The sequence below is a fragment of the Anoplopoma fimbria genome, chromosome 21 (genome assembly GCF_027596085.1).
Source record: "Anoplopoma fimbria isolate UVic2021 breed Golden Eagle Sablefish chromosome 21, Afim_UVic_2022, whole genome shotgun sequence".
Taxonomy (NCBI): Eukaryota; Metazoa; Chordata; class Actinopteri; order Perciformes; family Anoplopomatidae; genus Anoplopoma; species Anoplopoma fimbria.
In genome coordinates, this window is record NC_072469.1 from 4867146 (window position 1) to 5107123 (window position 239978).

Sequence of the window (239978 nt, forward strand, 5' to 3'; positions counted from 1 at the left end):
AGGAACCTGATGGAATCAAATCTCACTCTTATCAGGTGATTCAGTGGGCCGCCGTTCACCTGCAAAGTCCAGATTTCTTTGCACAAAACAAACTCAGCTTGTAATCTTTAAAACAATAAAGCAGTATTGCCAGTCCCCCAAAAAAATCAATAAAAACCAGGCTTAATCTGTGAGTTTAGCTGATCTAAAGCCAAAACTTGAGTCGAAGCTTGTGTCGAGAAGTTATTAGTGTATTTTTGGCGCTTCTGCTCAACAGCTGGGAGTTCAGCAGGCTGTGGTGGTTTGCTGTTTCACTCAGCGAGGGAGAGTTAAGCGATGTTACGGGAAATATTTATTAGATTGCAGAGACGGATGTTGAGGAAGAACCGCACCGCAGCGGCACTAGAAGCGAACAGAAGAGAATGTGCCATTAACCAACAACTTCCGATGCTGCGAACGGTCTGCTCCGACGCTAATCCATCTCAAACTCCTCATTAAGACACTTTCAAAACAAACATCAGTGGGCCCCGTGCTCCTCCTGCACTCCATCAACCGTCTGAAAAACTCCAGCACTGCGAGCTTTGCTTCTTTACCACATTCCCAACGAATTATGTCGTTCATCCTCTGCTAGTTCTGACATAATAAGAGGATTACACACACACACACACACACACACACACACACACACACACACACACACACACACACACACACACACACACACACACACACACACACACACACACACACACACACACACACACACACACACACACAGCTCTGTTGCCATTTTCTGATGATGGATTAATCCAAAAACATGCCACCGCTGCTATGCTGTTATGACACACATCATGCACTGGCTGGACTATGATGATGATGATGATGATGATGATGTAACTGTCGAAGCCCCCCCCCTCATATGAGGAAAAACGATGAGCTCCACAATGTGCCATTTGTCAGCGTTTTGGCATGCGGACCCACAAAAAAAGACCCAGTAAGATTAGCTCTGCAAGTATAAAACTCTCTTTGTGCCCTTTAAACAGTTGTCAGAGTGAGAAAGAACCGAACTCAGTCACCCTGAGCTCTGGCAGATGTGATGTGCTGCAACACTCAGCTCACACTTGCTCTGTTTTCTCGCCGAGTGCAGCAGACACACTTTGCAACTTCTCGCGGCACGTCACAAGTTTCTTTTTCCGAAAGTGAGGACACCTTTGAAGCGGAGCTGATGGGAGTTACAGTGGGCGAAGCGGTCTGATGGTCTTCGTGGATTGCTTTGCATGCATCCAGGTGACAGTTGTATGTACTGAATCCACATGCATGTTTTGCCACAACCAGTCAAGTTGTATAAAGCCTCTATTGTGTCAAAAATAGCTCCTCCAAGAGGAATCTGTCAAAAATGCAAACAATTTCAGGATTTGAATTCCACTTTGCCACACTGCAAAAGGTCACACACAGTCTACTTATAAGAATATGTGTTGCAGATACTGTGAATGCACCACAATAGTTTGGGAATCAAAATCCAGCATGCCAAACATGCACTTATAATAACAGAAACCAGACTGCACAGTGAGGAGTAACAGTCTGGGATCCAGACACGTCTCTATCCAAAGTCTCACCTCGCAGGACGGAGTCACGGCTGTGCGTTTACTCGCTTCGTTGTCCTGTGGTGAATCACTCCAACGTGCTGCCATCATTTCATTTCGAGCCGCAGAGGAGGAAGAAGTCCTTTAGAGACCACATCGAGGTGAGGAGGATGTAGCCCAAAAAAAAATAGAAAACCAAAAAGAAAAAGGGAAGAGGAAGAGGAAAAAAAAGATCCTAATCCACACCGTCCTTCTTCTTCATGTCCATCAGTGGCAGAAATCTAAAACACAGAGAAACACAAGTTAGTGGAAATGCAACTGAAGAGAAACATTGGCACACCGTGCAGGACACAGTGCCAAACACAACAGTTAGCTTTTTTCAAATTTGAACCCAGACTAATGAGTCTATTCATCAAAGTGTAGCTAAATACCAGCGACATGAAGTGAAAGAACCACAAGAATATAGCCTGAAATGCATTTTTCTTTCAAATACTACAGCCATTGAATGTCACATGATGGCTTCAAGTCCTTAAATTTATGATGAGCCTGGTCAACTAAGGACAGCATAACATCCTAACTCTCCTAACTCAATATTAAGAATGCTATGAAGATATTACAGCTCATATAAGTATATAAATGTCCCTATAAGACCTTAAATAGGGATATTACAGGATATTTAAAAAAAACACAGTACATTGAGATTAATATAGAGACAAAAGAGGAATATTATGGTGATTTTGCAGATTGTATTGCATGACTTTAGGGTTCATCTAGAATTGAATTAATGGTAAACATTCACAATCAATGGAGGATGCATTTGGCTTAAAGTGGGGGAATAGCAGGTGGATTGTGGAGCTTTTTTTTTTCTGCAAACCCTTGATTTAAAAAAATATATATATTATTAATATTATTTTTGCACACACAAAAAACGAGACGTGCATGTCAAATAACAGCAGAATTCATGGCTCTCTGTCGGGGGAGAGAAAGTGCACATTAAAAGGGATTGCGTGTGTAAAAAAAATTTTAAAAATTAATAAAAAGCACCACATCCAGACATCATTGCATTACACCTACCTGTTACAAATGCACAGAAACTACTCATGCATGTTTCCTGGATGAAGTATGGTCGATCGGTCCACAAAATGGGTTAAAAAAAAGGGCTGTCAGGAGCTCACAAAGCGGGATATTCAGCATGCACGGACCGTGGAGGCTCCTACCTGTTAGGGGGAAAACACTCTGCAAGAAAAGCACGGTGAACGCCCTGCACTGTGCACCTCCTCCCCGGGTGGATAACCCCCTGCTCTTCATTCATTCCTCATCATTTCCGAGCTTTCAATGCAATGCAAAAAACCATCCAAAGAGAAACAAAGTAGCATGTACTCCTGCGTGCTCCCCGGTTGGCGGCGCGACAATCTGCAACAAATAGGTTTGTTGCAGAGACTCTCCGACTCTGCTGAAGCCACGCCCCCATCCCCCTTAGGCCCGCCCTCCTGCAGGGGCGTCGCCCAATCGGATGGGCGGATCAAATTTGGAATTTTGAAGCGGGCCAATAGGAGGCGTTGTTACATAACAATTTCACTAGAGAGTAGAAGCTGGTGCCTTCTGGTCCAGTGGCTCATAGGAACTTTGTTTTTTGTGTTATTTTGACATTTACAGCAGTGGTGGAAAATAACTAGAGTACTTACATTTCTATTTAAGAGATGAGATGCTTGCATTTTGGAAATATTGTACATTTTACTCCATGAATCTCTATATTGCTCCAGTTGGACCAGCTGCAACATTAAAATGCTGCTTGCATATTTTTTTAGTTCAAATACTACAATATTTATGATGATCTAAACCTCTGAAATTGACTATTATGCGTTTTGAGTATTTTTCTTTCACCCCAAATTGAAAGTTTTGTATGTACTAGTAATATTTTGGTTTTTATTCCAATATAAGTTCATGTATTTATTTATCCTCTAAATATAGTACTTTTTTAGAATAGACTACATGTCTGCAGGAAAACTGCAGCAAACGTAGGAAAGGTTGGTGTAGTAATTCTATGGAAAGTAGCTGTGTACACTTTTGAGATAACTAATATTTTTACTATTCTATGTAATAAAATAACCCTCTTTAAGGGGCCATGCTGCAAATTAGTACTTCTGCTTTTAACACTTCTGTACTTTCACTTGAGTACAACTTTAAATATGTGACTTTTACTTTTGACTGACTATTTTTACATTTACTTTAAAATATGTGAATACTTCTTCTACCACTAGTACCACACTTTTCACCCTCACAATTTATCTAAATAATCAGCTATTCATGAGCTGATAAACACTTTACTCCCACACTATGTCACTCAGCCTTTCAGACCTTTAAAGTGAGCAAATGAAATCACAGGGACGTCATTGTGAGGGACGAGGAAAAGCCCCGAGGCCCGACACATATGCTGAACTCTCCAATTTCCTGACGTTCAACTGGTTAGACATATTTGCCTATCCATTATCAACTGTAACAGCAGTGTCCTTAACTTTATCATGGTGACATGTAGGGCATGGCGGCCACATGGGACTCCAGAGCATGAAAAAAAAAGGGCTGCACAGCTGATCTGGACAAAGACAAAGGCGGACAGTGTTCTGTTTGCAGGCTACTCCTGCTGCACAATAGAAGATAGGACAATAGGACTCCTTTGACCCACACTGTGGCGAGGTTTCCCTGGTTTCAGAGAGGAGCTATTGTCTAAAGAGCTGGTGCACTCTCATCCAGACAATAGAGAACTTAAACTGATGTAAGTGGGACCCTGCAGTATGTGATGTTAGACATGAGGTTCATATTCATTTAATGCAATTTCTTTATTAAACACATACCACATGATTAAAGCAGCAAGAAGATATTTCCCTATTTGACATAAAGCGTGATTGTGCACCAGAAAAAATACTTTCCCCAGCTAAGCAATCGCCAATATAACATATGGATGATGTTTTCCCACAAAAAACAACTCCCAATCTGAATCTTTCTGCATTACATGCGTGTATGGAAATTCACAAGCAAACTATAAAAATGTTTTACTGGTTAAACAGCTTATGAGCCAACAGTGATTGTTTTGTGTGGTACTTCCCCCCCCGAAAGAAAATCCTTGGCCCGCTTGAATTACAACACTCTCCTCTGTGCATAACACTGAGACACAGATGTAGTGTAGTGTTGTTTTTTATGAATGGCCAAGTGAGGGGATTCAGATCAATGAGTTGTAGCCATAATGACAGAATGCACGTCTCTATATTTTTATTAACGTTCGTTTTGTTCCCTTGTGTAATATACATACTGTCTTTCCGAAGCACGCCTGTAATTCTATTTCACTGCCTCTATCCAGATGTTTCTAATAATCATAATAAAGTTTTGTATTTACTGCTAATTCCTTTATACCAAATGTGTAATTGCAGAGCCGGAGCGACTGAAGCGTCCAGCAGAAGGGAGATTACGAGCTCTATCGTGGCGGCAAAATGTTTGGCTGGATTAGGACATCACATGAAGAGCACAAGTTCAAAGCCCAGTGGCGTTAGGATTAGGACAGGTAGAAAAGACTCTGCAGCAAAGCGCGCCAAGTGTGTGAAACAGGGTTTAAAAAACAACATATATTTAATCGTTAAAGGTTACTTTAAACTGTAGCTGAGTTGAGAGTTTAAGAGGATGAGGTTCCCTCCCCGCTTCAGGTTGTATAAGGGGATCTGGCAGTGAGTGCGATGACTGGATGAAACCCAGCAGCAGTCAATCTATCAAGCCCTCTAGCCAGCCAGTCCTTAATTGGAACACAATGAACACTGCAGAGGATGTTCTTTCTATTTGTGTACCGTGAATGCGTCAGTCAAACAGTATTTATTAAGTTCCAAACTGGGAATGCAATTGTTTAGCATCTGCTAGCTATAATCTGGTCATATTAATGCAGATTTTGATTGAGGGGCTGGTTCATTTACATCATGAATGCAGCAGAAGCGCAAATAACATTTGTAAATGATGGAGTTTTGACTTTTAAGAGGTCTGTTTGCTTGGGTCTGTCCATATCTGGCCAACCAGTACTTCTAAACTGTAGTACTCCAGGAAGCTACAATACCGGCCAAGAAACAGTCTGGCAGGATTTTGTTACTTTTGGACGGAGCCAGGCGAGCTATTTCCACTCTTTGTGTGAAGCTAAGCTAATCGGCCGCTGGATCCAGCATATTTACCTTATCAATCCTCTCATCTAACTTTAACTCTCAGCAAGAGAGTAAATATTATTGTAAATAGTTTTTCCCCAAGAAATGTCAAACTCTTACTTGAAAGCTGAAGCCAGAAGGCGGTTAGCTTAGCCTAGCATGAAGACTGGAAATAGGGGGAAATGTTAGCTGTTTCCCCCTGTTTCAAGTCTTTATGCTAAGCTAGACAGCTTCTTAGCTAACTCTTGGCAAGGAAATTGCGCCTCTAAAAAGGTCAAACTTTTTTGTTTAAATGCAAATAAACTAAATTCGGTTTGTGGAGTCTATCTGTTGTGCTGGCGATGTGAAATGAGACCCCTCAGCTCCGTCTCTAACCACAGGCTTCATATGTCAAACGCATGAATGTGTTGCCATTCAAATGTACAATTCCCGTTTTGTTCCTTTTGTGCGGAGCCCAGTTCACCTGTAGCCTACTTTCTGCGGCCGGTCCCCGTCCTCAGTTCCCCTGATGGAGCACTACAAAGCCTCAGCATGTGAAACCTGCCGGGCTTTTTGTCCCATCTCGCTTTCACCAAACCCTGCATCAAGGTGAAAGACAATGGCCTCTGGGTTCCCAGGGCCATGTGGGGGGGCATCAACGCTGGGATAAGTAAACCACTACCGCCAAGTGCTGATGTTTTATGATAAGGACACACAGGGATGCAGCCCGGCGGTACAAAGGATGTCTTTGTGGCCGATGCTGCACGGAGAGCAAGCAACCAAAAAAGCTGTGTATTTTGTTGAGTTTCTTCTGTCCTGCTTATCTCACTCCTCTACAACTTCAGGGGTCAAGGACAAGTAATAAAACCTTGACATGAATTTAGACTTCCTCCAAATGTATTAGCAAAGGTGTTGTTAACGGCTACGGTCGTGAAACCTGAGAGCATTTTGAAAGCACAACGTTGAATCGGAGTGCTCCGAAACCTCCCAGAACTCTCTTTTGTTTTATCCAAACAGCAACTCATTTATCAGGCCATTAACCTGGAGAGGCCCTGTAGCCGGAGCTGGACCATTACCTTTTGCCTATAAGTGTGTTTGAGGAAAACACATGGTTTGCATAATTTACAAAAAATACTGGAACAACCATAAGAATGTCAATATATTTTGTTAAACGTTTTTTTATTGAATTAGATTTTTTCAGACCACCAAAGTCTGCACATGGAGCAGGTCGTGGTCCTTGGCGTTAAGAGACTGATCAGATTGATGTTGTAACCCATCGTAACGACAAAACGTCAAATGACAAATCTTTACGCTGTTAGAATAATACCTCTATGTGTGTGTGTGTGTGTGTGTGCATGTGTTCCCGTTGCACAATGTGGCGGCTGTTTGGAGTTTCAGGTGATTAAGAACCAAGAGTGCGTAGCCACATGATAACACTCCCAGAGTGCACGCTGCGTGAGGTGAAGCGTGTTCTGGTCTGTTTGTCGACACGCACAATTGACTCTCTTAGTCGCCCCGACGATGGCAACACAACATATAAAATACCTATGTGTGTGTGTGTGTGTGTGTGTGTGTGTGTGTGTGTGTGTGTAGTTATAATGATATTTAGCCTGTACTGTGAGCAGTCTCCAGAGATCCAGAGCTCAGATTGGTTTTGCAGCACGAGTCTTAAGAAAACACAATAGTTTATGTGCAATTCGCTTAAATTGAGAGAATTTTTATTAAGAATTGTAATTAAGGAATGTTTTGATGAAAGAACTAATGATTTTTAAAATACATTTGGCATTCAAAAAGTTTTGTTTCCATTGTGTTTGTACTCACTGGAGCAGTAGCGACTTGCGGTGGGTGGGTCATTGTAATTAGAATAAATGAAATATACAATTTACCCAAAGATTTTGTTTTAATGGCTGACTGCTCGTTGAACGTCTGTGAGGTTGCATGTGAGTGTAGATCATAATCAACAGACATGTCAGTTTTGCCAGATTCTCATGTATTTGGTTATGATTTCCAGTAAACGCTGATTAAAGTTGGGAACAAACAGATACAGTGTGGTGAGGAGACGCTGTTCGGTCGGTCGCACTGCCGGCCTGCTGCGCCCACTGTGTGTTTTCCATGAGTCAGAGTGGGCATCATCCGGGCACAGGGATGCCAACGTCCATAAGCTCCCTCCATCTGTCACCAACAGTCCTCTCCTGGTGACCAACGTTTCTCTCTTTTATTCATCCATGTCTTTGTTCCCGCTTGCATCACTACAACATACAAAAAAAATGGAGGATGAGGCAACAATTACATCACATTTTTTTTTGTTTAATTAAATAAAACGTTTTTTCAAAAGTTATGATTGCCTGCTTTGAGAGGAAGGATGTCAAAGCACTTAAATTTACATAGTAACATAAATAAATAAAAATCTGAAACAATGGCATTTTTAAACAAAGTAGTTCCACAACTGGTTGTTACAGAAATAAAAAATGAGCCTTTACTTATTGCTGAAGAAAGTAGACAGTTTTGTGCAGCAGATGTGAAACTGTGCTTTACTTCTCAAACCTTGTACTTCATCTTCCCAGTCTTGCTGATGACACAGATATGCTGAAAGAGGAAGAGAAATCTGTAAGTGTTATTTCGAGATTATACTTTTTCAATCTTGTCCAAAACGTTACATCTGATGATAGCAATATATTGGTTTAAGATCACTCTGCCCTATGGGGAATTCCTGTGTGTTTTCAATATGCTATATACGGTACAAAAAGATGAAGTTACAATGATTTGAAAAGCAGGAAAGGTAATCAAAGATATGACACATTCATTAATCTAACTTTGGGCGTCCCAGGGGTTCAACTCATATTTCTTCTGTAGGATAAGGACAGATAAGAGGGGAAGCTTTAACTCTGCCTGATAATGAGAGCCTAACCTCCACATTCCACAGGTCACCCCCTCTTAAAGTTTCGTAATGAATACCAACCCCCTCAAAAATGCACAAGACAAACACACACACACACACACACACACACACACACACACACACACACACACACACACACACACACACACAATCGTACAGTACATACAGTGCATGCAGCACACACACACCAATGTGAATACACACACAGAAAGCAATGGGAGTCGGTGTTGGCTTAGTGTTTCACATGAGTCAGAGGTAAATTTGAGGCCACGTCTTTGCAGATATAAAAATGACAAAGTTCACATAAGTTTGCACTTACTAATTTCAGACCGAGAAATCTGGCATTAAATAAAGTGTCATGGGTGCAACAAAGAAAACAGGGGATAGGTTGCAGGCCTGACTCAAAGCTTGTGGAGGTGTGAGATGGGTTTAAGGCACCAGGGAAATGTTCAGAGGAAAAAAGACAGAGGCAGAAATGCCAAACATACTTTTCAGAGGAAAAAGGGAGGTTGATATCTTTGCAAAAAGTAAAAAAGTAAAGTGCTAGTGCTTAGCAGCTAATGTTCAGCATCTTAGTTTAGTGTGCTAGCATGCTAACATTTGCTAATCAGTGCTAATCACAAAGTACAGCTGAGGCTTGGGCAGTCACAAAATCAGATTTTTGCTACAAATTATGGAGGACAAAATAATTCACAATAACAATATAATCACTATGTCTGTAGAAAATTTGAAAAAAATCATTATCCTTTTGTTCAAATTAATTTGTAAAATGGTTAACATTGTTTTTCTGGTTGATTTATATTTGAGTAACAACAAAAGAATTGTGGTCAGAGTTTAGCGGTCATGGTCTGCATACTAACATGCTTTTTATTTCAGAATTGTCGGCATTTTTGTGTGTGCATTCAACGAGAAAAACTGTAATACAGCATTTTATTCAGGGAATGTCGTTATACTGCAAATATATAAATATTTCATCAATGGGCCATAGGCTTAATCACCGTTCTGTTACCTCCTTTGGCGATAGATAGTGACTTAGTAGACATTTATCTAAATGAAATCTTCTAGATTGACACTTTAACTTTATTTACTGTGCATTTTGTCTCTTTTTTGGCAAATTAATTTCCCTAAAAGTGTGATACTGTCAATACTGGTGACACTCTTAGCTGAGGCTGATGGGAATTTCATTGGTTTTGCAGGTATTTGGTCATAAACCAAAGGATCAAAGAAAGGATTTCAGCTGCTTTGCCTTCATGTAAAGTTTCCTCAGGCACGGAGGATACCTGTTGGGTGAGTTTAGGTTTCAGGTAGAATAGCGCATCTCTTTGATTTACTGTGTTTACCCCCTCCACTCCCTCGGTCTCTTTCATCTCTTTCTCTTAGCTCTTCAAAAGGTCATGTGCTGTGTGCGGCAGTTGACTTACATTCAGGTCGCGGAAGTATTCATTGTAGTCCAGGGCATAACCGACAACAAAGTGGTTAGGGATTTCAAATCCGATGTCTGCCAGAGCAAACAAAGACATGAACGTTAAAAAGTAGCATGATGAGCACAAATTATGACATTCATTTGAGGTAAAATGAGGTAAAAAAACATACATTTATGACCATAATGACATGCAGATTGATTTAGGGACATTGTGGTTATTTGCTACTAAATGTCCCTTAAATCAAAGTTTACCAGGACATTCCAGAAATTGGTATTTTCTCAATGGAGTTCAAAAGAGAGAGAGAGAATTTAACCCTGACATTTCTGCTCTGTTGGTTCTTGACCGTCCTCGACACCATGCACAAGACTACTGGATGGACATTATTGCTGCTTATATCCACATTGTCATTGTTTCAATAATGTCTCTCAGGATTTACAGATCAGAAATGATAATGAATGGTGTATGAATACATTTCAAAGAACAGCACCACAGTTAATCATAGATAAACAATGGAAAAACATGCATCTGATTCACTTCAGCGGACTGGCAGACATACCAGATGTAGGATAATGAAAGATTATTAAGCCCATACAAATGTAATAAAGAGAGAGGAATGGGTGACATTAAAACCAGGGCTACTTACAGTCTGTCAGATTTTCAGCCATGTTAGGGACCCTCTTCACCAACAGACTGAAACATAAAGAAATAAAGAGTTCATTTCCACAGTGCAAAAGTGCAGCACTACATAGCTAACCATGACAGTATTGTCTAGCTTTACTACTGATTTTAATTTGAAGAATGTCACCGTAAGAAATACCAAAGATAGAACTTACTCATGCTAACACTTAAAAAGCATTACACACACAGTAAAGGAGGAAAGACTTTCCACATGTGCCAGGAAAGATTTTTATCTGCACAAGGACACGAGATAGCGGCTGTGGACGAGTGATATCTTCTGTTCGTCACACGCTTGGCATTTCCCCTGGTGGGGAAAAACACAGATGACTGAAACACTGCCTCACCCTGCGACCTTGACCATCTTGGGTTCAAAGGTTTCCACATGCTTCAGAAGGGCCTTCATGGTCTTTCCTGTGTCAACTATGGCCTTAGGGAAGGGAAGAGCAAAGGGAAAGGGAGAGGATGAAAGGGGAGGGATGTGGGACATTTTGAGTGAAGCATGCTTTGAAAGAGGAGAAACATGTCAGATAAATATGCAGATCATAAGTTTAAAAACATTTTTTTTTTTACCTAGATTAACTATATTAACATAAACAAAGAGCTTGTGAGTGCATGCAGTCGATATTTCATATTTTGTATCAAGCACTTTTCCATGTGCGAAATTTTGGAATAGGAAAGTTATATGATTTCAAAATTCCTCCCCCGCTAAATCTTTTAGAAATGAAACATGAACTCAAAGAGAGAATAGTTTTTTTCTTCATGTGCTTTTGTGGACCAAAAAAAACCCAAAACACACTCACCTCAACAATGAGCACACTCTGGGTAACATGTAGAAATAAAGAAAAACATTAGTGAAAACAACACCTTTTGAATTTGAACACGAAGGAATAAAGGCTGGATTGTTTCTGTGAAATTTACATTTCTTACAGATGGTATCTATAGCAACAATGTTGGCAGCATCTTCAGCATCTTCACAAAAACCCAGAACAACTCATTCTCTCCTTTGCCAGTAATGAACATCTGTGTCTTTATTGAGCAAAAGTCACTTCTAAGTGTCCGGGTGTTGCACACTTTCCCTGCTGCTGGGTTTCAAGTGACTCCTTGTTCCCTTTGGCCGGGTGCATGGGGCTCTTTGTGAGACCAGCGGAGAGTATCTATGGTTTTGGGGAGAGTGATCTGAGAGAATGTAGGCGCCGGGCCAATGTTCTCTCCGTCTACACCTGAACACTGTTACACAACCAAATGTGTGAAAAAAAACAAGAACACTCAAACGTAACCTGTCTTTGCTGAATGACTGTAAACAGCCAAAACTGTGCATTGGCAGTTATTTGATTGTGTAAAGCATCGTTTTTGGGGGGATTTATAGTTCTCCTAGGATTGCTGGATCGTGGGTTTTATGGGATTCCTGTAGCTCAATCCTGACTCTGGCAAAAACTTTGAAAACCATTCACTGATATTAAAAGTAGGAACAGAACAAAATGATCTCGAGATGAAGATAAATAATAATTCTAAGATCACTCAGAACGTAAAACCGCCTGACATCAGTAGTATTTTTTCTCTCCTTTTGTGGTGACTTTCACTGGATACCTGGAGTTACATGACTTTACCAACTGAACTAACCATGATCTGAACATAAAACAACAGGCCTGGAGGCAAATTAGTGCAGTACTTGAAGTTATTTTCATTGATTTAAGCTGCTCTATTCACCATTAGGTAGCGTATGGTTCAAGGTTTCTGTTAAGCTAACGTAAGGACTCATTCGGGGTTTGTCTGGCAACAATATCTTTAAAAAGAATGCGTTACGCCTCAATTTTTCAACCTGCAACACATGCTTTGTCTGATCAGGGCCTAAGAGTCAATGCTAGTGCTTATGTTAATGTCATGCATGCTAACATGCTCAAAATGAGAATGCTAATATTGTTTAGCAGGTGTAATGCCAAATCCGCTGGAGGAAAAATCAGAGGATCATAAAAGTTGTTGCAATTCATCCAAAGAGGAACAAACGGTACCAAATTCATGTGACATTTTAACTCAAAACTAAAAATGTGAAGCTCATGGTGGCTACATGAAAAGTCAGGGGATCACCAAAATCATTGGGAATCATCCTCTGGGGAACATGAATGTCTGAACAAAATGATATGGCTGACAATTCAATAGTTTTTGAGATATTTCAGGGTCTAATAAACAGGTTAACTGACCTGCCAACAGACTGACATTGCTATCACGGCTAAAAATGGTTAATAATGAAATATGTACATTTCAGGGCAAATTGAAAAGTTGAAAATGATTTCATTTCTTTGTGAATATAAAAGGGTGCTATGAGTCTTAAGCAGCAATAAAGCTGTGCTACCTGTAAACATAACTACTCAGATTTCCATAATACCACTTTAGATTAAGATATCTGAGTGCTACGACTCCACTGTGAGTAACAAATGAATGAGACACATTCAACTCTGAAACCAGAGAGCATGCCACCTCCGTCTCCAACATAACATTTACTTTTGTCTACGCTGTCATTACGTTGCCATGATCACGGAGCAGATTAATAGGTTTGAAAAGGAGCTGTGTCATTAGTACCGCGCTCACAGTCTACCTGGAGCTGTGACTCAACATCGTTTCTCTGTAAGGCTTTGTGTTGAGTTTAGTTCCATCGAGGTGAAGGATTGTAACAGGAGTCCACTTTAATAACACAACAGACAAAGTGGAGTGATTCATGTTTTCCGTGCATGGCGGTGGTCAGTCTGTTTTTACTCCCATTGACCTTTTTATCCAAAGTGAAAATTAATCTTAACACATGCTGACATCTCAGTTAAGAGTTCAGACATCAGTCTTTTTAAAGCAAACGCTTGATGGCATATTTAAGCACCCATTCAGCTGTGTAAGCAAACTTTATGTCTTCAGCCTATCTCAGAGAATAGAGCAACGAGAAGGGATTATTCCTTCAGACTCCTCAGTCCTCCATGCTGGAACTCAACAGGGATGAAATGCAATAAATCTGCCTTGTGGGAACTTTTTGTTTTCCTGAAACGCCTGATTCATGGCCAGGCTGGTTGAGGGCAAACCACTTTAACAAAGTGACACTCATGAGGTGAACACATATAAAAGGACTGTTGTGAGGAGAAAGCTTCAAAAGTTAAAGTAAAGGGGATTGGTCTGGCCCAAGGGCATGTTTTGGGACAATAAAACATATTTGAAACGGTGTCACATATTAATCAAGAATGAAAAATGTGATTCTACCACCCAATAGTCTCTCAGTTCTCTTAATATAAATCAAAATGCTAAAAAAGAATTCTGCCCCATTGACGTATTTAAACACACCTTTCCACGCAGGAAAGACAGATCTCGGCTTCCTATGATGTGCAGCTCCTCTGTTGATTGGTCGTTCTGGGGAGGAGAAGACAAAAATGGAAAGGAGATTTGTATTAACGCGTAACTTAAAATAATGAATGCAGTTTTTATCCTCAGCAGTGTTAACATGAAAATCAAGAATTGTTCTTTTCAGCCACCATAACAGACAAAAAATGGTCTGTCAGACTGAGAGACATACTGTACGTTTTATCAATGACATGCAAGACAAATGCACAAAAGGATATTTATTGCACAAGGACAATGAGCGTAAAACATCATCCTTAACATAAACAAAGCCAGACTCTCTCTCTCTCTCTCTCTCTCTCTCTCTCTCTCTCTCTCTCTCTGTGTTCCTGTGGGAAGGTCGGAGAAGCTAAAGCTTTGAAGGACGACGGCTTTGATGTTAGATTTGGTCGGCTACAGATGCATCGCTTGGATAAGAGGAGCGGTGACATGGACAGAATCCCGGCCCCTGGAGGCGGGTCACATGACTCCATCATGAGCTGTGAGATTGAGTCACGGTGTCATCACTCAGAGGCTGACCACGAGCAGCGTAGTAAGAACGACTGCTGCTGTTGTTGACAACAAAATCCTGCTGCTGTTGTTGACAACAAAATCCTATTGTGATGCTTTAAGATTGTTTTTATGCATTTCTTTTACAGCCTCACTACTTTTCAGACATGTTTTAGAGATATTTTAATGTATTTATTACCAATTCCACATGTCATATTTAAGCTTATAGCCTCAAATGTTTTTTGATTAACAGTGTTTTTTTCTTTTTTCTTCTTCTATCTAAGTATGTGTTTGTATCTGTTGATCTGGGTGGCAAGCTGCTGAATACAACTGTCTTTAAAGGGATAAATAAAGTTGCATTGAAATGAATTCATTGTTACTTGCTGTCATGAAGCCCTGTCAACTCCCTGCACGCTGCAGGTATGTTTTGTGGTACTGGGTGGTAAAAAATCTTATATCTGTTGCCTTTAAAAAAAGCTTGTGACATTATAATGAATTCAGTGTGTTTTTAAAATGTCCAAGTAAGACAAAAAATGTCCTTTATAGCTACTTAAACCTCTGTGAAAGCCAATTCTTACAACAGAAATAGAGGATCCTCCCCTGTGCTCTGAAGGGAGAAAAGGAATGTGACCACATGCAGAGAAATGTAAATCACCTCATTTTGGATGTCATCAGTGCCAAAACACACCGAAGAATAATAAGTCATCATTGTAAACATTACTATATCATAACTCGCTTTATACATTCCAGGTGTTAGTCGGTGTCGTAAGCTGTTTCTCTTGGCAGAGGTAGCAGCACCAATTAGCAGACTGGTATGTTCGTGACACGAGCTCTGCAGTGGCTCAACAATCAATCGTCCTTGAGGTGTCCTGAATTAATGTTCTGTTTCCTCACTAAATATGAACAACAGTGACATCTGGTGGCTGAGCCCAAAGTCAGATGCAACACTCTGTTACATATGGGATGTTATAAAATGAAAAAAGTGTCATTGGTGGTGGGTGGATGTCGTAAGAAAGGACTAACTTTGATAAATCTGTCATCAATTTTATCTATAAAATGTGCAAAAAAGAAGTAAAATGCTCATCAGAAATTCCCAAAACACCAATTTTAAGTCCTCAAATTTCTGCTTTTGTTCATCCAACAGTCCAGAGCCAAATATGTTAAATTCCCCATGACTTAAAAAAACTTAAAAACTTAAAAAATAGAATAGGAAGAAATCCTCATACTTGACAAGCTGGCAACAATCAAAAAATAAGTTTGGCAATTTAAAAAATATATAAAAATTATAGATTTAGTCAATTAAGTATCTGTGGATTGAGTAACCAAATAATCGACTAATCATTTAAGCACTACGTCATTGTCACATAGGAATATAAACAGCTAAATTAAATGTTTTTTATGTAAGAATCAAAAGTAAATGAGGGTAGGAAAAATAAGGAGATATTTTGTGAGAAAGGTTCCTGGCTACATGAAATTAAAGGTCCTGACTAATGACACTAAAAATAAATGTTCATGTGATCAGCCACATTTCATGCAGGTCAGATATCTGATCTGCAACAACCTCCAGAAGATTTTTTTTTTTAATTCAAAGCCTGCTATAAAGTATGTAGTTATGTAGTTGTGTTTTAGTACCCGGTGCAGTTCACCTACTAGGTAGCTCTTCAGACGGATGAACTCCACCCGGGTCTCCAGGTACTTGTCAGAGTTGCGGCCGAGAACCTTGATGAACTCCACCAGGTCTACGCAGAACTTGTAGCCTCCCTTCAAGACGCACAGCACCACCATGCTGTCCCCGAAGTCATCCATGACGTAGTGGGCCAGACGCTCCACCCTGCAGGACAAAAAACACATTTAGACAAATGACCAGAAAATGATGTGTTAATGTGTTGTTTTCTTACCTGTTCATGATGACCCCATTTGGTATGTAAACACTGTCTATGTCTTCATGGTAGTGTTCAGGGTAGGTGAACAGGTCCAGACTGTATCCTGGCCAGTCGTCTTCTATCTGGGACAGAGAGCTGAGTGTTAGTACAGAGCTGTGTGTGTTCAAACTACTCAGTTGTGCAATTTAAGAGGAAACAGTCAAATTTGCAAAAGATCTGTTCAAGCTCCGGAAAGGCCGGTTGGATTTCCAAGGTTTAAGAGACATGTAACCGTGACTGTTACTGATATTTCCTTAAATAACGTATCTCAATTTTGTCGTAGGAAGTCATGTAGAGGCATTTTAAAACTTGAAAATCTTGAAAACTAAAAATCAAAGCAGCTTGGTATTAAGTTTAACTTTTTTTTTTTTTTAAGTAATTATAGCAAGGATGATATGACTATGGTGTCATTGATTTTGGAAGTAGCCACAGCAGCAGCAAATAAAACGTTTCTCTTCACAGAAGAATGCTACAAAATAGATTTGTTTGTCTTTAAATTGAAATAAAGATTGAATATAAAGTATGTGAGATATACACAGGGATTGTTGGCCTAAAGCATCTGTAACCTTCAGCTCAATCACTAAATTTGTATTACTACGATTACTGACTAAAGCCTCATTATACTCCTCTGGGTTTACAACAAACAAAAAGCTTGACGGTTCTTTAAAAGCTGCTTACTGTTGAATTAATCAAAATGACTTTAAGGAATTCCTTTGGGAGAATTACAAACACTTTATCTTTTTACAACAGCTCCTAATGGCTGAGAAAATAATTAGACACAAATAAACAATCATTTTCTGATGACACAAGAAATGTGATCAACATTTCTAACAATTCCACTGAATGATCTTTGTGTTGAACATACCACGACTCCTCTTTTCATCGCTGCGTTGAAAATTTAGGATAGGACACAAGTAACAGTGACCTACAAAGAAATAGATTAGAAAACAGATTATTGCACATACACTAGACCAAATAATGGAAAGCTTTACATCTTCACATGAAATGTTATAGTACAGGAGAAAAGTAGAACAAGAAAAAGAGAAATTAGGTTTCATCTAGGAGGTCTAAATCTTAATTTAAACCGTACATTCCTGCTGTGCCTGTGAACTACAGTTTCAACATTCCTATTCTATTCATATTTCCAATCATTACTCACAGTTTTGTTGCCTTCCTCTCAGCGACTATCCACAAAACAAAGAGGAAGAAAAAGAAAGAGAGTCAAAGGAGACGTCTGGACCGGCCACATGGTTCTGAGGATCACGCTTCAGTCATTTTGCGTAAAAGGACAGCGTTGTTTTAGTCGTGGAGAATTACAGGGATAATCAGATGCATGTGATTCTCTGCTGGCTCGTGGCCGCATAATGGGCCACTGGCAAGAGAATTAAAAAGAAATTGACAACCAATGTTTTGCTCATTTTCAGTGCAGTACATTTTATTCAGTCAGAATTAAATAGATTTTTTTGTTTGTATTTCTTATTTTCTTCTTCAAAGACTTCCATTGAGAAGGCAGGATAGTGAGAAAAAATGAAAGTAAGAGGTAAAGACACATTTGTTTTTGATTATCTGACGTTTAAAATGTATTATCTCTTGATGTGTTAAACTGTAGTTTTCCCTTTAAAATTACAAAGAGTACAATACTACAAAAACATATTTTGCCCTACTAGTGGTAGTCCTAAGAATGGCAAGAGCCCACTGGGAAATATCTCAACCACTGGCCAGAATGTTAAATTTGTTATGAACTTACATGGTTATTCAGAATGATTCATTAATTTGCGGTTAGCTGGGCTTTACAGTTTTATTTTGGCTTCATAGTTTATATGACAGAGAGAATATACAAATACAGATTTTTATTTTACTAAAGCTCATGTGACATTTGAAGTAGAGGTGGGCGTCTGAAGACACACAGCACAGCACATCTGATTAAATCCAGTATTTGATGTCTTAGTTGCTGGGTATGTAGATGGTCTTGAACCTCTCGAAGATTTTGATGTCGTTCTCCAGCTGCTTTATCGCCACTTCCAGTTGATCCCTGCGGGTCTTCTTGGAGATGTTGTCCGTGACGAATGAGAGGCCCTGGTACTCGTGGTGCAGCTTCTCCCAGGCCTTCTTCAGATCCTGCATGGTGAACCAACAGAGGGAAACCCATCACTAGCACAATATAATCAGTTTGGAAATGTTACTGTCAGGAAAAAAAAGTATTTTCCTAAAAACTACTACTCCTTCAGTTGAATGAATGAATGAATTTTATCAACAAGGCCCAACTGACCTGAACTAGAACATCCCCAGGACAATCAATCACAAATGTGCACTTTAAATAAAGACATTTTAATAACAGACATGTTTTAATGAACTCATATATTTCATATTCTATGTCTTTATACTACTGTACTGTGTTTATTATTATGCACCAACCGCCAAAACAGATTCCTTGTATGTACAGTATGTGCAATCATACTTGGCAATTAACTGTTTCTGATTTTGATTGTGATGTGTTCGAGTACCTTCAGGGCGGCTTGTTGCTCCTCGTCAGACAGGTGTTTCATGGCTCCCTTCGCCCTCTGTTCTTTCACATAGTTGTCATACTCCTCCTGAACTCGCCGCTCTACTTCGTTGCGTTGCTGCAGGTACTCAGGTACTTCTCCGTAATGCTGCGAATACGAACTGGAAACTTAGAATATGTAGTTGACCTAATGAAATATCAAATCAAGTCCCACAGATAGATGAAATAATCAAAAAAAGGGGGACTTTACTCTGGGTGTTTCTATGTGCTACTGACGTAAGCATGCAAGACGTCTTTCTCAAATAGTTCTCGTGTGTAGTGATGTGGAAAGGAAAACCTTCTTCTTGATGTATTTGGGGACAAGTCCTGAATTCTCAAGGAGCTGCTTGTGTCCCTTCCTGGTGTCCACACAGGTGGGCTGGGGCTTCATCGGCACGGCGGTCGCTGTCTTTATGAAGTCTCTCTTGGTGTGAATGCCCATGGGTGGAGTGTCCGTCATCGCAGGAACGGCTGGTTTCTTCACAGTGCAGGAGTGACGAACATCTTTCGAACACTGTGTCTCTGAAAGTACAGGTAAATAAGAGGTGAAGACTCAAAGACGTACTCACACATTGTTCAAATAGTCTTCAGGAGGACTCACTTTCGGGTAATTTGGGCTCTTTTGAATGCTTCTTGAGGAACTTCTCTGGGGATGGCACCTCTACTTTAGCTGGTCCCATCGTCCTCATCGCATCCTTGGTTGACTTTTCCTCCAGAACCACTGTCGGCCTATACTTGGACATATACCTTCAGATGGAGAAATCATTTTAGAATACAAATTAAAATGTATTTATCCAGTGTCACATCATAACAGAAGTTAAAAACACATTTAAATTCCTTTTATTGACTTATTCTACTTTATTAACATGCCATAAATGTATTATTATAGCTCTCTAGTCAGCCTATGATCTAACTAACTAACTAACAAGTTTCATCTTACCTGCTAGCTAGCTAACCTAGCTAGTTAATGCTAAGCTAATATGACCTAGCATAAGCTACCTTTGCTGTTTTTCAGTCTGGACCTCGTCCCTTGGGATGAGATTGTAGACGCTCTCACGTGGATACTCAACTTCAGACATTTTGATTTAAAAAAATAAATAAAAAAAATTAAAAAAAGACACTAAAATCAAGTTCACCTTAAAAAGCTAGCTAGCTAACTTTAACAAGCTAACATTAGCTAGAAGCTCTGTGACCGGTGGGCGTTTGTTTGACAACACTCGCCTAGCAACAGGGCTAGTTGCTAGGTAACGTGCGAGAGGAAATGTTGCATTCTGGGACCGTTGTAAAGCGGAACATTTAGAGGCGTCTGAGCTGTCCTTGTGTGAAGTTCACGGACTGTGTCTTGGTTAAGAGCCCCCCCAACTGTTTTGTAGCTCATAAATTAGATGTGCTAATCTTTATTTTGCTTTATTTTGCTATTTATTCTGTCTCTGTTTCCATGTCGTCGACTGTGGGAATGAGCATAACATTTCTATTCTCACACGTACTTTCAGATTTTTTTTCAAAGCATTTGAATGCAGCACAAAGGTCACTCACACAAGTAGATATTATTATTATTATGTTATTATTATTATTATTATTATTATGATTATCATTATTATTATTCATTGTTATTATGATTATTATTATTATTATTATTATTATTATTATCATTATTATTATTATTATTATCATTATTATTATTATTATCATTATTATTATTATTATCATTATTATTATCATTATTATTATTATTATTATTATTATTATTATTATTATTATTATTATTATTATTATTATTATTATTATTATTATTATTATTATTATCATTATTATTATTATTATTATCATTATTATTATTATTATCATTATTATTATTATTATTATTATTATTATTATTATTATTATATTCCTTTATTAATCCCAACTATATAGAAACAGATAATAAATAAAACATATTATACAATAAAGATAAAAAATAAATAAAAATAAAAATGTACAGTATATTATACGGCGGTTTTTGGAGTGTTTTTTTTTCTTTCACATTTTTAATCCCGTTGTGAAATTGCATATATAATAAAAAGTTTATAAATTTGAATAGTTTTTGCAACGAGAAAAATTGGTGCACCTTCGCTTTCTCATTGACCCTTCAGGAGTTTTGTCCCTCCTGGCTCACCGTAGATGTTTGTGTATACTGTGTGTGTGGGACAGCATGCTGCTTTTCGACATACTGAACCAACTAAACTACTAGTTATCGAGTTCAAACCACAGAAAGACACCATTACACGTGAGTGTCTTGCTCATTACACTATAACTTATTATAATTATTATTATTATAATAATAATTATTATTATTATTACTGTCCTGGCTGCAAAACACGTGCAAAGTTATTGCAGCCACTTGCACTACTGCTTTCAACCTGTGATGCTCGTTATGCATGTTTTTATTACTGTTATAATGTTTATTACTGTTATAATGTCATCTCTTTGCATTGTTTTCATTGTTATTTATTTTATTGTTCCTGTCTTTACCATGTAAAGAGCCTTTGAGTGCCTTTTTAGTACTTTTTTAAGCATGAATACAAATAAAATGTATTATTATTTATTATTACTTACATGCATACTATGCTTGCAGCACTGTTTTAAAATCACAAGTTTTTTTCTTAAGTGTAACTGCATTTTAAATGTCCCTTTTGTTCACAGGAGAAAAGGCTGTTGTCATTTGCTGTCCCCCTCAATGGGTTTCCTGAATGCCCTCAGAGCTGTCAGATGCCGCCTGAGTCCCTTTTCAACATCAAAATCATGGCTTTCTACCGAAGCCTCACTGCTGGGGGACAAGAACATCCTGCTCATGGGTGCTCCTGGATCAGGGAAGACCACAGTGGGGAGGATAGTGGCTCACAGACTGGGACTGCCCGTCATCGACGTCGATGACGACGTCTTGGAGACGGCATGGAAGATGCCCGTGGCCGCCAAGCTGGCTGCAGTGGGCGGAGAGCGTTTCCTGGAGGAAGAGGGCCAGGCTCTGTGTAGCTTCTCCGCCTCTGGGTGCGTCGTTTCCCTCACGGGCTCCAACCCCCTCCACGCCGCAGCCATGCAGCGCCTCAAAGAGTCCGGATTGGTCGTCTACATGGACGTGGACGCTGAAGACATCATGCAGAGGCTCGCCAGCATGAAGGTGAACAGGATCGTGGGCCAGGAGGCCGGGGCGTCCATAAGGGACATCCTGCGCTACAGGAAACAGTTCTACGAGAGATGGCTGGATGTGCGGGTGCTGTGCGGAGCAGGGGTCACGGCGGAGGAAGTGGCGGAGAAGGTGCTGAAGGCTGTCGAGAGATATCACAACCGCGCTGCGGAAACCTTTGTGTCAACCAGGAGTGACGGCGCGGCATCGTCCAATCAGAAGACACACTTCAGTGATGTGGTTATTGAGGGTCTGGCCACAGATGGAGGCCTCTATGTTCCCAGAAATGGCTTCCCAAGCATGGATGCTCGTGAATGGCTGAGACTGGCTGACATGTCATACCCAGAACGAGCATTAGTGATAATGGAGAAGTGCATCCACCCGTTGGACGTGTCTGCTTTGGACCTGAGATCAATGATATTCAAGGCGTACGGGTCCAACTTTTCCAGTGAGGCGGTGGCGCCGGTGAAACATCTGATCCACAATCAGTACGTCCAGGAGCTTTTTCACGGCCCCACCGCCTCCTTCAAAGACCTCGCCCTGCAGCTGATGCCCCAGCTCTTCGCCCACTGCCTCCCGCAGATGTGCAACTACCTCGTCCTGGTGGCCACATCTGGGGACACGGGAAGCGCGGTGCTCAGCGGCTTCGGCAGCCTGGGCGGCACCGACATGCACAGGACCGGGGTGCTGGTGTTCTTCCCAGAGGAAGGCGTGAGCGAGACCCAGAAGATCCAGATGACGAGCTACAGGGAGGGCAACGCCAGGGCCGTCAGCGTGATGTCAGACTTCGACTTCTGTCAGAGGAGCATAAAGAGGATGTTCGGAGAGTCGGGGCTGACGGGGCACCTCGCCGTGGAGTACGGCACGGTCCTCAGCACCGCCAACTCCATCAACTGGGCCCGGCTGCTGCCACAGGTGGGTGGAACGCTGAGGGGGGCTCCACAAAAAGGATAACTTTCTAGAAGAGAGCTTATTCACAGTAGAATGAATGTGCTTGGAAAGCTCAGGTGTCCTGGAAAACACATGGAAAGTGAGAGGAAAAGTAGTAATGTAGTAATGTACTGGACTCTCTTACAATTTGAATTTTTTGGGGGAAAAAAGTCATCATTCTCCTTTTATTTCCTCTGTTAATCAAGGATTCAAGGATCATTTATTGCCGTTATGCAACACAGGGACGCACAATGAAATTCTGTTGTTTTCTTGCCCCGGGCAAGTGGACAAGCATTATTGATGAGCCCTGCACTTTTCAATTTACAAAGATCTAGGTTACAACAAGAGAATTAACTAAAATGTCTGTTACAGCTCTCGTATGTTTACATCACGTCTAATGTTTCATAACTGCTTTTTTTTTTACTGTGGCAGTTAAAAAAATATGACCCACACAATTCCTCTAGTTGATCTCTTCTCATTTTTTTAGATTAAACACTTTTGCACAACTACGATCTAAAACTTTTCCTCCTCTTGCAGGTGGTGTATCATTCCTCAGCCTATCTGGATCTGTGCAGAGACGGTGTCATCACGTTCGGGGAGCCCATCGATGTTTGCATCCCCTCCGGTAACTTCGGCAACGCCATGTCAGCTGTGTACGCCAAGCAGATGGGCGTCCCCATAAGAAAGGTCATCTGCGCGTCCAACCACAACCGCATCATCACAGACTTCATCACCACGGGCGAGTACGACCTCCGGGGTCGACCTCTGATGACCTCCAGCTCCCCGGCTATAGACATCCTGAAATCCTCCAACCTGGAGAGGTTTATCCACCACGTCTCGGACGGAGACGGCCGCCTGGTCAACGAGCTGTTCACGAGCTTGGACAGGAAGCAGCACTTTCAGGTGGCCGAGCCTCTTCTCTCCAGGATGCAGCAGGAAGTTCTGGCTGGCTGGTGTTCTGAGGACGACTGCTTGGCCGCCATCCAGAGCGTCCACGCACAGACGGGCTACCTCATGGACACGCACACCGCCGTGGCCAAAGTGGTGGCCGACAGGCTGCAGGACGGCTCGTGTCCCGTGGTGCTCTGCTCCACCGCTCACTACGGGAAGTTCGCCCCCGCCGTGTTCAAAGCTTTGGGAATCCAAAATGTTCCGGAAGATCCCGTCGAGCAGCTGAAGCAGCTCGGATCGACCGCGTCCAGACCGGGAATACACAGAGGCGTGATGCAATGCCTGGAGGAGAGCGGCGGAAAGGGACACGGCGTTTGTCGGGCAGATTACGGCGTGTTGGTAGAAGAGGTGGAGAGCATGATACAGGACTCCTTCCTGAAAGTTATGTAGGATTATGTGCTATTTGCATCATTTATTCCTCATTCTTCCAATGAAAAAGCCATTTTTTTAAAGAAATAACAGAACAATTAATCTTAAAAAGGTACAAGATATAAAAAAAATGAAATAAAACAAGTTTTTAAGCAGGTTAGGTCATTGGATTTATTTTAAACACATCATTTAATTCTGCCTGCAGGATTAAGAAAATAAAACCCACCACACATTAATTCTTGTTGTACAATAATTTAAATTGAAAGCCTATTGATTATGCAACATTTCTTTACATCATTACCCAGAGCCCTGGCCCACTAGATGGGGATGTCTACCTCCTGCAGTAACAGTATATGTGTATTGCCGTTGGGGAGGGGGGGGGTTAATTAATTACTGGCCGAGTCAGAAGGTCAAATAAACTAGTAAACAATGATGTCAAATCAATATCTGCAGTCAGGGAGAAAATCTCCCCGGAGGAAATTGTATTCTTATGCAGTGTGCTGTGAACATACATATTTGCTGTGTGTTGATTGATGTTTAATGATTATATAACAAACGTTTTATTCCCCTCATCCCTCTTTCTCATTACTCAAACTTTCTCTCTGCTGGCGTGAGGACAGATGGAGGGCTGTGAGAGCTGCGTGGTGCCGATCTCACGGCGGCATTAAAACTCAGATAATGAACTGAGCTCCACAGTCCACACTAATTGCCAGGGGAAGCTCGAGCAGCTTGTACACTCGTCCAATCAGAGTCCACTGACTCATTAAATACCTGACTGAAGGTAGAAACGGTTATTATTTCATTAAAAAGAAAAACCTTTGAAACACGTCATTCCTTTTCTCTTTCACGAGCCTCTCAGCTGCTAACATTCAGGAACATGTATTCTTTAATAAGACAGTTTAAGAAGTTTCAGTTTGTTCCCTTGAGAATAAAACTATTTAAGGAGTAGCTGCACAATTTGGGAAATTATGCTTGAGAAAAGGAAGTGGCTCAGTTTTCAGTTTATGTTTTGTAGGGATTTTATCAACGAGATATATATATATACTTATATATATATATATATCTATATCTATATATACAGCGGGTAAAATAAGTTTTGAACAAGTCACCATTTTTCTCAGTAAATATATTTCTAAAGGTGCTATTGACATGACTACTTTTCCCCTGTGTCATTCCATTTTATTACACATAATTTAATTTCTGAACTTATTTGTTTGGTTTTCTTTGTATGTATGGATTACTTGGGTTCTTACCGACATCTGGTGAAAATTTCATGTCAATAGCACCTTTAGTAATATATTTACTGAGAAAAATGGTGACGTGTTCAATACTATATATATACCCGCTATATATATATATATATATATATATATATATGTTTATATTTACCTGAGAAACACCTGTATCTGAGGCAGAAGTAAGGAAATGACCTTTCTTAAAATGTTTAATTTTGTGTTAAATTATAGATTGTGTATTTTGACTGATTTATTAAAAAACGTCTAATTAAATTGATGTTAAGCTTTTCTTTACTTATAAACAATGTATCGTCATCCAACAGATTGTATGACATCCAAAAAGTTAATCCTAATTTTTTACAGCAAAAGTGAATTTCTGCTCATTAAAATGCTAAATTCATGCCTACAGTCCTTTCAAAATGAACTTCAGAGAAACAACGTCTCTCCATCCATAACAGGAGCGCCTGTAGACGACTCCGTCTCTTTTGCTATCGGTCCAGTCATCATTTAAATCCAGGTGCTGCCTCAGCAGCAGGCAGGATGATAAGTGTCATAGATCTCCAGGAGTGCTTATGACTGCAGATGTTAAAATAGATGGAATGTCCGGCCAGATTTGATGAAGCACTTTCCCAGCATGCCCTCTGATCTGGATCGCTGTCTCTCTGAGTCTCTGCCTGAGCTGAGAGGAATCGTGTTTGCTTCACTTCTTCACTTTATGTTTACCTGTAGAAGTAGTCGCGTGTTTGCTTTTATGGTTTTGTGGCAGAAAAGGAAAGGAGGCACCTCACATATAGAGACCCTACTACTCTCTTCCCATTGGCTGGCAGAGCTGGGGTCCTCAGACATAAGGTCATCTGTTGAAAACAAGTGTGAGGCATGTTATTTAAGATAGAGTTAAAAGAAAATGTAATTAGTGGATCATTTTAGGGTTTTCTATTCATGAAAAAAAAAATGACTCACTCTAATCTATTTTATTTGTTATGTCTTTTAATTATGTTTCTACTTGTATCTATTTTCTTGTTTTTTATTATTCCTTTATATAGCATTTTTATTTCCATGCTGACTATGTAGAGAATAATGATCAAATTGTGTAACGCTAATTTAAAGTTAATTCTGATTTGTCATTAAAATGTAAAGAATAAGATTGAATTGGAAAAAAAAAAACATATACGTAAAGAACACATGATGGACTATTCAAATCATATCATTATATTGGCACCACATGGTGGTCATAGCTGAACTACTGTCAACAGGAAATTACCGCAATTGGAGGAAGAAAACTTAACAATACTGTTAATTGCATATTAAGCCTGCACTCTACCCATAATGCTATGCAAATTATAGTAACTAACTATAAAGATTGTTTATGGTAGGTTTATTGGCCATTTTGTGCTATTTAACTGTAAAAAATTACAGCAACGGCTTACAGTGTATCTGAGCAGGGTTGTCTACAAATCTTTGGTTGTATAGTGTACATATATATATATATATATATACCATCTTCCATCACAAATCTTAGCAGCCCTCCCCCATTCCATCCATTTCCTCCCTTACTTTTATTTGTTGTTACATACAGAAAATTGATAACATTTCCAAAGAACGGAGACAACAAATTTTGCATTAACATCGAGAGAATACGAACACAACCAGAGTGTTAGTCTTTGCTTTGCTTCTTCATCTTGGACAATCAAATTATCAACAACGGGGAAAAAAACAGAAGCGTGTGAGAAAACGAGTGCATGTACAGCAACCCGTCGCTCTGTACATATATGTGGGCGGCTGTGGCGTAGTGGAGAGCAAGGTAGTTCTCCAATCAGAGGGTCGGTGGTTCGATACCCGGCTTCGGCAGTCGATGTGTCCTTGGGCAAGACACTTAACCCCAAGTTGCTCCCGAAGGCTTGCCTCGGTGTGGACTGGATGATGAATGTTAGTTAGAGTCTGATGGTGGCACCTTGCATGGTAGCCTGTCATCAGTGTGTGAATGGGTGAATGATATGTAATATACTACTGATTGTAAGTCGCTTTGGATAAAAGCGTCTGCTAAATGACTGTAATATAATATTTCAATTATTGTGGATTTTACTGTTTTTTTTTGCTTATTTATAATACTTTGGACATTTCATTTTATTTTTATCTTGTCTTTCTTCTACTATGTCTCTTGCGTGCACTTTAACCTATGCTGCTGTAATCCTGCAAATTTCCCCGCTGAGGGACTAATAAAGGATTATCTTATCTTATCTTAGCCTGTCAGTATTTGTGTGGAAGTGAGAGAGCAGCGTTCTCCGTGGTTTGAAGTGATCCATTGCTCCTGACAGACCTGAGCTCTGGTGGAAAACAGATAGAGAGACAGGAGGAGGAGGAGGAGGAGGAGAAAGGTGCTGAGGGACATCAAGATGAATTACAACTTCTTGTTTTGAACCAGTGCAATATTTTACAATCACCCCTCTGACTGTACTTAAGTATCCAATGCTTACTCCATGACGGATGGCTGTGTCTTTGCTATGCATGAATCTATTACACAGCTCACGCTCTCACGCTGGATTCTTCTCTCGTACCAGCTCTCTTCTCTTCTCTCTGCCTTCCCTCCCCTCTGTGTCTGCGGTTTGCTTCGCTGGGAGCATTGGCCTTATTAATCAAGCTGCTTGGCAGGTGAGTGTGAGGAATGGGTGGTAAGGAGTCTGATGGGGAGGGGAGTGTGCATGTGTGTGTGTGTGTGTGTGCATGTGTGTGAGTGTGAGAGTGGTGAAGGGAAAGAGAGAGCCAGCTGTTGCTCAGCACCTAGCGGCCCACGGCTGGGTGAGCAGGGATAATTGCAGGTACCAGCCTGTTTCCCGTCTCCTTAATGTGAACCTGTGGCATAATGGAAGCTGCTCTCTCACAGTGGAGGGGAATACAGAGGAGAGAGAGAGAGGAGGAAACGAACGCATCGGGGGGGTTTGGGATGAAGCGGGTTGATCCCTGACTCTTGAGTGTATTTCTTTTTGTCGCAATCCACAATGTGGTGGGCCTTTTGAGATTTTGATGAACAGTATTTCTATGAATGTGGTCTTTTCAGGGTTACACTGTAAAAAAGGAAAACATGAAATAGTTTAAAATAATTTCTGCCTACTTTCATTTATCTAAAGTGAACACAATGTCCAAGTGTAGGAACACCGACTTCACCAACTCATTTTCTCCTTGTCGTTGTGGTTGCAACAGGGTTTCCCTCAACCATATTAAGGGGTTTGCAGCACGTTTAATTCCTTCTCTTTGCACAAGCTGAAAGATGGGAATTCCTTTTTTGTGTAGTACCAACAATCAAATTAAGCAGGATCATTACAAATACAAAGATGCTAAAATAAAGAAAGAAACTGAAATAAAATAAACTCACACTTTTAAATCAAATACAACTACAACAGCAAAAGAAAAGGTGGGAACAGAGGATTATTATATTATTGTAAGAACTGGACCGAACCCCAAGATGGCGCATGTTTAGTCCAATGAGAATTGCTCGCCTGGCGCACACAGCAAAAAGGTTTTCTAGTTTCCGGGTTTACTTCCAGGATATGCGGACCATTGAATGTGCACAGTAGGGATTCTCATGCTGGAAGAAAAATGCCCAATTCAGTAAGCATCATGTATTTAATTAATCTGTCGAACACCACCAAACTGCCAAATATCCAGAAAAATACATAAGACGTGACTTAAGGGCCCTTAAAATGAAATAGCGGCTGGTCAGAACCCACAGGTGGTGAGAATGGGCAACCACACCTGTCATGTCTTAATAAAAACCTTCATGTCTTAATAAAAACTTTAAACTTCTTTAATTGCACAATAATCAGCATTGTGAGTGTTTGTTTCCAAATGTCCCTATTGAGAAAGTGAATTGAATCAAAGTGTCATTCAAAGACAGTCATTAGTGTTGGTTTCAGTGGAATTGTTCCGTCCCACGACGGTTTGAATAAATTCTATTTCAGAGGCTCTTCTCCCCTCCTGCCAAGAACAAAACCCACAGGGGGAACAGAGAATCTTTGTCCGTCTTGGCACCAAGAACCGTCACATTTATAAACGTTGGCATGAAGTGCTGGCACCAAACGTTGGTTCTGAAGTGGAGGTAAAACACTCGCCCACCACTGCAAAGACCTGAGATAAATTCTTGGCAGCAACTCATCCACCTATTGCCAATGTGCTTTTGTGAGCATTGAAGTGGGAAGCCAGTGAGGGATCATGTAATCTTATATAAAGTAATAATGTAAAAGGATTAAACATATACATCAATAAATATAACAGTGTAATGCTTAGCTAAAATTGATTTACTTGCATTTGCACTTAACGTGTTGTTTTCATTACAAAAATGAATAAACTAAATCATAAATATTGAATAGACCTTCACATATGGCGTAACATTTGTAGCTGACGGTATAAGATATTGCGACTTATCATTTGTTGAATTGCAGGATAAGGATGAGTATTAAGAGATACAGTGTTGCACCAGACATCGCGTTGTCATTAGATAAGGTGTTAGATTAGATAAGTCATTCCGAGAAAACTCCTTCGGACATTTTAATGATTTTTTTAGTTAACACTAACGCTCTGCATCGTCATATCCCTCAATCTACACTATGGTATGTTTGTGTACCATCAGCGCAACTACAAAAAAATGAACTCTGCTAAATAAAAACAACAACTTCTCTGTTAAAAAATGAAGCAAAGAACTGTTCTGCTGTCCCATTTTCTGTGTTAATTCCCTCCCAACATCTTCACAACCTGAACTCATTTTCCGTTGATTCTTGTAAATATGAACTTATGTAACATAAAGATACTTAAACATGGCTGACTGTGAACATCCTGCACATGGGGTTTGTGACCCTGTGGCCTTTCTTTATGAAACAACTGGAGGAGGCTTGTTCTTCTCCCAAATCAAGTCATCTGATGTCATCTAGCAACACAGAGGAAGCAGTGTGTGTGTTTGTGTTTGCCTTTTATCGCACAGAGAAGCGTTTCCTTCTGTCATCAGTGGTTTCTTTTCTGGGAGCGAGAGCCAAACAATCAGCTAACACATCTCAACACCGTGTTCACCCGAGGCTCCCCCTGCTGATTACCCGAGACATTGATTTGCACCCCGACGTACCTCTGTGAGGAAGAGGAGGAGAGAAAAGAGAGCTAATGAAGGTGTCAACGGGAGGCTTGCCACCAGAAGATGATTGTTATTGGATTGAATTTATTTGCATTTTGATGCAAATACACAGGGCAACAAAAGACCCGCTGGCTCCTATCTGGTGTTGACAGTCTCTGATAACAACGCAGACAAAAAAGCAGTGATTAGATTCAAAGTGAACAAAATAACTGAAGGGTCCTGAAACAGATTACATTTAACTGATGCCTCCGTCAGGGCCTCCTGGAGACCGTCTGCCAGGATTCTTCTGGAGAAGAGAATTCCATTTCTGGCTCTGAGAATGAGAAATCAACGACCTTGAGATGGATCTGTGCGAGATGAGATGTGAGCTTCGGTCTCGGAGGGCTCAGATTGACGGCTGACTGACAGGGGTTAACTGCCAGGGAAGGACGACAGGCTCGGAGGTGTGATACTGACCCTCTCAGACCCGGTGTTGAGGGCAGCATGTAGGCCGGATGTTCCTGGAGTCCCAAGATATTCCTGTGATTGATCGTCTGCTATGTTCCAGAGCCCTTATAGAGTGATGCATGGATGACATGTTTCAGTAGGACAACAGGAAGTAAGCCTGCACTCGACAAAAAGCCATTGGGATAATTCCATTTTGGGATTATTGCAGAAAATAATAATAATAATACATAAAAGGTACTCAAAAGCACTTTAGGTTTAGCTATTGGTGTAGCAACCACCTTATTTAAAACACATAAAAGCTTCAAAAGTCACAAGAGGGGCGTTTACTAACTTAGTTATTTAGTTACTAAACTATGGCATGCCCTTTTGTACTTGAATCGTAAAGTCATAAAATGTGACTTGTTTGATTGGGATTTTCTGTAAGTGACGTTTTTTCTGGGAACTCTTATCATTTCTCTGTTTGAATTGGGTGTGAAGGCATTTCTCTTTCCTCTTGTATCACTTTACGGCCCCGAAGGAGCATGAGATTACCAGTAACGCCAAATATTGGAGTAATTATCAAGCCTTTATTGGCAAAAGAGACTCACTCTGACCTTCAAAAGTAGGGTGTGTGAAGGCTTTAAAAGGATGTGATTCCTCCACATCTGAGCTACATTCTGAAGATGAGCTGCAGACGGACTGACTGTGTGGCTAAACCTCTATCGGGCCTTTTTGAAAGACTCGGATCACTTGTGGGCTCTTTCCCTTTTTATTTTCTGGTGATTCCTCTCATACTCTCTGCGGCCCTCGGCGGAGGCTTCACTTTCCTCAAAGACAGGGAGGACAATGACTTTGAGCGGCAGTTCACGCCCAGGAAAGGACCCTCGAAGGTCACGAGAGCTTTCATCAGGGAGAACTTCCCCTACAATGACTCCATGTTTTCAGAGAAGCGGCTGTACGACAAGGAGAACTTTGCCTCCATCATTGCTGTATCGACCGGCACCTCCAACATACTAACAAATCCGGCCTTTGAGGACATCGTCAGACTCAACAATAGGGTCCTTGACATCTCTGTGCACAATCGAAGCATTGGATTCAAAGACTTGTGTGCAAAATCCAGAGGAGAATGTGTCTCAAACATCCTCCTGGAAATGATCAGCTCCAATGAAACCGATCAAACCAGCATCGTCTTCCCAGTACAAACGCACGGATCCAGTTCAGTGTTCCTGGGCTCGGTGCTCGGTGGAGTTACCACAGATGCTAACGGCTCCGTCATAAGTGCTCAGGCTGTAAAACTCTTGTACTACTTAGATGACAAGGAAAACACAGTTGACGCCTCAAAGTTATGGCTGAGAGCGTTTAAAGTACTGTTATCAGAGGAGAAGGACAGAAAACATGTTGACGTACGTATCTCACTGCTGCTTTCCTCTCAAACTGTTGAATATTTAATACTGTACTATGTTTTAAATGTGTTATATAAGATCTAACAATGAGTATTTAATTAGCTCGGTCGAATGGTGTGCCAATAGAGCATGTTTAAGCTTTTCAGTGATAATGAGAACACTTGTATTTTTGATACGTATTTTGAAAATATCTGACTAAATCATTATAAGAAGTTTTTTTAAGAGCTTCTTTCTAGACAGGGACCTACGTGGAGGGATATCAGAATGGAAGAATATAATGTGTTTGCCTAAGTAGACCCCAATACAATTAGCAAAACCAAGTAACAAGTAAAACCTACAACCAAGACTGACTGACAAGTTAAAATCCTACTAACAAAGTTTGCATATATTTTTTTATGATTATTCCATATTAATTTCACATTCTTTATTCATCAACTGTCCCCATAAATGTTCTATATCTACCTACCTGATTGTCAAAATGCTGTTTTAAAGCCCTCTTCCACCACCATTAATATAATTATTGTGGATAAATGCAAAATTACATTTTATTTTATGTCCATTTAATGATATTTAGTCAAGAAATATAAGAATCAAACATAAAAAAAACTGCCAAGGGTAATCTGTAGAATGCACATTGGTTATCTTTACAGCCAAATACAATATATGTAGGTGTTTGAAAGTCATTATGGGAATTGTAGTGTGTCACTAACAGAAGTAAATGGAGCATTTTGAGGCTGGATTGCAACACATCGCTACAAAATAACTTTGAATACATTTAGCACCACAAAATTGACAAAATAAAAGTGGATTTTTATTTCATAGCTGTGATGTTAATCTGTTCATGTGCAATATAATGGGCATACAGATGTATTTTCTAAACACATACAGCCTATCTGCTCCAACTGTATCTTTAACTGTATCACTTCCTTTTCAGATAAAGTGTTTGGCAGTGTTGCAGTCACACACTCTGCTTTCTTTGTCCTGAAATCAACCTGCGCTGTGTAAACACTTATTCTAACTTCATGTTGGTGTATTTCTTCTGTACTCTAGGTGTCTTACTTTACCTCCAAATCCAAGCAGCAGGAGATTGACAGTCACACCACAGATGGCATCCCTTTATTCCTCATCACTTATGCCTGTGCTATCACCTTCTCAGTGATATCCTGCCTGAGGTAAGAAGTGATCAGCGACCGTCACACAGTGAGACATTTCCTGAATGGAAGCCAAGTCTGAGACGCAGAGAGATGTTGTTTATCAAAGTGACTGTTAAAGGGAAAACACATGCAGGTCACATGTCGAGATCAGAGTGTTTGTAATTTAAAGATGTGTCATTTTTACTTAAAATTCAGTTTAGATTTTAGTTGTTTTAAATGTGGATATAAAGTTTTTTGTCAGTTTAGTGTCTCTGAAGCGTAGTTTCGAGCAGTTATTTCATATGTCCGTAACAGCTAAATTGTGATCATTCAGGGAGAAACCTGATAATCTAATACAATCCGTTAAAAAACATACACAGGATCAAAACATTAGAGTTAAACAGTAACAGAACATGAAGCTTGACATATTCTAGGTAGTTTTACTACACTATCACTTGATTACAGGTCTTTCTATTACTTTCTTTGTTTAGTGTTTCCAAGAAGTTTATATTGCTTTGTTTTAAAGTGAGACTATATAACTTTTGAAAGAGGAAATTGCACATTAAAATGTTGAATTCATAAACAAACAGATCCAACCTTCCTCAATTCAACACACTCAGACGTTCTGCTGCTGTAGCTTTACTTGGTCTGATATGACCCGTAGCTTATAGAGATTCACTGCTTATCTGGCTCCTGTTAGCAAAACAAAGCAAACACTAGTGATCCAGTTTGTTGACTTTATCATCCCTCTCCACTTGTGCTACTGCAGGTTTGATCATTGACCACAGACCTGCGTTTGTCACTTGTGTTCACAGTTGCTGCTACTTAGCAAGCAAAAAGTTGCACAGTCATGCTTTAAAGAGCAACTTAGGGAGTTTGTGTTTACATTCAATGCTAATTGCCAGAGTGTATAGGGTGTATCCTTGAGGTCTAATAAATAAGTTGCATGTATTTCCTTCCTCATAGAATGTTTGCAAAGCAGTTTTTTCTATGAAAAGTTTGAGACCTGCATTGTTTACGTCCATGTTTGCTAGCTAGTCTTCTTCTTCCCTCCCCTTTGCTGCATTGTTACTAACCATAGATGAGTGGAATAGTGAGAAATCAGTGGCAGGACTGTGTATTGGGTGTAATGTGTGCATGTGAGCGTGCATGAGAACAAACATAACCAGGACCCACACATAAAACATTGCGTCATAGCGCTAAAAGTGGTCAGGAACGACATAAGGTCTTTTTAACTGTCTTTTTTGCTGACCTTCATGAGTTTCACTGCTCATCTTGCAGCAGCTAAATACAAGTGTACTACAGGGTGTGGCAGTACATGGTGACATCACTGTTGGGTGTGGTCAAAGGTCCAATTTATATAAACATTTCAACCAGATAGGGTAGTGTAACATAAGTAAGTCATGTAGCAAAGCCTTATTTTTTATTTTACTGTATAACATTTTCCACTAAATGTGCAGATATTTGTACTTGTTGCTAAAAACATGCATGTGTGATGCCTTTGTTGCACGTATCCAACAATCAGCAGGATTATTCTGAGGCTGCTCAGGTTGCGGTTGTCAAGATCAAGTGTGGAAAAAAGGATGATATTCTGAATTGTACACCATCAACACCCTATCTCTACCTCGTTGACAGATTTGACAATGTGAGGAACAAGGTGTGGGTGGCCGTCTTCGGAGTCCTCTCCACGGGCCTGGCTGTTCTCTCCTCTTTTGGCTTGCTGCTTTACATCGGAGTGCCATTTTCTATTACAGTCGCAAACTCTCCTTTCCTCATACTCGGTGAGAAAAAGCACCCTTGTCCCTTGTGTTTGTTACGGACTGTAGTTTTAAAGGTGTAGTTGTAAGTGTGCAAGAAACATACTGCATTTACATAAACGTGACAATGAAAAAGATTTCTCTGTGGTGTTTTGCGGGGCATTAAATTGAGCAGTATTTTAACCGCTTCATATAGTTTAAGGTAGATTAGACTATAGAAGTTCATCTTGTTTTATGGGCATTTTGATGTTTTACAGTAAAAATCGTGTAAAATGTTTAAAGTCTCACAAATGCAAAGTGCCAGTACCTCAAAAGTGTCATTAACTTATCATCTCTACTATATTTTTTTCTCCAGGAATCGGTCTGAACAACATGTTCGTAATGGTGTCCGACTGGCAGCACACCAATGTGAAGGACCCGGTGCCGAAGCGGTTGGCTCACACCTACAAAGACGCCGTCATGTCCGTCACCATCACCTTCCTGACCGACGTCTTCAAGTTCTCCATAGGCGTCATGTCCGACTTCCCGTCGGTGCAGTCGTTCTGCCTGTACGCCAGCGTCTCCATCGTATTCTGCTACGTCTACACCATCACCTTGTTTGGGGCCTTCCTGGCTCTGAATGGGAGGCGAGAAGCCAGCAACAGGCACTGGCTGACCTGCATGGAAATACCATCAGACCACAGCGATCGTGATTCTGTGATGTATAGCATCTGCTGTGTGGGAGGCGGCTATGATCAGAACACCGGAGCAGAGAAAAAACAACCGGCGAGCAATTTCTTTAAGGATTACTACGGCCCGTTTCTGATCAAACCCTGTGTCAAGGGTGTTGTAATCTTCATTTACGTGGTGTATTTAGCTGCGAGTATTTACGGATGCTTCCACGTTCAACAGGGGATTGAGCTCTATGATCTGGCAGCTGATAACTCGCATGTTACGAGATTCAATAGGAAGGATAGGCAGTATTTTTCTGATTACGGTCCATCTGTGATGGTTATCGTAAATGAGGAGTTCCCATATTGGGATAAAACCAAAAGGCAGCAACTTCTGGGATGTATAGAGGATTTTAAAAAGCTCCAGTTTGTAGACGAGGATGTCTCTACATCCTGGCTGGACTCTTATCTGTCATATGGACGAGAAGCACATTTAAACCTAGATGATAAAGACGTTTTTCTCAAAAATCTATTTCCCTTTTTTGATTTATTTCCTTTTTTCAAGCAAGATGTGAACCTCACTGGCGATTCCGTCCATGCATCCCGGTTCTTCATCCAAACCATCGAAATCGCCAATGCCAGCATGGAAATAAAGATGCTTTCAGGTCTAAAAACCACCACGGGACGATGCAGTGCAGCATCTTTATCGGTCTATAACCAGAAATTCATCTTCTACGACCAGTACGACGTGGTGGTCAGCAGCACGATCAAAAACGTGGTCGTGATCACAGCTGGGATGCTGGTCGTCTCCCTCCTTCTGATTCCAGACCCTCTCTGCGCGTTGTGTGTGACCTGTTCCATCGGCTCAGTGACTGTCGGGGTGACCGGTTTCATGGTGCTTTGGAACGTCAGCCTCGATTCCATTTCCATGATCGTTTTCACCGTCTGCATCGGCTTCACCGTGGATTTCTCGGCTCACATGTCCAACGCCTTCGTCTCCAGCAAGAAGACGAGTCCCAACGACAAGGCGGTGGACGCTCTCTCCAGTTTGGGCTACCCGATACTTCAAGGGGCCGTGTCCACCATTTTAGGGGTGTCAGTGTTGGCTACGTCTGAGTTCCACACATTCAGAACGTTTTTTAAGATCTTCTTTCTTGTCATGTTCATCGGGATGATTCATGGACTCATTTTCATTCCAGTGACTCTGACACAGTCTACATGCAGATCGAAAAAAGAGGAAAGTAAAGACAAGAGTTTGCAGAGCAGCAAACTATGAGCCCAGTTACAGTGTTGATCATATGCAGGCATATTAAGAAGGTGCATTGACTTGAAGATCCCACAATGCAATTCTCTGATGAAAGTCCTTCAGACCGAAAGGTAAAATAAAGTGTTATCTGCATAGATTTAAATTGGCGGATATCTACTCTACCAGATCCCACAATAAAAAAAAGTATTCCAAAACATTTCCTTTATCATCAACTAAATATAAATAATTTGTTAAAGCAAAATGTCCCCTTTTGATGTTCTTTAGAAAGAAAGTCTGGATTTATCTAAACCTATAAATGGCAAAGATCATCTCTTATTCAGAGAAGAATTTTGCCAAAAAGTGTAAGTCAAGGTACCATATTTTATATATAAGTTATTCATTTCGGTTTTTTTAATCTTAATAAGTGAGCTTAACAGATGGTGGTTTTCAGTGATTTTGTAGATCACTCAGTTCTTTTTGTATTCAATGCTATGTAATGTAATCATTGTTAACTGTAGATTAAGTTTCAATAATTACTTTACAATTTTATACATGACAATAAAGTATTCTGTTTCATACTGACCTGTTTTGTGTACTTTGTGTGCTGTTGCATAAAGGTTGACGATCAAAGTCAGCTGTTCAAATACAGTCACTCTTGCAATATATGAATACATGCATTGATTAAAATTCAATGCCTCTTATTAGGCGTGATAAATCAAAATGTATAATTAGCGAAGCACATTTATGTGCTGCTCAACTCTAAACTTGTCTCAAACAGGATATATCATAAAAAGGTTCCATTTTGTTTCTGACAACCTTAAGTGGCTTTTGAGCTTTTATGATTTTTGAAGCACAAATACAATCAGCAGAGGTAAACAGCTATTACACCACCATTGCATGATGACTTTTAGTCGTCTGATTGAGACACTTGTTAGCCACCGCCTTTTTAAAGACACTTAAAGGCTTTAAATTTCACAAGAGACGAATTTACTGACGTATTTCATATCATAGAACAAAACGTTATAACCTCAGAACCTTGTGTTAACCTCAGACCTTATTTCAAACATACATACCACCACCCCATCCTCCCCAATACTACAGCTCAGATCTTCCACAATAACAAACCTGTCAAGAAGAGCAGAAAAAAAGAATCAGATTTTACCATTAGGTAGACATACTTTTTAAATGTCACATTATTCAAAACCTGCACGTAATTAATTGGTGTTGATGACATATCATAAGTCTCCAACTGGCAGCACATTAGCATTAAGAACCCACTGCTCATGCAGATGGTTCACACCTCCAAAGGAGGTGCCATGTCCACCTTCGTCACTGTCATCATCACCATGACTGATGTTTTAGGATTTTTTTTGTTTTGCATTTCTTTAATAACCTTCTCTGCAGCATTTTATGAGCACCAAAAAGACATGAAATATTTCTGTTAGTTAAGGAAAGGATTGAGGATGATGTAAGAAGATTGGGAAGTTAAATGTCCAGTGTTTAGCATTTAAGGGATCTATTAGCAGAAATGGAATATAAAATGTACCTTTTAACCATTAACCGACAATAAAAAGTTTGACCGATTAATGCTTCAGTTTCCGCTCAATTCAACAAAGAAATATAGTAATATCAAAACATTTAAACAAAGAAAACAAAGGAAAACTCAGGCTTGTCGCTACAGGCTTGGCTATCGGTTAGAAAAAAAACAAACAAAGTAGCATCCCTAGAAATGTAATACTACTAACTATGTTTTCTTTAGTGTATAATCACCGAATTTTTCAGTCGATTGCAATCTGCCTGCCAAATCCCACACACTGGCCCTTTAACAGGGAAGTTGACACCTTTAATCCATGTTGCCATCTAATTAATGAGCCCAGATGTTAAAAGACTTCAATCCAACAGCTATGAATGTTATTATCTATTACTGCAAGGACTTGAAAAGCAGATTGATTAAATTGACATTTAAAACACTTTCCACAGCAGCCATTTTGATATACCGACCAAACAGCTGTGCAGGATCGAGCTTTTCCAATTATTTTCCGTACAGTGGTGCATCGATGGCAGCTGCTGGATTTCCACGCCGTTTGGATGCAGATAGATACCAAGAATTCAAGACAGGACAAGCAAGCGGCCTCTTGGATTCAGCTGTATGTCGGTTGGTCGTGAAATCCAGGACGTCTTCAGGTTCCAACTCCCAGCATCCCCGGTGGCGCCACGAGGTCGACTCTCAGCTCCGTCACCCTCCGTCACGCCTGTCTTCTTCACCCTCCTTCCAGGACGAGATGCCTCTGGCCCACACAGCGTGACGTGACATGCCCCTACACCCAGGAGAGAAAGAGAGGGAGGGGGAGACAGAGAGAGCAACTTGGAGCTTGAACTTATAAGAAAAAGAGACGAGGTAGTGAAATACATCAGACCTCCCCTTTTTGTTGTAGTGCTCATGGCTAACACGTGAAGGAGCAACCGCTTGCATCAGCTATAAATGAGTTTATCGATTAGAAACATGACTAGGTTGAAGGGAAAGCATGACTGAAATCCCACAAATAGACACTTTTTGATTTATGTCCTTTATACGAGGACATAAGGGACCTACTCTTAGGTAAAATAACCTCCATTTATGTTCATTTCTTTGGGCTGGATGACTATGAAAACCTTTAGGAAGGAAGGGAAACCTTTTTTTTTTATTTGCTCCATGTTCATGAGTATAGGATGAGGTTGAGGTCAAGGCTCTGTGAAGTCCAGTCAAGTTCTTCAACACCAAACTGGGGAAGCCGTGTTTGTTCTTTATAAGTCGGCACATGCGTCTTTGCTAAAACCTCACTATTTAAAACACGTCCACCACTACCGACTCGTGCTTTGCATGTGCGATACAAGTCTGTGCAAGTCAGAAGTGTTTTAAATGGTAAGATTCAGGCAAAAATGCATGTGTTGTGGAAGAATTGAGCATACGACTGAATAAACAAGACTTGTGCTTCAGGGTTACGTTAGAGACGGATGTGTAAACGGATGTTTTGATATTGTTTTGCCGTTATTTAACCTGGCCTTCATCTTAGTAAATTATATACAAATGGTCATTTTGAGGATGAAGAATACCTAAAAACTTATATTCTCTGTTAGCTGCTTTCCCTCCTACAAGAGCTCCCACTTTTCTGCCAATGTAAGAACAGTTCTGGTAATTTCACAGAAGATATTTTGTATCTCCTGTAATTAGTAAGAATCTGATGACATTTGACGGGTTGTTTGGTCACTGTCAATCAAATGTGACAAACTTACGCTCAAACAGATGTGATGAAGCATATTTACTCTGTTTTTTGTGTCCAACATTTTATAAATAACATCTATTGATGTGTTTGTTTTATGCTTACTATCATGAACATTCAGGTGATTTCAAGGGGCTTAACCTGACCCATGAAAGTATACGGGCAGGGGTTGCTCTAGTCCAGATCTCGGGCCATTCGGTGTGTTATGCAACCTTTCATCACATGTCTTATTGGAAGACAAGCAACTAAATGTGGCCACCCCCATTCACTCTACTTATATTTTCTGTTTTTGTACTTTGTATTTTTGATAAAACAGTTTTGATAAAACATTTGAATTTGGAGGTAATTATGTTTGGGTAAAAAAATGGAAATGTAATAATGCTGAATGCCATTGGTACATTACATTATTACAGTCATTTGAGACGCTTTTTGGACTTACAATCAGTAGTATATTACATATCATTCAATTCACACACTGATTACCATGCAAGGTGCCACCATCAGACTCTAACTAACATTCATCATCCAGTCCACAAAAGCCTTGGAAATGGGGTTAAGTGTCTTGCCCAAGGACACATGCTGCCAAAATGACCCTCTGATTGGAGAACTATTGCTCTCCACTACGCCAAATAATAATATTGGCCCCTAAATGTGTTTAGAAAACCCCCCCACATATATGAATACAATTATATTAAGTATCTAAATTCATGCACACATATGGATATATATATTTCCCACTACACTATTTGGCATCAGTGAATTTGGTTTTCAAATATTTCCCAAATAGTTTCACAACTACAAATGAAAGTGAATGTAATTAAGCTTCTTTTTGACTCCTGAATGCCAAAGTGAGAACAAATCTCCTCCCTATGGATTCTAAATGAAGTGCTTCATTTTGGTGAATCAACCGTCTGTCCGTTCAGCACCGGACAGCTCCACCAACCAGACGCCGGGCAGTGATTGACAGAAGCTGCGGGCTCCTGGCGGACCGATGAGGTGATGAGGAGGACGGGGAGCAGCTCTCTGTGGCGTCGGTGGAGGCCTTACTTAATGCTCTCTGTGGTCGGAAGAGGGCGGAGTGCGTTTTGTTCCCTGACTCGGTGCCTCATGATAAAATATATATATATATAAATATATAAATATAATAATAACCTGCCCACATCACCCCTCCCTCCCTCCCCTGCTCGTTTGGATTCAGTGTATGCAGCCTGCAGAGGGAGAACATCCACCGCACAGCAAAGCCAAGACAGAGAGAGAGACATAGAGAGAGAGAGAGAGAGAGAGAGAGGTGGTGGTGGTGGTGGTGGAGGTGGGAGGGGGAAACAGCTGCAAGCGGATACTCCACATCAACAAGCTGTATGAGGCATCTGTAAAGGAGGAGACGGGATTCAGCGACGGGGTTCCTTCTGCGTTTCTTCCTCCTCCTCCTCCTCCTCCTCCTCCTCTTCTGCTTTTTTTTTCCTCATTCCAAGATCAGAGGCGTGGAGCTTTTGCATGAAGCACTACAAGTGGTGAGGCGATGCTTTAGTGGAGCAATTTTTTTATTCTTCTACAGCACACCCGCCCAGCGACACCGTCATTTCCAAGCAGCAATATCTCCACCACCACCACTCCATCCTCCCCTCCAACATCTGCGGACGCTTTCTCTGGAGGGAGATGGCTGTTTTCCGGCTGTCTCTGCTGCTGCTGCTGCATGTGGGGTTTGTGATCGGATCCAACCACAAAGACGCGCAATGGTCAAATAATACGCACGGCGCACAGACGCACCGCGGGCATCTGGCGCATCTCCATCTCCATCTCCATCTCCGTGCGCCTCAGCATCCTCTGCCGCAGAAGACAGAGGAGCGTCTCCCCCGGGTGGTCACTGCTTTCCTGCACACGGGAGACTCGACCACCTTGAAGCATGCCAACTGCTCCAGGAGGTACGAGCTCTCCTCTCTGCGGGGGAGGTCTCATGCCAGCCCGCATCCCTCCATGGGCAGCGTGCTGGACACTGTGCTGCACGCCACAAACTTCCTCAACATGATCCTGCAAGCCAACAGGTCCAGGGAGCTGAGTCTCCGGAGAGACATCGAGTGGTACCATGCCTTAGTCAGGAGCATCCTGGAGGGGGATGCCAAGATCCACCGGGCGGTCGTCACTTTCAGCCCGGACTCGTCTGTCTCTGGGCCCTCGGTGCTCCTCCAGGCCACCAGGGCCGGTGGGGAGATAGTCCTCCAAGACCTCTCCAGCGTGGCGCACCACCATCTGCACAACCGCACGGTGGACACGGAGTGGTACCACGATGTCAAAGACAGGAAGAAGCCCAACTTCCATAAGAGGGTGCTGAGCCAAGATGATAGATCACTTGACAGCTCTTTGGAAAGAGGGGAGAGTTTCATCCCGGACAGGACGCATGTCAAATGGTCCTCGCCCTACCTGGAGTGTGAGAATGGGAATTTTGTTCCCCGTTGGCTCCTGACCTTATCGGCTGCCTTCTATGGCCTGAAGCCCAACCTGGCTCCTGAATTCAGGTAGGCACACTGATGGTGGAAACCTGAGCAGTCATTTAGCCTATAAATAGAAAAAGGCTGTTAAAAGACAAGCTCAGCAAAAACATCACTTTTTTTTTGTCATTAAAAGTGCTGATTTTCTTGTGTTAGTTGTATTATAAGATTCACGAGAGACGTACAGGTGAGTTCAGGTGGGTTAAACCACCACCACATCTTCAATCCCTGCCTCTCTGTCCTCCCCAATACCAAGGGGGGGTTCTTCTCTCCTCCAGTCTGACAAGGCAGCGGGATGCTAAAAATAACCCTGGATGTTACTGGATGTGGCAGTGGTGGAAACCTCTGGCTACAGGCCCTATAATTCATTTATCAAAAACTCTCTGGGCTGCATGCTATACTACTCAGGAAATGTTGCGTGCCCTTTTTGTTATTTGGGGGCGGCTGTGAAATCTCATGACAGGAGAGATATAACCTTATTTTTTAAAGCAAAAGCAGATGAAGAAATTATGAAATATGTCTGGTATTTGGGGTTTTGTTTTGGTTGGTTTTTTTTTACAATCCATGTCCTGAAGCCACCCCTGTTGCAGCTTGCTTGTGTAATGTGCCACGTTTGTGCCACCACCGGTCCTTGATATACGTGCTGGTAATAGTGGAGTGTTAAGGCTCCATATGATCCAACAATCTTCCCAATGAATATTTAATACGGATCACTAGTTGTGTGTGTACTGCCTTACGATGAATCTTTAATTGATAGACTGGAGTCGCTCACCGGCACGGATTGCAAATGAGTCTAAACCTGCAGTGATTTATATGCTACTGTAAGAGCTACCTGGTGGAGAATAAAGCCTCTCACAGCAACTTCACACTGAGTCTCAGTCTAACTGAAGCAGTCTGATAATATGTGAAGTTATTTTACGAGCAGTCAGAACTCCAGTTTATCTGTGAAAGCTCAATTATTTTCATATATGGGTTTGATTTTTACTGAATAATTGTGTTAGAGATGCTTTCTTTCCGTGGCCAAAGCAGCTGTATTGTTGTTGTCGTCCGTCCCCCCCCCTTTCGAGGCCTCCTCCATTAGATCGTAGGTGTGACACGCGTGGGCGTTTGGTATTGTTTAATGTCCCCGGAGAGGGGTCTGTTCAGGCGCAAACATCCCGCTGCGCCTCAAGGAGCACGAGAGCAACATCCATTCATGAATATGTTTTCCTTACTCTGGGGGAAAAGTGCTGCGCCAATCAAAAAAGACACACACTTCCTACATGTTTACTACAAATGCAGTCGGGGATTCTTATAGATCTTATGGATTGCTTGTAGAACATTTACATTTTAGACCAATGCAAGTATTTTGCATTTTTTCTTTATGCTAAGCTATGCTAACGAAGTTGGTAGTTGTCGCTTCATATTAAGCTCACGAAAAAGATTTGTGCGGTGTAAATCTTCTCATCTAACTCTCGGCAAGAAAATGTATATCATTTGTGTGATTCGCCTTTTCAGTCACAAGTTATTCATCAAAGCAAATGTTTAACAAAAGGGAATTTCAACCCTTATAATATATCTAATTGTGGATGCTTTTTTGATTTCAATGCAAGTACACACGGGGAATGAAGTTCACAATTATAGTTCTCAAGTCATAAATATATATATAGGAAGCTCCACAGATACAGATGTTAATCAAGGAAACAAAATCAGAAAGAATTTTATCAGACGGAATAAAAGGGAATGCATCGACGCTCATATTCTGGAAAATTCACATAAAGTGCAGTAACCACACTCATCAAACACACCAGTAAACTCTATATGCTCATATGAAAAGAACCGTTACTTATACTACTCATGTTTGTATGTTCGATAGGAAGCTACCACCAGTAGCCAGTTAGCTTAGCATAAAGACTGGAGGCAGAGGGAAACAGCAAATAAATAGCTTGTCACATAATCTCCCGTAAAAAAACACCATTTGTAATTTTTACACTTTGGTTTTTGTAGACATTAAAACTGAGCCAATCCAGCTGTTTTCAGAGTACAGACATGAGAGTGGGATCGATTTCTTATCTAACTCTTTGAAGGATAGGGAATAAGGGTTATTCCCAAAATGTCAAACTATTCCTGAAGGGCCAGTGTGTAGGGTTTAGCGACATCTAGCAGTGAGGGTGCAGATTGCAACCAACTGAAACTTCTCCCGTGTGCCAAGAGTGTAGGAGAACTATGGTGGCTGACACAAAAACAAAAAAACACAAACAGTCCTCCATTGTTTGTTCCAAAGAACACTTACTCCATAATAGTATATTCCATTTGTGCCAACAGACCCCCCTAAATGCTACACGCTGGACCTTTAATGACCAGGACGCTGCGTTCACATCTGATGATGGAATTTCTTATTGTCATAATGTTGGTCTGTGCAAATTTGACACAGTTTTACTAAATTCAACAACCAACATGTAGCTCTTTTAATGGCCGTTCATTGGAGTAGATTGCCATGCAGTCGAGTTGCCATATCTGAATAACCTTTCTAACTATAGCTGGATTTGTGGCTTTTCTCATAATATTGTCTTCAAGAGTTATTGGGGGAATATTTCAGGCCACAAACAAAGATCTGTTGCACCTTCTTGTGTCCTTTTTGCCATGCATCATCCCTCGATTACTTTGTTCCTCAACAGCCATCTTTCAAAGTAGCAGGCGACTGGTCCTCCCTGTGCTTCAGCACCCTGCCAGATAAGAAAGAAGAGAGCAGAGGGTGATATAGCCGCCTTCGGACATCAGCTCTCCTCCGCTTCCCATCCAGATGAACACACAATCAATACAACAATGAATTAATAATGAAAGATGTAGAACAACAACCCTGCATGGACCATCTTGATTCAGGCCTTTTCAATGCTTCAGTCACTTCCTGTTCGGAGTGATGATGAAGCAAGAAGCAATGTGACTTGTTTTTATGCGTTTGGCATATGGAAATAGATTAAAAAAACGTGGGGTGGTTTTTTTATGCCGTTTGTTTGTTGAACGTGCAGGTGCTAAACAAACCAATGCGACTTGTTAGAGGAGGAGTGTGTGGACATGTGTTTGATATAGATCGGCCTGTTTGTTTCCGTGAAGGTGTAAGAAATTGCACCTCACATGTCGTCTCCTCCCGTCTGCCTCTTCAGCTGCACTCAAGACGCAGGGGAGGCGGCTTAGACCACACAGAGAGGACTGGCTGTTTCCGAGCCTGCAGTGTGTAACACTATGTGTGTGTGTGTGTGTGTGTGCGTGTGTGTGTGTGTGTGTGTGTGTGTGTGTGCGTGTGTGTGTACATGCCATTGTTGGAGGTTGAGACATTCCTCAGGATGATACGAACCGTCCTAATTGGCAGATCACTCTAACTTCAGACAGGAACGCGTTGCAGCACACATCCACACAAATGCAAAAAAAAAAACTAGTTTGAACAAAAACACAAAGTGGGAATACACAGAAGAGGAAGAGAGGGAGTTGGTGTATGTGTTAGGCGAACACACTGCACTTCAAACTCACCTTTCACAACACAGACCTTAATTGCTTTGAGGCTGAAGCTCAGGCAGCAGCAGCAGCAGCACTAAATCAAGCACTATCACTAGTTTAAATCTAAAAAGTAGACTGTAAAGATATTCTTTTCTGCACATTTCTCCAAAGGCCAAATAGGTTATAATTAGATAGCAGGATAGTCTTCATTTACGCTTGGCTTGGCGCCCCATTTTGTTGTACAAGCAGCTAAAGTCTGGACAGCCCGACTGCTGTGGGACGCCCAGCCGTCTGACAGAGTGGGAGGCCTCGAGCTCCGGGAGGAGCCGGCAGCATCTGCTCGGATGGACACCATCCAGAAACAAATAGGAAGGAAACCCCACAATACCCGAGGCTAAACACCATAATATATGACGGTAAGCTGAGATGAAAGAGAGAGCAGGAGAGAAAAAAAAAAGTGCATCCAGGGAGGGAAATGAATGGAGATTCTGAGCTATAAGTATTTCTTACTCGATAAAGACGTGAGAACGTTGAAATCATTAGTGAACCAGTGAGTGAAACCTGAAGCAACCAGGGGTTAAAGATCCTAAAGGTGCTCCTTCCCCCCATTGGCTGACGTCACTGGGACTCCGCTGGTCAGTGAGGCAGCCTGTCAATACGACGCCCTCAGCCAGCAAATGTCAACGCTGCAAAAAAATCCTCGGGCTCGCTGTAAGGAGATATTGTTTTTTTCTAATAATACTGCTAAGTATGGGGATAATCTCAGTGATTTTTATACCATTATGGTGATGTACTTTGGTTGCCTCTCGAGGGATATAAATCTGTAATATCGTTACTGCAGGTTTATCCTTAACTAATCTGGTGTGCAGATTATAAAGGACGCATCAGAATGGACTATATATGGAATATTGCTTACTGGGGAAAAGGAATTCAGCTACTTTCAGGTTTTTAACATTTTTGTAAGGTGAATGCAAAATACAGGAAATACTTTTTTTTTGTAGATGTCTCATAATAATTATATAGCAATATAAAGGAGGACAAGCATATGAGGAAAAAGGACAAGTTAAACACCATTTTCGAGGTTTAAGAGATTCAAAATTTATTTTACAAATACTGCTGTAAGTTGGCGAATATCCCTTTTCCAATTTCCATTAAGTGTGTCTTGCTATAATATTTCCACAGAGCGATCACAACAGTTTCCTCTTGTTCTCTCTAATTCTGCAGCTGTCAGCATTATTGTATGATTTGAAATTGAAATGCAAAATATAGAATTTGAATGCAACCTTAACATGCAAGTCATCAATGAATGTTGGTTACTTGAATATTGCTTGTTGCATGAATTGTAAGATGAAGCTACCAGTTTTAAAGGACAAAAATGGGATAATAAGGCTGGAAATAGCAAGGATAAAGCGCTGTTTATTAAAAGCCATAATAAGTTTTTCATTCAGAATTAAACTGTTTAATTCTGATGTAAATGTCACCTACTTTAGTCAGACTATCAATCAGCACTCTCCTCACAACTGTCAGGTTTTTTTTTGTCAGCAGTTGTGACAACTTGGTGTTTTGTCTTCAGAGGAGTGCTTTTAATGACAAGAGTGTGAAGGGTCCAGAAGAGAAAAAAATCAAAAAAACCTCTGCATTCCCTTTCTTTGACAGCCGCTTCGCCACGGGCGCTGTGTCCTTTTTTTGATTACCAGCGACAGAACTCAATAAAATGACCCAGGTCGCAGTGAAACGCTGGTAGACAAGCAGCATCCTGCCCAGCGGCTACACTCACATTAGCTTCTGCTCGTCCTGTCAGCTTAATGCATTTCCATCACATAAGAGGCATCTTTTTTCTTTGGAGGGCTTCACGGTTCTTGCATTGTGACTGTTCCATGACATAATGCACGAACTGTGCCCTTTCTAAAAGGACAGCAATGTGTTCTTCTCAAGACACTCTGGGGCAGGAGATATGTGCAAGTTCATCTGGGCGTGCAAGTCTTCTGGCTACATGGATAAGAAAAAGGATAATCTTTAAGCTTGTGCAAGTCTTACATGTTCTCCTTTATACTATTCTTTATTTATCTGCACACAGTCAGTGTAGCTGGAGACATCTGAGCTTAATTCTACAGCTTCAGAAGAAACATGCGGATGCTCTTCATTCCTGTGCAAATATAGACAATATGATAACAAAAAAAAATCAGTGTTTAATAAGGATACAGATTAGAAATGACCAAACGACGTCTTAAAATAGCTTTTCAGACATTTCTATATTAGTATTTATGTCCCGACATTGTCATTAATTTAAAGAGTGTCATTAATTTATATTATGAACTCATATGCTGCTGCAGTTATGGCCAATTACTGTACACCCACATAAAGAATTACTTAAATTATGATTAATCTTGTCCATACAGCATACTAACTATAAACAGGATTAGATTATGTAGTTTGTTCGCATTGCAACAGTGACATTCAAAAGTTAGAGCACATACTTAAAGGAACATTGTGTAGCATTGAGGTGGTCTATTGGCAGAAATGGAATATAATATTAATTAAGTATTTTTTCTTTAGTGTATAATCACCGGTATATCATAATATCATAATCGATATGTTACCTTAGCATTAGCCGTTCATATTTACGTACAGAGTTGTTCCTCTTCATGGAGTCTGCCGCCAAGTTACCCAGAATGGACAAACTATAGGGGGACATTCACGTTTTCGCGTCGGGCCCCGTAGTACACGCTTTGCACATGGGAGAAGTTTCAGTTGTTTGCAATCTGCAACCTCAACACTAGATGCCGCCAAATCCTATACAAGAATCCTTGAGCTGGGTATTTTTTAAGTGTGGTATCAAGTGACAAAAGTAAAAAGAGGAAAAACACATCTTTAATAAATGCGATTTGTGTTAAAAAAAAACAACTTTACAGAATAGATGAAAAAATATTAAATCTCATTTGGTTTGTGTTTGTGAAGTTTAATTGAAAGTTTACCAGTGTTGGCCAGGTGACTTGAAAAATGCAAATGCTCAATGAAGAACTGTCAAAAGTTATTTTACAAGCTTTCACACCCATATGTCACATCTTCTGTATTAAATGTGTGTAGAAATAGAAAATGATTAAGAAGTCAGCATGTTGTCAGACTAAGTGAATCCAATTTATGTTTGGATGAGTTGTGATATTTAGAGCTACTTTTTAGTACCATTTGAGACGCTTTCCACCAATGAGAAGTTAGACTATATTCCAATAAATTTGAAACGAGTAATATGATTTTGATTTACAGAACACTGAATCCAGTAATCTCAGCTCCACCAGCAATGACCAATAACTGATGGCTGTCAAAAGTGAATGTCATTCCAGTTATTTTACAACTTAATTGAAATGTTCCCCATTCCATTAACATTCTGTCAAAGCTGTGTGATAACATACTTGTAAAAGCTTCTGTTCATATGAGTGAAAACTGTCTCTAGTCACACTTTAATTTCTATCAATCCAACCTGGCAACCCTGCCAATTTTGAAGGACATTAGCAGTTAGCTTCACTTTAGCTTAGCTTCTAGTCACCCCTAATGCTAGCTTCTATGCTAAGCTAACGTTTCTTTTCTCTTTAGTACAAGAAAAGTGTATTTGTCTTCTTTTGGTGGCGACTAACGTTAGCTGACTAAGCTCAGTGTTAGGTTGATGTTAGCCCCTTCGTCCCTCTGTCTGTCAAACTCTTGGTAGAACAGCACACAAACCGACCTTTTAATACATTAATGACCAGCACGTTTTTGTAGAAAATGGTAGTTTATGTTTACTTAATATCAGCCAAAATAGTACACTATAGTATGTACAGTTACTGTGCACTAAAATTGATAAATGCTAATTTGCTATTGTTAGGTAATAATTTAAAGAATCAGAAACAGTTTAACTGACAAGTAACGTTAGATTTACACATACTACAAGTAATTTGTCTTTGTGTTTTGGTGCATAATGATAAATCATAAGTTAAGAAACATAATTAAGAAAAATGTACAATAGAAAATATGGAAAGCATAAGAAATGTTTGAAAATGTACCTGTTTTTAAAGTGGATAAGCTGTACAGTATATTCAAAGTGAACCATGCTATGTTTTTATTTAAAAATAAAACATTAATGCAAATTATATTGCATATGGAAGGCACTAAAATGATCATGTATGCCTCATGTTATCACACTGCAGTCCCCACTGAGAGACAGCTAATAATAGCTGTTAGTAGAATAGATTATTATGCAGCGCTTGATCTGGTATTAGTCTTAATCCATTCACTGCGCTTGTTTTACCAACATCTGTGTGAAGAGCAATGGGTTCACTGTGAAATTAACTATGACAATAATCATATGAATAAGTCTTATGTGCTCTGATTAGTCGAAATTCAGACTTAACCACAGCGTTGTGGTCTTAAAAGAGTGGTTAAATGGGCAGATGAATCTCAGAGCCAATTTTCTGGGCCTGAATATAGACAAACAGCTGAAAGCCTATAGGTCTGACATTCAGTATTCATTCATGAATGCATCAGAGACTGACTTGTAACAAAGGGCTGGATATAGGGGCCTTTATAGCGAGAACGTTTCAATGAATATCCCTTTGTAGCCCGAAGCAATTACCCAGATATATCTCCAGTCAACTTCACAATGCTAAGGGCTAACATTAGCACAGTCTGACTGGTGTGTCAGAAAGACCAGAGCACCCGTTGGTGGGATGCTCCTCTCTTTACCGCCCTGGCCTTTAGACCCCACAAAGAATGGGGGATGAGAGGAAGAGAGCACTGTTTCCTCGGGGCTCCACTATCTGCTGCTCTCTGTGATAATCCTGTCTTTATGCCCCGAGGGCCTTGATGGCCACCATGATGCTTATGTTTCTTGTTGCCACTCTATAATTACGATCCCGATCTTTGTGCTTTCTGAACGCATTTTCACTTGACATCGCTGTTACATAACTAGTCCCAGATTATTATTTTTTTACATGCTATTTTATATGCTTTATGTGCACAAGTTGGAAGTGGATGATTTTGAGGGGAAATAAAGGAGAAAACGTGCTATTTTATTCTTTTTATAAGATTCTCAATCAAACAAGCAAAAACCTTTAGCCGCCAGTGACACATAGATTTTGATGAATCCTGCATCCTGTTCTTGTGCTTCATTGATTCACTCTTTCCTACCCTTATTACATACAGGAGAATTGAAACGGAGGTAATTTCTCGACAAAACAGCCAGCAGTGCAGTAGGGGGGGGAGGGGGGTCAGTTTTCCCCAAGGCAGGACCGGAGCAGCAGTTATTAATAACAGAAGTACAGGGATTGAGAGCGTTGCACTCGCCCAGTGTCCACTGGGAGCTGGTTATAGTGAACAAGCTCCTACATCTGGAGAGCATGCCACACCAGCAGATTTCATGTGTGTGTGTGTGTGTGTGTGTGTGTGTGTGTGTGTGTGTGTGTGTGTGTGTGTAAGTGAAAGCTAAATGGACAGGCACAATATTGGCCTATGCTGTGTCATGGTTTAAATATGAGTAGGTTTTGAAATGATTTTATCAATATGTTGTTAATATTTAAAAAGGATTGAAGATATCTTTGACATGGTGAGATGTCAGTGCTGTAGCAGGTGCAGTTGCTGTATGCAATAAATCAGCTATTAGTTGTATAACTCACAATAGATAACATTTTTATTTTAGTTCACATATGTTAATCAACTTGACTGAAGTTAGATCAGCAGTGAGCTTTAACTCTTTGTCACAGTTTCAGTGCTTTCCGCCTTCTCTTCTTGAGAAACATGCTCTGCCACTTTCTTCCTTGTGTGATGTTTAGCTAAGTTACCACGAGAGCTGGTTTGACTTGAGGCGTAACTATGGAAACCAAATCGGAGCAGTAGACGGGGCAAGGTGTTAACGTGCCTCTGTAATATCAGCATTGTCTTTTTGTTGATATTTTCTGATACAGAACCTGTAGGCATTTACACTTGATAAATTGTTTGAGGAGACAAAGACGGAATATACTTAATTAAAATGTTTGAATTCATTATGTGAATGAATCCGGTGTCCGTTAGTTTTCATTTTTTAACACCGAGTTTGAGCTGTTGGTGCTTTTTTCTTTGTCTTTTCAGTTACACCTGCTATTTCTGTTCATGCTAACAAGTTGTTTTTTTTGCTGTTGCTGCTTTGTACTTTGTTTTGAATGCCACACTTATTATGAGCCGGTACTAGAGATATTCAAATGTTAAGTCAACACATTAACGCTTTATTTCATGTGTCCATAGTTGCCTAACATTTTTCTTTGTAGCTTCCTTGAAAGGGCTATCTTATTTGGTGCTTATTATGGGAAAAAAGAAAAAGTTCTGAAACTAGTTGCTTTGACTTGTCCTTTTATGCAGTTGTTGCATTTAATAGTTCATTTTGAATGTTTTCCTTTCAAAAAGAGACCACTGACACTGTAAATAAGATGACTAGACGGCAGACGTTTTTAACTCAATAGCTCGAGTAAAACATATTCTGACATTGTTTTTTATCTTGTATTTTGATGTTTGCTTCGATGCATCTACATAACAGCTCTTTACTATTTTACAAGCCGATTAGTTTGTGGACTGCTGTTTTGAAGCCTTGAGTTTGGCGTTTTGGCCGTCGGCATCTTGGCTTTTTTGCAACCAATGAACGGCGCAAATCAAGTGAGAAATAGAGTCATTTTCTCATTGACTTCTATACAGTCAGACTTCTTTTTGCAACTAGAGGAGTCGCCCCCTGATGGCCAGTAGATAGAATGCAAGTTTAAGACACTTCCATATTGGCTTCACTCCTCAGAACTGGAGGTTGTTGCCTGGTTAATAATACAAATCATAGTATTCTAAAAGAAGACTTATTAGCCAATGATCACTGGTAGAAATTCACACACTTCATCTAAAGGTGAAATCAACCCTGAAACAGCAGTCACTGCACTCTGCTTTTCTCTTTGCTATCTGTTAATCCTCTAACAAAATAATGTGAATGTCAATGCTCACACAAGCGTCACGGCAGTTAAAGGTTATTACAAAGTCAGTCACTGGTTTATTGTCGGTGAGGCAGCTCCAGGTTTTGCCTCATTAAACAGATTACAACACAGATTCAGGTGTTCGCTTTGGACGAGTTGTGTATTTTATTCATACTGATCCAGCTCTCTGAATATTTATTTGGTGGCTTCTGTTGAAAAACTGCATGAGAACATCTAGTTTTTTTTTTGCCAGTTCTCTATGAATAAGGCATCCATGTGTATGTGAAATTCCTTTTTTTATTATTGCACATTATCTAGGTGTCATGACACTCATCCTGCAGCGCTATAATTCTCCAGCATGTCCTCCACAATGTTTAAAGTCAGTATAGATTTTTTAACAACATTTCGCCTCAGGCTGCGCTCCATTTTTAAGTCTGCCAGGAGGAAAAGCCTGTACGTGGGCTGGGGTCACCGAGAGACAGTTAAGAGGTTCTTGCTGAACTGCTTCTGTCTGAAATGTATAGTTCATGTGTAGAATACAACTAGATATAGGTTATACTTGCTTGATTTTCTTATATATTGTATTCAGCCATTGGTCTGTCCTGTTGGCTGCAGCTGTCAGATAGAAAAAGACATATGCCACACCAGTGAAAAGACGGTAAAAATCAGAGAGACTGACCTTCAGTATCAGAGACGCTGACCTTCTCTTCATAGAGCTTTAAGCAGCTAAGTAAGTGTAAATCCTCAGCATCCGTGTTAGAAGTTCCTGCCTGGCTCAGCTGTGCCGAAATCGACCACACTCCATCCTCTCCAAGCAACCGTTGCTGAGTGTTTTGTTGTGTTAAGTGATCTATTGTCAGTTTATCGTCTCGCTGTCCATATGAGTTTCAGCTGAGCAGGAAGAGAGGGGATTAAAATGTGGATATTCCTGTTCTTCTGATTCCCAAAAGCACATTTGTTTTTACAGTCAATCAGTAGTACATATTCTTCTCTGAATTTGCATTATAGCCTGTTATGTTTTGTGTGTAATTTGAACATTGTGATCCTTAATTCACTGTACATTTGTGTACATGAAAAGTTAAGGGTTTTCAAAGTGTGACGCCATCCTTTTCGGGGCATTATAAAGAGGAAGTGCAATGTAGCCATCGAGTCTGTTACTTAGCTGTTATTTTCACAAACTGGCCCCATAATAGGTATGCTGAATTAGCTTTTAGCAGCTCTTAACTGCAGTTTAAATCACGGATGTACAGACGATTCTCAAGCAAGTTCTGTGGATGGACTTTTCTCTCCTGCCCCCTTATCAGGCTTAATTTCTGTATTTAAATGCTCGCACACATTCAATTCTTAAATCTTGTTTATATTAGCACTAATTCTACAAATTGCTAATGCTAAATGTTGTATGAGGGTGATATTATTGAATTGCTGATTTTATAAATCACAAAATACCAACTCCAGGTTCACCAATATCAAAAGCAGCTAATGTAGTATTATGAAAAAGAGAGAAATATGCCATGATTTATAAGGTGAATGCATCATTAATAGGCTATTATATATTTAACTTACCTTCTTAGGATTTGCCAAATATGATGATTTTTTTTTTTTTTACTATTCTCTGTTAATTATGTAATCACATTCATGTTTGAACACAAAACAATGTTTAATGGTAAATAATAAATGTTCATTATGTGAATTATCTACACTAACAAGGGGATCTCTGCAGAAATGCAATTACTGCAGCACTAAGAAGAGTGCTCTTTTGCTCAGGCTGTGATCCAACATCTTACTGAACCTGAACATTTTTAAATTTTCTTAAACTCTCAGTGGATACAAACCTGTCACTCTGCACTGACATTGCTAATTCTTCAAACAGCCGGGTTAATGGTGTCCTCCTGTCTTGCAGGGGCGTGGTGCGAGTCGACATCAATCTGCAGGATGTTGATATCGACCAGTGCTCCACTGACGGCTGGTTTGCTGGAACCCATCGATGCAACCTGACCACTATGGAGGTGAGTGACAAAAGAGTGATTTGCTCTGGAAATCTGAACTGTAATTTACATGCGTTCAGTCACGTCTCAACGAGGTACTTCATGGAAAAGCACTGTACATCACGTGATGGATAGTATTCTAATTCCTCTTTAATGATACTGTTAAAACCACTTAACTAAACACTATGGGTTGTTTTAATATTCTGTACATACATTTTTTATTTTTTAAACATCTCCTATAAGATTTGAAATGTATATATGGGGGATTAGTTTGTTTATATCCAAAGTAATGTTCTGCAAAAAGGGACACTTGCAGTTAGTACTTTTCTTGCTTTTTGTGTTAAATAAAACACAGTATACTATACAAAAGTTAAAACTGTTACTGTGCAAACAATCCCTTGATAATCATCCTTATGAATGTATCCGTCAGTGAGTCATGATTACAGTGAAAAAAATATGTTTTGGTCACACCTGAAACTTTGTTAAACGCACCCGCACCTCCTTATCTTCATCAAGGTTATGTTGTTATGAAGTATGATGTGTCTGTCTGTTGAAACTGAATGCACAGCTTTGCGTGAAACTAGATGGACAGATGGGCCCAATATGACCAATATTCTTTTAGACGACTACCAGAGACTCTGTTCCAAATCTTAAGAGTCCGTTTACATGCTCAAGAAGAAATATATTTAATTTAAAAGTTAAGTGATGATGGAGATGGAGAGTTGGAAACATGCTCAGCCTTGGCAGAGGAGAAAATAGCCGGGCCATTTATATACTGATGAAAAATAGCCCGTCTAAAGGCCTTGGAACATGTGGGCAGAGCTCTTGGACAAGATGATAAAACTCCCCGTGCTCTGCTATTTTTAAGAGGATCTCATCTATCCACATCTACCATTTCAAATTGGAGAACTGTCATCCTTTTTCTTATTTTCATCGATGCGAGCTTGAATAGAAAGTTACCATTTAGCTACTTATTCAAGGATTCAGCGATCATTATGCAACACAGGGTTACGGAATGAAATGCAGTTGTAGCCTATTTTTCAGCACAAAGCAAACAAGACAAACAAAAGAAAACAAAAAGAATTGTGCTTTAGGACATATTTCGAGTTCGCATCAGAAGGAATGCAAACAGGAGTAACAAAACAATTCTCTTCACAGAAAATATGGCAGACATTTCTTGTATCTTAAATATTTCACATTTATATTTGGCTTTTTGGTAGCTGAAACAAGGGTAGAAAATACAGCACTTACTTAGTTAGCAAACAGTCGCTCATTTCCACAACCAGCAGTGACGGAGCGACATTGTCATTCATGTTCTTGGACAAAAATGTAAGTCTATATTGTCTCTCTTTTTTAGCTCTATTTTTGGTCTCCACCAACCTCTGAGAGAAATATCTGTCTCCTTTACTACAAAATGTCCCACTATGTTCACCAGATAGTAGCTTACTTTGCTTATTTTCTGCTTGTTGCTGAGCAGTTAAGTTTACACTGTGAGAGAAGAATGTTTCAAAACAGTAACGTTGCAGAGCGTAAAACCACACACATTTTCTAAAAGATGCTAAAATTATTCAAAGCAAAGGGTACCTGCAATCGGTGACCCCTTTCATAAACAAGTAGTTCCATTCCTAATATAGAAGTTTGAATTATAGCCGCTTTTATAATTGTGTATACCTAGAAAACATACTTGTTTAAATAAGTGTAAACAGCAGAGAGAAACTAAGCTTTTCAACTTACGCCAGCAGTTTGCATAGCAACCAAAAATGCATGACTAAAACATTAATACTTTCTGCCTGCTTTCATTGTAACCTTTTGTTTGTCGAGAGCTACTTGCTAGCCAGCGGCTAGCCTTCTGGTCGTTGCCTCTTACCTGCCGGTTCAGTCTCATCATTAGGAGCGATAGATCTCGACGAGATGCTGTAGATCAGACTCCTTCATAATGCATGTGATGTAATGGATTGCAGTGAGCCTCTTTGAATAATTAATCACTCTCTTTGTCTGAGTACTTCCACCTTTCCGTGGACAGTCAATACCAGAGACATTTGACATAGTGTGTGTGTGTGTGTGTGTGTGTGTGTGTGTGTGCGTGTGTGTGTGTGTGTGTGTGTGTGTGTGTGTGTGTGTGTGTGTGTGTGTGTAGGGAGGCTATCAGGAGAGAAATACATGGTTACTGGTATAGATTTTAACTGGGTTGCAAAATAATGATCTCAGTGTGCTTACAGTGCAGTGAGTGTTTTAAGTGTATGCTTACCTTCATCTGAATGAGGAGAGCTGTTGTGGTCATGGTTTGTTGCAGGATGTGACTTGTGATGCATGACAGCGTTATCATACAGGAGTGCTCATTGTTGTCATATCTACTCGATAAACAACACAGATACAGAGAGGTATAGAAGAAGGAATTTACGGAGGTGAATTTTACAAGAGCAGCAGTGATTTGAACCACCTTGTTATCACTTTTCAAAGTGTATCGCGTCACTTGTTTGTATCGTAATACTCTTGTGCAAATAGGAATTATGGCTAACGATCGTCCTATCTGTTAAAGCTTAATACCTACTGTATCTTCCTGGAGCTAAAGTGCACGGCCAGGTAAATCAGAGGTGACGTGGGAGGCTGATGTCTTCCCAGATATGAATAGAAAGCACGAATGCAGTGTAATCAAGTCTTGTAGACCTGTGTGTGTGTGTGTGTGTGTGTGTGTGTGTGTGTGTCTGTGTGTGTGGTAATGTGATTAAAAACAGCTTTGTGAGGGATGCCCCGTATTTGCAAACAGGGATTCATTTTGTGTTATTGCTGTATTTTTTTTTCCTCATGCAGGTATTCCCTCTGCATGTGCAGCAATTTCTTGTTTAATGGGTTTCTTTGGGGCCATTTGAATAAAAAAGACAATCACTTCTGGCTGCTATAGATCCGCGTTGGGACTATTTTCTTTGTTTTATTGGAAACAAAGCAGTCGGTTTAGTTGGTGTTGGAGCAGTTTATTTACTTAAGCGATTCATTGACGTAGTCACATTTCCAAACCACCCTCGTTGCTCCTTATAAACTCATTTGAATCAATGCTTCGCTTCCACTCACATGTAGACTCCACATTCTGTTTTGCATGCACAACTCTGACAGGATTTGAATTCCTTTAATCACACATCCACTGTTGTTCTTCTGCTTCTTAGCAGCGTTTTAAGTGCCACCATTCCAGCAATTGAATTTGACAAAATGCAGTCGTTCAGCCAGCCAGCCAGCCAGCCAGCCAGCCAGCCGGCCGGCCCTCGGCCTCCCCTCACATCCTGCCTCTCAAGCTGCTGTTTGCCCAGCCAAGCATGCAGGCAGCCCAAACTCAGATGGAGGCAGATGCTATGGATGACTGATTCACCAGGCGAGCAGAGAGAGGCAAAACAAAATGAGGCTCGGACTGTTGACAAGAAAAATACAATAACCCAGAAGAGTGTCATAAGCTTCAAAGTTATTTGAAGGCATTGCTATTTTTTAAATTCTAACAATTGTTGTCCTCGATTCTTTCATTTTTCAACCTAGTTATTTTGACCAATTTCACCAGAAAAAATCACAACCAAACTCAAATTAAGTTGGAGTTAATGGTGCTCCGGTCAGGATAACAACATTTTATACGAAGTATTTCAATTATGAGAAGGAGAGAAAGAAAGAGTCTCGTGACTCGACAACTGTTTATTCGGCTGATAACGATTGGTGGCGGATCGATCGGAGCACCCGATTGTATCACAATGTGTATGTGTTAGTGCTTACAAGCTTGAAAGGGAGATAGATAGAAGGATAGATAGACAAGATAGACAAACATGACTCAGTGTAGATAACTTAACTTTATAGTAAAAGCAAACTATATACGATTTCCATTTTGTTGTTTTTGAAAATAGGCACTGCATATATATCACCATCACATTAAAGGAACTTGCACACAACAGTGAAAATCAACCAGAATATGCCAACGCTCTGTCAAGGACAATATTAAAAAAAAAAATATATATATGGCAATCAATTTTATCCTAAACTCTGACTGCAGACCACTCACATTAAGCCAAGAGCAAACAGTATTTTTCTTTGATTAACGACACAGTACGGCTCTGATGTATGCCAATCATGGTGCCGCTAGATGAATCGTGACATAGCCAAATATTTTCAACTACAATCTCAACTTAATTTCCTGTTGAAAAAGTGTACACATGCTGTTTGAGGCTGTCTTTTTTCTCCCACTAATGGCACTTCCATTAGTGTGTTTCACCGTTCTTCAAAAGTCTAGGACTTTGCCGCCCTGGGGGCACCTTTCATACGAGAACGCGGCTGTGGATGATGATGAATGTTTCAATCAATTAGCTTATTGCTCAGAACAAGTGGCGGAGGCCCTGGGGGGGGGACGGGACGTGGGCCGTTGGAAGGCAGTGACACATAACCTGAATGATTACTTCAGCCGTCACGACAAGGACTCCTGACTCTGCGCTGTTTCTTGTTGAGGGCTGCTGAGTGAGAAGAGTGAGGGCCACTGGTTAGAAATAGAAACATTTGTAATCTGAGAATGAGAAGAAAGCATCAGAGTTGGAGCATAAATACAGAAAAGCATTGTTCACTTTGGCGATGTTTGATTCTGATTATTTATTGAATGTCTTAAGAGGTAAAAATGTGTCGTGTAGTCTCATAATACCTGGATTTTGAGTTTCCAATCCAATAACTCAATACATAGATTTTTATCAGTGACAGTAAACAAGTTTCCCAGAGCTGATTTGTGGACTACAACTGCTGCTCTGAGCTCTGGCTCGTACATGTTTTTCAGCCATGGTACCAGTGAGGCTCCAGGGATGGAAATTTCAGTCCACCTCTTTGGTCCTTACTGAAATATCTCAGCAACGTTTTGATGGATTGCTATGGAATTCTGTTCAAACATTCATGGTCCCCAGAGGATGAATCCTTGTGACTTTGGTGATCCCCTAACTTTTCCTCTCGCACTACCATAAGGATGACATTTGTGGTTTTGTATGAAACTATTTGCTAAACAAATTCTTGTGCCCTTCAAGATTAATTATAGTAACTTTGGTGATGATTGGGTTAATATTTCAGTTTGGGCAATACTTTGGTTTATGACCAAATATCTGCTAAACTAATCATATTCTAACCAGTCCCGCTGTTCTTTTTTTGTGTGCAAATAAGCACGCAAACTACAATCGTACACATTACACCTGCTAAACATCAGCATGGTAGCCTAATTTTGCCACAGAGAGACGCTAGCATGGCTGTAAACTCTTAGTCTCGTTATTTAAATTTAAATGCACTAACTAAATGTCATCTTCTTCATTTTCTGCCTCTTCTTTTTTATCAGTCCATAACTTTGAAGTCCAAATTCACTCTCCAGAATGCATTTGCTGAAATATTCGGTTTATAAAATTATGTTTTGGGTTTGAACATCTGCCAAGAATTCTGTTTGAAATGTCACTCATTCTAGCACTAAGACTTGCGACCCACGTTTTTGCAAAGGGCCGACAAAACCCCCAAAACACCATGCACATCCATAAAAACACACATCCCCTCCACACACACACAGAATTGGTGCCAAACCATCGTGTGGCAGGGGACTTTTGATGGTCTTGGTGTTTTGTACACTCAACAGCATGCAGGGTTTATTTCTGCATCACCATGGTGCTCTCTATGTTGTTGGAAAGCTGAAGTGGATATTCCAGCTCTGTCTCTTGAATCACTGTTACATCTTGACCTTGGTTCACAAGGTTGTCCCGGCCCAGCCGCTAATCATCTCAATCACACGCTGATTTTCTCCGCTGTGTACCTTTGTGCTGCTGAATTAATAACACCATCAGTGTTAACACAACTGCTGCTACCCTCCTGCTTTGTCTGCTCTCACCTTCTCTCTCTCTCTCTCTCCCATTTTTGCAAACAGAAAAGTACAAACAACACACACTTGTAATTTCCCCTTGTACGGACATTATACTGACCTACATACTTTCCCTGGAGGTTTTCTCAAGTCCCAACCATGACCACTATATAATGTATAATAGATAGAGATGCACCGGTTGCAATGTTCATGGCCCATTATGAATTTTTTATAACTCTGACATGCTGATTTTCTTTGTGAGAACAAGGCTCTAGACAAACGTTTCTGCAACCCTCACGGAACCGCCCTGAAAAATAAGTTCTACAGTCCCGTAGTCAGATTAAAAACATTATTGGCATTATTAGTTTTAATTATATGTTATAAGCTGCTTAAAGCTAGTGTTAGGAAGTTATAAAGGTCATGATTCTCTCTCTAATATTTATTGTATATTTCTGGGAAAACATCTCCTTCAAACATCTGTATTTATACATTTTCTCTCCAAGAGCGAAATATTACAAGATTACATTAGAACACATCATGATAGTGTTATAATTTAGCTAAACCAAATACTCATATGTACTTAATAGAATGCATCATAATGCAAGCTCTGTTAGCATTAGCTGTTAGCTCCGTTATGAGCAGGACTGTGCAAGGGAGAGAACACTTTCTCCAACCTAAGTGTGATCTGAACCTTAACCAAAAACCTCTAACGACTTTTGTTGTCCAGCTGTAGTTAAGTTGTTGTGGTTGTAGATGTTGTGGTGGCCCAAAACCAAAGCCATCCCGGTCACCTATTGTTTCTGTGATTTACATCTAGTTGTCTCATGTCCTGTAATCTTTACTTCCAGCTGTCTATAACTTACAAAGACTAGACAAAGGCCACGCATTGTATTGGCAGCTATTGTAACAAGTCCTTTATCCGTACTGGAACGGCTACAGAGGAACGATCATTTCCAAGATCACAGCACAAGAGTGTAATGGACACTTTTGAATTACTTGAGTGCACAAGAGCCAGTTATGATGTTTGTTTCATTCTTTTAGCTTCAAAAAAGGACATAAGGCAGGTTGAATTGATGAGATTCATTTAAAAAGACTTTGAAAACTGATTGCCAACTGAAATTCATTAATCAGTGAGTGTCATGAAAAAAGATTGATTTGCCCATCAGAAATGTTGCCTCATTTGCATGCAAAGGTTTTAGGCCCCATTATGTCCCATAATGAGTTGTCTTTTGTGTCAGCAATCATTTTTCTACTGGAAATTTCAAATGGCGGATGCCTGTAAATGAAACTGCAATTTTTATCCAGTATTATACTTTGGAAATGAACTCTTAGAGCAACATAACAAACAATGACATGCGCAATTCATATTAACCTTACTTTTGTTAACCAGTAGATCTCTTAGGGGTAGTAATGTATCCCATAACAAAGTAATAAAATATGTTATAAATGTGCTTTTAAAGGTTTCCGTCTTTAAGGATTTTCCAGCCATTATAAATGTAAGAAACCTTCTATGATACGCTGATTTCTTGCTTGAAAATTGTTAAGTTACCTCCTATACCTTTGCTTCCACAAAAGGAAAATCAACTTTTATCCTTGACGAATAATAATCAATACCAGGAGTTTATTTGCTTGAAATTAAACTGCTCATTTGGTCATATTTTTCCCGAAAGTCGTACACAAATTCATAAGGTAGCGCTTAGTTTTATATCTCATCCAAACATGTCCATTCTTCACCGGCACTTGATTACGCTGTATGCTCGGTGAACTCCCCAAACCCCTCTGAGAATGTGATGCACGTCAGTTGAGTAATGTTTAGCTTGGGAAGCCAAGTGTTCCCTCTACACTCATTCAACAAAAGTGCTTACCCCTTCATCTGCAGGCCCGGCCGCGTATTCTAAGATAAAAATAGACTTTTTTTAGCATCTTGGGAATTCCCCTGCTGTTAGAAACACGGCATCGTAGTGGGGCAGGGATTCCCACAAGGGACCTATGTTAAGAGTACAAGGTCACGGCCTCTTTCAACCTGCTGATCTCGTTTCAGCAATTTGGGTGGAGAAAAAGGGCACGAAAGCATCCTAATTAACTACACTACTTGCCATGTTGCCTATTAAAGTATGTTCAGGAGCCTATAAATAGGCTAATTGCTAATTAGCTACAGTGATCTCACCAAAGCTGTGATTATGCTTCAGAGTTGATAAGAGGGCTTGATAGGAAGGAGATAGAATACTGCTGTGCACCAGCTGATTTATGTTCACCCTTCAATTTGAGCTAATGCTGTTATTGCTTGGTGAATTATGCAGCATTGTAGTAAAGGAAGTAAGTAAGTACAATTGTATTTATAAAGCAACTGTCAAAACCAAAGTGCCACACAAACAGGGGGTCTTGGCTCAGGCTGCAAAAATGATAATTGATAATTACAGTTCAAGTCGAAGTGGGACGATACAAAAGCACAGTAAACCATTTCCAACTGCAGTGGCTGTATTTTTGCAATATTCCTCAGGTGAAAGTAGTAGGACTCACCAACTGTCGAGACTTGTCAAATTTCCGCTGGTAGTCAAAAGTGAAGCCTAGGTTTTTGGAAAAATGTTTTTGTCTCAGTGGCCAATGAACCGATGAGTTGGAGGATGTTTGTAGAGACCTGGTCTGGAGCGAATACCAGAACTTGAGTTTAGCTGTGATTTAATTGAAGACCAGGACATTAAGTTCTTCTCAAGACTAGGAAAGAAAAAAAGGCAATAAATGTGAGTTTCTTTCCACTGTAGAAAGAAAGATTAAGGAGTGTAAATATGAGCAGAGATCTGCAGCTTGGCAGATGGATGGAGTGCTACATCTTGGAAACACTTTTTTTAGAAGATTTCCGTGCTGGAGAAAGAAAAACAAACCTTTTTTTAATGTTTTTATAGCGCCACAGAAATGAAACATGCAACCGATGTCCTGCCAACACAGTCTGGTTCCCAATACTTGAGTACACTTTTTTTTTTTCCAACATTGCCAAGATTTCATTGCTAAATATCCCCCAAAATATTGGAGGATTCAGTTTGTAAATGCGCTATCTTGTCATCCAAGGACATTTTTGTGTTCCCAATAAAGATAACCACTGATATACAAAATTCAAAATCCCACATTGGACAGTCTCCTCTTGGGTATTGGAGATGAAAACGTCAAGGTTGAGGGCTGTTGGCTATAACGCAGTGGGACCAGAGATCACAGGACACTTCTTGTTTTAACTCTGGCCCCCCCCGGCCCTTTCCTTAACCACTGTCTCTCTAATTGGCTCTGTGGATAATGCTGGAACTCTGAATTTACATGGAAACACTTTGAAGACTTGAGTACACTCGCCCCCGGGCAAAGTCTTACATTCGCTGTGCCCGGCCTCAGCAGCACACGGCAAAACCGAGACAAAAAGCAAACACTCGTCCGGGGAGGATTGGGGGGGGAAAAAGGGGAAAGTAGAGGTAACATTTGTCCAGGGACCCATGAGATTGGATGTGAAATGAGTACAGCTGTATGCTCACATGGGATGGAAATAGACTGAGTGACGGTATCTTATTTAACTTATACACAAAAGTTACCTGGCTCTGGCCTTTACTGCAGTCTAGGCTGTTTTTATATCCCTAACTCTGTACGGATTCTCAGTGTTCCCACAAATAAAGATGACGCTCCTAAGATATAAAATAGATAGTATTTTGGACCATCAATCTATTTACCATCACTTACCCAATTCCATGCAAGGCTAAGCAAGAAAGCCCAGACATCCTTCTGCTTCGCTGCATCCTGTGCTCCTCCTGAGAGATCCTGAGGTGATATATAATCCCTCCAGTGTGTTCTGGGTGTGACTCAGGGTCTCCTCCCAGTTGGACCTGCCGAGCAAAACCTTCCACAGGGAGGAATCAAGGAGGAGCAGCAGCTTTTGACATCTTTTAATGTGAAAGATCAGGGGTTCTTGTTCCCACTTCTTGCTGATATTGAAGCTACTCACTAAAAAAAAGGGTGATTCAAGACACCCTGCAAAGCAAACTCGCTGTGGGCTGCAATCAAATTCTTCTGATCGTTATATATAATAACCATAAGCAACTAAGTCTATGGTTACCTGCTTTAGCAACATATATGGGACAAAAAACGCATTTAACAAGGTCAGAAAACAGCTACTTTACTCAGGATCTCTCCATCTGTAGTGTTAAATCACCGATAGTTTGGTGTCATGATTATCTGTTAAGCACAACCATTTTGCATTGAGGAAGATAACATCAATGGCCTGCAGCAGGTCAGATTAAAAGATTTTCTCTCTATTGAAAGGCTTATTCTCTAGCATGATGTGGTCTCTGATCTTTGGCAACTTAAAACAGAACAGTCAGAATTACATGAATCACTTTCAAGTTGCAAATTAGGATGACAGGGATTTCAAGTAAGGAAGAATCGTTGCAGTTCCTGTTTGAGGAAAGCGTCGGTTGAGTGGACGACAGCGAGTTGTGCCCGTTGTCCCCGGAGGCTGCTTTGAGGATGTCAGAAAACTTTGCGCATGCCTAATCTCTTAGTACTCAGTGTCCTTGTTTTATTGTGCTCGTGTACTCGAGTGATTGTACGTATGGTATGTCTATTTGCCTGTTGAAAGTTGCAAGGGGTCAACGTTACTGTGCATTTTAACGTGCGAACGTGGAATAAATATGTTCACTTTGACACTAACGTAAGCTGTGAATGTGATTATGACAGCAGTATCCCAGTGGTGTCTGTTGTGTGTTTACCAGTCCCAGTCTGGTGGCGGTGTTAAGCTCCCTCTAGACCGGAGTGTTTATCTCGCTGGTGTTAAAGGCTCTGGTCTTTGGACTGCGCTCAAAAAAAAAACGAGGCCCTGCTCTCCGGGCAGCTCGGCCCCGGCTAACTTCTGCTAGTTGACCTCGTTTAAAGGCCTGGCTGGCTGTCTGGCTGTCCCCCTCAGCACAGAGCCACAGCCATCCAGCTCTCAGCAGTGTCCCTTTGTGTGTCTGAGTTAGAGTAATGCACAGGCTTGAAATTGCGGTCTGAGCCAGATCCAGCGCCAATTTATTTAGCCCAGTCCATACCCACCAGCTAGATGTTTTTTTTAAGGATGAAGCCGGCCAGAAGCAAAGATATATACGTCAAAACTCATTCTTCTTTTGCTCTCTCTTACATACAAAGCTACACACAACCACTAGTTCCCATTTTAGGCTTGCTGCTCCGAATGAATATGGACCAATTCATCATAAACATTCAGTGACTAATTAGCTAAATGTATATTGAGCTCTTTTATATTCTCACTAACAGCCAATTACAGTTTGGGTTTAAGGACTGTAATATCGTACTCAGTGTTTCCAACAGGATTTTGTGAGACTGTGAGTCAGATGGCTTTGTACATTTCAAAGTTGAATCCATCAATCTTGTGCACTTTAAGAGCTAAATGAAGAGGCTCTACCTTTGTGTACCAAAATTACCAAAAAGATACCCTGGCAAAAAGATAAAACATCAGGAATATCAGATGACAGAACTTGTTTATATTATTTAAAAATGTTAAAATGTATACAAGAAATGAAAAGAATATTAACGCCCTCTAATCAGACCCCTCGCCTCGCCTCTTCCAACAGCCTCTATTGCCTGCTCTCTCCTTGCTGTGGACTGGAAATCAAGCTAAATTAAGTAAAACATTTTCTAATTTAGCAGGTGGTCAGCTAGCTTGCTAAGGTTAGTTTGCAAATTCCACCATATTTTCTGCTAACGTAACAGTGGTTACAGAAAATGAGCAGAACAGCAGGCTGGGTCACTGCTCCCCGCCACTAGGAAGACGGATGCTAACTAGTCCAGCTTCTGAACTCTTCCCGGCGGGATAGTGTGGAGACCCTTGGAAATGCAACACACCCAAATAAACAGCCAAGTCAAAGGGGTATTCCAGCAATGTATACCCCCATTTGGCTTTGTAACTTGCAAGAGTCAAATAACAAAAGGACGGTCAACACAGGTAGAGAGAGTAAAACTTTTAGTCCTCAAAATGGGTCCTCAAGCTCCCTAAGCCTAAAAATCCCTGGATGCCTCTTGATCTTGTCTCTTAAACCCTTAATGCCCGGTCAATGCCTCTCCAAGCCAAAGCCCATAACCCCGGTGGTTATTTTCTCAGACTTGACAAAGCTCCTCCAGGGCCACAAAAGACATAATACGTCATTGTTTAACAGAGCAGGTGGATCTCCTGTTTTTTTTTTTTTTATTCTTCCTTTAAAACAAACACTGTCTAATTTCCCCAGTGCCTTCATACACATTCTGAGCTGGCAGTTTACAGCACACTGCACATACATGCAAACTCAGTAACAACTGTACCGTATGAGAAGAGTAAATTACCTTCCAGACTCAAGTGTTCTCCTTCTAAACCTCCATTCTGTGCATTCAGTAGTTCAATCTGTAATTATTGGACGATGAACTTTCCTCAGGGTTTTACGTTGTACTCTGTAGGAACATTACAAATATCTACAGAGGCCTATTAGTGGTTGATTAGGCACTGTGATGGACCGGAAGAGCGTGGGCTCGTCTCAAAGGGAGGGATAGTCCTCGGCAGGTCTTAATTAGCCGTCAGCATCGAGCTAGTTCCTGGTTTCCTGGTCAGGTGGAAGACAACTGGCCTCCGCATTAATTAGTGCTATACCCTTAGAGTTGTTTTTTATATTCCCCAGCCTCATGTTACAGAGAGGTGATGGAAGATAACTGCTGTGTTTGATGTCAGGAGGAAGAGTGTGTAGTGTGTGTGTGTGTGTGTGTGTGTGTGTGTGTGTGTGTGTGTGTGTGTGTGTGTGTGTGTGTGTGTGTGTGTGTGTGTGTGTGTACATATGCAGGATATGCAATTATAATGAATTTATAATATGAGTTTATTTTGAAAGTTACTTAGGTCTTTACTGTCTATTGAGCAGCAGTATTCATTATGCTGAAGTATGCTTTAAACAAGACATACTTTGTGTACTCTTCTCATTTTAGAAAATAAATGTTTTCTTCTGATCAGATATTCAAAACATATCCCCTCAGGCAAAAAAAAAAAAAAACACTTGGCATATTCACAAACATTTGCACAATTTGGACACAAAACAGGGAATTCATCAATATTTTCTTACCTGAATTTGTTCTTACTCCACAAAAAAATGTAGAACTTCCTCAGACCATGCAATACATATAAATGATGATGAAAGACATCTTATATCAAAACCATTATTATAAAAGGCTTTAATAGATAACATTTATACTGTTAACTTCCTAATGCATGGGCCAAATGTATTAGATAACATTAATCCTTTATTAATCCTTCCATTAAGCCTTTTCTTTCTGATCAATTATTGTCATAATTAAATATATTTAAAAGCTTTTATGGCAGCATCACAAAAATACTAGCAACAACTATGGATTAACGCAGCACATGTCCCACTCATTGAGGTTTGTCAATAAGTTAAAAACACCCCCAAAATATTTAAAAGTTTAAAAGCAGCAGGAAGGAGAGCAATACGAGGAAAAATACAACATAGATATATCTTAAACAATCTCATAAATATTTTTGACATCCCTATTTATTAAAGCACAACATTTTTTATGAAGGCTCTTCATTTTACTCTCAAAGTGCACCAGATTGATGCAATTAACCCTAAATTTGACCTAGATAATGAAGGGGGGAATATTCCTTAATTTTTCTTTCTTTTTGCAATATATATTGAAGCAAAATAAAATATTTCAATGTCATTTTTGCCCAATATCCTGCTGCCATTATTGGTTACCATGTTTCTACAATATGATTTGCGAAAATACGAAATGTACACAAGTCAGAGAGGGAGAAATAAAAGACCGTGTGTGTGTGTGTGTGTGTGTGTGTGTGTGTGTGTGTGTGTGTGTGTGTGTGTGTGTGTGTGTGTGTGTGTGTGTGTTGTGTCTATTTTTGATTCCTGCAGCTCTTTTATAAGAACTCCGGTCGCAGGCAGACCGTGCTGGCCTGGCAGCGTGACGCACGCCGATAAAAAGGCTCTCGCTTGCGGTCACACACATGTCACCATGGCAATTAGTATGTCAGAGTGCGTGTGATTGACAGCTGCCACAGCTGGCATGTAAACAACGACAGTGCTGGTGGGGGAACCTGGAGCGCAGAGAGACAACACGAGCTCTTAGTGTCTCTCTCACGTGTGACTGTTATAAAGAATTAAAGGTGTAGATTGTATTTACTTATCTCAGCATCTACAGGTAGAAGACAAAAATAGAAACAGACACTTTTAATGTTTTTTCTCAAACATTTAATTTATAAATCAAGTTTTAATATTTCAAATATTTCTTGCATCCATGTCAGATCACATCAGAAACAACAGTGAGAGATTCTGTGCAGTCAGACACATGTTTCTCAATCATACAGACTATATAGATTATTCATCAGTTGATGGGATTTCTGCTTCCAGGCAGCAGAGTCGACGCCTTCAGCTCATTATGGAAAGAACAATATGGTTGCCTGAGTTGCTCGCTTTCAATATGAACATCATCAAACATAATTAATAGCAAATGTCGTCCGTATGAAAGTAGGTCACTGCTATGTATGTGAGCTCTGTCGGAGATACTAGAACAGTATGTTGTCTTATAATAGCTGTAGGGCTGCAGCTGTTATTAAAGTAATCAAGTATCCTACTCTATAAATCAATCGATTAATCGAGTAGTTGGGTACCAAATTTTGATTGCTTGAATTGCATACAATAGTATTATGCAAAGAAAATGATAATCAATGATTTTTATCGAGTTTCTCAAGGAATCCTATCAGCCCTAAATAGCTGTATATGTTGTGTATTTGACAATAATGTATTCATGTAAGATGTGGAAAAGTGATTTTAACTGATATATTGATTTAAAGAAAATAGGTTTGGTAGGGATATTACATAGGTTTAGTTCCACTTTTCAGTATTGTCTGATCACCTAATTATCTTCTTAATTAACTGATCATTTTAGTGTGTGAATGTTAAAAAAAATATTGAGAAACGTCTATCACAATTTCCCAGAACTATAAGTGACTTTTTCAACTCTCCAGCCCAAAATATATATTTCATGTGCTGTGACATATGTGACAGAGAAAGCAGAAAATCACCATATTTCACAAGCCGGATGCAACAAATACAATGCTCTTACTCAAAAGCATTGTTTGTATCCTTGAGGCTTTTTTTTTAATGCATTTCCCTCTTCATTAAACATTTCATTGGCATATTTAAAAAAAACTGCATTACATGTTTGCTCACCCGCAGTCTTTTTCTTTCATGCATTTTGCTTATGCATTGCCACTTTTCTTGCTTTTGTACTTTTCAATCAGTAAAATAATATGACACAATAAGTTGCAGTATGTTTCGCATCACCAGCACGCCTGTGACCTTTTCTAATAACAAATGGGGGACACACGTAACAAAACATTGCTTTATAGTGCCACTAGGTGTAAAAAAATAAATACACATTGGTACCTTAAAGTTGTCTACTTATAGTAACAAAGATTTAGTTTTTTCAAATGGTGGTCTTGGAATAGAAATCATCTTGATAAAACTTCACCCTAGACCTTGACATTGACCCCCGGAGTCTCCTCAGCTCCTCATCCCTGTGTGGTGGTTTTTACACATCTGTTTCAAAAGCTCCTTTTTTTTTCTGGCCCCTTAATATGAGTCTGGCTCCCGGCTAGACCGCTAGGATCACATGTGACTGATGGCAGGTAGCTGGGAGGTAGACCGCGTTGTCTGGGCCGCTTCCACGTTCAACTTACTCCACATCCGAGCCCATGCATCAATCACCGCCTGGGCTATTCCTGGCTCTCCCCCTGTCACACACACACACACACACACACACACACACACACACACACACACACACACACACACACACACACACACACACACACACACACACACACACAAACACAAACACACACACACACCTGTCTCTGGCTGTTTCCTCTAGTGTCTCTGTGAGGTGGGCATATTAACAGTGGCAGGCTGTAGCTGCGGCACGCTCCACCTGTCCTGAGGAGAAAACTGTGGGGAATCAGAGACGAAATCACGTTGCACCACAGACCTCATTTAAAGCTGCACCAGGCTCTGATTCTTATGAAGTGAATACACGACTCATCAGCCTGAAACAAAAAGAGAGGCACCAATATAAAGGACCATCTAACCTGGAGATTTGTCAAATTTTCCCAAATAAAATGTTTGATTTATCTCTGTATGTATTGAATGAAACGGTTCGTAAAGTTCAAAGAGAGGCTGACTTACGAACATCAGATTTGCCTCTTAAACGTCTCTGTCTTGCCTGGTTGGTTAATAAGACACTAACATGCAAATTTGTTGCAGGTTTTAAATAAAAAAACACACATTAAAACATGCAAACATAAAGCCTGGATTGCTCACACTTGCTTGGCTACATTATAGTTACTAGTTATCTGTAAATTCTTGATGGTTGCCATGTTGGCTCACTTTTCCCCTCTTTAATCTGTATAGAAGAGTAAGATACAGACTAAACTGTAACAAACACAACATTGACAGATAGTATTAACAAAGTTTTGTAAGGCAATGTGTTAGCAGACAAACAATTGCCTATTTACTCATCCAATATTAGCATAAAAAGTCATATTTCTGGCAACTTGTGGTAAGTTGACCAGCGTTTTGTTAACTTTTCTTCCTGCCATTAGGTGCTGCTTTGTTTGTGTACAGCAGGTCTATCAGAAGTTTTTTGCTGAAAACAGCTGAACCAGAACAGTAAGGTTGCAGATCATAAAATCAATACAATGAGCTAATTTAGTCATTTGCCCCATGGTTATTGAAAATGAATTAAAGGCCAGCTTAAAGTACAGTTATAAAATACAAACTAATCAAAAACTTTGCCTCTTTGCAAGTCAATTTTTTTAAATTATTTTATCAGTGTTGTACTGGATATATTGAATATGTCATAACCTTTCCTTTTGCTTCTAGCGTGAATTAATTTAATCACAAATAGAAGAATACGTGGTGTCTTGGACCCTTCTTTTTACCATTAGAATTCACTAGTGAGCTGCAACACATTCTGGTGACATGCATTCATAGCATTGTTCACAGATGTTTAAACACGTGTAAGAAGTCCTGAAATAAGCAAATATTTCCAGTCTTGTGGGTTTGATACAGTCTCTGAATACGTAGTGGCAAAGCACTGTACACAGGTTTACCATTTTAAGATCAAAAGCATCCTTTTCCAGACTGTCACTGCTGAAACGAGGAGCGGCCTTCAACACATTAGTGTAGTGCCACTTTAAACGCTTTGGTCTCTTCAGCAGGAATTTGTTTGAGGAACTTGTTTTGCTGAATTGTCACCCCGGTAATTACTTTGTGCTCTCCAAGGCTTTGACGGAGGGCCGACACTCTCAGCGTTCGTACCTTCACCGAGCACCTTGACAGACAGTCAGAAATAGCTCTGCCTCTTAAGACCTGCAGAGTCCAGTCCGATGTGAAGAGCATCGCTATGACTGATGCTTCATTTAGACGCCGCCGCCGCCGCCGGCCTTACCTCCAGATCTCAGGTCACAATCACTTCACAGCGTGTCAAGTGTCGGCTGAAGTACCGTCGCTATTCTGGGCCGCCTCGTCGTTTCTTGGGACTCAAAAGTCATTATCGTCTCCGCTTAGAAAAAAACGTTGTGAAAATAAGATGTTATGTAGTTTTAGTGAGAGAGCAAGAAGAAAGAAAAGCAGCTTCTTTTTCTTTTACATCAATGACCCAAATGTGTTCATACGGAGGAGAAGATGGAATCGCATTCCCATAAGAAGTCGAATTAATGGTTCTCCTTTAATCATGCAAATGAGTCTGTTCTTAATTTAGATATTAATTATATCGTGTAATTTGGCAAACAGCACACAAAGTCTGCCAAGGATGCCCCCTGACACCCCTCGTGTTTTTTTCTCAGCAGCTCTCAGTCTGTTTCCTATCAGGCTCTCAATCCAAAGGAAGAAGCTTTACTAATTTAATACTGAGAGGCGAGACGGCACAGTTAGACGGAGAGACGAATCTCACAACTTAAATAATTAGACCCTTGTCCCTCCCACAAGACTTTTGATCCTGTGTTCTCTTCTCTGAATTTCCAGCTGCAGGATTTACTTTTGGTTTAGTATTGACATATCGTAATTGCTTTTATATTGGTGTCTTATTTGTCTGTATAACAACATGACGCGTTTAAAATTCGTAATTACTGATGTTCAAGTTCAAACTGAATCCACTGTCTTCTTTGTGTGATTTACATGTTTTTGTCTCTTCGCAGTGTCTGCCGCTCCATGGTCACGGATTTGTCTTAGACAAGTACACGTGCCGCTGCAAGACAGGATTCTACCACCCCAACAGAGTGGCTGTCAACGGCTTCACAAGTAAGTCAGACACAAGTTGATTGGTCCCTGCAAGGTCACTTAAAAGGTCACTTTTAGACTATAAGAAGAGTTTGTTTTGGCAAATTACAGCATGCTAAGATTGAAGAATCCATTTCTTAATCCTTTTTGATGAAGGTTCAGTTGGTACAACCAGAATCATTTTTGGGTTTGACGAAACAATTGAGACTTTTTCTGGATTTTTTTCCACTGAGTAAACCATATGGGATGTGGTTAAAAGCTCAAGAAAAAGCTAAAGTGGACCTTGTGTTGAGATTTTCTTGTTAAACTGCTTTTGTCAACGCTTGAGGGTTTTAATGTTTATCTCAATACTTCTTGAGATGAAGTTTCTGTATACTTGTTCACTATAATCACATAAAAACTGTCACAAAAATTAATCATATAGTATTTTACAGAATTAAATTTGACTTCCCTGCATGGATTGAAGACATATTACATGACATCGACCTTTGTTGTAATGAACATTTAAGAGAAAAAGATAAAGAAACGCTTTTTAAATTACATCTCACAGTTATGGTACAGTAATAACAGTCACTGTGTCTGTGTTATTGTACACTTTTTCAAATGTACAATAAGGTTAGAAAAGTTACGTACTGAGCATTAACTCTTTGCACCTGACTGAAGAATTGTGCTTTAGGAGTCACAAGTTGCTATTAACGTACTGCTAAAATCAATGAGACTTACTGAGCTAAGACATGCAATCATAACTATGGTTTTAACCAATAGAGGCAGGGAAAGCTGGTATAAGAGGGTTAATGGCAATACAATAAAGATAAAAACTAAAGCAGGTGTGATGTTACTTCCTCTGTTGTTAATTATCAGCTATTGGACACTCTGTTCTGTGTCCTTCATCCAGCACAACCTTGAGATGCATTTAAGACTTTTATCACATCATTTTATGAGATCACATTTCTTTTGTCAGCAAAGGTTAAAAAACAACAAAGCCTCCTGTTTGGAGGAGACAGTTCTTTTCATGTAAATCCTGTTTCTTCTCATTTTGTACAAATATAGCAAGTGAGCTCATTTAATTACTTCCTGATTCTGCTGAACAATCGTATATATGTTGATTAGCAGCTGTTTTCACCGTTTTTATATTTCGTTATATAACATCTTCATTTTATAACTACGGTGATGAGGAGGAGGAGGAGGAGGCAGGTGTTACTGCCCTGTCTGAAAATTGAAGTAGCCCCGGTACCTGGGGAGGCTAATCAGGTTCAAGAAGGGAAATATCTTTTTAATGGTAGTTACTTTTCCCAGTTTATTCTGTCTGCTGTGAGTTAATTAAAAACGGCTTCTGCAGACACAGAACCCCAGTGGTGTTCACCTGCCCTCCATCACTCTCATACTTTCATTTCGATTCCACTTTCCCTCCTTTCTCATCCCACACAAACCTCATACAGCATGTTCCTCTGTGTCCATCTCAATTTTACCCCTATTCTCACCCATTTACCTCCCTTCCTCCCTCCTCCACTATCTTATTGCACCCATTTTTTACCCTAAAACATTTTCCCTTCATGCACAGAAAAGCTAAAAAAGGTTCCGAAATGTCTTTCTCAGAGAGCTGGATTTCTGTGCTGTCTTGCTTCTGCCTGTTTGTGCTGTTTGCCGTGTTCACAAACTTATGTGTTCATGTGTGCAAGTCTGCATTAAAGCTGTGAGTGTGTGTGAGTGTGTGTGAGTGTGTGTGAGTGTGTGTTTGAGTACACAATAATAGAGAGGAGAGGCAAGCCTGTTAGCGAGGCGTAGTGCTGCAGTCTGGCCCACCATGGGGCCAATAACAAGCCTGGTTAATCCACAAGGGGACATCCTTGACACTCCTTTGCAGAGAAAACCAGTGCAACTCACTTTCCTTTGTCTCCCAGTGATCTTCCATTGTGGATCTTGCACATAAATATTCGGGAGAATCTGAGACTTAGATTCCTCTGACCGTCAGTCAGCTGTAGGAGCAACAAACTAGATGAGAACTAGCCGAAGGATATGACTCATTTCCACGGAGATAAGTAGTCCTTTTGAAGGGATAAATCATGTGCAGAGTCATAGCTTTGAAAAATAGGCCAGTTTCTTTTTAAAGGCAAAATCCCTCCAAATCTCTGAGACAATGGCTTTTTCCAATAAAGCCTCCATAAAAGCTCTATATAAGTCCACCATTCACTATCTATCCAACCATATGGGCCTCTCTCAGGGGATTTACCAATAACGAGTCCACTTGGTTCTTGTTGTGCCTGTTTGGTTTTTACCTTAGTTTACCCTGGGACGAGGTTTTTAGCATTCGCCAATGTCCAGTTTGGCAACCGAGCAGCTTTATTTTAAGCATTTAGTGGTTTAGTGGTTGGTTTATACCTCAAACTCAGTCGAAATTCTTGAATATATGTACTTTCCCAGCCCAGATGTTGAGCCTAGCTTAACTTAACATAGATTTCTTTATGGTTTGAGCCAATCCGTCCTGTCTTTAGGCTCCCAAATCGTCCCTGTCCTTGTCAGAAAAGAAAAAAAAGCGAGAAAGTTCTGGCGTGTCATTGTGTGCTTTTTCTTAAGGAAGCCGCAGTTATCAGCCTTGAAGGATATGCCAGTGACTGAACAAGGTGCTGCAGTGTTGACTTTTCATGTTCACACATATAGATCCATCTCCGTTGTGTTGACACAATGTCGATGAATCCTTGTAAGGTCAGAGAGGGATAAGAATATATATATACTCAGGGCGCTTCGGTCTGTCATAGAAGCACTTCATCTCCTTTATCTTTTAATACTGGTCTCATATCCAGAGGAAATTCAATAAGAAGGAAACCTAAGAAAGTGGTAGATGTCGCTACACAATCTGTACACAAAACTAGGAAAAATGATCAACAAAATTCTGAATAAACATTTTGTTAATAGCAACTGTATGACAAAATTTGATACTTATTAGGTTCGAATTGATGGTAGCCAAGATTGATCTGCCTCTGATCATAATATTAACTGACCAATTAATTCATATTTTAATTAAATAACAATAATTGATTTACTAACCAATGCAAAAAAAACAAACAATGATACAATAAGAACAACAACAAAGTTAGATAATAACATTTAGAATTTGTGATGGTTTACGCTGACTTTAGGATAGTTACAAATATTTTTTGGAACTGTTGTGAAAAAAGTTAGTCTGGACACAAAATACCCAAAATGCGATCGGTATCTCAAACAAATCTGTTCCCTTGCACTCAAAAGGCCAAAGACTTACAATTTCTTAAACTAATTTAAGATAATATTTCAACTGCTTATCCATTACATTTAACTAATAATTCAAATCTTTTAACCATTATTTTTTGGCTTACAGTTTTTAATATTATCACTTTAAGCATTGAACTATTCATTTACTATTTATTTGTTCCTTTTAGCTAACTAAATGACCAGTTTTCATGCAATGTCAAAAGTAAGTTAAAGTCAAAAGGGGAATACATTTTTATAATCAAATCATAATTTCAAAAATAAAGCTACCCTTCCATTTAAAGAACAAAATCAATGATAACTGAAGGTTGATAGCTTGATCAATTCCAATGACGGTAAGATTATTTGCTGAGGGGGACAGTTGCTGATCTTCTGTTTTGGAACTAAACTTCTTCATCTCTCCATCTTGTTTGTGACAGGGATGGGGAAAAAGGGAAAATCTGCAAACAGCGGTCCCAATGCGGACGAGGGTTCCTCCAGCGACTGCATGCCGTGTCAGGAGGGCTGCGCCTTCTGCAAGGACGAAACCCCCTGTGTGGCCCGAGAGGACGGCGCCCTGCGATTGGCCGTGGTCTCCTTCCAGTGCCTCTGCATGCTAATTGTCTTCGTTAGCATGGTACTCATCTACCACTTTCGCAGGAACAAGGTATGTATCATCACACGACAGAGACTGTTTTTCTTTTTTTTTTGTTATTTGTTATTTAAAGATGATCTCCTTCCGCGTTTAGGGAATCTGTTCTGTCACCACTAAGAGTGAAAGTTTGAAAACTCGGCAGTGGATAACAGACACACAGATTCAATTCACAATTACAACATCACATCAGTTACGTGTTTTATGTTTTCTGGGCCGTATGGTCATCAAAGCCCTTCGGATCAATGAACCAGTGAATCCGTATGTGGGTGGTCAGCGCGGAGCTTTGAAATCATTTCAAACAGATCAGCCGCGGCAGATCAACTCGACATCAGCACCTTGGACAGCGACCAGTGTGTCTAAATGAGAGAACTAACTTCTGAATTTACTGTGATTTATACATGGGGGCCACTGACCGCTTCATGTTTCACAGGTTGAGTGTTAATATGTCGGACTATAACTTTCTAAAGATGAAAAAATGATGCTGGTATTTAGTTCACATCATATATTTTAAACAAATCTATATCCGTTGTAAATGTGGCAGTGGGAAATGTGGATTCGGTTCGCGTGTTCACATCCAGCTGACAATGTCATCGTCGTCTAATTTAATGACTTTAGTAAATAATATATTCTCTATCTGCAATATATTGCATAGTGCATCATCACACTGTAAAACTACCTCACAAACACAAAACGTTCAGTATGGAAAGTGAAGATAAGGTGATTTACCTGCTGAGTTCACTTTCTACCCAAGTAAACTTTTGACCAAACTTATGAAATCCTCTGAGCCTCCAGTTGTTAATGTTAATTAATTGGCTTAATTAAAGGCTTTGTTTTGAGCATTAGACTTTTGAGGATTAGCCTGAAAGATTCACCACATCGCTGACAGGGGAACATCTAGCTGCTCTATCTCCACCCCACCTGAAGACTCCTGGCATCATATCAACCAGAGTTCAACAAAGGATGGCTCTCATTAATAATGCAGATAAAAGTGTGAGATACTCCCGGGCCTTGTCATCATTTAAACACCACTTATGTAATCCCCATTCATCTCATCAAACTTAGTTTAAGAGCTTAGTTTCTAAGCTTCTCACATACTTTGCGATACATTAAAGTTTTTCATAAAGAAATGAGTTGATTTGGCTTGTAGATTTAAATTTATCTCAAACTAGATAAACATTCATCTGGTCCAGATAGCTGTGAAAAGTGTTTTGTGTTGTTTCTTTGCATTTATTCTTAAATGAGTTGAGCTCAGTTGTCCTCTGCTCTTTGAAAGCCTCCTCAGGCATCTTTTCAGTTTGACGACGATATATTTTGTTAAATATCTCACACAATAGGAGAACAGAAAGAGCCTGAAATGGTTGAACCCTTCTATGAAAAGTCCTTGAGGCAGAAGCTTTCAATGCGCTTTGTTCTCTTTCAACCAAAGAAGGAAGCTGCATTCTGCTTTTAAATCCTCCTGGAACATTATGATATCCTGCTGTGTTAGACTTGTTTGGACCTGCTGGAATATGAGGGGAGTTATATTCTAATCTGTCCTACATACATTTTGTAGAAAAAACATTATAATTTAGCGATTTTTTTACATAAAAAATGAAAAGATTTCTTGCAATTTCATATTAAAGCTGCTGTAATTGATATTTTTAATCAACAATGAATCTAATAACTACACATAAGCTTTTTAAAACATTTTATCTTCTGTTTTGGTTAAACTGTTTAACTGCAAATTCAATGTTTTGTCATTAGCGTTGTTTCCAGACAGCTGTTTTCAGTGGAAAAACTTTGAAAAACATTCTGTACACAACCAGCATCAAACGGCAGACAGCAACTCCAAAAAGCTTGTTGCCAAAAATCTGTAACTGTAGGTTTAAATATATGATGCATAAACAATAAGTTTAATAACAGGTGTTTCTTTCTTCTCTTGCAGAGTATCAGAGCATCAGGTTTAGTCCTACTGGAGGCCATCCTGTGTGGAGCTCTGCTTCTCTACTTTCCGGTAAGCCTAAAACACTTCCCTTTGTGTGTGTGTGTGTGTGTGTGTGTGTGTGTGTGTGTGTGTGTGTGTGTGTGTGTGTGTGTGTGTGTGTGTGTGTGTGTGTGTGTGTGCACGTGCAGGCTCTTTCATATCCTCATTCCTCAACATGTTTGTTGATAATCGTCATGCCATGCTCCTTTGAGCTGAAAACAAAAATGTTCTCCTTGACTGAAGGTTGGCATTCGCTTTGACCTTCACTTCACACATTCGCTCATTCATCTAAAACAGGACAAAGCTTCATATCTGCATCAGCAGCACAGAGCGGGACTGTTTGCCTTGTCAGATACTACAAACCTGAGTCCATAAATCATACCTGGCGTGTTTATTCTTTTTTTGACGGCCGTATGGAGCTGTGATAAGCGGCATGTTCACAGCCAGGATGTGTGTGTGATGAAACGGGACTGGCAGAGACAAACATCCCAGGGCTTTTTGGTGACCCCCTGCTAACTGTACACAGAGCGGGCCAATGAACCGAGCACGTTGTCAACATTACCATCTGTTGACCAGCTACACATACGCTTCATACTGACTGCGCTCATTTTCACACCGTCACACAGAATAAACTCCATTACATTTTGTTTGATCTTAACCTTGTAAAAAGTCCCAATGAAATGGATGTTAGAGCGTCTTTAGCTTCTGCACTGTGACATATTTCACAGTACTACAGAGTGTTTGAGTGGTGTGTCTCTGTTGACTCTGTGTCGCTGTCGTCCGGTGACCGGTTTGGCTAGCAAGTCCCCAAAGTCTCATTTGATTGGATGATTTTTTTGTAAATGCCCCTGAGTGCAGGTTGAGTCATCAAACATTTGAACATTTTTTTACAGTAGAGAAAAGACAGACATGATGGGGATTTTGATGTAAAAACAATCTGATACTTATTTGACATGTGTTTTTAATATATATCTATTCATTTTTTATCTGGGTTTTGTTTTGTTTTTCCATCAAACTGGTCAAATGAATTAATTCCTTAGAACTACCCAGAAATGTACCTTTTCAACACCCATCCCCCTTTTTATGTTTGGTGAACCAGATTTAAAGGAACAATGAGTATGAAGTTTGTTGCGGTTTGTAAACATAACATTCAAAGTTGGCCCCTTCTCCCCAGCTCAATGTGGGTTACGCTGTTTGCCAGCGGGTGAAGGCCAACCCTAGATGCGCTCTTGTTTTGGAACGAGTTTTGTCCTCTTGCCGTTTTGCCTCGCTATATTTGCATTTTTTTCTGCACTGTGTCCATCATTTTCATAGCTCTCTCTTGGATGCATGATTACTATCTAGCTCTTGGTGGCTATGTTTTTATTTTCTTTCATTTTGGGCATTGGTTTTCAATTGTTTCTTTTGGCCCCATGTGACTTCTTGGTTTTGATAGGAATAAAAAAACAACTGAAAATGTCTGTTTGTGAGATTGAGAAAGCTTCGGATGAATATACAGTGTAAAAGAGATTAAACAAGTGGAGAGGATAACGGTTATTATTATTATTATGATTTACATCAGCAAAAAAACAATCTAATTTCGTTATAAATAAAAACACTTTGTTTGCTTCTGAAGCACCTCCTTATTAATCCACATGTTTTCCTGCACTTGACCAGACTCTGTCCAACACCCACATACCATCGATTTACACCAATCTACCATTATGTCTTCCTCTTGGGTGCTTGGGGCATTGGCTAATTGCAATTTAGTTGCAATCATGTGGAGCTATATGCTTAGCGAAGCAACACAGGGAAAATGTAATTAAGGGCAACTGATTTAAAGTCGGCTAATCAATGCAATTTGCTGCGACAAGGTCCTGGAAAGTAATAATGTTTGAAAATTTGCAGACTGAAAGCAAGCTGGGAGTCAGGTTATTGGTTAGTGAATGGATGATAATCCTGTATCCAGCTGGTGTAGCGCTAAAAATAGACTGCTTGTAAAAAGGCAGTACAAAGGGAACTTTACTTTGTAGCTGTAAATCCTGCCTTGTTTAGAGATTAGATTATCCTATAAGATCATTCTGTGCCGTTATGCTCAACCCGTCACTGTGCACATGACCTGAGTGATTCAGATGAAACATCTCAGCCCGACCATGTGAGAACAGCATCTCTCTGCATGGCTCTGTGTGCAGCACGCTAGATTGATCTCCACCCTGATGCATTTCCATGTCTCCCCGTGCGAATCCCACACGAGCCGTGAGGGTGAGACGCATCACTCCTCACTCTAAATATAGACTCAGAAATATTCCGCCGCTGCTGCTGCTGCTTCTATTTTAAATAATTCCACTGTTATTAAGCAGCAGGAGATACATCTCATCCCGCTCCCATGGCATTCGGCTTTGCAGAGTAATGCATCCCCCCCCCCCCCCCTCCCCACACCAAAAAAAAAACCGTGTGTCACATGCAATAACTTCATCTCCACCACCCCCCCAACCCCTGCTTTAAAATGAGAAAGGAGGAGGGAGGAAAAGGGAGTGCAGAAGGAGAAAGGCAAAACTATGGCAGTGCCAAAGCCGGCTATTTCCGTCTGGTTGTGGAGATGGGGAGATGGGGGGGGGGGGGGAGCAGACATGCATTTGTGATTCACGATGTGATCCCTGGATTAGCTTGCCAGCCCTGCGTTTGTCTCATTGCAGCTTCTTATTGACGCTGCTGGGGAGGCTTAGACGGCGGCAAAGTGACAGAGTTTGGTTTGCTTGTTGTTGTTTCTTTTTCAGACTCCACCATCTCCTCCAGTTAAGACAGGAAAACACACACAGAGCAATGAACCAGAGGTGTTGCATTGTAGTGAAACCGGGCCCAAACTCACAATAATGGGGAAAGTGCAAAAAGCAGATAAATAAAATAATTTGCCTTTTCCTTTTGTCACCTCACAGTAACTTTGTGTCAGTTATTCAAGTTTATCTTCTTTCCTGGAGATGTTTCTTCACCTCTCCCCACTTTCCCTGTCCTTTAATGTGAGTATGCATATACCAATGTTAGAAAAATACTGTAGTAGAACAACAATAAAAGTATAACAAGCATGTAAACACAGCGTGTGAGACTTATTCTCCCTTTGCTACGTCCTGCCCATCTGTGTGTGCACCGGTGTAGGCCGCCGCAGAGATAACGCTGGTTGTCGTTCCCCGCATGTTCACCCCTCTCGAGACATGTCACACCTCCTGCTCCGCTGCTTATGCTTTCATAAATGCTAAATCATATGTAAAAGTGGTAGTCAGCAGGTTTCTATTTTTAATTTTGATGACACCTTCTGTGTTAAACACTGACTGCTGTTGCGGTGTTTTTGCAGTGCGCTTTCCAGAGATGACTTGTTAATCAGGTTCTATCTTAAATTCTCCTTTGATGAGATGTTTCATTAAATATCTCAAGGATATTAAATGAAACGGAAATACTTTAACCTCTGGGTAGTTGGCAACAAGTCGTCCAACAAATAAATAGTTTGTTGGCACCTTTCTGAAAACCATGTCAGCCTTTTATGATCGCGTGCTCCTGTTGGCAAGATGCCAGTTTATTTCAAATTCATTACAAACTAGAAGGGCTCTGGTACAGCAAAGGCCATGCTCTATCTGTTTTATGGTTGTTTTTGTTGTTTGCCAATTTATCAACAATGTTTCTGATGAGGACAATATCTATGTAAAAGTGACAACCTTGAAATTTTGGATCTACCTAAAATGCTGAAAGTAATCTTAGAAGGATTTCATCACTGAACTTTCCCCTGTTGGTACAATCCTTTGGTTAGGGGCCGAGTAAACGTCGTCATATGTAGCTCAAGAAAACCAGTGACCTCTGAGTATGATCTCTCCCCCCCCCCCCTTTGTTCCTTGTCTTTCCACCTGTCCAATCTCAGCATTGTCTTGGTGCCTCGCTGGGCCAAGGTGCCACCTCAGCCCTAACTCAGGGCTCCGCCATGCATGGCAGGCAGGCAGGCAGGCAGGGCCTCACAGCGCATCAGGGGGCTAATGAGAAACAGTATGGCCTGGGGATAATGTATCCTGACCTGACAGGCCATGAAACACAGTCTGCCAGCCGGTTCTCTCCTGTGCTCCTCTCTGCCTTCCATCCAAGCTGTTCTGACACTTTCAATCTGACTTAAGTGGATTTGGAGGGTTGCTGTTTGCATTTCCAGTCCTTCCCTTCACACCCTGCTTCCCTTCGCTCCTCAAAAGTGCTGTGGAGTCGTCGTCGTCGTCCCCCCAAAAAAAAAGTTGAAGTTGAGGATGCACAGCTGCAGCTGGAGTGTTCCTCTTATCTACTTGTGCAGACAGACAGAAATGATGAGAGATTGGAGAGAGAAAGATAGCATCGCTACATGTAGGCAGGCTATTCCCTCTCTGATATGTCCCTCTGTGCCCAAGCAAGATGGGAATATCTCAGCCTCTAACTGGTGATGAGCAGGGCAGGGAATTGCGGGAGGCGAGTGCCAGCCAGCCCTGCTCTTGACTGTGCAGAGTGTGAGCTGGATGTAATTTACACTCGGCCCACCTCAGGGAGCAGCGGGAGCAGAAGAAAGCATTACCTGCCTCCAGAAAAAAAAAATGCCCTTCCCATGTGGCAGTGGGTGTCGGCTTTCATATAAAAATGGATCTATTGCTATTACAGAACCCCACCTCTCTCCTCTGCTGCCTCCTCCCACTCTCTCTCATATTGAAGGTGTTTTGTAGAAAAAAAAAAAAAGATAGAGACGGGGAATGAGCAGGAGATGATGACCAGAAAAAGCAGGCCATGGGCGGCCCGGATGGCTGTCCTTATTTCATGTCAAAACATTAAAAGTAGCCATGAGCTTTGTTGTGACAGAATGATTCCCGAGGCTGCACCGTCCCATCCTCTACTCAGACGGAGGCAGACACACTAAATGGCTCAAAGTTTTTTTTTCTTCCCTTTAGCTGTTAGCAGGGTCGTTAGAAACTGAAATAGCAAAAGGCTGGATTTCAGCGGGGTCTGTTTTTTTGACTGGAACTGGCTTACGGTTTTAGATTTAGTCATTTTTAAATCTTCAAATTGATATGTTTGTACTGCGTCATGTACTGATGACTAATATATGATATTTTATTTTGGCATTTTCATTTCAGTAAGTGGTCCATTAGTATGACGATGCTCTTCGAGCCGTTGTAGCTGCCAACCCTAATAATAATAATTCAGCATTCAAACCATAATTTACAATTTCTACCAAGTCTAACAGAGGTACAATTTAGAGGCATTTAAACCATTTGGGTTGCTGACCACATTCATTCAGAGATGTTAACTAAATGAAGATGAACATTTTTGAGAGGACTGGCAGCCACAAATCACCAGTCTACACTGCAGTTTCCCCATTTCTTTGAGGTGTGAGTTGTCGGCACAAAGGAAAATTGCTTCATGGCACCAAACAGGAAGATGTAACTATAATAAAAGAGTTGTGAAGTATGATGAAACAAAATATTGTAAGATTTATAGAAAATGTGACCTAAATTAGTTTATTTTAGCTCATTGTTATTGTTTTATGACCGGCAACTTCACTGTTCAGCTGTAGCAGGCAGTAGTTATCTTTTTTTCTCCAGTACAAATAGCTCTGATAAACCTGCTGCGTGCTACCTGCTCAGCTTCAAATGACAGACGGACAGATTTAGCATCTAGCTGGTGAACATATGGGAGTATATGTGTTTGTGGGGGCCAAAAAAAGATATAAAAGGAGAGTTAATACTGGACTTATATTCATCAAGTGGTCATAAACAACATGTAAAAATGAATGCTTATTTTGCTCCGTGTCTACTGCATGAAATTCAAAAGGGCAGTTTTATTTTTATTTTTTTGTTCTTCAAAAGAACACTGTAAACTGCTACCAGATTTAACTGTTAGTATGATCAAATGTAGATATATGTTAGCAAAAAAAGTGTTACATGTACAAGTACATGTAAGTAACTCTTTAGGTATAATTCTACTACCAGAAAAACACTTAAGGACTGAGCATTTCTTTTGTAGATCACCGACAGACAAAACTTAAGCAGGTCAACAGCCGACTGTCTGTGAAGTTAGAGAATGAGACTCAGAGTGTGTACGAAAACAGACCACAGGTATTCTTACTCTCTGCCGAACGCGGTAAACTAATTTCACGGCATTGAGAGAGAGGTCTGAAATCCTATGTGATCGATACGCTGTGGGACGCTGACCTTCACGCGAAAGGGGATCAATCCCTGAAGCTTTCCCCCTCTGCATCGACCCCAGTGTTCACACACACATTTGCATTTTTATTGTCTACACATTGCAAGTTAATTACAAACTGCTGCTTTTTTGATGCTCTTTTTCTAACTGCATTAGTCTAAAGCAAGAATCCACCCACTTTTCTTTTTTTTCTTTAAGCGTTATTTGCTGAATATCTCCTGTTTTGCCCTAGAGCGAGAGCTAATTATCTAAAGCAGTCTAGCAAAAAATTATTTGTGTCTGCTCTGTGGTGCATCCAGTCGGGCATCATATTTTGTTTGTGGGTGTGCTACCATTCTCACATGGAGCCTTTGGGGACTGCAGAGGGCCAGATTTTGCGTTTTTTTTTACGACATTTAGCGCTAACACTAGCTGTGTTTATGGAGGTAAACCTTAATATTATCGAAACTCCAGTTAAGGTCATATTTTAGGTCTCATGTATGCTTCAAACAAACTAGGTTGTACCACATCTTATACCTGTTTTTGAGCGGCCATTATCAAAGGCAGGGCAAAAAGCAAAGAAAGAGAGGTGGGAAACAGTGAGTTGTGCAACATCACAACAGCTTCCTGGAAAGCTGCTCCTCGCACCACAGCTGGCGGTCTTGCGTCACCGTCGTATCAACAGGGACACTCTCTAGCGGATAACCAACCCGCTGCATCTGAGTGTGTGTGGAGCCAGCTGGTGGGTGCTGAAATGAGAGATGATTAGGAATGAAATATAACTGCAAATTAAGTGACTGAGTGTTGATTGAATGAGCAAGTGGGAGAGCGTGTGAATCTTGCTCTTGTTATGTTTGTCTGTTCTTTTAGAGTCCCATCAATCCAAATTCAACCTGGGATGTCTGTATACTACATGTAGTATATGTCTGTGTTTAAGTCAGACAATCTTGATTTGTCTTGAATATTTAAAAAAAAAGGAAACAACTTAGTGGAGCATGTAGTTCATCAACGAGTGAAGCCAATATGCCAGTGTCTTAAACATGCATTCTCTCTACTGACCAGCAGGGGGCGACTCTTCTGGTTGCAAGAAAAAGGAGACTGATTGTATGGAAGTCTATGAGAAAAATGACTCCAACTCTACTTCTCACTTGATCCATACCTTAGTAAACATGGTAAACGTCTATGGTCTCAATTGCTGGTCCTCTTCCAAATATAATAACTTCCGTTCACTGGTTGCAAAATGCCAAAAAGGTGACGGCCGTAATCCAAGATGGCAACGCCCAAATGGCCAAACTCGAGGCTTCAAAACGGCAGTCCACAAACCAATGGGTGACGTCATGATGACTACCTTCACTTCTTATAAACAGTTTATGAAACCATCACAGGTTCAAACCCCCAACAAAACCCGATGTTCCCGTCAACAGCCATCATGTCATTGTCCTAAAACAAAACCCCTGCTTAGTCACTGCTCTACAAGTCACTGTTGATAAGAGCATTAGCAACATCTGCTGTCAGGTTAATATCTCTGATGTGCATCTTCAATAAAAGGCAACGTCAACCAATGCGTTGTGTAATGCCAGTTTAAAGAACTTCCAATAGGATAGAGAACTGTTATTGTTGTTGATTCAACTGTAAGGCTTTTTTTTTTTACAGGATGTTGTTTGTGCTGCTGTGAATTGGATTGCGTTATACTTGAAGGTGTTTCTAATATTTTGCCAACCCCATTTACATCAATAAGGGTAGGCAAAATAACAGAAACACCTCTCTGTAAAATGCAATACAGCTCAAAAGCAGAACAAACTACATCCTCCAAAGTGATCATGAAGTTGAATCAACACCTTTATAAACCAGTTTCACCAAAAACTGACTATTGCAACCTTCATGTAGTTGTTATTTAGTGCAGGACTGTTATATAGTAAACAGCATTAGTTTTAACAAGGTTTACCTAATAAACAAAGTTGATATTACCCCGGCAGACTGTCAGAAGTGTAAAAATGCTTTCGTTTCCTTAAGAAACTGGCAGCCGCCACTACTTTGGAACTACCTGATTTTCTTGTTTGATTGGTCATGTTATCTGATCAAGACATATATAATCAAACACAATAGGATTCTTTATTGAGCACATCAAATAAACATTCACAAAAGTGATCATGAAGTTGAATCAACACCTTTATAGACCAGTTTCACCAAAAACTGACTATTGCAACCTTCATGTAGTTGTTATTTAGTGCAGGACTGTTATATAGTAAACAGCATTAGTTTTAACAAGGTTTACCTAATAAACAAAGTTGATATTACCCCGGCAGACTATCTGATCAAGACATACAGTATATAAACAAACACAATAGGATTCTTTATTGAGCACACCCAATAAACATTCACAGTGCTGGTGGAAAAGGTAAGTGAATTGTTGAATTCATTATCTGGTTGAACCTTTTTTGCAGCCATGACCTCAATCAAACACTTCTAGAAACCTGCATATCAGACATGCACAGCACTCAAATGGAATCTGGCCAATTCCCTTCTTACAAAACTGTTTAAGATCATCCAGGTTCTTTAAATGTCTGTGGTGAATGGCACACTTGAGGTCTGCCCACAGCATTTCTAATGGGTTGAGGTTTTGACTTTGACTGGCTTTTCTTTTTGTAGAGTCATTCTTAGGTAGATTTACTTTGCTTTTTTGGTTTATTGTCCTGTTGCAATGACCTGTAACCCAACCTCTGGTGAGCTTTAGCTTGCGGGCTGATACCCTGACATTTTCTATTAAGATGTTTTGGTAACTTTGCAAATTCAACCCCTTGATTGCATGTTGTCCATTCCTTGAGGCATCAAAGGAGCCACAAATCATTATGCTCCCTCGTAGCGTTGGGAGAATGACATCATGACAATAAACTGTGCCTTTCTTAAGGCACATGTAGTCCAATACAATAATGTGTGGTTTGTTTGTTACAACATATTGATTGTTTATTGTTGTAACGTAGATGAAGATCAGGCCATATTTTAAGACAAAATAAATGCAAGTAGTTCCGAGCAGTTAACTCTATTCAAGTCTCTATTTTTCTTGGCACCGTATGTTAGTTTCAAACGCTCCGGATGCATGTGTCATGAAGCACGTTTTGATGCTAAACTATTTTGGCAAGTTGCCTTTGTTTCTGATTCACTTCCGTCTGACAAACATGGCTGAATGCCAGCTAAAGTTGCATCAACTAGCTCAGTGTCATTTTTTTAGCTCTGGTTCCCTTGACACTTTGGTTAACACTAATAGAGCAGAACAGCTTCACGCATAACATAAAGAGTAATTTCAAACATTATGACCTAAGCAACAAAGACAGTGAAAAATAAAGTAATATATGATCATACATGAGCATAAATACAGAAAGAATCTGCCACTGAGTATTTTCTCATTTAATTAATACATTTCCTGCTAAATGAACTTAAGAATCAATTGAAATTACAGTAGAAAAAAAGATATTTCCCGCCACATCCTGACTTTGTTTACATGCATGCACACAAATACAGAAAGAATCAGATTTTTTAAGCACACCTCGGTATAACCATGAGTAGAATTCTTATCAATTCAGATTTTCTAAGGAAAGCTGAGTTAGCATGTGCTTGTCATTTAGACAAAGTCATTTTATAATACAATATCCCGATATATGATTTATCACAATACAAACCCATTGACAGAAGATAAATCATCATATTGAATATCGCCTATCTGTCACTCACATGAACCTTTATGGTAGGTTTGTAGCCTTCAGACATTGAGGCCATGATGGTGACATTATCACTTTCATGGGACAGGCTGGGGCCTTTTGCTTCGCCTCTGACAAATGTCTTGTTTGTATTTTTGGACATCTCATTGTAGAGATCAAGATTACACTCTTTGCTGATGTCAAAGATTCCCACTGCGTACACGTTTGACTTCGACTTAGTGTCAAATGGCACCTGAAACAGCACAGCTATTTTCTTAGAGGAGCTTTTTGTAGAAATATTGAGGATGTCATAGGTGAAGACCCCGACAGATCCTCTTGCTGTGAACGGAGTCTTGACGAACAACGCTTCGCCAGATAAGGACGGTTGAATGCTAGGTGGCAGAGGAACGCTGCAGCGTCCAATATGGATGTACATTCTAGGAATAGAAGAAACAAGTTATTGATATGAGAACACAAATATATAGAGGAGAAAGAATATAATGAGAAAAAAGTGGCAGTTACCTGGGGTTGCAAAGAGTGTAGTCAGAACAGCGATTTGAAAGTTCAACGGCGCACTGGCGACGTGTTGGTAGTTTTTTAGCAATTAATGATACAAATGATAATGTTGTACTTGTCAACGAAGCTGCAGAGTCGATAGAGTCGAGGACTTCGAGGGCTTCCATATCTGCAGTGGGACCACCTGTTCAAACAGAAATATATTTATAAAGTATTTTAAAAAAATGAAACGTCCGGGAAATTTGTTTCTGAAACAGCAGCCAAATGTGGCTTTAAAATCACTTCCAAAATAATCGTCTACATAATGACGAAATTGCAGCAAAATATTGTTATTTATTTTAGGATTTTTCATCATCATCAAAGAGTTTTCCATCATTTTGTTTTGCTATAAGTTGTCTCCTCTAAACTAATTTCTACTGAGAGTGACAGTACACTTTAAAGTCAGTTAAGCTTTTTTATTTCATTTCAAATGAACAAATGACATCTTTAGACCTAAATGAACCACATTTAACACACAAAAGATTCCTATTATTAGATTAAGAAAAATTTAACAAGCCTAATATTTCCTTATTATGTCCTAGGAAGTCTTCTACAAAGAACTTAACTAAATAATTTGGTAATAATTATATAGAAAATGTAGACAACGTTAAGTGTGCAGATGTCCGGTAAATTTATAAAAAATAAAGAATTAAGAAATAAAAATGTCTACTTTGTGAATAAACTGAACAAACAAGAATGCGAAATATTTCGACAGGCAAGCATATAATCTAGAAAGAACATTTCCTCGTACCTTACCTGGTTATTCTCACCCTGGATGGACACCTCTAAAAGCCAGCTGAAACTCTTGCTGTTAGCCTTACAGCTTTCCTTTTTATACAGGTGATGGCTGTCAAAATCTGGTTCTCCAGGAAGTTGGATAGCAAAGGATACAGCTTTTTATACAGGTGATGGATGTCAAAATCTGGTTCTCCAGGAAGTTGGATAGCAAAGTTATCCAACGTCCTAGCCTTACAGCTTTCCTTTTTATACAGGTGATGGCTGTCAAAATCTGGTTCTCCAGGAAGTTGGATAGCAATTTACAGTAATTTTTCAGGAAACACCCAAGCACACACCTCGGGGCATAGTGTACAAAAGAAAAAGACTCCACCTATCTGGGAAGAAAACACGTGTCAATAATTTTCCAAGATGTAAGGCTTCGTCACACCAAAACAATGGAACACATTAATCTGCCTGTCTTCGTGAAATATTTGACTCTCATTGCTGGCGAGCTAACTGCTAACTCGCTAGCTGGTTATGTTGGCAATGGTCTATCCCAATATCCTCCAGGAGACTATCTCAATTTTCTCCCTGCAGTTCTTTTCATTCCTTCCTGGCTTTTTGTTCACCATTCCACACCATTTCAATAAATAAAAAAAGTAATTGAAGAGAGGAAATAAAAGCTCTCCAATCTCTGCTAGAAGTCATTTAGCAAGCTCATTAGCTTTTGGGACTGAAGGACATGATTGTCTGGAACAAATTTATTGGGAAACCTATCCAATAGTCTTTGAGCCATTTAAATGGAAAACCCACAAATAGAGTAAAAGCTTTAATACTTCAGGAGATAAGTGAAAACTATGACCCTGATTGCCAAACTCAAAAGGATTTATTCACATCTAGAAGTGCCGGTCTAAAGCTTCATGTCAATACATAATAGCTGTTGAAAAATTGAATTACCGCCCTAAAAGTTCACAGCATAATCAAGTTAACTTTTAATTGTGCATGTGTATTGTACATCAAAGCATAATGCAGCAGCTCATATTTCAAACATGCAAGTCAAAAGGAATTATTAATTAATATATTTATGACACTCCTTTGTCAGGAACAGAGGTGGTGGATTTTGGGAAACTAAATGGGAGGTGGCTGACTGCTGCATCATTTTTCCTACCAACATTACAAAACCTTCCATTGTCAAGGAAAGATATAAGGGTTCATATTAGTCTTCTTTTGTTTATCTACTGCAAGAAAAAATATACACCATTACCAGGACAGTAAGAGGAAAACAAAACAATGAATACAGCACAGTTGACAAAAGTTTTGTCAGTGAAGAAGAGAATAAGGGGATTTTAGTTGTTGAGTGTCCTAAAACACAAAGTTTCCATGGAGGAGTGTTTCCGTCTCCAATTGTGCCATTGTGCACTTCCACAACTTAAAAAAAACATTTTCATCTGCCTATGAAAGCTAAATGTTCCTCTTCTCAGGCGTGCGTCTGTAGAACACACTGTTCTGTTTTGTAGTTTCCACCTGACAAAGCTCTGTTTTTGGAGGGCAGGTGCAGAGCCAGGTTGTGTTAAGTCAGGCGTCTGGGGAGCCTGGAGACCAGATGAACATAATGGTGAGGGCAGACATCCAGCTGGGCACTGTTCACCTGCCTAGAAAACCCAGGATATTTCTTAAAAATGGCCTCAGTGCCAGTTATGAAATCTGTGTCAATTGAGCCGAGGAAAAATTCAAATAGCATCCAAAAAAACTGGAACAATTAATTTTACAATTAACACCTAGAATGATGAAATTGACAAGGCAATACTTAATGTAAACCATACTTTGTTGTTTAATATTGACCACTTTACCTTTTCATTAAACTTTTTTTTATTTAATTTAAAAAAAATGTACTAAAACACTAACAATGAGAAAGGACTAATAATGAATAAATATGAAACAAAACTTAAATCAAACCCTCTAAACTAAGTGGAAATCTGGTTTGAATTGAACTCAAACACCATTACTAAGCTTGTTTACAAGATATTTAGTCAATGCTGAACTACAGATGGAAACTTAAAGTGCATTTTTGGATGGATCGGGAAAAACAACACTGATTGGAAATGCTACTGACTCCAAAAAAAAAACCATAAACAGTAACTGTTACACTGATCTGATATTGTTGAAATATAGAATAATAAACCAATTTTTAAATGTTGGGTGCTGAGAGGGCTGCTAGATTTTGGTAACGCTCACTCAGCATTTTCCCAGAAGCCTTTACTCATGCTGTAACTGAGACGAGACAAACAGGGGGGGAGGCAGGCAGAAGAGTAGTAAGTGTGTTGATAATTGTCTCCTCGATATTGATGTCCATTAGATAGGTATAAAAGCACCATGCTCCTCTCAACCCCCCTCCCAACCACGTGCACACTTGCATGCACGTACACATAACACCCGATCCTTTTCCCTTTCCCACAGCGCTGAATCTAAGATTCCCAGCACTTAGCATTGATTATTAATGGAAGGTTTGAAAAGAAAAAGGGGGCAGAAACTGATCTCGCTCTTTATGCATACTGGCGTTAAGAGAAACCTTGTATAGGGGGGTTAGCAGCCAGCCTCTTCCCAGAAACCCAACTGATGGAAGGTGCGTGGCTTGTGTAAAGAATTTCCCCTCATAATTGTGCGTTCTGAGAGTCTTGGAAATCTTTGAGGGCAATGATTTTGCCTACTTTTTGCCGTAGAATATGTGTATTGACGTCTGGGCAGCACTGGAGGATCTGACACACCTTGTCATATCAGATGAACTGGGGAGAGCTGAGCGTCCGTGGGAATGTATTGATTATTGGTTTTGTTACAGTGAGCTGTAACTAGAATTTGAGCCTCATCATATTCTGTAATATTTTCTGAATAATCTCACATATCAACCTGCTGCTCAACCTCCAGAAAACCAAGAAGCTGATTGTTGATTTTAGAAAAAAAAAAGAGGCAAAAAAACTGTCTATATTGATGCAGCTTAGTTGGAGCAAGTTAACAGCTTTAAGTTCCTGGGAATCAGCAACCGAAACAACCTGACGTCACACATCTCCATCCTTAAGGAAACTTAAGAAGAAACTTCACGTGCAAAGTTCTTGTAAACTTTTGCAGAGGATCATTAGAAAGCATCCTGACAAGAAACATTACAAACTGGCATGGGATTTGCACGGCACAGGACAGGATTGCTCTACAGTGTGATTAAAACCACCCAGAACAACATTGGTACCCATCTACTGAGCTTCAGTGATATTGGTGACAGGAGGTGCCTGCAAAGAGTTAAAAGAATATGAAAAAAACAATACCCACCCCAGCCAAAGCCCTTTAACCCTGCTCTTGTCTGGAAAGAGGTACAGAAGTATTAGCTGCCGAACAGCCAGACTTCAAAAAAGCTTCATTCCTTTGTTTGCTAGACTCCTTAATTCATCCTCCAACCTCCACACATGATAACTTTATTTATTTTTTGTGTGTGTTTTTGTGTTTTGTTATGTAGGAAAATGGGACTGCAATCTGCATTACGTTGTGCAACCCTGTTGTACAAAAACAATAGAATAACTTTGTAACCTTTTAACCTTCATGGTCAAAAAAACAAAGCTCATCAGAATCATCAGCTGGCGTTTTAAGATGCATTGAAACCAAAGCATATTTGTCATTTTTTGTCACTTTTTGTCCAAAAAGGTAAACACTTCAGAGTTTGGGAGGTGGCACCAGATCACAGCGTTAAGAGGCTGCCTGAAAATGTGTGTTCTGTAAATGAGCTGCTGTGTAGTTTGTCAAAAGTGACACTACATCATGTGTGTAACAGGGTTTCTCAACTGTGTCCGGTCGTATAATATTAATTTCAGTATGTGCTGAGTTGTAACGTGTCAAGTTGTCATTTGAGAACGACATCAGTTTGTATTTAACTTTGAAATAAAGAGACGGATGTTGACATCTGATTGCTCCTTTACTAACTTATGTTATGAAACCTTCAAGCTTATTATAAGACTTGTAAGGACTAGTCCTGATGCACACGATTATTTGTGTTTAAAAAAAAAAGGAATCTTTTCCTTTGTGGGTTTTGGCCAATGTAAACAGACAGCAGGTGAGATCGCACCATTCAAAGAGAAGCTAAATGTGACGACTTTTTATGACGACTCATTTCAGGCGGTTTGGAGTCGAGGGACGGAGAAGATAACACCTCCCCCTCCCTCTCTGTCTCATCACTAACAACACCAGCCTCTAACTGGCATGTGAAAGAGATCCACATGTTATTTTTCTAGTTTATCTCAAAAGGAGTCATGAGCTGTGTTTTCCCCTCGGTGCATTTTGTTTTACTCATCTTCTGGTGCCCTCTTCTGTCCCTGTGGATCTAAATGTGCGTCAGCAAGTTGCTCAGCGCCGGCCCGGGCTGCTATCTCCTTATCGGCTCCTGCTTCTCTCCCTCTATTAAAAAAAACAAAAAACAAACCAGAATGCACTGAGGAGCAGTTACGCATTGTTATTTAGATATTTTCTTTGACCTCATGAGTTTTGGTGTCCATGGAAACTCTAAAGTGTAGTTTTTAAAAGCTTTTCCATTCTGCCTGGAGTCGAATTCATTACGAAACACCCTGTATGCATTTAAGATTAACAAACGGAGCACTCATCCATTCATTATTTGCTCTGTGCCACATTCCCTCTGCAAAGCTGAGTCAACTGGAGCAGGCTTTCTTTTGACTCAGAGGTTTTTCTGTGTTTGGTCGTCTGGCGTTTTCTGAGCTAGATGAGGATGTGGGCCACACTTTCTCCCGTGGGTTCCCCCCCGTCGTCCCTCGACTGACTCAAACCTAGTGAGCAAAAATATCCACATGCAAGCGTCTTCTCTGCAGCCTGAGGGGAACGTAAATAATGCCTCGGCTAATCCGATTAACTTTAACAATCCCACTGGGGAAATCGCTGCACATCTGCAACGGACTGATAATTATGTTGCCTCAGATGTTTTGTTCCTTTTTTGTTTTGGCGCATTTTAATGTCTTTGGAAGACCATCAGGGTTTGGTATTTTAGTTTTTTGTCGGCTTGGATGGGCAGCGTTTCAGCGTGTTTCTAGGACTTTTGTAGCAAACACGGGTGGATGCCCTCCTCCTTGTCTCAAGGGCAAGCTTTGTGTGATGTTAGCAGGCTCAGATGGATTTGTTGCTCTGAATAACGCTGAGAATGGTTATGAAAAGACGCTGCACTTCATTGATCTATCTTCTTTTAATGTTATGGCCAAAGCAGTTCATTAATTATCTCTGTTAATACATCAGGTGTGAATTTCTTGAATTTACCACTATTTAGATAACATTAATTGTAGTAATACAGCCGGATCAGTAGCAGTATTACTTCTTCTACTCATAGTAATCACTATAAATGATGTAAAAGCAGAAGCAGTGCGAGTAAAATTCATCGCTTTCATTTCCGTCTCTGTTATCCATTAAATCTCACATCTGAGACGACTTACTGCACACAGAGTGGCAAAATTCTTAATTGCCGTATTATGCAATGATTGCACTTGTTTACTCGTGCGACTTGAAAGGATATCACAGCTCCGGCTTCATCCATTGCAACATATTTGAGGCAGTTCAGCTGACAAACAGTGGGTTTGCAGTAAGTTATTGTGTAGGGTGTAGCTCACACTGTCTGGCTGATGAAGATCATGTGACAGGTAGAGAAGTCCTAAAAAAAAGTGTTGGATTTGCTTTGTCAAATTCCTGATTCCAGTTCAAGAATGAACTCATACGTTTGATTTTATAACGTTTTAAATTCCTTTTGATAGTTTGAAAGTTGAACTGAGTTGATGAGTGACACAGAAACTAAACTATATGAGCCAATATATAATAATTTCCCCAGTGATAGAGGGCTCATTATCATATTCATATAACACCCTCATAGTAAGATGGCTCTCTTCCATATTTATTTATACTTTGTTTACACAGCCTACGTTATTTAAGGCTTCTTCTTCTCCTCTTGCAGGTCGGGATTCTCTATTTCCAGCCGAGTGTTTTCCGCTGCATCTTGCTGCGATGGGTTCGTCTGCTGGGTTTCGCTACCGTCTACGGGACACTGACTCTGAAGTTGTACAGGTAACACACACAACTACACGAAACCATTTGTCCAACGCCATTATCCGTCCCAGGAAATCGGATTACGCTGACCTCTTTAAGTGCAATTACACTCTGTCTTACATGGAATCTTCTTGTAAAAGTTAGAGCCCTATGAAGTGTGGAGGCAGCATGTTCCGCGGCCAATTCATCACACCGCCGTACATGTTTAGGGGGCGGATTCACTGCCTCATTAAGTGGAAGAGGGAAATGCCAAGTAAAAGTCATTAAGAAAACACGGGGTGCTTTGGCCCCAAACGATCCCCCTATATAACGAAGTATTGAATGATAGTTGGCTGGAGACAAACCGAGAGACGAATGTGTGTGAGATCAGAGCAAAGGAAAGGACAGCTGGAGGAAACAGTGAGGGAGAGAGACAAGAGGGGGGTTTATCCAGCACTGAACAGCTGATAACCAGACGGGGGGTCTGCTGTATTTAAAGTAACGCACCTAAAATGGTTCATCTGAGGAGCTTTTTGTCAGGTGAACCCTGTCAAAAAGGCCCAACGAAGATGCTGATTGAGAGGATGTGGCTAATGCGAGCGGGAGTGGAGTAAACCCTCAAGAGGCTCAAGTTAACATATTGCACAGATCAATTTTTGATGGGGGGCTCATTAGCGGGGAGCGCAGTGGACACTTCATCAATGTGCGTGAAGGGCACGGACTAAGAATAGCGACGGCTGGTCATGTGTTTGAGCACAGTTTAATTCCTGTTACACTGCCTTTGTGTTGGTCTGTGGATTTAAAGCGACACACTGTTAGAATAACTGGAGTTAATAATGATGCATTTCAGAGCTGGACATTTTCTTCTGTATTTTATGTCAAAGATGAAGGAGAAATAATAAATTCTTAAATACTTAAATTTAGCATTTCTGGGTTAATAAATCCATGGTTAAAAGTTATCTAACATTGCGCTAAGATATTAGCATTTTTAGCATTTTCTAACATGACATTTTCTTCCACACTAAACAACTCTGTGAGTAATTTGCCTGAAAAAATCAATCAGATGAACTTATCTGATCTGTTAGCCCGGTTGGCAAGGCAAGTTTCTATATTTATAGCACATTTCAGCAAAATGAAAGTTCAAAGAGCTTTACATAAAACATCAAAAGGCAAAAAAGCAGAGTGCGACAGAAACACATTCATGTAAAATACAATAAAAGAACTGTCATTTAAGAGCCAAGAGAATATTCATTAAAAACAAGCTAAAATAGATTAAGACAGTTATAATAAATAGAGTAAAACAGTGCATTATTTAATACAAGGCAGCAGCAAACATAAGATATAGTACAATGAAGTAAAGTGACATAAGTAGATCATAATTCATTGAAAAAACAAGAAATGAAATCCCTTTCCCTCTAGCTCTTGTATATCTACACATTGCTGAAGGTAAATTAAGGAAATTTAGGAACTCAATTAGAGAAGTAGGCCTCAGGAAATGTATTGTCAGGGGGAATTTGTCTGGTCTTTACAGTTGGAATTGATTCTGCCATAATCTACAATGATGGATTTTCTGTGCTGCTTTAAAGTGAGCTTCTCGTCTCCGCCCCAACAGGGTGCTGAAGGTGTTCCTGTCCCGTACGGCCCAGAGGATCCCCTACATGACCAGCTGGCGAGTGTTGCGACTGCTGGGCATCATCCTGCTCATCGTCTGCTGGTTCCTGGTGGCTTGGACGTCTGCCGTCTGTCAGAACCCGGACAGGAAGTTGGCTCTCATCGACGTGGGCTACACGCCAGACGGGCTGCAGTTCAGCATGTGCCTGCTGGATCGCTGGGACTACATGATGGCCGTCGGTAAGCCCTCTGCCATGATTCACATACACCGAGCTCTGTGTGAGGGAGCCACAGCGAGTGGGTTATTTGAGGTGTCGGTGGCATAAAATCAAGAAGTAGTTTGTTTGGCGTGAAAGCATTTGGAGTTCAAACAGAGTGAGAGAGACAAGAAAGGAGTAAAACAGTTTGCCTCCATCTACATTTGGCATTGATCTTACGTTTCCCTAAAGTAGGCGTTAATCCACACTTTTGGATATTTTGCTGTGCGTTGTGAGGAGGAGAGAGCACCCAGCCGCTGATAAAAAGCAGATGAAAAATCAAAGATGCTAGGAGGAAATCTGCATGCTGTTTTACGTCTGCTGACTCAGGCTTCAATGATAGAGAACCGAGGTCCTTTTATTCGACTTCTGGGAAAACAGATGGACCCCCAGAAGAGCCTGCATGCTGGGATACTGTATACCAAAGGCACATTTCCATTCTGTTTATTAGGAGGTAAAAATAGGTCGGTAATTGGGAGGTGCAATTCAGCTCTGATGTCACTACATGTAGCTCATAAATTACGCTAACACAAAGACGCAATAAATCTTTCTGATTTAGAAAAATCCACACCTGTAAACAATCGCTGTTTGGGGTCTAATTGCAATACATTTGACATTTTTTGCTTTACATAACATTAAAAAAGCAGGTTTCAAAGCAGTAATTATTTATTATTAAGCACACTTTATTGAGTATGCGCAACAAAACTGCAGCTTCAGCGTTGCAATGATGCATTTTTATGGTTTAATGTGCTGTAGAAACATCCTTTCGAAGCCATTATGTTTGTTATTCCTTGTACAACGGTTTTAAGGGTTTATATATTTGACTATATTAATGGTTAATATATATTGTTTAATAAAGCTTTATAATTTAGTATTAAACCATTATTAAGAACAATTGTTGAGTTGCCAAAAATCACTTAGACTTGTGGTCATCGTTTTCTAGTGTCTTTCATTCTAATTAAAACAGTTATTAGTAATAATACATTTGAATATATTGTTAATAAAAGCTCCAGACGCTCCAACTAGCTATACAAATCAAAACAAGTGTCATTCTGGAGGAGGATATACAACAGAAAAGTTCTTCTTTGGTGGAATATAACTGATCTATTAAGCGGCAGTAAATTATCTGCCTGCTTTATTTTTTCTTGTTTTAAAATAGAGACAAGGGTTTATTTTTGGGGGAATTTTGCCTTCATTGGAAAGCTGAAGAACATAAAGGGAGAGAGAGAGGAGCATGACATGCAACTAAAGTCAACCTTTTTCTAGAAAATGCTTGAAACTATTGGCTGAACCAATTGCCTACATTCTAAATTAAAGTCCTCAAAAATCTATCTTTTTCCAATAAATTTACAACTTTACAAAGCTCAAAAGCTCCGAGCATTCGAATGTTGTGAGAAAAAAAAAAAAGCTTGGCGAGGTGTAGATTTTTCTTTTCCTTTTTTATTAATTTAGATAGTTTGTCCTTCACCTGCCCTCACACAACCTTGACGAAAAACTCTTTTATTCGCTGCCAATAGCATCGACTGTTGTTCCTGTTGTGAGAAACACGTGTGATTCACTCCCAACAGTTCAACCAAAGGACACAATAAATGTGAAAATAATGTCAGCAGGTTTTAATGGAGAAAAAAAAAATCTGCATGTTTATTGCTGCAGAGTTGGCTGCCTGGGAGACATTACATGGGGGTTGCCATGGAGGTGCACAGGGGATCATTTATCGTCCAGAGAATACAACCACAGCTGTTACAAATGAGCTTGATAGCGTGTGTTAAACAGGGCATTCTCCTGTATACCTGATGGTGTACAACAGCCTGCACCAGCTCCATGAGAGCGCTGAACCGTGAAGTGGCTGTTTGGTGGCTGCACGTCCCTTTATTTAGGCCTGAAAAGCCTGTGCACTGCATATAAATGTTCACCACCTCTTTTTTTCCCCCCCATGCTTTTGCAGCTGAGTTCCTCTTCCTGCTGTGGGCGGTGTACCTGTGTTACGCCGTGAGGACGGTGCCGTCGGCGTTCCACGAGCCTCGCTACATGGCCATCGCCGTTCACAACGAGCTCGTCCTGACGGGGATATTCTACGTCATCAGGTGAGAACTCCTCCTCACAGTCACCTGGATTCCTTAGTGGGTTTATGTGAATTAGAATGACAAAATTGAATGCAGAGGCAATAATATTGGAGATGTCAACGGAAATCCTGAGAGGAAGGTGAGAATGTTTTCCTTTTTCTGAGAGGATCCTGTTTCTAAGACTGAGCTAATTAGTTTTTTCTCCTGTGTTTATAAAGATGTTAACCAATTATCTACTTCATTTCTCATCATATGTTAAAACAGTTGGTGAAAAGAACGTTTTGACATATTATTTTTATAAGTTTTTGGGGATAGGATCATTTTTGAGCGTTTGCTGTTGTAATAACTAAACAAGAGGCTAAAGTGGACCACAAACCCATGTTCTTAATAAGAATAAAATCATTAATGTTTTTTTCCAGGTCATTTCTCAATTCACTCTAAACACAAGGTACATTTTTTGTTTGTTATCAAGTTCTGTAAATTTATAGTGCACCTGTTTCAGAGATGAAAAAAAGAAGAAGTAGCTTGTAAAGACGATCTTGTCAAAACCTGTTCTAACCACATAATAGAAGGAGAAAATACAATATAGGTTAGTCTTTGAAAATATATATTCTTTTCTCACTGGCCCCTCAGGGCTTCCGTACCTGTCAAAACCTGTGCAAAAAAAGAACTACATTATCCGCATACCAAGATTCAACTAGATATATTGATAAAATTGTGTGTAATTAATGTGAATTGATCCTTTAAACTTAAACTCACACAATTGTAAAAAAAAAAAAAAAAAATATATATATATATATATATATATAAATTCCTGGCTCCATCTTAATAGTCCTGGTGCAGTAACCCCCACCCATCCGGGGCTCCAGGGAAGATAAAACAAACATAATTACCAACACAAGCTTCTTCTTTATCAAACAGACGCTGTCACTTACATGTTCCACATTTACTCCATATTTAATATCATAGTCTTTGAATTCCCTTTGCTGTTGTCATTTTGACGTCTCTGTCCTCCGGCAGATTGTCTCATTTCCATCACATACATGCTGCCGCTCAGACCCCTCTGTTCATCTGGGAGTTGTTTTTTTTATTGCAGTGAAATCATCCTTCTCCCTCCAGTGTTCACGTCAAATAGCTGCAGCGTGCTCTTTATAAACGAGGCGTTTAAGCTGACACCGCTGCAGCCATTCCTAGCTGGAGTCCCCCTAATTGAGAGCTCGGCTCCATCACATTATTTACTAATGAACCGTGTCAGAATGATTTATGGTTTTTTTCAAGACGGCATAAATAGCTTAAATTATTGGCAGCCATATTTCATTTATAAATTACTACCCATTACCCCCCCCCCAAAAAAAAGACTTTCATCGGCATATAAACTGATAGTTTCTTGGATGGACATTTTTGATAGTATTTGAACATCTATCTCTTTGTGATCACCGTGCCAACCCTTTTGATCTGCCTCGTCAGCTTTGTTGTGATTCTTTTCTCTGCAGAAAATAGCCAAACGAGACTCTTAGAAACTGGAAAGTCGCCTTGTATGGTTAGTTATATCTACCGGCTGCCACCAGAGACCACCGGCGCTTGTTAAAAGCCTCCGGCGTCCATTTGTTTTACTCACAAAAGCTGCTATTTGATCCCACAGTGACCAGTTAAAACCACCTTGTTTGCCGTGATAGTCATCGTGTTTTTTAGCCAGGTCCAGGTATGAGTGCAATACAAAGAGAAAAAGAACGGAGCGTTAAATCTGGAGGTGGAGGCGTGAATGATGGGGGAAGTGTTTCAGTGAGACGCTGCAGGCCGAGAGGAGACGACAGCACGCCAAGGTTATTAAATCCTCATCTGCTCAGAAACCCCTCACAGAACATGAATGAGAGAAGACTTCAAAGCTCTGGGACATTTCATGTGATGGACCTTTGCCTTTCACTCATATCTCTAAGCTATTACCACATAACTGTTTCGTTAATTAGCCATTTGCCAGCTTCAACCACGTAATGAGCCTTCCAGATGACATTTGCTCCCATAGAGGCTCTCTGGTGGTTGAATTAGCATCTTGACAGGTCATACCTTCATATCTTTAGTGTGCATGAGGTTAGTTCATTTCAAATTAAAACGCTGCAGCTCTACTATTGTTTCTGCCAGTAATTCTCTCATTTCCCACCAACTGCTGCACCCACAGTAAGCCCGGTGTATTATTGTATGATGTATAAATAGGCCGAATCGTGTGAGCAGATCAAGGTCACTCTCCTTTTATTGTGAATCCAATTGAAAGAAATGAGGCAAATATTGTGTCCTTGCCGGCGAAAAGGATCACCCAAGTGGAACATTATATGAGGCAGTGGAATTGACGCCGAGACAGACAGTGTATAAATCTACTTTGGCTGAAAACCCATTAAATCTGCTGGTCTCTGTGTCTCCGGGCTCCATCTGTATCTAAGAGGGTTTACTGCAGACGGAGCAGCGTCTATGAATATCACAGCATAATTTAGTCATGCCTCACTGCACTTACTGTATGTAGGGTTTGGAATCTGACAATCCGCTATCATAAAGATGTTTAAGATGTGTTTATTAACAAAACTGTTGAACCGGGGGGAAAAAAAGATGTTACATATTATTATTATTATTATGTAATGTTGTACAACAAAAAGTCAAGCTGTAAAACAGGAAAATCTTTTATTAAAGTGGCTTTCTTTAAGATTTCTGTCCTGGTTGGTGCTTCAAACCTTACTGCACTGAAAGCGCTAAATAATGTGCATTAATTGAAGCTACTATGGCGCACTGCAAACATCAGATTTGAAATGCCAACACCCCAGAACCAGAAGTATTTTAGGAAAAGATTGCTATTTAGGCAAAAAAAAATGTACACTAAAGAGACCCCTTAACACCTTATCTTTTGGATTTTATTGATATGATATCAATGAAAGTTTTGCTAGATAATGTGAAATTGGCGTCAAAAACACTCGCTGTTGTTGGTGCTACGGAGGAAAACCACCCATCAAGTTACAAACGGAGTTTACGTTAAGTAGTGAAAGCTGATTTGACGCTTTTAGTGCGGGTTCGGAAATTTCAATCAAACAAGGTGTACTTTAAAACCCGCAGAGTTTAGCAGTTTGGAGTTTTGCTGTTGATACATGCGCTTCAAGTTTCAGAATAAGATGCACACTTTTTTTTGTTGTGTGTATTTTTCCGGGAAAACAGCATTTTTTTCAAAGAATGTCACCACAGACACCAAGGTTGAAATACTGAAAATATATAAATATTGCAATACTTTCATTGGTGGCCATTGGTTAAATCACCATTGTGTTACCTCCTAAAGTGACATTTATTTAAATGAAAATCTTTGATAAGCTAAACATCTGGATATCCCTGCTCTTGCGTACAATAAATGTCTCTCTTTCCTGTTTCTCACGTCCTGTATATCTTTCCTCTTTGTTTCCTCTTTACGTCCTGACAGGTTCATTCTCGCTCCGGAGCTCCATCCAGACTGGATGCTGCTGCTGTTCTTCACCCACACCCACCTAACTGTAACAGTAACACTGGGTCTGCTGCTCATCCCTAAGGTAAACATCCACAACAGACAGCACAAAAGTCTACAATTTAACTTATTTAACTTTAACTTTTCTTTTCAAATGTTATTTAAATTTTTATGATTTTTTTTTTTTACTGTCAACAAATCCCATGAAAAGACCAAACCAACAAGTGTCTGTATATCCAAAGCCTAATCGAACAATAAAAACTCATCAATGAGCTCCAACGTTGCACTGGTTGACATGTTCTTCCATTACGATTGAATTGGGAACTGTAGTTTATTTTGAGCTAAGCCCACATACACTGTCCTGCTGCTGTAAATACTCACTAAAGCAACACATATGTATTTATGTGCAGCTGAAAATAGTCCCCCAACAAATGCAATATTTATTTATTTTATATATATATATTTAAAAGAGGCGTGACAATGGACAGATGATACAGCTGTGCCCCACGTCGTATCTAATTGACGTCTCTTTATAATGCCGGCTCTGAATCCCGGATGTCTCATTTGGTTAAATGCCTGTTGCATCGACTCCTCTCTCCTTGTGTCTCTTCCTTGCCTCCTACGCTTGCATCTTAGGTGGTAGGGACTAAGGAGCGAGGAGAGGAATGCACAAACTGAGGAGAGAGAGAAAAGCTGATCTTTTCATGAGATTTGTTGACAATTAGAAAGTTAAATAATACTTTTATTAATTAATCCACTAGATTGCAATAGCTTCAGCCATGTGACTCAAGATTTCTTTTTAAAACGACCAATTTTGTTCTTCTTTATTCCTCTCCACCAGTTCCTGTTTGCCGGCACCCACATGAGAGACGATATTGCCTCTGAGGCCTACGAGGATGAGCTGGACATGGGTCGCTCCGGGTCGTACCTCAACAGCAGCATCACATCGGCCTGGAGCGAGCACAGTCTGGATCCCGAGGACATTCGGGTGAGCGCTGTTACCTCAAACCTTTTCACTCTCCATTGCATAACCTGGTGACATCTTTTGACTCCTCTAAAAAAAAATACTGAGCCATGGCAGTTTTTTATTGCAGACACCAGACGAAACCGGCCATCTCAGTTCTATTAATGGCTGTGGCGTAAGGTCTTGCGACAGTCTTTGGGAAAAACGTACCAACGTGAGCAGAGATTTCCGTTTGTCTGTTAGAGCTGAAGAAGTCTCTCTACCAAAAGATTTGGGCAAGCCTATTTACCAGACGTTATTCGTTGTATCAGATGTGCATAGAGGCAGAAACACGATAAATTAAAGACCTGAGCTTCGAGGCTGTTTCAGACCTAACATTAAAACGCACTCCGTTTCCTTATTTGATGCTGTTAGAGACTGTCCTGTCTTTGTTTTCTTTCAGCACGCATGTGATATTCCGTCGTGCATATTTTAACAAACATTCGTAGTAACGTGTCATGAATTTGTACTGCATGTTCTCTGTGCAGTAGAATGTCTGCTTTTTTTTGTGTTTTGATTAGCATTCCCTTTTTTAAGCTGAATACATGTGATTATTTGTCGAAACGGACTACTGATCGCCTCGTTTCTGTCTTCCCCCCTTGATTCTTTCATGAAGGAGGAGCTGAAGAAACTCTACTCCCAGCTGGAGATTTACAAGAGGAAGAAGATGCTGGCAAACAACCCTCACCTCCAGAAGAAGCGGAGCTCCAAGAAAGGGCTGGGTCGCTCGCTGATGAGGCGCATAACCGAGATTCCAGAGTCGGTGCACCGGCAGTGCAGCCGCGAGGACAAGGAGGCCGGCGAACACGGCAGCAACCGCAACAGCATCTGCATGTTGAAGAAGAACCCCTTCGATCCGTCTCACCAATCGAAGCCGGCGAAGGAGGAAACGCTCAAGAACAAGGTCTTCTCCCTCAAGAAGTCCCACAGCAGCTACGACCACGTCCGCGACCAGAGCGAAGACTCCAACAGCTCGGCGACGGACAAGATGGAGGCGACGCCGGCTGAAGGATCCCTCCTGGATACGCTCATGGGCAAGAAACTGGTCAAGAAGCATTCCAGCGAGAATATGAGCGCCCCTAGTGAATCTACGGAATCAGTCCCTTTGGTCTGCAAGTCAGCCAGCGCCCACAACCTCAGCGCGGACAAGAAACCGATTCACCCGCGACCCTCCATGCTGCAGAAGTCCCTCAGTGTCATCGCCAGCGCCAAAGAGAAGACTTTGGGCTTGACGGGAAAGAACCAGAGCACGGAGGAAAGCAATAAGAAGAGTCAGCCAAAGAGCAAAGACACGAAGGTCAACGCAGAGCTGGAAAACGAGTGCCAACCCAAGATGATCATCAGCCAGTCGGTGGAGTACAAACAGACCGCGGCGTTAGGCAGGATCATGAAACAGCCGGTGAGCAGCAGCCAGCCTTCAATCTGCTCCGATCCGGTCAGCGGGAAAGACCTCTACGATCTCTCCGAAGTGTGTCCCTGGGAGGTGGAGGATGTCCCGACTCCGTCCGAAAACAAGGTCCAAAAGCACGTATCCATCGCGCCGAAGGAAACCACGACGGTCCACGGAGGCAGCACCACCAAAGGAGGCAAATCTCAGAAGCAGAAAGCTTCCGATCAATCTCCATCCAGTGGCAGGCCTACGAAGGAAAGTCAGAAGACGACCGCGGTTCGAGCAGATGTTTGTCCGTGGGAAGATGGAGGTGAAAGTCAAGGCCAAGTGGAAAGCTCGAATCAACAAACATACAGTCAGGCCAGCAAACCTGCCAAAACCCAGCAGCCTAATTCTACAACAGAGGGCTCCAAAACACATCGGGTAGAGGTTTGTCCGTGGGACTTCGAAGAGCCCCAAAAGACAACAGAGGAGGCCCGTTCGCCAGATGTGACAACACAAAGAAAAGGCCCCTCTCCTGGTGATGGGAAAGGTAGAAGTATCCTTTCAGATCCATCCAAAACAGGAGGCGCGCTCCAGCCGCCGTCTTCAAAAGTTGATGTGTGCCCCTGGGACTACGACAGCGCCGCCGTATCTCCCAGTTCAGAGCGGACACCCAGTCCCTCTCGAGCACCCCAAACCAAGGAATCCCCATCAAAAAAGAAGGGCACCTGTTCCACGAGAACAGTCGAGAAAGAGAAATCAAAAGACGCTGACGATGAGAAAAGTAGAACAAAAGCAAAGGACAAGAGTAAATCTGCAGAGAAAAACGTGAGCCAACAAAAGATGGCTGAGGTTTGCCCGTGGGACGTGGAAAGTCAACAGGAAGTGCCGCTGGTAGAAAAAAGGAAAAGCGCTAATGTCGGGGCGGCCAAAGCAAAACCGACCGACGTCTGTCCGTGGGATTTTGATGATATGTCGGATAAAAAAGGTACAGACAAAAGTGCTTCTGCGGTGAGCAATCCGAATCCTATAGGCGGAGCTGCAGGTGCCGGCCAAAAGGCGGATGTTTGTCCCTGGGACTTTGAGGATAGCACATCGAGCAAGAAGGCATGACACTCGAACCTTAATGGACCACTGAAATTATAGTTATCGATGTGTACTTTTTTTTTTTCACTTTGAAATCGTTAAATATTACCTTTTATTAATAGTGCGGTGACTTGGAAGAAAAAGTTGATCAAGTTCCACAAGTTGCCTTCCTTTCCGAGGTTTTGTTCCTGTTTTACCTATTTTGAAAATAAGTAAAATGTACAAAAACAAAAACTAAGTCATGATGAGCATTCCAGATTATTACAGGGGAAATCCTGAAGATAAATCTTAGACTAATTATGCAACTTTTGATTCAGCCTTTTCACTTCATGAGCAATGTCAAAAAATCTGCATTTGTCACAATTCATACGCGGTTCTTTTTTTGTGCATTAACATCATCACTTAATGGATTTAAGATATGACACGACGATTGGATGAGTAGAGGAAAAAGAAGCATGAAATTAAAGTTGTACAAAACAGCAAAAGTGAAAGCCAAAGAATAAGAGAACATCTGTCGAGAGAGATGTTCATCTTGAGGCGGTAACATTAATTTATTAGTTTGTGTCCAACTCTTGGCACAGAGGGAAGGACTCCGTGAGGAAATCAGTTTATAGCACTTTAGCCAACTCCATAAATTAAGAACTGAGGAAAGACTCTGGTCTCCTCTTATTTCCAACTTCATGGCATGATACCACACAGGACATCACACACCCACCAAACGTAGACATGTTTTATTTTTTGGTTTAGATCTATTTAATTGTAGTTTCTCGGCAGATTAAAATGCTTCCAAGTCTGCAGAGATGTACTGTATGTGCCTAACTAACTAGCATTGTCTTGTATCAGTCTGAAGTGAAGCAAGTGGCTTCTCCTTCGGCCCTTTTTGTGACAGTGAATTATATAAACAGCATGCACAGCCAGGTGTCGAGAGTAGTCGGACCCTAACAGTTTACTAAACTAAAGCAGTTAATGTGTTGACCAATATATAACCTAGTTTTGTTTTTTTAACCAGAGGCACTCCTTTTTTCCTGCTTTCATATTTCCAAAAGCTCATTCAGGGTGTTGAAGATCATATGAGAGCAGCATTAACATGAATGTGTGTCAAAATGTCTCATATCTACACTGTAAAAAGTAGGAATAGAAAAATACTATGGGGGTACTGAGGAAATAATTTGCACCAGATCTGTTTACGAATCCAGCATGGGTCTTTGTGTTGGCTTGCAACAAGTGTATGTTTGTGTGTGTGTGTGTGGGGGGGGGGGACTCAATATATCATGAATCTAAAGTGAAAATGTGATTCTGGAGTTGAACCTCTAAGTCCTGGCAGCGCTTTCTGTCCTCACACTCCCTCCGTCTCAAACACCCAAAACTAACATTTAATTGAAGAAAAAAACAGCTGATAGAAGCTGCTTCTTAGAGGGATAACATTGCTTTATTATAACTTGGGTTTTATTTTCGGAGTTTTGGCTGTTATTCCAATGGGGAACAATAACATTGTACTTGCTGAGACCTGGAACTTCACTAGAACAAAGTCCAATGGGGTCAAGAGACTCGAGCAGTCAGATGATCATACTTACAAAAATATTGTAATATATAATTATTACCCAACCTTTTTGTTCACAGGCCGACTTCTTGGTGCAGCTTTGACCCATCATTCTTACAGTAGTTGTGTGTGCGATTTAAGAGCGATAGAGAGGAGATCAGGGTGGATTTGTAGGTCTAAAAACACAGGACTTTAACCCTGTGTGAAACCAGAAGTCAGCGTATTTTCGATGTAACTTATGTACTAAAGTGATGCCACTTCATGTTTTTCTTTAACCCAAACCTGGTCTTTTCATAAACATAACGATTCCTGTCAGATTTTGTTGCAGCGATGTCACTTTGTTTCCAGATCTTAGCAATGACTTTGGTGAGTACAATGTTATCAAAACTGATAGAAACAATTATAATAACTACAAAAATAAAACCCAAGTTTTTATAAAGCGGAATTATCCTTTTATATTTTACAATAATAATATTACTACTAGCACTACACTGCCATTCGCGTTTCTGTATAGAAAGTTCACAGTTAGCATAACGCATGCTGTACCCAGTTTAATGCACTGAAGCCCCTTTGATTAATTAAGATGATCATTTTAGAATTAGGCTTAACAACGTGCTTATAAATGAATAATCCAACTAAACCTTTTTTAAAGGGTTTTGATTTGTTCAGTGTTTTGTATCAAAATGTCTAAAGAAATCTCCCACTTTTATTTAAGTCAATAACTGCAGTCGTGAGGAAAACTATATCAATTTAATATCTACGGTACTTTATTGTATCTTGTGAGAATAACATGGTATCACTGAATGTTGTGACTGATTGTAATTATCTATAATTGCTGTCAAATTCCTCAATATTCAAGTTCTAGAGTCTTTACTAACTATGGTAAATTTATTTTAAAAAATCACTGATAAGTCATATTTAAACAGAGTTCTTCAATTGGTATTTTTTGACAAACTTAAATCAATCCAGTGACAAATATTTGTAACCTTCTGTTTAACACCAGAGCTAGCCTCTTTAAACATGATTTAAATACTACGTCATGCACCTCTGAGAAATTTCCTCCAACGCTGACCTTCTCGTTTTGCCTGTTTTATGAGCTCCTTCATGGGTCGCTGTCTGGGAGGAGCTGTCAGCGTGCATGGATTGATTGTAATGATTTGATGGATCCGTGTGATATTTATGAACCACATGTTAGGCGTCATCCATCATGTGCGTCGTGGTAGCGGACGCAGGATCATACCAGGGGGGAGCCGACAACAACGACATTTAAATAGCCCTTTTTTTTTATTTTTCCTCTCTATAATCACTGCCACGTTGGTTTTTTACTGCCCTGGGTGATGAATAATATGCTGGATTTTTTTTGTCTTTGTGTGAAAGCTGTTTTAAACTATGTTTCTACTATGTTTCTGGTGAAATTCAACACAATTTATATATAAACATAACCAATCATTTAGTTTAACAAACAAAAAGGGTATTTTTTTCTGTTGTCGAACCTTTATTTATTTTATTTATACATTTTTACAAAGAGGGCCCAGACCAGAGTTAGCTGGAGCACAAAAGAAACACGATTATGAAACAATAACAATGCAATATCCCACCATCACACTATGGAACACCTCATATTCTCTGTTCAATCTACTCTGGTGTTTAAAATGTTCATAATTTCAGATAGCTAGCTTGCTGCAGCATCCCTCAGCTCAGTCAGTCGATAGCAGTCTGTGTGTGCTAACGTGCGTGAACATAACCGGTGTCTGTGTTTCTCTGGAGATCATCATGGTGTTTTTAGTCGTATCATGGATGAATCAGTGACAGTTTGAACCTCAAACGGAGACCGTTGTTCTCGCACCATCTCGTCCTGTAGCTCACCGATCGGATCTTTACTTTTCGTGGTGCGTTCGTTCTGTCGGTTAGCTGTCGCTTTTTTTTTTCTTCTTCTTCTTCATTTGAACCCGACTCTTCTCCTCTTGTGACCAAACCGAGTCACCCGACGGCAAACACAACTACTACTATTGCTACTACTATTCAATGCTGTAACGTCGTAAATCTTTCTCTTGTGGCTTCTGCATGAATTCAAGAAAAAAAATAAAAAATGATAATAATAATAATAGGACCGATTGTTTCACTGCCCTTGATAGAACAAAAAAGAAAAAAAATTGATCTTTTATGGACTGTTACAAGTTGTATAGTGAGTGATACTGTCCCTAACCCACTGTATTATGTGCTTGTTATGACTATTGCTCTATGACAAGCTTATAGCATCAATATATGGGAATATTTGGTAGATTTATATTGTGTTATATTGTGATAGCATGTACATAAAAGATACCTCCTCTGCAATAAATATTTATATGAAAACGAAGCGTGACCTCAGTGTGTTTCTGAATGTTTTGCTGCAGTTTGAGATCATTTTTAATCTCTTTTCCGCTGTGCATCCACTTCTCTAATCTCACGGGACTTTGATACAAGACCCTCCCATGATGCATTTTGTGCTCAGCGCCCATCCCTGTCTCAGGTTAGTTTGCTTATTCCTCTTGTAGACATGCAGTTGGAGAAAACCCCTGGCCTTTTTAAAAGCCTCGTGCATCAGAACCACTTTAGGATATGTGCATCTTGGCGACCGTCCCGAAATGCTTTCATGGCTTGATGTGGTCTTTTGGATGGAGATCAATGGAGGCTGTGCAGGAAGTGAGAGATACAAGATGCTATCAACTGCTGACTCCAGACCCCTGCAGAAAAAAAAAACGAGCCCAAAATAATTATTGGCCAAGCTAGAATTATTTATTCCCTGAGCCAAGGGGGGGGGGGGGAATCATTTCTTGCTCTATTAATACTTTTTCCATCCCTATGAATTCTGCATAATGAGCAATGCATGAAGGGCTTATGTCTCTCTATGAATATGGCACTGATGCAGTCAAACAACATTGCAAAAAGGGTTTATTGTGTAAAGCAAACATGTTAGCATTGATTCCTGTTTACAAGAGCACTTTCGGAGCCTTTCTAATAAATAGAAGATCAATACAGGCTGCTGCAGGGATCTAAAATAGAGAAACGTCGGAGAAGAAGACGGTTAACTATGAGAAATAATCTGTGACGCTGAGATACGGTGACTAATGATGTTCCATTCGATTTTTACTGTCCATAAAGAAAGTACTTTAAACATTTAAAGCAGCTATAATATAGATATGTATATGATAATGGGTCCATAATGGATTATGAGACAATGAGCCTCTGGGCACAGACATGCAAAAGGTCTGACTACGTCTCCTACACAGGAGCAAGGCATAAACTTTATAGTTGTTAAGCGTCTTTTTCTTGTGTTTGTGTGTCTTTTTGTATTTGTTTTGCTTTTCCTTTTATACATTTTTCATATTTTTTGTAGTGGTTATGTGTCTCTATGTGGTTGTTTTGTCCCTTTTCATAGTCATTATTAGTCCCTTTGTGTCTCTTTGCAGCTGTTTTGGTCTCTTTGTATCATTTTCAGTGACTCCCTGGTTTGTGTGTCTCCTTGGGGCCTCTTTTTAGGTGAACGCCAGGGGGTCACCTGACACTTTGGGCCCCTGGATCCTGTTCCCAGTAGGCCCGAATTATTTCCTAAATCTGCAGCTGTAAAAACTCACTGTACACTTCACCAAACACCAAACTGACACAGCTAGAGACTAGCTGGTGGACATAGTGGAGCATAGTGGAAATGTCCCTCCCAAAAAACTTGGTTTCAACATTCAACATTCAAAGTTAAGTTAAAAAGAAAGATACAAAATAAATGATCTGCCCTTTTAAAGAGAAGAGGAATGGAATAAATCCTGCAAAAAACATATTTTCCTAATTAGGCTTTTTGTGGATTAACCAAATGTGGGACCAAGCGGCTACTTTGCTGCTAGAAGATTCCTTGAATTGATCCAACATGTGCTTGTTGAAAACAACCTAAAGTGATGTGGACATTTTTGATTCCCATAAAAAAAAAGCACCCAGTCAACGTTCACAGAAACCAGACACCCCCTCACTACTGGATCCAGCACATGGACTGTTACTGTTATGTGTCTACCCAGCATCCAGTGAAAACCTCATCCACATTCACTGCAAACTGAGTCCTCTGGATCTCCCGTGGTGGATGTGTGCCTCTCTGTTGTCCTTTCGAGACAGCAGGACACATCCTCCATGGTGGCAGGACATATTTTCAAATCACAAACAGTGATGGGTGCATGAATCAAAGCCTTTAGAGACAGGAGGAGGAGGAGGAGGAGGAGGAGGAGGAGGAGGAGGGACGGACAGGAGATGAGAGGAAGCTGATCGCTCTGGCACAAACTAGCATCGCTCCGTCGCTGACTCATCATGTCTTTCACATGCAGAGACGGTCGGGAGGGAGAGGAGGGTGGAGGTGGAGGTGGAGGTGGGGGGTGGTGGGATGTTGAGGACATGGCATGTGTCGTGTTAGACTCATGACTCACAACTGAGGGTGGTGAGTGAGTGTGTGTGGGGGTGCACGTAGTGGGAGACACGTGGAAACCCACACAGCGTCACTACAAGTAAAGAAAGTTTTTGTAGCTTGTGTTGTAACTCTGAATGACTTCAATACCCAGAAGTCATGAAGTTTGTTCTGCACCAAAGTTTTAATCTAGAATTCAGATTCTCATACATTTTATTTGATGGACTTTAGGTGAACTTGTCCTTTAACTTATCCCTCTAGCACAACCAGATTGGTTTAACTTCTCCTCTGATTTTCAGAGAAGCCTCCTGTGATGCTTGATGCGCTGTAGCACTTGTAACCTTTGACCTCAGCCAGTAGGCAGAAAGCCTCCCACAGAGTCCTGCTCCTCCGTCCTCCGTAGCCACACTCTGGTCTGGACTCCCACTCGATGCTTCCCCTGCATCGTCAGCGGAGCCCTCTGGTGATGTGAGCATCCGTGACTCACAAAGAGCCTCCGTTACTCCACCACCACCACCACCACCACCTCCACAACTGGCAGATAATTCACACATTAACACACGTATGTACTAACAGGTACACACTCACAGTTCAGCTACTTACGCATGAGTAGGTCGTTGAATGAGTAATTATTTGCCCCCTTCAAAATAAAAGCATCCTTGTTTGACTGCTGCGGAGACGAACAACTGGAAACACAGCTCGTCAACACCTTGAGACTGGCGTCACTCTGCTGCTTTGTCATGAGGTCAGATCAGCTAATAGCACCGACTGACGCATCTGTGGAGGACTGATGTCATGAAAACATCCACAAGCATCTGACTTCATCCAAGACTATTTATTTTATTAAATAATGAAAAGCCATGAAGGATAAATCCAGAGGTTCAGTATCTTCTAAACGTTATATTCACAACAGAAAAAAAGGTTTTCATCTGGATTGAGACGTCCTCCATCTGGATAAAGAAATACTCAAAAACACAGAGCCACCTCTGATCTTTTGACATGATAAAGAATCTTAGTCTATAGTCTTTGTGTTTGGGTTCTGGGGTGTAGCCATGATATTAGAAAAACACTGCAGTCATGAATTCCACATCCCCAAAAAAGCTCAGTCCCTGAACCCCAAGTTAACTACTAAACTACACAACATGGATTTTTTTAATATTTATTTATTCTTTTAATTACATGTTCTGTAAATTTGATTTAGTTGAAAGTCCTAATGTTGTTTCAAAGCCTTTTCCACAAAGCCAGGAGCCACATTTGAAGCCGAATCTAGATATTTGTCACTATCCTCTGATATTTTATAGACCAAAAAATCAAAAAAAAAACAGTTATAGATTAATGGACTATGAAAACAGTAGCAGCCCTAAACAAATACTAAAAAATAGAATAACTTCATCTCTCTTATGAGTAAAATTAAGGACATTTGTGTAATCCTGAAATAACATGAGCCTCCATTTTCCTATAACGTGATTGATTGCACACAATTATCATAAACTCAAAAGGCTAATAGTCTAATTTATCTGCCCGGTTGACAGGATGAGGTCAGTTCTGGCTCCTCTCTGATATTGAATGACTATCTTTCGGTTAATGGCTTTGGCTCAGACTGATGTGCAGTAGGTTTTTTGGAGATGAACTCTTCAAATATTGGCAATCGATGTTGTTATTACTGTTACTGAAATGCCAGATGTGATTAGTCACTGGACTCCTCCTCTACAGCCGAGGCTCATTAGATATTTATGAGACAAATTATATCTAAACTGCTGATCAAAGTCAGATGTTACCTGTAGAATACAGTTTTTTACATTATTATCTCTGCATTATCTCAACAAATTAAAGTTTGTGTTAAACACAAATACAGTTGTATTATTGTGAATTAAAGAACGTGGCACCTATGAAGTTAAATACAATAAGCAACCGAGGGGATGAGAAAGTGGAGCTTTTTTCCTACAATCTATTTTTTTAAAAATCCATAAAACAAAAGGTGTTGAAATATTGTTTAAAACAGACATTTAAAAAACATATACATCATTCTAAATAATTGCTAAAAAAGAAAATTTAATTCCAGAACCATAAACTCACTAAAATATTTTTTTGTCCTTATTTCTCATTAATATTACTGTTTTTACCCGCTTTCCCAATAGTGACATATGAACATATAAACTCATTTAACCACCAACTTTTTTTTTTCTGTACCAACTTTATTAAAGACGGAATAACTTTACAAAAATGTACAAATGTAAAAACAAAAGAACATAAACTTCAAACTAAACAATTTAAATTCAAATAAACATTTTAGTTATAATTTGAACATAACCAAATGTAAATAATTGCCAATCTTGTCCCTAATAATCCTCAAATACAATTAGAAGACTGATAAATAACATCAATTTATTTAAGCTTTAGTGTTTTTTTATTGGACAAAATGAGTCAAACTGCAGACAGAAAACAAAACTTAATCTGAACTCAAGCTGGTTCCAGAACAGCTGTCAGTCACAGCTGCCGCACTCTGATTGGTCGAAACACAGAGCAAGAATCTGATTGGTGGATTTCACTTCCTGAAAGGTGTCAAACAGCTAAATTCTGAATCGTGTTCAGGTGTTCTGGACCAGACTCTGGACCAGGACCAGACTCTGGACCAGACCAGACTCTGGATCTCAGACTCTGGATCAGACTCTGGACCAGACTCAGATTCTGGATCAGACTCAGATTCTGGATCAGACTCAGATTCTGGATCAGACTCAGAGATTCTGGAAGGACTCAGACTCTGGATCAGATTCTGGACCAAACTCAGATTCTGGATCAGACTCAGACTCAGGATCCGATTCTGGATCAGACTCAGATTCTGGATCAGACTCTGGATCAGACTCAGATTCTGGATCAGATTCTGGGATTCTGGATCAGACTCTGGATCAGACTCTCAGATTCTGGAAAGAAGAATCAGACTCAGACTCAGACTCAGATTCTCTGATCAGACTCAGATTCTGGACCAGATTCTGCTGGATCAGATCAGACTTGGAGACCAGATCAGGGCTGGATCAGACTCTGGATCTCTGGACCAGATTCTGCGTAATCTGGTTGGAGCCAGATCAGGCTGGATCAGTCTCTGGATTCTCTGGTTGGAGCTGGATCAGACTCTGGATCAGTTTCTGGATGCGGTCCAGGATGATCTGGTTGTAGCTGGATCGGATTCTGGATCAGTTTCTGGATGCGGTCCAGGATGATCTGGTTGGAGCTGCAGCAGTCCTCAGGTCCGTACGGGGCCGTGATGGTCAGGACCCCCGCCACCTTCAGCTCGTCCCCCTCCTCCTCCACGGGGAACCGGTTCTTCTCCAGCCACCTCCGGACGCCCCCCCTCCTCCTCCTCAGCTCCTCCGGGTCCAGGCTGCGGGTCTCCGGGGGCAGGAAGGAGGTCCTGAGGCGCTCCGTGGTCTCCTCATCCGCCTCCTGCAGGATCTCCACCTCCTGCACGGCGTGGCCCATCACCACCTGCACAGACGCCCTCCCCTCCTCCCGGAAGTTCACCAGAACCAGGCTGGCAGAGACCGGGTCCACGGTGAGCAGCCAGCCGCGCCGCTCCTCATCCTTCCCCGCCTTCACCTTCACCTGCCTGTTGACGTACCGCATCCACTGCAGCGGCCCCAACAGAGGCCAGTCGCATTGCATCCCGGGCCGGATGTGAGTGACGTGAATGTCACAGCCAGCCTGCTCTTTAAACACACATGCGGCGTCCGCTCTGAGTGCCGTACGCGCGTTAAAGTCCTCCGGTGGGGAACACGGAGCCGGAGTAATAAAGGTTCCGCGTCTGTGTTTATAATGTCACAAAACTGAACAAATACAAATGTAACGATTGATAAAAGTAGAAAAAGAAAAATTACTAAATTGGTATCATGACACCAAAATGCAGATAAACATGGAAATAAAGTTCAATTAAATTAAATTAAATTAAATTAAATTGAATTAAATTAAATTATAAATTAAATTAAATTAAATGATATATTATATTAAATTAAATTATAAATTTAAATTAAATTAAATTAAATTAAATTAGATTGAATTAAATTAATGAGAACTAAAAATGAGAAATAGTCCCACAAACCAACCCCCCCAAAAAACTACACAATTATTTTATCCCCATTAAACTTTAAAAAAAAATTGATTTATTGAACAAATATTTTTTAACAATACATTTGGTTATGATAATACAACTTTTCAGGTAATATAGTACAATAGGCCTTTAGGGAAAAAAGAAAAGGTTATATAGAAATAACAAATACGAATAACAAAATAAAATACATATGAACTATAGACTGTTATGTACCCATATAAGAGGTTTACTTTATAAGGTATCACATCTAAGAGTTTAAATAAATTAAGTATTGTTACATTTTTTTTACTACATTTTGTTGATGATTAATGCTTAGATATATTTGTTTAATTGGAATATCGAAAAATAGAATTTATAAATGTATAATTTGGCCAAAAAAAAAATAAGAGCAAATTAGCCAAATATTCATGTCCATTGTTGAATAAATCAGGATTGTTGAATATTAATAATCCAATTAACAATCAGCCCAAAGCTCTGCCCCGCCCCCTAGCGACGGGAGAACGTCGTGACGTAATGAGATGATGACGTATGTGATTTTAAATGTCTACAAGCTTAATTGATCTCCAACCTGCCTCGTGTTGTTTCCGGTGCAGCTTCTCAACTCGAACCATCACATCAACGGTAAATATGTGACAGCACCAGCTAAATGCAACATGTTGTTGTGTTGTTGGGGCTTAATAAGACATAAATATAAGCCTGTTTGTAAATATAATGCTTATTTTCAGGGTTGACAGTCATGTGCTGCAGGAAAACACTAAAATAACCCCCAAAATGTTACCAATTAACCAATTAAATGTGCTGTGCAGATCTGTACCTGACCATTGATTGATGACCCAGTCTTTCTATCTGTGTCTCTCTCAGGGAAACCATGGAATGTGGTGAGAGGTCACCATCACATTACCCTCAGTGCCCAGCTGCGTCAGCAATGGTTGGTATGATATTGCATCTGCATTCATATACAATGGGGAAATAATAAAATATACATTCTGAGATATTATGCTATAACCTCACACCTGGTTCCACTTTCTAAACCACTTGTTTTCCTTAAGGAACAACCACTAAGACTTCTATCCCCTCCAAGATGTTTGAGTTTGTTCAATTTTTTCAACAAATGTTGTGAAAAATGAAACCGTTTACTGACTTAAACTCTCTGTTTGTGTTTCAGCCTGACAGACAACATTTGAAATATAATATAAAAAAACTTGCAATTGGATTTTTTTTCTCCCACAAATGTTGCCTGACTTTGATTCCAGTTAAAAGTATTTGATGTTATGGGGATACTCAACTTGCTTTTCTCAAGGGAGACATTTTTGCAAAATGACAGAAGGCCAGGGACCCTTTATTAAACAAACATTAATTATATTTATTAGATAGAATTAATCAATCATTAACCAACTTATTAAATTAACTTGGCAAACAGACTGACACCATACGTCAGATATTTACTACATTTAATAGCTACAACTGCGCTTTCTGTTGCACTGTGGCACCATATGTACATTAAAAGTACCCCAAAAAAATCCCATTGTAAATCAATTAATTTTCATTGTGAATTATAAAATCACTGGCGCTTATCTCTGTGACTTCCACAGGGCAGGAGAACTGTGGAGGTGACAAATGAGGAGTCCAGCAATGAGAGGGTTGAGTGGACGATGGGGGTTAAAACATCCGAACCCAAAGTGACATTCCAGCTTTCTTCGTGTTTCTGCGAGGACACTGACGCCTGCGTGTGAGTGTCATACAGTAATACAAGTTATATAACGCTAAAGACGTACTTGATTTACTTCAATAAATACGTGTGTGATTATTTCAGGGCTCATGATGATGAAAATGAGGATGATTACGGCCCACAGCATTGTTTTTGCAAAAGCAGAGACGTCACAAAAACGACAAAGGGCTTCTCCACTCATCTAATAATCCAATTTGTTTTGATTTTAGGTGCAAAAGTGTCATTCTTGATTCACCACCACCACCACTCTGTCTCTCACCGGCGACTGCAGCAGCACAAACACAGATGCCGAGCACAAAGCCCAAGGCCGGTGCGCTGGTGAGTCACAGTCATACCGACGTGTGTGTGTGTGTGTGAAGGCTAAGTGAACGTTCATTCAGTGAAAAAAGCTTTCATTTGACGTCATCGGTCTTAATCACCCAATTATAGCAATTTTCCAGAAGGTAACTGTGCTTTATCTCTTCCCTGGTCCTGCCTCCAGGTAGCACGCAGGCAGCTGACTGACGGCAGAGAGGCGGCCTCTCTCAGGGAGCAATGTGAGATCATTCACACACTGTTAGTCATTCACCCTCAATCATTTGTGCTGGAAATGTATGAATCATACTCTAAGTGTGTGTGTGTGTGTGTGTGTGTGTGTGTGTGTGTGTGTGTGTGTGTGTGTGTGTGTGTGTGTGTGTGTGTGTGTGTGTGTGTGTGTGTGTGTGTGTGTGTGTGTGTGTGTGTGTGTGTGTGTGTGTGATGGTGCATTAACGGTGTTTCACAAAACTCAAAAGAAAAAAAAAGATTCCTCGAGGACGAAACAAGATGAAAATGAAACTTTATTGCATGTGAGAGTAAGTGGCTATGTGGCCAAAAGTATGTGGACAGGACATGTTGAGTTGTGTTCCCAGTTTGATGTGGAAGAACTTGACTGGTCCTGACCTCAACCAGTGGTGGTTCTGGGTTCCTGAGGTGAAAACATGAAACCAGAACAATGCAAATTAAAGCCCCTTGTTTTGGAATTAGATTTTAACAATTGCATTTGGGTGTAATGTCAGGGCGTCCACATATCTTTGACCAGATAATATTCTGTATAATAGGTAAATTACTCAATAATTGTGATATAAAAAAAATGAGAGAGAAAAATCATCAGCAGATGGAGTTTGCCCAATGGTTGTAAAACTGTAAATGTTCAAATTTCTATTATTTGGGTAAATTGTAGATGTTAAAATTTCAATTTCTGGGTAAATTATAGATGTTCAAATCTGTATTTTTTGGGTGAATTATAGATGTTCAAATTTCTATTTTTTTTTTTTGAGGAAGCTCATGCAATATAATCGAAAGACTCTTATGATGAAACTTTCCCAACATCTGTAAAGAATGAAGTTTGAAACTCAACATGTGAATTAGTTTGAGCTGGCATTACACGTAACTGATGCAATTGCTTCAATTATGGACTTCAAATATGCACAATGACCGTAAATGATGAAGTATACAATCTCAGTGTGGATAAAAGAGTGAGAACATAATGATGATACAGTCAGTATTCTGCAGAATATAACAAAGAATTATTCTTTTTTGTTATATAAGTGGGTTTCTTTGTATTTGTGCACTGCAGTAGTTATGTCATGAGGCTGAGACTCGCTATTGTTGTAAAGAATTGCCTTTATGACTGTACAACCCTACCACACACACACACACACACACACACACACACACACACACACACACACACACACACACACACACACACACACACACACACACACACACACACACACCTCCACTAATGGGAAGCGTGTTTGCAGTCGCAGCCTGAGAGTGAACATGAGTCAGCCTGATAGTACAACTTATTATGAGTGGGCTCCACTACAGTGGGAGCTGAATGGATGAGTCATCAAGAGGCTGTTTGGAGGAGACTGTCTGGGTTACCAAATAGATTTATTGAATCGTGTTACGTGACTCTCCGCTTATTCCGGTGCCGTGCTATTATGGTCTGGAATTTGAAACATATTTCACCAAAGAGGAATTTAGCTTCAAATCATGTCTGTTCAGAAAAGGGCTTGAATTCGACAATATACCAAATAAAGAGAGCGAATGAGAGAGAAAGAATCATAAAATTAAATGAAATATTGGCAATGCATGATTCAGATATAACACTGTGTTTAATCTGGTTACTATTATGGCTGTAACTAACACTTATTTTCATAATAAAATGAATCTTTAGGTTAATATTTTTGTCTATAAAGTGTCAGAGAGCCCAAAGTCACAACTTCAAATTGCTTATTTTGTCCGACCAACAGTCAAAACCCCCAAAAATATTCAATTCAAAGGAAAAAAGCACCAAATTCTTAGGTCTTAACCAGAAAGTGTTTGGCAGTTTATGCTTGATAAATGACAAAAAAATTTGAATTTATGATTGTCAAAATTGCTACCATTTCATTTAATGAATCCGATCTAGATATTCTCAAACATACAAGGGTATAAACACTGTCAGAATATAATTAACACCTAATATTTTAATTGAATTTAACTGTTTCCTGTTTATTCTTTTCCCTCAGCTACTCTCCCATCACTGACACTCAAAGGGACTGTAAGGTTGGCGAGCACCGACCCCAGGACGACCTCTTCAGTTCACGCATACATCACTGTATGTTTGAGAGCAAATGCACCAAATTGCCGCCATGTTTCTTAATTTTTCTTTTCTTAATATTGTTCTTAAGAAATCCCACAAAAAGCCCAAAACATAATGTGTTAGTCCGTGTCTCAATTTCAGTTGGATATTTCTTAAACAGGTGTAAATTGTGTGTGTGTTTTCTTTTCTTTTTTGAATGAATATTTTTAGCAGAGGATTAATGCATATAACAGTACTGATGTGTTATTCATATTTTTGGGAGTAACTGTACATGGCACAGATGAATACCATATATGATAATATACAGGTGTAGTAGGATCAATTCATTGTTGATTTTGTCTTTTTTATTAGATTTATTGAAGTTAATATACATACAGGATCTTGCCAGACCAATCCTTTACAGTTTATTTAAACTGCAGTTGGTGAATATGACCACTAGATGGCGGTATTGATCCATGTTCATTATACAACCTCAAACATGAGCAAACAGTTTGTGCTAATAGTCCATCTCTTCCAGAGAAAAGCTTCAATATCAGCCGCTCAACATGAATCCCAAAGGTCGAACAGGAATCCTTACATCACCACAGAGGTCATACTTTATCTTCTTCCCTCTGCATTAAGACTATTAAAAAATATTTGATGCAGCAAATTGTAACAGAAGGTTTATGTTTTTCTTTAGGACAACAAAATGCAGTATTACAGAGACCTTTGCCTGCAGGTAGAGGAGAGGAAACAACAGATGAAAAGGGAGAGAAGTAGAAACGCTACCGACGAGCAAAAGGTCAGTTACATTATAACAAGAATAATTGTAATAAAAGATTAATGGTAGATTACTTATATGTTTATTAAAGGGGTCATAATTCTATTATTTGCAGCACAATGACACCATGCAGCGTACCATCTGGGGGATGCCTGGAAGTGGCGCCCCAAACTTCCCAATGGGTACAGTGAGGCGGACCAATAGCCTCCACGCTGCCGGGATCTTACCACAGGAGCAGGTAAACAAAGCCCTGTCTATTAGCCTGAGCATTGTTCCGTGAAACAAAAAAGCCCAGTGTTTCTCAGAAGCTCTCCTGATCGCCCCTGGATTTGACGGAAAAGAAACAGAAAGAGAGTCTGCAGCCAAAGCTTCCCGTAACAAATGAGGATTGTGTGTCGTGCAGGGTACTGCAGTACAGACAGAAACAAAAAAGAGAAGTCTAAAACCCTCCTGATGGGAACTGATTCTTTACTTTTGCTCCCATTGAGACTTGAGCCTCCTGCAGAGCTTTGCAGCCCCAAAACTCCACTCTGACCTCCTTTCCACACGTTGCATTTGTCTTCCAGCAGCTGAAACTCAAACCTCAGTCTGTGGTTCTTAACAGTAGGAGCTAGTCAGACTATAAACAAGTTGTGTTTGAGGTCTAAACATGAGTAGAGAGTCCTGGGCCGGCTTCACATTACAGTCTGTCTTCTCTATGGCCTTGGAGCTCATGAATGCTGTCTTTGTTTCCAGATCCGTGATACAGTCTTCAGCGGGACCCCCTTCCGCCGCCTGTGAAATGAAGACCATAACATCCCCAGACTGAGACCGCTGAGAGATGAGGAGCAGCCAGGCGGATAGCACTCTCTGACTTTTGTTAGTTTTGCAGCCATTCAGATATTTGGGCCGTTAGAGCAGCGAATTCTGATGGTGGCAAAAGAAACACAGAATGTCAATAAACTTAGACTGAGAGGAGAAAAAAAGTATGAACAACTGGAGAACTTTGAAAAAGTGAGCCTTCTCTTTGCAAACGAATGTGTTGCTTCATGAACAGGTGCCTGCAGCAGCAACATTTTCCACTTTGCATACCAAGAATGGACTCGTGGCCTTCATTGATTCTTCTCAAGGAGTGTATTTTATGTCATTTAGGGCGCATCATGTTTCCATAAAGGGGCACTCTGTGATTTAGTTTAGTTTTATACTTCCATAAAGCCAAAGTCAAAATCGAAGCAGAAGAGGCTGAAATATTCTGTCTTTTTAGTCTGTAGTATTGATACTACAATTCCCATAATGCAGCTCAACAGTTAAGCCGAAAAGTTCAAGTTGGTCTTAAAGGAATAGTTTGACATTCTTGGAACTATACCATTTGCTTTCCTACCGAGAGTTAAGGCCTATGCACACCAAGTCTTTTTCATCTGAAGTTGTTAATCACGTTTACACAGCGACTCTTAACTTTCGCCCACCATTAAGGTTCTCGGAACAGCTTCGTTTTTCTGCATTTTTTTTTGCATCCCCTCAGAGTAGTTTGACCAATCAGAACCACCGTAAATGCAAACGCCATCATCCAAACATAGCTAAAATAATAAGCTCATCCACTTTGCTCATTCTTTTGCAAAACAAAGGATTGGTTAAATACATATGTGCAATCAGATACACACCATGTGTGCTTTATGCATTATGGGTGTAATTATTGTTAAAAGTGAAATGTGTAAATCGAATATAGCTATGTTATATTTTTGTATTTTTTTATTTTGTTAATTATTTTTTTCATCACTACTTCATCACCTTTATCTCTTGCTTTTTGACTCCTGAGCTACTGTAACATGGGAATTTCTCTTAAGATCACTAACGATCTCATTTGATCTGATCTTTTATCTTATCCTTTCTTATCTTTGTCTTTATCTTTACCTTATCATTGTGTATCTTTTTCTTTATCCTTCTTTATTGTTTCTGTATATTTTCTTTTCATTACCTTTAACACACACACACACACACACCCACTGCAATTGTTGATTCTGCTTTGCTGGAAGGTTTGCGATCACATCAGCCTACATAGGTAACTGAGTCACATCTTGGAATTGCATACTGCTAGAAGAAAACTACATTGTTTAAACAACTGACTTAGATACTTTGTCCCAAAAAAGTTTCCCTGATTGATCCTCCTGGTAATTTCCAGATAATCACACAGTGAAGGGAGATGACTCATCCTCGTGTAATTGCTCGTCTTTGTCAGTGTTCCGTTAGCGAGCTCCTGGTTGGAACGGTTTACTCAGACACAGAGTTTGCATGCATTTAGTTTCCAGTGGCTAAAGGGCCTTAGTGGGGAGGGCAGCAGCCACTCTCCTCCTGAGTGGGTGAGTAATTATGATGTAGGGACAGTTATAAGGGTCATGAAATACCAATAGTTAAAGCGTAGGCTGGCGTGGTTAGTAATTACAATGTAGAAGAATATATTTGTACCTTGTGGGTCAATGTTGTCTCATGCAAACGTTATACACTAAAAGCAGAGAAACTGTTCAACATGTTAGAACTTCCTATGTGCTTTTACCAAAGTGTGAATTAAGGCTGGTTAATATGATGAAAGAAAAGTGAAAAAACTGTGCAATCATTTATTGCAGTTACTATTTATCCAGGAAGGTCAAAGGTCGTGGTCATTCATGGTCAGCAGTATTACATCATACCTGCAAAAAAGAAGGAGTTCAGCATTTCGCTTAAGTGCACAAGGAAGTAAAGTAAAGTGAAGTAGGGCTGAAGGAAACCTAAAAGTTCAGGTTTGATCCTGTGTCATCTGGTTGTAAAAGGACTCTAATCATCACTAATCAAAATGCTGTTTATATACTGCAATATAACCAATAAGGCTCAGTGGTAACCTTACTGAAGCCTCCTTTATACTGAATTATATTAAGGATTAATATTTGACTTTGATTGTGGTATATTACTTTTGAATAAATGTTTAAATTTGCAACAAAATAACCGAAAGCCACGTCCACTCTTGTACACGGTGGCGGAAATAACAGATCCTTTTAAGTTATAAAACAATTTAAAAAAAGACTCTATAAGTAAAAGTCCTAAAAATGAAAATCTTAGTTAAGTTAAAGTGGGAAGTAATTTCTGCACTTTTATTGAAAATGAAACGTGATTTTAAAAAGAGTGTAGGACTCAATTGTTGACTGAAAGAACTTATATTATTTTATGATCAATTTGTCATAACTTCTTAGCACTTAAGAGATGAAATCAACGATAAATATTAGCCATAGATGCATGTCTTCAGTCGTCCACATAGATTAATATATTAGTGTACTGAACAACTGTAAAAATGATCTCTAGAAAACTGTTGAAATCCTGATTAGTGCTGCTTACACATCAGTGCATCACTATTATCAAGTGGTATGAAATACATATTATTGTGAAATGGAACATTCTGCATAATGAATACTTTCACTTTTGGTACTTTGCATATATTTTTAAGGTAAAACCTTTGTACTGTTTTTGTGGTCCATCAGGACTAATACCTCACGCCAAAACAAAAGTTTTTTCCCATCTGCAGTTGGGCTCATCAGTAAAGTCCTGACTCTAAATCTTACATCTCCAGGACAACTTCTTACACACACTCTATTAATATACACTTGAAACTTTAATACCATACTTGTTTTAATGTACTCTTATTTGTTGTTGTTTTTCACCATATTTAATTCAAAACTTTCATATTTTTTTTTATCTTTACATGATGTCTTACACTATTGCACTGTGTTTATTGTTATGCACCAATCACCTTGCCAAATTCCTTGTTATTATATTCCTTTATTGATCCCCATGGGGGAAATTCAAGTGTTGCAGCAGCTCAACTACACAGACAGACAATAAATACACATACTATACAACTACACAGACAATAAATACACATACTATACAACTACATACTACACATACTATACAACTACACAGACAATAAATACACATACTATACAATACATACTATACAACTACACAGACAATAAATACACATACTATACAACTACACAGACAATAAATACACATACTATACAACTACACAGACAATAAATACACATACTATACAACTACACAGACAATAAATACACATACTATACTATACAACTACACAGACAATAAATACACATACTATACAACTACACAGACAATAAATACACATACTATACAACTACACAGACAATAAATACACATACTATACAACTACACAGACAATAAATACACATACTATACAACAAAAACAACAAAAAATGTATGTGTATGTGTATATTTGGCAATAAACCTTTTCTGATTCAGATAAATAAGGTTTTAAATGCAGGACTGTTACTTGTAACCCAGTATTGGTGCTGGTGTAGGTGCATCATGGGAAACAGCAGTGGTCTCGGATGTAAATGGTTAACCAGAAGGTCCGCGGTGACGTCACAAGTTGCTTTCTGCTGCTCCGGGCCGACGCACGATTCAGCAGGACGAGTCTCTGAAACTACTGAGTTTATACCCACAGATCAGCTGCTGCAGCCGGGGAGAAAAGAACAGAAAACATCCTGAAAATGGGCAACTGTCAAGTAGGTACCACTGTCTACAGACGCACTGATTTATGGAGATGTATATGGATAAATATATATAGAAACATTTAACAATCAGATTTTTTGGCTTCTGCTGCAAGTGTGAGTAAAAGTGAACAGGATCCAGGTTACAATCTAATATAGATGTCATATTTCTGGGTTAATTTCCCATTAAATACCGTATTTAATGCGTATTATGGCCTGCGTAATGGAGCAGAGACTATTACGCATGTAGTCGCCGGGCGCACATGGTGACGTGTCTCTTATTATTTTCAGCTGAGAGTATATATTGGTGTTGGATTCATAACATTTGGTCTATTTCTTTAAATGGGAATGACACTGTGTGACAGACAGCCGTGTGTGGGTTTACAGAGGAAAGGGCCACTCCCCTGCGCCATCCATCACAGCTCCGTTAGACGCGTCGGGCAGGAGAGTCATGAGTGCAAAGATGGGGGAGGGTGTCCATTACAGCCGGGTAGCAATGGCATTCTGGTGCCTCTGAGCTCATTTGTTTATTCATTTAATTCATTGGTAACTTCAATTATGTATAGTATGTGTATTTATTGTCTGTGTAGTTGTATATATTGTCTGTGTAGTTGTATGTGTATTTATTGTCTGTGTAGTATTTATTGTATAGTATGTGTATTTATTGTCTGTGTAGTTGTATAGTATGTGTATTTATTGTCTGTAGTTGTATAGTATGTGTATTTATTCTCTGTGTATTTATTGTCTGTGTAGTTGTATAGTATGTGTATTTATTGTCTGTGTAGTTGTATAGTATGTGTATTTATTGTCTGTGTTGATGAGCTGCAACACTTGAATTTCCCCATGGGGATCAATAATAATAATAATAATAATAATAATAATAATAATTACACCAATGTACAGTGGAAAAAAAAGTCCGTCATTTTAATTATTGTACTTTAAAGTGCTTTACACTTCAAATAACATCCAACTTTATATTCAGAGAAACTGGTTTTCTAACACAAAATACAATTATCACATAATAATAAAAATAAAAAAGTTATTTAATTATACATTCCCCTTGTTATGGGACAGAAAAGTAGCATTAAACTATTCCACTCGGGATGATATCCTATGTTGGCCCCTGGACCCCACTCTGGGCGACTGCCAGTAATTCACACGGCCTCCACCGAGTTTGTTTAAAGACTTCTGGCCCTGAATTCCTCAACCAGAGCATTGTGTGATCGTCCTCCCCTCCCCCATCTGCCAGCAGCTGAATGCATAGCTATCATGAACCCCTCTTAACTTCATCTACTTGATTAAACAAAGATCAGTACGATAAAACCTGATTATTATGGGAAGATGTTTTAAGCTTCATCTACATAACAATCTTCTGTTTTTCTCTCAGCCCACAATCGTGCACTATGAGGATTTTGACGTCGTAGCCGACATCAAGGCCATCCGCAAAGCCTGCAAAGGGTTCGGTGAGTTGGAAACGTTGATTTAAATTCTAGTAATGCTCAAGTAAGTATTATTGCATTGTTTTACCATTCTAATGCATCTGTTTTTGTGCTGTTTTCTCTTTAGGAACTGATGAGCAGGCCATCATTGACATCCTGGCAAACCGCAGTGCAGCTCAGCGTCAGGAAATTAAATACGCCTATTTTGAAAAGTATGATGATGTGAGTGTCATTCAGTAATACACAGAATACTGTTGAATATTTTTCCACAAAAACAACCATTTTCATTCTTTATTTTTATTTGAAATATACTTTTTTCCTGCCCTTTTTAATCACCAATCACAATTTAAATATCTCTCTCTGTGACAGGAGTTGGTGGATGTGTTGAAGAAAGAGCTGTCGGGGAGCTTCGAGAACGCCATCCTCGCCATGCTGGACCCGCCCATCGTCTTCGCCGTGAAGGAGCTGAGGAAGGCCATGAAGGGAGCGGGCACCGATGAAGACGTCCTGGTGGAGATCCTCTGCACCGCCACCAACGCTGTCAGTCACAAAGCAAAAGCACTAAATGATTTAACAGTTTATACATAAGCAGTCTGTGTGCCATTAAGTTCAAATACTTTTGTTCCTTGCTGTAATAAAATATTGTATTTATTGTATATATTTGTTTCCCACAGGACATTGCCATGTTCAAAGAATGCTACTTTCAAGGTAAGCCATTATCAAAATGTACTTAATTACTTGGTGTCCATCAAATCCTGTGCAGTCGTTGAACTTCTCACCCGCTATGTTACTAAATGTCACCTTTTCACTTCCTTGTATTATGAACCATGGAGGAAATGGCTGATTGTGACTCATTTGGATGCAAAACATAACTGTACTATTCTTGACCTTTCAGCTGTAATGCACAGTCACATTTTGTTTAGTCAAGGCCCATCCTGTTGCAACTTCCTGTTCTTAACGCCAGTGCTGGTAGCTGATTATAATTATCCACATCTTATTTCAGTACTCAAGAGCTTCTAAGCCATTATCCATGAGTGGAAGGAAAGCTGTAATTCCTTCAAATATATTCCATATACACAGTACCAGTCAAAAGTTTGTACACATCTTCTCATTCAACTACTTTGAAGAATCTAAAATATAAAACATATTCTGGTTTGTTGAGCATTTGTTTGTTTACCACATAATTCCATATGTGTTCCTTCATAGTTTGGATGTCTTCAATATTAATCTACAATGTAGAAAAAAATAAAAATAAAGAAAAACCATTGAATGAGAAGTGTGTGTCCACACATGTGATTGGTACTGTAGTACTTTCTATCGAGGCATTCCGTATAAAAAGTGAATTATGTAATTATGATTGTGAGGGGCAAAGATGCTGAAAGGGCCTGTGCTAGTTAAATGCTAATTAGCCTGTCAGGTCGTTAGCTGGTTGTGGTTATCTAGCATGTTGTTAGCCTTGCTGCTTGCTAGGGAGAGATAGCTTAAGAGGCTTGTTTGTTAAGCTAGCATGATGTTAGCTGCTGGTACACCAGCGTATACAGCCATCTGTTTGTAGTGACCAAGGATGACTTGGCAAATGTAGATAATAAGAGAATTATTCTATTTATCTATATATATTATCTTCTGTTCTATCTAATTATTGTAACTATCTAACTGCCCTTCTAGATAGTTGAGTTCTAGACAGAAGTCTTTTTACTGTAACTCTTGTAGACTTTATGTTTATGTTTCCTAGAAAAAAAATCATCTAATAAACTTCCTGGTGGGACATAAAGTTGATTTTTAACTCATGATAGTTTCATCGTGGCTCTATTGAGTAAACTATTGGGTGTCCTTTATACAGGGACTAGTGAAGAAGTGAAGAAGGGAGGGATTTTGGACACAGCTCTAGTCTCTACTTTTGTGAACGCAGTTTCCTTGTCACTGTACTAATTCATTTTTTAAGTACCTTTGGTTTAACTAACTCTTATTTTATGGAATCTTGTTCTTTGTAAACATTATTATTTCATTTGTTGTCCAATACTTAGCAGTTTCACAAGTAAAACCCACACACATAGTGAGGGAAGGAGAACAATTGAATTTGGTTGCAGAACATTCTTATTTATGTGTAAATATTAGGTTTTTCTCATACAGGCAGTGATCCAGAAGTGAAAAGGCTAAGGTACTAACTGGTTGTTTCAGTAAACCAAAACATACTGCAGTTACAGGATTTGAGGTGTTTTAAGAAGGAAATCAGGTCAGACTTGAAAAAATAGGATAATTGTTAACTTAAGGCTGGTTAAGGGAAAGCTGGTATACCCAAAACTTTATTACAAATTAAAAACAGACTGGAAAGTTCAACTAGACAGAGTATCTGTAGAGGTGGACTTCCCCTTTAAATACTGAGAAGTAAAATAAACAGTGTGACATGTCGTTTAATTTCACCCTTTTTTTGTTTACATTTTTAGTGCATGAGCGTGATCTTGAGGCCGACATCGAGGGAGACACCAGCGGGGATGTAAGAAACCTGCTCATGGCTCTAATGGAGGTCAGTGGTTCTAGTTTCTACTCCGCTCGCGTAACTGAAATCCTCCCGTCTGCTGTGGGACTGAAATCGATCTCACTCTCCTTTTGCCAAATCATTCCCTATGAAAACACACACACACACTCACTCACTCACTCACTGGCCACAATCCAGACTTCTTCCCATTAGCAGAACGGAGGCCAGATACAGTTGCTTACGTCGGCCTCACTATACAGCAAACGTCATTTCATTCTTCATCCTGCAGGGCAACAGAGATGAGAGTTACGAGGTGGATGAGGAGCTGGCTGAGCAGGATGCTACCTGCCTGTTTGAGGTACTGTTTCAATAATAAATTCATAATATCCTCATTGCAGATTCATTAATCCTGAACAATAATAATAATAATATTTGCTGTATCTGATGCAGGCTGGTGAGGGTTCTTTTGGAACGGACGAGTCCACTTTCAATTTCGTCCTGGCCTCCAGAAATTACCTTCAGCTCCAGGCCACCTTCAAGATATATGAGCAGGTGGGTTTTTGGTGTCAGGCCGTCCATAGATAGCTGCAGTGATATTACATGTCGGTGCGTATGACCTGATGAGCATGTGAAATGATCAGGGTCTGTGTCTTTATACTACCCTTGAGAAGTGTGCTGCAGACAGACTCTCATGGGGCTTTCAAATGTCCTGAATCTTAAATTAAAGGATTAGGAGGAAAATTGTTGCCCTGGAAAATGTAACGTTATACTTTGTGAGTGCTTTGATACAACTAGTCATTTTCTCTCCATAGCTCTCTGGAACTGAAATACTGGACGCCATTGAGAATGAGACTTCTGGAACACTGAAGAAATGCTACATTGCTCTCGGTTAGTATGAAATACAAAGTGTTGAATATTTAAAAATACAATACACTTGATCTATGATCTGAATTCATAATAAATGCCTGTGTAACATATAATTAGGTAAAACCAAAATAAATCACTGCCTGCCATTATGAATCCATATTTAATGTTTTTAAGGGTCACATTTACAAATATCTGGCACCGAGTTGCCTCCCACATCACTTTAATCCATTTTGTGTCACTGCATCTGATGAAATGTAAGATAGCTAACAGTGGCCAAAACACGTTTGTCACTTCCTGATCATGTGTCGTGATTGGCCTTTCTTTCCTCCCCTCAGTGAGAGTTGCTAAGAACCCTCAGCTCTACTTTGCCAGACGGCTGAACGACGCCATGAAAGGAGCGGGCACTGACGAGGACACCCTCATTCGCATCATTGTGTGTCGCTCTGAGGTAACTGCACAAAAATATCACTACTTTGTTTGCGTTGCTTAGGTACAGACATGACATCATAGCCTTGACCTCATTCTTAACCACCACGCTAAGTTATTTTATCAATATTTTATTTATTGGTTACTGGGTTACTGGGAGAAATCAGGTTAAGCAGGAAATAAGACAAAGGGTTTACTTAACTAATCTCTGCCCCCTAAGCCTTATTTTGAAACAATTAATACTTATTTCAGTTTTATGAATATGGTTCCCTGGCCTTTTTGTTGTTGTTGTTCTTGTTGGAGGATTTCAAAATGACACATTTGTTTTTTCAGCATTAAAGGCACAAAGAGTAGGATTTTCTTAAACAGTATATAGACTTTATGACCCTCTAGAAGCGTGTGTAGGTGTCGGTATCTGCAGAGAGACCCTGCCTTCTGCCTGTATTTTCCTATTATGCTGATAAGGACGTTTCCTGGCATCAAACTTTTCGACCAGGTGCCAGATTGTAAACACGCATCCAAGAGAAAGCCACAAAAATGGCAGACACTCTGTACAAAAAACGTAAATATGGCGAGGCAAAAAGCCAAGCAGACGAAGCTCGTTCCAAAACAAGACTGAATCTGGGGAAATCTGGGGTAACCCTTGTTGAGCCTTGAAGGAGGGGCCAACTTTGAATGCTGTGTTTCCAACCGCTACTGGCAAATCCTATTGATTGTACCTTTTAATGTTTTAATTTAACATTCGTCAAATATTTAGCTGTGGAAAGTGACTGCTTTTTGCCCTAATGTTTTCCTTTCCTTGTCAACAGTACGATTTGGAGACCATCAAAGACTTGTACCTGGAGAAATACGATGTGTCTCTGAAGGAGGCCCTGAAGGACGAGTGCGGTGGGGACTTCAAACGCCTCCTCCTGGCTATCTGCCACTGAAAGTCTGAGAGTTAACCAGGAAGGTATTGTAGTTTGAATCTGCCAAAATAAAAATAAATAAATAAGTTAGAAAATAAAAAAATGTGACATAAACTTAAAATTCTGTTTTTAATTTGCTTCCTTGTTTATTTGCTCTATATAATGCCTAATGCGAATACATACACAATTATTAATAATGAATTATTAAATTATTATTAATAAATTGAATAATGAATAAATTAATTTAGAAATAAATTTGACATTAATAAAAATATAAAGAAGAGTAGATACATAGGGGAATTAATACAAAGTTAAATAAATAAATAAATAAGCAAATTGAAACAGAAAATATCCACTTATGTCACATTTGATTTATTATTTAATGTCTACATTCATTTTTAATGTTAATTTCGGTACATTTAATGGCATCATATTTACCTATCAAGTTATTTATTTATTTACTTTTGGATTTTGGCAGGTTTTGGACCTGGACAACAGAGGCAGAGACAGCAGAGTATGTTTCTACTGAGGGCGCTGCTGTTTTCTGTCTAACAAACTAATTACTGTGTGATTATGCAGGGAGCAGGAGGGTGGAAGTGAAAGAATTATTATTAACCTGGCTCATGTTTTGTCTAAAATTATTACTGTCTAAAGTTACTGTGAATGTGGATGGCTCTCTTTTTAAACTTTTTCCACAGAATTTAATAACGAAAAATTCGCATTGAATTGGATAACTGCCCATTTCTTAGTAAATTTTAGGTTCTAGTTCTTTACACATTTACCAGCATTTACACAGTGATGTGAAAGTTTTAGTCACTGTAAACAAGCACCAAGACTTAAACATTTCCAGGAGCCAACTGTTGTCAGACCGATGCCATTACGCTGCATGTGATTTGATCAGGTGGTGCGAGGCTTGATAGGATAATCACATTGTAAACACGTTAGCAAACTGCAAAAAAGTCTGCTATGCTTCAGTATATCTTTCTTCTGCTGCATTTACTAAAGTATTTACACATGAGTGTTACATTATTACCATCATATATAAGTATTAATCTGTTTTAGATAAATTAATTCTTTATTTGTGTTTAATGTTTTTTTCTATATCTTAATCTTTCACCCTCCACGCCCCAAACTCAGTGACTGTTATGTTTCACAGCTCTTACGACTAATGCAATCAGTCCGTGTGGCTTGAAATTTGTGCTTTTAAATGAAGGAATGTGAACGTTTGAAATGAAGGACGTTGATGTCATAGATATGCAATGTTATGTGAGTGGATTTTATGAATGTTCTTTGCAAAAAAAAAGAGAACAAGAAAAACTTGACAAATCCAAATACACCTCACCTTGTTATAAATAGATTTTTTTGTATTTTACGACTAACACAGTAGAGTGTTTAATATATATTGTTTAGTGTATTGTTTAGGCCAGAGGGTATATGAGAGGAAATCTGTAAGAACCATTTAACATCCGGACAGTATGCTGTCATTTGTGTGTCTCTTTAAGGCAGCTGAGATTTTTGTTTTATTAAAAGTACCACTTTTATGAGCAACAAGCATGTAATGCTGTACATGAAACAGTTGCAACATGGGCATCATCTGGAGACGTTGCACTAGTGTTTGTCTCTATAGCCAAAGAATTTTAGTCTAATTGCAAATAAAGATTCCTGTAACATCATCATGTCTGGTTTTATTTGATATTTGACTGTCTGTGATAATCTGAGAAAGTAATGCACGTTGAATTTTTTTTTTTATTATCAGTAAACATAGAATTCTAATTGACATTAGAAGGACATTTTGAAATATAAATAAAATCCTAAAATTCACTCTGTAGAAAGTTTATTTTTTATTTTTTTAGAGTTGTTTCATGCATAAGGGATGCTTGTTGTCATGGTTACACGTGGAGCTCAATGTGATTTCCATGACAACCTCATCAAGCGTTCAAACAACCCACTTTACGTCACTTAACTGTCTACGGGAGGCCACGCCCCCTTTCTAGCCTGGTGACGCTGCAATGCTGCCTTAAAGTACCGTCGGAAATATGCCCATTTTACATATAAATTGGAAAGAATGAGTGGAAACCTGATATTTTACAGTATAATTACTTAAGTTAATATATTATATTTATATATATATATATATATTTATATTAATATAATTATATATGTGTGTTTAGTGGAGGAGGGGGCTCCAACTGAATGACAATAAAACAAAGTCATTGAATATTGTTAGGGGAAAATTACGATTTTTTTAGTAGTCCCCCTGAAGGCAGCTTAATGTTACAGTCCCCTCCTCCCTCAGACATGCATGTTGTTCTGTAGTCTCGCATTTCTGCACTCATGTCGTGTTTATATTGATGCATATAATATAATTTATATAGACAAACTCAGTCTGAACCTAACTGCGACACTAACACAAGAAAAAAGCCTCCAGCAGCAGTGTTATCCTCTGGACTCTCTTGCAGGTTCCTGTGTGTTTCACCGGCTTTGTTGCTCCTTTGCACCGATTTAGCAGGTAATTATAGTCATTAGCATCCATCTTGGTAGGAGTTAATTAATGCACTGCAAAGAGAAATGGTAGCTTGCATGTTATCTGCATGCATGTCATGTTAAATATCATAATTCTTGCAATAAATCAATAGAGATCAATGCAGGCCTGCAGCATTATCGCACTTAATTAGTAGTTTTACCTCATGTGCATACACTGAACATGTCATTCTCACATTGTGTCAGATTAATCACTGCAGCGTGGTGTGTTCACGTGCTGCAGCTTTGCACAACAAGCAGTCAGTTCTGCAATTAGAAACATTGCATCCAGGTATCGAGCACCTGAACGCACCACCTCAGATTTGTTTACTCTGCAGCCATATAAGGTAAACAAAACTCATAATAGGGTTAAAAGTACACATGCATAACAATGTATCCTGTTGCTCATGATTAAGAAATGATAAAGTAATTCAGAAGATAAGGTGGGTATAATGAAAAAAATGCTATTGAGTTGCATGACACATGACAATAAAAACACTGTGCAATAATAGTTAAAATAGTTTTTTTCTGTCTGTAAATATTATATTTCAGTTATTGTGTTTTTCTACTGTTTTTATTGCTTATTTATAATACTTGTTTTTTTAATTTTTAATTTTTTAATTTTTATCTTGTCTTTCTTTACTATGTCTCTTGTGTGCACTTTACTCTATGCTGCTGTAAGCCTGCAAATTTCCCCGCTGCGGGACTAATAAAGGATTATCTTATCTTATCTTATCTTATCTTATTATGGGAAATGAAGGATACAGGGTTTTTGGAGCCTAAGGGACTAAACATGAGGATATCTTGGCATCTGTTGCTTTGATTTTGACCCAACCAAAGTCACAATCAGATTTAATAACCAGTTTCTCACTTCATTACTTTATAAACTGTTGATCTATATGCTTAAACATGTCTGTTCATGTCTCCCCTGACTTGCAACTGGTACCCACTAGATGTTTTTGGTTTTAATGCACTGTTGTTCTCCACTTGTTTAAAAAAACCCACAAATGAATATAATTACTAAATAGGGAAACTATCTTGTTAATGTTACATAAACAAATACCTTTAAGTCATGCAGCAACATGTAGGTGTTTGCATTATAAACTGTTAAAAATAATGCACATTTGAATCTTTTATTGTTTATTTCAACATAATCTGTCACTGAGTTTTCTATGTTTCAACTGAAACCCAACAAACCAAACCTCCTAACTCTTCAAAGTGTTTTAAATTACATGGTGCATGTCTCCACATTCTGCAGCATCAGATACAAAAGCAGCAGTTTGGTTTATGTGAATGATCCTATAAGGATTGGTTGAAGAGATCTTTGCATTTTAAAGTCTAGGAGACACACAAGGAGCACATTTATTATTTTAGGATAAACCCATTGAGATGTATCATCTGGTTTTAAAGGGTGTCCCAAACAAATACAGAACAATGCAAGAGACAATATTATATAACACAATAACAATGACAAAACAAACAACCTGGGAACAATCAAGCAAACAAATTAACAGGACCAAAAGAACAAACGAATGCAACCACAAACTAGTCGATTTCTTCTTCTTTCCAATGAAACTCAGTAGCACTTCTCTTGTAAACACAAGATTTTAAGTTTAGCTTTAGTTATAGTGAATAATGTGACATATAAGAAACAAATGGTTTTAGACAGTAAGGATAGTTAAAGTTAATCCATTGAAATACTTTTATGTTTATGTAAAATAACTCCTTCCTTGTATGTCCTAAAAATGGATTGTTTTGTTGCCTATGTTTAACATTAACTTTATTATATTTCAGCTTAAATCAAGCATAAGTCTAGATCAGAAGTAGTTATGTAGGAGGTGAGGGTGGTTGTAGAGAGATTTCTTTTCGGAGAAGCTTTTCATGGAGAGATTTGGCTCATTGAGAAAACTTAGCCAAATAAACTTGAATTTACTTTGACTTAAATAAAATAGTTACGCTTTCTCTTCATCATGTACATCGTCATCTAATTCTGACTCACATGCACAGTACGAGACCATATATAGGTATGTATAACAAAATGAAAAATATAACATTTCTTAACGTAAAACAATCTGAAACTATGGCTCCTGCGCATTCTTAATTAATGCCTAACTAATGCATGATTCATCCTGTTCTAATTAATATCTGCTTCATAAGTCATGAACTCAAATAGCTCAGTTTTAATAAATGATTTAGTTTTGTCCTTCGTTATTCAGTACGAAGGTGAAATCGTTGCACAAATAGAAGGACTGTTTGTCCGTCCTTAATGAACAGTTCATTAACCGGAGGGTCACGCCTGAATATGTCATGGAAACGCAGTTAATGAAGATCATAACATTCAATAGGTGTGTTGTTTTAATTTAATGCAGGAGGACATGAACATACATCAGTCTTTGTTTTGATTAGTATGTTGTTCTTGTATGCAAATACGTGCATTAGTTGATGTTAATTCATATGCATTTCTAATAATTCATAAAGTTTTGCATGCATGAATTAGTGCTTCACATGCAGAAGTAAATAATATATTAATTAATGCCAATTAACGTGACCTACTTAAAGCTTTAACTAGAGCCTTTATTATCAAAAGCATTGCAATTTTTAGTTTTTGCACATAAATAGTATACTTTAAGTTCTGATGTGGACTATGGCTTTTTATAAATTACAATATATATATATTTTAATGGAATTCTCAGAAGATAATAGATATCAGTTTACATCGTTTGTTTGTACATTGCAGCCATTAAACAAATGTTTTGTCCTACATTTTAAAAAACACGTGCTTGTATCACCGCATCTGTAAAACAGAGGTTCATAACTTGAGAGGTGTTTTAAAACGTACATTGAAGTGACAAACTTTTAGAATAACGGAGGCTTTATCTTGTAAGTATGATTCCCATATCTCATTATTTGGACTTACTACCTCATAATTATGAGAAAAGTATCTCTTAATTAGAAACCTGATCTGCTCAGAGTCGCCTTTCCTTTAGAATACTGAAATGCAGGATGGCAAAAAGTGTGACCCATTATACTCACATAAACTAATTTACTCGTCTGATTCAAAATACTATGGTGCCGCCATGTTTTGCAACAGCTGTCAAAAGAAAAAAAGAAATAAATGTGTGATTAAAAAGATATTTATAGTCGCTAACATAAACAATAAATACAGAATACAGTTGTTCTTGTTATTATGATAATGATATTTTGTCTTAACTATAAGATAAGTTACATTTTGGTCATAATTACTAAATATAGCCTCTGCTTATAATTGTTGAATGCAATCTGCATCTGTGTGACATCACCTTCTTAAAAGCAGTCACTGTTTGTGTAAACTCTTAAAGAATTATTGATATATGATGTTAAACTCACAGTTTAGTCATTCGTAAAAGTAAAAAACAGTGGATCTGAAAAAAAAACCTTTCCAACAGCAGAACAACATCTTGTCTTAAAGTATATATATTAAAGACTTAATGGTCCATAGAATGATGAATATAATATAAAATCAGACTGCACTTTAGTATTTTAATATCGAGTCACAGCAGCTCATGTATCATGATTCATTCAATCATAACCCAGTAATTCAAGCATTAAATAAATCCCTACGTAGGCATGACTCATGCATTACAGCTTGATGAGTCACGTCTTAGTTTTACCTCTCTATATCTATAATTTTGATGTAGCATCTTATAATTAAAAGCTCCATATTTCATAAAAGAGATCTTTATCTCTTAATTATAGCATTCAGATCTCATATGATGAGATGTGTATCTGTAAATGCCTTCCTATGTGATGTTTGGCAATAACTAGGTGCTACTTCCTTTTCAAATCTTAAAACTCTACTCGTCATTTTAGTTTGTCTTTACATAATTATACACATAACGCTACTAGACGGTCAACCAAAATAAAGATATAACATTTACTTGTTGTCAAAAGAAGGTTTTATTGTACAATAAGTGTTATTGTTTATCATGTTTAGTTCTACCAAAACTAGAACTATGATGAAAGGAGAACGGACATGAAACTATTTGGCTTTGTCATTTGATTTGTTTGTTTTTCCCCGTTTTGCGGTATAGTAGTTATTTTCCAAATGAACAGTGTTTGAAGTAAAAGTATATTGTTGTGGGTATAATTCACAGTATTCTTTACTACTATGTGTAGTATGCAAATATGCTGGACAGTAATTCAAAATTCAAATTTTTTGTCAGTACGATTACAAGAATCATAGGTTTTGGTTTTGACATAGCAGCTTTTAATTAGAATAGTTTATACAAGTTCAGTATCTTATAAGTATAATAAGTATACCTAGAGAGTATTTTTTTATCAAAAGGGGCACAAAATAGTGTGAATTTTGTCAAAGCCTTGCTTTCAAATGTAAAATCTTTAGAGCATCTGTCCCTCCAACATCATATCTAGATCAAATGGTCCATATAACTCCCGTCTCGTCCTCTCTCAGGCCCGGAGCGATGGCGTCCGTGTGGCAGCAGGAGCCGTCGGGTTATTCCCCCTGCGTGGAGATCGACTCCAGCTCAGTGAGGTGCAAAGACAGATTCACCTCTCCGGCCTGGCTGAAGCAGGAACAAGACGACCTGCGCATCATCAAGTGGGAGAACTTTCAAACGGGACCCTCGGCCGACGCCGTTCAGGACAACACACCCAGCAGTGCCATGTCTGGTGAGAGCACCTTCACACAGAGTTTCACAGGGAATTAAAGCATTGTACTTTTGTGGACGGGGTCAGCAGCAAAATGTATTTTAGACACCTAAAAAAATCTATTAAATTCAGTAAAATTGTACGCTACATTTAGAATATTTTGACAGCTTTACATTGCCTTGAGACAGTGCTTTCCGGAGGTGAACTGAAATTGTTATTTCCATCAATGCTCTCGCCAAATGTACCAGAATCCATTGGAAAAAAAAGAGTCATTTTAGTTTGCAGCTCAATTGCCAAATTCAGAGCCACAGGCAGCAGCAAGAGGGTTTCTGGCTTCACAAAGCTGAGGAAAGTCACTTCAGCTGGTTTAATTCGGTCTAAAGACGGAGATAGACTAATGAATCACACGCTTGTTTCATCACGACGATCTATACATCCTTTCAGTAATTGCACATTCCTCCCTGTCATATTTCTTTGTCATTTTGGGTATATGTTTCATCAGCTTAATAAAAAATATCCAGCAAGTTTGGTGATGTTTGGACAAATTTACGCCAGGCCAGGCTGGAAGTAATGGCACCCCCTATTGAGTGATTTCAAAATAGTTTTACACATATGGTTCAACATTGTCATGAAACATATTATGCAAGTTTTGTGTTGATTGGTCAAACAGTTTCTGATTTATATTCAGATTTGTGTTGTGCCGCCCTCATTTTGTGCGTTTTAGCGCCCCCTAGTAGGCGATTTGAATAAAACTTTCAGAGTATGTTTTCGGTTCTCTTGTGGAAATATCCTGCACGCTTTGTGATGATTTGCACAAAGGTTGTTGACTTTGGTCTAGTTGTGTGCTGAGCCAATCCCTCTTAAAGTCCATTGGTCAATATCTTAAAAAAAACATAAGATGTCAACAAGCTTCTGATAACTTCTGAGCGTGGTCCAATAAGGACCCACAGAGAACTTGGTAGCAATCAGACCTACTGTGAACTTTGTTGGCTTGTGCCCTTAATAACTGACCCAAGGCAGAAGTAAACCTGCAATGGTTATTGTGTTCTGAAAGGTTAAATCAATGTGTTTTTCAATGTAGTCTGGTGGCTTTGACGAGAGCATTGATAACGGCTTTATTTCAGTTTATTTAAGTCTGAAACGGACCGCATAGCTGTCTAACAGCAAGAAACCGACAAATATATTCTAAATATAGCTTACACTAAAACTGATACAAATATTTTCAGGCGGGTCTTTTAATATAGGTGTCTAAAATACGTCCACAGCAGTACATTGCTTTGCTTCAATGCTGGTAGTCCTGTCTGCTTCTCCAAACTGGGGTAGGACTGGCAGTCATCTGCTGTAGGTAAAACACTAACTATAGATAAGTACTTAACACAACCCCACTTTAAAACATCTGAACTATCCATTTAAGCCCCTGTTTAAGATGATTGCGGTCCCTTTTGCAGAGTGTACACAGTATTTAAATGTGGTCCACCAGTTGCAAATGGTGCTTCATGTCAGTAAATCATTTTCTTATTTATTGATTTAGTAATTTGTCTTTCTACAACTTGAAAAAACAAAACAAAAAGTTTCAGCTTTATTTGAGTTGCAAGAAAAGCTGACACTTTCTGTTTTATGCCATAAAGCATTTACATGACTTCCCCTTTTGGCACATAATGTAAAATTTTGTGTTGTGGCTTTGTGACCAAATTACAAATTCTTATTATTATGTCTTATACTCAATATGATAAATTGGTGTTTTAATACTTTGTATGGCTCTTTTTTTTTATTACCCATCATATCACAAACTGGTAAGCTAAAAGCAACAGCCACCCTACAAACTAAATGTATGCCAGTGAAGTAAAGTGAAGAAGTCATTTTCACATAATGGGACTATGAGCTGTGTGTTTTTAAAGCTCTCCTCTCGGCTGTGTTGTCTCTCCTCTAGCTGCCTCACATGTAGAGAGTCTGCCCCCGCGGGTGCTGCTGACCATCACCAAGCTGCAGTGCATGCTGGAGAGCAAACAGGAGCGCATCGCTGCCCTGGAGAGACAGGTGGAGGACCTGATGCAGGACCGCAAGTTCCTGAGGAGCCAGATCGAAAACCTCACGTGCAACCGGGTCATGCCGACGTTTGCATCACCCAGTCCACTAACTGAAGGTCAGTGTCATTACATTACATTTACATTACATTACATTACAGTCATTTAGCAGACGCTTTTATCCAAAGCGACTTACAGTCAGTAGTATATTACATATCACATTCACACACTGATGACAGGCTACCATGCAAGGTGCCACCATCAGACTCTAACTAACATTCATGCAACATCCAGTCCACACCGATGGCAAGCCTTCAGGAGCAACTTGGGGTTAAGTGTCTTGCCCAAGGACACATCGACTCAGCCGGGTATTGAACCACCGACCCTCTGATTGGAGAACTACCTTGCTCTCCACTACGCCACAGCCGCCCAGTCCGAACAGTGCAGCTGTGTTTGACTCATAATATCTTACTGGATGCTCTTATTTATGTTCATTTTTTTGTTGATCACTCACAGCTCCTAAACACAGCAAAGTGCAGCACTCGGAGAACAGATCCCGGAAGCGAGAAAGAGCGTCGTCTTGTTCCTCCGACAGCAGCGTCAGCGGCTCCGAAGTGTCAGAATCATCGGAGGTTTCAGTCGCCTCGAGTGAATACAGAAGGAAGAAACACCACAAGGACAAGAAAAGATCAAAGAAGGGGAAGGACTACAGCAGGAAGAGAGGTGATAATCATGTATTGTCATTATAAAGCTAGTCATTATTTGTTTAACGTGTTGGAGTGCTCATTCTCCATTTATAATTGTATGCACATCCAGCTTTTCCTAGATAATTCAAGTCAATACGCGCTATTATTTTGAAAAACAATCCAACAGTAAGGCCTATCACAATAATTACATCATCAACTTATAGTAGGATATATTCACATGACCTGCTGCACTCTATATTGCCTTTTGTGTTAACCTGCGTGTTTGTTTACATAAGAATGTAACCAAGATTTAGGACAACATGATAACAGAATAAACAGCAGGGTTTTCCCTATAATTACCACATTTTAGATAACAGAGCCTTGGAGTCCATTTTATTTATTGTTTTGGTTATGTGATTTTATTTCTTTATTTATCTTAAATATGTTTTATATACATATATGTAAGTGGAAGTGAAAGTAGAGTCCAGGTGAGAAAAATACCAAAGTTATCCTTTAAGAGTGATGCATAAAAAAGCACTTTTTCTTTAAAGTTTATCTCACTTTTGCATGTTGATAAAGACTCTGTGTTTACAGTGACTAAATATTCTTCATCACTTCTTCTTGTCACGTTCACTCCACCAGCCACGGGAGTCCAGTACGTCATCCACCGCTACAAACAAGTCCTGTCGTCCTTCATCAAGAAGAAGAGCATGAGCGAAGCCTTCCGTCACCTGGGGATCGACCGGAACACCATCGCCAACACGGCCTCCATCGCCGAGCTCCATCTGGCCGGCAAAGACATGGTCCCCCTGGTGGGCCTGTTCCGCCAAGGAGAAGAGACTCTGGTCAGCTACGCCCAAAGGTGCACCCTGGTCATCGACAGCGACGCCGACCTGTCCAGGAAAATAGACCATATGAAAGCTAACGGCGAGCTTCTGCCCATCTCGGGGAAAAGACCCAGGGTGTTGCATTCTCACCTGCAGCAGCTGGGGTGCGCTGCAGAGAGCATTCTAATAGGTTGATGATCATTTCATTTCATGGCGGAGGAGTGACTTTTTGTTTGTTATTCCACCAACCTGAACTGCTGGATTTAAAAGTTTTATGTGACATTTCTGCATTTTTTTCTCAAAGTTGATTTATGCCTCAAGGGGAACAAATATGTTAATTATTTCCAGTTTATTCATCTCAGCATCCACATATCCACATATAGGATGTATATTTTGTGCTTGATTGCCATGAAAGATGACTTAAAGCTGCTGTCACCAAGATGTTTTTGTTATTTAAAAGCAGAGGAGCGTGTAGTTATAGAAACACCCACAAGATGGCAGTGCTCGTATGTTATATTATGTCCACAAATCACTCCTCTTTGTCATTTTACTCCAAAATGGTGGACAGTCAATTTCCATTTTCCAGCACCTTGCTTTTTTTGTTTGAGGTGTAACTTTCTGTTCATGGCAAAAAAAAATGATTTTGTTGACACTATCATGTGATTTAAACGCTGTTATTGATCTGAGCAATTTGAAAACATGTGTTTAATGTTTCTGAACTGCCAACAAATGAAAACACTGTTTGTTCACACAGATATGTCAGTGACTTATGTTGCTTTTCTGTGATACTACTGTACATGACCTTTAACAGAATCTGTAACCTCTCAGAAAAGGGGTCAAAGGTCATAGGATGTTGAAGGAGCCCTAAAGTAAAACATCTGCATCACATCAACACCAAATCATATCTCTTCTGTCTTCTATAAGCTGAAATGTGACATGATATGAAATGCAATGCAGCCCAAGTGATTATGTTATTATTTGAATGATTCTGTCTCTTGACCAGAGGAAGGGGGCCGTCGCAGTTGTGTAGACAGATGGAAAAGCTTACCCAGACATCCTTGGGGCGATGGTAAGTGTCAGTGCAAAGTGTCGCTATTGCATTCCCTGCTGTTTGCTTTTCACATGGAGTGACAAATTACTCGTGCAGAGCCATTACAGGCGCTCCACCCAGGCAGTTTATCTGTGCACGGGACTCCGTCACTGTCACTGCCATTTCACACGCCGGCTATCTGCTGATCTCTCTCACTCTCACATCCCAACAATTCTGTCCCCTCATCCTCCCCCATAACCCTCCCTCTCCTGTTGTGAACTCATTCAGTCATTTCTCATTATCTATCGCTTCTCCGTCTTCTTTTCCCATCCTTCCTTTTCGTTCCGTCTCATTCGTTCATCCAACACAAAACAAAAATGAGCTGGTGGAGTTTCTGGATTGTGTGGAAACATTTCACGCCCAGCAGAGGCGACCTGAAGTTCGGCCTCTCTCAGCCCTGTTTCGCAGCCAGAGGGGACAGGTGCATGCTGGTCTGTTCAGCAGCATGAGGTTTTAAAAAAAACAAAAAAGAAAAAGAAAAAAGGGGGTGGGTGTGTTTCTCTCTCTGCCAGCACTCATTTCTCTCCACCTCCTGAGGCATGCAAACGTCAGCTCTGTTTTCTCGTCACCAGTGCGACATGTGATGGCAGGTTTTCTGCAAATGGAAAAAAAAAAAAGGACGTTGAGAGAAAAGGACAGGATGTTCTCAAGGTATATGAATACTTCATTTCTGCACACTGTTGGTCAGCATGCATTTAAAAAAAAAAAACTCCCCCTAAAATGCAGCCTCCACCTGCTAACCCTCCAGAGTGGCAGCTGTGGATTTGGTGTTAATGACTCGGTGTGATGGAGCTCAGAGCTGGAGATGGAGGTAGGATGTGGGCCTAATCGAGCCTGAAGCATCCTCTCCTCCTCCCCCGGCCCCTTTATTTTTTTTTTACTCACACTGGTGTGTGTGGAGACAGCTGGGACTCCATTTTGTGCCTTTCCTGGTTGCAGGTGCCTCGTCACCGCAGAGGGTACAAAATCAACCCCCTCCTCCTCTTCTTCCTCCTCCTCCTCTTCCTCCTCCTCCTCCTCCTCGTCTAGCTTTGATCCTGACCTTGACAAAAAGAGCATCTGGACGTTCTCACACCGAGTAGCGTGTAATAACCACCAATCACCTTCTTAATGATGCACGTAAAATGTGCTTGAACTGGAGAGTTCACATGGGTGATGTTTTGTTGTTATTCTGGCAGCGTGGTTCAGACCTGCTGGGTAACAAACGCCTCAGACACATTATATAAAGGATCACAGGGCCTGTTATGGAGAAAAAGAGTTTAGACTTGAGCAATTGATTTTATGCTCTTTGGGGAAACTATTCTTGGCTTTAAAACCACTGAGTTTAATGTCACTTTTTATCAATTACTGAGCTTAATGCTGGATATTGAGTAACCAGTTGTGTTGGCATCTCCTTGTGCTTATTGTTAGTCTACCAGAATAGTTTATTAGGGGAAATATGTTTATTTGTTTTCTTGACGAGGGTTGCATGAATGGATTGATAACACTCTCATGTATGTGAAGCTACAGCCGGGAGTTGTTTACCTTAGTTTAGTTAAGCTTAGCTTAGTTTATCACAAAGACTGGAAACAGCAAGCCTTCCTGGGTGCAGTTACTTCCTGGAGTCACCTTGATTTGACAAAGAATTCAAGAATCATATATAATTAGCTTTACTGGCCAAGTATGCATGCACGTACAAGGGATTGGACCTTGTTTTTGGCACAATTTATTTACACAAAAATAGAAATAAAAACTGACACATAAAGGCAAAGAATAGACCAGGCTGTCATGTACACATCTAGTGAAAAAAAGTGTACACATAAATATTGTATACATAAAAAAACACCAATAATCAACAATGAAGTAGAAAGTAAAGTAATTTGTACTTAAAGTTGTAAATAATACAACAAATAGTGCAAATAAATAACAAAAAAATGTATGACTGGATGATTATGTACATGCAAACAACTAGAGACAAAACCACCCATAAAAACACTGTGTCCCTTTTACACTCTGGATTTTGTACAGATTAAAAATTCTAGACATAATATGACATTTAGTGACCTTTTGGTGGTTTTTCTGACCTTTAGTCAAGCTAGCTGTTTCACTATGATTCCAGTCTTTGTGCTGAGCTATGCTGGAGAAAGAGTACTATTAGCTTAGCTTAGCATAAACACTGTAAACAGGGGTGAAAAGCTAGCCTGTCTCTTTCCAAGCACAACAAGATTTGCTGTTTTAAAAAAATCAATCTTCTCATTTAACTCTCGGCAAGGCAGCGAATGATAGTGTATAAATGGTGAACTATTTCTTTTAAACTGCTGAAAGAAATGTTAATTCCACTTTAAACCAAATTACTTTTATAATTTTCTGTTTTGGCAACACATTAAAAGCAGTCTGGTTTTAAAGTTTGGCAGCTGTGCCGCCTAATCAGAGATCCAAGCTGCCGGTGCTATTTCAATGGCTTTGTATTTTTAGTAAGTCTGCAGGGTGTGTCTGGTGTTCTTGAATAGTAGTAGTGGCAGGATCAAGGTTTAAACTCAGTGATACATTCCCTGAACAAAAATAACATCCTCATAACTAAACATGACAACACACCAGAAGTCATCAGAGTTACTCATATCATCCCTGCATTTGGAAGCACGCACTTCTTGTGGCAGACAGGCTGCACGGAAGCAGTACAAGGACGCTCAAACTGATTTAACAGTCGATGTGACTACATGTCTCTCCATCTTTTCTTTCGCCCTTGGTCCTTTCCCGCTAATGAAATCTTAAAATAACCTGCTCGCTGCTGGGAGAAAAAGTGGGTCAGAGCACCAATGCGACGCCAATCTGAGAAACATCAAGTAGTGCATTATGGGTATTTCCCCCTGTGGTGGAATTGAGGTGGGGGCCGGAGTCTGCGTACTGGTTGGGTGACTATTCTTGTCCTCCTTCTGCAGTGACATCAGATGACCGGTGGGGCAGTCAACAACCAAAATCATAGTTTCTTTAACAGCTTTTTTTTTTTTTTTTTTTTTTAACTGGGAATGAAAACACACTTTGTCATGTTTTTTTCTTCTGTCTGAGACCGCGGTGGTCGTTTCAGTGTAGCATGCACCCCAAACTGCTAGTGCTGAGAGGCACTAGAGGACAGTGTTGCATCCAGTTAGCTCTTGTCATGTTCTATTGTTTGTGGCCAGGCGCATCATGCACACACACCCCTCCGTGCACAGTTCTCCTTACCCCAGCTGATTAGATCGGATCTGGTGGGTTAACAGTAATAAGCTTCCTCTACAGTGTAGGGTCACTCTTATTACACTCTTTAAATATGCATTTTTAAGACATGGATTGGAAAAAAACATGGATGCAAACCTTCTCTGTTTCCCCTGCTGTTTTTTGTAAACCCTTCAAGCTGTCCACACACCCAATGGAGTGATAGTCATTAATGAGACGCCTCTAGGCAATTACAAAATAGAGATGATGCTAATCTGAACCCCTCTACAATGACAGCCTTTTCTGCCAGCGCAGCTCAATCAACAAGTCTTGAGGTATAGCTGGTGCGCTCTCCGCCTGGCTGCCACTGATAAGAACTTACTGGGGGCTGCTGGATAATAGTCCCGCAAGCTTAAGGGCAGGAGGGGGTAATGTATTCTGGGGGAATCAGGCAAACGGGACCCCATAAACCAAACCTCAGTGGGGGTGGGGGGCATCATGTCGCCACAGTCATATGATTTGCCGTGAGCGTGATTTCATTCCTGGAGAGACAAGATGGCTGCACTCAGCCACGACATATGCATCCATGTGCAAGTGCTACTACGTTTGCAGAGCTCCAAAGCTGAGCTGCTGCTCTCAAGTGGATCTATCTTTCTGTGCAGCACCGGCACGGCCTTGTCTGCTGGAAATATGTAAAGCTGGTGCGACCTCTATTTTCAGGGTCAGAGGCACTGACTGTTTTTTTTCGGGTGTGTACCCCCAAGGTGACAGTGGTGCCTCATGGGAGATGTAAGAGCAAAAAATGATAGATGATTATATGCAGTAGGCTCCGAAAGGTTGCATGTATATATTTTGTGGTAGTATAATGGGTAGTCGGGTTATTTTGTGAATTTATTTTCTGGCACAACCTCCAAAGATAGAAAAAAATAAAAAAAATAATATGGCATCTATGTGAATAAGTGTTGTTTTTTTTGTCTCTTTCTCTCTCCTCCCCAGAAACCAGCAAACTCATGTGACAGCTACGTCAACCAACGACAGAGAGGAGATGATGGGATGTGACGTAGAAGAATACGCAAGATGACAGAATGAAGGAACCCCACCCTCAAATCCTGTTGGTTATCCGCCCGGTGACGCAGGACAAATCTTTGGCACCAGAAAAAAAAAGAAAAGAATCCTTTGGAGGGGACTGGATTCCGGCAGACACACAACTCAGGGTGAAAAAGACTCACAATGTGCTTTCGGATTATTTAATGACAATCAGTGATGATTGGGAGATTAAGAGCGGCCAAACACCAACGTATTTATGAGCGATGGTGTCTATTTCATCATGAAAAGGTTGTCTGACTCGGATGATTCAGTCACACACCGTGGGTCCTCTCTCTAGCAGGGTCGATGACGGGAAGAAAGTGAAAGTAAAGGATATAAAGCGAGAGTGAAATGGAGTGAAATGACTAGAATGAAACCAGCCATTAAGTGAGGCTCATAGCTGTCATATTATCTGGAAACACAGACGGATGGGAGGTTTGGCCGTTGGGGAAATGCTCTCCCTGTCTGCCATGATGGTAGTCTAGAAGTCCGTGCTTAGAGACAAAGATGTGCTCTGGAGAATGATGGTGATTGCATGCAGCACACTGTCTCTGCAGATGAAGTCTAGCCTGGTTGTATTTTCTTTTTAATTTTTGGAAGGAGGGATTCTGCCAGATTAGGGGAAGCTGGACTTTCCTGTGTATTCTCTTCTACTTGACCTCTATTATGAGAACAGATGTTAATTAAACAGGGCTGGATTTCCCCATGAATCTGTCCGTTGTTCTCACACATTTCACGTTCCTGCTCTTTAACAGAATCACAGAACACGCAATGAGGGGATTTTTATTGTGGTGTGACCACATGTATGCTGACTGCATGAGGGGTGGGTGTATGCGCTCGCGGCTGTGAGTGGCTCAGCTAAACTTGGCTGCGCTGCCGGACATGGAAAAGCATGTTCTGCAGCCATATGGAGCTAAAGCCGATTCAGTTTTATCAGAGTGTTCAATATGTTTGCTCCGTCAGGGAATTCCAGGACTACAGAAATATAAGCTGAGGAAGGCAGAGCTCAGAGTGAAACTCAAGAAGATTGTACTATAAGTTAAGAAATAGTTTACACATATTTTGGCAAGCAAATGCTGATTTTGAGATATATATATATTTTTTTAAACCCTTGAAAACAACAAACTTTTACAAAAGACTTCCAGGGATGAAAGGATGAATACACTAATACATATGCACTCATAAAACCTGGGCAGAGAGATGAGTACTGAAGAGCCACAGAGGGCATGTGCATCAGCAAATTATACAACTCCTCTCCACCGGGGAAGAGGACAAACTCTTTGAGGATGAGTCACTGTTGGGACGAGTCAGCACCGTGTCAGGCGCCCCCCCGCTGATTGTACTTATGTGGGATGGCAGAGGAGTGGGCGGGGAAAAAGGTCACAAGCACTTTGTTGTTCATGTTGTGTTTTATGCACATAATGGATTACCTGTGCAGGAGGATTTCTTTAAACACAATAGGTGGCCTGGCTCTTTGGATAGCAACGTTGCAGTGAATGCAATCTCATTGTCACTGCAGACTGAAATATGTCAACGTTTGCCATGAAATCTTCTTCCCACTTTCATGGTTCCCAGATGATACACCCTAATGACTGTGGTGATCCTCTTACTTTTTCTCTTGCGCCACCATGAGGTTGACATCTGTGGTTTTGAGTAAAATGTCCGGACAATTATTGGATAGATTGCCTTGAAATATGCCACAAATATTCTTGTTCCCCTGAGGATGAATAGATTTTCTTTCACAGCAGACATGTTGACATCTTTTTTCTTTTTACTTTAAGTACAAACTGCTTACAGAGCTTACTCTTTCATAACATGGCAGCTTGAACTTCGACCCTTTTGCTCATCTGCTGCGCAAAGGATTTGGGGTCAGTAAAGCCAGAAAAGCATGCTGGCTTGTATACTGCAAAATGGAACTGGATGCAGTAGGACAACCTGATATGTTTGCCATACTGAATTGACATGCTATGTTTTGGGACACACTATATCTTTTGTTTTTTTTATTATGGGTATTTGAATGCACAGTCACTGTCGCTCTCACTGGAAGACTTGAATAGAACAGAGCCATCGTTAGTGTTATTAGTAACACCTGCTTTTCCAATTCAAAATGTCTGCTGTGAAACAGGACTATCGTCATAACTTTGGTGATTGCTTAATTTCTCATCCAGCACCATCGTCAGGTAAAAATATTATTTTGTCCAATACTTTGTTTTATGACTACATACCTGTAAAACTAAAGATATTCCACTAAGTTTCAGCTAGATTTTGTGTTTAGTGCTCATTAGCAAATGCTAGACAGAGCTGGTGAACATGGTGAACCTCAACTTTTGAAACATAAGCATGCTTGCATTGTCACTGTAAGTATGTAAGCATGTAGCTCAAAGCACCGTTGTGCCTAGCAAAGGCTGTTGTAGAAAAATCTATTACGTTTATACTTTGAAAAACTAATTTGAAATGTGTTCAGTATAAACTCGGCAGTTGATGTGCTTCTACATTTGTAGAACACGACTAGTTAATCACAAATTGAACGTCACTTCCCTTGAAAAGTGAAATTAACATCTGCAGAGCTGCAGCGTGTACCAGTGGGAACAAACGGCTCAAAGAAGCCCTGTGTTAAGATAACTGATGTCGAAATGAGAATTCAAATTTTTTTTTTCATATCAAAGGCTGCTATGAATACATCATCACATACATCAAATACTTTGTCATTCAGCCAATTTACATCACACAACCTGCAACAAATGCATTAACATCACATGCAAACCGAGGCTCATGAGCTACTGCTATGCTCCCACAGTTAGATTAGCTGTGTGTCAAGCTTGTGTTCGTCACCGTTGCATCGAATTGAATGAATTAATGCAAACATTTATTTTTATCCACGATTTTCACCTCAAGGCATTTTTTTTCCTTCTTGCAGTTAAAAAAAAATCAGCAAACAAGGTGAAATGCTTTTGACTGCATTGCCCTCTGCACAAATGGAGAAAAAAGGAAGATAGATGAGAATGCTTTCATATAACTCTGAACCACTAAAGCAGCAGTAAAGTGCAAAGTAAAGCGTCCCAAAATGCTCATATAAACATTGTAATGATCAAGGTTGTCAGGTCAAAAAAATAAAAAAAAGAATCTAAATGGAGCGTCATGAATGTATATAGTTGTGCTAATGATATCCTAATGATCCTTCTATCAACTGCACAATCCCAATACTCATTTAAGTGGCTCATGATATGCTCTATCCCACAGCTGGGAAAGTCACGGCCCAGTGGATCGCCACAATGGCAGCACGTCATTGACGACAGCCACGGGCCTGTCAGGCATTCACACCACGTACCTACGGCCACAATAGCCTCATCAGTAGCCTTATTCAATCAGTCCTCGCAGACGGGAGTCCACTCGGGTGCTGCAGGCCCAGCCAGCCGTCCACTGATCTGCATCACAGAGGCATCAACACTCACAGCGTCCCTCCTTAAATCTCCTTGGAAGTGATCTCTGATTTCGCCTGATTGTGTCCGACACTGTGCCTTTATGACCATTTGATTAGTGCAGGGGGGAGGAAGGGTGCAATGGCCTAGTGTTGTCTTCTTTGTGTGAATTGTTTAAGCAGCATTGTGCAAACGAAAGGCGTTTGAGTCAAGGGTTTTGAGTGGCAACATTCACGAGTAATTCATGATATTTACGCGTGTCTTTGTCTTTTTTGCGTCTGAAGGATATGATAAGAAAAGACAAACACAAATGCAACCTCAGTGAAGTCATTTAGTCTAGAATTAACCTTGTAATGGCGGTGCAGGACAGAGCAGGGTGCCTTCTGTGGGCCGATTCAAGGCAGGTATCGATTTCCTACATGTGCACACAAACACACACAGAGATGGAGAGACTGTGTTAATCAATCCCCTTATCAATCAATCAATCAACCTTCATGAACTGCTGCTAGTCCTTCAAACCCGGCGCGTCGCCACTGCAGCAAAACTTCTGTTGAAAGCGTCATGCAAATATTATCCCCTTTCTAAAGCTACCCAACTCAGATTTTATTTAAACAACATTCATCAGGCAGTTTGAATGTGAAGTCAAAGAAAACTGATTCTTAAATGTATCGTTGTAGAGTTTTGCACGGGCATTGATCACATTGTAACTGGCTATGCACATTGTAACGCAAGTATATAACCAAAGTTTACGCTTTCATATAGAATGTTGATTACTTCTGTCTGAAGACTTGACTTTACGAGTTCATGTCACAATGCAGAGATGCTCATAATAACAACGCAGGCAGAGTTCAGTGAGTGGGCTAGAAGGGACTTGTCATTCCGGTGCCACTTAATTTTCAACAACATAATTGTCCTCAACCACTTACACTGTTCTGAATCCTAACACATTTCATAAATGGTTTGTCTGCGGAGTCGGTGTGAAAACATGTCTCATAACAGCTACTTTAATTTCAGGTAAGACACTTTGTTCATTAAATCTTTTTTAAAGCTAGTATTGAATATAGGTATCTGGCTTTAGTTTTGTTCATCATCTTCAAATAGCTTTGGATGTTCATCTGAGAAATTATTATTGAAACAAAAGCCGTGCAGCTTAGAGAGAGACGTCGCTAAAAGGAACGTAAATCAGCTTTTGTGCAACCAGTCAGATTGCATAAGTATGTGTTTCTGTGTGTTTGAGATCTTTTAACAGATTTAGATCATAATCATCAGTGGAAATATATTATTGTATGGAAATAGATAACATTTAATTCGGTTAAAGTCATAATTATTGTGCTTTTTTTCTGTTAAAACATGCATGAAATGAGAAGACTAAATTAAACACATCAAAGTAGAAGGACGTACAGCTCTGTACAGAGGATTATTCCATCATGCGGCCATCTTATGCGTTTCATAAGATGAGATATCTCAGTGTCAGTCAGAGAGGATGATTCTTCACGGCGTTGAGACTAGCGGCTGATCGGTGGGTGACAAGCTGGCAGTGCAGCAGAGCACTATGTAGGTTACCTGTCAGGAAATTAAGCCTATTAACTGCTTATGCAACACGTCACACATTTGGCACGTGGGTTCTCATCCAATATTTAATACGTGGAAAGAGAGGCAGACTTTTGTAGAGACGGTGAACTCATCAGGAAGTTCTTGCACAACTCTGATATTAAACTTGTATTAGTTTTGCTGCAGTGTTACTGTTGCATATCATTTTCATTATATTAAATACACATTTTCCACTCCATTAGGCTATAACTCAGGGGTGACTAGATCTGCACTTTTCTGATCTCACTGTGTCTTTACTAAAATTAGGACGCGACAAGGCTAAGAATGTACAAATATGCTGGCTACGTTGATTTGAGCTAAATGCTAACATTAGTTTGCTAACATGCTAACAGTCTTACATACAATGATTGATTTAAAATTCATCCTGAGGGCAATGTGAATTTCTGAATAAATTTTGGAGACAATCCATCTAATAGTTGAGATAGATGTTTTTGTCCTTAAAACCACATATGTCAACTTCGCTAGACGCTAGAGGAACAACAAAGTAATTATAATACATCATCTGGGGACCATGAGTGTCTACACAAAATGATGTGCCGATCCATCTTGTGGATGTTGAGATATCTGAATGGATAAGGGAACATTTCGACCTGCTGGTGTTACTAGATGGAAAGTCAGTGGCTCACTAAAGTCAGAAGGGTGTATTCTCTGTGCACCAAGAATGTGTGTGCACCAAATTGTATGGCATTCTAACCAAAAGTTGCAGTTAAGATATATCTTTAGAAAACCCATAAATGTTAACCTCATGGTGGTGCTGGTGGAAAAGTCAAGGGATCACCAATGTCTTCACAATTCATCCTCTTGTGACCATGAATATCTGACAAAAATGTCAAAGCAATCCATCCAGTGGTTGTTTAGGTATGTTTATCCGGACTAAATTGGTGGAGCGATCAACTGTCCAGCAGTACCATCCATAACATTTAGAAAAGCATGGCAAAAAATACACCTACAGAAGCTACAATTAAAAAAAATCAGAGTAAAAAAACCCTAAACCGAAAAGAATATGAACTCACAATCACAGTTTAATGATATCTGTGAAGCACTAAACCCATGGCTGCTTACCATGAAACATGTCAAAAGAGGACTGAAAGCAATCATTTTTAAAATGATCATTTCCGTTAGCAGATGTCGTCCATTATTGGTATTTTTCTGTCCTCTAACTGGTCAAATAGCGAGGCAGCAGACTGGGAGGTGTGTCCAGTCTGCGCACTGAGCTGGACCTTTGCCCGCTCTAATCATACGGCCATTATGGCCATCAGTGCAATCCCCATCCACGGTCTTGGTTCAGCCTCCAGGAGCCATTTGTAAAGCAGCGGAGCAGGAAATGAGGTTGGTTTGCTGCCGCCGCCCAAGCCTGCAGGACGTGCTCAAGGGGAGCCACACTTAAGTCACGCAGGGTCCCACCCAGATGGGAGAGTGAGGGGGGGGCATTGGTAGGAGGTGGAGGTGAAACACAGCGGTGATACGCAGTGTTTTTGTATTGGAAAGAGACATCACTGGCCCCCAGATTTATTATTGGCTACCAGGGGCCCCAAAGCCGACTGATTGATGAGGCTATATGGCACGGTCAAAGAAATATTGCAGTTCCTCTTTTAAAAATGAAAAATTCCATCTTCTCCTGAGCCATTTGATATAGAGTTTTTGAAGGGTGTCTTCCTCTACTTTCAATTTCCTCTTCTTCTTTTCATTGAAAACAAAAACAAGTCAGTCTTCTCTCACTATCCTCTATGACTCCGGCTATCATGATTGACTTTTCTTGTTATAATTGATTTTTTATGGTCTTGTTAAGATACAAGAAACATCTCATTGTAGTCGAGATAACAGTTTTCATTACGTGTGTAACTGTCCCATTTCAACAACTACCTTCTAATATATCTGAAGGTGGTTGAGCCACAGTCTGAAGTTGGAAAGATCATAAATTCAATGAAATAACCGCCTGTTAGCCCTCCAGTCACAGTCCAGACGTAAAAGGCAAAAAAGCACAGCAGGAGCAGCTGCCATCAATATTTCAGCTACAGAGGCCTCCAAAAGAGTTCAACCTGCTATACTTTCTTGCAAGTTGGAGTCATGTTCCAGCGTACTGTGCAGAAAACGACATAGACTTGAAAGGTGACTTCAACAGACTGACCAACTGGACTGAAGTGGGATTGGATTTCAGTAGAAGGGACTGGACTTTCTTGCCCTCTTGAATCCAAACAAAGCATAAAGTATTCAGTTCAACGCATGAGAAGATCCGAGCAGATCTGATAACAATAACTGCGCAGTGATGATGTTAAACTGGACCTTTATTGTAGTTAATGACAGCCGAAACAATAGAAAAATCATAAAACGTACATTTTCATTTGCTATTCTAAAGGATAACATCAAATACCTTCAGCTTTTGTCATTACTATATTGACTAGATGTGGAATTAAAAAGTTGATTGAGCTGGTACAACAACAATGGTGTGAATACACCAATCTAATATGCTGTGTTAGATAACAAGAGATGTTTCTCTCCCTCTGCTAGTTACATGCGAGTATTTAGAGGAGAACTATCACCGCGCCATCTGTTTGGTCTGTAGGAGAAATTAAGTGCTTCACTGCTTGAGCAATTAGTTTCTGACAGTTTGAGCGGAATCAATAATTTGATGAGAAAGTCATAGCTGCATGAAAACTCACTTTTCCACAACACGAAGAGGCTGTCAAAGAATGTGACTGTGCAAATTGTAACATTGTATTATTATAGGTATTATAAATGCAAACAAAATATTTCCATGCGCCGTAACTCTGATCAACACTTAAAATCACTCATACACAAAAACATCAACTTCCTTCCATTATTGATTATATTTACACAGTGAAAATGCAACTTTTTTAACATGTATATATCATAATGCACTGTATAAATCCAACATGCTGTATATACTGTGTATAGACATACATACACGCATATAATGCACATATCCACCCATTCAATATTTATTTATTTGCACTTTTTTGATTACAACTTACAGAAACGCATGCATTTTAAATATATATTCATACACCTACTTTTTTCACATAGTCCTGTTTTATTCGTCCTGCTTTGTTGTGCTTGTTCTTTGGTATATTTCTGATTAAGTGCATTGAATTTGAATGAACATCAAATGTGCAAACATACTGGTCCAATGAAGCTGATTTTGATTATTAAAAATTATTCCACTTTGCACATCATTAGCATTGCTAGTGGCAATGAGTTCCCCACATTAAGATCAGATGTCTTCTAAATATGCAGGAGAGCAGGACAGACATGATGTAAAATATGTTTTTTTATTTATTGACCTTTTACTTGATCCCAAATTGTCCTAAAAGGTAATTAGCTTCTAAATGAATAAGCCATGGTTGCCATGTTTGTTATACAAGTATCTCAAAATGATGAAAGATGATGAAAATATGATTTATTGATATTATTTTGAAAATAAATAGCTCAAAGTTTATTGTAGCCGAGCTTTAGATACCATCAGAGGGTCCCTGAGCTGAACTCTCAGTCCAGCTCTGGCTCAGCCCCACAGTGGCTCTTTCCACCCCGCGGTGCCCGTGTAATGGGACACTGCTAAACGATGCTGAGAGGCAGAGCTCTCCGGAGCTGTCACGGCCTGTTGCACCTGACTCGCTCCCTCGCTGCACTCACCTGTTGTTGTTAGCTTGTCGTCTACAGGCTAATTTATGACACCATCAGGCTCATCAGATGCAACTAGGACCTCCTCGTGCTAAAACTAATTACTTAAACTAATTACTTGAGCCTATTAATATTGTGTGCCTTATTCTTGATGTATAATACATAGCAGAGAGAGAGAGGAGGAACTTCACCCTGCTCCTGCTTCCTAATGCTATCACCCACCACTGATACTCAAACATGTAAATGCATGCAGAGTAAGTATGAAGAAGACTTTTGGCTTTTGCTAGAAACTTGTATATGCATATTTGTTTGGCTGGCCTTTTAAAATGAGTGCGTGTTTTACTTGCTTCTCTAGTTAAAGCATGGCTGCTTCATTTGGATTCCTTATTTGCAAACTGTGTGGGAGTGGTTCAGCCCTTTGCAGCTGTGTGTGTTTACCTGTGCATAGGTGTGTGTGTGTGTGTGTGTGTGTGTGTGTGTGTGTGTGTGTCTGTTTGCATGTGTCTAAATCTATTCTTTACAAGTACCATCCATGTATCTGTGTCCTCTGTTTCCTTTCAACATCATCCATTGAAGGTCAGTGAATATGAATAAAATAGTATTTATTAATTGTCAAGATTGTAATCTGTACAGAAAGGTGTGGCTTATGTTCAATGTAAATTATACTATTAGTTGCTGAGCACTAGTAAGACTCCTTACCAGATTTGCCTGGTAAGATCCGTTGTTGTCTTTTAAGTTTTTCTATCTAAAACATGTCAGTGTTTCTGAATTTCCTAAACCTGAATCCTGAAAAAATACCCCTTTTGTGATGAATGTTGTAGAAATACTTTAATTACAGTTTTTATGTTAGCAAACAGCAAGAATCTGCTCTTATGTCGCAATAGGATCTTTACCTGTACGCTTCCATTAGCAACCACTTGCATGTTGCCGTGCACTCTTAAGTGAAAGTATTTTTTCACTTTGCTGAGCCCAGAGTGTCAGATTATCTTTGTTTGTAGACCAGCAGTCTTGTGCCAAGGGTTAAGCCGAAACTCTAACCCACTCATCAGCGTCACAGATTAGTCCACGCCGGTGTCCCCTTATACCGAATGGATCATCTGTTTCCTTGAAGAGCTTCAAGTGGCCGAACCTCCACTTACACATCACCCAGCTCAGAGAGGACTTTTTGAAAGTAATTCATCTTTGGTTTTCAATGTAAACAATGTGATTTTTTTTTTTTGTTGAGATTCATAAAAATAGATGTATATTCTTTCAAAACCACAGAAATGCATCTGTTCACACAGTAAATGCATGTTCATTTATACATGCTCAGTTCATGCTTTGTGCACTTGTACACAGACTATGCTTAACGACACATCCCTAAACAACTAACTAAAAGTGACAACCAGCCAGTGCTGGAGGGCGGACAAGGTTAGATAACAGTCTCCTCTGAGGGTGCTCCCGTCGGAGGTGTCCAGTGTGAGTCCTTAGGTTTCGCCCTCCAGTCTCATGTGTCACAGCATGTTGTCACACATAGAGGCGGCGATGTATTATTGAGGACGTCTGCAGGTTACTTAGGCACTGTACATTAGGCGAACACAAGTGCAATTACTTACACATGGATTGCTCATGAACAGGAGTCTAATCGCTCTGCATAAATAATGACCGATAATATCTCTCCAAAATAATGTATGTGTGCCAGTTTAAAGTTGCTCTGCAGTGATTTTTTTCCCCAGTAACTCAATCGAACTGATTTTTATCATCATGATAATCACAACTAGTTTAGATAAACTAACTGCTAGGAAGTGAATCTAACAGGCAAACTCCCTTGAACATAAATAAAGTGAGCAGTGATAATAAAAAAGTAGCCCTCTGCAGCACTGTGTGCTTAGGCCCTCTAACCAGCTTTCCCTTGTGTGTGAATGGGCGTCTATATGGGGAAAGGCTCACGCTGCAACAGTGGCTAATTCCTGCTAATCCCATCGTATCTTCTACCACTTAGAGTTGGTTTCCAATGGCAACTCTGAGGCTAGTGAGATTAGCTCGCGTTAGCTCCTCCTCTGTGGTCTACATTCACAGTCAGGCCGGACTGGACCACCACTGGTTCCATGTTAACCTTTTGCACAGAAGTGGATTGACTACTTTTTTTCCCAAAATGTTTCAAGTCTTATTTAGAGAACAATGTAAGTTTGTTTCCATTTACTCTGCTTTTATTACGGCTTTAGTTTTCTGTGGATTTAGTTTTTTAATGAGAAACTGTGAGGGTATACAGCAGCAGGCATCTTTATCTTGAAGGCTTTGTGAACGGTGTGTTTCGAGGTGTTTGGGAAGGATTCAGCAGGGCTTTTCTTTACATGATACATTTGTTTGCTCTGACTAACTTTCCTGTGCACATTTCCTTGCAAAGATACAATCCCGCTTTTCTCTCTTATTGCATTTAATAACCTTGTGTTAATAGTATTGTGTTGTGATTTTTACGATTTGTGTGATGAATGTTGCAACAATGGTCCAAGTAAGAAAGTAAGAAACTCACTCCGCTTTGAATAGTTCGAGGAAAGAAAACAAATGTACATCAAGAGTTGTATGGATTGTCATTTTCTCAATTATGCAGTGACAGTTATCAGATGTGTTTCAAAAAAGTGTATGTAAATGTGATTTACAACACACCTTTAAAAAAAAGACAACTTTTCAAAGTTTAAATGACAAATTGTTAACTATGAAATAAGAGAAAGCTAACGATTACTAAATACTATGATGCATCTGCGTTTCTAAAGATTTTTAAATATCTCAATAATAAAACACCTTAATGTCACCATCAATCAATCCTGCCCCCAAAAAGTCAACAGTGCAATAGAGTGGTGCAGGGATGACGTATCTCTGTAGGCAAACAGGAAGTTAGCATCACCCTGTTTCCTTGGACAAAAAGCCAATGGGATTTTCCTGTTGAATTTTGGATTATTGCAGAGAAATTAGCTCTTTGGAAGATACAAGTTTATGGTACTTACACTTTTTCTTCTGCAAGATTTTCGTCACAAATTAAAACCACTTTTATGATTTTTGAAGAGTAAATGCAAACACCTGAAGTATAAATGTAAACATATAGCTAAGGCTATAAACAAAGTACTGTAGTCTCATTTAGCACCTTGTTTACAACCACCTTTTTTAAGACATCTAACCAGAAAACCATTCAAAAAAAACCTCTGACTTCAAGAGTGAAAAAATGCTTACTCCTTTTGTTTTTTTTGTTTTTTCAAACCTTGACCCACATGCTTTTTTTCCTTCATAGGAGATCTCTCCTGAAAATGTTTCCACAACCAGGGAAATCGATTGTCTTCGACAACTTTCCAGATCCAACTGACGCCTGGGACATCATCGAGACAATCGGGAAAGGGACCTACGGAAAAGTCTACAAGGTGCTCAACAAACTGGATGGAAGTAAAGCGGCCGTAAAGATACTGGACCCCATCCATGTAAGTATTTCAGTTTAAATGACTTAAGTTAAAGTACTTCTATTCGCGTTTTCTAAAGTTCAGGTGTTGATATTTTGGATGCTATGTAGGTGTTGTAGTGAGTGCTTGTTAAAGCAGCTGTAAGCTTGTGGTGTGTTTATGCCTTTGGTGGAGGCACTGGTCTAACAAGTTACTGTCTTGTGGCCCTTTCTCTGTCACATTTATAGCGTCTGTATATTTAAAGATGTAGACACCAACACAGATTAGATCGGGGCCACAACTGTTTCTCTTGCAGTTTGTTAACTTTATGGTTTCTTTCAGCTGCTCAGTCAGTATATTTCCCCTTATACCCTACATTTCTGTCTACTAGTTTATTTAGTGTATATTAATTATAGATACTATATAATTCACAAACCACACTTTTTTAGTTATATGGATCTTCTGTTTACAGAACATATGACGTATGTGTTCTCGGGTTTAGGTTAGTGTTTGTGAGTTGTATATTGTTTATTATGCCTCTGTTTCCGGATATTCCGTCTGTACATCCATAAGTCTTGAGAAACATACAAGTAGTTTACAATGAAAGGGCTAGACCTGAGGCCCACCCTTCAAGAAAGGATGCAACCCTTTTATATTGTGGAATTTAAAGGGTTTAAAGAGTTCTAGAAAGTGTACCGGTAGATCTGATACATCATCAGCACAGTGAGTGACTCATTAGCTCTTCAGATGACGTTTAGAAAAAGCAGTTTTCTTCCATCCACAACCATTGCCTCTGATTACTTGTTCATCACGGCAGTCTCTGATCATTTTGGCCTCCTTTTGCTTGTGCAGGGTTTTTAGCATTTTTAGCCAAAACGCATTTGGCACTCATGCAGATGTGTGCGAAGAAAATTTGGCCTAAAGCAAGAACATTTTGACACAGAGCAGAGATACATGATGTTACGTCTGGCAGCTTGTGTCTGATTCATCCTATAAAGCAGAGATTGATTTCTACACTGACAAGATTTACCACTTACAGGACAATATGTGGCAAGAGGCTCTACAGTCAAGAAAGGTCACTATTCTCAGATAAAGATCATAACGGAGGCTTTCATACTAACTATTGCAACGCTGCTCCTCTGTTTTTGACTAAATATCATTTATAGAAAATAGCCATCACTGATCTGATGTTTTAGTGTCATTGTAACTCCTCTGTTTATTTTGAAGGTACAGTGGTACTTTATGGCTTATTTAGCAGCTCTAATGAGCAGCCATTTTCCATTAGATTCAGCCTTCATGCTGATATAAGTCTCATTATTGTGAATTTGTTACTTTCTCATTATTGAGAAATGATTATCCACAGACCACTAGCCTGTGAGCACCATCATTACGGTCGTTTTAATCACCGGGAAGCCATATTTATTTGACACAAAATCATTTATTTTTGACTTATCTCTACCACTTCTCTTTTTCTTGTGAAATACTGGAGCCTTTTATGGTGTCAGGAAAACACTTTGAGAAGGGAAACAACTTTGGATGAACTTCTTATAACTCAGCCTTTTAAAAGGTGTGATGTGAGGTGACACGTCGCTTCGTTTTAGGGGGGTTTGAATATAAATCACTGTACTGCAAATTCTGATGTGTGGATTTGTCTATTGTGTTTCTTGACCCTCATAAATAAGTTAACTCCTGGAAATCTCAACATATAACTGTAGAAGACTGTTTATCAGTTTTCATTTTTATCTTATAATGAAACAGTTCCTTTAGTCATCATTGCGGGATGTGATGCACAGACATAAAACAAGGAATAATTTGTGTCTGTGTGAACATACAGTGGGGGAAATAATTATTTGATCCCTTGCCGATTTTGTAAGTTTGCCCACTGACAAAGACATGAACGGTCTATAATTGTTATGGTAGGTTTATTTTAACATTGAGAGACAGAATATCAAAAACAAAATCCAGAAAAATCACATTATATAAAAGTTATAAATTGATTTGCATTTGATTGAGTGAAATAAGTATTTGATCCCCTAACAAAACATGACTCAGTACTTGGTGGAGGAACTGTTGTTGGCAAGCACAGAGGTCAGACGCTTCTTGTAGTTGGTCACCAGGTTTGCTCACATCTCAGGAGGGATTTTGGTCCACTCCTCTCTGCAGATCATCTCCAAATCCTGAAGGTTTCGAGACTGTCGCTTGGCAACTCTAAGCTTCAGCTCCCTCCACAGATTTTCTATGGGATTACGGTCCGGAGACTGGCTAGGCCACTCCATGACCTTAATGTGCTTCTTCTTGAGCCACTCCTTTGTTGCCTTGGCCATATGTTTTGGGTCATTGTCGTGCTGGAAGACCCATCAACGACCCATGTTCAGTGTCCTGGCTGAGGTAAGGAGGTTGTCGCCAAAGATTTCACGGTACATGGCCCCGTCCATCCTCCCCTCGATGCGGTGAAGTCGTCCTGTCCCCTTAGCAGAGAAACACCCCCAAAGCATAATGATTCCACCTCCATGCTTGACGGTGGGGATGGTGTTCTTGGGGTTATAATCAGCATTTCTCTTCCTCCAAACACGGCGAGTTGAGTTGATGCCAAATAGCTCGATTTTGGTCTCATCTGACCACATTACCTTCTCCCAAGCCTTCTCTGAATCATTCAGTTGTTCATTGGCAGACTTCAGACGGGCCTGTACATGTGCCTTCTTGAGCAGGGGGACCTTGCGGGCGCTGCAGGATTTTAATCCATTACGGTGTAGTGTGTTACCAATGGTTTTCTTGGTGACTGTGGTCCCAGCTGTCTTGAGATCATTAACAAGTTCCTCCCGTGTAGTTCTGGGCTGATCCCTAACCTTTCTCATGATCATCGATACCCCACGAGGCGAGATCTTGCGTGGAGCCCCAGACCGAGGGCGATTGATGGTCATTTTGTGTTTCTTCCATTTCCGAATAATCGCACCAACAGTTGTCTCCTTCTCACCAAGCTGCTTTCCGATGGTCTTGTAGCCCATTCCAGCCTTGTGCAGGTCTACAATCTTTGCCCCGACGTCCTTAGACAGCTCTTTGGTCTTGCCCATGGTGGAGAAGTTGGAATCTGATTGATTGATTCTGTGGACAGGTGTCTTTTATACAGGTAATGAATTGAGACAGATGTCTTTCATACAGGTAACGAGTTGAGATTCAGAGTACTTTCTTAAAGTGAGAGGACTAATCTAACCGGTCTGTGGGAGCCAGAATTCTTGCTGGTTGGTAGGGGCTCAAATACTTATTTCACTCAATCAAATGCAAATAAATTTATAACTTTTATATAATGTGATTTTCTGGATTATTTTTTTTATATTCTGTCTTTCACTGTTAAAATAAACCTACCATAACAATTATAGATCATTCATTTCTTTGTCAGTGGGCAAACTTACAAAATCGGCAAGGGATCAAATAATTATTTCCCCCACTGTAGTTTTGAATATTTAAAAAAATAAAATATGCATCAAAAAGTCTTCTATGTAAAATACTGGTTTCTTGGTGTTCTTGTCAGACAGCACGGCTGCAACATTCAGTAAAATATACCATAATTGCTATCATTAAGATTTGCCCTTTTTACCCAAATTAAATTCACAAATCAGTGATGGAGGCTTCATTAAGTGTCCTAAAGAGCAGCAACAGAGTGCTAAAGTCCATATTAATTTCCTTGGCTAGAGTTAGACGAGAAGATCTATACCTCTGTTATAACTGTTAAATGTGAAGCTGGATCCAAGAGACGATTAGCCTAGCTTAGCATTAAGACTATAACCACGGTAAAACAGCTAGCCCGGCTCTGTTCAAAGGCAATAAAACGCTTTCATTTTTACACTTTTTGTACCCATTTAAAGCCAAGCTAGCAATTTAATTTGTATGCTATGCTAAGCTAACTGTCTCTTTACTCCAGCTTCATATTCATTTACAGTAATGGCATGAGTGTGTTATCAATCTTCTCATCAAACTCTCCGCAAATAAGTAAACTGATTAACAGTTTCTTTAATCGTGTAAGCTTCAGATCTTTTGCCTCCATCGTTCATTTGATATCTTCTGACATAAAGCATCACAAAATGGAAACACGGTTGTTAAAAGCGCAAAGCGTGTGAAATAAATGTGTCTTGACTGGTCTTCGTCCTTGTTTTTCAGGATATTGACGAGGAGATCGAAGCAGAGTACAACATCCTCAAAGCGCTCTCTGACCACACCAATGTCGTGAAATTCTACGGGATGTACTACAAGAAGGATGTGAAATGTGGGGACCAGTTGTGGCTCGTACTGGAGGTAGGAACACGTATTATATTTGCATAGAAAAAAAACAATATATGTTTGCCACAACCCATGTATTTGACCGGGACCTGTGGCTGAACCCTGCAGACAATGAGCGCGTAAGTGCAGATTAAAGGTCTGGCTGTACATCACACAGCATGTCTCGCCACGTATATGCAGCGGCCACCAGATATGGCCGACGGATTATGTAACAGTTTTAGCCAACCTGGGCTGTCTAGGAGTTTACTTATAGGCCACCTGGGGGATTTGGCCGCAGGCGGACTACATGGATGCGTTGGGGGTGGAGGTTTGCTCGCGTGACACGGGCAACCTGCTAAGAGCAGCAGAGCAGGGATTTCTGTTTACAAGGACTGTCGCAGTGTATTAGTTGATACATCTACTGTAGCCGGTTGGAGCACAGGCCAAAATGTGACCTGTAGGTGATTTCTGTTGTTTGGCAGGCTATGCTGAAATAGAAAGGATGCAACACGTTTGAGATAGTTGGAAGTCACTATGCTAATTTAGTGACCGAAAAACAAAATAGCCTGATTTGAAGAATATTATTACATTTGACCTTGTGACTGCTTTGCTGCACCTGCTGTACAAGAAATAATAGATGCAGGTATGAATTTGTGTCGGGCTGCCTCTGAAAGTTAATGAGTTGAATAATTTGTTGGTGACTCCTGAAAGTGGATTAACCCTTAGTGGACTTGGAATGCTCCAAATCGAGCTGTTGTTTTTTTCTTTCTAACAGGCTAAATCCATGAAGAACTTTGTGCTTCTGTCAACGATTTTAAAAACATTGGTTGTTTAAGTATGGATGGTGGTGACACGCCATAATAAAGTCACACCCACAAAGCATGGTAAACAAGACGGGGTCCGTGTTTGAAGATGGGACGGGTGCTGTACATGCCTAACCAAGGAAATACGCCCAGCGAGCGCCAGCGTTCTGGGGGAGAGGTCCCACAAAGGGGCTCCTCCCACACCCAGCGGCCATTCCTAACCATATATGACCATGTTGATATGATCTAAATCATTACCAAAAATGTTGATACCAATGGATTTTCCAGATATTCTCTATGAAAAAAAGGAACAAATAGCCGATTCTTCCTATTCGTAAATAAATAAAAATTAGATTCGGTTGCAGCCCATATTTTGTGAACGTTCAAGGGGACCTTGCTGCTGCTTTCTTTACATCTGAAAAATGCCTCCAGCTCCTCTCCTCCGCATCTTTCATATTTCATTACCTGCTCTACCTTTTCAAATGTCAACCTCCAGACAAACATGTAATGGAGGTCAACCTCAGAGGAGGAAAAGTGTTTTCAGGGCCCAACACGGGGGGTACTTTGTGTTCCTGCTTTGATAGAGGGCAGTACAAACCTGGAGAGGTCCCGTAAACATGGTCATCAAACTTAGACTACGGACCCGGACTAGGATAAATCACAGTCACTTTGGTGATCTGCTGACTGTTCCTTTAGTGTCAACCGTATCGTACGATATATGAACATGACCCTCGAATTTTTTTGCTGAACTCTATATTGCTCTTTGTGTTAACATGCGTGTTTTTTACAAAGGGAATGTCACCATAATTTTAGCCAACATGATTCCAGAATAAAGAGCAGGATTTTCCCCAACATTGTAGGACTTAGGCATTTTGTGACCATATATCTCCAAAACTAATGACATTCCCTTCAACCCCAGTGGATCTTAGTGTTTAGTGCTACTTGCCAAATCTTAGCATGCAAAAACTACAATTAACCAAGGTAAACATTAGCTGCTAAAAATTAGCATGTCAGCATTTGACTCAAAGCACAGCTATGTCTAAGTACTGAATGTGAATTTTACACCACTGCTTTGGATAATGCATACATTCTGCATTCTATGGAATAACTAAAACAAAATATCATTAAGTCAGGCAAGTTGCTGTGTTTTTAAAAAAAAAAAGGAACCTTTTTATCGTTTTGATAGCCAAACTTACTTGTCCGAAATGGAAAAGTAGGCCTATTCAAAATTCATACAATCAAAAAGGGATTTGGACAATTTGGGGAAAAAAGAATGTGAAAAATTCTTAATGTTGTACTTTTACTTTGTCATAATTATTCATAGTGGCTATTTACATAAAAGTGAACAGGAAAGCGTTAGAATAGAAAAAAAGCTCCAGTTGCCCAGCCATTGCAAAGCCCTCCTACCTTTTTCAAAACCCCATCCCTATAGAGTAGAATCTCATTTGACAGAATAAAAAAAACACAACAGTCATGAGGGAGAATATTCCAAAAGGTGCTTGATTTCATTTGTGTGCATCTTGCAATTCCAGTATACCATGTAATTAAATGAAAAGAAACCTCTAGCACCTGTGTTCCACATTGTGTTGCTCCTTCTTCCATTATCAGGTACAGCGGTGCTGGAACAGAGTGTCCATATTTCTGTAATCCAAGCTCAGTGGGCTTTGCATCAGCAGCAGCAGTGTTATGCTAACCCAGTAGATAGTTTTCACCTCTCCAGCTTGTGTTTCTTTCCCTTTTCATCGCTGTCCTTCCTCCTGACCTTTGCAGACGACTCTGCTATTACTTTCCTCACATATCGAGAACCATCTAAGATGCAGGATAATTATTATAGGAAAACAAAGACCTTTATCTGACACACATGGTTATTATTTTACACTGTGGTGATAGTTTGTTAGTTTTGGATCTGCCAGGACTCATTTCTTTTCAGTTAAAATACAAATCTTGTGTAAGGAGAGTTACATTACATTACATTACAGTCATTTAGCAGACGCTTTTATCCAAAGCGACTTACAGGAAGTGTATTCAACATAGGTATTCAAGAGAACTACTAGTCACCAGAAGTCATAAGTGCATCTCCTTTCTTAAACAAGCATCTTAAAGCATAAACCAGAGCAAAAGTATAGTGCAGAGGCAAATTACTACGAAAACAATAATTGCAACAGACTAATACGAATATAATAAGTGCAACAAACTAATACGAATAGAATAAGTGCAACAAACTAATACGAATAGAATAAGTGCAACAACTAATACGAATGCAATAAGTGCTACGAGGAAGGCTCAGGGTAGTGCTTCTTGAAGAAGTGAGTTTTCAGCCTGCGCCGAAAGATGGAGTTCACTCAGCTTTGCTACTTTGTTTACTCCATGTTTCCTCTGTGGGTTGCTCCATTTTCTAAATTTCCCTTGCAAAGCCATGCAGCCAGCAGTCCAAATCTGGTGGCTAATCCTGAGGCTGAAATCACCGCCTGACAGTTTAGTAAGTGGCTGTGTGCGCTCTGAAGTAGATGCACATGGGGTTTTTTTTAGCAATGAAGAGACAGGAAGCAGCCAGTGAGGCGGTCATTCACCATGGTTACTGTCCTCTCCTCTCTAAACTGTAATTGTCCATCCTTTAGCTCTGCAGAGAGGAGCCTTTCTCTGCTCTGCACTGACAGCAGACCGCTCATTATGAACAGAATACACACAAATTGCATCCTTTTACTTTGTTAGCCTCTCATTGGGGTCTGCGAGCTTTTGGCTTTGCCTCTGTAGTGTAGCTCCTTTATGATAGCGGATGTGGGCGGAGATGAGCAAGCTTTCATGTACGACGGCCTACTTCTGCTCCCAGAGAGCTCAAACGTACTTCAAAGATGGCCCTGATGGAGCGACTTTTATTCTCTAATTGGAAATAAAAAACCTGATTTGGATGTGCATTTCATTTGGGAGCTCCAGTGTTTCACCCAAGGACCCTGTTAAATGAAGGCCACTGATTAGTGCAACCTTCAAAAGCTCGTCTTTAAGATGCATCTCATCTTTCATTATGAAAAAATAAAATGATGCTAAATTGAAATTGCATTACTCTGCACATATATTGCATTTTGAGTTCAAACTTAAAATGGTTGCTCTCAGATTTTAACTGCTAGTTCTTTTACTACTGCTTCGTTGTTACTACCATTTGTAAATAATCATGCTAGTAGAAGCAGTAATTAGGTGGTAGCTCATATCTTGGCCAAAAGCTGCTGATCTCTGCTTTGAGACGTTGCTTGTGTGAAAATTGTAATGAATTTGCAGAACATATATTTAATCTTTTTCACATGTTATCACACCTCCAGCTTCATCACCATTTTTAACAAATCTTTTCTGAAATGTATTGCTATTGAAAGACAGAAACACCTCTTTTGTAGCTGATGTGCACCTACTCAAAAATCTATGCATCAGAGTTATAGAGACAGAATGTGTAGACGAACTGTGATGTTAACAGAGAGTTATATACAGGAAAAACTGTCTGCAAATATTTAAAAAAAAGTAATGGGTTCAGCCACTGGGAAATGGAAGAAGTAACTGGGCATGAAGGGCTTGTATCAGGCAAACTGCATTGGCATCTTTAAGAGTTTCAGTTTCTCTGCAGAGATGTAAGCACTTGTTAAACTGTCTCTGTAGCACTACATTAAACACGCCTATATGATAGAGTGGCTGAAAAGAATCGTTGCTGAATAACAAGCCATACGACAGCACACTCAGAGTTTGTCTAATGGCACTTACAGAAGAATTGAATGGCAAATTGAAGCATTCTGATTTTGGGAACTGGTCAAGACTGAAAAAAGGATGCTTGAAAGCTTCTAAGAAAGCAAACAAACGTGATGTTAGCTTGAATACCAATTTACCTTTCAGCTTTCAATCCATCAAAATCTTAATTTTCGTCATGAAGTCTTCAACAATAAGAATGATAAATACATTCATGAGAGACCGGTTGCCACCTTGTCAGGGCCTTACGATGCAGGTTGCCAGCTTGGAAGGTAGGTGTAAGTAGAAAGTCTCTGGAGCTGAGGGGTTTTCTTTATTCCGTGTGCCTGATGCAAAAAAAAAAGGTGTAAGCCTGGTGTACAGCACACTGACTATAATTAAATATTTGTCTTGATTCTTATCCTCATTGATCACTATAAAAAAAACATTTCTTGACTACAATTTTGGCCATAGTGTCCAACTCTATTTCAGCATGAAAGTGAGTGAAGTATAAAGCCAATATAACACTGGACAAGGGCCTGAATATCCCTTAATAGCCAACAGGAGGATGATTTGAACAGGGAAATGGAAGAAACCCAAGTATGCAAAGTTGTTAGAGTCTTACCAAAATATATATATTATCATTTCCATTTTTATTACTTAAAGCACCATCTAAACTGCAGACATTGATTTTTTTTTTTTACACTTTTGTTCGTCCTCTCTCATTGTACCACATTGATTTTTTTGGTCGGACACCTTCTAAAAGTCAAAAATGAACCTCCGCTGCTTTCATTTACCCCCATTAGTCTCTGTCCTTACTCGTCCTGCCCTCGCACCTCTACAGCCATTAACTGACAATGCGGTTTAAAATGTTCTCCAGTGTTTGGACTTTTCAATAAGCGGTGCCAGAAAGTAGACACCTCAGCTATTGTGCTTGTGTAAACGATAACCCCGCAGTAACAATAGGAGTGTTTTTCTCTGGACACGATCCAGCGTGTAACACACAGAGAGGACACACATGGTTATTTAGTGCTGCAGACATGATGCAACTGCAAAGGTCCAATAATCAGGCAGTTAATAAGACACACAATTTATATTTATATTTGCAAGGAAACGAACATCAAAGATACTTGACTAAAAAGTCAGCACCTGTGTGTTTAAAAGGCCGCTGTGGTTTCTCCTCGTTGAGTCAGGGGGCAGCTCCGTTTGTTTCATCTTAACATTTGTTTCATCCACTTCCTTTTACACGTCTTTGATCATCGTCTACTTTCATTTACATGACGAAACAAGCACCGGACCTCATTTGTAATGGAGAATATCCCACTCAGTATTCAACGTATTCAGTTTTTTCTTTGAAAATTGATAGTTGGTGGGGAAAATCACGAGACATCCAGGATGAAGATGTAGGACATGGATCTTAAAAGACCTTTTTCTATTGATAGTTTGTCTTTAGAAGTCCTATTTATCATTTTTAGTAATAATAGAGTTAGTGTACCCTTTGCAAAGTTATTTAGAAGTGATTTTGCAAGCTATATTTGGAAAAATACCGAATAAGATTTGAATGGCAACCAGTGGATTTGGCGTTGACGCTCCATATTCAACATTCAAGGCTACATTGTTTATCATCAAGCAGGACTTTTAACCTAAAATGAATTGGATGTTAACGTTTCCAATTTATCTTAAGCCATTAACTCTTCAGCTGTTTTGAATATCCTAAATTGAAAATTGAAATTAACAATCACCATCATAGTTTAATGGTGGGAGGAATTTGATAGGAATTAGGTTTTGTTTTGTCTGTGTAATGATGGGGAAGAGAAAACAACCCTTATACTAATTGTATTTAAATATCTTTACCCAAAGCTAAGGAAATCTGATTTAATCTGTGCAAGATTTAAGTCTAACCAGCTCCGAAAGTTTCATATATCATTTTCACTCTGCAGAGGTTTGAGTCTTCACCACATCTCAAATAATTAATGTTCATGTCGAGCATCACTTTCTAGATGTGGGTACTGTGGCTAAGGTGAGAGCGCTAACGTTTAGCTCTGCTAAATCTAGGGCAGCGGGCCCCTCATTAATATGGATTTGTCTGTCTGCCCAGTGTAATTTAATGATGACAGGTGATATGGCAGCATTGATGTGGACTGACGTCAGGCGCGGCTCGTTGTCAGAGCGTTCGGCTGTCTGTTAGAGCCTCGGTGGTATTCTCTGCTTAGCTGCAGTTTGTCTGCACGTCTGATAGCAGAGAGAGGAACGTTTAAGCTCCCCATGTGGCCGCTGAGATACACGCCATCCATCCTGCAACAGTCCTCTGGGCTCCTGACAGATAGCTAGATTGATAGGCAGATAGAAAACACATACGAGGCACGGTGTTGAAAACTTATTCCTTTGCTTATTCAAGGTCAAAGACTTGCTATGGGAGGGGGGGGTTACTGAATGGGTCTATAGGTCTATCATGGGACCAAGTGCTCATATGGCTCCTGGGCTTGGGTTTCTGTGTGAAGTGTCTGTAAATGTTCTTCTTTGAAAGTCAAAAGTCAAATCAAACGACTACAGAGAGACACAGAATGACCGCAGAGAGACGCAAAACTACTACAAAGAGAAACAAAATCATGACAAAGAGACATAAAATGATCACTAACAGATGTAAAACCGATAAAGGCAGACAAAACGGCCGCAAAGAGACACAAAACTACCAGAAAGAGGAACAAAATGACCACAAAAAGATGTAAAATGATCACAAAGAGATGCAAAATAAATACTAAGAGATACAAAACAACCTCAGAGACACAAAGCTACTGCAATGTGGAACAAAATGACTACAAAGAGACGTAAAAAGATCACAAAGAGATGCAAAACAAACACAAAGAGACACAAAACTACTTTAGAGAAGATAAAAATGACTAGAAAAGGGACATAAAATAATCACAGAGACACAAAGCGACTGCTTAGAGAAACAGAATTACCACAGAACAACTATAGAAATACACTAAAAATACTTTTGTGGTCGTTTGTTCCAAATGGGAGAATTTGCTGATTCTGAGGAACTGTAAATGAAATATGTGATTTTTTTTTTATGTATATAACTTATATATCAATCAATTGAGTGCAAAAAAACCCAAAACAATAATAAGTAGCGATTATAATATGTATTAACATCTCTAAAATCAACTAAATGTAATGTTTTCTTCTGTAAAAAGGGTTCACTGTGAATTGTAAATGGCAGAAGCAATCTGTGGTTAGCTCAATTAGCTGCAGTAAGTAGCAAATAAACACTTTGGTAAAGTATGTGCATGAGCCCTGTGGGTGGAAGTATAACATATCATTTCTTTTGTTCTGCCATTATGCGACGTTTTTGTCAAAATGTACTGCCCCTTTTTTCCGCTAACAGTTTTAGGGAAATCAATATTGCACTATAAGCCCCATGCTGTGCTGTTTGGTACCCTGTCATTTTGAATGTGAATAGAAAATAAATCCTATAGTTGTGTCTACGCTGTGGTGTATAAGTTATTTATTAGTAACCTTTTTCCGATACGTGACGCAAAATCTCTTTAGTGCGATCGCTGCAGGGGACTGATTCTTATCCTAAATAACCACACACCACTGCATGTCTCTCGCCTAATTAAGCTTTCAGTTTACAAGTGCGGGAAAATGAGTGTAATTATACAAGAACAAGTGTTTTGATACATAAAAAAAGATACGATGGAAATTTCCTGTCTGACACGAACGCTGTCAGGAATAAAGATGTGGGTCAAAATGCTAAATATATATTCACGTTCAAGTCAAAACAAATGCACAAAGACACGTTTGTACCTTTAATGCATCTGTAGATTATATCTTTTACCACGAAGAGGTATGTGTTTACGAACAGTGCTCATATGCAAGATCTATGATTTCTCTTCAGTAGCAGCACACAGCACTCTGTGATTGACATCTTAGAGCTTTTTTTTCCTTTTCTGCGTACCTCTGGCCTCTACCTCTGGCATCTCAAAGAAAGGCCCAAATTAAGGGTTATTATTGTTGCCAAGGCAACCCACGGGGTCATTTTCTGTAATTTTCCAAGAGGGATTGCTATTGACGCTGGAGTCCATATCTAGACGCAGTATACCATAAGAAACCTCATACAAACACATGCAATCAAATGGTTTGAGTACAAAGTGTTCATGCTGATTTTAATCCTGTTCTGTTTCCAGTGTGAAACGCTTTACTATAAATGGTGTGTCATTTATACTATAAATACGGGCATTGTCTGAAAACATAAGAGGATGTACTCCATTTTGAAGATGATTTGTGCATGTTTAATATTTACCCTGCTTAGTCATCAGAGCGTAGATTAAACCCCTGCACACAAAATGTACATTCTCCTCGTGGGCACGTTTTTTTTCCACCTCTCGCTAAGCTGCCTCGAAAAAGATAAGTCGCTACAGATTGACAGAATTACTTCCAGCGTCTCTTTTTCTCACTGTGAAATCTCATGATCGAAAACTTTTTCATCCTCTGCTGTTCCTCCGTGTGAAATTATGAATATCTCAGATGCCCCAGATTTCAGCACATTGTATAAGCTCAGCTATAAGTGCTGATTCATGTTGGGGTTTTTTTTCGCTCATTATCCTCTGTTTCTTTGTGGGGGTTTTTTTCTTTTGTTCTGTTGCAGCTCTGCAATGGTGGCTCTGTGACAGATCTGGCTAAAGGCATGTTGAAGAGAGGAGACCGAATGGATGAAGCCATTATTGCCTACATTTTGCATGAGGCCCTCATGGTAAGTGAGGCCTTTTGAATGTGCACGAGAGGACACACTGATGTGCTGTAGAGCTCAATAGAACAACCTCCCACTGAACACATTGCTTCCATGAAAAGAGCTTAAACGGGATAATTTTGAAGGCAGGTGCTTGTCAGAAAAAGCTGTTAACCTCAGTTTTTTTCCCCCCACAGGGCCTCCAGCACCTGCACATCAACAAGACCATCCACCGTGACGTCAAAGGCAATAACATCCTGTTGACGACGCACGGAGGCGTCAAACTCGTGGATTTCGGTACGCAATGTGTCTCTTTATGCAAGCATTTTTTTATGTAATATCCTTCCTCTAATCAGTGAAAATCATGTTGAGGCTCTATTTAACACAAGAGGGTCAAATCCATTACCTTCAGCCGCTTGCCAAATAAATTGTCCCGCTAATTAGTTTCCTTGAGAGGTTGGGATACGCTTACACAAACCGACAAGGTGGCAGACGTTTATGTTTTTTTACATTACGAGCCATCTTTTTTTACATTCCCCGGGAGACAGCAGCGGACATTGTTGCTATTCACTCTTTGTTTGCACTGATTTGCTTTTTGGCTTTTTTTTCTTAACCAAATGAGGCACTCCGAGCAGCACAGCTAAAGTTCCTGGATTTGAAGGGCTCACGATAGGCAAAGTGGTTCTGACTATTTCCAGGGGATGACTCACCCCTGCAAAAAAAATAAAAACAGCTGCCTGTTTTCATTACAAATAAAATCCCCACTCAACATGTGTGTAGGTTTGCATTCAGTCTGCTAATTGTGGGCTTCTCTTAAAAGCCTTTTTAATAAGCACGAAGCACAAAGTGCACAGCTCTTATATACGGAGGAGAGGAGGAGGAGAGGAGGAGAGGTATTAATGGAATCACTTAATACGTGAATGTGAAGTAGCTAATACGGAGCAGGGCCATCCGCCGCCTTCAAAGCAGCTTCTTTCCCTTCTTACGAGGCTGTCAGAAATGTTCAACACTTGTTTATTGCACCAGTTGCTTAGAATTGAAGCCTTGAGGTTTTTAGGAATTAAAAAGTTAATGCAGTTCTAACTCTGCTTTCCAAAACATCTCATAAATATTTCAAGATGTCTACATATGGTGATAAGTACGACTGCGATTGAGGGCCATTGCAGGTACAAAAGAGAAACTACGTAGCCGAGGGAGGGAGGTGATATTAAGAAGGAAACTCTGAATATCCGAGATTAAAGTTGAACCTTTATAAGAAGACAATTTGATATTCTCAGTGATTAAAGTAGCAACTTTACGAGAACAAAACTTGGAGAATTGCGTTGTGTTTTTTTGTAAGGAACCAAATCGCTTCACTTTACAAGGTTGGGTCAAACTCAACTGAGATGCAGCTGCCTTGTAATATGCCTGCACTTTAACTTAATTGAATATCTGAGTTTTTTTGATTTTCTCTCTGATAATTTTAGCCCTCTGAAATATTATTACTTATTTTTTTTAACCTACAATAGCCTGAATACTCGCCAAAACAGTACGGCAGAAATGTATGCCTTTTATGTTGTTGCATATGAACAGTCAGTGGTTGTGGACAAGATGGATCTGCTCGACAGCAGTGTGTCCATCGACAGCCACTTCACTTAAGCTGTCAAATGAGTCCTTGAGACAGACCCTGAACTGGTAATGCATTTTGAGCCCCACTTGAAAGGAGTGGCAGTTACATATCTGCTGGTCCAAGTGCAGTACCAGTCTTTATTAGGGTTAGATAATCTAGTTGAATAAAGATAATGTCCCAAATATCTATTTAGCGAATACATGAAAAATATAAAATGTTCCAAAGTATGAAATGTTACAAATTTAATAGAATTATTGTCTTGTGTTCCTTGAGTTTAATATAATCTGCGCTCATACATTATTTAGCTTTTCAGATGAAGTATGTTACATAAATAATTGTGCACAAACACATCACACAAATCTGAATAATTGAACATATGATGTAACTAATGGTCACTGAGCATCCGGAAAGCTAACACAGCAGTGATGCGAAGAAAAAAGGACTCAGCCCACACACATCTAATGTAACTCAAACTTAGCTTGTTAATTTGTCAACAAAATGAAATGTTCGACATTTTGAAACAGCATTCAGTTACACAACTAATCGTGACTCTTCAAAATCCACTTTAAATATGGCCTACCTACCTCTTAATGTCACTAGTTTTGTTACAAATAAAAGAAAATCTCGTAAAAAGGAATCAGTAGAGTTGCAGAATGAGTACAAACTTTCTCTTTCATTACAGTTTCAGGTACATTCTAGATATCGCACATATTGTTTTGCTTTATAGCATCTTAGCAAGTATTTTTATCTCTGGCTAAATATGAAATTAATCTCTAAAATAGAACGGTGCAGTATCAATGTTTTTGTGCCTGAGAAGATATTTATGACATACAAACATTGCCAAGTTTCACCATGTTGTTTATAGAGAAGCTCCTGGAAACCAGATGGGAAGTAATTACATTAAAAGTGGTTGCATTACCACCAATAAATCATTGCTGCATTCATTTTGATAGCCTTAGAGTTATTGCTGTGAAGCGATCGTACAATCGACCACAACTAAGTTTCAGCTTCCATGTTCGCATATTTAACAGCTCTTATCTTTCTGCACGCTGTTCAAAACAAATGCATGTTTGGATGAAGTGTAAAATAAGAAAGAGCAGGCTATGCAATAAACTTAGATGGTGAACAAAATATGACATACCTGTTAAACATTGGCTTGTTAGCGTTGTCAGTGTGAGCAAGTGGATGTTTACATTTAGCTCAAATAAGTAAGATTTGGGCTGGAGTTTTGATTTGAACATCAGTTATGCAACACATATGTGACTTGCATTTAAATGGGAAAATCTGAATATTTCTGCTTTCCGTGACACCAAGTAAATGTCATGTCATCCATCTGAGACGACGGTTGCAGTGAACTGAGCAGATAAGACGTGGTCTCCTGTCCTGTTATCTCCCAATTAAGTCTTTGCAGACTTTAGAGTCTGGAAGTATGCACAAAGGACAAATAGTGGACTTTCTGGAGGAGGCACAAAAATGAGCATAACATCTTTTGATACAGCTTTTTTTGCAAGCCCTAACATTGCTGACGAATGTCATTTTTTCTATCAGATATTGTCTATGCCATCAGGAAAAGGGAAAAACAAAACAGGAGCAGCAGTTTAGAAATAGCTCGGCGTGTATAAAAAAAAAAACTTGCAAGAGTGACGAAAACGGCGACTCACACCTCCCTCCATGCTGCACGTCGGCACTGCGTCACGCTGGGATTAATGATTTTCACGTGGAGGGGGGGTGCACGCTACACTAAGCAGCTGAGGAGATAAAGCCCCCGCAGTGAATCATCACCAGCAAAGAAACGAAATAGCAAAAAGATGGACCCCAAAAAATAAAAGGCAGTGGAAGAATGAGAGGCGCTCATAAATATTCTAATTGACGGCGTTATCACTGTGATGATTATTAAGTGTGGCCCACCAGGCTCCAATCCGGGCTAATGTAGTGGAAAGAGAGGGTCTGTGAGAGCTTTGATAGGGGTCTCTTTGTGTTTCTGTATCGTCACACGCTCATATACCTTCCGTATATCGTAGTGGACGTGTGTGTCGGACTATGGGTTTGTTCTCTCTAAAGTGTGTCTGTTTAGTGGTTTTGTAGCGTCCCTGTTTGTGCAGCCTCATGCATATATATCCCCTCCTGCACATGTTTCTAATCCCTTTAGATGTTTTGTCACAGAACAGTTTTTCCGCTGCATTGCTCATCTCCACCCCTACCAGCTTTTTAACCCACCGGCAGCAGCAGAGCAGCACTCTATGACTGTACTGCACGGACAGTAGTGAAGCCGTCAAAAAAGTGGATGCACAGAAGGAGCTTTTAGAAATCCATTTATGTTGTGTAAACCGTGCACACGTCTGCACACGTGTCATGTTTTCAACAGAACTGGTGCATCATGTTCTCAGTTTTGTGCTTAAAAAATGGTTCTGCAGAAAACCAGAGTTCGATTTTTGCAGAAATTGGGATTCAGCTTTGCATAGAACAATACCCGACATGCTCTACAAGGCATGTCGTGCATCAGTGGATCACCTTTTGTTCGTTGGTCGCCGCTGTTGTCTCGAGGCTCTGCTTTTGTCCCGGTTGCTGCTTCAGCTGAGCCAGCCCTGGGAAACATTACAGTGTGGCATAACGCTGATTTGTCCGGACTGGACTGAACTCACGATTGTGGGTCAGCATGTTCATTGTCAGGCTTTGTACGACACAATAACACACACACACACACACACACACACACACACACACACATAAGGACACGCAAGCCCTGTCTCTGCAGTCTCATTTATGCTGAATTTATCTCTGACTTGGTTGTTGAACACATGACTTTGTCCTATTTATATATATACGTACGATAAAGCTAACATAAGCTAGTTCATAATATCTTGTTCTGAGAGACGGTGAAATGTCTCCGGCTGCCAAAGCCTGTTTACAGCTGAATTGTATTCAAATGTTGTTCTTGAAATGCCCGGCAAAATCTCCTGCAGTCACATAAGAATTTGTAATTCAAAGCAATCTATCATTTGAAGGCGGACAGAAAAAAGGGCCTTGATGTCTCTCTGTGCATGTGTGTGCGTTTTGTTCTTTCCTCCTTGTCACTTTAGTGACGGCTCTATCGGTGGGAAACGAGGGAGCTCGGAGTTCCATTCAGAAACGTATCAGTTGAGCAGCACCCCCGCTGTTTAATGTTCGCTGTTTCCCTCTTCACAGATCATCACTTTTACCAGACAGTCGGATGTTTGTGGGGAAAAGTAACTGAGATAGTGCAAATTATCCCAGCTGAGTGCACGTCCTGAGAGCGAGAGGCTAAAGTGTGTATCGTCTTCCCTGCAGGTGTTTCAGCCCAGCTGACAAATACCCGTCTGAGGAGGAACACCTCCGTGGGAACCCCCTTCTGGATGGCTCCGGAGGTACGGTGGAAAAAAACCCACTCCCACAGCCTCGTCTTCTTTCCACTACATTAGCCTGGAGCAGATCCCAGTGGGCCACAGTTAATAATCATCAGAGAGATAACACTGTCAAATACAAAAATGGAATGGAACGGACGGCCTCCATCCATTCGCTTCCTGTCTAATAACAGCTCAATGCTCTAGCAGTTCATAGTCACAGACATGGTTACATCAGGAAATGATCCCCTCACATCCCTGTGTGCTCTACTCTTTATGGTAGATAACTTCCTCCTGTGTTGTGTAACAGGTTATATAAAGGGGTCTTACACCTTGAGGTTCTTGGTTCATCTGACTGGAGTTTTTATTGTGAGACCGAACGTTGTCTTCTCTTTTCAAAGTTTGCTTCCGTTTGGGAATGTTTTCATACTTACAATCATACAAAAGAGGGAAGCAGCTAAAGTTACATTACATTACATTACAGTCATTTAGCAGACGCTTTAATCCAAAGCGACTTACAAAAAGAGTAAGCGTTCCTGTGTGTTGTTTCTTATCTTGTGCTTTTTCAAATGGTCGAGCACAGAAGCCAAGAATCAAAAGCACAAAGCGGAAGATTCTGATGCACATATTTACATCCATTAACATTGTTTATTGCCAGTGCAGGAAGCAGTGTGCCTCTTTACATAGCAAGTTAACAGGTCTTAAGGAGAACGTATGTTCTATTTGAAAAAAGTTGAGTCTGATAAATTGTGGGTGTGGAGTTACAGAGAAGAGAGCTCACCAGACCTCTGTGATCCGCTTCTCATCTCTGCTTGAGTCTAGATTAACTGCTAATAGCGTAACACACCCAAGTGTCTGACCAAACTGTTGGCCAACCAGGTTGTATTGTGGGTAATGACAAAGAAGAATACATAGAATAACAAAAATGGATAAAGATAAAACATTAGCAACCTCTGATGAGAGGAGTAAAGTTGTACTCCCCTAGTTTGAAATGTGTTTCCTCCCCAGAGTGGATGTTGTTCACTGATTTGCCCTGCACAGACGAACCTTGCATATTCCCTTCAAATCAAAATGGACATTTTTACATGAGGTTTGCATGCCGTGCAAATTGTGTATCAGTGTATGCATGACGTGTTCGGTCAGGACTCAAGGATTTTAATCTCATTTGTGTAAAATGTTTGTCGTGTTGACTCTCGGAACTTGAAAGTATTTGGTCGGAAGGTTTATTGATGTCAGGAGTAAGATTTGTAAACAAGGATCGACTTTAGAAAACAGACTATAGTCTGTAAAAACTTTTTGCAGAAATTATTTTTACCTACGTTCTCAAGAAGATCTGGTTGTGTTCGTTTGAGTTGTGGGGTAAGTCTTCACAATGTTATACATCTTGGTTGAGCTTTATTTTTATTGACTTTATTGACAGATGTTTCAGGCTGTGTTGAGAGTTTATATTTGACTTTTTGGGGTATTTTGTAGCTATATCTTTTTGCAAAATAGTCTCCATGAGGGCTGATTTAAAATAGATTATTTTTTCTTGAGATTGTTATGTAGAGGTATGACTGTAGTTGTTGCGTTTTCCATGAAGAAGTGTTCGTGTGTGTGTGTGTGTGTGTGTGTGTGTGTGTGTGTGTGTGTGTGTGTGTGTGTGTGTGTGTGTGTGTGTGTGTGTGTGTGTGTGTGTGTGTGTGTGTGTGTGTGTGTGTGTGTGTGTACATTTGTGTTTCAGGATGTCTTATTATTAGCGGTCTGTTAATCATTTGTCTGTTTACATAAGTACATGCCTATTGGGGATTTGGAATACAAATTATATTGATTTCAGACAATTGAAAATATTTGTGTGTGTGTGTGTGTGTGTGTGTGTGTGTGTGTGTGTGTGTGTGTGTGTGTGTGTGTGTGTGTGTGTGTGTGTGTGTGTGTGTGTGTGTGTGTGTGTGTGTGTGTGTGTGTGTGTGTGTGTGTGTGCACACATGCCTCCCACTCAGAGATGATCGCTATTGTTGATTGGGCTCCATGTTGCCCTGAGGACATTGATGATAGACTGTGAGAGTGTGTGTGTGTGTGTGTGTGTGTGTTTGTGTGTGTTTGTGAACACCACATCGCCCACAGCAGATGATGATGAGACTGCAGCTTTGGCTGAGCTCTGTTTCACTGTTTATTGGGTTTCTTTGATGATTTTGCTCTCGTATGTGTTTGTTTGGAATGGCAATCACTAACAATACGTGAATATACTGTCTTTTGTTTTTTTAGGGATAAAGAGAGATTTTCTTAAAACTGCTTAGAAGCATATTATATTAATTCTGTTCCAATATGTTGTGTATTTTACTGACTTCGTCCTCTACCCGTCTGTCCGCTGTAGGTGATAGCATGTGAGCAGCAGCTGGACTCGACCTACGATGCTCGTTGTGATGTCTGGTCCCTCGGGATCACCGCCATAGAGCTTGGAGATGGAGACCCCCCCCTCTCTGAACTCCACCCAATGAGAGCTCTCTTCAAAATACCCAGGTGAGCATCAATCACACCTACGCAACTCTCTGCCATCGTTATCAGGGGGCTGTGAGTTTGATTCACAAATAATGGACTTTATTTATGTTTTACTGAATGACTTTGTTATGGCAAAAGATTAATGACAGAGTGTTTTTGTCCCTTTGACATCCAGATTTTCTCACTCTGATGCACATGACCGTGGTGACCCCCTAATGACAGCCTTTTTGCTGCATGTCATCACCTCCTCTATCCTGTGCCTTTTCTGTCCGTCCCTCTCATCATCCAGCGAAGCAGAAATGCCCCAAACATTATCTGAAAAACAAAAAAGTTTCAAAAGTAAAATAACTCATCACTCAGAATGATCCATTTCAGAAAATAAAAGATTATTATATTAAATTACTTGATTAAAATGATCAGATCACATTTTTTTGTCACAAAAATAAACATTAAAATATGGAGTGACACGTTTTTGTGCCGAGGTCCAGAAAGCAACTAACAAATATAGAATAGAATAGAATAGAATAGAATAGAATAGAATAGAAAATAGAGTATTTTTCAAACACTAAACAATAAAACAGTGATGCATTAATGTGTAACCGTCATTAATGTTGCAGCTGGTTAAGGTGAAACCAATTTCAGTTGCTTTATACTTGTTTGTAACTTGATCTATAACAATTACCACAGTTTGTTTGTTTATTTATATCTTTTGTTAACAATCTGAAAGTAATTAAAGTTGCCACATAAATGTATAAATGGAGTACAAAGAGAAATAATTGCCTCCAAAATGTATTGGAGTAGAAGTTCAAAGTCGCATGAAATGGATACAAGTACCTCTGCTTCTGCTGTTTTGTAAAGCCCTGAAAAAAGCCAATGCTTTAAAATTATGCAACCTTTTTCTTCTAAAGCAGATCTAAAACAAGTTGATGTTTTATCCACTGCACTTATGCAGAACGTAATAATGTAGAGAATGAGTATTGCTGCAATACTGCGGTGCAGAAAAGTCACCTTCCTCGCCCCAAAACAGTGATTTTCTTCTCTATATAGACTGTCACTAGACAAAGAACTCTTTTCATTTCCAAATGGCTTTTTTTTCTTGCCCGCAGCGGCTTATCCATAAACCAATATTCCCATTCAAATTGTGTTTGGAAGCTGAGAGCACAGCCACCTCTTCCTAATCTGTGCGTTTTCTGGCGCTGAAGGTGAAAAGTAATTGTTTACCATCTCCTGATTCCAGAGTGAGAGCTGCATAGGCACTTACAGACACCGTCATCCTACCTGTGCAGCACTTTGTCCATCACTGCCCTGAAACCGTGTACTCCTACACACACACACACACACACATGTGACCCACACATCCGACAGCTCCTGTGACATAGCTGTCCTTTGTGTTTGCTCTGGGGATCGCGCTCCACAGGAGACATCACACAGCTTCCTCAGAATCTATGTGACTGCTGCAGCCAGAGCTTCAGGCTGTCTGTTCACACTTTTCTCACTTCCCTCCTCCCTCGGCTCTGGGTTTCATTCGTTATGCAGTCGTCTTGGAAAAAGCCACGCTGAGGGCATCGATTCAAACGCACCCAGTCTTATTTAATTTAGGATAAACACTGCCAAATAGAAACAGAGGATCATCAAGGACAACCCACTTTTTGTTGTTTTCTACAATGCCTGAATGCATCCCTTAGTGCTGCTGTTTACGGTCTAGTTTCTTTATCATATTGTATTCAAAGGCTAGACACAATACAACACAATATACACCGGTACAGTGAAATACAATTCCATACAGTGTTGCTGTTTGTTTTAACCATAGTAGTAGACTGCATATACACAGGGCATATAGCTAGGGTTGAAAAAAACACTGCTCGCCATTGAAACATTTAAAAAAAGCTGCATTTCTGAACATTAATACAGCAGCAAACAAGTATTTTCTATGTAAAGATGTAGTGAGCAGGATCCAGGCCAACATTTAGCAGGCAAATTAGATAGTAAGCTTTTATGTTCGCTAGTTAGCTGAGATTTGGTGCAAAACATTTTTTCACCACTTAGAAATAAACAAGTGAGTTGGCTAGTTAGCTGGGATTTGGTAATAAACAAAATAGAGGCAAGTTAGAAAATTGCTAGTAGCCTTAGATAGCTACTTAGCTGGGATTTTGCTGAGTTTAGTTATTTCGTTAGTTTGCAAGTAGAACATTTAACCCATTACTACAAAACACTTTTTTACATCATACATCTTTCAATAACACATTTAAAACCAACATCAATTGTTACTTTATATAAAACATTTATGTCCAATGTATGTGGATATACAACATGTCTTTTATATATATATATATATATATACATAGTATTATGTCCACATAGTATATCATACAACATGTCCACATTGTACATTCAACAACAGATATATATATACCTATATATTCTTTTGGACATTTACCATTTAGACCTAAACTCACAAAGAGAAAGATCTTACAAGGGAAAAAAGTCCAAATAAATTAAGGCTCTCGACTTGTGAGAGAGACTGGGAAGGATTGTAATGAAACCCTATGAGCAGAAGTCAAATCCCTGCTCAAGGCATCAGACTCTGGAGCAGGTTAGAGATGAAAAGTGCTCTTCTAATTATGCACACGTGTAAAGGTTTAAGCTTTTATCCCTCATTATGTGCAAAAGAGAAGATTTGAATTTGCCTCACATACTCTACAGAGTGAATTTATTAAGGGACACAGTGGGCAAATACAAAGTTAACTTCAGTAAGAGGTGTATAAACATGAGAGCTCTCTTCTGTACAATACATCCTCATATTCGTATCCAGGGAATTCAAAACTCTAAATAGTTGTAATTTAAGTTTTTGTTATCCGGATAAGAAAAACACTTTAATAGTCACAGATTTAGCAGAGCAGACTCTGCCTCATGCATTTGCCGTCTACATTTGGGCGCGCTGTGTGATAAACAGGAGATGCGTGTCCTCTCATTAGACCAATTTATTGCTGTCAGAGCCAACGTGAAAGAGGCCCCCGTACATTAGCAGGCAACATTGACTTCCTCACGGTTTGCCAGGAGCCCTCTTGTAAAAAGGTACTCGAAAAGCAGAATGTGGAATTACAGCAATTAGCTCAGTTGTTCGGCGGCTGTGAGGCTTGACCTCTTAACGGCGTGTGTCTGTTTGAATGAGAGTTTTACAGGAGAAGACCTAAAGCTTTTAAGATCTGGCTTTGTATGTGACAGCAGGTGTTACTGACTTTTGCTTTTTATGTTATAAATGTTGCAAATTTCCCCGCTGCGGGACTAATAAAGGATTATCTTATCTTATCTTATCTTATAAAATCAGCCGTCTCAACCACCCAGCTGCACAGGTGGAGCGGTATTTGTTAGTGCCTCATGCCACCTTAGAAAACGCCTCTGGATGTCCTCGATGATGAATAGTTAAGATTTCACTCCGTCGTTCCAGTCTGTGCCTCGGCCTTTTGTTCTCCGGCCCGCCTGCGTAAATCCCATCTCGTCTTATCTTTCCATTTATCTTTTTTCCATTCCCTCCCCTTTAACAGAAATCCTGCGCCTACTCTCCACCAGCCGGAGCTCTGGTCCGACGACTTTAATGACTTCATCTGCAAGTGAGTGCGGATGCCTTTGTGTTTGTTTCGCCTCTGTGAATAATAAATATTTTCACTGATGATACAGAACCAGGCGCACTTTGAATATAAATACAAAAAAATCATTGCACTCTACCTCCTCCTCTATGCTTTTCTTCTTCCTTCCCTCAGATGTCTGATTAAGGACTTTGAGCTGAGACCAAATGTGCTAGACCTCCTCCAGCATGTGTTCATCAAAAAGAGTGTTGGCAGAGAGAAAATACTGCAGAAACAATTGATTGAACTCATTGATCTCAACCAACAAATTGGAGTCATTGATAAAACAAGGTACTGTCTTAACTGTAGTCATATGTATGTTTCTTTTCCAAAATCTCTATGTGTATTTGTGACATTTAGAGTCTCACTTCTCCTATTTGTCTGGCAGTATGAACAGAATACTCAACATAAAGTGTTTTGATAGATTTTGTTTTAAAACCCAAGAAAAACTAACACTCTGCAAGCCTTCCTGTCAGCGGGGGTTTTTTATGGTAGGCTGCAGCTTAGTTTTTTGCAGACAGTATAATCCAAATTACCCTCCTTGCTGGATGTTTTACAAGCCCTGTCACTCCAGCATAAACAACGACTCAATCCTGCTCCAGCATTTACTCCAGTTGCAGGCTGCACAGTTTGTGTCACATGAGTCAAAATGCTGCTCGCCCAGGAAGTGTGTGTTGCCCGTACGGTCGTGAAATGTTAATCCCATTTCTGTCATTCAAGCCATCATGGAAAGACAGACAGAAGCACAGACAGTAATGACAGGTAACCGATGCCTATGTGACCTTTACGCCACTGTAGGAGTAGATGGTAATTAGCTTTTCGTTTTGTTCAGTAAGAGCTTGTTGTTTGAAGTCAACTACATGGGCTGATTTTTAGATTGGTTTCATGCTTCCAACCTGCCCCCCTTTTTTTTACAACCTTGTCTTTGTGTATCCTCCTGTCATTTGATGCTGTAGTGTCACTGAGGTTGTGATATTTGCTGTAAACCAACTACAGCAGCCGATGAGCTCCAAACCTCACCAACGTTCAGCGCTCATACAAAACGCGAGCAGCGTTCTTGGTCAATGTACTGTAGAATGCACAGAGAAATTAATTGGTTCAATTTACTACATTTATCATCAGCACTGATTGGACATGCACACAAAAATATGTCAAATTCTCCCTTTAAATCTTTAAAATTATGGAGGCTTCCATCTACAATTTCCCTACTATGCAGAGTCTGTAAAAGTCAATATACTTAAATAAATGGTCTGGTCTGTTGATGTTTTGCAGTGCACAAAGATAGATACTTATGGCTGTTATAAAATGGGATTAAAAAGGAAGATTTATCATTTAATAAGACATAGTTTAAGTTTATTTCAGTCAACTTCTGGCCGCCTACACCTGGTGAAACCAACAGTTGGAGTCTGGCAGCGGAAATGGAAATTGCACACTGATGGGCGCCATGATTTAGCATTAATGCTATATAGTATTATATTCACATTTAGATATTTATGTAGTCATAGCTTTGTTAGTATTTACATTGTTTAGGGTTTGTTTTAAGTGTAAACATGTACCTTTCTGACTGAGCAAATACCACTGGCATTATGTGCTCCTAATGCAGTGCATTTAGATTACTTCGAGTGTCATCTATACATTGCATACATTGCTCAGTGAAAGCTGGTTGTGGGTTCTGTGAGTTGTAGGCATGAACGCATCCACACTAAAAGAGGAGGCCACATGAAGACACAGACCGACCCAGATGAGGTGGACGACCTCGCCACCCTCGAAGTTCTTGATGAGGTGAGATTGTGTAAGATAAAGCAGTGATGATTGCATCCAAGGTATGCTAATGTGCAATAGAGTCTTTATAAAGACACAATCCAAGAGCCCCACTTTTTAAAATGTTTTTTACCCCGATCACCTAGGCTGTTAGTAATAAATGCACTGCAGCATCTTTTGCACGAAAAACATTAAGAGCAATTTATCACATCTGAGCGTTGCATTGACACATTGAATGAAACAATCAGTCTCAGTTGCCAGCGGATATTTCCACCCATCCCTCAAGATGAGGAGCTCTGCTGGTACGAGGGAGGCAGTGCTGCCCTGCTGTTGTTGATGTACCTGTCCTGGCAGCGAGAATAAAAGAGAATTAATCACCGTGTGACATGAAGATAATACATTGACGTAACAGATGTTAGAGGCCTCGACTTGAGTCGGGGCATAAGCTAAAGTACTGCTTGTTATCTATAATAATATGCTTCTGACAATGTGAATTTGTTTACTAAACATTTAATAACTGTTGTATGAATTCTTTTATTTTTTTTTAGAACACTGTCACAGAGCAGCTGCAGAATCGCTATGGACGAGATCAGATCTACACGTATGTGGGAGACATCCTCATCGCCGTCAATCCTTTCCATAAGATGGAGATTTACACTCCTCAGGTCTGTTTCTGTGTTTTTCCTTAACATACCTGTGCTCAATAATGCACTGAATGTAGCCGAGCACGTCTCATTACTGCCTCTGCAGCTCTTCAGTCTGCTGCATCCTGTCTGGCCTCACCTGCACACAAACACTGACTGTATTTTCCTCTCAGTCATGTTTTTCTTTAACTGCTTTTCCTCCTCTCCTCCCAGAACAAAACAAAAATGTGTTGTAAAGACAGACGTCCATTTGGTTGTAGTGCAAAATAGCTAGTTTATTTTCTCCCACACGATATCTACACTATGTTATCCTCTACATTCATATGCATATTTTAGATTCTCTACCCTCTCTTCTTCATAGTACACCAAGATGTACATCGGAGCCAAGCGTACAGCTAACCAGCCACACATCTTCGCCGTGGCTGATATCGCCTACCAGTCCATGGTGTCATATAATACAGACCAGGTAATGTAGTGCTCAATAATTATTTTATAGCATCCTGAGTGCTACATATTTACTTTTAACTCAACTTGTTTCAATGAATCCAGTGTTGTCTTTGAGTTAACCATCTGCACAAACGCAGTCAAATGTAATTTTGTCGTTGTAGCATTTAGTGTCACATAAAAAAAACATGATTATCTGGTTTAATAGAGTTAAAGTAATAGTGGTAGTATAAGTATTGAGGTGTAGGTCAATAAATATGAGTAGCATCTTTATGTTATTATTTATTAAAACATATTTTTATTTAGAATCTCTGTGATTTCCTGTGTGCAGTGTGTTGTGATCAGCGGGGAAAGTGGAGCTGGGAAAACAGAGGGTGCTCATCTGTTGGTACAGCAGCTGACAGTTCTTGGAAAGGTGAGTCATAAAAAACATAAAGACCAACACTAATGCGCTTCCCATGTGATAAATAATGAGCATCTTTTTGCCAAAATAGTTTGACAGTTTGCAACAAATGTGAATCCTGAACCGGGAACCTGCTCATCTCCAACACGCTGTGAATACGAATGTGAGCTAAATAAAACGCATTTTAGGCAATTTGAACATCCTATGATAAGTTGATTTGAGGTTTCAGCTGATGCCAGTCATGATGAGCAACCCAGCTGAAAAGAAAGTTCCCTTTCAATTGACTCCTTTCACAGCCGAAATAATCAGTGGCAATGTCACTTTGGATGGAAATAGCATGAATAGAAAAAGCCACATGGCAGGAATGCATTTCTGTGACAATATGATTATCACTTCCACTGTATTCATTTCCCATTTGCTTATCCGGAATAATGTTTCATTCAGGCCAATAATCAGACGCTCCAGGAGAAGATCCTGCTGGTCAACAGTCTGGTGGAAGCGTTTGGAAACGCCTGCACCGTCATCAATGACAACTCCAGCCGCTTCGGCAAGTACCTGGAGATGAAGTTCACCTGCGGAGGAACGGTGGTCGGAGCGCAGATATCCGAGTACCTGCTGGAGAAATCCAGGGTCATCCACCAGGCAGTGTAAATATCACTAACTCCCCTTTTTTCTTTTTGTCTGTTTGTGTAATGTAAGCGACCTCACTGTTTCTAAACTTCCTTTGACATTCATTCATATAAATTCAAATCATGTCGCTGTGCGTTTTCTGAAAAAAACATTTCCCAGAAGGTTATTTTTCTGCCTGCTGGCCCGAGTTCAGCGTGTAATAGACTCTGTCTCTCTGTTCTTTACACCTCGACTTCTCCATTTGAAAGCGGTGGCATTTGCCTTCAGCCTGCACTTCAGTCACTCCATCTTTTCTTCTTATCGTGTGTCTGGGGAGTGGACTGGGTCAAGTGGAAGGGCTAGCTTATTTCCTGTTTGATCAAAGATTGTGGTCTTGCAAGTGTTCTTAGTGGAGCTTCAAAGGCAGACTCCAGTATTTCAGTAGAAAACAGACACACAGTTCAGAGGGTTTGATTTGGCTGCGAGCATTGTGTGTAGCTACAGTTCCCTGTTGCCTGTTATTTGGTACCAATTTAGGGGGAAATAGCAAAAGGTGAATTCATGCTGAGCAGAGCTTCAGCAGACATTGTATTTCTGTTTTCACTTGCTGAGTACTGTGGAGCCTGTACACTAACAAAATGTAGTTAAAAGTTGTCCATATAGGTTGTATTCGCCAATATCCAAGTTTTTTCTTCAATTTGTTCTTGAGAAAGTTCAGAAGAAAAGTCTATGTCAGATTCACGACGTGTTCTTAAACTGCAGAATTGTTCTTATAATGATAAATCCCATTGTCCTCGTAAAAAAGGTCTTAATCCGTGTAAACATACAAAAATGGAAACAAACTGTCATATGTTATTACATAATACGCTTATATATAAGCGTCAGATGTTAATATAAAATAACACAAAAAAAGATGCATGGGATGATTAGCCACTAATTTATGGATGGCATGCTTCCCAATAAAAAAAATGATGTGAATTGTAGTGTTAGTGTAGTGTTTAATTATTGAATAAGGCGTTGTCAAATACAGAAAATAATTATTTGAAACATTCTAAATGATAAAAATATTGCCTTCGTCCAATGTCAGCTCAGATCAGTTCCAGTCCCAGCGACCCTGAATAGGATAAGCGGTTACAGATGATGGATGGATGGATAAAAATATTATTTGAATTTATATAATATGTACTTTATAACATTATACAACTGTAGAAGCAATCTGTCAGCATTCAAATGTGCAGAAGTCTGCTCTTGTGTGCGTAGATTGGATTATAAATCCCAAATAGGAAAACATTGGTGAATATCAGTAAATACTGTCTATGTGCTTTTTAGCTTTTAGCATTTCTTAAATATTGTCTTATATTTGCAAAACAAGAGTGGCATTCTTCCAAAGAGTAACATGGCTTACATCACATGCCTTGAGCTTTTAAGAGCTGAGTTTCCAAACTACATCTTTGTGTGTCTCCACAGAGGGGAGAGGAACTTCCACATCTTCTACTACATTTACGCCGGCCTGGCTGACAGGAAGAAACTAGCCCACTACAAGCTCTCCGACAGCAAAACACCTAAGTAGGTTTGACATTCCTCAGCCCTTCTCCTAAAACATTTTTTTCATATTTTCCTTCTCACACTGCAAACTTCCCACTTTCCCCGAGACCCACAGTCCCGATCTTTGTGTTTCCTTTTTTTGTTGATCTGCAGGTATCTGCTGAACGAGCACATTAAATTAGGGCCTGACATAGTGAGCAACACCTTCTACAAGGAGCAGTTCGATGCAGTGGAGCAGTGTTTCAAAGTCATCGGATTCACCCTGGAGGTAAAAAACTACTGCATTAATCACTGGCTATAACCTTGATCCTAACATTCATACAGAATACTTTCTCTCACACTCTTAGTATTATATATGTAATGTATAAAAGTCAGTTTATAACTAAAAGAAAACATGGCAGCAATTATTCTTACCAGTTAGCTCTAAAATAAATGCATTCCATTTGAAACTAGTGTATTAGTTGTTCTTAAAATCCACTATATGGCTTGTGATGGATCATGACCCTACAGGCACATTTAGGCAGTCAGCTGTTGGCGTTGTGGAGGCTAATGAGGCCCAAAGAACTGATTGCCTCTGGGATCTGCACGTCAATAGTACTTATCCTGTAATCACTTGGCAGCACTGGAGGAACAACCTTTCTCTCCTATAGAACGTCTTGTCTTGCATGAAATCACAGAGTGTGCTTGAAGATGATCTATGAGGAAAGGTTATCTATTTTGAAATGATTCAAACAGTAACTGGGCTTTAGGAGACTTCTTCTTGCATGTGTCAGGACTCTCAGATGAATGAAAACTGTATTTTGGTCTTTCCAAACTTACTATTGTTGATATTTTGTGCTCAGTCATCTTATTTTAACATCTCAAACCACTTTTTCTCAATAAAATTTTTAAAATGCACTATTTTTTTTGTCTGTTGAGCTTTTAGAGGCTAACATAGCTCATGCTAGTTTACCAGCTTGTCTATTTCTTCCAAACAAACCCCTGTAATTGTGGCTGTAAAGATGCACATCCTATGTGCAAAAGGACATTTGATTGTCCAATTTTAATATAATGGACTACATATTACAGTGCTTGGATTGAAATAAAAATAAGTGGAAGTCCTCTTAACCATTAACGTTCATAACACACACGTGCAACAACACTGGAGCATGAATTTCCATTTGAGTGTACAAATTACTAATTTAAGATACTAATAAGGACTAATGTGCAGGAGTTATCAAAAAATATACCCCTTATATCTGCCCATTAATGGACAGGTAAGTTTATGAGATGCTAGCAAAAAAAATTAAGCTCACTGAAATTGATAAACGGGACTTGTGGACACCAACAATAACTTTAGCATAACTGTCTAAAAAATCTCTAAAATAACAAGTACTTCTGTGTTTTTTAAGGTAATAATACAGTACAGTACATTACAGTCTCTGTTTGATTACATATACCAGTACATGAGGTTGTACCAGATGTAATTTGATATTGGCCTAATATCATACTGTCTCCTAAACTCTGTGTTTATTCTCCTGTAAATCACTGTCAATCACTTCTGCAGGAGCTGGGCAGTGTTTACAGCACTCTAGCTGCCATCCTCAACTCCGGCGACATCGAGTTCTCTCCGGTTGCATCGGAGCACCAAACAGACAAGAGCGACATCTCCAACGTTGCCGTCCTGGAGAACGGTGAGAGGAAAGAGAGAGAGACATGAAACCAAACCTGAGTCTGAATATCCTCTCCTTTACTCCTACGCTCCTCTCCATTATTCTGAAATAGATTATCCATCAGTGTAGAGGAGCTAAAGAGCCATCATTACCAAGCACACATCTGCAATGGTTAGATTTTTTCAGGACATTGTATCCCTTCAGTAATATATTTTCTAAATTTAGACATCTTTGCCGACTGGTAATTAACAGAGCTGTGTAGATGAAGTTTATTTGATGTGATTTATAAGCAGCAGTGTTCTTCGTCACTTGCACATTTTCACACCCTGCATGTTTTTTATTGCATTTATTCTACTTCAGAAATCTTAACTTTCATCCCATTCCTTATGTGATGTCCCCTCAGTGGCGTCCCTGCTGTGTATCCGCCCAGACGAGCTCCAGGAAGCCCTGACCTCCCACTGTGTTGTGGCCCGCGGGGAGACGATTGTCAGGCCCAACACGGTGGAGAAGGCGGCGGAGGTGAGGGACGCCATGGGCAAGGCTCTCTACGGACGCCTCTTCAGCTGGATCGTCAACCGCATCAATGCACTGCTGAGACCCGACAGCCACCTAGGGTGAGATCAGGAGATGAAAATCATGAATGCAGAATGAGGTCATCTCTCAGGAAGTTTTTACGGATGAAAAAGTTAAATAAAAAATAAATGTGGTCGTTGCCAGATTTTGAAAACAGAAAAACTAATGTTTTTTAGCCAGCATCTATGAGGATGGCATTCCAATCAGTTCCTTTTTGGTCCTGATTGAAATATCTTAACAGCTATTAGATTACGATTATGTTTTATACAGATATTCATGGTCCTGTGAGGATTGATCCTTGTGATTTTGGTGATCCCCTGACATTTTCTCCAGGGCCACCAGCAGGTTGAATTTTGTGGTTTTGATTTAAATGTCTTGACAACTGTTCCTCTTGTGTTTCATTTTATTTTTGAGGAGAAACAAACCCCTTTATGCTCCTCCTCAGACTTTAAAGTGAAACTTCAGATAACATCCAGTTTGTAGGTTACTGTAGTTTTTTTGATAGTGCTTCTGGCTCTGCAGTCTATTGGTAATATTATATATCATATATCAACTAAGTTCATTATTTATTAGTTAGCATTACAAAACTACAGTTTTATCCTTGAATTTTATTTTTGTCCAATACCCTGACAAACTAATGACATCCCCATTAGCCACAACTGTACTGTGTATTAAGAGGTAATTTGTCAAATATTAGCATGTTAAAGAGCTATATTAAGATGGTGATGGATTAAACATTATAGTTGCTATACATTAGCATGTTAGTATTGTCATTGTGACCATTATAGCCAGCTGAAATCAGCATTTAGCTAAAAGTTAAAAAATATATATTTTGCAACCTCAAATTAGCTTTATTTCGACTTTGCTCTAGTTTTAGTTTTATTCATTTTTTTTTTTACTTCTTAAACATATTCAGATAGATCTATTCGTAATATGCAACCTGAGACAATAAGCCGTGATAGAAAATGCTTTATTTTGAGTGGTTAGGTGCTTAGAAGTTGGAAACCACTGCTGGTGTAGACAAATTGTGATTTTATATAAAGTGGATGGACATAAATAAGATTAATTGGTGCATGTGTATTGTGTTTAACCAATGTTTTTTGCCGGCTAATATAACTTGATGTAGTATTCTGAATCTGCCAGACTGCAGTAGAATGAAACCAGGCTTTTATAATTCATTTAAATGAAGTGACTTTTCCTTCTTCTCACCTCCAGAGAGGAAGAAAAGGGCTTGAACATCGGCATCCTGGACATCTTTGGTTTTGAGAACTTCAAGAAGAACTCTTTCGAGCAGCTCTGCATCAACATCGCCAACGAGCAGATCCAGTTTTACTTCAACCAGCACATATTCGCTTGGGAACAGGTAAAGACTTGGATCAGTAACCCTAACCCTAAACGCTTTCTGAATGCTCGAGTCCCTCCTGGAAAAGCACTTTGCATGTATTTCTCACCTTGGCACCACCTCATTTCCATCCAAATAGTGATAACATGACATCATTTGTCACTCCGCGCTTTAAGAGAGACGGCAAGGGGTAAAATATGCTGCTGTCTTTATTTACGGGAGAATGAGGTCCGCGATTCTCCCTTTGTGCACTCTTATGGGTGTGTTTTGCCTTCGGGGTGCAGAGAATGGTTTGCTAATGTTAAATGATTTGGTCTCACCCATGGAGAGGAGCTATAAATCATCCTCAACGAGGGTCAATTAGGAGTTGAAGACAGTTGGCGTCTGACTAAATCTCACTCTTGGGTATTGTTGGCACCAGGCCCAGAAATACATTTGTCCTATACTGCCACCATATATACAGAGCACAGGGGAATGCAGAGGGCTATGGTGTTAATGAGCTTCACCTAATGGAGCAGATTTACCTAAATATTTTCATATAGCTCAACACATGCGGTCACATACAGTCCAAATCTTCATGCCTGAAGATTTCCTGATTCCTTTACCTCACAGTGGGAGCATCACGCTGGAATAAGCACGCTGATTTCAAGTTGTTTGTTCCCATTCTGTCCTTTTCTTGTCTGAATAGAAGTCTCTAGTAATGTTGCTGAGTCACACGAGGAGCTCTGAGAATCAGCGAACCTGATGTGATCAGGTTGACTGATTCAGCTCTGTTTGCCCTCCAGACCAGATTATTCTGAAGGGGGGAAGGGGAGTGTGTCACTATGTTTAATACAAGGAGAGGGAAACGCATTCTGGCATTCATTTTGGCTTTTTATTGTTTGTCTGATAGACAGTTTATGATGTCAGATGTCTCTCTTACTCTTACATGAAATAAAAATAATAAAAAGAACATAAAATAAATTATGTTTCTAAGGTGGTTTTCACAAGCCAACATTTAGTTCATTTTAATTTAACTTTGGTGCGGTTCAATATATTTATTTATCGACAAATCATAACAGAAGTTATCTCAAGACACTTTTCATATAGAGCAGGTTTAGACCTGTTATATGATTTACAGAGACCCAGTATTTCCCCATGAGCAAGCACTGGGGGCGACCCCTTTATCGGTAGAAACGTTGGGCAGAACCGGTTGGGTTAAGAGACAGAGAGAGAAAGAGAGGGGTACAGCAACAACAATAATGAGAACACAGCTATAATAATAATATAAATAGGACTAATTCCAATAATATTGGTCGTGGTGGATAAAATAGAACTATAATAAAAATGACAGTAAAAGGAGAAATATGATCCTTATAATAAAAGCAACAGTAGATACACCACACAGGTTGATGTACAACTAAGTACAGAGTACAAATAAATACACAAATAAATTCTCATTACTTGTCAACCTAAGAGTCAAAAATTAAACCACAGATCAAGACAAAGATATCCTGACTCCAGAATGCTGGTCTGTCATTTCATCTGTGCAGCAGAGAGACTTTTCTTTTATCACTTCTGCACAACAGATCCAACATCCTTGACAGACAACCAGTAATCACTGGTCAGGTGACCTAAGTGACCTACTGGTGTATCCTGGTGCAGGGCTCTATGTGTAAAAGACAAGAACCTTAAAATGAATCCTGGCCACCTTAGACAATTGAAGGCCACTGTAGGAGCTATTTATAGGACATTAGTATTTAGTTATTTTATGCATAAGTAATGTTTAACTATTCTAGATGTTTGCTTATTTAGGTTAGATTGTTTGATTTATTAAGATAGCTTTTCTATTGATGGTCATTCGTTTAGTTTAATAATGTTTTTGTTGTTGTTTAGTATACTCAGTTTGGGTTTGGTCATTTGTTTTGAATTGGGTAACACTGTGGGCACCTGCTGTTACATATAGGAGTAGGCAGGTATAGGACCAGCATGCACCGGGGTGGGCCTATAGTTTTTTACCAGCGCATGAGAGTCAGCGACAGGATTCCCTTTGTTCTTTTGTTCATTTGCCTTATTTGTTTTGACCAAATAAATCATCAGCAACACGGAATTCTGTTTGGACATTAATAACCTCTTAGCCTGCGTAAACCACACACCCATGGTGCGTCAGTGGCCCTTTGATTTAAGTTTGTTTTTGGATTTTCGGACAATTGGCCACTACAGCCACCATAAAAAAGTAAAAACCAGGAGATCGCCTTGTAAAAACAAAGACGCTCAACTATCCAATGTCCTTTGTGTCCAGGATGAGTACCTGAACGAGGAGGTGGACGCTCGGATGATTGAGTACGAGGACAACCGGCCCCTCCTGGATCTGTTCCTGCAGAAGCCCATGGGGATGCTCTCACTCCTGGACGAGGAGAGCCGCTTCCCACAGGCCACCGACCAGACCCTCGTAGGTGAGTGGTCCTCAGCTGGTTATTCAGGTGGATTCACTGGTTACAACCTTTTATTTGTCTGTGAAATGTTGACTGAGAAGCGTTCTTCAGAGTAAAGCCTCAGAGAAAAGGATGTAATTGATAGTGAGAGGTCTATAATCACTTTTAGATAAGTCATTACGAGATATAGTGTACTTAATAACTTCAGAGATCATATATTAGGCGGTTTGATGGGATGATTAACCTTTGTATTATTGGACATTTTAGAGAAATTCGAAGATAACCTGAAGACCAAAAGCTTCTGGAGACCAAAGAGGGTTGACCTTGGCTTTGGCATTCACCACTACGCTGGAAAGGTAGCTGATATTTGACTCGAACAATTAAAGCACAGAAGTTTTATCTTAAACTGACGCTACTCGATGTGCGTTGGCCTTCACATAAGTATCCTCCCTCTCTACCGAACTCTCAAAGGTGATCTACAGCACCGCAGGCTTCTTGGCCAAGAACAGAGACACGCTACCGGCCGACATCGTCCTGCTGCTGAGGTCGTCGGAAAACGAGCTCACTCGCAAACTCGTCACCCATCCTCTCACCAAAACGGGTAAAGAGGAAAGAAGTCCATTTACATTACATTACATTACATTACATTACAGTCATTTAGCAGACGCTTTTATCCAAAGCAACTTACAGGAAGTGTATTCAACATAGGTATTCAAGAGAACTACTAGTCACCAGAAGTCACAAGTGCATCTCCTTTCTTAAACAAGCATCTAAAAGCATAAACCAGAGCAAAAGTATAGTGCAGAGGCAAATTACTACGAAAACAATAATTGCAACAGACTAATACGAATATAATAAGTGCTACAAACTACTACGAATAGGATAAGTGCAGTAAACGAATACGAATTCAATAAGTGCAGCGAACTGATACGAATACAGTAAGTGCAGCAACTAATACGAATGCAATAAGTGCTACGAGGAAGTAACAAGAAGAATAGGAGATCAAGCTTGTTTGCTGCAACCTTTCATTTAAACGGTTTAGCAGCACTAAATACCTACTTAAAGTAAAATAACAGGCTATTGTGACCTATTTTAGGGAGGCTTTCCTCTCCCGACTGCCAGACTTTTGTTGTAATGAGCTGGCCTTGGCAGCAAGAACGTCCTTTTGTTGGCAGAGCAGGCTACACGCTCTGTCATAATCGAATCACAAAGGCAATAATCACATAATCACTCTTTCAAAAGTAGTCTTAAAGCTGTCGTATCAAGCACTTCATTCCTAGAAGTAACTCATATTAAAAGAAAAACATCGAACTCCCATGGATTTCATTTATTGAAGTTTAATAAACAGTTTCATTGTTTACAGTGTTAAGTCTAAAAGGACAATTTACTGCTAATAATAACCCCATTAATTTATTCCATTTGATAAAGCTATGCAGCCCTGTTCCTGTGGATGAATCCTCCATGTATAACTCTCTGACCCTCATCCTCTCTTTGTTAATATCACAGGCAACCTTGCCCACACCAAGGGTAAAGGCATAAACACAATGCGGACCCCGACACGCACCATCACCTTCGCCAAGGTACTTACAGCCCCGTCTACATTATCTCCTTCATCAAGAACTCCCCCTGAAATGTTGTTCAATCTATTTTTTTCCCACTACCAGAGAAACAGCTTCAGCCTCTCTTTGTCTTTTCAGTGTTTTTTCATCTCTACTGTAATTACAGCTTCTTCTATTCTAACCTTTTTCTGTCTCTTTTTTCTCCACATCTCTGTCTCTGCATTTCTTTCGTAACAGATGGGGGTGCTAACCTTATACAATTCTTTCTCTTTCACCGAGGTAATCAGCATATTTCCATATAGTTTCTGTTTAAGTGTAGGTGTTATTTTACCAGCGCAGACACCCTTACTCACTTTAGATCTCCTTTAAATGTACATATAGATACAAACTTAGTGGTTTGTGTATCGATTAGAGTCAGCGATAGCTAAATCCTGTGTATATCGTGCATCATTTTTTACAGTTTATGCAGAAAAAGCTATTTTTTATGGAGGCCAAGGCATTTTTATTTAGCATTTTGAGAATAATGTTGAAATTTCAGTATATGCGTGAAGGGAAGTTGTTTTTTTATATTTTATTTATTCATGACATTTTGTCTTTATTCTCAACATATTTCGACTTTATTCCCAAAATGCAAAAAATGCAAAAAATAAACCCACCCTTACCCTAATTTTCACTATATGTATAATGTATATGTGTGTACGTCATTGTGCTCAAGCATGTGTGCAACCTGTAGAATTCTTAATGCATAAACACTTCTACATCTTCATTAATCCCTCTGAATGTAGAAGTATATGTTGTGTTACCAGCCTTCTTTCATATCCATGGCTGCAGTGGATTGTCTGTTTATAGCACCAGGCCTCATGCTGATAACTACATTTAGTTAAATGACTGTGAATCAAAGTTTTAAGGGGAGACACTACAGGTGAAAAGGGTAAAAAAAAAAAAAAAACGAATATATATCGCAAAAAACATCCTTAGTTGATTACTTAGATTACTTAGATCTTTTTTTATTTTAAAATTTTCTGAAATGTTATGTTTAAAAATGCAAACGAGGCAATCTCTTATTAAATGTCTTCCAGGTTCAAAGTTATTGTTTACAGTTTGTTTGTTTTTTACTCCATATATCAGGAAATGCTGTCAACAGCCATAAACAACTGATTTTCTGCATGTTTTTAGAAAAGTTTGTTGAAACTGTATGTTTAAATATGCAAATTAAGCATTATCTAATGCTAACTTTTAGTAAATTAAGGAGAAATCTACAGACACAAATAGACAATTTTTAAAAAATAAATACCTAAATGTGTATTTAAGATGTTTTCTTTCCTCTAAAATGTTTTGCCTCAGGTGTCTCCCCTTAAAACTATTCCTTAAGAAAGTATTAAAACTTTTTGCATTTAAAGCATTCAATAATCAGTCCGATTGTTGCCAACGGGCAAATAAGACCTTTCTTTAGTCAATTTGCTTAAACTCTGTTGGTATACGATTGCACTGCCACATGTAAGGCTTGAGGCAATTTGCTCACCTAAAAGCAATCGAGAGTAGCTCCCATAATGAACAGTGTTTGATGAGTTCTTGAATCTATTTCCATTCATCTGCATATGTTAGAGAAAAAAGCTCATCAAAGGATTCGCTCTTAGGAGGCACAATGAGCGTTCGAAACAGTATCGGGCTGATGGCTTGCTATAAACTGATTTCCCCCCGGGGTAATAGTGCTGAGAATTAGATGTGGAGCTTGTTCAAACGTTACCAAATATGTGCAGGTTAAAACATTTATATGTGTGATTTATTTATTTATATTTATTTAGTATTCTGTGTTGTCTTTATGAGAGCAAATACTGTACTTTTAAATAAGCACATAGTTGATAAGAGCAGTTTTTAAGCAAATTGTTTCAGTTTGATTTTGAATTTGACACTCTTTTTGAAGCAATAGCGTTAGCTGACTTGTATTTATACAGATAGTAAACTTGATTTTTTTTTTTGTTTATGCATTTTTGCGCTTCTTTTGCAGCCTTCTCTGGATTTAAAACTCGTCCCTGAAAAAAAATGCTTGCTTCCTGTGACTCTTGATGACAAAGTACAAAAGCAAACGGTGATTGGTAATTTTTAAAAGGAGGATAAAAAGCTTAAAATATTACCCACATTTAAAGACGTGACTCACCTACAGGTGTTCCTCAGCTGACCCAGTTCTTAATAGTGTACATTGACTCTAGGTCAGCGTCCTCATTTCGTCTTCTTGTGCTCAAGCACGACCCTAAGCTTGGCTTCTGTACTAAAATGTTCCCTTGCATCTCATGAAGTTGTGTGTAGAGCTTTAAGTCTGTAGAGAAAGATACAGTTCATCATGAATTATTTGTGATTTCTGACAATCTTTGTGTCCGTTTGTTCAGCCGGGTGAACCTGCAGACACGCCTTACCACCCGAGAGAAACCACCAACATGAGAACACAGACTGTGGCCTCCTACTTCAGAGTAGGTTTCTTAATCACTATAATATCTTCAAATTTATGTTTAAAGGTCTTTCTTTTTGCAGATATGTTGTAGACCGCTTTCTCTATTTTTATTACCAACATTGTTACACAAACGCTTAATAAAGTTGCTTTATGTGTTTCAGTGTAAGTATTCAGATCATTTATTTAAGTCATGTAATGTATTTTTTTAAATATATATTATGATAATATTTGATATTTTTATTTAAATAATGTTAAATATTTGTTTATATATACTAATATTATTATTAATCATAGTAGTATGATTATTATTATTTTGAATATTATAATTATTATTATTATTAAAAGTATCAATACTGCACTTTTGCAGCGTCGCTGTTGTGTGAGAACCACGAATATCTAAAAAGTTTTCATGCATTTTTAATTAGTTTATTTAGCTTAAGAAGTAGGAGTATTTCCTCAACACATAAAGGAAACTTAATCCTTCAGTTTATCAGCAATGTATAACCCCAAATTTGTGGAAAAAAAGATTTTCTCTGGACAGGAAAGAAAAAAAAAAAGGTCAAACAAATGTAGTAAAGATCAAAGTACCTCTGAGATGTAGTGCTGTATAAGGAATACGTTGCATAAGAAGGAAATACTCAAGTTAAGTACAAGTACCTGAAATGTATTCTTAGTCACATTCCAACACTGCACTCTTCTTATTCTCTTTCTAGTATTCTCTGATGGACCTTCTGTCCAAGATGGTGGCGGGTCAGCCTCACTTTGTTCGCTGTATCAAACCGAACAACGACCGCCAAGCCAACAAGTTTGACCGGGAGAAGGTCCTGGTTCAGCTGAGATACACCGGCGTCCTGGAGACCGCCAAGATCAGACGGCAGGGCTACTCTCACCGCATCCTGTTTGCCAACTTCATAAAGAGGTCAGCGGGCTTCACTTCATTAACCTGGGCTGAATCAGAAGGGAACAGATATTGTTGTATCAAATGGAAAGAAGTGTGTGATGTATTGGTGTTCCAGCTGATTACTCTAACTGTTACAGGTATTACATCGTGGCTTTCCACGCTCACGAGGAGCCGGCTGTGACTCAGGAAACATGTGCCGCAATACTGGAGAAAGCCAAGCTGGAGAACTGGGCAATGGGGAAGACCAAGGTGAGTAACTGAGAGTACTGTTTGCAAACTTTATTTTATTTTAAATGAGTTGCTGTTCCTGGGTTCAAGCCCTAAAAGTCTCTATTTAAGTGTCACTGAGCAACACATTGAGGTCATTTTACCAAAGTTTAGTGCAGCAAAGGCTTTCACAAAAATAACAGATACAGGACCTCATGCCTTCCCACTTGCTTCCCAATAGCACTGACAACAAAATAAAAGCCCATGTGAGATTGTTTTGATTCCCTAATCTCATTTAATAGCCATGAAGGCAACGACATGCTAATCAAGACTGCATGTAGTTCATTAACGCTCCACAACTCTACCAATTTCCAGTAGAACATGTTAGATTGTTTGCATGAGAAAGTATTTTAAATGCTACACTGCACTTTATTGAAACATGTGTCACCTCAGAGGTAAGAGGCTACTTTCTCTTTTCAAGTGCTTTCTTGAACAATATTGATTCACATTGATTTCTAAAATATAATTAAGATTTAAACTTGTAGCATGAGGGGAGACACTACAAGTGAGTAGGGGACACATTTTAACTGAAGGATACCACCATAAAACTTCTCCAGTGGATTTCTTGAGACAATTAGTTTTTTCTTTTTCAAGTTTTCTGAAATTCGCTGTTGAAATATGCAAATGAGGCAATTTCTTATTAAATATGTGCTAATTTGCATACATTTCAAGAACAGAAATTGAACAGTAGGTAAAGCCAGGTTTAGAATTCTTGTTGCATTTTGTTGACAAATGGGAGTCAAAGGTTTTTGCCTAGGGAATTTTGGATATCTCTTTTATTCACTCCTCATAAATCATAAGATACTGTCAAAAGCCATAAAAAAAATCAGTTTTCTCCAAGTTTTCAGGCAAAACATTTTTATATTCAGGTTTTGAATGACATATGAACATACCCCTCTTTAAAAAACCTTTAGAATATAGATTGGAATGAAACTGAAAAGTTTGGTGTATGTAAGTGCTATTGAAGTAGAGATTTCTTGCTCAGTCTGAGGAAAAAACTCATTTTGAGAAAACAGCCTTTAAAGATATTTATTGTAGAATACCATACATTCCATACATGTAGTTAAAGACACTGCAGATGAATAGGGTAAAGTATATTAACTAATATATATCGTAATTGAAACTTCCCCAGTTGATTACTTACATTTAGACAATTATTTTTTGTATTACAGGTTTTTCAAAATGTTATGTTTTAATGCAAATGAGGCCTTATCTAATGGCTCACTTTTGGTGAATTTAAGAGAAATCTACAGAAGCAAATAGACAAAGTAGTAAAAATCACCTAAATGTGTACTGAAAGAACACAAAATAGCTCAAACTTTCAAAATGTATCAGTGCGTGAATAAACAATGTTTTGGTCTGGAGTGTCTCGCCTTATAAGAAACAAATGCAACTTGCTGATCCAATGCAGTATTAGTAACTAAACATGTAAAAAAGATAAAACAGAGTTGAGAAGGGAAATTCTTTCTTTGTGTCCCCACTCTCAGGTGTTCCTCAAGTACTACCACGTTGAACACCTGAACCTGATGGTGCAGCAGGCCACACAGCGGATCATTCTGCTCCAGGCCTACGTCCGAGGCTGGCTGGGAGCCAAGCGATACCGGCGGATATTAAAGGAGCGAGAACAGAGCGCTCTGGTGCTGCAGTCAGGTTAATAAACCGTACACTCTCGTTATCTACTGGAACAGGAAGCCAGCAAGTTATCCCAATGTTTTTCTTGCCAATTCACGCTTTGAATTTTTCGATTCACACCCTCCAGCTTACAGAGGTCATAAAGTTCGGAAGAGGGCGGCTGATGACAAAAGCAAAGCAAAGTTTGAGGCCTTCATCGTCCAGTTTCAGGCTGGTAAGAACAAGCTGAGATGGAATAATATATCAAACGCAATCTAAAGTTGGTGTGTGTTTCATTTGTTTATGTTTCTCTTTTCACCTTCCTCAGTTTGCAGGGGCTATATTGCAAAAAAGAAATACAAGGAGTTGGTAGATGAGAAGAACAAAGCTGCAACCAAGATTCAGGCTCGCTACAGAGGCCACAAGGAAAGGAAAAGCTTCAAAAGAAAACAGTATGAAAGAGATGAAATTTTACACAATAAAGCACTAAAAAAAAAATATATATATGTTTTCTGACAAATGTTTGTTTGTAGGGAAGCTAAAGAGAAAGAGAAAGCCCTTAAAGAAAAAGAGGAAGAGACTCCTGAACCAGAGAAGCTCGCCGATGAAGAAAATTCCCCTGCTCCCGTCGACGGAGCGGCTAACGAGGAAGATGAAACTAAGGCGGCCGTGGTTCTGCAGAGCAACTTCAGGGGCTACAAAGAGAGGAAAAAGTTAAGGAGAGAAAGAAGACGATGGCCGGGGCCGAGTTGGAGATACCTCCGGAGGCAGTGGCGGAACAAGAGGGAGAGTCTACCAGCAAAGAGGAGGTAAAGACAGCTGATAAACAAGAGGGGAATGAGGAGGAAGATGAAAGTACGTATGAAGCAGAGGAGAATGATGACAGTGATCACACACAGGTGCCAGAAGATGAAGAGCACACAGAAGTGGAAGACGAAGAGGTGACTGAGGCAGCAGATGATGGAAAAGAAGAGCAGGCGGAGGACAAAAAGGAGGAGATGGACAAGAAACAGCTGCAGGGGGAGAGGTTGTTAATGTAGAAGAAGAAACCAAGGCTGCCACTGTCATTCAGAGTAACTTCAGAGGTCACAAAGAGAGGAAGAGGCTGCAGGAAGAAGGCAAGATTCCAGCTAAGAAACAGAAAGCAAAAAGTCCCGCGGGTGAAGAAGAAGTGGCCACAGCGAGCAGCGCTGCAGGAGAGGAAGAAGTCCCCGAAGCTCAAACACCAGCAGAGGAAGTCGGCAACGAGGCGACAGAGACAGAAGAAGAATCAACAAAAGCTCCAGATGCAGCAGATGTTTCCTCAAGTGACGTGAAGTCAGAAGACAGAGACGAGGCCAAAGCAGCCGTGGTGCTCCAGAGCAACTTCCGCGGCCACAAGGAGCGCAAACGACTGGAGGAGGAAGGAAAGCTCCCGAAGAAGACGAAGAAGAAGGAGACAGAAGCTACACCAGAACCTCCAAGTGAAGAGGAACAGGTAACGCAGACGGAAGAATCAGTGCCAGAATCACAGCCGGACGCCACTGCGGAGAACTCGAATGGACTGGACGAGGAAAAGGCCGCTACTGTCATTCAGAGTAACTTCAGAGGCCACCGGGACCGGAAGAAACTGAAAGCAGAGAGAGAAACGAAAAAGGAAACAAAGGAGGAAGAAGCTGCCAACGATGAAGTGAAGTTAGAGGAAACTAAAGAGGAGGCAGAAGAGGAGGCCCTGGATGTGACCGACGTGATCATAGAGCACAAAGAGGAGGCGGACGATGAAAGAGACAGACTGGAGGAAGAGCAGGCGGCGGTGAAGATCCAGAGCAACTTCAGAGGCTACAAGGACAGAAAGAACCTGAAGGTCAACAAGCAAACAGCGCGGACTGAAGCTGCACGACTAGAGAGCTTCTCCAAACAGGTAATATCATTAAACACATTTTATTTTCCTCCCAATCACCTCCTATTCCCCCCCTCCCTCATATAGTCTTACTCTCATATCTTTTCCAATAGATCACAAAAACTTCCCAGGACTTCGTGGCCCTGCAGCATAAGTTGAATGAGATCATCCAGGCCCATCAATCAAACCCGGAGAACAATGGCATGTTTGTGAGAGGAAAAGCAATCAATGGCTATGCTCCTCGGAATCACCAATCAAGTAAGATAATCGAGATTGGCTCTCTGTGGAAAAACAGATTATAAAGCAATAAATATAATTCATAATGTTGGCAAGGATTGACCCGAGGTTAATGTGCATTCTTGGCTCTGTTTTTTGTAGCCATCAGATCATTAAGTAAAATAGGCTGCCTGTCTGAGGAGGACATTTATCTATTTTTTTTTTGCTTTATCCATCCTTTAATAGTCTTTTTTTGCTTGGACACTTCCACAAAGAAAGGATTATTCTCAAACTTTGATTGTAAAAATCCAGTATTTGAGAAAGGAATGCTGCTTTTTCAGTCTTTATTATTTAAAATGTAAAGGTGTGTAGGCTTGTGTAAGCTATTTCCACACTGCTCTTGTTTGAGAATAATCCTGCGTCTTTTTATGTAAAAAAAAAAACACGCAGAGGTTTTATTACGGTCTTCTCACAGAAGAAGTTGATGTTATCGCCGTTCGCTTTTCTCTGTCTTGATCCTCGATTAGATCAGGAAACCTGGGAAAGTCAAGTGCCGAACACAGGAAGCGCTTTCTCTCCACCAATGTGTCGTCAAAAGTTAAATGTGATTTGCACGGGTGATAGGTGTAATTGCTTTCGAGGTGGCGAGCGGCGAGGAGACGGAAAAAATTGAAAGTTCATCGTCTTAGCAAAACGGAGTTGACAGCTAAAATGTCACCGTCGCCTTGGGTTCAGGTGTCCTGAGAAGATAATGTAATAATTATGTAATAATACCAATGATTGCCTTTTCTTAGACAGCATCGTGGGTATTCTGCCATTTATTTGATCTTTGGTGGCTTATTGAGTTTTAATTAGAAAATCTAGAGTCTAGGCTTAAAATACCTTTGTGTTTGTTCATTCTAAGCATTTAAATGTTTGACATTATACGTTAGGAAAATGTATTAATGGGAAGTCTAGTGTCTTTAGGAATTACGTTCATATTGGACAATTCGGCAGCTCAATAATTACGCCCAAAAAGTTGCTTTAGTCCCAATGCAGAAATAAGGAAATGTGTGGCGGCTATGATGGTGGATATGCATATAGCAAAGCCCAACTTCATATGACTCACATCCTGTTACAGACCCTACCCTTAACTTTAAGTGAATTAGTTTCCTTAAACCTAACCACACCTGAACGCCAGACCATCTTTCCATAAAAGTGCTTATTTGAAATCAGAGCTTTAATAAAGCAAACAACCATTTGCCATGTAAAGATGTAGTGGAGTAGTGTCTACCTGAGCGGACAATGACGTCGCTCTCCCTTTGTGTGTGTTGTAATCAGAGCTTGTGCTTTGTTTCCGTAGCCGGTCCGGCTGTGCGTGCATGTTAATGCATGTGAAGCTTTATACAAGTGAGCTAACAGCTGTTTGCACTGTTCATGCTGTTGGCACTGTTAGCTCCTAGCCGCCGGCTCAGCCATCCCCATGTTGAGAGCCGCGTGGAGGCCATCCCTCAATCACAGATATGCTATCAATTTCAAATGTAGCGCTTTTAAAACATGCTGTAGTTGCCATGTACAAGTATGGTAGGAAAAAAAATGAATTTGTTAAAGTTGGCATGCAGCATAATTCATTGAGTTTGCGGAATTGTGCAATATCAGTGATAGATAGAATTTTGTTTACTTTGAACAGAGCCAGGCTAGCTGTTTCCCCCTGTTGCCAGTGTTTATGCTAAGCTAAGCTTCTTGGCTGCTAGCTCTAGTAGGCGTAGCAAGGTGTTCTCCAATCCGGTGGTTGTACCCGGCTTGTCGATGTGTCCTTTAACCCCAAGTTGCTCCTGAAGGCTTGCCATCGGTGTGGACTGGATGTTGCATGAATGTCTGATGGTGGCACCTTGCATGGTAGCCTGTCATCAGTGTGTGAATGGGTGAATGATATGTAACATACTACTGACTGTAAGTCAGCTTTGGATATCTAAATGACTGTAATGTAATGTAATGTAGTATCAAGTGAACCGATCAGACATGAGTGATATTTATCTTCACATCTATCTCTGGGCATAAAAGTAAATATGCATGATTCCTTAAAATGTCCACTGATCTTTAGGTGAAATTGACTTAAATGCAGTTGCAGGTGTGCTTTTAGATCTGCTTCTGTCACATTTTACATTGATGGTAAACAAAGGCGTAAGAGTGAAACATCATACACACATTACTCCACATGGAGTTTCCAGTAATGTACAGTGTTCATTTTATCCGTGCATGTTTGCCCTTTACAGGCTTTTCTTTGGCACAGCACGATGCCTGAGGTAAAGCAGAATAAATTATCCGTGTTATTTCCAACGGCTACTGAGAGTTCCAATTAAATGATGCTTTTTCAGACTAGGTCATTTCCTCCATCAACAGTCCTAAGCTGTAAATTTCATCGACACAATAAACCTCATCAGAATCATTTGTGACGCACACAATGAAAGCTGAACAATGCCGGTCACATTGTTCTTCATGGGGAAAGGTCGTCAAATGTCAAATTTCATTTTGCGAGCAAGCGTTTCCAACAATTATGGCGGGAATTAATAAGAGGGTGTGTGAAAGCGGCTTAAATTGTTTGGGCATTACAGAATGACCTTTTTAGATGAAGTTGTTCAATGATATTACATATATGACTTTTCCCCTTCTTCACCTGAGAGCTTCTGCACATGATGGATTTCTCGGTTTCTTCTTGTATGAACAGTGATTGATAATGAGAAAAAAGCAAAGGTCGTTGTCATATGTTAATAATTGCAATTACAGTTACATGACCAAAGAGGAATAATGTAACAGTCGTGACAAATATGATAGATTGCAACACATGTCATTTTATGCATGAAAAGCCGCCCAGCTGGTCACAAACACGCCTCTCTCTCTCTCTCTCTCTCTCTCTCTCTCTCTCTCTCTCTCTCTCTCTCTCTCTCTCTCTCTCTCTCTGTGTTCAGTACAATGCAGGGAATCAAACATGGATCGTTACAAAGTTATAGGACACTTTGTTTGTGTCAAAGGTTGTTTCACATAATCTGTGTTGGAAAATTCAAACTGGCAGGCCCTAGGGTCAAACTGCAGTCTGTGTGGAGGGCAGTTCAATAAGCACGACATGGTCAAAGGTCAGCGTGGTGCCACATCACACTCAATAGTTTCTCTCCAACCAGCCACGTCTGATATGATCCCTACGGCTCTGGAGCTGTTTGATCATGATGGTCAGACTCAGAATGTGATGGTGTAGTTTAAAATGATCGACAAACCCCCTAATATAAACCGGTAGCTTTTGTCCAATCCTCCTCTAAATTCCGTCACAATGAAAATAAAACACTAGATTTCTTTACCTCATGTTGTTAAAAGTTTAATCTCGAAGATCTGTGTTTCGTTCTCTTTGGCGGCCCCTCTGGCGATAAGTGGTAACTGACTGTTTGCTTGCTTCTGAACATCAAATTTGTTCCATGTGTTTTGATCTTTTTTTAGGTTTTATCATTTGTAGTCATCATTCTTTTATTTGTATTGCAGATGTGTAAAAAAATTGTTTGAGGTTCAGTTTTTTCTTTTAGTTCCTTTGCACTCTTCTAACAGGAATCATTATGTGTAGTTTTAACTGCTCACTACAATCAACATAACACCACGGTCTGATGTTTTTAACAGTCTCTTCAGCTGACAAGAGACAGTCGAGGACCCCCCGCAGGACCCAGCAGCCAAAGACCCTCAACACACCGGAGGACTCCACCTATTACAACCTGATTCATGTGAGTCACAAAGAGACGAACGATTTTAGATATTTACTGTAACAAAAGGTTTTTCTGTCAGCTGCCATGTGACGTTGTAACTACCTCCCCAGCTATCGGCTTCCACAATGCAGTATTGATCGGCAATTTTTTCTTTGCTGCATATGTCCCATATGTACAAAGTTGTATGTTCCAGAGTTTCTTTTGTACATTTGACAAATCATTTTCTTCAGCAGTTTTTTTATTTTATGCTTGTTATTCAATGTTGTTCTTATGTAATTATTTTCAATTTCAGCGAGCAATAGCTCCTCACAAAATAGCTCTTTTTGCAGCACTTAAGGTTTGTTTACAATGCCGTCACTTTGATTTAGATGAGTTAGTTAGATACTGTATAATGCATCTAATCAATAATTGAATCAATTTATAATGGAGACAATCAAAATTTGTAAAAGAGTACGAAATTTTTGCATTACTTTTTTTTAAGATGATTGACCAGATTATGATTCAATTAATCATTAACAAGTTTGATCACATGCTTGGGAGCAAAATTCACTGAAGGTCTTTAAGGTAATGATTTTAGAAATCCTTTTGTTAATTAAGTAATGAATAACAAAAACGTCTAAAACAGTGGTTTCCAAAATGGGTTAACAACCCTCCAAGGGTTTTGCATAAAAAAAAAGCGGATGAGTCAGACAGGATATGCTGAAAAGAAATGCCTTATCTACATCACAAAGTCATGTTTTTTTCTAGACTTTAAGCTAGAAAATGATCTTATTTCATCAACTAAAAGTCCAAAATGGCCATGCTAGCAGCTCTGTGAGGTTGCACTAGGTTACAAGAGTGCTTTGATTTAAATGCAAACATATCATGCGAGTTAAATGTTCACAATGTCAGCATTTATTTGGCAAAGATGTTTCCATATACCATTTAGCGAATCAATTATATTTCGACAAAGTCAAAATCCACCTCCAGCAAGCATAAAAATATTGTTGTGCAATTTATTAAGTTTTATTGAATTTTTCTGTTTCCATACAGGTTTCCTAATGCGATACTTCAAAATGCATGTTAAAATATGTGCTTGGAAACACAGCAATTGGTCTCAACCAAATTTTGAATATTTGTCCAACAGTCTAGGGCTCTAGAGGAAAAGTCAGGTAAATGCTAAAGTCACCAGGATTCCTCCTCTGGGAACTATGAATATCAGTACAAACTTGCATGGACATCCATCCAATAATCTGCTGCTAGCATGGCTTAAATTATTCTTTGTCTAACTGGTCACGACTTGTAAACGAATGCAGCCTGTCATGGGCCCAACAGCGTTCGTTTTCAGGGGTTGAAAGCCAAAAGGTTGGGAACCGCTGTTCTAAAACTACTTTCTTTTACTTTTTCCTGAACACAGAGATAAGGAGTGTTTGATTGACACGTAGTTATCTGTGCTCTGTTTCTCTCCACCCAGCGGTCTGTCCAGGATGATAAACGCAAGCCCAGGAAAGAGGAGTAAGTGTGCCGCTTCTTATTTCAACCTAAATGTAACAACCCCGGCGCTACTGTTTTTAAGAGGTTGGCCTGCTGCCCGCCTGCTCAGCTGAACGTCAGGAGTAATGACTGCAGCTCAGCACCAACATAAGGACGGTGTCTGAGTCCAGACTTAATGACCTGCAGAACTACGCACATCGTCTGTGAAATTAATTAGCCTCATGTAAATCCGCTATGTCAGGCTTTAGAATTATTAGTATGGAGGTAAGGTGTGTGATATATATTGCTGAGCGTCTAGAGAGCGTGTGTGGATGCGTGCGTCCATGTAAATGCATGCGTCATAAAGGCCACAAGGTGAGCGTACCGCCCAGAGTGAGGGGATGACGATGGAGCGATAGGGCCGTGCTGAACAGAAGAGGCCACGGTACTTCATCACAGCAGTCTGAATAGACAAGCACACACACACACACACACACACACACAAAGTGCTAAACATCAAGGGTAATCATTTGTTAGCAGATAAATAAAGCCAGCGATGGACAGGAGCAGTTTACATGCATCATTAAGGATGAGAAGGTCAGCAGGAAAGATAGCATCTCAGGCTGAAGCTGACAGCAGAGGATGATGGGAGACGGGAGAGCGTGGGCGGTAAGAGGGCTGAAAACTGAGCAGGAGACAAAGGTGATGATAGGAAACGGGAGTAAAGGCGAACAAAAAGAGAAATAGGGAGGCAGAGTTAATCAGAAAGATAGAGAACCACAGATATTTTACTTTATTGCCAATATTAAAGCAAAAATCTATTACATTTCTGCTTTGTACCCTCGATCTAAAAGATTTGACGTAATGGTTATTCAACCTTTTTCCAGCTCATAAAATCTTTCCTATGATGCACTTCCTGTGGAAAATTCCACTGAACAAAGAAAGTACTGGTTTATGTTTCCAATAGAAGCAAAAAAGCAGTTTGTTGAACATAAACAGAGAAAGAAAACTGGAATTAAGCATGACCAGCTAAAAGAAACATATCTAAAAATATCACCAAATTTCTTACAGTTCATTCAAGAGGACATTAATTAAGTTTGATGATAATCCATCCTATAGTTGTTGCAATATTTCACTCAAAACAGCAAATGTCAACCTCCTTGTGGCGCTAAAGAAAAAGTCATATGATCCCTAAAGTCATTAGCAAACATTCTCTAAGAATTGAGGATTTGTGCCAATCCCTCCAGTAGAAGTTTAGATTTTTAAGTTAAGAAAGAAGCGTAACCAATCACAGTATGGCATAATATGGTTCGAAACTTGTAATGAAACTATCAAAAGATCAATTTTTGTTTACCACAATGCCAGTATTGTCATTATTTACCATACAATTTCAGTATTGATCCAGATCTGTGTGTAAAAACCACAGACTGTATATAAGAAGTGGACGTAGTCATTGTTATGTAACCCATTGGTTTGTGGACTGCTGTTATGAAGCCTTGAGTTTAGCGTTTTAGCTGCCGACATCTTGAACAGAAGTTACCATATTTGAATTGCTGAGGAGTGATGTAGAGACACTGTGTACGGCTCTGGTAGCTACCTGTCAATCACAGTAGCCCCGCCCTAAAACATACTCTGGTTTATGGTCTATGTTACTCTAAATGGACCATCATTTACTAAATGAACATCATGCTGTATTGAAGAAGACCTGTAACTAGAGATTGAGACCATAAACTCATGTTTACAATGTTTACTGAGGTAATAAATCAAGAGAGAAGTAGAGTCATTTTCTCATAGACTTCTATACAACCAGAGGAGTCGCCCCCTGATGGCCACTAGAGAGAATGCAAGTTTTAAGACACTTCTGCATTAGGCTTCATTTGTCAGAACCTGCTGTTGCAGTCTGGTTAAAGTCTGTTTCAATTTAATAATTCATCCAGAGAACAGTGAAATAATTACCATCGAGGGGACATTCATCATGCTTCATCAGCGGGATGATTGTGTGTCCACCGGGCCTCTAAAACTACGGTTAGAAGGTCAGCTCGAGCCTCAAACTCATCACAACTTTAGAATGAGATCATCAAGAGTTTACTGCAAAAAAATGTTTCTGATGTTGCAGCGCTGTAGTCATGACGACATTGATTTCCAATAGCGTATGTTAATAATGTGTGAGACGTATTGATCTCCACATGGAAACTATTTTTCTCACTTCTGTTCATGTGGAGGTCAGAGTGAAGGTTCTGCTGCGGGTGAGGCTGTGGGATGCTGATGGACAATTTATGTACTGGCAGATACTGTTGGCTTGATAATTATCCTCTTTCTATTCTTTATTTTGTAATTAGTTATTTGTCAGTCAAAAGAAGTGTCTCAAATTAAAGTCTCACCAGGACACCGACTTGAATACCCGATGCAGAATATATATTTTAGCCTCTATCTTCCAGACCTAGAGAGCATGTGATCTCAAAAAGGAGCAATCAGTGATAACAGGAAGTTTAAACTTTTAGGTTTCTGCAGATATCAACCCAACTCTAACAATATCTGTTCTGTTTTTGATGTTTAAGAAATATATTTGTTCAGATGGCAGAATTAAATCCACAATTTATCGTTGTTTTACAGATCAGTGAACAAACAGGCTTTAAATAGACCACACATACTGAGGCAAACTGCTGCAATCAAGGCAAATAGATCACAGTCCTGTGTCCTCTCTGACAGAGAAGTTAAAATGTTGTGAATGAAAACAAAACATCTTGACAATATCTAAATGAGAGAATTAATCAGATATCAAATAAACTATATTTGTCGTGTGTATTCAAAGTTAGTCTACAAGATCAAATGAGAAGTCAAACAAAGATACAAAAAAAATGAAACATGTTTCTCATTAAGAGAAGGAAATCTAGAAGCCTTTTAAGTAAAGTGATGTTTGAACATATTCTCAAATTGTAATTATGATTCATAATGTTCAGCCATTGTATAGACAGGATTTTGGCTTTAATTAAATGATAATTTAGAGAAAGAGAAAATATTTGCCAATTTTACTTAACAGCAAAAACAAATACCTATCTGAAGTAATGCAGTTACAATGATAGATATACGACGAAGCGACATAAACAAATAAATGCCATAAAGGGAAGAAAGACTGTCTGATAATGTATCCAATTAACTTTTTTTTTAAGATAAATGGTTTCTTGTACCACATAAACCCTTTGTCATGTGTTTTAAAATGCTTTACATTCATATATTTGGATATTTTATGTCAAAGTTTTAGTTTCTTTGAGAGAGGACACACCTGGGATCCATCACGTCCTGATTGCAGTCAGCTGCCTGCAGGAGGAGTCTATATTAAGCCTCTGTGTGTCTTCCTCTGTAAGAAGTTGTCAGAGGCTGAAAGGCATCAGTGGGTCTCTTTAGGTCTCCTTTGTCTCAGAAAATCACGAATTACATTCTTCTTTAGTGTTTGTCAATGCACGTTATAAGTTGATTCCTCAACTTTTTTACAAATACATGCAAATATAAAACTTTTTGGGCGGTTCTGAACCATTTATAGTTGGTGTGTTTGCAAAACCACTTCCCACAGTATACAACCTACATTTGATTGATTCATTTGGAATTTCTTAGTCTTAACAAGATGCAAGTCTGGACAACAACATGAACTTGAGAAGTGAACAGTAGAGTGTGTCTGCAACGACCACTGCTGTAATGTTTGTTGTGTTTTTCACGCACACATCTCATGCAACAGATACGCTCTCATTTTCATATGCAGCTGTCTGCTCCAGATCCATGCAGCCAAACTGCAGTTCATGCTTCACATTGACTGTTTGCTTCCTCTGAATAGCTGAACAGTCAGCAATATTTCAGTCAGGAGGACGCTACTTCAATAACGGCACTTAAATTGTTATTTTAACCCAAACGATAATCTATTCCTAAACTTAACCAAGGAGTTTTGTTGCTGAAAATTGTTTGGGGGGAGTATTTCTCGAGCATTTTCCTGTGAAGACGGAAGTTTATTTTGAAAAGACGGAATGCGTGTAACATGCAGAAATTGACACGTGTTGCAAAACGCATAAAAAATGATGAATAATTTTCCGTAAGATATATATATATATATTGTATGAGGATAGCTTGACCCCAGTAGAGTTTGGCAATATGTTAAAAATATTTCAAACAAGCCACTGTTAGCACAACAACCAGCAATTGCTGATATATTTCTGTGTGATTAACACTAAAGTCTGTCCTCTTAACACCCTTGCATCCCTTCTATCTGTGCTCCAGTCCAGGGAAGCTGCTGGATGTGGATGACCACTACTACCAGACGCTGTCCTCCAGCAGGTCTGAGCCCTGCATCTCCACGGAGGACACGTCCCCCGACAGCATGTCTGAGAGGAGGCCGTCCATAGAGAGGAGAGGGTCCATGGACGACAGCCTGTCCACAGAGCTGTCACCAACCGCTGCCGGTAGACGGACCAGAGAGAGGGCCGTCACCGATCCAGATCCTCCCAGACCTGTATGTGACGACAGGTATGTCCTTCTCCTCTGCAGTATGTGTTTGATTTGAAAGGATCACAGGAACGGCTGCCAAACTGAAAGGTCATAGATGTGACCTCTCTGTTGGTGCGTCTTTGTATCCTGTCAGTGGTCCAGAATAGTGCAACAAATCAAAGCTCTACACTGCGATTACTAATTTGCCATTTTGCCTTTTTGGTGATCGTTAGGGTAAACTTGACCTTCAATATCAATATTGCCAAACATATCAGCTCCTTTAGACCTTTTTGAAAGCAGCTGAGAGTTAACTTCCTGTTTAGGAGGCCCAGTGTAACAGAACAGTGTTCAGCACCCAGAATATACTGTTTTCTTGGTCTCTGTTTTTAACATTCTATGTAAACGGCAAGCCTCACTTGCAGTCCAGTTGGTCAAAGTGACAAATCCAAGTTCACGCTTCATCTGTTTTGCAGTCCTGCCCGGTCACTGACTCAGACAGCCGGCACACATGATGAATGATCACTGCAGATGATAAACAATATGAAATCTTTCTCCTGAATGTGAATCGTTTCGTCTCCTTCCTGGTTTTTTTTGTTGTAAATCTTTTAAAACCTTCTCTTGTCTCCTGTGTTGTGTTCACAGACACTCCCTTCCCAGGATGACCTCCACAGAGAGTCGGACCGATGACAACCCGTATGACTTCAGACATCTGCTGAGGAAGACCTCCCAGAGACGAAGGCTCATCAAACAGTACTGAACACACGACTGGACTTTTTAACCGTTTGGCACATAATCTATCAAAACCTTAATGTGGCGATGTATTATCATATATCATGTTATGAGATATATGAGTATGTTATCCATCAAAGCTTCTTAAAACAACTGATAAGTTACGTAAATGAAAAGCACTGATAATACGTCTTATTGATCTAAATGCAGAAAGGATGAAGGTTAATGTAAATAATAAAATGCTTTCCCCTTAAAACTGTAAATGAAGGTTTTATTTATGTGATTTGTAAACTAGACATTGACACTTTTGCTCATTTTGCTGCATCAAATTCCTTTGGTCAAAGATTAAGGTTGTCCGTATCCAGTTAAACACCAAATAGAATTGTATGAACTATATCTATACATCATGTGAATACAAAAGCCATGCTCTTACACTTGAATACTTTGCATTTCAAGCCATTTTGACGAATGTATCTTTCTGAAAAGCTGCTTCACTGTTGTCAAATTGTAAGAAATGTACATTCTCTCCTCTGCTGTAATGTGTCTGTTTTTGTTCATTTAAACATAAAATATAATAAATTCCTTGTGATGTTCAATTCATCTTACATTTAGCACAGCTTCCCCCCATACAACATGAATTCTCCTTACCTCATAGCCAAGCTTTGCAGATCTTTGGTGGTTTAAAAAAAAAGGTCTAAGATATCAGAAGCAGCTTTCATGTTTATATGAAACAAGCCTCTGTAAATTCTTCTTTATGTATTATTTTCCACATTGGCTCGAGTATTTCTTTGAGATTCAACCACTGACCTTTTTATATGACATTTTAAAGGAGAAAACCCCCACAGGGAGTGTTCGTGAATCCCCAACAACATGCTGACTGCACACACGGACATAGAAAAAACTACATACAGCCAAAAAACATCCAGACAGAACACAGACACCAAGGAGGCATCAATGTAGACTCCAGGGTTATTAATATTATTGGATGGGTGGATCATAGAGAAAGAAGGACTAATAATGTTGTTTTTGAAAGTGAAATAAAAATTAAACTTCCATAAAAAGAGAGATAAATTAAAAGCTTTAAGAAAGCTATTAATATCAGGAATATAAAGTGTAAGGCCTCTTTGGAGATCACAGACTTACTGTAATTCTATATACAAATATAACCGGATCAACAAAGCTTTGCCAAAGGGTTCAGTTTATTTTAATGAGTCCTTTGTGTCATTAAATGGTTGTTGGCGATTGCATTCATAAATCATAGCATATGTAAAGCTTTCATGCCTGCAGGCTCCGTTTGCTCTCATTCATGTTTAAACGATAAGAAAACAGTGTTGGATTGTCATTTGTAGCTGATAAATTGTGGAATTAGACTCTGATACTATTTTATATTCATTCGTATTTTTATATTTTGACAATCCAAAATCCACAACAAGTTTTTTTATCTCATTTTAGGGTGACATAACATTGGATATCAATATTTTCTCGATACTTGAGTTGAAGAAAGTCCTAATAATCATATTTATATGTGAAAATCATAAATCTATGTGTGTTATTCTTTCTGCAAACTGCAGCAAGTAAACAAGTCACGAGTAATCAATACTTATTTGGAGTAACGAGCCCCCCCCCAAAAAAACCACTGACTGGAGAGAGGAGGGATCCACGCGTAATGTCGTGCGTAATTGAAGACGTCTCCACTCCGCCCAGCTGCTTCCTCCAGAGAAAATAGGTCCACGACCGGCGGGCAGCTGAGTTAGTTGGCATTCAGAGGACAGGGGACAGAAGTGTTGGTGCTCGGATGGAGTCACGACGCTTTGGTTCGTCATGACTTTGAAGTGAATCACGACAGGATTTCTTCAGTGACGCAAAATTTAGGTTGGATGCAATTAAGGCTGTTCTGCGCCACACATGATGCACCAGCAGCTGAAGCGCATAGCTGCTTTGTTTTGACACCACTTCTTTTAGGGGGGCTGCATTTCGTTTTGGTTTTATTTTTATTAGCCATCTTCATCCCCCAAAAAAAACATTTCACCGCAGATTTTTTTCTTTTTTTTTGCGCCTGAACTCTATAATTGAACATGAAGTGAGCAGAGCGCAGTTTTGCGGATTTTCTCTCCTGGGAGGACACTGCTGCTGCTGCTGCTGCTGCTGCTGCTGCTTCTTTTTTTTTTTTTTTTTTTGTTGCTCAGTGCACCTGTGGAGAACGAGCCCACCGTGGATGTATCTTTCTCTCATCCTTGTCTCGTCTCCAGGCTCTCCTCTGCAGCGCTGGTGTGTTTTCAGCACCACACCAGCTTTGGACAGCTCCGGCTCGTCTCGTTGGATGGGCTCCGTCGGTCTCCGGGTCTCCAGCAGCTCCTAACGACCGGCAACGATGGCATCGCAGGGTTTCTGGTCTCTCGGCGGGGATAATACGGGGGCCAACCCCGGGAGCCAGAGCCCCAACACCCGTGAGTGGCTTATTTTTGTGTGTGATGGACCAAAGGAGCTGCTCTAATCCAGTGCATTGTCTCGATGCCAGACAGGCCTGATGTATCATTCACACCTTTTAATGTTTCACCCTGCAGGATGCAAGAAGCCCATCCACCATTTATTGCTTCTTGCATGTCGATTTTTTTGTTTTTTTTTGTTGTTTTTGTTTCTGCTTCCATCTTAAAGTTGGACTCTGAACCCCGGAGCATGTTCATCCGTATTTGATTTATCCCTTCTGTCTTCCAGCCAGGGCTTGGTGCCAAGCGGCGGCCCAGAAATTATCTGGAGGAATTGGATCGAAATTATGTGGTATGTGTGTGTGTGTGTGTGAGAGAGAGGGGATGCTGATGCTATTTCCATCATTATATTCACAGTTAATCATCATCATAGTCAGGGTAATAAAAAAAACAATGTTATTTTATTTATTTTATTTCATTGTGATGTCCAAAGCGCTGCTGAGTGTCGGGGAGGAGAAACCCGCCGAGCCGGCCGCCAAGCAGCCGCCGGAGACCGAGGCTGCCAGCACCTGCGGCTGCAACAAATCCTGCAACTGCACCAAAGCTTCTGTGGGCTTCTCCGACCTCTATTCAACAGGTAGGGAGAGAAAGCAGGCAGTAAACCAGCATGTCCAACACCGTTACATCTGTCTCATTGAGTCACAGCTTGGCCTTGCTTTGCAGATTAATTCATTCATTTGCAGATTAAATGCCATCAACAAGTCATGTTATATAGTTCAGTCATTCTTTTTTTCGAAATGAATGAAAGACGTTTTAATAAAGGATTTCACACATTTTAAATCGAATTTTATATCAATAATTGCCAATTTTTTTGATTTTCAAAGAGGTGATCCGCTTCATTCTTTGTTCCCAGCGTGAATTTAAAAAAAGGCTACATTATGTAAAATAATGGCAGAACTTATGCATATTTGGATGCATCCTTATATCCACATCTAAAATTAATATCTGCAGTAATATGTGAGTTAAAGTGGTTTTTCTACGCGGTTGTTTGGAGAGGTCACCTTCAGCACAATCTCTTGTTTTAAGGTGTTGAACGTCACAGGAACTTCAAAAACTAACTTAAATATTTACACCTGTAAAAACGTAACAAAATATGGGATTTTTTTTGTCCATTTTGAAGGCCTGTAAGATTATTAACCCTCAAAAAACAGGCCTACACTTATGCATGTTAATGTTGCATGAACACAGACAGATAAATCCCAAAATGTCTCCCTGCTGCTGCTTTCATCTTTCATCTTTCATCTTTAATATTTAATATTCTCTCTCCACAGACCTGTTACCTGCTCTGGACAGCGACGCCAAAACGATGACCTTCCTGCAGGAAGTGGTGGATATTTTAATGGCCTACATCGTGGAGTCTTTCGATCGGGAAACGAAAGTGATCGATTTTCATTATCCGAACGAGCTGCTCCAGATGAACAACTGGGAGCTGCAGGGAGAGCCCGCCTCCCTGGATGAGATCTTGATCAGCTGCCGTGCTACTCTCAAATACGCCATCAAAACAGGTGAGGGCCTCAGTCTGAAGGTTGATGAATAGCCTGCTTTATTTCTGACTCTACAAACATGATGAATAGTTTCATTTTTGGGGCATGTTAGGACATATTCCAGCTGCATTGATGCAGGCCTGAAGTCCGGCCTGCAGCTTATCTTCATGGAAAATATGTCTAAAATCAGCACAGACATTTATTATCTTATACAATAAACATGCATATTATCTAGATAAAATAACTGAATGAATGAATAGCACAGAGTCGATGCAAGCCCTAAATTATAACACAGAAAAGCCTAAATGTGTAACAGATGATACAATGTACCAGACAATCAGTAATTGGCAAATCCAACAATGCATAGTATAGACAGAATAAGACCATCTGTGTTTAAAATAAATAAATGACGTCTATTAAAACAATCCACCTGGAAGTCCTCCTCCTCCTCCTCCTCCTCCTCCTCCTCCTCTTGGCCACCAGACCGATAAATGCAGTGACGCAGTACATCTGGTTCCCCTAGTAGGAGATAATGGGCTAATAACTGCTCTTCATAGGCCAAGTCCATTATTCTCTCCACGCTGACACACTGGAGAACATTTACAGCACCAGACAGAGTTCATCCCCAGAAAAAACAACACAGATATTTATAGATTGTTTTAGTTTATAAACATTTAATAATTTACATATAACTGATATATGGACATTTCAGGTGTTTTTTTCTAAATGTACAATATCATTACTTCTACTGTGAAGACACATTTATATTATCAACTGTCTCTAAATATATTGTCATTTCTATAAACACAAATTATATAAACCGTTTATTGCAGTTAATGCTTATATATGCTGAATTGGAAGGGGTTAAAACACAGTGTTACATTACATGTTTATAGTTTAAAATAAATGTGTCTAACTTAGACATTCATCATGAATTACACTCTTACATCACCTTGTTTAGACCAGTTTTTCTTGTTTTTTTAAAATATCTACATTTAATTTACTCATTTTCAGATCTCCTCTGTGTGTGATGTATTCTTCTTATTTTTTTTTTAAAAGGTGGGAAAAACCCAATTTTGGTGTTTATACCCCCCACTAAACTCCTACACTACTCATGCAACACCAGATGTGTTCATAATCACTCAAGATGATCCAAAACGTCACTGCAGCTGCATTTGTAAGCTGCAATTAAAGCGTTTAGAAGATGACAGCTTCGCTTTCTTTTGCACAAACTCAGCATAAACACATGGGAGGCATATTTCAATTTTCCCTGACGCCAGATCAAATGTTCAAATTGCAGCCGTCTCTCACGACTCTCACTCTCTCATTTTCTTTTCCTGCAGCCCATCCCAGGTACTTCAATCAGCTCTCCACAGGATTAGACATGGTCGGACTGGCAGCCGATTGGCTGACGTCCACCGCCAACACCAACATGTAAGTATGTGGCCCGTCCTTCATCATGATTTCAAATGGTGATAATGACAATGACAATGAATTCCATTTCCGGTCCATCCGTATGCCGTCTGCGAGGCCTGATAGTGGCTCCTTTCCTTTTTTTCCCCACTCAATCATGGCAAATGAAAAGGGTGAAATGAAAGGCAGATCCTCCCCCTTTTATCCCTCCCCCTCACCTCACATCTCCATGGGGATTCAAGGGGAGAAAATTAGCCCTGAAATTAAATTCAGACTAATCTGAAGCTAATTTTGGTGTGTGTGTGTGTGTTTTTGTGCTGATAAACTCTGCAAGCGTCGGCCTTGGCAACTAAGTGCCACTGCAAAATACGGCTGCTGTTGACACGAGAGAGAAGGAGGGGGGTTAGAATCACTGCAGCTAATACACCATGTAATAGCAGAAAAACATTTCAGGAGGCATATACGGGAAATGTGCTTTTTTTAGTGCAGCAAGGATGATGAAAATGTGAGATTTCTGCACAACAAAGAGCCTCGGGCCTCTGAAATGTGGAAAAAGAAACTCGGGTACATTTTGTACAAAAGCATGACTGCAAACTAAGATATTGCCTCTTTGGAAATAAAGGCGAATCATGTGCTATCAACAATAATTCTACATGTTTAGCACACAAAATATGGATTTTTATCCCTCAAGAATTTGATTGATTTAGTGTTTTTCACCTCTAAATATGTCCCCGAAACACACAAACTGCAGGGGAATAAGAACAAATGTCCTCTTTTTACTGGCTGTTCTTTTTCGGGGGATGAGTCACAGCACATTTTTGTGTAACCGACCGGCACCATGTGATGTCCCTTGTGTAACGCAGGTTCACCTATGAGGTGGCTCCTGTCTTTGTGCTGCTGGAGTACGTCACTCTGAAGAAGATGAGGGAGATCATTGGCTGGACGGATGGACGAGGAGACGGCATTTTCTCTCCTGGTATGTGAGGCGATGCCAAAACCCCACCACCCCTCTGTTTCACTGAAAATGGAACTGCCTGCGTGTGTGTGTGTGTGTGTGTGTGTGTGTGTGTGTGTGTGTGTGTGTGTGTGTGTGTGTGTGTGTGTGTGTGTGTGTGTGTGTGTGTGTGTGTGTGTGTGTGTGTGTGTGTGTGTGTAATGTGTCAATTTGCATTTTTGATGATATAAATGGAACTCGTTTCTAAGTCAATTAGCATAAAATGATTTTTCCAACTTAAGGCCCCCACCTCGTCACGCTCCGGTCTCTTATTTCTCTCGTGCATTTCTGTTTGACACGTGATGAGGAGCAATCATTGGAGAATTTGATGACAAAGACCGTGATTAGCTCTGACATTGTGGACAGTTGGATGCTGTTTCATCCCTCGATACGCTCTAAACAAAGGATTATTTGTTGTTGTTGTTGTTGTTGCATTATTTCAAAGCATGCACGGACATTTTTAAAGTCTTCTCTGAAACCCTGCATCATTCCCATGAGACTCTCCCAGTTCAGGCTGTGACACTGTGACACTGACCACACAATAACCACTGAGCCCTGTCTGTCCTCCAGGTGGTGCTATTTCTAATATGTACGCCATGCTGCTGGCCCGCTTCAAGATGTTCCCCGAAGTGAAGGAGAAAGGAATGTCATCTGTTCCCAGACTGGTGGCCTTCACATCCGAACATGTATGAATTTATGTTTCAATTCAGCAGATAAACTTTGTCAATATGTGTCATATTGGATCAAATAATGATCATTGATCACTATTTCAACATTCTTCTTAAATGAAAAAGTCAAAGATCTTCCTCTCCGGTGCACACATACCTTCAAATAGTTATGCACATTTTGGCTGTGGCTGTGTTTGATGTGTGTTTTTAGAAGTGACTTTGTGTCGCGCTGTCATGAAGCTGAACTTATCAGTGTCACACTTCATCTATAAAGGACATTTGAAAGATGCTGTGAGCAAGAAAACACACACAAACTAGCATTTGAGGAATGTACACATAAGGTGGTGAACAGACAGTTAAACACAATTAGTCTTTCATGGTTTCTCTGTTACCTTTCAGAGCCATTTCTCAATCAAAAAAGGAGCAGCAGCTCTTGGCATTGGGACGGAGAGTGTGATCTGCATCAAAGCAGATGAAAGGTAAAGTCGGCCTCTCGTTTCAGCACTAGAACTGAAAGGTTAAATATTAGAAGCTGAATTCTGTTCCTTTATTTCAAAGCGGAAATATTTACTTTAACTCCTCTATATTTATATGATTCCTGTAGTTACTAGTACTTATGCAGATGAAGATTTATGTTTAACAACATGTGATAAGCTCATAAAATATCAACGATCAAACCAATGGTTTCCAATCTTTTTGGCTTGTGACCCCTTAGAATAAAAAAGTGTCTTTTTTGGGTCAACTGTCACATGTTTTTGAGAGCCTTTCCCCCATTAAACTTCTTAATTTAACTAATTTAAATGTCCCAAAGAAGTAAAACTCTCCAGTATTTGAGAAACATTTCTGTAGCATAACTTAAGTTGTTCTGTTTTTCCTCTCTCATTTATTACCTCATGACCCCTCAGATGAATCATGTAACAGTATATAAAGAGTTCAAAACTAGCTCCACCTCGGCCAGCTGCCTCACTAAAATGCTGTTTACACATTGATGCATCAAGTAGGTTTTTGCCTGCAGGACTTTTACTTCTAATGTAGTATTTCCACATTGCAAATGATCTGAGTTCTTCTTCCATCACTGATGAATTCTACAAACAACTCGAGAAGCAACTGAAGCTTGTTTTTTCTTTGGCAGTGGTAAAATGGTCCCAGCTGACCTTGAGAGGAGAATACTGGAGGCCAAACAGAAGGTAACGTTACACACATTAACAACACAGATCTAAACACGGCAGATATTACTTCATACAGCCTTCACTGTCTCGCACTCAAGTCGACTGAAACCAACGTCATCAGCTGCTTTCATGTACAATCATTTCCTGTCCGTGCCTCTGCAGGGCTTCGTTCCCTTCTTTGTGAGCGCAACCGCTGGAACGACAGTCTACGGAGCCTTTGATCCTCTCATCGCCATCTCTGACATCTGCAAAAAGTACAACGTCTGGATGCACGTGGACGTGAGTGAAACAAATCGACCTTTTTAGTACAAAATCTGCATAAATGTCTCCTGTTGCCTCATTTAAAACCCTGTTATAACCTAAAAAAATCTCCCAATAAGAGGGACTTTAGTGGAGGAATACACAGAAATGCTGAGCTCACCAGTGACTTTGACAAATCTATTATGTCTGTCTGGCCTCTAACTGCTTTCGGTTGACCCAGATAGGAGCCCAGCCATTTCCTATCTAACACTGGGGATTAGAAAAACTGGAACAGAGGCTGTAAATCACCTCCTCCCCCCCTGACTTTGCCATCATGAGCCCTCTCACTGAAGGAACTCTATCTGTTATTGAAGGTGATTTAGCCCTGACAGGGGGACACCTCTATTAAGAGGCATAAACGGCCTTATCTATCATCCCTCAACTGGATGAGATGGAGAAAAAAACACATCTTGCTTTGTAGCTGCTGCTTTTGTTTTTATGGATACAGAAATAAGAACTTTTAAAGGCCTTCTTTAAACATTATGAGGCCGGAAAATCCAGAGATTCTTGTAAAAAACGTCACACAAACTTGACGTTTAGACCTTTTTGAAAGCTAACAATGCTGTTTAGAGCGAAGAATTGAGTGTCCCCGTAACGACCTTGAAGTTGTATTCTCAGTGTCACATGATGATGATTGTCTGTCTGTCCTGTCAGGGTGCGTGGGGAGGAAGTCTCCTCATGTCACGGAGACACAGGTGGAAGCTGGATGGAGTTGAGAGGCAAGTTGATATATAAAATATAGATTATATTTTTTTTTACAAGAAGTTAAAGAGAGTTTGAAGTAACAAGGCGTTGATGGTTGTTTCTGTTACCTGCAGGGCCAATTCAGTAACATGGAACCCACACAAGATGATGTCCGTCCCTCTGCAGTGTTCAGCCCTGCTGGTCAGAGAGGAGGTAGGCCTCTTCGTCTCACGCACACAGTGCATTTGAGTATTGGTTTATTCTTGCGAGATTATAAACGTTCCGGGTGTGATTTCTCAGGGTCTGATGCAGAACTGCAACCAGATGCACGCCTGCTACCTGTTCCAGCAGGACAAACACTACGACCTCTCCTACGACACCGGGGACAAAGCGCTGCAGTGCGGACGCCACGTGGACATCTTCAAGCTGTGGCTCATGTGGAGAGCTAAGGTAGTTCGTTCTCTCTTGCATGCAGCTCTTTGAAATGGAGTTTTTTTGGTTGGCGATAAGCATCCTTAAGTTATGCCTTTGGTCAGCGTGTGATGTCTGCCTCGACAAGGCCGAAACATCTGGTTCTGCTGAGTGAAGCCGATTCAAACTTCAAGCATTCTATTTACTGGCCAGCAGTGGGCTGGCCTACGGTTGCAAAAAGAAGTCTAATTGTATTGAAGTCTACAAGAAAATGACTCTACTTCTCTCTTGATTTATTACCTCAGTAAACATTGTAAACATGAGTTTATGGTCTCAATAGCTAGTTTCAAGTCTAGATTTAGGGGGGAGGTTAATGCTCTTTAAATCTTTAACGTCCCTAATTATTAATATTTTTTCATAATCTGTGAGTGAGGTAAGAAAAAAATGGAGAGGTAGAGACAGTAGTACACAGACAAAAGTATTCAAATGCATATTATTCTTAGTATTCAAAGGGAACTTTACCATTTTGCATCCAAACAATACAATACAATGCAGTAGGTGTTTGCTTTCAGCACCATTTAGTTTTTACTAACCGATCCAAACGTTTCCTTCGACAGGGCACCATCGGGTTTGAGGCTCAGATCGACAAGTGTCTGGAGCTGTCGGAGTACCTCTACAACAAGATCAAAGACAGAGAAGGATACGAGATGGTCTTCAATGGGAAAGTACGTCCACATTTAACTTCTGCCCTCCACAAGAATCATTAAACATCCGAATAATCAGAGAAGAGTAGCCAACATTAGTCCTACATTCAGTGTCATTATGGGTGACTTGATTGACACGCAGCATGCTCTCTCTTTGTGTTGGATGAATGCCATTTTTACCTCTAGCTGCCAGTATAATGCGCTGCTATTATGTTTAATGAATAGCATAGCAGGGCTGTAATTGCTCATATGCATATGAATGGCGTCGTCTGAAACATCTCCTACAACAACCCGAACATATGCGGCTGTGATGGGATTATTAAGCTAAAAACTCTTTTGCACAAGGAGTTCTTGGACATCCAGAGTTTTTTATAGTGAAAGCTCTTTAAAGTTTTAAGGTTTATTGCCACAAACGACTGAGAGAACGTCATAACCCAGAGGGTGTTGGGGAGAAGCCAAGTCTTCTGGGCATCGGTCCAGGTGTTCACTTGTCTGAAGCTCCCATCGAGCCATTAACATCAATCTGATGCTGAATACACTACAACCGAACCAGAGCAGGTCGTATAAATGAGGCCGGTGTGCATGGCCAGTCAGCTGTAGGTAATGAATGGTCTACACCGCAGGCCTTCACATGCCAAAAATAAGAGAGCTGCGTTGGCTTTCAGACGTATAGAGAGAGTCTGAGGAGGAGGCAGCTACCTGTCTGAAGCTTTGAACACCTAATGGATTTCCATTTTACGCCGCGGAAAGACATTTTCAAACAGAACCCGCTCAGGCTTGAAGAAATTGACGGGCAGCGCTTTTTATTTTGTGGTGTCTGTAGGATTTCAAGCAAAGGTGATTGCTGTAAATGTGTGTATGCGGACTGCATCTGTATTTATATAGTTGTAGGTATATGTAAATACAATATGTGTGTTTTCACAGACTGGTAATAATAATACATTTTCCAATATTGCCATCACAATACAATATATATATAATTAACTAGATTGATGTCTAAAAAACCCTTATTTACAGCTTTTTCTACTAATATTGTTTGTTTTCAATTACAATGTTAAAGGCACTCTGTGATATGGGATGCTAGCATCTACTAGATTATTGTTTTGTCAAAAAAATTGTATTGTTTGCCACTTGAAGGCAGTGCAACAAGCTGTGGTAATAACCTGGTAATAATTATCTGTGTGTTCATTACTACGAGCAATTCTTTTTGCATTACACATAGTTAATTAATCAATTGTTACTGTAAAAATACTGATTAAACAGCTTTATAATAGATAATATTCTACGTTTTTAATTATAATGGGCTTGTAAAAATATGTACGTGATTATAGAATCTCTCAAATTAATCAGATATTTTTTTTTTTTTTTAAATAGATAATCCCTGCGATTTTCATGCTACCACTGGGGGGCGCCAAAGACAACACAAGTCAATTCTAAACACAGTGGCTTTAATTTTAACATCAGACATAAAAAAAATATATATATATCCTCATGAAACAATTAGAAGTCTGCAGTATTGAATTATTCCTCAGTCTTAAATTTGCATGTTTTGCTTTCCGTGGTGGTTGATTCCTCTCATCTCTTGTGTGTTCCCCACAGCCTCAGCACACCAACGTCTGCTTCTGGTACCTCCCTCCTGGGATCCGCTACATGGAGGACAAAGAGGAGAGAAAGAAACACTTGCACAAGGTGGGCGAGCCGAGATAAGAAGAAGCCCGACTATAATATCTAACCAAAAAACACCGTTCACTGCACCTTTCATTTGCCCTACAAGCATTTCACTCCTATCGGGCCTAAACCATCACATGTTCTCCTCATTAGGGACAACATTGCTGCCACTTAAAGTAAAAAATACTTTGCCATATACTTAGTAAATTGTGACAGTCTTACTCGCAGACGGAGGGGTATCACAGGCCTGATTTAGAGCGAGTGAGGCTATTCAGTTAGCTCACGGCGGCCATTCAGAGGATCCCACAGCAGCGGGGGCTACTAATTGACAATTAGGGCAAACAGATGGAGTACGTGCCGCCCATTCAAAGAGCTCTCTGTCTCTGTAAAACCATCCACCATAGATCGCTTGTCACAGCACATCAAACGGAGAGATTTCCTTTTTGTTTTCCAAAGTTTGACAGAAAAAAACAAACAACCGTGGATACGCCTCACTGAAACAGAGTGTTTGGACTGCTCGCTCTCATTTTGTCTGCAGACTCTGACACTCAGATTGAGGGATGATGTAATGTTGAGGTAAACGTCCAAACTTGAGGAGCTTAATTTCCACTTACACTTAATGACTACCCCTGAAGGATTACTGGAAAATTGTCAGCAGACTGATTTGACGGAAATCTGCAGCTGCTGATTGATTATTTTTTACAGAAAACTGCAACGGCACACCTGCAAGAGATTGAGAGGGATTATGGGAGGATAGCTACAGGAGAGAACTTTCCACTGCACTGCAGCCTTTACTCAGATTCTCTCCTTAAGTAAAAATAGAAATACCACAGTGTAAATATACCTGTAACAAGTCCTGCATTCCAAAATCTCCTTCAGTAAAAGAACATATTGTATTTAACGCATCAAAAGACAAAACAAAATACTCACTTCATAAAATTTCCCCTTTTAGAGTGTAAAGCCATGGAGCCTTCAAGGTCCTGAAAATCTTATGCACCCTATATAGTTAATTTAAAGTACTTATAGCTGCCAGGAGGATCTTGAGATCGGTGGCTTGTGTGCGTATGTGAGTGACTGTGCATCTTTGTGTCTGTCCGAGGCTATTCTTGCATTCTGTTGCAGCAAACAGCATAATATTTTGGGTGCTCATTCACTTTTAAATGTAAAATCAAAGTTACTATAGCAGTTAAATAAATGTAGTGGACTAGAAGTATAGTGTAGCATAAATTGGGTATACTTAACTGTATTTGAGTAGCTCAAAATTGGGCTAAAGTAACGTACTTGTACACAACCCTACAAGTTAATTTCCTTAGCAATCTAGTTTATTCTGCTAAGTAGCAAAAAGATATTCTCACCTATCCAAATAAACCAAACCAATGGAATGATGAAGAGTTTATACAGTGTTTGATTTTCTCTATGTTTCTATTTATTCATGCTGTATTTTATGTCTCTTTCAGGTGGCTCCAGTGATAAAGGCCAGGATGATGGAGTACGGTACAACCATGGTCAGCTACCAACCGCAAGGAGACAAGGTCAACTTTTTCCGCATGGTGATCTCAAATCCAGCGGCGACCTTCGAGGACATCGACTTTCTTATCGAGGAGATTGAGCGACTCGGCCAGGATCTATAAGACTCATCTCACCAAATCCTCCCGTACTTTTCCCTCTTGACGGATGAATTGTTTGTCGTGAATGTACTGGTAAACTTTTTTTCTTTTTCTCTCTCTTTCCTCCAAAAGTCACATATTTAAGAGTATATTTGAGGAGAAAAAAAAGATCTACAGATAAATATATCCATATATTACGTATTGTAGCTTTGCCGTGGACTAACTTGGTCCAAAGCTATGTATAAGTGCTTCTGTCCGCCTTCCTATAGTGTAGTTGATCCCTGTAAGTGATGTAACTTGTACTTTTTGTGATATGAAATGCTTGTGCAATAGGTTGATAAGGAAGAGTTTTTTTTATTTTTGGATCATTTCTCATTTGCAGAGTACGTTGTTAAGTGCCAAACGTGGTTGTGTTCTATTGTAACTTTACATTTTAAACTTCTGGTTTAAAACAAAACAACAAAAAAAAGCACTTCACTTTACCTCAGCTTAATCAACTGCCTTGTCGGACATTTTTCTCCTGACTGGTGATGCATAGAAGAACAAGCACATGGCTGTCAGAAGGAATTATGTGCAAAAGAAGGCATTTCCATCAAAATTACACAACAGTAAAGTAAATTCAAAGCATTTATAAATGCATGTTGCTCCATCCTGCATCACATCAGCCTCTGACATTTCGGTCTGCAGCTTACGATGCTAATTTAATATCGCAGCAACATTTTCTACTGTTTTTACACACACACACTTCTCTCTAGTGTATTTAAGGTGGTTAAAGATCATTTTGTTGATGTAAAAATAGGTACCATTTCCTACCAGGCTGTATATTTAGCTGTGCTGAGTGTGCTTTGCATGATATAATGATAATCTAAAATGAGAATAATCAACATTAAGAGGTAACTTAAGTAAGTTATAATCCTTAAAACTATTCTTTATTTTAAGCCCCATTTTTTGCTACGATAAATGGCCAACATTTGTTTTGCCATTCAAAGTATTTGGAGTTTTAATCTCCAAATAAAAAAACTACTATAAAGGGTTTTTAACTCTTTATAGTAGTTTTAATTGATCGTGGAGGAGTCCACCTTTACCATTTGAAATGCAAAAAGTGCACCCACGATAAAAAGCAGTTTCCGCGCCTTACATGCAAAGCGTCTAATCAAAAATAAACCTCCAACATAGGTTAACTTTTTTTTTAGGGTTACTTACGCAACAAAACTACTTGGTTAGGTTTCGATAACAAAATTATTTGATAAGAAAAAGATTTTGGTTTGGGTTAAAATAAGTACTTTTGGTTTTATAACTGCCATTGATTAAGTGAGCAAGTTACATAACAAAACTACGGTAAATTATGCCCACGTCGACTTTGTTTCACATGGGACATGAACAGCTCTCTCCTGGGTGAAAGTCCTATGTTTGACAAAGCAAATTCTCACCAATGGGCCCACTAATATCAGAAGCTTTTTGGGCCAGTAGTCATCACATGACCTGCAGTACCGACTGTGGCCACTACTCCAAAATATTCTTGCAGCACAGAATTGTTCCTGTTAGTTGAAATGTTAAGGATTATAACTTTTAAGTAACCTCTCATCTACAGTACCATACTAAGTGAAGCTATTGGTCAGTGGTGTTTTTGGATGAGCACTTAATGAAAGATCGTGGATCTTTTAAGAAAACTGGGATTGAGGCACTAATGGTGTTTTTGTCTGAGTAGAGGAACTTCACCAGACTTTGCAGCTACTGCATATCTGACATCACTTGCACTAAATCAGGAGGAGGAGCATCATTTAGCATTGCAACTGAGATTTCTTCTTTATTCATTCACAAGCAATATTCGATTAAGGGTCCAACCAATATACCCTGTAAACAAAACAAAACAACTAATTAAAGCGTACAATAGTAACTGATAATCAAGTTTGCTACTAGTTAAGCTAAAAACATGCTAACTGAAGGCAGGTTAGTTGATGGAGAGTGAACCCTGATTTAAGAAGCAGAGGTTCTGTAGCATTTTCATTAGAAACAAGTTAGAAAAGCACAATTTGCTCAACACGGTCGCTCAGTGTACAATCACTTTTGATCATAGATTGTAAATAGTATTTCAAGATGTCCTAAGCACATATCTTTGTGTATACATAAGTGTATATAAGACGTATAACCAGAGACTATTTGTGAGGTAAAGTTATTCATATTTTCTCTATCTCTAATATAGATTACCTGTATTTTCATCATGTTTGTCCAAAAGGCTTTTTTCCTGTACGTGTGTGTACGTGTGTGTATGTGTGTGTGTGTGTGTGTGTGTGTGTGTGTGTGTGTGTGTGTGTGTGTGTGTGTGTGTGTGTGTGTGTGTGTGTGTGTGTGTGTGTGTGTGCGACTTGGTTTGTGACTCTTCTAGCTATTTCAAAGAGAAAATGTGTTTCAGGGACTGGCTTTAAAGAAAACCGACAGATTTCACCTCGAAACACTTGCGAGTCTTTTTTTTTTTGCTCAGAGACTCTGGTGTTTGGATTTTCAAATGAATATGCAAAGCCATTTTTAGACTCTGAAGCTCTGTGTTTTTTTCCGTGCACAAGTGAATACTTGACGGTATGTGCCAACGTGTACCTTAGTGTGTTCGTAACTGTGTTGCCTTAGTATAAATTTGCCAGTATTGTCTAGTTTGCCTCCGAAAATGGGAGGTTGTGCACTTTAGAGTATACACATGACCTAATAACGTGCAATGTCCAATCGTTGTTCATAAGTTGATGTTTAAAAAGAAAAAAAATACTCAAAAATGTAACTTGGTCAGAATGTGACATTAATCAAAGGGTCTGTTGACATTTTCTTTTTTGTTTGCATTTTACAGATATTCTGAAAGTTTTTACGTCCCAACAGAGATTTGCCTCGATTTTAACGTACGTTTTAGATTTATTAATCCTAATTCCCTGATATGATTTGGCGTAAACACTGTGACACAGACAACGTCAGATTTATTACAGCAACACGGGTGGCGGTTTTGGAAAGCCGGACATTTTCTTCTTCTTCTCTCGCTGCTGCTGCTAGACTTTGCTTCCTTTGCACGTGCATGCGATGCCTTGCCTATCCAGCTTGTTTCAATATCTCCTATATATCTCTTTCTATATCTATAAATATATATACATATATACAGTTTGTGTAGCTCCTGTAATTAGCTTTAGTGTCCGATGTATAGCTTTAGCCTGTAGATTAGTGCACTGTCGCTCTAGCCTTTACATGTGATTCTCTGTGTCTTGGGCTTCCTGTAAAGTTTCTCCGTGCCGCAAGCATGCTAACCTTCGCCTAGCATTGTAATCCTCTCCGCGCTTGATCTGACTATCTCTATCCTCCGTCTTTTTTCTTCTTCTGCTTGAAGACTGTCGCAGCTCTGAACGTATTATATAAATATATATCAATCTATCTATATGTGTGTAGTCCCTCCGCATGTCTCTCTGAAAGCTCTTCTCTGCTCTGCACCTGTACGACCTTTTTCTCTCTTTCTCTTCCGCTTCGGCCTCCTCTAGCAGTGACATCGTAACCTCGCGCTTTCCTCCGACGTTTTTTCTCGGCTGCCCTGCTGTCGTTGTGTTTTTGCGTGTCTGAGACGGGTGTGTTGACTCGTGTCACGGTGTCATGACGTCATAGTTTTTTGAAAAGTTTTGTTTCACCAAAAGGCCCTTGACTCTTTGGGATGTATGAGAAACAGAATCAATAAGATGTAGACTTGATTGTCCAAAAACTTGTCCAATGCAAGTGTTGTTAGCCTTTAACACAGAAGTATAGAAAAAATAAATATATATATATATACCCTGGTTTCTTGCTTACAGGAATATATTGTTTGTTGAACAATGAACATCCCTAGTGCTCAGAGTGCGGTTCACTTTCACGTACGATTTTGAATCATATGTTCTGCAAACTGCTGTTCTAGCTTCTCTCAAACATTCATTTGTCCTGAACTATATGTTACTATTGGGAAAAATAGAAATAAATATTGTCAAAACAAAGATGATTTGATTCTTCTTTCTCTTCTTTTTTTAAAATAACATTGTTTGTTGTGCTTCATACTGTAGGGAAAAAAACGAATTGTTACGTAAGTTTCATTTGTTACATAAACTGGAGAAAAGTGGCACTTTGCAGCACTATAAGGTTATTTCTGCGGTGCCAGTACAGCATTGTGTTGATGTCACTTTTCATTTCAGGGGAAATAACAATGCTTCATGTAAAATAATAATAATTAAACATTTAAGTGCTTGCAAATAGACACTAACAAGATTAAAACAAAACAATACTAATAAAGCATGCATGAGAAAAGAGATCATATTATACATTGCAATATATCACCATATTTCCTATATTTCTTATATATTTCTCATTCCTTATTGCTTATATCCTTCACATATATTGTGTTATATGTTGTTGCATTATGTACATAATATACATTTAACTTAGCTATTTGTTTGCATATCAAGTGGTCCTTTGTTTCAATTTTTCCTATATTTCTTTGTGCCTCTGTGTAAGGGCAACTGTAACAAAGCAAAAAAATGAATGACGATAATAAAAATATAACGGTTTTATGCTTCTCGTGCCACTCCAGTTAAAAAAAATCCAGATGTTTATTGTCCTTCTGGTTCTACAAGTACATTTGTGTAAAATTATTTGCAGGGAGGCTTCATAAAGGAAAGAAAAATAAATTGTAAATATAAAATAAATATATAAAATATAATGCAATAACAATATGAGAAGCAATGAAAACATTAACTTGTACTATTTTTGTGAGCAGGTTCACTGGCAGGTTACAAACGTCTCTCTAGATGGCACTGCAGCTCTACAAGTTAGTCTTGAGGGACCAGCAGGGAGAGTCATTTGACCTTAACTAAAAACAGGCATGCAAACCAAATGTGGCTGAAAATTTTGGCTAATAAAAGTTATTATCTGTTTATTGTTTCATTGAGCTGTCATTTCTACATCTTCCTCGTAATCAACTCTGATTACAACATACTTTTACGTCCAAACAAAATAAGAAAGATGCATCCCAAAGTATGCGAAAGGTTCCCAGATGTTTCACCTCATCTTTCCCTCTCAAACACACACAGATAAAGAGGAAAGTACCACGTGGGAATAATCGCTGTCTCTGTGACAAAGACTCACAACCACACAGTGGGAATTACCCTATTTGTTTTATTTAAGTGAATCAGATAAGAAAGTGACACACTGTTTTAAACGAAACATCTGGGCTGCACACTATCAGCTGGCTCTGCATGCAGCCGCTCAGAGGAAGTGGATGGTTTTAACATTACAAATGTGACATGAAATCCCTCAGTTAACTGTTTCCACACAGACTGGTTTTTAAAAATGCACACAAGTATGATTATATACAATTGAATATAATACCCTTTGAAAACTAGTATCTTTATGAAGTTTATGTGGTGAAACTTTGTGTTTTGCTTTTAAAAAGAAAATATAACCTTAAACAAAATATCTGATTATGTAATGTGTAAAACATAGGACACAAGCAATAGTTCATATTGCAGTTTTAATTTGCATGCATAGAGACACTGACAAGATTAACATCTAGAAAGCTAAATGGATACTTCCACATGTGGGTGTATGATGTCATTTTGTAAAAAAAAAACTAAACATCTGATAATGTTCGATGTAAAACACAGGAAACAATTTAAAAATAGTTTATTTTGCACTTTTCATTTCAGTGGAATTAACATTGTGCTGCACATCAACGAAAAAAAACTTAAACCTTCAGGTGCATGCAGAGTCAGACGCACACATGAAGTCCTCTTATGAGCCGTCCTTGCTCACAGCCCACATGGGGAGTTTTTACGATCCACTCTTCTTCCTGCAGAGCCACGGAGACAAAGTCACTTGTCAGCTCATCCTCCATTAGTTATCATCAAGGAACTACCTATGTGTACTCTTGACATCACATTTTGGATTCTGTTGGTGTTGTGAGACCAAATTAATTTCAATCAGCCTCGACACGCTGCCTCTGTGGACTCTGTTATCTCCCTGACAGGCGACTCAGTCTTCCACAGAGCGTAAACATATCCCTCTTTACAGATTCTAAATTATTAAGAAGAAGAATGACTTAATGACCAAGTCTGACATTTCTCAGAGATTCCTCCCTCTCTCTCAGTGATCAGAGATGTTTCCCGCATGAGCAGTTTATCACCGGCGTCACCTGGATGATGTTCTCCCCCCCGACCATATGGAGCACATCACATGACTTGTAAAGCCCCGACGGAGAAGAGCTGCAATGTCCAAACACACGGGGTTGCAGATAGGAGAAATGTAGCAAACATGTTTAAGTTGGAGAAGTTGACTTTCGAGGTGATTTATGAGCAAAACCAGCAGATGGTGAAGTCCGGGTGGCTGACTTGAGAGGGGTTTACCAAAGCATTTTGACAGGAAGACCAAAAGGATACTCATGCTTCTATAAACGACTGAAGTCTTTCCTTTAAACAGACCTTGTGTTTGTGTGTGTGTGTGTGTGGTGGCTAAGCCAAGCCAGATGTTGGTGTCTGTTTGGAATTGGTGGCGTTCACCTTCACGGTCCTCTGACACGTTGAACTCTGCCTCTGCCCCGATGTCATCCCAGAAGCTGGTGGGTCATCCGTTAGTGTTTGGTTTCACTTTGGTGACACTGCTGAGCCAACACATGAAAGCACTGCTCACCTTAGGGGAGAGGCCGCGTGCTTGGTTGACAGCATGTGAAGTTGCAAAGACACATTATTTATCCTCTTTCAACACGTTGTGTTATTTATCAGCTGTCCGGACGGGAGATTTTAGCTAAACAAGGATTTGCTAGTTTCGGGCTTGAAAGAAGGCGTCTAAGTTTCAGTGTGTTCAAGGTCGTTATTCAGGTTTTACTGTTTTGATTCACTCTCACCGCTCTCATGACATCGTTTCCAGATGTGGCAGGCAGCTGTTTTATGTGAAAAAGCTCTGATTAACCCGCAATAAGATAGCTGCTCTGCACAAAACAGCAAACAAAGTTAGCGACAATCTATTATCTAGCTGCTTCAGAGACAGATATTTTGTTCAGGAGTTGGTAGAGACGAGCAGAGTTAAGACAAGAGTGAGCGTTGGACTTACATTCATTAGTCAAATCAGTCAGACATGTTTTAAATGAACTTCCATCTTATCCAAACTTAATTAAAAGACACAATAAAGGTGATGGGCAAAGTTTGTACCCAAACTGTCTGTTGCAAACATCCACCACAGTTAACAGACCGACTCCTGGTTCAACTGATCTGCTGATCATGACGCCACAGTGCATGCACACAGTTTTAATAAACTATTGGCATTTTGGGTGCCCTCATTTTTTATTTAATCCCCAAAAATAGGGACTGTCAAAATTGTGGTTAGAGTTTTTGGCTTGTTCTCTCTATTGTCTGACTGTACATCCTTTTTGCAAACCCTAAAGTCAGACATAATTATTGATATTAGATGATTCTGTTAAACCACTGTTTAAGTCCATTAACAAAGTTTAAAATCCTTTCTTTTTTTATATAGTAAGTGAACATGGAAACTACAGGTAAGGGTTAGGCAGTGGAAGCTTTTCAACTTACATTTAATAAAAAAAGTGAACCTTATTTGCAGGTCCGTCACTGGGTGCAACTTCCTTTACCGTGCACAGAAGCTGGATTCTTGCAATAGCGCAAGTTATATATAGATGTCATATCTCACACGGGCGCTGTGGTTTGGGTTTGGTTGTGTATGTGTGTGTGTGTGTGTGTGTGTGTGTGTGATGCAAGACGGAGAGGCAACTGTTTTGTTCAAATCAACAATAGCGGCTCCTGAAAAGGGAAGTGTAGATGCTGCAATTGGATCAATTATATCAGAGCTGGGGAGTATTTCTTCATAGAAAGAAGAGCAACGGACGGCACCGAAGGTTTTTTTTCACTTTTCTACAGACTCACTTCCCTCAGTCTGATTGACCCATGGCTCATTAAATCATCAAGTATTTTTCTTCAAAGTGACTGTCTTTTTCCAAACAGTTTCTAACGACGTCTTCAGATGGTTTGTAAACAAATCATCTGTCACCTCAGGTTACAACTTTCCAAGTCCCTCTGCAATGAAAGCCTGACATGATACATGACCATCCACTGCACTCTTACTTTCCTCCTCTCCACATAAAGGCCACAGTTCCTCCTGCAATAACACTGGACTTGGCACTCCAAGTCCGTCATTCTTAGGGTTACTGGGTTAGTTAGAAATGTCCCCCATGTTACCAGATCTTTAGTGGTTATTTCTGCAAATATAATGCTTTCACTACAAAAACAAGACAAAAGTTATATGAAATGGAATTGTCCTGGGCTTAAAAACTTTTAGTTTACAACCAAATTAAGTCACCGGCAAATCACCAAAGCCATACCTGCCTCAAAAATATAAATGCTGGACTGTCACGCTTTTCTTGAAGACGACTTAAACAGGCCCTGTTATGCTTTTTCCCAATATTTACATGTTTACATGCGTTAATGCTCATAATCCGCCTTGTTTTCTCATCCTGGCTGTCCTGCAGCACCTCCTCTCAAAATAACGCTTGCTCCTCCCTCCAGAAAGCAAAGTCTGCTCTGATTGGTCAGCTAGCCCGCTCTGTTGTGATTGGTCAACGTTTCACATTTCAAAAAACTCTTCCTCCGGAGCTTCAGCTCTTTTGTTGTTTGAGGGCCAAACTAGCCAGAAGGAGTTTTACGTCACTTCTGTTACATTGTGACCTCATAAAGTTACATTTTGACCTCATAAAGTTACAGAAGTGAAAGAGAAAATTCAATGGATGGGGTTTCAGGAGCTCAGGAGCTTCTGAGGGGAGGGTAACTCCTTTTAGGCGTGGACTTCAGGTTTTACACTCTACTGACCTTTTACATGTAAAAAAATATATATAACACACTAAAGGAGAGGGAAAAAGTGGAAAAGCATAATAGGGCCACTTTAAGCTAAATATTCTCCATTACGCCCAATTCTTTAGTCAAAGTGAGTCGTACTCATTAGCTCCTTCGACCTCGTGCTGCACCCTGCATGCTACCTAAACATACACCATGTTCTGTTGCAAAGCACTGCACACACACACACACACACACACACACACACACACACACACACACACCACTCCGCTCAACTTATTGTGGTATACGCAGAGTCATTTGTATGGATGCATTCAGTGAGATAGTTAATCTGCAAGCGCCTGCCGGAGAAAGCAATTAACCTCGGGGACCACCGGGGAGTTGATATGAGTGAGAGAGCATCTCTCCGCCATTTAAATATACACCAGAGGGACTCGCTCGCTCACATTCAGCCGACCTATTATTCATCATCAGCGCTTTAAATGGCCTCTTCATGAAGACAGCAAAGACGGGCCCCACTCCCTGTTGCATATACATGTGTATATTGCACACACACACACATATACAGGTATTTTTTTTACACACCCAGACCGACTGATCCCTCATGGCTCTGGAGTTTCAGATTGCCCTTGACGCAGAAATGATTAAGGTCAGCAAAAGAACAAGAAAACTAAATGCCGCATTCCTGGTGATCAGGGACTTTACCAGACACTGGGAACTTTGCAG

At 39.8% G+C, this 239978-nt stretch overlaps 11 protein-coding genes across 13 annotated transcripts; 8 read left to right on the plus strand and 3 right to left on the minus strand.

Moving 5' to 3' along the window:
• Nucleotides 1-7465: 7465 nt before the first annotated feature.
• On the minus strand, nucleotides 7466-17387 carry prtfdc1a (phosphoribosyl transferase domain containing 1a). Its single transcript, XM_054622992.1, has 10 exons — nucleotides 17366-17387; nucleotides 16477-16583; nucleotides 16229-16409; nucleotides 14036-14101; nucleotides 11518-11535; nucleotides 11062-11144; nucleotides 10683-10729; nucleotides 10037-10113; nucleotides 8252-8302; nucleotides 7466-7965 (listed from the first exon to the last, which is right to left on the minus strand). The coding sequence occupies exons 1-9, from the start codon at nucleotides 17381-17383 to the stop codon at nucleotides 8255-8257; spliced, it is 645 nt and encodes a 214-aa protein (XP_054478967.1). The 5' UTR covers nucleotides 17384-17387; the 3' UTR covers nucleotides 7466-7965; nucleotides 8252-8254.
• A 776-nt stretch (nucleotides 17388-18163) lies between these two features.
• Nucleotides 18164-20239, minus strand: enkur (enkurin, TRPC channel interacting protein). 2 transcript variants are annotated; one of them, XM_054623278.1, is made up of 5 exons: nucleotides 20042-20239; nucleotides 19644-19789; nucleotides 19341-19564; nucleotides 19005-19151; nucleotides 18164-18618 (listed from the first exon to the last, which is right to left on the minus strand). In XM_054623278.1, exons 1-5 carry the CDS (start codon nucleotides 20119-20121, stop codon nucleotides 18445-18447), a joined length of 771 nt encoding a protein of 256 aa, XP_054479253.1. In that variant the 5' UTR covers nucleotides 20122-20239; the 3' UTR covers nucleotides 18164-18444. The 2 variants fall into 2 exon arrangements, with proteins under 2 accessions (XP_054479253.1, XP_054479254.1); XM_054623279.1 differs by having other exon boundaries at nucleotides 20179-20236.
• A 982-nt stretch (nucleotides 20240-21221) lies between these two features.
• Nucleotides 21222-25502, plus strand: LOC129110908 (threonine synthase-like 1). The gene is made up of 3 exons (XM_054623176.1): nucleotides 21222-21308; nucleotides 21725-23120; nucleotides 23673-25502. The coding sequence occupies exons 2-3, from the start codon at nucleotides 21759-21761 to the stop codon at nucleotides 24474-24476; spliced, it is 2166 nt and encodes a 721-aa protein (XP_054479151.1). The 5' UTR covers nucleotides 21222-21308; nucleotides 21725-21758; the 3' UTR covers nucleotides 24477-25502.
• Nucleotides 25503-31915: 6413 nt separating this feature from the next.
• On the plus strand, nucleotides 31916-37523 carry LOC129111044 (patched domain-containing protein 3-like). The gene is made up of 4 exons (XM_054623337.1): nucleotides 31916-32635; nucleotides 33686-33807; nucleotides 35404-35549; nucleotides 35881-37523. Exons 1-4 carry the CDS (start codon nucleotides 31916-31918, stop codon nucleotides 37449-37451), a joined length of 2559 nt encoding a protein of 852 aa, XP_054479312.1. The 3' UTR covers nucleotides 37452-37523.
• A 4814-nt stretch (nucleotides 37524-42337) lies between these two features.
• On the plus strand, nucleotides 42338-107682 carry gpr158a (G protein-coupled receptor 158a). Its single transcript, XM_054623288.1, has 12 exons — nucleotides 42338-43194; nucleotides 55495-55600; nucleotides 73690-73792; nucleotides 77437-77663; nucleotides 79576-79644; nucleotides 96721-96830; nucleotides 98404-98642; nucleotides 100605-100743; nucleotides 104174-104279; nucleotides 105036-105182; nucleotides 105289-105372; nucleotides 105814-107682. The coding sequence occupies exons 1-12, from the start codon at nucleotides 42338-42340 to the stop codon at nucleotides 107680-107682; spliced, it is 4056 nt and encodes a 1351-aa protein (XP_054479263.1).
• An 8988-nt stretch (nucleotides 107683-116670) lies between these two features.
• gemin6 (gem (nuclear organelle) associated protein 6) lies at nucleotides 116671-117382 on the minus strand. Its single transcript, XM_054623313.1, has one exon. The coding sequence runs from the start codon at nucleotides 117276-117278 to the stop codon at nucleotides 116712-116714; it is 567 nt and encodes a 188-aa protein (XP_054479288.1). The 5' UTR covers nucleotides 117279-117382; the 3' UTR covers nucleotides 116671-116711.
• An 894-nt stretch (nucleotides 117383-118276) lies between these two features.
• On the plus strand, nucleotides 118277-124358 carry LOC129111012 (uncharacterized). Its single transcript, XM_054623300.1, has 10 exons — nucleotides 118277-118341; nucleotides 118582-118648; nucleotides 119313-119449; nucleotides 119659-119767; nucleotides 119931-119985; nucleotides 121990-122078; nucleotides 122581-122652; nucleotides 122743-122844; nucleotides 122939-123061; nucleotides 123559-124358. Exons 2-10 carry the CDS (start codon nucleotides 118589-118591, stop codon nucleotides 123601-123603), a joined length of 792 nt encoding a protein of 263 aa, XP_054479275.1. The 5' UTR covers nucleotides 118277-118341; nucleotides 118582-118588; the 3' UTR covers nucleotides 123604-124358.
• A 2895-nt stretch (nucleotides 124359-127253) lies between these two features.
• On the plus strand, nucleotides 127254-135150 carry anxa13 (annexin A13). 2 transcript variants are annotated; one of them, XM_054622911.1, is made up of 12 exons: nucleotides 127254-127376; nucleotides 128749-128824; nucleotides 128928-129022; nucleotides 129170-129340; nucleotides 129475-129508; nucleotides 131245-131324; nucleotides 131566-131634; nucleotides 131727-131828; nucleotides 132089-132164; nucleotides 132479-132591; nucleotides 133379-133521; nucleotides 133956-135150. In XM_054622911.1, exons 1-11 carry the CDS (start codon nucleotides 127362-127364, stop codon nucleotides 133496-133498), a joined length of 951 nt encoding a protein of 316 aa, XP_054478886.1. In that variant the 5' UTR covers nucleotides 127254-127361; the 3' UTR covers nucleotides 133499-133521; nucleotides 133956-135150. The 2 variants fall into 2 exon arrangements, with proteins under 2 accessions (XP_054478886.1, XP_054478887.1); XM_054622912.1 differs by having other exon boundaries at nucleotides 129173-129340.
• Nucleotides 135151-135800: 650 nt separating this feature from the next.
• On the plus strand, nucleotides 135801-145072 carry LOC129110998 (coiled-coil domain-containing protein 106-like). The gene is made up of 5 exons (XM_054623285.1): nucleotides 135801-135986; nucleotides 140448-140665; nucleotides 142575-142787; nucleotides 143185-143391; nucleotides 143997-145072. The coding sequence occupies exons 2-5, from the start codon at nucleotides 140458-140460 to the stop codon at nucleotides 144374-144376; spliced, it is 1008 nt and encodes a 335-aa protein (XP_054479260.1). The 5' UTR covers nucleotides 135801-135986; nucleotides 140448-140457; the 3' UTR covers nucleotides 144377-145072.
• Nucleotides 145073-151631: 6559 nt separating this feature from the next.
• Nucleotides 151632-217271, plus strand: myo3a (myosin IIIA). The gene is given in 37 exon segments (XM_054622582.1): nucleotides 151632-151708; nucleotides 161463-161646; nucleotides 165760-165894; nucleotides 175018-175122; nucleotides 175296-175395; nucleotides 180017-180093; nucleotides 182423-182568; nucleotides 186093-186158; nucleotides 186309-186464; nucleotides 187859-187955; nucleotides 188483-188599; nucleotides 188940-189044; nucleotides 189354-189437; nucleotides 189870-190072; nucleotides 191502-191600; nucleotides 191733-191847; nucleotides 193126-193252; nucleotides 193635-193845; nucleotides 195020-195167; nucleotides 197428-197581; nucleotides 197828-197916; nucleotides 198032-198161; nucleotides 199067-199140; nucleotides 201507-201587; nucleotides 202282-202487; nucleotides 202607-202718; nucleotides 204224-204386; nucleotides 204496-204582; nucleotides 204676-204799; nucleotides 204881-205059; nucleotides 205062-205340; nucleotides 205343-206247; nucleotides 206340-206484; nucleotides 210085-210185; nucleotides 211621-211661; nucleotides 215886-216131; nucleotides 216735-217271. Coding segments are annotated over 36 exon segments (5490 nt in total). The 5' UTR covers nucleotides 151632-151708; nucleotides 161463-161478; the 3' UTR covers nucleotides 216850-217271.
• Nucleotides 217272-219192: 1921 nt separating this feature from the next.
• gad2 (glutamate decarboxylase 2) lies at nucleotides 219193-230433 on the plus strand. The gene is made up of 16 exons (XM_054622671.1): nucleotides 219193-219268; nucleotides 219537-219599; nucleotides 219741-219884; nucleotides 220579-220812; nucleotides 222135-222225; nucleotides 223068-223180; nucleotides 223769-223884; nucleotides 224266-224345; nucleotides 224999-225053; nucleotides 225198-225314; nucleotides 225990-226054; nucleotides 226154-226232; nucleotides 226320-226469; nucleotides 227048-227155; nucleotides 228734-228823; nucleotides 230260-230433. The coding sequence occupies exons 1-16, from the start codon at nucleotides 219193-219195 to the stop codon at nucleotides 230431-230433; spliced, it is 1755 nt and encodes a 584-aa protein (XP_054478646.1).
• Nucleotides 230434-239978: the final 9545 nt, after the last annotated feature.

Bases quoted from the DNA above. Each gene is read 5' to 3' on its own strand.
- gad2 (XM_054622671.1), top strand. From the start codon at position 219,193: ATGGCATCGCAGGGTTTCTGGTCTCTCGGCGGGGATAATACGGGGGCC. The intron at 220,813-222,134 runs GTGAGGGCCTCA...CTTTTCCTGCAG, and splicing joins CAAATACGCCATCAAAACAG to CCCATCCCAGGTACTTCAAT. The intron at 226,055-226,153 runs GCAAGTTGATAT...TGTTACCTGCAG, and splicing joins AAGCTGGATGGAGTTGAGAG to GGCCAATTCAGTAACATGGA.
- gpr158a (XM_054623288.1), top strand. From the start codon at position 42,338: ATGGCTGTTTTCCGGCTGTCTCTGCTGCTGCTGCTGCATGTGGGGTTT. The intron at 96,831-98,403 runs GTAACACACACA...CCGCCCCAACAG, and splicing joins CTGACTCTGAAGTTGTACAG to GGTGCTGAAGGTGTTCCTGT. The intron at 98,643-100,604 runs GTAAGCCCTCTG...ATGCTTTTGCAG, and splicing joins GGACTACATGATGGCCGTCG to CTGAGTTCCTCTTCCTGCTG.
- LOC129111012 (XM_054623300.1), top strand. From the start codon at position 118,589: ATGGAATGTGGTGAGAGGTCACCATCACATTACCCTCAGTGCCCAGCT. The intron at 118,649-119,312 runs GTTGGTATGATA...TGACTTCCACAG, and splicing joins GCCCAGCTGCGTCAGCAATG to GGCAGGAGAACTGTGGAGGT. The intron at 119,768-119,930 runs GTGAGTCACAGT...TCCTGCCTCCAG, and splicing joins AGCCCAAGGCCGGTGCGCTG to GTAGCACGCAGGCAGCTGAC.
- prtfdc1a (XM_054622992.1), bottom strand. The intron at 16,410-16,476 runs GTAAGAAAACAA...TTTGTCCTGCAG, and splicing joins AATGGGGTCATCATGAACAG to GGTGGAGCGTCTGGCCCACT. The intron at 14,102-16,228 runs GTAGGTGAACTG...TCTCCTCCCCAG, and splicing joins TCCGTCTGAAGAGCTACCTA to AACGACCAATCAACAGAGGA.
- LOC129111044 (XM_054623337.1), top strand. From the start codon at position 31,916: ATGAGCTGCAGACGGACTGACTGTGTGGCTAAACCTCTATCGGGCCTT. The intron at 33,808-35,403 runs GTAAGAAGTGAT...CCTCGTTGACAG, and splicing joins TCAGTGATATCCTGCCTGAG to ATTTGACAATGTGAGGAACA. The intron at 35,550-35,880 runs GTGAGAAAAAGC...TTTTTTCTCCAG, and splicing joins CTCTCCTTTCCTCATACTCG to GAATCGGTCTGAACAACATG.
- anxa13 (XM_054622911.1), top strand. The intron at 128,825-128,927 runs GTGAGTTGGAAA...TTTTCTCTTTAG, and splicing joins CAAAGCCTGCAAAGGGTTCG to GAACTGATGAGCAGGCCATC. The intron at 129,023-129,169 runs GTGAGTGTCATT...TCTCTGTGACAG, and splicing joins ATTTTGAAAAGTATGATGAT to GAGTTGGTGGATGTGTTGAA.
- gemin6 (XM_054623313.1), bottom strand. From the start codon at position 117,278: ATGCAATGCGACTGGCCTCTGTTGGGGCCGCTGCAGTGGATGCGGTAC.
- enkur (XM_054623278.1), bottom strand. From the start codon at position 20,121: ATGTCTGAAGTTGAGTATCCACGTGAGAGCGTCTACAATCTCATCCCA. The intron at 19,565-19,643 runs GTGAGTCCTCCT...CTGTACTTTCAG, and splicing joins AGAGCCCAAATTACCCGAAA to AGACACAGTGTTCGAAAGAT. The intron at 19,152-19,340 runs GTTTTCCTTTCC...TCGTATTCGCAG, and splicing joins CCAAATACATCAAGAAGAAG to CATTACGGAGAAGTACCTGA.
- LOC129110908 (XM_054623176.1), top strand. From the start codon at position 21,759: ATGGGTTTCCTGAATGCCCTCAGAGCTGTCAGATGCCGCCTGAGTCCC. The intron at 23,121-23,672 runs GTGGGTGGAACG...CTCCTCTTGCAG, and splicing joins GGGCCCGGCTGCTGCCACAG to GTGGTGTATCATTCCTCAGC.
- LOC129110998 (XM_054623285.1), top strand. From the start codon at position 140,458: ATGGCGTCCGTGTGGCAGCAGGAGCCGTCGGGTTATTCCCCCTGCGTG. The intron at 142,788-143,184 runs GTCAGTGTCATT...GATCACTCACAG, and splicing joins ACCCAGTCCACTAACTGAAG to CTCCTAAACACAGCAAAGTG. The intron at 143,392-143,996 runs GTGATAATCATG...TCACTCCACCAG, and splicing joins GGACTACAGCAGGAAGAGAG to CCACGGGAGTCCAGTACGTC.